At 42.6% G+C, this 288358-nt stretch overlaps 7 protein-coding genes across 11 annotated transcripts; 2 read left to right on the forward strand and 5 right to left on the reverse strand.

Annotated features, from left to right (window-relative positions):
- Nucleotides 1-2312: 2312 nt before the first annotated feature.
- On the reverse strand, nucleotides 2313-34455 carry Slc6a20 (solute carrier family 6 member 20). Its single transcript, XM_038322293.1, has 11 exons — nucleotides 34221-34455; nucleotides 25417-25557; nucleotides 22002-22093; nucleotides 19845-20072; nucleotides 18985-19095; nucleotides 15773-16014; nucleotides 14803-14965; nucleotides 5498-5702; nucleotides 4370-4529; nucleotides 3153-3318; nucleotides 2313-2462 (listed from the first exon to the last, which is right to left on the reverse strand). Exons 1-11 carry the CDS (start codon nucleotides 34453-34455, stop codon nucleotides 2313-2315), a joined length of 1893 nt encoding a protein of 630 aa, XP_038178221.1.
- Nucleotides 34456-41050: 6595 nt separating this feature from the next.
- On the reverse strand, nucleotides 41051-79048 carry LOC119809490 (sodium- and chloride-dependent transporter XTRP3A). The gene is made up of 11 exons (XM_038322294.1): nucleotides 78913-79048; nucleotides 66346-66486; nucleotides 64820-64911; nucleotides 62615-62842; nucleotides 59486-59596; nucleotides 58219-58460; nucleotides 56027-56189; nucleotides 44114-44318; nucleotides 42429-42588; nucleotides 41799-41964; nucleotides 41051-41194 (listed from the first exon to the last, which is right to left on the reverse strand). The coding sequence occupies exons 1-11, from the start codon at nucleotides 79031-79033 to the stop codon at nucleotides 41051-41053; spliced, it is 1773 nt and encodes a 590-aa protein (XP_038178222.1). The 5' UTR covers nucleotides 79034-79048.
- Nucleotides 79049-104392: 25344 nt separating this feature from the next.
- Lztfl1 (leucine zipper transcription factor like 1) lies at nucleotides 104393-123869 on the reverse strand. The gene is given in 9 exon segments (XM_038322803.1): nucleotides 104393-104669; nucleotides 105885-106061; nucleotides 111442-111519; nucleotides 111610-111675; nucleotides 113032-113103; nucleotides 114934-114994; nucleotides 116953-117147; nucleotides 119976-120100; nucleotides 123780-123869. Coding segments are annotated over 9 exon segments (951 nt in total). The 5' UTR covers nucleotides 123783-123869; the 3' UTR covers nucleotides 104393-104495.
- A 46332-nt stretch (nucleotides 123870-170201) lies between these two features.
- On the forward strand, nucleotides 170202-176255 carry Ccr9 (C-C motif chemokine receptor 9). Its single transcript, XM_038324443.1, has 2 exons — nucleotides 170202-170222; nucleotides 174895-176255. The coding sequence occupies exons 1-2, from the start codon at nucleotides 170202-170204 to the stop codon at nucleotides 175984-175986; spliced, it is 1113 nt and encodes a 370-aa protein (XP_038180371.1). The 3' UTR covers nucleotides 175987-176255.
- An 8142-nt stretch (nucleotides 176256-184397) lies between these two features.
- On the reverse strand, nucleotides 184398-250912 carry Fyco1 (FYVE and coiled-coil domain autophagy adaptor 1). 5 transcript variants are annotated; one of them, XM_038321468.1, is made up of 19 exons: nucleotides 250769-250912; nucleotides 242785-242860; nucleotides 238068-238176; nucleotides 235848-235954; nucleotides 234792-234917; nucleotides 230895-231001; nucleotides 229502-229645; nucleotides 225342-225432; nucleotides 221942-224308; nucleotides 220843-220935; nucleotides 220358-220476; nucleotides 217039-217206; nucleotides 214654-214803; nucleotides 213559-213770; nucleotides 210085-210229; nucleotides 194402-194497; nucleotides 191853-192063; nucleotides 189166-189275; nucleotides 184398-187360 (listed from the first exon to the last, which is right to left on the reverse strand). In XM_038321468.1, the coding sequence occupies exons 3-19, from the start codon at nucleotides 238120-238122 to the stop codon at nucleotides 187285-187287; spliced, it is 4377 nt and encodes a 1458-aa protein (XP_038177396.1). In that variant the 5' UTR covers nucleotides 238123-238176; nucleotides 242785-242860; nucleotides 250769-250912; the 3' UTR covers nucleotides 184398-187284. The 5 variants fall into 5 exon arrangements, with proteins under 5 accessions (XP_038177396.1, XP_038177394.1, XP_038177397.1 ...); XM_038321466.1 differs by having other exon boundaries at nucleotides 242716-242860; XM_038321469.1 differs by lacking the exon at nucleotides 250769-250912 and adding an exon at nucleotides 250330-250440.
- Cxcr6 (C-X-C motif chemokine receptor 6) lies at nucleotides 198956-204027 on the forward strand. The gene is made up of 2 exons (XM_038321472.1): nucleotides 198956-199012; nucleotides 202271-204027. Exon 2 carries the CDS (start codon nucleotides 202292-202294, stop codon nucleotides 203318-203320), a length of 1029 nt encoding a protein of 342 aa, XP_038177400.1. The 5' UTR covers nucleotides 198956-199012; nucleotides 202271-202291; the 3' UTR covers nucleotides 203321-204027.
- Nucleotides 250913-255508: 4596 nt separating the features above from the next.
- Xcr1 (X-C motif chemokine receptor 1) lies at nucleotides 255509-261545 on the reverse strand. Its single transcript, XM_038324511.1, has 2 exons — nucleotides 261462-261545; nucleotides 255509-256550 (listed from the first exon to the last, which is right to left on the reverse strand). The coding sequence occupies exons 1-2, from the start codon at nucleotides 261481-261483 to the stop codon at nucleotides 255529-255531; spliced, it is 1044 nt and encodes a 347-aa protein (XP_038180439.1). The 5' UTR covers nucleotides 261484-261545; the 3' UTR covers nucleotides 255509-255528.
- Between the last annotated feature and the right edge of the window lie 26813 nt (nucleotides 261546-288358).

Genomic DNA, 288358 nt, shown 5'->3' on the forward strand with positions numbered 1-288358 from the left:
TCATATTCAGCCTCTGAATGGTCATTTGGGAATTGGCAGGTAGGAGAGAAATGTCCAATTAAATTTTACATCATAGCCAACAATATTGAGTCTGTAATCAAGATGGAAGTGTTGCCCATCACCTATATTGTATCCTTTACACTAGAAGTCAGTGGCTCTAGCTTCTTCAAGGGAAAGAGATTACACAAAAACATCAGTACCAGGAGATGGGGATCTTTTGGGGAGGTATAGGACACTGTCCTGTGGTCAGTAGAGAGCACCAGGGAAGGAAGTAATTGGGATTCTTGGAGAAGGTGGAACTTAACCAGGAAAAAAGATGAGCTGATGTAATGCTGCATGGCAGTAAACGAGAGACTGGTTAAAAAGGTTTTTTTTTTTTTTTTTTTTTTGCTTGCCATGTGCTGTTGGCCTTGATTTGCCATGGCCTTCTCACTGAGATGAGCAGTAGTGCACCCACCTCCAGGTATATTTTTATTTTGTGTGTTGCCTGCATGTATGTGCTTCATATGCCTGCCAAGTACCTAGAGGCTAAAAGAATGTGTTGGAGCACCTGGAGTTGGAGACAGTTGTGGGTACTGGGAACTGAACCGATCCATTGCAAGAAGAGCAAGTACCCTTACCCACCAAGTCATCTGTCCAGCTCTAGCTTCCTTCTGTGTGTGATTGTGTATATATGTGCATGGACCTTATGTGCGTACAGCTGGGGACCAGAAAAGGGTGTGAGGTACCTGCTGTCACCTTCTACTTTCTTCCTCTGAGACAGGGTCTCACATGCATGGCCACTGGGATCCAGTGTCTGCTCCTCGTGCTTGTACAGCAAGTGTTGTGACTCATTGAGCCATTGCTCCACCCCTCCCCCCGTTTTTATATAGTTCTTGTTGAAGACAGCGTCTCACTATATAGCCCAGATTGTCTCCAAACCTAAGATCCTCTTGCCTCCTAAGTGCAGGGATTTAAAGCCTGTTCCATACCTGATTTTTCTTTCACCTTTTTGTTGTTGGTGGTTGCTTTAAATTTATAAATTTTTGCTTTTTTTATGGATCCTTTGAACTCAGTCTTCATTATCAGTGGTTATATCTGGAATCCATGACAGCTAATGCCCATTGATGGAAAGAAGGCTGTACATGGACGAGGGCCCTTGTGAGGGATGTGTATGTTTCAAGGATTTCATGCTCCTCACACCTTTAAAAATAAAATTTACTCATATTTGAGGTTTACAACATAGGGAATATGTATTAAATGTACAGTATACTAGAGCAGATTACTGTATCATCTCAGTTCATTTTTGGTAAGAGTAAAATCAGATTAAGCAAAAATCTAATTTGGTTTTATTGTGTCACATACTGTGCTTTTTAGATTTGCATCCTCTACTTTTGAATTATTTCATCTACCGCTCATTATTTTCCTCCTCTTCTACCACCAAGGAGCAAGAGTCAAGTCACATGTAAGGTGATATACGTTAGACTAAAATAAATGGATTTATCAATACATTGAAATTGCTAAAAGAAAATCTGCCAGTTAAGAATACCATATCCAGCAAAGTTACACTTCAGTGATGAAGCAAAACACTTTTCTCAACAAGAGAAAGCAGAGGAACTTAATCACCATTAGAAGATCCTTCAGGAAATAATGAAAGGTCGGGTGTCGGTAATCCATGTGTCCGTGTCTGTAATCTAAGCACTGGATGGGGTGAAGTCAGGACTGTGTTCACCCAGTGTAGCGTTGATTGCTCCTTGAGACTCATACCTACTCCCTCTGCCATCCTGAGGCAGTGGGTGCACAGGGCCTCAGGAATGCCATGTCATGAGGGCAGGCCGAGCCTCCAGGGAACTGTCCCCTCATTCCCTTCCCCATGCTTTTATGTCAGCATGGGGAAGCTGTGGCTGGAGGATCACAGGTTCTAGTCTAGCCTAAGACGAACAGGTGCAGACTAAACCTGGGGTCCATACAAACCAAGACTCCATCACAACAACAGAAAAGCAAATGATAGAGGTATCTCATTAATGGTGGTATGTAAACATTTGCTATTTCTAGAATTAAAGCTAAAGGTTGAAATGATGAAAAGTACCTACTATGAGTTGAATATGTAACATAAAAGGGTATAAATTCTGGTAACGAAAGTATACATTATGGAAGATAAAAAGTCTGTGGTATTTATGGCCAAAGTTAGGTTTCTGTCAGCATGATACAGAGAATTAAATTTTCTTTGCAGATTGAGGAAGCAGAAAGTAAAGTAACCGAGGAACATCTCTACCTTAGGAAGGAGCTGTAGGATAGCGCGTGCTGATAGTAAGTCCGTGAGAGGGTCCACTTCAGGCCATAGGAAAGCTTGCTCTGCTCTTGAAGTGGCGTGTGACAAAAGTCCCCAGGGCTGCCAGAGGGATACACATGGTAGAGGAGGCTACCAGAAGCCCAATGACGGCGAGTGCATATGTGGGGTAGTTCTTGGTAACCACGTGACCCTGCAAGAGCGATAGGAGAAACCTTCGCTAGTCTTAAGACTCCAGTCTCCAAAGGAATAGATATGGTATGGTGTGAGTTGTATTTAGGTTGACCATGAAATATCCGCCCTCCCCCCCACTTCTCCAGACTCGGGTGCCTACCTTCTCTAGCTATGCAGTTCGACTTTGAAAGGCTCTGGAGCTAACTGGGGAAGTAGGTAATTGGGGCCTGTTCGTTGGGTTATTCGGTCTCTGGAGGCTTCCACTCCATTTTCTGGCCATTTGGAAGTGAAGAAAATCCACTGTGATGCACATTCTGGTTGCTGTGATATTCTGCCCAGGTCAATAACATGACTCTGAAACTGACCAAGTCTTTTTCCTCTGCATTATGCCAGGATTTTGGTCGGTATTATAACATGGGTGGGAATGTGCCTATAGACCAGCACTTCACGTGACAGTAAGCCTGCACCAAAACCAGCCTCACCTTTGAGAGCCATTTCAACATGTAAAGAAAGCTCCTATGAAGGAAGAACCAGCATGGTGGTCTCTCCATGCATCATGGCTAACCACTCACAGCCCCGTTCTGCTGTACAAGACTGAGCATCTGTGAAACATGAAGTTCCCCCATGCTATCACCTGTAACCTGTAACACCACAGCAATGGTTCCCTGTGTTCTGCCCGATTCCCCAGCCCTGCAGGAACATCAGGTACCTGAGTGGCATCCCAGGCTTGGTACTGTAGCGTTCCTGTGATGATATAGTCACTCAGGTAGAAGATAAAGAGGCCGATGATGAGCAGTGGACTCACAAATGCCCACATGGCCTTCCAGTACCAGTTGAGGGAGCGGCCGGCCATGGTCTGAAGATCACTTTCAAATCTGTTTGGACCACAAGGAGAGAACCTAGGCTTATTCATGCTCTGGAGGGAGGGGCTCCAGTTTGCATGCCCTCTTCCCTTAAGAAGATGCTGTCCTGGTTATTAATGATGTTTGAACGTGTCCCCGAACCCATCTGAACCTTTCCTTGGTGAGGTGTTGAGGTGAAGGGAAAAGGGCTGAGGATCCCTGAGGGAGGATGAACAATAAAGAATGGTCATGGGGCGTCTCCCTGGTGTGAGCTTCCAGGGGTCCCCAGGTATGGACCAGAGGCTACTTCCCAAAGAAGGTGGGAGCAGCGTACATCGGGGAGGGAAATGCCAGTCCTCTCAGTCCACAGGGCTAGGGTGACATTGCCTCTGCCTGCTCAGCCTGCTCACTCTGTCCATTAGTGATGGTTTCCAAGTATTCTCCACTGGCCCCTAGAAATGGTCTCAAAACAGTCACTTCGTGCATGGAAGAGCAGTTAAGACTGGAGCAAGAACTGGGGGCCTGAGGTTCTGAAGGGTTCTTCCCCCTCCTTGAAGGATGACTAGAAAAACAAGGTCTGAGACTAATGGTTCTCACAGGTGGTCCACAGAACATCAAGGAAAGTGCTAGAAATACCAATTGTTATTATACTTTGTCCCAGACCTTAGCCAGATATCAAATTAATGAGGTCCTATAAATCCTCATTTCATCGGGCCCCAGATGCGCACATTCCTGGAAGGCTGAAAACATCTCATTGTTGGGCAGGGAACCAGGGTAGAAATCTGATGTCTATTAAGCCAAAATTCCTAACTGGACTTTGACCTGGGTTCTTGCAGACCCTAATGCTGGTGGATGATCATGATGAGTATCAAGGCCTGGAGGCTGAGTCCTTGTCCAGAAAGAATGCCGTGATAAAAAGTGGAAAGAAGTTGTTGGGTACAGGCAAAGTGAGGAAGCAAGAAATAACTGAGATCTGAGGGCAAAGAAGCATCTAGAACAATGTAAGAAGGATGATTTTCTTAAGAGCGTGGCCCTGTAGCGTCTCTGCCCCATGAAGAGAAGGCGGGGTCTGCGGTCTCCTTACCTCTTCAGCCCGTATATGTAGCACACAGCTATGGTCTCCACCAGCACAATGAGCAGCAAGGACAGGGTGGCTGCATAGTCATTGAATATGTCAAACCAGTAGTTCCCGGACTCCATGGTGAACACCATACCAATGGCACAGTTGATGAGGCACACCAGACCTGGAACGCAAGATCACTGCTCATCTCTCTGGGTCTCCCTGCCTCCCATGCTATAATGCCAGCAGGAGCCACAGGTCCCTAGATACAACACTTTGGAGGGTAGGTTCGTCCACAGGAGCTGTAGGAACTGGTCTGTAGGGGATGTCAGCTCAAGGAAAAAGCAGTTGGGGTTATTGCATACTAGTTTGGGCTGCAGAGACCCAGTCCCAGGGAGGATGTCAGTGCTGAGTAAAGAGAGAGTAGCTTCCAGTGGGTAGTTAGAACATGAAGACTAGATGGGGCCTTGTTTTGCCCATCCTGGATGTGGAATTACAGAATTTTCAAAGGTAGAGGTGGCTGGCTACATTGGGTAGGATGACAGTGAAGGTATTGAATAGGCATCGTGGAAAAGGCTAGTTCCTTTGCTAACAGGCTCACAGTCAAAATGCATGAAGCAGTGGTGTGTGCTCTTAGATTGGTGTATCAGACAGGATCAGGGACCGACAACAGCATAGTGCAGCTCACTGACAGGTTTTGAATGTCAACAGCGGGCCCAGATTGTCCTTTCCAATGACTTTCAGGAACAGAGAGAAAAACTTAGTAGCATTAGCAGTAGGAACAGGGCAATCTGATTGGGTGTTTATTGCCTGGAGCGTGTGTGGATGGAGCTTCTCCTGGTGTGGGAACAGGTAATATGCATTAAAACAAAAACAATGTGGGCTCTCAAAGCCTGGAGACCTATGAGTGCAGGCTGGAGAGCTGTCACCTTTTCCCCAGGGTAGGCTGGCTGCCTCATTTCCCTGGGACGTGTGAGTTCTTAGTCTGGCTCCTAGGGCTGAGTAGCACACTCTTGCAGGAAGGGGCACAGCTAGACTCCTATAGCCCTCCTGGAGCTGCCTCAGAAACATGGCACCTGAGGAAACTCCTCCACAGATTGCTTGCATTTCCCCACCCGCCCATGCCCTGCCTCCACTGCCTGGTGTCCTGACCTGAAATGGCCTCCCTGGGCAGGTAGCTGGAGATGACTTTGCTGTCAGTCAGAGGGGTGAGGATGGCCGCTGTGTTTCCAAGCATGCTTCCCATACCCAGCACCAACAGCATGAAGAAGTAGAGCACTGACCACAGCTGGGGCACGTCCATGTATTTAATAGCCTCAGTGAAGACGATGAAGGCCAGGCCTGTGCCCTGGACAGCCTGCAAGTGGTAAAATACCAGTTACATGCCTTGACAGCCTCTTTACGCATGTTCAATCTTGGGACCTTGGAGCTGGTCACGTAATGAATCTGTTTCCTTTACCACAGAGCCCAGGTTTGGACGCTCACCTGGACTGAAGAGAACACACACACACACACACACACTCAATGTGATGAACTTTCTGTCAGTACTGAACCCTGCATTCCCCTTCCTGTCTCAACTTATATTTTAGATATAATACAAAATCATCTGGGTCTTTGTTTCCAGTGCCGGGACTGAGGAAATGTGAGGATACCTGGCAGGGTTGCTTGGTGGTCACATGCCTGTGTTGGTAATCTGCTACAGAAGCTGAGTCTACTTTTTTAAAAAAAAAAAATTATTTAATTTTATGTGTGAGTGCTGCGTGAGTGCTTTGCATGTATACCTGCATGCCAGAAGAAGGTATCAGATCCTATTATAAATGGTTGTGAGTCACCGTGTGGCTGCTGGGAATTGCACTCAGAACTTCTGGAAGAGTAGCCAGTACTCTTAACCTGAGTCGTCTCCCCAACCCCGAGTCTACTAGTTGTGCTTGAAGTCAAATCCCTTTTGACACCAGTAAAGGGTCCTGAGTGGGTGAGTTTAGACTAGCCACAGGACTACTAGAAATTAAGCCATGAACTCGCATATAAGGGTTTTACAAAGCCACAGGAAGGTGAGGCATTGTCAGCAAGAATGACAAACATTTAAGAATGTCCCTTTTCAAGGATGACATGTTTGTCATTCAGACATGCTATGGATGGTTTGTTGGTTAGGTTGTTAGGTTTGAGACGAGGTTTCTCTGTGTAACAGCCCTGGCTTCCCTGGAACTCACTCTGTAGACCAGGTTGTCCTCGAACTCACAGAGATCCACCTGCCTCTGCCTTCCGAGCGCTGGGATTAAAGGTGTAAGCCACCACTGCTGACTGGACTGAATTCTTAATGTTGAAACTTCTACCCTCAAAGTGACTGCATTTCAGACAAAGCCTTTAGGGAGTCACTAAAGTAAGGCTTAAAAGGAGGCATCCTAGTCAGTGCTATCAGTGATCCTGGAAGCAAAGTTTCACCAGAAACCAGTCTTCAGAAGTATGAGATGGACTGACACAATACAGATCAGTTAATGGTGTACCAATGGTGCTGATCATAAGGACACACACAACTGTAAATAATGAGATGTTAAAAGCTGTTTTGTGTGTTGTTCTTACTATTGTCTCAGTTTCTGAAAGTGAGGGGACCTTTTTCACCCAGTGGGGATTTTCCCAGCATCCTAAGAGTCTGGACACTCAGAATCATTAAAGACTGGTCCAAGGCAGTGACGTGGTTGTCTCTTGCAAATGAAAATTAAAGGTGCTCCCTTTATTATTTTAGAGGACCAGGTGTGGTGGCTCATGACTTTAATTTCATTACTCAAAGGAGGCAGAGGCAGGCAGATCAAGGCCAGCCTGGTCTACAGAGCAAGTTCTAGGATGGCCAGGGCTATAAAGAGAAACCTTGAAACCCTGTCTCCAAAAATCAATACTACAGGAAAGTGAGAAAATATGAAAAAGTGAGAGAAATCCCAAGAGTGGGAAGGGTTTCCAAGAGGAAAACGTTGAATTTCTTTTGTCCAGTCTTTTTATAGCGCAACGGCAGAGGATGGATAAAGACTCTGCTGAGATTATTTAATTCTCTGGGCTATCACGGGTCCACACAGCATGTCCTCCTGGCCCAATCAGGGAGACACAGACACAGTTCATCTAGTACCCATGCAGCTAGGGGTGGGTCAAGCCTCTGTGGCTCCAGCTCTGTTACTGACCTTGACTTTCTGCATTAGCTGGTATTGCTACCTTAGGCTTTGCCGGTGTCTCAAGTGCTGTTAATTAGACCAAGTATTCTCACATTTATATGACCAACTTGTATCTTTACCATGGCAGAGAATTAACTATCACAGTCACCTAGGTGGAATCCTGTTAGGAGAAACCTTCTATCTACACTTGTAGTTTAGTTTTAACTAGCTTCATTAGAAGCAAGAATTTATGAAAGAACAAGTGTGCTACCTATGTTCCTCAAGGACTTTGGAGGGGGCAGCTTATCTGCTATCACTGACTCAGAGCCTTTCCCCTTTATCTGTCTAGCTTGGTTATCTCATACCCACCCATAAGCTCCTCTATTCATCTTAGTGTTCCAAGGCTTTGCTGTCTTGACCCTTAATCTTCATTTTAACACTAGCCTCTGTTCTCACTACAACACATGTGGCAAACTTGCTGCCTTCAGAGAGCTAACTCCTGTGTCATGTGAGCCAGTCTTTCTATTAGGGTCAGAGGTAAAGGAGTCCTCTAGAATAGTCTTTCATTTTCCTGCCTACGGTCACTATTATAATAGCTGTGTATAAAGTGTTAAATAAAAAGTCATAAATAACAAAACTAGTGTTAAAGAAAAAGTCATAAAAAAACTAGTATCTAGAAATGGATATTATTGAAAGGAAAATAGTGTTGTAAATGACAATGTGAAATTGCTGAAATATCCAAGTTAAACACTAGATTTGATGCTACTGAAGAGAAAATTAGTGAACTGGGAGATACATATTCAGTTGTATTTAAGACACAGAACAATAAATCTTTAACAAAAATCAATACAACTAACCTGAAAAAGTAGATCAAAATAATGAAGAGGCTTATATAATAGTTTACAAATTTTAAGATATGAAGTTCCAAAGGGCGGGGAGCAGGGAAGCAGTGGTCAAGAGACAACAAATTTTTGAGTTTTTTAAATTTTTAAGAAACATGGTCCATAGATCAGAAAACCTGACATCACCTTAGGTCTAGATTGGACAAATAAGGGTACATCCATACCACTGAGAGGGCCAAAGACAAAGGGAAGATCATAACAGGGTTCAGACAAAACTGCTTGCTAACAAAAGATGAAAGAATTAACAACAATGGAAGGCAGGCAGATCTTGCTGAGCACAATGTTGAAAGAAAATTGTTAACCTGAATTTTTTACTTGGGGGCCAAACAGATTTACATATAAACTAAACATGAACATATTTGCTGTTGAGAAAATATGCTCCTAAGGGAGGATCCCCAAACCCTAAAGTCTGTAATGCAGAAAGGAATGGTAGGTAAAATGACAAACATTTAGGTGAATATAATCTGCATAAAATAACCAAGAGGTCCAACCTGTGGCCTATAAATCGGGTATGGATGACTCTTTTGTGAGTCAAATATTGTCCAACTTTTGATTTGAAGTTTGCATGGAAATGTCTCAAGAAGAGAAATCAGGGTGAGACTAAGTGGGTAAAGGTTTCTGCTACCAAATCTGACAACCTGAGTTCGATTCCTGGGGTCCTGGGAGGGAGAGGCTTAAGTCTTCAACTTGTCCTTTGACTTCTACTCCTTCTTTGTAGAACATGTGCACACACCAATAAGTATAATAAATCAAATCCAAATTCAAAATGAGGAACAATGAAGGAGGGAAGTGTCAAAGACTCTCAGGTTTTAATAGCAAAAGCAGAGTCTTGGAGAGAACGGTGAGCAAGAATAAAAGACAGGCCATAAAGGCTGGCAGGCCTTAATCACCACAAGAAAGTGTTGCCTTTCCCGTGAAATAACCTGGAATTTCTCCACAGATTAAACAAACTCCCTAAAATCCTATCTAATCAAACACAAAAATTAAGCAGTTTTCAATTTTTTTGGCAACCAGAACGACAGGCCTCTTGTCCCTATTCTTGAAGAGTATTCTCTGAAATTAATCTCTGAGAATGCATTTAAATATCAAAAATGATACAAACAGGCCCACTCTCAATTTCACTTACATTGTTGGAGTTCTAGTGCAATGAAGAAAAAGATATGAGGTATAGACATTTAAAAGAAAAATAGAGTTGGCCAGGATAGTGAGTGTCTGTATTCCCACCACCTGGAAGATGGAGGCAGGAGTATGAGATCAAGACCAGCCTGGACTATGAGATCCTTCTCAAAATGAAAATAAAAGAGGCAGGAAGAGAGAATGTGGGGAGAAGGAGGAACACTCCAATCAAATGGGGGTGATGAAACAAGCAGGTGTTGATATCCTAATAGCTGACAAAATAGACTTTGAATTAGCACTAGTCAGAATAGAAAGAAGGGCAGTTCATTCTAATTAAGGGGATGATTAGCATTAACATTACTCTCCCAAATACACACACACACACACACACACACACACCAAACTCTGGTGAATCCAATTTCATAAAAAGTGTACTAAAATTAAAGACATAGGTTAACATCAAATAGTGGGTGTTCTCAATACCCACTTTCTGCAATGGACAGGCATCTGGATACAGTGTAAGCAAAGAAACATCCAAATTAAATGCTATCATACATCAAATGGCCTTAACATTTCTACAGAATATTTCTTCCAAACACCAAAGAATATACATTCTACTCAGCAGCACACATACGCTTCTCTAAAATAGAACACATCCTGGGATAAAAACAAAACTTACCAAATTCAGGAGGACCAAACTAACTCTGCATATCCCATCTAACCATCATGTAATAAAACAAAACTGGAAGCAAACAAAATCACTAGTGAATACACAAACTCATAGAGATTAAACACCTCATCACTGAATGGTGAGTATGTGAAAGAAAAATCAGAACATAAAAAAATAAGTCATATGGGGAAAAGTTAGAATTCTAAGTGCAATTAAAGCACAAATAAATGACTTAATGGAAAAACTCAGAAATTTTGAAAAGTAATACTAGTTATTTTTCTATTGTCATGAAAACATGACCAAGGCAACTTATAGAAGAAAGTGCTTAGTTTGGGTGTCACAACTGCAATGGGTCAGAGAGTCCATGACCATCCTAGGGGAAACACGGCAGCAGGCAGACAGGCATGGTGCTGGAGTAGTAGCTGAGAGCTTACATCTCGGTCCACAGCATGAGACACAGATCACTGGGAATGGTCTGGGCTTTTAAAGACCCAAAGCCTTCTCCCAGTTACACACTTCTTTCAACAAGACCACATCTTCTTTGTAAATTATAAATTTTTGTATTTCTTTCCCTCACTTGCTCTTTTTGATCAAGACCTGCCTAAGAATGAGTACTAAATAACCATACAATAGAATCAATATTAGGCTGTTTTGAAATCTCCTCTGCCAACAAAATTAACGCAAAACTCTTTAGTTTAGCCTCAATTAAGTTCTTAGGACTAGGGCAAAAAGCAGCCACATTCTTGACCAAATATTAGAAAGCTCTCTAGCCCAGTTGTTAATATTGTTCCCCTCTGAAACCTCTTGAGCTGGGACTCTATGGTCCACATTGATATCAGCACTATTTGTCTTTCCAGCTCCTACTGGGATGATCCACTGAGCTCCACTTTCAAAGTTCAACCATTTTCTTAGTCCATAGTCCCGCACTCTTCCACATTCCTCAAATAAACAACAAAAACACTCCCAAGTCCTGTTACAACAATAGCTTACTCTAGAGTACCAAAAGTCTTAGCTACTTTCCTATTGTGACAAGACACCCTGACCAAGGCAACTTATAAAAGAAAGATATTTAGTTTGGAGCTTACAGTTCCAGAGGGTTAAAATCCATGACTCTCTTGGCAGGGAGCATGGCAGCAGGCAGGCAGGCATCGTGCTGGGGCAGTAGCTGACAACTTGATGCAGAAGCATTTAGCAGACAGAAAACTGGGGATGGCATAGGGTTTTGAAACCTCAAAGCCTGCCCCCAGTGGCATACCTTCTCCAACAAGGCCACACCTCCTCAAGCAGTTCTACCAACTGGAGCCAAGCATTCAAATATATGAGCCTACTGGGGCCATTCTTATTCTAACTACCATAATATGAATTATTTTGCTTGTTCTATTTTTTATGGAAACTACTGTGTTGGTTACTTATCAGTGTGAGCAAAATCACCAACAAAACAACTGAAGTAAGGGAAGGTTTACTTTGCCTCACAAATTGGAAGAGTTCACAGTGTATGGCTCTTGGGCAGAACATGTCTTTGGATCATTTCCTCTGTTTCCTGATATAAAAGGAAAGAAAGGGGAATACAGAATGAATGAAAATGGCCCCCAGATGCTCAGATATTTCAATGCTTGGTCTCCAGTTGGTGAAACTGTTTGTGAAGAATTGGGAGATGTGGCCTTATGGGAAGAGGCGTGTCACTAGGGGTGGACTTTGAGGTTTCAAATCTCATGCCATTCCCAGTTAGTGCTCGCTCTATCTCTCTCTGCCTTGTGCCTGTGCTTCAGAATGGAAGCTCTCAGCTACTGCTTCCCCTACCATGCCTGCCACCATGCTTCCTGCCATTATAATTAGACTCTTTTGGCACCAGGAGCCTTATTTATAAATTGCCTTGGTCATGGTCTCTCATCACAGCAAGAGAAAATTAAGATACATAACAAATATGGAAATTCATAAGAATTGAGACTTCTAACCAGATTCATATAAGAACTTTCTTTTGCAATAAAAAGTGACAGAAATAGGAGGAAAACACTATTTAAAAGAGATAGGAAATATTAGGCAATCTTAGTCTAATAAAAAATAGTCCAAGATATTCCTGAAAAAATGTAGTTGGATAATATGAAATACCTAATGTGATGAGAGTATTTTTTTTTAAAAAAAAGCCTTTTAGACATGTCAAAATACCTTAGTCAAGAACTCCATTACACCCAAGATTGCACCTGATAACCAGAACCTAGTAACATCAATTAAGATAACCAGGCACACAACTAGAACCCCACAACGCCCACCTGACAGTATATAAGCAGAGACCAAGAGCAATGCAGTGTTCTGTGCATCTTCAGGACTGCTGGAGACACTAGAGAGATGCCATCTTGGTCTACCTTGTGACTGGAGAGTCTTCCCCAGGATCCTGACCCTCGAACCACAGACCACAATGAGACTGGACCCGTATTTTCGGCTAAGATATATTGCATAGGTGAGCAGCCTTGAGGAGTATAGTTAGGAACGTAGAATGTGAACTTGGTGTGACAAGCTTCAGCATAATAAAATGTACCTTTTGTTAGACCAACTACAAGTACCTACTTTCTTGCTCGTGACACCTAAGTAAATGAGAGAAAACTCTTCAATCAAAAGCCACAAGCCAAGTAATATTAAGCCCGCCTCTAGTTACATCACAGAATTAATACAGTTCTAATAAAAATCTCTTATGAATCCCTTAAGGAATTTTACCCCCATTGAAACTTGTGGAGGTGACGCTAAATTTAAAGTAAAAATAAATAAAAACCACAAGTGTAACAGAGATAAGTCTATGGAAAATAAGAATGATTTGAATGACAAATCTTTTTTTAAGTCTTTAGTAAGAGGGATGGGTATATTTATGTGAAAAAGATAATATATTACAGAATAAGTGAGATTCCACACACATTATTTATAAATTTTCTCAAAATTAAACTGTTGACTGAGAAAAACTATCTTCCAGAACCACTGCTAAAATAGATGCCACTTAGTATATATATGGTAACAAGATTTAAAATTCCTGCCTATGTTTGAGTAGGAAAATGTTGGGAAGGTAACATAGGAGACTTTGACTTTCATCTTGAACTTACTGTTTAAAGTCTTGTCATGACATAAAGTCAGTCACACTGAACCTCATAGAAGAGAAAGTGGGAAGTACACTTGAATGCATTGGCACAGGGAACCACTTCCTAAATATAACCCCAGTAGCACAGACACCGAGAGAAATAATTAATAAATGGGACCTCCTGAAACCAAAAGCTTCTGTAAAGCAAAGGACATGGTCAACAAGACAAAATGACAGCCTACAGAATGAGAAAACCCCACACCAGACAGAGGTCTGCTCTCCAAAATACACAAAGAACTCAAGAAATTGGTCATCAAAAGAACAAATAATCCAATTAAAAAAATGGAGTACAGACCTAAACAGAAAACTCTCAACAGAGGAATCTAAGATGGCTGAAAGACACTTAAGGAAATGCTCAACATCCTTAGTCATCAGAGAAATGCAAATAAAAACAACTCTGAGATTCCATCTTATACCTGTAAGAATGGCCAAGATCAAAAACACTGATGACAACTTATGCTGGAGAGGTTTTGGGGTAAAGGGAACACTTCTGCATTGCTGGTGGGAGTGCAAGCTAGTACAGTTCCTTTGAATGTCAGTATGGCAATTTTTTAGAAAATAGGAAACAACTTACTTCAAAAGACCCAGCGATACTACTTTTGGGTATATGTCCAAAGGATGCTCAATCGTGCCACAAGGACATGTGCTCAACTATGTTCATAGCAACATTGTTTGTCATAGCCAGAACCTGGAAACAACCTAAATGCCCCTTGACTGAAGAATGGATAAGGAAAAATGTGGTACATTTACACAATGGAGTACTACACAGCAGAAAAAAGTAATAACATCTTGAAATTTGCAGGCAAATGGATGGAGCTAGAAAACATCATTTTGAGTGAGGTAACTCAGACCCAGAAAAACAATTATCATATGTACTCACTCATAAACATAAAGCAAAGAAAGCCAGCCCACAAGCCACAATCCCAGAGAATTTAGACAACAATGAGGACCCAAGAGAGACTTACATAGATCTAATCTACATGGGAAATAGAAAAAGACAAAATCTCCTGAGTAAATTGGGAACATGGGGACCATGAGAAAGAGTTGGACGGGAGGGGAGAGGCAGGGAGGGGAGCAGAGAAAAATGTAGAGCTCAATAAAAATCAGTAAAAAAAATAAAGTCTTGTCATGTTTCCCAGGGTGATCTCATATTAAACTTCTCCTACCTCAACCAACTACAGGAATCATGGGAATGCAATGCAACTCAATGAGGGCCATGCATATTTATCTCCAAATGACAAAAAGTTTGTAGCATTTATTTGTGGTGTGTGTGTGTGTGTGTTACTTATCCTCTGCTTTTCCCAGGTTTTTGAAATTTCCAAAGAGATGAGGAAAAGGAGGGGAAAGCTCAGACTCTAGGGGAATTTTCCAATGAAAAAGGATTCCTAGTAGCAGCTGAGAGAGGAGTCCAGTCTCTCTTACCCCTGTTGCAGGGAAAACAATCCAGTTTCCTGTCTTCACGAACTGTGGAGAGAGGCAGTCCCCACCCTTCCCAGGCCTCTTACCGTGTTCAGCTCTGATTCCAAGCTGCAGTTACTAATGTGCGGGAACACGTCACTGTACTTGCTTGGGTAGGTAGATGCCAGGTAGTCCTTCACCTCCTCCAGGTTGTTGGCTGTCAGAAAGCCATCTTCAAGGTCAAAAGAATTGGTCAGCAGCAGAATCACCCTGCAGAGCAGACCATCATCTTGATCTTCATGACTAAGGAGCTACTGGTCCTAACAGCTCTGAGAATCTCAGTGAGGACAGGGAGTGGATTAATAACCCTTTGTAGGGGAGGGAAGCTATGAATGTCTGTGCAGAGGCTTCATATCTGATTAGAGATGAGGATAAGAACCGTGATCCTGCAGTGACATTGTTTAATATCTGGGCCAGTAATGTATGATGAAACTGGATGTGGTGGTAGAAATGTAACACTGCACTTTAATATGGCTTGTGCCACTGAGTAACCGATTAATTAACCTTAGAATCATTTAAATTCATATCAATATGCAAGTTATTTGAATATACATTGACTTCTGTTAATTTCAGTCCTGCTTTAGAGATGGCTACTTGTGTAACTGGCCACCCTACTGGAATCTTAGCATCTGAAAGATGGTCCTCTGATTTGAGGGACGCCAAAGACAGGAAGCTGTAGTCTCTGGAACTTGGCTAGAGAGGTCTTGGTTACACTTGAGATGGGGAATGGGGCTGAAGAAACATTTTTTTCTGAATGCCCCTTTCTGCTAAGTGCAATGACCACTTTAAACTGCCCATTCCCTGCAAGGCAGGCCTTAACTTTTGAACCCCCAGTTTCTGGTGCTGGTAGTTGAGGGAATAACTGAGCCCCATACTGTGGACCTCAATACTGGTGTCTTTCGTCTACTCCTTGACTTCTGGGAACCCAGTCCTTCCCAGTCACCCTTCCAGCTCAGAAATCTGGAGCCTTGCCTTCCCTCTTGAGTCCCAAGGTTCTGAGGGACAACTTAGACTCACTTGTTTAAGCAGTTTTCATAGTTGAAGGTGGCCTTGAAGCCATAGATGGAGAAGGTGACGATGCTGGCAAATATGGCGGTGGTACTAGTGACGATGGACACAATGACGGCATGCTGCTGGCAGTTGGTGGAGGGTTCGTTGTAGCTGGCAAAAGCAATCAGGCCACCACACCCTAAGCCCAGTGAGAAGAAGATCTGCGTGGCTGCATTGATCCAGGTCTTGGGGTTGATTAGCTGTTCCATCTAGAAGGTCAATAAGTATAAGACTGAGAGGAATCCCAGGTCCCAATCCAAGACTGCCCCTCCCAGGAGAAGTTGGCCCAGAGGCAGGGTGGGGGGGGAAATTACCTCCCAGCTTCCCCAGCTCTCTAGACCTGGTCTACGTGCAGTATATTTCTCGACAGGTGAACATGACTGAACCTTAGGTAACATTATCCAAGCATCCCAAGGGAATTTAAGAGTAAAGAAAGCACTGTTAATTACAGTCAAAGAACTATTAATGTATGTTTAAATTACTGTTAATGTTAGTGAGAAACTCTTATCATAGGTGTTTCTTTAATGTTTACCATTGCTTAAATAAGCTAGTATGTTAAGAGACAAGAGTGATCTAACCCCTGATTTAAAAGACAGGAGGACATTCCCAGAGTCCACAGTCTCTTTAGTAGAGAATCAGCCAACAAACCATCCAGATTGTCCACACGCTAGCTCATCTGCTGCCCGTACACTCTAAGGAAGTTGAGGAAACTACACGACGTCAAGATTATTTGCAGCTAATCCTATCACTAATCTAGAAGGTACTGTTCAAGCCTTGACTATTTCAGCTTCCAAATGACCTTGGATCAATTCTGACAGCCATTTTCATCTATGCCAGAGGGAAAATACTTTCCCCGTTAGTCAAGAAGAAGGCCTGTTGGGGCTGGAGAGATGGCTCAGCAGTGTAGAGCATTGGCTGCTCTTCCAGAGGTCCTGTGTTCAATTCCCGGCAACCACATAGAAGTTTCAGGGGATCTAACAACTTCACACAGACACACATGCAGGGAAAACACCATGCACATAAAATCAAGATTAATCATTTAAAGAAAGTGTGCTCCTTTTTTGAGGGGAGACAGCCTGTCATTGGTGCAAACACAGTACTTAAGTTGCACAGTGACTATCACGATGGATGATCTCACTATATAAGCAGGTGTTTGGCTCAGTTTCCAAGTTAGCTATGTTGCTCTCTGGTTTTGCAGCATTAGACCTCATAAAAGTCTCCTCTTTTTATGAAGTGTTCTTGCCTACTGTTGTATGGATATTTCCTCCCAATCAAACATTTCTTCCTGGAGGGTGGCTTGTTAAGATTCAGGAAGTTAGCTGGGCAGTGGTGGCGCACACCTTTAGTCCCAGCACTTAGGAGGCAGAGGCAGGGTGGACCCCTGTGAGTTCAAGGCCAGCCTGGTCGACAGAGTGAGTTCCAGGACATCCATGGCTAAACAGAGAAAACCTGTATATATATAAAAAAAAAGATTTAGGAAGTTAACGAAACTGACAGGTTTCAAGAGTCACCTAAAATTTACCAGATTCATAAGGCCACTCCCCAAGATTATTTAAGTGGGAACAGCTGCTGTAGAGAAGAGACAACTAGCTCTGGGAAGTTAGCTTTTATGCATCATTGCCTGTGGTAGGGTGGGCTTTTCTGTGATACAGCTGCCTTTGAATCATCCATGCCCCTGTAAGTAAACCCTGACAAACTCTTTGGTTCACTAAGCTAGGCTTGGACAGACTTGTTTCTTTGGTGTATTGTTGGTCCCTATCTAGGAGGAACAGCATTTGTTCAGTTTTTCCTGAAAAGGTCGTACAATCTGCTTTTCTCCATCATTATTAGAATAGGTTGGAGGGAAAACAGGAAGAGATTGTGGAAGTGACAGGACTGTCAGAAGGAAAGGTGACAACATTGTCACCATCATCACCACTATCATTAAAGCTGCAGCAATGACAGGCCAGCTGGAGAGCTCCAAGGAGAGTAGGAGTTGGGAACAGAGGTCCTTTTTCTTTTCTTTTCTTTTTACTTTATTTTATTTCGAGACAGGATTTCTCTGTGTAGCCCTGGCTGTCCTGGAATTCACTCTTCTGTAGACAACAGGCTGGCCTTGAACTCAGATCTGCCTGCTTCTGCCTTCCAAGTGTTGGGATTAAAGGTGTGCACCACCACTGCCCTGCTAATAGCAGAAGTCTTAAAGACAGCAAAGACTTTGAAGAGTTGAAGACTATAGATTGCTTCTGTGGCTGGAAAAATTCCAAAACCCACAAAACTAGGGGCTAAGGGTTTAAGATGCCCTAGACAGGCATGAGGGCTGTCACACTAAGGGAGTCCATGGAAGGGTTTTATAGACTTTTGTTTCCAGGCACAAAATTTGCTAAATGAACAATGTATCCTATTTTCCACTGAAGAACACTGGCATGGAAATAAAAGGTTAAGGGAGGGATCATTGTAACCTGGAGGGAAAGGGGCTAAGGAAGCATGGGGCAGATCAGGGTAATGCTTGGAGTGGCATCTGTGGATATCAGATCAGTAGAACATCTAGACAAAACTTTGGGCGAGACCTGGAGCAGGAAGGGCAGAAGGGAGGAACTGGCATCAGCCATTAGGGGTAGTGAAAGTGTAGGAGGGAATGGATTTAATGTTCTAGAGTGCACAGGGCTGAGAATGACCTGTCTGAGGATTGGTCCATGACCATAAGGTATCCATGGCCATAGGCCCAGTCTCCTTGGTTACTTACAACTTTTCCTTCCTTGTACTATGATTTTTTTCCCCAGGCATACCAAAACAGACCAAAATGGTTGCTATAAGCAGAGACTGCACTTTTATTTCCTGGCCACCCAGACCAGAATAATCACACAGAAACTATATTAATTACAAAACTGTTTGGCCAATGGCTCAGGCATATTCCTAGTTAGCACTTACATCTTAAATTAATCCATTCCTTTTAATCTATGTATCACCATAAGGCTGTGGCTTATTGGTAATGTTCTGGCATTTTTCTCCTTTGGCAGGTACATGATGTCTCGACTCTGCCTACTCCCTCTATATATCTCTGGTTCAGATTTCCAGCCTGGCTTTACTCTGCTAAGCCATTGGTCAAAACAGCTTTATTCATCAACCAATAAAAGCAATACATATACAGAAGGACATCTTGCATCAGGTAGCGACACCCTCATAACTTCTCCCCATACCTTGGGCGTGAACATGTATATCAGGCCATTGGTTGCTCCATGGAGTGTGAGGCCCTGAATCAGGTATATGATGAGCACAAAGTAGGACATTGATGAAGTGAAGTAGACCACCTGTGGGAACCCAGGAGAGGCATCAACCTCAACTTGTAGGAAGTAGCTATATAACAGTATACAAAAAATTTCTCTCAAAATTATCAATATATATATATTCATTTAAATGAAGATACTGTTTTTACAAAATGCTTAATTTAAAACATATGAAATTAAATCAATATAAATGCTGTGGGCTCTTCAGGATTAATCGATAAAAGAAAACCTCATTCAAGGGAAGTTCATTATGGCTTTTCTAGATCCATCCATTTGCCTGCAAATTTCAGGATGGCATTATTTTTTACCACTGTGTAGTACTCTACTGTGTAAATGTACCACATTTTCTTTGTAATATGGGACCACCTACCCAGGGAATGGTGCTATCCACATTGGGCCCCTTAACATCAAATAATAAGGACATCATCAGCTTGTTGGCATAATGCTATATAAATTAGAGATTTTGGACATTAGCATGTTTATAAATTGATGATAAAATAATCAAGTGAATAAACTTGATTCAAAATGAACATAATAATAATCAAGGAAACCCCCTACAAACATGCCCAAAGGCCAGTCTGATCTGGGAAACCCCTCAACTATAAATCCCTTTTTAGGTGACTCTGGGCTGTATCAAGTTGACAGTTAAAGCTAACTAGGAGAAGCACTTTTCTCTCTAGGCCCTCTGTGAATACTTGCAGAACTCACTATGGCACCCATTTGTCCATGGCCAAATCCATCCAGGCACAGCCCAGTGAGGCTCCCCAGCCTACCTTGCCAGTTGACTCGGTGCCTCTCAGGATGCACAGATACACCATCAGCCAGGCCAGGATGAGGCACAGTGCTGGCTCCCACTGCACTCCTCCATTCTCCTGGATGGACGGCGAAATGTTGAGTGTTTTCCTGTACCAGAAGTACTGAGTTGACGAAGCCTTTTCACACTCCTCGTCATAGCCAGTGCGGTTACCATTCAGTGGGCAGACAGACCACGGCAGGGGATCCTTTGGAATGAAGCGAGGATCAACGGAGAGGTAAGGGGAAGGTCGAGGGTTTGGTGGGATGATGGGATATAGCCTTGGTAGAGTGATCTTGGGAGAGAGGAAGCTGGTCCCTCAAGGACAAATGGCTGCAGCCTTTGAGACTGACGAGGTCTTGGGTCTTTAGGGGGATTGGATGGCATGGAGGATGACCGGTTTGGTTTGGATGTTGAGCATTCCCCAAAGATCCACAGCCAGAAGCTATGCTCCCTTGGATGAGGAGGTGCTGTGGATCTTTAGGAGGTGGGGCCAAGTAAGAAGTCATTGGGGTGTACTTTCTAAGGAGCTAAGGGAAACCCTGTCTCTTGTTTTCTCTTCTGGTTTCATTATGGCTGTATCCTCCTATATATATTTAGGACATGATGTTCTGCTATATTTCAATTTTTACAAGAGGCCAAGTTATGAATTAATAAATCTCTCTTCTTTATAAGTTAGTGCCTAGGATTATCTTGATCTAGTAAAGCTGACAAGAGTCGCTTCTTACTGAAATTTTACATATGGTTTTTGAGGACTACTGCACTGTCTAATGGATCTAGAAGACTCTGTCACTAGCATCTGGATTGTGAGCAGAACAGCTACAATAAAAGGACACTGACCCAGCATCACTACAGCAGCCAAACCAGGTGCTTAAACTCCAAGCTTTTGTACCACTGCTGGGATGGTCAGAACTTGTTAATGATGGTGCTGGAGAGATGACTCAGCAGTTAGGAACACTGGCTGTCTTCCAAATGACCTAGGTTCAATTTCCAGAACCCACATAGCACCCATACAATATTAACAACTATTTATAACCCCAGTTCCAGGAGATCTGGTCCTGTTTCTGACCTCCACAGGTACTATACTAATGTAGTACACAGATATAGATGCAGATAAACACCCATAGACAAAAATTTTTAACTAAATAAAATACTTGTCAATGACTCATGATTTCTCTCCTTCCCTTCAACTTGGAGCAAACCAGAGAAAGCAACAATTAAACAGTTAGCTCAGTTCCAACTTCCCCAAGCCAATTCATCATTAGGATGCCCTTAAGAGTACAGACAAATGCTTTATCCCATGGGTGTGGAACAAGAAGAAAGAGCAGTGCCTTGAAGCTATTGAGTTCCTCAAGTGAGAGACCCTGGCACCAATGACTTCCTTTGGGCAGTAATTAGCAGTACCCGAGCTTGGCAGTTAAGACTCCTTGACCCTGAAGGGTGGAAACAATGACTCCCTCTTCTGCTTTTGATGGTTTTAACTCGTTTCTTTGGAACTTAAAAACAAATGAACTTAAATGTTGTCAATGATTATAACCTAAGGCCAACTGCTCAAAGAGGTAAAAAAGGGAACTGAGGAAAAGAATAAATCTGACCAGAGTTGTGGGTGATGTGGAAGTAAGCCTGCTCTAAGGTAAGTGCCTTGTTGCCCAGGTCTGGGTTTTAGGAGGTCAGATTTATAGGACAAAAGTGTTCCACTAATAGAAACAAATAGGAAAAACTCTTGGTTTCAAGGCCAGATTTCATAGGACATAGCTCAGAGCCCAGTGGCATTATCTAGTGATAGTAGCAAGGCTACTCTACGAAACACCAGGGAGCCAGGTCTGTACTCTAGGGTACTCATCCCGAGATCCTAGCTCCAAGCAGGTCTTGCTAGTGGATGAGAGAGCTGTTTTGCAGGTCTGATCTGGATGTTCCCACAGACAGCTACCAACTGCCCCTATCTCCTTTGCTTTTAGAGTGGTTTCTCTCCCTTTAGTGTGGTGCATCAGAATCAGAAGTTCTATGAATGATTGGAAGTCCGCCTTCCCCTCAGGCTCCCTTCAGGTTATAACCCACAGACTTCTCCTTTCTTCCCGGAGGGGAGGCCTGTATCCTCTCCCCTTATTGTTCCTGGGGTGACCAGGCCTCTGCTCACCTGGAAGGAGTGGAAGAGGTACCAGACAGTCCAGGTGTTGATGACATTGTAATACACAGAGACCAAGAAGGAGACCACCAAGCTAGCAATGCCTGAAAGGAATAAGGAGGCCGTGCTGAGAGCCAGGTATGGTAGCCTGACCTGTAAGCATCCCTAGGAGAGACATGATGGGACCAACCAGGGCAGGAATACTTCTCCTCCATGTTTTTTTTTTTTCTTAACATGACCTCACACTCATGACCTGACTCCAAGGTTTCTTTCCCTAACTCTCATGCATTCTTAACGTCTAAGGCCCTGGACTCCATGCTCAATATGCGTCTTAGGCAGTGTTCTATTGCTGTAAAAAGGTCCTGGCCAAGGCAAGTCTTATAAAAGAAAACATTTCCAAGGCAACTCTTATAAAAGAAAGCATTTAATTGTGGCTTGCCTACAGTTTCAGAGGTTTAGCCCATTATTGTCATGGAAGGAAGAAGGGTGGCACACAGGCAGCCTGACAGCTGAGAGTCCTACCTCTGGATCTAAAGGCAGCAGAAGAGAGACACTGGGGATGACTTGGGCTTCTGAACCCTAAAGTCAACCCCCCCCCCCCAGTGACACACTTCTTCCAACACCTAATTCTTTCAAATAGTGGCCCGTATGAATCTATGGGGGCCATTTTTATTCAAACCACCACAATGTGTCTTAGATTTTCATAACAGTAGCATTCCTAATTCACAGAAGAGAAAACTGAGATGAAGACTACCCAGCAGAACCAGGATACAAACCTCATCGAAGAGAGTCACCCGTATGCCTGATATGACAATCATTCCCTTTAGACTAGGACACTGGGGTCAAACTCATCCCTCTGTTGTTAGGAGGGATGGAGAACAGAGGCACGAAGTGTAGAGATCAGCCCCACTGCCTTAGACTTGTGAAGGGCTTAGGGTAGCACTGTGGACGGAGGGACAGTGTGACACCAGGTTGTACGGAGTGGTCTCACATTGGCCTTTAGGCGCTCTTGCCGTCCCACGTGTACCCAGGGGCTGGTAGTCATGTCAGAGGAGCAACACTTGAATTCAGGAGTTCAGCACCAGATCACAAGTCACTGATAGGTGAATCCCAGACAGGCAAGGCCCTAAGCAACTTCAGCTCCAGAATCTCTCTTGCTACTGTGCTGTGCCTTTATATGTTTGCTGCGGCCATTTTTCTATGGTATCTGACATGGTGTGAATGGGTGTGCGGGGACTCCCCCCCCCCACTGCTTTTAATGTGTGTGATTGTCTCGTAGAAATATCCCATTCTATTAGGCATTTTTACCTGTGGATTATGATGATGATTTCCTCTTAGGCTGTACTGTTTAGCTGGAGCAATGATTTTATTCAACAACAGTTAGTTTAAATAGAATTTTGATGATTAAGGGTTTTTAAATATAGTAAGGGTTAGTTAGTTTAGTAGGAAAATTAATATAGAGGCAGGATATAGTGTTTTCACCACCCTTGATAAAGCAGGGGCAGCAAATGATAGAAAAATAAGAACAAGGAAGTGTCATACAGCGAGGACTTATGAGTTTCTCTTGAGTCAAATAGAATGTGGCTTAGGTAAATGATTAAGGAAAACAGTTGAGTCCTAGAAGCTAGGCTAGCTCAAGTTCTTTTAATCTTGATGTTGGGAGATGTGTTCATGGCTTTTGGTGCGCATCATAGCCAAAACAAAGCTTTAAATAATGACTTAAGGTTAGGTTAATACATATTTGTTAATGGCTTGGGGAACAATTTAAAGTTTAGAACGGCACACTTTCTAAAGAAAGTGATTGACTGATTCACTGAGGTCAGGAAACAAAACCAATGGCAGTCTGGCTACTGCGGGCTGATGAACCTTTCTTGCTAGGATGGGTTCATGATCAAAGGTGATGATTCATTCCTTGTGCCCGTTTCTGCCCTCAGATTCCAGATATAAAAAACTGTTGATGAATGGGTATGCACCCTGAGGATTTAAAGTAGAGCTGACTGATTATTTTTAATATATAAAAGTTTAGATTTGTGATTCTTTAGGACTTTTTATAAGATTACTTTTTAAGATAAATGATAAAGTTAATGGTCCTTTCTTTGTAACCACAAAATGCAACCTGCCAGGAAAAGAACTGGCTGAGAAAAATACCTTACTTGCTTATACATCGTTAATCTGTAACAAGTTGCTTAGACATGAATGCATATGGGTTCTTGGAGATAATTTTTCACCTGTAATACATAAAATGTTTAATTATGCAAGGGATATGGAAAACATGTTTTTTTACTTGTATACATTATGATCATTCATTTAAACATAGAATGTAACCACACTGTAATTTTTATATTGCTTGAAAGATACTACTAGGGTATATAAGCTATTAAGGAAAATAAAGACACAGAAGCGATACATCTAGACAGAGGTAAAAAAAATAAGGAAAACAGGATAGAGAGACCCTAAAGGGATATGTGTGTGTGTGTGTGTGTGTGTGTGTGTGTCTGTCTGTCTGTGTCTCTCTGTGTGTATAAGCATGCACATACACATTTCCCATTATTGCCAGCCCCAGAGGGTTAAGGTTTTACTTCCACAGACAGAAAAGTCTGTGAGTGATTAGTCTGCTGACTCCATAGCTCCCCTCCAGTTCCTGAGCTGCTGAAGGATAGTTCCCACAGCAGCACTCAGGACTGTTGCTGACCTTAGTACTGGTGGGAGTATGTGGGTACCACCACTGGTACCACCACCACCACCACCACCGGAAAATCTGGCCAGTTAAGTGGTGTCAGTACTCTTTGGGAACTCAGTTGCTTGCTCTCCTATTATACAGAGCTGACTCCTCCTCCCTCCTGAACAATTGCTCCCCTTTCTGGATTGGGAAGGTACCCAGAATAACTGTGGCCATTGATGGCCCTGGAACCTGGGCTTTTACCGAAGAGGTGAACCATGCCTTCACCAGAGATTAGCAAGTGGAGGTCACTTTGAAAAGCTATGGTGGGGTGTGAAGCCACCCAGTATCCATAGGTTCCTTGACTTGCAAACTTGGGCAAAATGTATGGTGCCCTAAGTGGTGTGGTAAAGATAAATAAGCTCACGCAGTCATGCCATTTTCAGTAAGCAGGGGACAGTTGTGTACATTCCCAGGTGGTAGGAGCTGGGACTGAATGAATGCTTCTCTGCCGGGCAACCAAGTCCAACCATTCACAGACTCTCAAGCTGAGGTCCTGAGTAGAGATGCCCCAAGGTGGGAGTTTCCCTTGGGGGTGGGGTTCCATTTGAGGGTCAGAACCCAGAGCCCTCTCTACCAAGTTCAATCGCAGCCCTCCCTGGGCTGTCAGTTCACCCAACCACAGGTCCTGCTCATGGACAGCAACCAGCACGCCTGTCCAGGAATGCAGGAGTCTCTGTCAGAGGAACTGGAAAGGATCCCACATACCGACACCACTGAGGTAAGGGCTGATGGTCCTCCAGGCACCGATGCTGCCCTGCCGCATGCGCTGCCCCACAGCCAGCTCCAGGTATAAGAGCGGCATCCCCTTTACGATGAACATGATGATGTAGGGGATCAGGAAACTCCCTGTGAGAGGCCAGAGCTGAGCATCAGGTCAGTGCCAGAGACGGAATTTACCCCACCCCTCCCTCTATGCAACTGTGTTTCCATCACCCAGCCTCCCCCCCCCCACATCCAGTCCTCTTTCCACCCCATCCATTGCCCTCAGACCTTTCCCCTCAAGATCTAGTTCTTCTGCCTTTGTATCTTTTACCTCCATATCCATCCCTGCCACCCCTCTGATCTATCTCCTATTCATCATACCAATCCAACCTTTCATTTATCAACCCACCCATCATGTCTCTCCATTTTCTGCTCACTCTTCATGCATTTTTCTGTTTGCCTATCCATGGATGACAGGCAGTCATGCCAGTTATTTAAATCTTTGACTACTTCCATCCTGGGAGCACTGCCACTGGCCCCAGCTCCGTGAGCGTCATTCTCCATGGCTCTGCTGGCCCAGCTTCTGACAGCAAAGCATTTAGCCTCCTTTCTGAAAAGTGTTGGGGAGATTGGTAGGTCAGAGGACAACTTTGGCAGTTGGTTTTCTCCTTCCCCCTTTATGTGGCTTCTGGGGATTGAATGCAGGTCACCAGGCTTGTGTGGTAGATAAGTACCTCTATCCACTGGGTCATCTCACTAACCCCTATCTTCTCTTTCAGCATTTAAGGGCTGTTGAAAGGCTAGACCACTAAGTTGCTAAATACTTGTAACTTTGCTCCCGAGTGCTTCTCTCTTCTTACAGCTCTGACAGAGTCTATGCGATGTGGTGTTTGAAATAGACCTTTTCTAAGGTCTGGTCATACAGGATGGGGTGGAAAAGTCAGCAAACCTGCTTCCTGCCCTGAAGAGATCACCTAGGTAGAGGATTTCGGATGCTTTAGAGTTGCCTGGGCTATAGAATGTTCCTTCAGACTTGATATTTTCAGAGGGTTTAGTGGCCTAGCAAATACAGGGGCAGGTAAGCTAATTGGATGACCCAGTACACAGAACTTCATACCATATCCTCCTTTTAAAGAGATTTCTGTATATCTATTTTAAACATGTACCTTCAGTCTAAAATTTCATTTTGCTAACAGTGATTTTAAAAAAATCTTTCAAATCCACAAATTCTTAAGGAGTGGTCTGTGAAAGGAGCTTCCAGATAAACATACAGTGGCAGGCAGGGACGCAAGGCAGGCGGGGACGCAAGGCAGGCGGGGACACAAGGCAGGGACACCATAAGGCAGGGACACAAGGTTGCCCAAGTCTGGGGCATGGAGGCATGACCCAAGACTGCCTTGGCATCTTCTCTCATCCATCTCAGCTCATGGTTCCTTGACTGGAACCTGAGATATCCAATGGGAAAAAGGCATACAAAAGCAAAAGCCTGACACACCAGTAGCAGGGATTGAGGGTGGTTTCTAGAGGGAACTGACTCCTTGGCATTAAGGAAAGCAGAAGCATAGGCACGCACAAACCCTAATAGTCATAAAATGCCCCCCTGGCACATAGGGGTTGCCTGTGTAACAGCAGTGTTGAGGTCATCTATGGGACTACAGACCAAGAACTGAACTTCCATGAAGACCCAACTGCAAAGAAAGGGAATAGCTTTAATGCTTTAGGTTGGGTGGGGCCCTAAGACCAGTAGTCCTCTTGACTTGTGTGGTTTACAGGATTCCTGGGTCCTTCTGCTTTCTCCCCCAGGTCCTGTTTTCATACCTGTCCTCATACCTTCCTGCCATTCCTTCCCACAATGTGTTCCGGGAACAAGGAGCTGCCATCTTAGGAAACCTGCTTCCCCTTCATTTGTTTACCTACGCTGCTCTAACTCTCCTTCAACGCTCCCCCAGTCCCACTCAGAGGTCGACACCAACTGCTGTCAGGGCAAGGGGCTACGACAGCTCTAAGTGCTTCTTGCTGAGAGGGGCAGAGCATGGGCTGGGCTAGTCTGAGAGAGGTGGACTCTTACAAGGCAGGCTCTTGGGGCCTGTCTAGTGGGTTGCAGCCCCACATCTTAAAAAATAACCTGAGGTCATCCAATGGGTCCATTCAGAGCTCCAGTTCTATCTTTCAGGAGACTTTATATTCCCTTTGTGATGGCTAAACTTGATTGCTGACATTGATTACACATGGGATCAACTAAAGCGCAAAGAACTGGGCACAGCTGTAGGGAATTCTCTTGATTTGGATCATTTGAGGTGGGAAGACTCACCCTAAGTCAAGGTCATGCCTTCTGGCTTTGGCAGTTTACCTAAAAGGACATGGAAGGAGGAAGCTTGATGCCATGTTCTGATGAGACTTTCTTTTGATGGCATTAGAACCAACCTACTTCTTCAGGTTCTAACAGACTGAAACATCCAGACTTGTGTGGACTGAACAACTACAGGATTTTCGGCTTTTTTTCCCTCCGAAAGATAGCTATTGCTGGACTATCTGATGATAGCCTATAAACTAGTATAATAATTCATACTATTATTTATGTCTTTTTAGAGAACTCTAATAGAACCTTATAGATAAGTTGAGTTGGGACTCAGATCCCTGAGTAGCTCTTCAAATGCACCACAGGATAACAGACAAAGAACACTGATTAGACATACCTTTTTCTTAAACCAGGCCTTGTAATTGCCATGGAGTGTAGACCAGTAACTATTTCTTTAAGCCTAGGTTCAACATTGGCCTCTTATATAATTTGTCAGACATTTGTAACATTATTTAGACTTCTTGCTTTCTATTCCATTCTAGAAAAATATCCAGCCATCTTATGAGACAGAGATATCAACAGATCAACAGCCACTAAATCTAGGTGTGGCAATCTTTTGCAAGTAGGCACAGCTGATGTCTTGGGTTTTGACTTGGAAGATAGTGCTATATAACATCAACTTAAAGAAAGTTGAACTCAAACTACATATATATTACCTGTATATATACTGTTAAATAATGGGTGTTGGTAAATTCCCAGGTAAAGCTTACAAAAACATACAAAAAAACCCCACAAGACAGTCTTCATACAGTACATGGTGATCTGCCATGACAACACTTTTGATTTTGAATGAGCTGAAGCAGCTCCTATACCATGAAATAATGCCTTTAATCTCTTGTTCTTTCCCCTTGTCACAGTGTGAGATGGCTATCCTAACAAGGAAAAGAAGCTTTGGAGGATATTTTGAGGCAAACATGGTTGGGTCTGAAGTAGAAGGGCCAAATTCTACCTCTAGAGCCAGTTTCTCAGGGTGCTCAAAACAGCACATGACAGTTACACAAAAGGCATTTGCTCCTTTGCAAAACTGGACCCAGTGGCTTACACCAGACAGGAGAGTTGCTGTTGAATTCAGTGACCAAAGTACCTGTTTTTCTTATAACCAGCAGAGAATTATCCAGGTAAGTCTCACTCACTGGGTCACACACTGAGGACAAGAGATTGAAAAAAGCTATCCTTTTAAAGTTAATAAATTTTGTAAAGCCATGGGTGAGTGGCAGTGAGCCCCCATAAGAAAAGAAGTTATCTGCCTCTCTAATGACTAACTGAAGGCCTTCCCTGTCTAGACTTGGGGTGACCCAACAGCTTGGAAGACTCTAACCACAATCAGTTTGCACGAACCTGAAAATGGAGACAGACAACCTGAAAACTCAACAAATAGCTTCTGCTGAAGAGAAGGTTTTGCAAACATAGGTGGTCGGCAGAGTTCTCCCACAGCCTCCTTCAAGGGAAACACCCTGTCTTAGTTAATACTTGGGACGCAGCTCCTGACCGAAACCAACAAAAGCAATGTTTGTTTCAATGTCTAATTCAGCTCATGAGTAGTGACTTTGGAAGAATCTTGGAAATAGTTTGTCTTTTACAGTGAGAAGAAAGAAATAAAGAGATGTCTTGGGACAGTACTGCCCCCTTTCTACTCACATTCCCTAGCCCATCTTGATGGACTGTTGTGGAATATTTTTTCCTTTTTGCTTTTTGAGGGGGTCTACCACCCAGCTCCCAAATAAATCACACATGGAGGCTTATTCTTAGTTATGAATGCCTTGCCATAGGTTGGATAGTTTCTAGTGAGCTTTTCTTGTCTTAAATTATCCCCACTTCCTTCTTACCTCTGGGATTTTATCTTACTTCTGTATGTCTTATTGTCCTTCTTACTCCATGGTTGACTGAATGGCTGACCTGTAGTTTCCTCCTCTCCTTCTCTTGCTCCTCCTCTTTGGTTCTCCTATTTTATAATCTCTGCTTTCTAGCCCCGCCCATCTTTGCTTCTGCCTCGCTATTGGCCATTCAGCTCTTTATTAGGACAATCGGGTGTTTTCAACAGGTGCAGTAACACAGCTTCACAGAGTTAAACAAATTCAGCATAAACAAAAGTCACACACCTGAAAATAATATTCCCCAACAATGGTCATCTCCAGCTTGTCAACAATGAGCAGCCAGTGTAGTCCCAGGAAGAAGCTGAATAACCTAACCATGGTTTAGTTCTCTGCCATCTCCCAGTTTCCCCCTTTAGTTTTCTTAGTGCAACATTGCTGTCTTGTTCCTGGATACAGGGAATCAGGTCCAAGTGCCCTAGAGCTCCATTTACAACCAAGGCATTTAATCCCATCATTCATCAAACACTTGATTTGGTCAGGCAGTGGTGTGTACACCTTAATCCCAGCACTTGGGAGACAGAGGCAGGTGGATTTCTGTGAGTTCAAGGCCAGCCTGGTCTACAAAGCAAGTTCCAGGACAGCCAGGGCTATACAGAGAAACCCTGTCCCAAAACACAAAAACAGAACAAAACAAACAAACAAAAAACCCCACTGATTGCCATGTAAACCATCTATCTATGTAAACTTTATGTAAACCACACAAGCTCTGGACGAAGTGCTGGAAGCCACATTGTCTGAGTCCATTTAGCACATGCTATGTGACAGGGACTTCTTTGCTCCAGCCTTATATGATCACAAAATCCAGGATTATTGCTTGTGATCAGTAATTCACATAAGTTCACAGAGCCAGAGAGATAGATGCAAAAGGAGACAGATAGGTTCTATCCCATTAGTCAACTGTTACACATGTTATGCAGGTATAAATGGCCAAGACTCTATTAGGAAGAGCCTGCCTGGGAGCCAAGATTCATCATGGATAGCTTCAAAGAAGCCCAGTGCTTAGGATCTATCTCCTTTTTGGGGACACATCAACCTACCAATTCAGAAATTCTCTAACACTCATTTGGCCCATTATCAGACTTGGCTGACAGGCATAACAAGTGGACATCTGTAGGGTACTCTTGAACACTGGGTAACAATATCTTCTGACCTCTGAAGATCCCTGACCATAGCAACCAGGACTGACTGAGAACGGGGCGGAGAGATATGCCCCCTGCTACCATGGGAACCAAGAAGCTAGGGGGAGAATCACTTAGGTGCTCAGAAAACTGCAGTCTGCCTTTCAGAGTCCCAGATCTTAACCCCTTGTTCTCCTGACCCCACTGCAGTGAATGGTTTCTGCTACACCTAATGTACCCCTCTGTTGCTTCTGGGAGCCTCCCTGAAGGTGCTTCCTTTAGTAACCACACTTGGAAGATATTGTGATGTGCTAGGAAACACAGGAACCTGGAAATGGCCTCTTAAACTTCACCCAGCAAGAAACCAGTCCATATAGCTCTAAAACCCACATAGGATCTGCTCATAGCTGTGGAAACTTGCTACACTTTTGGTTTATATGTCTGATATTTCCCATTACAGGGTTTTAAAAATCCTATCAGGTGTTCCTTACTTAAGGCCAGTGGATAAAAGAGACCCAAATGGGTTAAGGACACCGACTAGGGAGCACACAGCCTGTGCTGACTGCCACGTGTAAGACAAAAGAGACCTGGGAATGCCCTGCAGAGCCGGTTTGTCTCCTGATCCAGGGCAGCTTCTCTGTGTAGTCCTGACTGTTTGGGAAATCATTCTGTAGAACAGGCTGACCTCAAACTCAGAGATCTGCCTGCCTCTGCCTCCTGAGAGCTGGGATCACCCTAAGTGCTAGGACTAAAGGTGTGCACCACTATGCCTGGCATATTTGTTCTTAAAATAACTCTTTAATATCTTGGGATCTTAATGAATTCCCAGTCTTAAAAGATCCAACATTCAAAATGACCTAAAGTAAATATTCCCTTTGGCCTTTTTTCCCCCTTCAAAATAATGATCTGTAAGCAAACACCCTAAGCACTCGGAACAAATAATTTACCATATGTACTCTAATAAGAGAATATGGGATATTTTTCCATTTGTCACACAACTGGAGAGTGGGAAAAAAGTGGGTGTGTCCATAGCACAGTGGAGCAGGCAACAAGGAGGAAAAAGATATTCTACATCGAACTGAGGAGAACCAGGCTTAGAAATGCAGGCAGAGCAGCATTAATTCCCTGTGAAGCCTTAAGCTACAGCCTCCCATCCCAAGCAGGCTGATCCTTCTTTGCCTACAACTGTCAATGGCTTGTTTAGATAGCTCCTGACCCTGGGTTGCTGAAAATTCACACAAACTTTCCAGGTCTGATAATCTTAGTACTAGAGGCTCATGATAAAAACAGAACAAAAACAAAACAATAACCTCTCCTTTAGCTCCAAGGATTGACAGTTACTGTGCTGGGAATAGAAGTTTGAACGTCATGAACGTTTAAGCAAGATTTCAGTAGCTCTACCCACAGCCCTCAGCTAAGTACTCTTGCTACTTTTTCTTCCTCTCCCAAGAGCTTGGAGATGTCCACAGTCCAGTGTCTTTTGTAAGGCCAGCAGAGGGCTTCACTCATACACCAGGGACATGTGGGAGCCTGGGCTAAGGAAGGGGCGTATGTGTGGAGGGGGTCATTTGTTCCACCACCCCAGCAGTAGCTATGTGAGCTCTGAGAAAACGGCTAAAGCACCTTGGGGCACCAGCACCCAGTAAAGATTTCCTACACAGCGACAGAACTTGCCCTGCTAGCTCATTCACCAGCTCCATTTGAATTTCAGGTACTGCCCACCTCAAACTCAAAAGCAAGCTAGGTATCAACTTTCTTTCCTCTGCATTGGAAAACGTCAGGTCTAGTTCAGGTTTTGCCTGTGTGTTAGAACAGCTCAAGAAAGAGAAAAACTGAGCAAATCTTCCCAACCCAAGACAGTCTACTTCCAGGTACCTACACTTAGCTATCCATAGCTCAAGAGCCTGGGATGGGCTAAGGAAGCCATCAAGAAGAGGAGTGGGGAAATCTACTCCCTCCTACCCTTCCTCCTCTGGAAAATATTTGGTTTCTCAGAGTCCAATGCCTCTTGGTTTAGTTGTGGCTTAACTCTCTACCCTAATTATCATATGGAGAGCCAAATGAGATCATCACCTTGCACTGTCGGAAGTCCTACTTTTCTTCTTCCCTTCCTGAGCTGTCTGGCTTGCTCACCGTGCTAGTCGTGGTTGGAAGGTTCCTTCCCTTGAATGCTGGAACAGTCATGGACACTTTCAAGTCCTTCTCCGCAATTTTGAGTCAGCTATGTGACCCTACGGAGGGGTCTTCTCACATCATAGGTGAGAGACGCCAAGAAATGTAATAGGGTGCTGACAGTCATCTAAGGTATTATGAAGCTCTCCTTTCCTAAACCAAGATTGGGAATTCAGGTGGCCCATAGATCGCAGAAGTGGAACCGAGGTCTCATGAAGAGCCCTGTGACCACGTGAAAACAGTGAAGGCCTTGGAGGGGGCAATACGTACCTCATACTAATGGTCGGAGCTCAGCTTGTCCTTGTGTGCAAGTAGGATCTGAGCACTGTCTTCTTGCTCTGGAGGCTTTTCAAGGCCTCCCTGCTCTGTAAAGGCTGGGTTTTCACCCTTTAGCAGCTTGATGTTGAAGGAGGCTGAGGCCTGTGTAGTTTATTCTTTGAGGCACCTGACAGCGGAAGCCAGATTCCCGCAGCTGTTTGGAGTTAGGCTCTAACACTGGAAGGCCGTAGGATAGTCTCATTTTAACCCAAAGTATCAAGCAGTAACTATAGCAGATCTGGTGTGGCCCATGGTCAATTTGTCTCTGTGACAACCTGTTGTTTGTTTGTCTGCTGCCTAGGGCCATGGAGGGAGTGTGGGCACCTTTTAGCTGGGCCTAGCAATCACTTCCTCTGATGGGGTAGCTGACCAGTCCCTCGTCTGAGGGACGTGACCCCTCCGGGGCACAGAATACCTTTAAGAGATCCGTGTTTTGTTTTTTTGCTCTCTTGGTTCCCTGCTCTTCGCTGGAACTCTGGCTCTGTAAGTTTCTCCCATTTCCTCCCTTTATTAAAGCTGAGTATTTCATATAAGGCTAGTTTGGTTATTTCCCATTGCCGGCCGACCACGCCCGCTACATAATTCAAGCAAAAGAGTTCTGCAATCTTTTTTTTTTTCAAGAAAATAATAACACAGCTGAATATAATGAACCTTAGTTGGTATCACACTTTATACACAAAAAAGAAGAAAAGGAAGTAGATCATAGCTCCCTATGCACAACCCAGAGGTTAAAAACTTAGATAAAGAACAGAGAAAACCTTTATGACTTCAAGTTAGGCAAAGATGTTTTAGATAGCACAGCAAACGCCCTGTGTGTGGAAGCAAAGCCCAACCCTTCCTTCTTTGCTGGATTGTGGGCCAGCTCTTTGACACCCAGCCGTCCTATAATTCATCCGGATTCCAGGGCTTTAGATGTGAAGCCCTTGCCACTCAGACATGCTGCCCCTCCCTGCACATTGTACTCACCTCCACCGTACATCTGGCACAGGTAGGGGAAGCGCCATACATTGCCCAGGCCCACAGCATAGGAGACACAGACAAGTAAGAACTGCAGGGGGTTGCCCCACTTTGGCCGCCCCTTCTCCACAGCCCCAGACTGAGCATACTCTGATGACCCCAGTCTTCCTGGGAGCTGACCAGGGCATTCATGGCCTCCCCAGGGCTGCAGCTCCTCATCCACATGTGCTGAAGGTGAGTCCATCTTCTGAGGCAACTCTCAGCATAGAACGGGCAACTGCTGTGCTCTCCTCTGTATTCCAGGCCCCTGTGCTTTCTGTTGTTCTGTCTCCAGGACTCTGGAATCGACTTACTGCCCTATTTGGCCCTGGCATGGGTCTTCTCTGCTTGGCTGGTGTCCCCTTCTCTGCCTCAGCCTCAGAGGTGGCCAGTTCACACCCTCCCACTGACCTTTGGCCACATTCTTTTCTCTGTTTCATGTCTCTCAAACTCCAGGATTTCTGGGCTCCTCGGACTGCTATCAAGGGTGTCTGCAGAGAATTTCACAAAGATAGGATTGTATCTGCTGGAGGCTGATGGCGAACAGGAAAGTGTTTAGCTACAAACTGCATGTGTCTGTCAATTTCCATAGAATAAACACTCCCACTATGGGGCATCCGGAACTTCCAATGCAATTCATTAAGTAATTCAGGACACCATTATGTTGGGTTCCCACCTTGCACATACAATGACACAGGCAGCCTCAAGAGTATAACCAACAGTAAAGGAAAGTGAGTAATCAGAAATGGTGAGTTTTGAGTATTGTGTCCCTCAGACCTCAGTAATAACTGTATGTAGCAATCACCTCACCAAAAGGGATGAAGCCCAGTTCTCTGGGCTGTCCAGATTCCCAGCACGGGTGATTCAGTACCATTTAACCCCACCTGAGTGTTCCCAGGAAGCCGTTTTGGCTAATGGATGACTGCTAAGGGAACTTCACTGTGCCTACCAGAAAGAGGATACAAAAGACTATCAAACCATGTCACCAGAATTCTGGAGGAAAAAGAGAAAAAGAGGACAGCTTTAGCCAGGGTTCTATAGTCTTACCCAACTAAGAAGGTTATACAATTTTCAATCATTTGCTCATCCTGGTGAGTACACTGTTAATTAATCATTGAAGTTTCTAGTTTCCCGTATGAGAAAGTCCAAACTCCTTAGCTCTGTTTACAAGGTCTTGAGGGTTTTGTTGGTGGTGGTGTTGCAGTTCTTTTCTTGATTTCTTTCTTGATTTCTTGATTTCTTGATTTCTTGATTTCTTTCTTTCTTTCTTTCTTTCTTTCTTTCTTTCTTTCTTTCCTTCCTTCCTTCCTTCCTTCCTTCCTTCCTTCCTTTCTTTTCTTTTTTTTTCTTTTTTTTTTAAAAAAAGGTTTGCTTTTATTGATGGCTGTGAATCACCATTTGGGTGCCGGAAACTGGACCCAGGTTCTCTGCAAGAATAACCAGAGCTTTTTAACTGCTGAGCCCCAACTTTTTGAGATGGGGTTTAACTAAGTTGCATGTTTAGGTTGGGTTTTCAGTCTTTAAAATAGGTGGATTATAGGTGAACCTCACTCACCTGGCTCATGTTGACTTCTAATTACAATTATTATATTATTTGATATTTGTTTTGTGTCCTAAGATATGGTCTATTTGGGGGAAGTTTAATGTGCTAATGAGAATATATATTCTACAGCTGTTATATAGATAATTTTTTAAAATGATAATTGATCTTTTATCATTATACAGTGATCTTTTCTCTTTGTTTTACAGGATTTTGTTGTTTGTTTTTTGAAACAGGTTTCAAAAATTCCCTGGAATTCATAGAGCTATCTATCATCTATTTGTCTTGGCCTCCCCAATAGTGGGAATTCAGGCACAATTTTTAATGTTTTTGGTGTGAAGTCTGTTTGATATTATCTTTTCATTTTCTAAATTAGTCTGGTCACATAACAAGAAGAAGTCTTCTATAGACAGAAGCCTGTAATTGCAACCAGGAAATGAGGAAAAGCCCAACCATAGACACTTGCTTTGAGTTTTATCTACAGTGACAACTGGTAAAAACCAATGTTTCTTCATCTTATGTCCCAGATCTGAGTCAAAGTTTTCTGGAATAAACAGAAAGTGTCATGGTTAATGTCAAGTGTAAGCCAATTGGTGAGAAAGAGGACAAATTCCATAATCACCACTGTTGTGCCTAGAAACAGAGAAGATTTGTCTGAGATATGACTTAGTACCAGCGCAAGAGAATTATTGAGAAATATCTTGCTCTGTGTGTTGCAGGGGCCACTTGTTTGTCCCGGCCGCCCAGAACCAAAATAACCACACAGAAACTGTATTAATTAAATCACTGCTTGGCCCATTAGCTCTAACTTCTTATTGGCTAACTCTCTTTTTGTGGGTGGTGTGTGTGGGGGGGAAGAAAGGGTTTATTGGGCTTACCTATCCTGCATAGTACATTGAGGGAAACCAAGGCAAGAATCCAAATTGGGCAGGTACTTGGAGGCAGGAGCAGATACATAGGCCACGGAGTGCTTACTCAGTCTGCTTTTTTAAAATTGATTTTTATTGAGCTCTACATTTTTCTCTGCTCCCCTCTCTGCCTCTCCCCTCCCCTTTAACCCTCCTCCAAGATGGCCATGCTCTCAATTTGTATGTCTCTCTTAGGGTCCTCATTGTTGTCTAAATTCTCTGGGATTGTGATTTCTTTGCTTTATGTTTAAAAACCACCTATGAGTGAGCACATATGATACTTGTCTTTCTGTGTCTGGGCTACCTCACTCAAAATGATGTTTTCTAGCTCCAACCATTTTCCTGCAAATTTCAAGATGTCATTATTTTTTTCTGCTGTGTAGTACTCCATTGTGTAAATGTACCACATTTTTCCTTATCTATTCTTCAGTCGAGGGGTATTTAGGTTGTTTCCAGGTTCTAGCTATGACAAACAATGCTGTTATGAACATAGTTGAGCACATGCCCTTGTGGCACGATTGAGCGTCCTTTGGATATATACCCCAAAGTGGTATTACTGGTTCTTGATGAAGGTTGTTTCCTAATTTTCTGAGAAATTGCCACACTGACAAGCTGTACCAGCTAGCATTCTTATTGGCTAACTCTTACATATTAATTTAACCCATTTCTATTAATCTGTGTATCACCACAAGGTAATGGCCTACCAGCAAAGTTTCAGCACATCTGTCTCCAGTGGCAGCTCCATTACTCTCTCTGACTCTGCTTTCTTCCTTCCAGCATTCAGTACAGTTTTCCCTGCCTACCTAAGTTCTGCCCTATCAACAGGCCAAGGCAGTTTCTTTATTCATTAATGGTAATCACAGCACACAGAGGGGACTCCCACATCACCTACAAGAGATCTACAGAAAGCAAAGTAAAGCTATGTCACCATGGGGAAACTATATATAGTGTCGAGAGCTCCCTGGCTCACCTGTTTAGCTTAGGATCTTCTGTTTCTACCATGGTGTTTAAACAAAATAAATTCTGTTTTAGTTTGGGTTCCAACATTTTGTGGGCAAGCAATCTGAAGCAGGATACTCTCTGGAGATGTGGGGAAACCTGTTGGTCACATGGCCTCTGGGATGGTCATTTGACAGTGAACCGTTCTCACTGTGATGGTCAGGAGGGTAGGTGTAACAAATGCATTTTCAGTTTAGAGTGCTCTTCAGTTTACAGTGAGGTCAGCAGGATGTAACCACAATGTGGGTGCAGGAGTGTCGGAACACAGTCGAAGATGGAGTCTTGTAAGAATTTTGAGTGCTGGGGCTGGAGAGATGGTTTGGTGGTTAAAAGCACTGATTGCTCTTCCAGAGGACCCGGGTTCCATTCTCAGCACCCACATAGCAGCTTACAACTGTCCGTAATTCTAGTTCCAGGGGATCTGACACCCATGGCAAAACACCCATGCACATAAAATAAAAATAAATAAAAAATAAATATTCTTTTTAAAAAAAGAATTCTGAGTGCTTGTGAGGAAACACCAAGAAAACAAGAGTCTTGTGACCTCAGTTTCTTCAATACCCAGAGTTGTTCTTGGATTACGCTTCTGTGCACCTCCCAGGTATATTGGATAGGTGCACGCTTATCAGATTATTCATTCCCACTGGCTATTATTTGTTTATGGGCCTCTATAGAAAAACATGTGTTTTTTTTTGTTTTTGTTTTTGTTTTTTTTTTTTTTTTTTTGCTGCATGCAACTTGTCCTCGTGTTTATTCACAGCTTGAACTCCTGAGAGATTTACTTATGTGACCTTTCTTAACCCTTAAAGTATGAATTGTCTGATGTTTCGAATGAAGTTGGCTGTTGCATTAGACTTTAGTCCACCTCATTGTTAGGCTCCATGCTTCCAGGTCCTACTGCCTTTACAGTGGTAAACAGAGGAGCATCTGTATTTTATGATACATTACTTCACCTGTCTGATTATATTCCATAAACAAAACTGTTCCACAGATGTGACTTCCCTTATAACTAGAAATGCTCAGTAATGTATTTAAATTTTTACAAGTTGTTCTGAACATAAGTGTTGGGACCATTTGGAGTCCTGGCCTCCAGCTTCTCTTCCCTGCTAGAGATCTTTACTTTCCTTCTGATTTGAGTTACTGAAAGCTGTGTCAAAGTTGTTTACCGGCTCTGCTTCACGAGCACGTGTTGCCTTGGCCTTGAGGATCAGAGGATAAGGTTTTCACCTGTTGGCCCACCTGACTGTTGGGTATATAAGCCTTCGTGGTGCTACCTGAATAAAGGGCTTCTTACCAGCGACTATAGGTCCGTGTCTCTGTCTCTCTGTCTGTGTGTCTCTGTATGTTTCAACCTCCAGCCCCTTGCTCGAAGCTCGCAAACTGTATGGTAGCGCATAGAGCTCAGACAGGCGTTGTGTGATGCGCATAAATATTTCCAAACACATCACATGCTTTCCTCCCTTCTTAAATAGGCTTTGCCCTGGCTCTCAGATCTGATTGCACATTGGATTCTCCTGAGAGCGTGGGTCTCCCAAGATTTTCTGATAGGTGCCTCTTGGATCTGGCAGCATGGACACTGGAAATTTTCAATGCTCCCAGGTGTTTGGAATGGCAGAGATGCTGGACATTCTGAAAAAGTAATAGAATAATGACATAGGTCAACCTTACTCTTTTTACCTTTGAGGGTACATGATATTGAGACCTTGACTGTGACTGACCCTAGGAAGGCAGGACAAGTGCTGAAAGGTAGTGATGGTGCCTGAAAGCTGAGAGGAGGCGACAGATGCTTAGGAATTCAGGAATAGACCCGGCTGTATTGTGGGATGCACCCACTCTTCAGGCCTAAAAACCAGCTGATGAGAAATCAGGAGTAAACATTTAAGTAAATAAATGCTGCTGCTTACATTTTAAGGGCAGTGATCATTTAGAAACAAGGTATAAAGAAAAGATGGGATGTTGAGAAGATGCAGCTAAGATAGGGAAAGTTTTTTTTTTGTAAGTTACAGTCCAATATTAAAAGATTCACTGTTGGAAAGACATCTTTATAATTATCTATCTATCTATCTATCTAATTTTAATTTATGTGGATGTATTTTGTGTATGTCTGGACATCTGGACATGTTCAGGCTAGTGAAAACAAAGACATAAAAGGTTGTTGGGCTCCCTGGAACAGGAATTATATGAGGTAGGCTTCTCAACATGAATGCTGAGAGCCAAACTTTGGTCTTCTGTAAAGGGGGCAAGAAAATTAGCTAGAAAATCTTCTCTTTAGGCTCCTCCACAAGACCTTTCTATTGCGTACTTTTGCCATTGAGAAAAAGAATGAGAAATAAGAGACATCTCTGGTTGATGTTTCAAGTGATGTCTAAGTATCTTCAAAGGTGTCTGCACAGATAGACCCAAGGAAATCCTTCAATTCGATGAGCCCAGGAGAGCAAAGATTGTTGCTACAAGAAGCACTCTCAATCTAGATAACCTTGATTCATTTTATTATGATTAAAAAAAGAAAAAAGACATTCACATGATGATTGAATAACAGCCATAAATATGGAGTGTTTTCAGCTACATGCTGCTCTGTGTGATTTATATACATTTTAGAAAACATTATTTTGTAGAGGTGAATGAAGGTGATTGTGAGTAACGTTGGTAGAAAAGTTACAATTACTTGTATCCCTATGGATGTGTATCTGACACTGAAGCCCTGGTCAGATTCCTTACAGTCTAGAGTTGTAGAGAGGTTAGTCCTGGCCTACTGTGATAAACCTTAGATTCTAGAAAGGTGACCTCCTTTGGAACCCCAGAAAAACTCTCTCTTAGTGGCCACTGAATCCTGGTAGTATTCAGAGAGTAATCAGGGAACACAGAAATTGCATACTCACAGTGACTTTAAAAAAAGAATTCATTAGAATTAATTAATTAATTATTAATGTCACCTTAATTACTTCAAACCTCTGACACTGGTCGGGAAGCCATTGCCCTCTATCATTTTCTTTTCTTTTAAGCAAAAAACTGAAGTGCTTGTTTGGCTTCTACGCGTTACAGTCAAGTTTCTCATGACAGTCTACCTTAAATTCTAGGACTTTCTAGAATCAAGGAAACAATGGTCTTCAATACTGGCCTTAGCCCCTGATGAGAAGGAGGCTACAAGGTATGACCTTCAGATGGCAAAGGATGGGGAGCTCCTCCTAAGGGATGTGGTCCCCTCCCCTAGGCAGTCTTCCCTCTCTAAGCTCCCCAATCCTCTTTACAGAAGCAGGAGGCCCTAGACCACCACTCCAGCCAAGGAGTTCCCACCAGCAGGCAGTGACTGTGAATCAGAGAGTGGCTGACTTCGGTCTCTGGGAGCTCCATTCTTAGGCCACCGAGCTTCCCATCTTGCGGTGATTCCTGATGAAAGTCCCCAGGGCCACCAGGGGGATGCACATGGTAGATGAAGCCACCAGCAAACCGATGACAGCTAGTGCGTATGGGGGGTAGTCCTTGGTCACCAGTTGCCCCTGGGAGAAGAGACTGAGCATCAGGGGAAGGCCCCCTCCTGTTGCATCCGAAAGAAGTGTTCACCCACTCTTCTATGAAGGGGGAGATGCTGAGCAGCAAGAAGAGGACTGTGGTGCTCTACTACCCCGCAATTCACAGCAAGCCTTCAGAGAAACTGTGCCCATTTTCTCTATATTTCATAAAGAAAGATAATTCTGACTTTTTCAAACGTATGTGTGGGAAGCTCTCCAAGAAGAATGTCATAGAAACACTCTTTCTAGTGCCTTAGTCTGAGGCCCTACATGTAATGTAACCATTAGCACAGATTAGAAATTCCTGTGGTCGTAGAAATGCTCTGTATAAATATGTCTAGTGTGGCGTGCCAGAGGAACTAGTATTTCTAGGGGAAGGTCCCCTGGGATGCTGAGGGCGACTCTTACTCTCTCCTGCATCATGGCTAACTACTCACAGCCCCGTTCTGCTGTACTAGACTGAGCATCTGTGAAACATGAAGTTCCCCCATGCTATTACCTGTAACCCTCCACATCACAGCAATGGTTCCCTGTGTTCTGAAGTGACCGTAGGTTCTGCCCTATTCCCCAGCCCTGCAGGAATGTCAGGTACCTGAGTGGCATCCCAGGCTTGGTACTGTAGCGTTCCTGTGATGATATAGTCACTCAGGTAGAAGATAAAGAGGCCGATGATGAGCAGTGGACTCACAAATGCCCACATGGCCTTCCAGTACCAGTTGAGGGAGCGGCCGGCCATGGTCTGAAGATCACTTTCAAATCTGTTTGGACCACAAGGAGAGAACCTAGGCTTATTCATGCTCTGGAGGGAGGGGCTCCAGTTTGCATGCCCTCTTCCCTTAAGAAGATGCTGTCCTGGTTATTAATGATGTTTGAACGTGTCCCCGAACCCATCTGAACCTTTCCTTGGTGAGGTGTTGAGGTGAAGGGAAAAGGTCTGAGGATCCCTGAGGGAGGATGAACAATAAAGAATGGTCATGGGGCGTCTCCCTGGTGTGAGCTTCCAGGGGTCCCCAGGTATGGACCAGAGGCTAGTTCCCAAAGAAGGTGGGAGCAGCGTACATCGGGGAGGGAAATGCCAGTCCTCTCAGTCCACAGGGCTAGGGTGGCTGACAATTCTTGTATCTAAAATGAGCATGCCCACTGAGGAAAGATGATTTTCTTATGAGTGTGGCCCTGCAGCATCTCTGCCCCATGTAGAAGTCAGGGTCTGCGGTCTCCTTACCTCTTCAGCCCGTATATGTAGCACACAGCTATGGTCTCCACCAGCACAATGAGCAGCAGGGACAGGGTGGCTGCATAGTCATTGAATATGTCAAACCAGTAGTTCCCGGACTCCATGGTGAACACCATACCAATGGCACAGCTGATGAGGCACACCAGACCTGGAACGCAAGATCACTGCTCATCTCTCCAAGTCTCCCTGCCTCCCACCCCACATTTAATGTCAACCAGAGCCACAGGTCCCTAGATGTACTTCACATGAGCTAAAGGAGCTGCTCTGCGGGGGATTTCAGAGCAGGAAAGAAAAAAAGGTCAGAGTGTTGCTCTTTGGGTGATGTCATGGTTGAGCATCTGGAGATGCTGAAGAGTTCAACAACTTAGCCCCCGAGACTACGGGAAGTGGACCAAGGGTATGGGGACCCAGATAAGAATTGGCTTGGTAAGAAACTACAGTTTACTTTGGTATCACATGCCAGGCTCTGGTTATGTATCAGACCAGATTAAGCCTCCAAGGTAGTAGCCAGGAATCTCTTTTTATACCAGGATGCAAGGCTTAGTGATGCCAAGTAACTGCCTACATAGCACAACATGGCAGAGTCAGTATTTGAGCTCTGACCTTTAGCCACCAATCTCTCAAAACTTTCTCTCAACTCCCTAGGGCTTTCCATGATGTGTTTGAGTTTATAGTAGTCCTGCCCTTTCCACTGGCACACTGTACAACGTCAAACACTGAATGCCCTGAGAGGCTCACCTCAGGAGAAAGGGTTAAGTACTGGTTTCAGAACTGTATGCACATGTAATGTGGACCGCAGAGACCCAATTTTAGAAAAGATGCCAAGTGCTTGGAGACTCGGAGGAAAGGGGAAGAGAGCACTTTCCACTGAATGGCCAGAATGTGTGACCAGATGTGACACTTCTTCATCTATCCTGGACACAGAACCATCAGAGGCAGAAGTGGCTGGATAGAGGGTTCTCATGATTCTGCTGAGTGGGGTGTTGTGAAGTTAAAAGTGGGCATCCGTAATGGAAAAGGCTGATTCCTTCACCAACAACCCAAAGGTTCAAACGTAATGTACAAAGTGGTGTGTGCTCTTACTATGATGTATCAGATGGGATCAGGGGCTGACAACTGCGGCTAACAGTTGTGCAGCTCACTGACAGGTTTTAAGTGTCAACAGAGGGCCCAGGTTGTCCTTTCCAATGACTTTCGGGAACAGAGATAAAACTAGTAGCATTAGCAGTCAGAGCAGGGTGATCTGATTGGGTGTTTATTGCCTGGAGCGTGTGTGGAAGGAGCTCCTTCTGCTGTGGGAACAGTTCATGCGCCATTAAAACAAAACAGATGTGGGCTTTCAAAGCCTGTAGGCCTTTGAGTGCAGGCGGGAGAGTTGTGCTCTCTTCCCCTTCCTGAGAGCCTCTAGCACTTGGTATCTTTTCTGAAACTGGGTCTCTGCAGTCCACATCTCTCTCTCTCTGTCTCTCTGTCTCTGTCTCTGTCTCTGTCTCTCTCTCTCAGCTTCTAGATCAGCCTATCCAAAGGAGGCTGTAGTGAGTTCTTAGTCCAGCTTCCAGAACTGAGTCTCTGAGCTGCCTCAGAAACACATGGCTCCTGAGGAAGCCCCTCCACTGTTTGTCTTGCATTTCCCCACCCGCCCATGCCCTGCCTCCACTACCTGGTGTCCTGACCTGAAATGGCCTCCTTGGGCAGGTAGCTGGAGATGACCTTGCTGTCAGTCAGAGGGGTGAGGATGGCCGCTGTGTTTCCAAGCATGCTTCCCATACCCAGCATCAGCAGCATGAAGAAGTAGAGCACTGACCACAGCTGGGACACTTCCATGTTTTTAATAGCCTCAGTGTAGACGATGAAGGCCAGGCCTGTGCCCTGGACAGCCTGAGAGTAATTAAAAGACACTGGTTACACACCCAACTCAAAGGGGACAAGAGGTGGAATGTCATATAGTTTGATGGTGAAATATCCTTCACAGGCTCATGTGTTTGAACAGAATGTCGTCCCCCGCTGCTGAACTTTTGGAGGTGTGTATAACTTTAGGAGTTAGACTCTCACTGGAGAAAGTAGGTCACTGAGTACGTGTCTTGAGATTTTCAATATTTTCAATAGTTAAGAGTCTCAGTATCATGATCCTACTGTCATGAACTCTACAACCTTTCTCCACCATGATAGATGGTAATCTCTCACTCTGGGAAGCAAAATAAGCACCCCTCCCCCACCCTGTTAGTTTCTTCTTGTAAGGTATTTGGTTACAGCAACAAAATTTAGTATTGACTATGTAAGTAAGTTCAATGTAGTTCCAGCACAGTTCCAAAGCTACAGAAAATCCTTGTCTCAAACAAACAAACAAACAAACAAACAAACAAAAACATAAAGTAAGCTCAATAGCACAAACACAGTGGGAACAGTCAGCATCAGAAACAGATAAGGATTTGATGACACTTGTAGAAATTTTAAAATGAATATTAAATATTACAAAGCAATGGTTTCACTATTGCCAGGAGCCATCAATTCTAAACAATGTCAGTGCTAAAATACTCCCTACTGGAATAGTCTGATCTCACTTTCCTGCGCATGGCTACCACTGAAACCACCACATCACAAACAACTGGAATAAATAACTTTGAAAAAATAGTGTTTTCAATAATAAACATAATTATTGGCTTAAAAGGTCACTGTAATGTTAATATTAGATTAGATATAGTTGAAGAGAGAATTAGTAGGGAGGGAGGTCTATCTCAGGGTAAATTCTGTTCAATCGAATATAGTCTGACCTAAAGGTACACTTAAACTGGGCTGATGGTGTCTATGTACATAGTGAACCTTAACCTAACTTGATGTGTAACAAACTTTGATCTTTATAACAAGATGTCAAGATTCAGATGGCTGCTGAATCTCAGACAACCACATCAACCCATCTTCTGCAAACCAGACAGCCAACTGCTTAAAAAAAAGGCAAATATAAATTTTACCCAACTGAGCAGTCTGTATATTTCAGTTCCATTTTTAATTTTATGTACATTGGTGTTTTGCCTGCATGTATGTCTGCATATGTGTGTCAGATCCTCTGGAACTGGAGTTACAGAAAGTTGTGAACTGCCATGTGGGTACTAGGAATTGAACCCGGGTCCTCTGGATGAACAGCCAGTGCTCTGAACCACTGAGCCATCTCTTCAGTCTCCTCATTTTAATTTTCTATGTATTATTTTATTTTCTTAATATATATATATATATATATATATATATATATATATATCCTGTACATGTGAGGGTAGAACATTCTGAACTTCTTTTTGCCCAGTATGCTTTCTAACTACAGAATCAAACCAATTTAGATCTATTAAAGTGACTTGCTGATGGAGGAGGGTCATCTGTATATCTGTTATTTCATTGGTTAATTAATAAAGAAAATTGCTTGGCCTGATAGGTCAGAACATAGGTAGGCGGAGTAGACAGAACAAAATTGTGGGAGAAAGAAGGCAGATGCTTCAGGCAGTAGCCATGCTTCTCCTCTCCAAGACAGATACAGGTTAAGTTCTCTCCTGGTAAGCGACCACCTCGTGGTGCTACACACATTACTAAATATGGGTTAAAGCAAGATATAAGAATTAACTAATAAGAGGCTGAAACTAATGGGCCAGGCAGTGTTTAAAAGAATACAGTTTCCGTGTAATTATTTTGGGTAAAGTTAGCCAGCGGCTGGGAGCTGGGAAGCGGCCCGGAGCTCCATCTACAACTTGCTATTAGATTCTGTCTAATCTAATAGATACTTTTGTCTAATAGATACTTTTCTATTGTTGTGGCAAAATGCCCTGACCAAGGCAACATAAAAGCAGGTGTTTAATTTGGGGAACATGGTTGCAAAGGGTTGGAGTCCATGACCCTCGGTGTGGGGGGAGAGCATAGCAGGTAGCAGGCAAGCAGGCAAGCAGGCAAGCAGGCATGGTGTTGGAGCATGAGAGCTTAATCCTTTTCTACAAGTAGGAAGCAGTGAGAACTAACTGGGAATGACCTGGGCTTTTGAAACCTTAAGCCCACTGCCAGTGACATATCTCCTCCAATGAGGCCATACCTCTCAATCCTTCCCAAACAGTTCCACCAACTGGGGACCAACTATTCAAACATATGATCTTATGGAGGGCATTCTTATTCAAACCACTACATTCTACTGCTTGACTGTCAAAAGCTTGTGGTCGTATCATAATGTGAAATGACTTTAGTCCAACTCTAAAAGTCCCCATCGTCTTTCATAGTCCAAAATTGAAAGTCTCTTCTGAGACTCAAGGCAACTAATTGTAACTCCTTGTAAAATCAAAAGCAAATTACATACTTTCGATATACAATGGCACAGACTATACATTACCATTCCAAAAGGGGGGAATGGGAATATAGCAAGAATATACTGGACCAAGGCAAGACAGGGTAACTCCAAATCCTGTGGTCTGTATCTGCTGTCAATGGGCTTAGCTGGCTCTTCCCTTCCAGGGTTGCTGACTGTATCACCTGTCTTTCTCTTTTGGTTTGGTTCCACTCTTCTCAGAACACTGTTTCCACTGAACCTGTATTTGAGATGTATCTCCTGTGATTCTGGCATCTCCAACACCTTGGGGTCTCCAACACAATCCAGGCTTCATTTTCATAACTTCATGTCTGGCTTGGCTTCTCTGGGATTCCATGCAGGGATTCCCCTGTCACACACCTGGCCTCAGAGGTTTTTTTCTTAACTGCAGAGGAAGATTCCACAACTCATTTACTCCTGTATCCTTCAGGACTCTAAAGCCAGAACTACCTGGCCAATGCTGCCAAGTTCAGCCACTTATGAATTGGAGCCTATTACCCTCTTGAATTATATTTTCATAACATTTTCCTGGTTTCAGGTTTTTAAAAGTAGCAGAAAATTCCTTAGACATTTCCTGTCTACAAATTGCAGGATTAGCTGGATGGGGTCTTGACCTGAGGGCAACACTCCCTTTATTACATTTTACGTCAGGCCTCTCCTTATCTCTTTCAGTATGGATGCTAAATTTCTTGGTGCTTTTTCCTCCTCAAACCAAACATTTTGTATTTCTTTTTGTTCCGCTTATTATTTTTTCATTGTAGCCCCATATAAAATGACCAGTAATAACTATGCAACAGGGTTAACATCAGGTTGTTTTGAAATCTCCTCTGCCAATAAAATTAGTTCAAATGTTTCAATTTAGCCTCAGGCAGAGGTTTAGAATAAGGGCAGAATAAGGGCAGAAAGCCTCCAGAGTCTTTGCCAAAGTACCGCAAGAATGGTTTCTAACTCTGTCGGTGATATTGTTCCTTTCTGAAACTTCTTGAGCTGAGCATCTATAGTCCACATGGAGCTCAGCACCTACTGCCCTCCAAGATCCTATTAGGATGCTTCATTCAGCCCTGCTTATATTATTCAACAGCCTTCCTAATCCAATGTCCCATAGTCTTCCATATTCTTTCAAAAACCACAGCATGGTCAGGCCTGTCATAGCAATAGTTCACTCCTTAGTACCAACTTTTGTCTTACTTTTCTGTTGTCATGACCAAGGCAACTTATAAAAATGAAAGTGTTTAATTTGGGGCTCATGATTGCAGAGGGTTAGAGTCCATGACCACCGTGGGGGAGCATAGCAGCAGGCAGCAGACAGGCAGGCATGACACTGTTGCAGCAGCTGAGACCTTACATGCTTATCCTCAAGTAGGAAGCAGAGAGAGCTAACTGGGAATGGTCTGAGCTTCTGAAACCTCAAAGCCCACCACCAGTGACATACCTCCTCCAAAAAGTCACACCTCTTAATCATTCCCAAACAGTTCTACTAACTGGGGACCAAGTATTCAAACATATGAGTTTATGGGGAACAATCTCAATAAGCCACCACAGATTCCCTTTTTAACAATATAGATGGGAGTTGAAAGAAAACTAGCCAACCAGTCAGTCATACAAATAAAACCATGATATGGAGACTATAATATATAAACGTTATATAAAAATTATGAGAAGTGTGGAATAGGAAGGATAAGATTAACATAGATCTAAATGAAGATTTTCAAGGAGAAAGGACAGAGACTGAGGCAACATTTAACAAATGATGTATGTGAACGTGCCAAAACTGAGAAATCATGGATCTATAAATTCAGCAGGTTTAATATTATTTAGGCTCAGCCTAGATTAGATAATAAAAACACATCCATACTAAATTCACTAAAGATTCCAAAAGCAAAGGGACATATTTAGTGAATTCAGAGAAAGAACTATTCATTACACAAATAAAAGAAGGGTGGACAAGACAGCTCAAACAGTAAAGGTACTTGAAGTACAGGCTTTAACTTATGATCAATCTCTGGAACCCATGTAAAGACAGAAGAAGAGAATTGACTCCACAAAGTCTTACTCTGACCTTCAAACAAGTGCTGTAGCATCCATCCATCCATACACACACACACACACACACACACACACACACACACACACACACAATTTAAAGCAAAATAATAAAAGAAAAATTCAGCAGCAACAATTGAAACCAGAATTATAAGGTAAATAGTATTAAAATGTTGAGAGAAAATAACTGTTAACCTAAAAAACTCTATTCTGGGGACAAGTTCTATAAGAAACAGGGCCCATGACTGGAGAAGTGGCTCAGGGGTTAAGGGCACTTACTGGCTTCTCTTCCAAAGGACCTGGGCTCAATTTCCAGTACCCATAGCAGCTTACCCACGTTTGTAACTCTGGTTCCAGAGATCTGACACCCTTTTCTGACTTCTATGGGCACTGGGTATGCACACAGTGCATGTATATACATGTAGAGAAAATATATACAAAATAAAAAATTTTTTAAAAAGATCATGATAATATATTGCTGGGCCGTGGTGGCACATGCCTTTAATCCCAGCACTTGGGAGGCACAGGCAGGGCAGGTGAATCTCTGAGTTTGAGGCCAGTTTGGTCTACAGAGTGAGTTCCAGGAAAGCCAAGGCTATACAGAGAAACCCTGTCTTCAAAAACAAACAAACAACAATAAGAAAAGAAAGAGAGAGAAAGAGAGAGGGGAAGGAAGGAAGGAAGGAAGGAAGGAAGGAAGGAAGGAAGGAAGGAAGGAAGAAAAGAAGGAAGGAATGATGGGGCCAAATACATGGAAGCAAAATCTAACAAACTTTACTGTTCTTAATACTTGCCCTGCAAAGCATGGTGGCACACACTTTTAATCCCAGCACTCAGGAGGCAGAAGCAGGCAGATCTCTGTAAGTTCAAGACCAGCCTGATCTACAAAGCTAGTTCCAGGACAGCCAGGGCTGTTACACAGAGAAATCCTATCTTGAGCCACCATCACTCCTCCAAAAAACAAACAAAAATAAACAACAGCAACAAAACAAACTTGCCTTATAGGGTGGTTTTTTTTTTTTTTTTTTTTTGAGACCATGTTTCTCTGTGTAGCTTTGGAGCTTGTCCTGGAGCTTACTCTATAGACCAGACTGTCTTCGAACTCATAGAGATTCACCTGCTTCTGCCTCCCAAGTGCTAGGATTAAAGGCGTGCACCACCACCGCCTTTCATAGGACAATACTATTAAATCAGATTTATTTAGCTGTGTGTATGTGTCCATGTTCATGTTTGTGTGACATATGTGTGCAGGTGGTCTCACTCTGAGTTTCTGAGTTTCCTGGAAGCAGGATCACTATTTTTGGACTGAGGTCAAAGTAAGAGCCAGTGGCTGGCTGCTTTGCTTTTCTGACCTTCAGGTTGAACCCCAATTTCTTTCTCTGAGTTTTTATTAAACGTGCTTCACAGGTGCCCACAGGGCCAGAAGAAAACATCGTATTCTCTGGAGGTGACTCTGAACAGCTTGACAATGTGAGCGTTGGGAACTAAACTCAGGTCTCCTGGAAGAACACCACGCGTTTGCTGCTGCTGAACCATCTCTTCAGCCCCACAGAAAGGTATTTTAAAGTTAACTCCTCTCTCCCAAAGACAGTTGGAATGCAAGAAAAAGTATTGGACAAATAAAATTTGTGTGTATGTGTGTGTGTGTGCATGCGCGCGTGCACAAGTGCATGCCCTTGTTTATCCCTGGGGCTAGGAACTGAACTCAGGGCCTTGTGCATCCTAAGGATGCAGTGTTTGGCAAGTTATGAGTCTAAAACACCTGAACTGCATAACAATCATATCTAAAACAGAAGAGTGGAACCAGGGCTGCTGGCAAACACCTGTAATCCCAGCACTCAGGAGGCAGAGGTGGGAGACCAGGATTTTAATATCATTCCTCTGTCTTTATAAAAGCAAAGCCAGGGAAGTTAAGAGCCTAAAATTTTTACATTGTTTGAAGTGGAAGTAAAGATGATACTCTCTAACATTAAGCCATGTTACGTTAAACATTAATGAGAGATTTCAGGAAGAAGACATAGAAGTTCAAATTTCAAACAGTAGAGGATATGGTAGAAAGGAAAGAAATAAAGAGAGAATGGAAGGAACAGGGGAAAGAAAGTCAGTTGAAAGAAACCAATAATTATAACATTCTTGGACACAGTCAATCTCAAAAATAAGCGAGAAAAAACTAAGTGCCAGAAATAAAGGAAGGGAGCTGAATGTCATGCCAAAGCTCAGAATGGGAGTCACAGGTGTCCAAGTGGGATCTAGATCCTGAAGTCTGCTGTGTTAGGGTCTTGGTGTCTGAGCTGGGCTGAACAAGCGTGCTGGTTAGTTTTGTGACAAAGGTGAGTTATCTGAAAGGAGGGGACCTCCATTGAGAAAATGCCTCCAGAAGGTGCAGGGCATTTTCTTAATTAGTGATGGTTAAGAGGGGCAGCCTATTGTGGGTAGTGCCATCCCTGGCCTGGCAGTCCTGGGTTCTGTAAGAAAGCAGGCTGAACACACCATGGAGAACAAGACATAAGCAGCATCCCTTCATGGTCTCTGCATCAGCTCCTGTGTCCAGGATTCTACCTTGTTTGAGTTTCTTCTTTCAGTGATGAACAGCAATATGGGAGTATAAGGGAAATAAAGCCTTTCCTCCCCCACTTGCTTTGGGTCTGATATTTCATCCTAGCAATTATAACCCTAACTAGAACAACAAACAACAGGAAGAAAGTGTTGTGTCACCCCATGAACTGAGAAAACCCCCCAAAACCAAAATACCCAAACCAACCAACTATTCCCCAACCTCACCGATGAGCCAGTGCCATGGAACCGCTATCCTAGTCCTGAAAGTAGTCTTTAGAAGCAGTTAGCAAAAGTCTTTATAGTAAATCTCAGAACTAGTCAGTGTGTTCGTATAACATTTTGAATTTCACTGTCCTCAAAGTACAGAAAGTAATTGTACTTGAGACTTCAGTAAAAACAATAATAATAGTGTAACAGAAATAGAAACAGACTAAAATACAAATATTAAAAAGAAATGTACAAAATTCTATATACAGGTATTAGAATAGTTTATACAGGAAACAGAAGAAATCTGTACTTGTAGGAATTGATTAGGGAATTCATCAAGATTTTAGGTGTAAATTAACTTACAAAAAATTTTGTTTCTTTTGCAATCAACATAAACAATGATAGAAATAAGGAGACACTATTTATAATAGCAATGTAACAGAAGATACGCCAAGACATCCATGAAGGAGATTAGCTGACAGAACTAGGTGATTGAGAGAAAATGTGTTGCTAAATCAAAACCCAATCCCAAAGAACTGAAGATGGAGAGGTAGAGACAACACTCTTCTGTATCCCCACAAAGTTTAAAGAAAATCCTGATCTACAACTGAAGAGTCTAAGGTGTCAAGAGAAGGCCACAGTCAACAACAGAGAGTAAGAAAATATAAAAATATTTAAAGTTAGATTTACAAAAGAAATGACAGGCTCTAACTCTGAGGACTGGGCAGAATAGCAGGGAAAGAGGTGGAGAGTCTTGCCCTGGGGCCACAAATAGAAAAGACATGAATGGAGGTTATAGAACTAAACTGCAACAACAAGACCTAAACAAGCAGAAAACCTTAGAGCAGATTTGCGTTGCTTTATGTGGTAGCTATTTTGTTTGCCACTGGCTGAGCCTTGAGACAATGAATGGAACCATCCCTTGAAGAGAGCCCATTGGCCAAAGAACAGAAAATTCAGAACTATTAAATTCCTAGACCCCAGGGATCCCACCTCCTCCACCAAGGTAGCAAGCAGTGACCCTGACAATTACAAAGAACCCAGGACTAAACCGAAGCTGACTCAGACTCAGAGGCAAACATACTCAGGTAGAACTGTGGGTTGTGGGCAGAAAATCAGTTGGCATTCTGGTGAGATAGCACACATCAGGAAAGATAAATGTGTGTGTCTCCATTTCCCAGAGCCTAGAACACTGAAAGCCACACATAGACAATGTAATCCCACAGCAAATCAGAGAGAGGGTATATAGCTAGCAGTGGTACTAACTGTGGCAACCTCCTGGGAAGACAATCTGGTCTAACCTGTTTTGAGATATAAAATCTCTCCCTCCTCACACACACCTGAGAGTCAGCTACAAACCATAGTTTAGGATTTAGGGGGAAAAATTACATTCATCCCAGAAGGAAGATGGATTTGCTGATGACATATTTTTTTTAAAAATTTATGTCTATCCATGTTTATCTGTACGTATGAATTTATGCATACTAAGTGTGTGCCTGGGTCCATGGAGGTCAGATCCCTTGGAACTGGAGTTAAGAATGGTTGTGAACTGCCATGTGGGTGCTGGAAACTGAACCTGGGTCTTCTGAAAGAATAGCAAGTATTCTTAGCCACCCCCGACATAAGATGCTTTATTCTGTTTTATTTCGTATGTACTTTAAAGTCTTACTTTTGTGTTTCAGTATTGGTTTTGTTTTGGCCTTTGTTTTGCTTGAACAGCTTTTTATGACTTTTCTTTCTCTTTCTGCATATTATAGTATTTCCTCTGTCTATTACTTCTCACAACCGCAACACATACTTTCCCTCTACAGTCTACCAGAAAGAAGGGGTAAAGAGAAGAGGGGGAGTAGAGAGTGTGTGAATAAGAGTAAGGAGCAATGATACATATGTATTAAAATGTCATAATAAAATCTGTTTTTATACGTTAACTATAAAAAATACCATTACTTAGAGTTGAAAGTGAAAAACGTGAAATTTCAAAAGATATTCATTCTTCCCAAATTACGGCTTAAAATCAATGTATTAATAAACATCCCCTAAGGGAATTTTCTCTCTGATGAGATTTGCTAGCTGACAAGGGGAAGTAACAACTAGTTTCGCGCCTGCAAGACCCTGGGTTTGGACCCCAGCACTGCAGAAGTAGATTCATTAATTAACAAAGCCCATCAGTGTCATAGATAAATGTATAAACAAACAAATAAACAAACGAAGATGTATGCTTTTAAAGCAAAACGTAGAAAAATACCCAAATGGCTATTAGCAGGGAATGAGGAAAATAGCTGAAGTATATTTTTTTGTGATGAAATAAATACAGCATTTAAAATGAGTGGATGAAGTTCCACGTGTATTAAAATGGACAGATCTCAATAAAATTCTCGAATGGGAAACTTTATCTTCCAGGAATACTTATTCCTACCTACAACTGATAACAAAACAGTATTTTTTATTTAAGTCTTCCCCACTACTCTGTGAATGCGTGTATGTGGGTTCCTAAATATTTTCTTCATGCTACTGACTGTTTCTTTCATTACACAGAAGGTTCTTTCTTTGGTATAATCCTACTTGTTTTTACTTCTGTTGCCAGTACTTTTTGGGCCTTATCCCAAAGCATCCTTACACAAACCAGTGTCTTCAAGTATTTCCCCTGTTTCCACTTAGACTTTTCATAGTTTTGAACTTATGTACAGCTTGAGAGATGGGGGGTCTAGCACCAGTAGCTGATATGATGGTCCCTTCTTCAATGTGTTCTCTTGGCATCTTTGGCAGAAATCACGTGGTTTTCTGTGTTCTGTTTTAATGTTCTACTTGTCTCTTTGCCTTTTCTCATGCTGATACCAGACACTTCGTAGACTGTCTTAAAATCAAGTATTAATATACTTTTTTTTTAATAACTCAGTTGCTTTGGCTATTCTGGGCCTTCTATAGTTTCATGTAGATTTTAGGATTTTTTTTTCTGTTTCTATGAATAATATTACTGGTAAGGATTGCATTGAATCTGTAAACTGCCTTGGGTACTATGGACACTTAAATAATAATTCTTCTGTGGTGGTCTCAATGATAATGGCCCCCACAGGCTCATATGTTTGAATCCTTGTTCACAGTTGTTGGAACTGTTTTGGAAAGATTAGGAAGTGTGGACCTGTTGAAGGGAGTATGTCACTGAGGGAGCTCAGGCTAGACCACTCTCTCTCTTGCCCTTTTCCCCATCCCTCAGCCTCCTCTTTCTTCTTCCTTCCCCCCTCACCTTCTCTCTCTCTGCCTCCTGCCTGTGGATCAGATATAAGCTCTTAACGGCTCCTCCAGCGCCCTGCCTGCCTACCATGATGGTCATGGACTCTCTCTTGAAACTGTACGCAAACCTTCAATTGAACACTCTCTTTGATAATTTGCTTTGGTCTTAGTGTCTCTTCACAGCAACAGGAAATTAACTAAGACATCTTCTATCCCATGAGCACACAGTGTCTTTCCTATCCTTGTGTCATCCTGAATGGCTTTCATTAGCATCTCACATTTTCATTGTCAATGTCTCTCATTTACTTAATTCTATTTATTTAGACTTCAAACAACTTAATAGCAAAGAGTCCAGTTTAAAAATTGACAAATAAATGGCCTATATAGATATTTCTTTAAAAAGACACAAGGAGGCTGCAGAGATGGCTCAGTGGTAAGAGCACCTGCTACTCACTCAGGGAACCTGGGTTCAGTTGCCAGCACCCACATGGCAAATCACAAGCACCGGTAACAACCCTCTTTTTACCTCTGTGAGTACCAGATACATGTGTATTATATGGATATATGTGCAAGCAAAATATTTATACATGTCAAATAAAATAAATATATCAAATTTTTTTGAGACAAGGTTTCACTGTAGCTTTGGTGCCTGTCCTGGAACTAGCTCTTGTAGACCTGGCTGGCCGCAAACTCACAGAGATCCTCCTGCTTTTGCCTCCTGAGTGTTGGCATTAAAATTGCATGCTACCATCGCCCAGCCACATCTAATTTTTTTTTTTTAAAAAAAAACAAGGTTTCTCTGTGTAGTTTTGGTGCCTGTTCTGGAACTAGCTCTTGTAGACCAGGTTGGTCTTGAACTCACAAAGATCTTCCTGCCTCTGCCTCCCGAGTGCTGGGATTAAAAGTACATGCCACCATTGCCTGGCCATCTAAAATTTTTTTGAACAGATACAAGTAGCCAGAAAATATATGAACAAAAAGTTAGCATTATTAATCTTTAATGAGGTACAAATAAAATCACAATTAGTTATTATTGCAAAGGAATTTAATAAAAACATTGGGTCAAGGATATAGCAGCACTCTCGACTTTATTGCAATAGTCCTTTAAAAAGATCCAGGATATGAATACTATTTAACCATTGTCTTTCCAGGTCATTAGGAACTGTGTGGAGAGAGGCAGTCCCCCCCCCACCCCCCTTCCCAGGCCTCTTACCGTGTCCAACTCTGATTCCAAGCTGCAGTTTCTAATTTGCGGGAACACGTCATTGTACTTGCTTGGGTAGGTAGATGCCAGGTATTCCTTCACCTCCTCCAGGTTGTTGGCTGTCAGAAAGCCATCTTCAAGGTCAAAAGAATTGGTCAGCAGCAGAATCACCCTGCAGAGCAGACCATCATCTTGATTTTTTTTGACTAAGGAGCTTGATTTTTTTTGACTAAGGGACCAGTAGGCAGCCTCTTCCCTCTTCCTTCCTGCCCAGTGAGGAAAGTTGGTAGGAAGAACAACTCTGGATGCCTGAGCAGAGAAGAGGACAGAAACTACCTCCCGACAAGATATTTAACACCTGGGTAAGTAAGTGGTCTCTGATGAGACTGGGTGGGACGCTCCAAGTATTAAATACTTCATAGCCAGATTATTAACCATTGTTGGTGACAGTCCTTGAATGTGGCTAATACCATTGAGGAACTGCTTGGAAATAAATTTAGATCCACTTAAATATTTTTACTTATTTTCAGACAGGGTCCCACTATGCAACCTTGGCTGTTCTGAAATTGTTGTGTAGACCAGGCTAGTCTCAAACTTAGAGATTCATTTGCCTCTGCCTCCAGAATACCTAGGTTAAAGGCATGCACCACTACATTTGGCTTAGAATTATTTTTCTTTTAATTTAAATTTTTTAATTCATTTTTTTGTATTTTTTATTTTTATTGAGCTCTACATTTTTCTCTGCTCTCCTCCCTGCCTCTACCCTCCCCCTTCAACCCTCCCCCTAAGGTCCCCATGCTCCCAATTTACTCAGGAGATCTTATCTTTTTCTACTTCCCATGTAGATTAGATCTATGTAAGTCTCTCTTAGTATCCTCATTGTTGTCTAAGTTCTCTGGGATTATGATTTGTAGGCTGGTTTTCTTTCCTTTATGTTTAAAAACCACTATGAGTGAGCACATGTGATAATTGTCTTTCTGTGTCTGGGTTACTTCACACAAAATAATGTTTTCTAGCTCTATCCATTTGACTGCAAAATTCAAGATGTTATTTTTTTCTGCTGTGTAGTACTCCATTGTGTAAATGTACCACATTTTCCTTATCTATTCTTCAGTTGAGGGGCATTTAGGTTGTTTCCAGTTTCTGGCTATGACAAACAAAGCTGCTATGAACATAGTTGAGCATATGTCCTTGTGGCATGATTGAGCATCCTTTGGATATATACCCAAAAGTGGTATTACTGGGTCTTGAGGAAGGTTGTTTCCTAATTTTCTGAGAAATCGCCACACTGACTTTCAAAGGGGCTGTACCAGCTTGCACTCCCACCAGCAATGCAGAAGTGTTCCCTTTACCCCACAACCTCTCCAGCATAAGTTGTCATCAGTGTTTTTGATCTTGGCCATTCTTACAGGTGTAAGATGGAATCTCAGAGTTGTTTTTATTTGCATTTCTCTGATGACTAAGGATGTTGAACATTTCCTTAAGTGTCTTTCAGCCATTTTAGATTCCTCTGTTGAGAGTTCTCGGTTTAGTTCTGTATTCCATTTTTTAAATTCATTTTACATACCGACCACATTGCCCCCTCCCTCCCTTCCTCCCATTCCCCTCAAATAACTCCCCATCCCCCATCTACTCCTAAAAGAGGGTAAGGCCTCCCATGGGGAGTTAACTATGGCTTAGAATTCTTAAACTTAATTTTATATCACTGTGCAAATTAAATTATTTGCATGTATACTGAGTTCCATTACAATCCTTACTTAGAGATGGCTACTTTTATAAGTGACCACTCTCCTGGACATCTTAGCATCTGAAAGATGGTCCTCTGTTTGGAGGGACACCAAAGACAGTAAGCTGTAGTCTCTGGAACTTGGCTAGAGAGGTCTTGGTTACACTTGAGATGGGGAATAGGACCTAAGACATTGACAATTTTTTTTTCTGAATGCCCCTTTCTGCTAAGCGCAATGACCACTTTAAACTGCCCATTCCCTGCAAGGCAGGCCTTAACTTTTGAACCCCCAGTTTCTGGTGCTGGTAGTTGAGGGAATAACTGAGCCCCATACTGTGGACCTCAATACTGGTGTCTTTCGTCTACTCCTTGACTTTGGGAACCCAGTCCTTCCCAGTCACCCTTCCAGCTCAGAAATCTGGAGCCTTGCCTTCCCTCTTGAGTCCCAAGGTTCTGAGGGACAACTTAGACTCACTTGTTTAAGCAGTTTTCATAGTTGAAGGTGGCCTTGAAGCCATAGATGGAGAAGGTCACAATGCTGGCAAATATGGAGGTGGAGCTGTTGATGATGGACACAGTGATGGCATGCTTCTGGCAGTTGGTGGAGGGTTCGTTGTAGCTGGCAAAAGCAATCAGGCTGCCAAAACCCAAGCCCAGTGAGAAGAAGATCTGCGTGGCTGCATTGATCCAGGCCTTGGGGTTGGCTAGCTGTTCCATCTAGAAGGCCAGTAGGGATAGGGCTGAGGAATCCTCGGCTCTAATCCCAAACTCTCCCTCCCAAAAGATGGAGGCTCAGAGATGGAGAGAAAATTACTTCTTCTAACACACAGGCGGTCAGTGCGGCTTGTGGTTGGAGTCCATGTCTTTGTCCCAGACTATCTCTAGTGTATTCCCTGGCAAGCAAACTACTCAGCAGTCTTTCTCTCATGCCATCTATGGCACCCTACTCATGGAGAGTGCCATTGAATATTGTCTAGTCTAATAGTCCAACACATGGGACCTCTCAGTCACTAACCAGGCACTGCACTGGTCTTAACACACAGAAATTTTGGCAATGTGACCTCGATGTGGAGTCAAGTCTGAGTTGACTCCATCACTGACTCTTATGGCTTTTCCAACAAGGATGTACATTTCGATAGGTGCTACAGTCATCTGATTCTGGCTACAAGATTTGTTAAGCAAAGAATGTGCCTTACTCCAAATGCAATAGCATTCCCACTGAAGAACACCAATGAAGGTGACTGGAAAGAAAAACTTAAAGAAGGGCAACCTAGAGGGAAAGGGTCTATGGAAGGTAAGGGAGATGGCTGGTGGCACCCAACGTGGGGCCCAAACCCATGACCCTGAGATTAAGAGTCTCACGCTCTACTGACTGAGCTATCTGGGTGGCTGGGGACCCACAAGCAGCCTCCCACTACAGACTGGAGTGATGCCTGGCTCAGTGGACAGTACGGACAGGGCTTTGGGTGAGAACTGAAGCAGGAAGACCAGAAGGAAGGTACAGGCACTAGTCATCAGGGGCAGTGAGGGCAGCAGGAAGGGATGGATAGAAGATTTAACTTCAAGAATGTACAGGACTTGGGAATGACCTGTCTAAGGAGGAAGTTTGGGCCCCCAGGATATCCGTAGCCTTTGGCCCAGTCTTGGGCTCATACCAGACCTGATGATTACAGATCTTACCCCCTTTCTCTTTCCTCCCAGGCATCCCAAAACAGACAGTCCCCTTCCCTTGCAGCCCATACCTTAGGTGTGAACATGTACATCAGGCCATTGGTGGCTCCATGGAGTGTGAGGCCACGGACCAGGTAGACAATAAGTACACAGTAAGGCATTGACGCAGTGAAGTAGACCACCTGTGGGTGTTCAGGAACAGAATACGAATGCTGGAGAGGTAGGAATGGCAGGACAGATAACCATCCCCATAAACATCTTCTTTGGTGTTTAGGCTGCGTCCACAGCTGCTGGAGAGCTGCAGGTGGCGCTAATCCTGAGTAGGACACAGGGTCTGTGGTCTGGGAAAGACAGTGTGGGACTTGGCTGCCCATATCTGCTGCCACCATAAAATTTCTTCTTTAATGGATTAGAAGCAACAGGTTCCCAGTTTCTTCTTTCCATACTCTTCCAACCCCTCTGTCTCTAAAACAAGACTGAAGGAGCCCACACAACATATGAGTCTCTCTGTTCAGTATTTGAGCCAAATTTGGCTCTGAGCTTTCTGAAGTCCCAAGAAGGATGACCAATCACTTACAAGATCTGTATTTTCTCTAACAAGAAAATTAGTTCAGTGGCTTGGGGCAGACCCTGCTTTCGAGGATGGGATCTGAGAGGGGCCTGGCTAGGCATGCCCATAGATAGGAAGCAGTGTATGGAAGAAAGTACCCACAACAAATGCAATAGATAGTACTGGTGGGATTTTGTGTATTCTTCATAAGAAGTCTAACTCTTTGGTTAAGCCAGTCTTCTTTCCCTATTGACATGCATCATAATTTAAGGATGTGCTCTTGGTTGCTTTGGCAGGGACATTTTGGACTCAGTGTCACCCTAACTTCTGAAAAGCCTCAAAGTAAGGACTTCCAGGTGCATGTCTGCCTAGTCTGGGTGGGAAATTTTGGGTAAATCCCTTACTATGTATGCATAGATAAATGGGTAAAACAAACAAAAAAAATTGGCAAGGTTGTTTTTGTTTTATCAATCCTCTAGGTTGGATCCACCTCTAAGAAACATAGTTAGTGACCCATGTCTTGATATGCTTGAATTATGCTCAGTCTTCCATTTCCTCCTTGGCATGGCATCATATTTTATTTATTTCTAAGACTGTCAGAGGGACACTGAGAAGAATGTGGGATATGTGTTTATCATGGCTTCTTATACATTCAAGGAAATATCTACTATTTCAAACCAGATAGAGATGAAGATGGATAAGAGCACTTTGAAAAGTAATGTGAAAGAAATTCAGAGACAAGGAGGAGGGCTGATCCAGGTCCATAACACTGGGTACTTAGAGGACACTCAGGGCAAGTTCTGGAATTTTCCATGGACCATGTTCCTTACAGGTTTTCTGGAGTTCCCATAAAATGAGTCCCTTCTTTCTCTTGTGGAAAAGACAGCTGGACATCTAGCTTAACCTATCATGAGAAGTAAGTTCTGGCCAATAATTAAATATTCGGGTCAGAATAACAGAGATTTCAACAGAAAAGGAAAAGGCAGTGTCTTTATATATGGAACTACTGGGTTATTTCTGTCAGGGAAGGTGTCATAGGATCAGCAGAGAAAATGGGTGGTGAGGATTAATATTAATATCATGCCCAGGCTCTACCTAATTCCACAGTTATAAGAGGCAAGGAGAGGAAAAGACTGCTTTAAGCCGGGCGGTGGTGGCGCACGCCTTTAATCCCAGCACTCGGGAGGCAGAGGCAGGCGGATCTCTGAGTTCGAGGCCAGCCTGGTCTACAAGAGCTAGTTCCAGGACAGGCTCTAGAAACTACAGGGAAACCCTGTCTCGAAAAACAAAACAAAAAAAAAAGACTGCTTTAATATTCAAGGGTACAGACCCTGCCCTTAGATCTTTTGGATCATGCATGGTCTAAGTTGGAGCAGAGAAGATGTTACAAGGTCTCCCCTTAATTGAGAAAGAGCACCCTGATTCTTCTGCTCGGTTGTGAGACAAAGTGCTTGGGGCTAACCTCCTTACCGCTTTGGGGACTTAGAAGCCAATGTAAAATGTCACTTGGGATTGCTGTGCATCATCTTTATGACACAGGTAGTTCTAAGCCTGATGCCGCACGCGAAAACAAAACATGTGAGTGCTGGAGAAGGAAGCTCAGGTGATCAGGAGAGTGAGATCTAAGGGCTTGTGGGATTCTCATAAGAAGAAAAATTGCAAGCGATTAAGTCACAAAACGCATAGAGAGAACATTCATGGGGCATGCCACCAATAGGATGGGAAGTCCTTGGAGTAAATCTGGGCTCTGTCCTGACTCTGCTGTCCCCTACTGTGATCTTGGGAAGATCACTTTACCTATCTAAGACTTTTGCGAGTATCATCATGTATCTACTCTGAGGTGCTGTTAAAAGAATAAGATACTGTGGGAATGTGGTCTTCTGTGAATTTGCTTTGTAGAATAGCTCGGTATGGAAAATTTATTCCAGTTTGAGACAGGTGCGGGTAATGGAAATACAACCGATATATCATCCCTAGAAGAAATGGGAACCTGGGCATCCAGCAGGAAGATAGGGCTTAGGCAGATAAAAGGCCTAAGCCAGGGTTGTGGCACGTCTGTGGTTTACAATCCCAACACTAAGAAGGCTGAGTCAGGAGGATCACTGTGAGGCCAGTTTGAGCTGTATAGTGAGTTTCAGGCCAGCATGAACTATATAAAGAGACACTTTCAAAATAAAAGGCAAAATCCCAAATCACACAACAACAAAACAAACCAAACCAAGGAAGAATCCAACAGTTTTGGATGTCTGTGAGTCCCTGAAAGCACTTTGAAATGGGACCCCAAATCCAACCACACAATAAAGTCATTTCTGCTGACTCATATCTCCACATTGAGGTTCCTCCCCAGAATAATAATCTGGCATTTGACGGGGAAGGACTAAATTGTCAGATGTTTTAAGATCTCCATGAAATGCCCTGGTGTCGCTGAGTTTGAGAGCTAGCTGGGGCATCTCATTTCAGATGTCACAACTTTAACCACCCCACTGTCAGCTAGTAGAGGAATGTGCCAGTAACACCATCCATACCTTCTGATCCAGGGAGCCTCAACTTCTGGACCGCAAGAGACAGCCCCTGGCATTGATCAAGGCCAGGGCTGAGGAGCTACTCATCCACTCACCCAGACGCGGCAACGTCTCACTCCCCAGCCTACCTTGCCAGTTGACTCGGTGCCTCTCAGGATGCACAGATAGACCATCAGCCAGGCCAGGATGAGGCACAGTGCTGGCTCCCACTGCACTCCTCCATTCTCCTGGATGGACGGCGAAATGTTGAGTGTTTTCCTGTACCAGAAGTACTGAGTTGACGAAGCCTTTTCACACTCCTCGTCATAGCCGGTGCGGTTACCATTCAGTGGGCAGACAGACCACGGCAGGGGATCCTTTGGAATGAAGCGAGGATCAACGGAGAGGTAAGGGGAAGGCAAGGACTGGGGAGGATGATAGGAAGTGGCTTTGACAGGAGGCCTTGTACCTTGTCCTGTACATATGGGCTAGCCTGGCTTGCTTTAGGCAAGAGTACAGTGGAACAGAGGCTTCCAGACCTAGACTTTCCAGATCCTTGTAGCTACTGTTTGGCTCTGCTCAAAACCAGATATAGGGCTAGAGAGTCGGCTCACTAGTTACGAGTACTGGCTGTTCTTTCAGAAGACCCAGATTAGAGTCCTAGCACCCATATGATGGCTCACAACCATCTGTAACTCTAGTTCTAGGGGATTTGACACCCTTTCCTGGCCTCTGTAAGCACCAGACATGCATGTGGTACATAGACATGCAGACAAAACACCTATACACATACTATAAATAAGATAAAACTTAAAACAAACAAAACCATCAAGCTGGGAAGGTACTTGGATTAGAATCATGGAATGGCAAGGTCATTTGGATGGAGAGGCCACAGGAGGGAGACATTGGTAACTGATGAAAACCAGTAGTAGGTCCCAGCCAAGAAACAGAAGCCCTCATAAGCTCAGTTGCCTTGCCTAGCTGAAAGAACACTTAGTTCATTCTCTGCTGAGGACACTCTAGCTCACTCTGTTTCACATATTTGACTGCAAACCTGGGGCTGCCTTGGCTATACCCAGAATCTTTTGCTTGAGATGAATTGGACATCATGTTTTTGAATGTTCCTGCCAATGTACATGCTACATGAAGAAGCTCTGGGGCATGTGTGAACTGGCTCAATGGAACAACTGAGAAATTTTCAGTTCTCTCCCTCCCTTCATCTGCACCAGAAGTTAAAGATAAGGTCCCTACATTAGCTTGGTTAAAGGGACCTGCTGCGAACGACCCCTACTCCCACCCCATGAAGTAGAATCCTGTAGAGTAGATTGAAGCTTGTGGGGTTGGACAGAAGCTCTCATGTGGTGTGTATGATCGTGTGAGTGTAGATCTATATGTTCCAGGGACATGCCTGGCCCACAGAAGTGTATGTGAAGGTCGACTGTGTCATTATCTCGTGACCTTGGAAGAGGGTTTAATGCAGGATTGGGGGCAGTCCACCAACCTGTGGACCACATGGATATTAAAATGGAACTTTCTAGGTCCTCCTCCTCTTTTTCCACCTGGAAAGAGGCTGAAATGGAGGGAGCTACTAGAAGAGGAGTGGAGGCAGTGGGATTAGAGTCCCTGAGACTGCAAAGGCTGAAGGTGGGGGAATAGAACATGCGTGGTGGAAAGATTCCTTATCTTTGCATAAAGACCAGCTCTCAGTGTGGTATTATGAGACCAGTTCTCAGTGTGGAATTATGGTTCTTCTATTTATTTTCAACAATGCCTAGATCCTTCCAGAATATCAGCAACACGAATTTGGATAATGCAGTTTAAAATGTTTGCCATTGAAAACAGCTCCTATCGTGTTAGAATGGCGTTGTTCCTTCTAGGTGATTTTTGGGGTCTTCAGGGTCAGCCTAGAGCTAGAAGATGGAAGGACAAGTGACAATGACAGGGGGAGAAGGGGACATGGGACAGGAGGAGAAATAATCATCTCAGACCTGTCAGAATGGTGAAACCATCACCATAAGTCCCCTCCCCCCCAACAGACTTTCTCCTGAGTCTGTCATGAGCTGGTTTGTAATGTTTTCAGGACACTTCCTGTAGGTATTCCAGTGGGTACTGTGGACCCTGCTCCTCAGAAACGTACATACATGGACAGCTGCACAACATGGCTTACACCGTGCAAGTAGTGGATCCAGATCCAGATTCTGATGTCCCCGCTTGGTTTGAGATGTGTGTCTTCCCTCACCCTCTCCCCTCACTGTGAGGATCCCACAGGCTGGTGTTCTCATCCTCTGTCACTTGGTGAGTGACCCTGCATCTTCTACCCTTTCTGCTTCTGCTCTGGCCAGAGGTTGGCTCACCTGGAAGGAGTGGAAGAGATACCAGAAGCCCCAGGCATTGATGACATTGTAGTACATGGAGAGGAAGAAGGAGACCACCACACTAGCAACACCTGTAAGCAAGCAGAGGGCCGTGATGAAGATCAGATGTATGTGATTTAACAGTGGCACTTGATTGACAGAACTATGGTGACACCCCCAAACAGGAACACTTTTCCTTCAGGTTCTTATTTAGACCTGATACCATACCTATGACCTCTTCCTAGGATATTCTTCCTAACCACTCATCATCTGAGGTGGGAGACTAATGATAGTTTTTTGACAGCTAAGTGTCCGGTCCTGGGCTCAGTATTTTGTGTGCCGTTGGTTCTTACAACAGTATTGTCCTTTCAAAGAGCAAATTGAAGCTCAGAGCTGGCCCAAAACTACTCAGTAGAGCTATGGAGAAGTGCCAACCACATGCCTGATATGACATTTGCTCCTTTTGGAGGTTGAATCACTGGAGCCAACCCCACCTATGTGGCAGGAGTGAGATGTGAATCAGACAGACAACCCCTACCGCCAACCCAGTCTGACCTATGAGGGTTTCACAGTAGCACTGTGAAAAAAGGGAGAGTTTGCCATCACATTGCTCTCAAGTGGACTCACACAGCCAACCTTTGTCATCCCACACATAATCAAGAGCTATAAGTTGTTAACCTTGGGTGTGGTGGACTATACCAGTATCGATATCATCAAATAGCAGATCTCTACACCCCACTGGGAATTCTTGCCAGTATCCGGGTGTCAGTGCTCAAGGGGCCAGGCAGCCTCCCTTGTCTTTCCAATGTGCAGTGCTGCCTCAGCACTCTGTGATGGCCTTTAGAGCTCATCACAGGGAGGAGGCAGTTTGAAGATGACTCTTAATGCTCCTGACACATTTCTTCTAAAGCTGCCCGATATCTTATCAAATTGACCCTTCTTCATTCCTCAGCTTTTCTATCTCTTTCCCTTTCTGGGACATGAAAGTGCACAGAACATTTATGGCCACTGATGGCCCTGGACTCTGGGCTTTCACAAAACAGGAGAATCATATCCTGGCACCAGGAGATAATGACTGAAGGTCACTCTGGAAGGGTGCGGTGGGCCACACATGGCATGCATAGATGCCTTCTGCATACAGGCATCACTATGGTGCCCCAAAGCCCCTAAGTGGTGTGGTAAAGATAAATAAGCTCACGCAGTCATGCCATTTTCAGTAAGAAGGGGACAGTTGTGTACATTTCCAGGTGGTAGGAGCTGGGACTGAACGAGGAGAACCAAGTCCAACCATTCACAGACTCTCAAGCTGAGGTCCTGAGTAGAGATGCCCCAAGGTGGGAGTTTCCCTCGGGGGTGGGGTTCCATTTGAGGGTCAGAACCCAGAGCCCTCTCTACCAAGTTCAATGGCAGCCCTCCCTGGGCTGTCAGTTCACCCAACCACAGGTCCTGCTCATGGACAGCAACCAGCACGCCTGTCCAGGAATGCAGGAGTCTCTGTCAGAGGAACTGAAAAGGATCCCACATACCGACACCACTGAGGTAAGGGCTGATGGTCCTCCAGGCACCGATGCTGCCCTGCCGCATGCGCTGCCCCACAGCCAGCTCCAGGTACAAGAGCGGCATCCCCTCTACGATGAGCATGATGATGTAGGGGATCAGGAAACTCCCTGTGAGAGGCCAGAGCTGAGCATCAGGTCAGTGCCAGAGACGGAATTTACCCCACCCCTCCCTCTATGCAACTGTGTTTCCATCACCCAGCCTTCCCACCCCCCCCCATCCAGTCCTCTTTCCACCCCATCCCTCACCCTCAGACCTTTCCACCGAGACTCCATACTCCTGCCCATGTGTCTTCCTCCTTCCACACATCCATTTTCTACAGTTCCTCTTACCATACATCAGATCAGTCCACCTGTCTATCTGACCATCCTTTGATTCATTTATCCATATATCTATCCATCTTCCTTTTTTCTTTCTTTACCTCTACCTGTCCATTCAAAAATCTATTTATCTATTTCAAGTGAAGGATATGTTCCCACAGGCTTTTGGAGTAGTAGTCCAAGCCTCAGAGGTTATAAAATAATCTCATTTTTCCCCCACAGTGTCAAACAGTAACCACAGCAGGCCTAGTGAGTCCCGTGGTCAGCTGGTATCTGTGATTGAGCCTACTTACTTGACTGTTAGGGGTCAGGTGGCAATCCACGGCCTGGTGCCAAGTGGGAATGGGAACATTTTTAGCATTGCCCAGCAATCATTTGCATCTCTATCCCAACCCCCAATTACACAGTTCAGAGAGATGAGCTCTGTAATCTTTTGACAAGGACTAAAACAATTGAAAATTCATGAACAGATAAATCATATGTAATTCATATTACAAATTTTATATGAAACTATGAGAATAGATCAAATACCTGTATTTACTATCTAGAGCTTAAAACTTAAAAAAAGCAACAGGGAAAATCTTTAAAACTTCATGTTAGACAAAGATGTTTTAGATACAAAAGCGTAAGCACCATCTATGGAAGAAAATGTTGATAAATTGAAATACATTACATTTTTCCCCATGAACAGCACTTAACAGAACCAAAAGAATAACTGCAGACTTGGAGAAAAAAATATAAAACATGTACCTGAGAAAGTGTGATAGGAGGAATATATAGTGGAATCTCAAAACCCACAGACATCCCATAAGTAACACATCTCAGTGCACTGTGTTGCATCTTGGAATACATTAGATTGTGATAAAGAATGGGAGTGCACTGGCTCTTTAGGTCCCTAGATTTCTGGAGGAAACCCCATGCAGAGCACACTGCTGGCTTTGTGTGAGCCCTTTCTTACTGAAGACAAGTGCAGCAGACAGCAAGAGCAAGAAAGGGAAAGTGTGAGATGTGAAATCAATTTTTATAACGCTTCTGCAATTGCAACAATCTATCCTCAAGGTCAAAACCCTAATGACCTAGCCACTTTTGAAATACCCTATTTCTAAACATTGAGTGGGGACCAAGTTTCTAAGGAATGAACAGAACAATATCTGTAAGTGGCAAATAGTCTCATCAAAAGATATTTAAAACTGGAACTCATTAGGAAAGTGTACATTTAAACAATAAGAGATAAGGCAGATATGCTGTATCTTAATATGAAAGATATTTCGCAATTGGTTTGAAAATAAGTCTCCTAACCAACTCTTTTCTTTAATTTAAAATTCTAATGTACAAGGAGACCTTGACCTCAGAGGGAAAACTCTAGAAAGGAGCATACTTGGTGAACTAAATATAGCCACTATTCTTCAGTGTTCCTCATATAAAAAGGGGAGGTCTCTCCCCCACCCTATGAGTCTAGGTTGGCCTTAGAAAGAGCTTTGTCCATCAGACTGAAAAGGGCATGTGTATTCCAAAGGCTTGCAGCTTTTAATCTTCTTGAGTATGGCCAGTGGATATCATATATGGAGTCCTTCCAGGCTCTTAGGGTGAGGTGCTACATGATGGAGAATTGTGGGCCCCTAGCTCTAGTGCTGGGTGTGTAGGGTCTTAGCCACACGAGCAGGGCCAGATGAAGCTGTTGAGCAACTGTTTAGGGAACCCACAGAGCTGTATGAAGTGATTGTTGCTGTAAATCATTACTTTTCTGTTGGAGGAGGCTGCTTGTCGGTTCCTGGCCACTCAGGCCCAAAATAATCACACAGAAACTGTATTAATTAAATCACTGCTTGGCCCATTAGCTCTAGCTTCTTATTGGCAAACTCATACATATTAATTTAACCAATTTCTAGTAATCTGTGCATCACCACGAGGTTGTGGCCTACCAGCAAAGTTTCAGCATATTTGTCTCCGGTGGTGGCTCCATGGCTTCTCTCTGATTCTGCCCTCCTTTCTCCCAGCATTCAGCCTAGCTTTCCCTGCCTACCTAAGTTCTGCCTTGCTATAGGTCCAAAGCAGTTTCATTATTTATCAATGGTATTCAAGCATACAGAGGGAAATCCTACATAGCTTTTCCCATCTTGGTACTTCCAGTTTATTTCCATAGAATCAATTTTCCCATCTTAGTTCTACTTCGGTTACATAAAAGCAAGATCTCTGACAGACTCCCAAAAGCAGTTAACAAATCCAGGATATTTACTGTACAGGGTTATTGAAATTTTACCAGTTTCCCAGAGTAGGATCCAGCATACAGTCAGATCTTCAGATCTGGTCTTAGTCTCCTCTGCCTTCTTCTTTCTTCTTCTTCTTCTTCTTCTTCTTCTTCTTCTTCTTCTTCTTCTTCTTCTTCTTCTTCTTCTTCTTCTTCTTCTTCTTCTTCTTCTTCTTCTTCTTCTTCTTCTTCTTCTTCTTCTTCTTCTTCTTCTCCTTCTCCTTCTCCTTCTCCTTCTCCTTCTCCTTCTTCTTCTTCTTTTTTAATTTGACACTTTAGAAGTTTACTGGCAGGTTGTTTTGCGGAATGTATCTCATTTGAGATTCTGGCAGAAACACTAAAGTGACCTGATGTCCTTCTTCAGAGGTACACGATGCCCCTTTGCCCCTTCTTGGCAGTGTTGACTTTGTTCATGTGGCTTAGGTAGTGTCTGCTAGAATTCTCTGCTGAAACCTAACTCCTTCATTTGAAACAATAAAGAAATTTTGGTGGGATACTTTTTCTTTGCTTTTGTTTTAGAACATGATCTCATTCTATGACTTAGGCTGACAGTCTTCCTGCCTCAGTCTCCCAAATGCTGCATTATAAGCCTGCTTTGAAGAATTCAATTCTCAGTCTACTGTGTGGTTGCTTTATATGAACAATAATTCTTGCCTAAAACAGTGATTGTTGCATTAATTGTGTTTTATGATTTTTCTGCCCTATCATGTCCAAGTGGTTTGTCATGCACAACAGATAACACATATACGAGCATTTTTTGTTAGCATCCCTGTAATTTTTTGTTACCATTATGTCTATATTAGCTTGAGTGGCTCGAACACTTAGATGAAGGATGACTGGGAGGAAGTGGCATGGTTCTTATTCCTAATTTCCCTGAAATCTGCCAATATATCTCTACCAACACTGTATCATGTACCATTACATCTCCACACTGGTCCCATCTCTGGCTCCCATTTTTAGGTGTCTCCCTGGTTTTGTGCTACTCTGCCTATTTTACACCTCAGTCTCTTACCTAGTCAAACCCTCTTTTCTTGCTCCTTACACCTGAGACAAAATTTCCACTCCCTCTTTGATCTCCAAGGACTTCTGTCCCTCTGTGGCCACTGTTCCCTGGCTTAGGAGGCCTTAACACCTTCTCTTTGTCTCCCCCTTTCCATTTTCTGCACACATTTGCCCCCCTTAGAAGCTTTCCTCTCTTCCTTCTACTCTGTATGACTTACTTTTTGAGTAATGAGTTATGTGGAAATACAGTAACCACAGTTTTCTCCTGGTATCTGTCTCCTTGCCACTGAGGAAGCTTTTGCCCCTTACTCAGCTCTGCATGGTACTGGGCAAAGTTGGAGCCCAGGAAGTACTTGGTTACTCCCTGTAGGTTAGTATCTTCCATGTCTTACTGGACTTTCTATGAATACAGTTCCTTTTTTTTACACTTCTTCAAATACTAAGGCGGTCTTATAGTTCCTGTTCTTGAGGCCATTGTCTACATACTATTTACAGCTACACTACTCCCAGACTTCCAAGCCACCCACTGAGGACAGAGGAAGACTCTCTCTGACTCACCACTGCCCTTTAGTTCTTAACAAAGGATCTGATAAGGAGCAGGTCCTTCACAGACTGTTGGTGATAATTGTTCTACAGTAATGGTTCTACTTAGGAGGGTAGGTAATAAAAATATTGCTGGAGGATAATGATGGAGATGTCTTGAAAATCACTCATGTTGCTAATAACAGAGAATCTAAAATTTCACATGGGGCCCGGTAAGATGGTTTATCAGGTGAAAGCACTTTCTACCAAGCCTTAGAACCTGAGTTTGATTCCTGGGACCCACACGGTGGAAGGGGAGAATTGACTTTCAAAAATTGTCTTCTGACCACTACACAAACAAAATAAATAGATTTTTAAAAAGCCTAAGAATTCACATAGAGCTATTTTAACTTCCTTTGATTTTACTTGTGTGTGCATTAGATAATACAGGAGAAAGTCTATAAGGATAGGCATCGAGAGGTATTCTTTGGACTTATGATAAGATACTGTAGATCAACACATAAAAACCTTTAGAGTGTTAGAACAAATGTCTTCCTCTGAAACAGAGACGATTTATCTGGGTATCGTCAGGCAATGATGTTGATGAACAGTGCAGAAGAAAACAGGTTCCTTAAAGAAGAAAAAATACGATTGTTGAATTTAAAGCCCAGTGGGAGCAAACAGTAGAGCATAGTCACACTGGATCAGAAGAAAGAACTCAAATATGGAGTTGTGTTATAAAATAAGTAATCAATAGTAAATAAATAAACAAAACAATGAAGTGTAAAATATTACTGTTGGTTTCATTGGAAAATAATATAAAAGAAAAGAGGAATTTATGAATAGGTAAACATGATATTATAGTAAAATAATCATTATCACATTGAAATCCCAGATTCTATTTTTTAAATGTGCTATGTAGAATGGGGTAAAGAAAGGAGCAAGAAGTAAAAATGTGTTGTGATTTGAAGGTGTTCCTCATGTTTCATGTGTTGGAAACTCAAGTCCTTAATTCATACGGTAATGATATATGTAGGTGGGACCTATGAGAGATGATCGGATCATGGGGGATCTGGATTAATGAATTAATGGAGCATATAGGTGGAGGGACTTTGGAATAAAGTTTTTCTAGGCAGATTGCTCTGCTTCAGCATTGAGGTTCTTTATAGTGTAACAGTATAGCATAATGCAGAACAGATATGGGCGCTATGATAAGCAATCTTCATTGTTAACTTGACTAGATTTAGAATCACTATAGGAACAGACCTCTGGATCTGTCAGTGAGGATGTTTCCAGGAAGATTTAATTGAAAAGAGAAGATGTGCTTTAAATAGGGGTGGTGCCATTCAGTGGTCTAGGGTTCTGGACTGAACACAAAAGGGGAGATTGTTCTGTCAGTGAAAGGTTTGCCCTACAAATGTAAAGACCTGAATTTTGACTCCCAACACCCACAGCAGAAAAACTGATAATTCCTTACATCCCAGCTTGAGGAGACAGAGACAGAGACAGTAAGTTCTTGGGGCTCGCTGACCAGCCAGTCTAGCAGAATCAATGAACTCCAGGTTCAGTTCAGTCTCAAAAACTAAAGTACAAGGGCTGGAGACAGGACTGGTGATTAAGAGCACATGTTGCTCTTGCAGACAACATGGGTTCAATTCCCAGCACTCACATGGTAGCTAACAACTCTCTATAACTCCTGTTTCAGGGCATCCAACACCCTTTCTGGCTTTTATGGGCACCAAGCTTGTACATGATACACAGACATATATGTAGACAAAACCCTCATAAAATAAAAATAAATGTTTTTAAAATTTTAAAAATAAGGTGCAGAGGAATTGAGGAAGATGTAATATTTACCTCTGGTCTTTACACACACGTGTATAGATAACATATGAACATGCACCCACACACCTGTGTATGTGTGTGCATAGATAGGCATGCAGATGTGGGAGTGGTGGTGACGGAAGAGAAAACATCAGCTTTCACGTTCCCTCTGCCATTACTTCCTTGCCAGGATGGACTGTACCCTAAAGCTGTGAGCTGAGTTCTTCTCTCCTTAAGTTGACTTTTCCAGGGATTATGTCAAAGCAATGAGAAAGGTAGCCTAAATAGACAGAGTACTCGTCGACCGTTCAGCCTTTAGACTCATGAACTAAACACACACCTGTGATTTTTAAATTACTCACTTGGTGCTCTTCAGTTACAGCAACACAAAGTGGAATGCCAATGTGTTAAAGTTTCATCTCCACAGGGCAATAGCAAAGATAACATTTCATTCTTGATACTGATGGAGGAAATAAATATTTTTTCCAAAAATTTAAATTGGTTATTGGTAGAGTAAAATCAGAACTTAAAACTTGTAATCATTGGAGAGAGAAAAAAACTTATATTATAAGATCAAAATGCAACAATCAAACAATGAGACAGCATAAAACAGCCAATAGCCAGTAGGTAGTAGTACCCACCTTTAATTACAGCACTTGGGAGGCAGAGGCAGGTAGATTTGAGTTTGAGGTCAGCCTGGTCTACAGAGTGAGTTCCAGGACAGCCAAGGCTACACCGAGAAACCCTGTCTCAAAAATAATAATAACAACAACAGCAAATATAGTCTGATAATGATAAATATGGATCCAACTCTTTCACTAAAAGATTATGACTATTTAATAATAAAGTGTCAAACTTTAAAGCAGTTGAATGGAAAGTGGTTAACTGTGTTGTTCCTAAAAATGGAATGCTACCAAGCTATTTAAGTTTATATTTTTAAAGAATATGATGTGATTTTGAAAATGATTACAAAAGGTTTTCTCTTTCATTTTATTATTTCTTCCCTTTTCCTACTTTCTTCCTTTTCTTTCTTCCCCTTTCCTTCTTCCTTCCTTCCTTCCTTCCTTCCTTTCTTTCTTTCTTTCTTTCTTTCTTTCTTTCTTTCTTTCATTTCTCTCCTTTTTTTTTGAGACAGGATCTCACTACACACCATAGACTGGTCTTGAACTCTGCCTCAAAATCTCCTGCCTCAGCTACCTGAATGCTATTAGCATGGTCAGGTGTATGCATGCTTGTACATATGCCAAGTCACGTGTATAGAAGTCAAACGCAAAGGCCAGAGGAAAATGTGCACGAGTTGGTTCTCTCTTTCTATCATGAGGTTCTGGGAAATGAACTCAAACCCTCAGGTTTGGAAGCAAGAGCCTTTCCTCAGTGAGCCATTTTGCTGGCCCCTGGGCTAGGTTAATTTTAAGCATCAAATGACATGTAAAATGTAGTTCTACTTTTTTGAATGAAAATAGGAAGTTATTATTTCTGGGTGGTGGAATCTCAGCGGGTTTTGCTGTTTGTTATATTTTGTGTGCACTAAGGATTCATCCTTGGCCTCACTCACGCTAGATAAATATCTTCCTACTAAGCCTTATCTCTAGACCCTGATTTTGTATTTTATTCATCCTATATTTCTCTATTTCACAGAACTCCTACTCACACCATATGTTTTTCTGGAGCATGCAATTACTTATCTTTATAATTAACATGCAATACATAAGGATCTCATTGGAAGATAGATTCTTTTCTGTGTGCTATTTATCTCTAAGGTCAAGCCCTTACATTGAATTCTCTCTCTTTGAGACTCAAAAAAGAGATAGAAAACTCAAAGTTAGCAACTTACAGAAAGTCAACTCATGTTTTCCGACTCTCGGTCTCCCTGTACTTACATACTTTCGTCCTCTACAAAACCCACGGCAGGTATCTATTAACCTGATTTCCTTCTTGAGCCATGCACTTTCTTGATTTAAGAAGTGCATCCTAGATGACCCTGCAGCTCCCTGTGATGGGTACCACTTAAAGAGCCACCGCTAGGCTCAACGTAGGACTCCGTACAACTTCATTTTCTGTTTATCCCCTCCCGCCTCAGTTTATTCTACAGGTTCCCATTGGGATTGGCTCAGATCCATGTTTTTATAAACAAAGAGCAAAAGCACAGGTGAGGAAAATTGAAATCATTCATATTGTTTCTGACCACCTGGGTCTAAAGCTCTGCATATTTCTCTCTAGTCCTTTCTCTGTACCTATCTGGTAACATCCTCCCTGCATCCACTCCCCAGTTTATCTCTGGCTTCCGTCCTGCTGTGCTTCACAGTGATGACCACACCGCTCTCCCACTTAACCCTGGCCTTGCTCTCAAGAGTAAAAACTGAAGTTCTTCTGTAGCCTGTGCACAAGGGACCCTGAGAACACACTGGCTACCTCTCCACCCTTCTCACCTCTCCTATGGTCTCTGCTTCATGTATCATGGCCACTTCGAGTATCTGGCCATTCTCCTCAAATGTATGCTCTCTGTGCCTTTTGCATTTCTCCGCTAGGAGTAGTCCACCTAGTAGGAGCACTCCTGAGGTGCTCATTTAATGATGACATTGCTAGAGGCTTTCTAGACTCCCCCATATATCAAGTCCGTAAACAATCTTCAGTGAACGCTCTATCTGCGCTATGCATAGGATGTTTACACATTTGCCTCTTCTTGCCCCCAAAGTAGTCTCCACCTCTGCTAGCTCCCCCATAATATAAGTCCTGCCTTGTGAAATGACTTCAGTGTTTAGAAGGTTTATATCATTCATTTTTAATTGTTTTATGCCCCTTTCTTCTTAGAACATAATACAAGACAGTGATTACAGACTGCAAAGAATCCCATAGGAAGGTTTTTAAAACTCTCTAGGTTCATACCTAGACCAACTCAGTCAGGACTTCAGGGGTGGGACACTGGGAATGCATACATCATATACATATTCACATAGAATTTTACAGCTACTGGTAATTCTATCATGGAGTTGAATGGAGGCTTCTCCACCAACACATGGGCACTGCGTCTTGTCACTTCCCCTCTCCACCATGGGCTGAGACCCATCACCAGGGAGGAGACATGGCTTAGCTCAGAAGGCTGCATGGGATACTTCTGATTTGGGTAGAAGGAGGTTTCCAAGGGAGGGTGAGGGGAAGAAGTGCACAGATAGGGAGGACATCAGACATTGTGATGTGTACTCAGAGAAGGGCAGAAATAGAGAAAAGGCCGGGACGTAATGTACATGGGACCTTTAAAGGAGAGCACAGAGGACACCCGAACTCTTGGCCAGGCCCCCTCCGGTGTCCAGCTGAAGCCCTGACTGAGAGAATCACAGGAGGAGTCCTGCCTTTATCAGATCAAATACAGAAGCTACAGAGTGCTTCAGAAAGAGTACTGTTTGGAGGATGATTTAAGCCTCCATTACTCCTGAAGTCACCTTTGCTTCTCTGGGCATGTTTTCCTTCTGTAACAGCCAGGGCCAACCTTGGAATTTCTGTGAAGACTGACTTGAAGATCTGTAGAAAATGCTCTACAGAAGCCCAGTGGAGTAGATTGTTGCTAGAACTGATGCTGGAAGTACTTTAGAAGAGCAGCAGAGGGTCTTCTATGGCGTGGACCACAACTTTATGGCCTAGTACCTGGACACTCATTTTGGAAATTTTATGTGCTAACTAGAGGCTTAATGCCTGATCTCTGACACTCAGGTTCTGTTCCACCCAGAACTATAGAAACAGCACAAGACCGCCTGAATGGGCATGCACACACTGTAAGTAAACACTGTAGAGTAAGTCCCAGTCCATTCCTGGACACTTTGGTGGGCACCATGCCCAGATTGGATGCTTGTTTGAGCCATATGTCACCCTGGTACCTGACTCCAGTGGTGTATGCAGGCCTTCCCAGAGCGGCTCACACACCTAGCCATCCTCACCTCTTTTTAGGTCTTGCCCCCTGTGTGGCATTTGGAGACAGCCACAGTGGGAATGTTTATACTAGAATGTAAAACAAAGGTTATGGCTTAGGACCCAGCATAGCAGGCCAAGCCCCCAGCAGCTGAAAGAATGGAGACATTTGAACAGCCCTGACCTTCTTCCAAGGTATAGTCTAGGAACTGGTAGTATCAATAGGCCCTGTTTAAAAGTGTCAGATCCTGGCTGGGCAGTGGTGGCTCATGCCTTTTTTTTTTTAAGAATTGTTTTTTATTGAGCTATATATTTTTCTCCACTCCCCTCCCTTCCTCTCCCCTTCCATTCTTCCCTCTTCCCTGGTCCCCATGCTCCCAATTTACTCAGGAGATCTTGTCTTTTTCTATTTCCCATGTAGATTAGATCTATGTATATCTCTCTTAGGGTCCTCTTTGTTGTCTAGGTTCTCTGGAATTATGAATTGTAGGCTAGTTTTTCTTTGCTTTAGGATTAAAAGCCACTTACGAGTGAGTACATATGATATTTGTCTTTCTGGATCTGGGCTACCTCCTCACTCAATATAATGTTTTCTAGATCCATCCATTTTTCCCGCAAATTTCAAGATGTCATTATTTTTTCTGCTGTGTAGTACTCCATTGTGTAAATGTACCACATTTTCCTTATCCATTCTTCAGTCAAGGGGCATTTAGGTTGTTTCCAGGTTCTGGCTATGACAAATAATGCTGCTATGAACATAGTTGAGCTATCTTGAGTGAGGGAGCCATTCTGTGGCTAGAAAGAAACTTGACACTAGGGAAATTCTCAGGAATCCACAAGAACGACCCCAGTTAAGACCCTAAGCAATAGTGGAGAGGGTGTGTGAACTGGCCTTGTCTTGAAGTCAGATTGATGAGTACCTTAATTGTCACCATAGAACTTTTATCCAGCAACTGATGGAAGCAGATGTAGAGATCCACAACTAAAAACTGGACCGAGCTTCCGGAAACCAATCCAAGAGAGGGAGGAGCAATAATATGAGCAAAGGGGTCATGATCATAATGGGGATCCCCACAGAAACAGCTGACCTGAGCTAGTGAGAGCTCACTGACTCTGGACTGAGATGATAGCTGGAGAACCTGCACAGGACCAAACTAGGCTCACTGAATGTGCGTGACAGTTTTATGGCTTGGGCAGTCTGTGGGGCAACTGGCAGTGGACTTATCCCTAGTGTGTGAAGTAGCATTTGGGAGTCCATTCTTGTTGGAGAGCTACCTTGCTCAGCCTAGATATGGGGGGGGGGGCTTGGTCTTGCCTCAAAGTGATTTGTCAGACTTTGTTGATACCACTTGGGCAACCTTACCCTCTCTGAGGAATGGATGGGGGCTGGGGAAAATAAGGGGGAGCAGGAAGAGGGGAGGGAGTAGAAACAGATAAACAAAACAAATATCATCTAGAGAATAGTTAAGAGGGAGAATTGCATAATCCATATTTCCTTTAGCCACACAACTTTCTCTTTCTTCCACACATTTTACATGCATTCAAATATACCGTACACACACACACACACACACACACACACACACACACACACTACTAGGCAAACAGCCACCCAGAGACCTGCTCTAAACACTTTAGAATACTTTTTAAAAATTCTTTTTTTCTCTGCATGGTTTTAAGCATAACTGCTTAAAAATGTTACAGTTTTAAATCTAACTTCTCCCTCCACTTAACATATATTAAAATATTAAGATAAAATCTTATTAAAACTTTCTTTGAGGCTGTCAAGGGTGAATTTTCCACAATTTATTGAACCAATCCCTTTTCTGAAGGGCTTAAAAAGTTTCTAACAGTTTGGTCTTACTAAAAGACAGTGATTGTGTTATTTTCTGCCTCAGTTGGAAAGCTGACTTCTCCTTTAGACAAGGTTTTAGAAAGTGGAATTGAAGAGGAAGTTTTTGTTTTGCTTTGGTGTGTGTGTGTGTGTGTGTGTGTACTGAGTCTTACTTCCTTCATGCTATACTGACTCCAGAAAGTTACTTGGCCTTCTTCAGAAGGACTCAGTCCCGGAGTTCCCACTTGGCTTCCCTTGACTCCGCTAAGGGAAGGCGGGAAGGCAGGGTGAGGGTGCTACACCCTCACTCCCAGTTGCCTACCTCCCCCCACTCCGGTCAGAGGAAACAAAACAAAACAACAGCAGAACCAAGAAACAAATTATCCGTGTGTGGATTTATTTGTTTTTCCTGCCTTCTATGATTCCAAGTCCAAATCAAGTCTCCACATCCACAAACCAATTTCTTTTTTTACATAAGAAAAATCAAAGAAAGAACTCACGATCCTTTTGTGTTTCAACTTGTGGTCGGGAATTTAAATTTCGGACTTGCAAGTTGCATGGCAACTTCCTGTTAAACTGTTTACTGCTCACTTTTACACCTCCGTAGAGGGGTGACAGCAGGTTCCCCGCCTCTGCCCCGCACCTGCTGGAGCTGCAGCTCGGGCTCAGCACCGCCAGGCTCAGTATCTTAGGGCGAAAGGCCGTGCGCCTTAGCGTTCTGGACTGTCTTAAGGGCCACTCGCCCTTTCCGCGCGTGGGATCAAGCTCTTTCCTGAGCTGGGCGCTCGGGACAGAATGCCACCCTGAGCTGGGGCGCGCGGGACTGAACGCCACCGCCACCCGGCGTCCAGGCACCCGCCGCGTCCTGCGTGCCCGCACTTACCTCCGCCGTACATCTGACACAGGTATGGGAAGCGCCACACATTGCCCAAGCCCACCGCGTAGGAGATGCAGGCGAACACGAACTGCAGCGGGTTGCCCCATTGAGGCCGCGCTTTCTCCATGGCCCGCGTTCGCTCTCAGGCAGGGCCTGGTCTCTGGCCACTGCTCGCCCGCCTTTTAATTGCTAATCTCATTAACGCCCAGAGGGGCGAGGCCGGTAAGCGGGGAACTGCGAGCCCCACCCCGCTGAGCCCCGGCGGGGAAGACACCCCTCCTTGGCACCGGGTGTGGACTTCAGAGCGCCGGGAAAGGATCACGTTTCCTCCACCTCTTACTGATTCATCGATGGCAGTATTATATATGCCTGGCACTGCTGAGCAACGGGAAGGCACAGCACCCTCACTCCGGAGCTGACATTCGGATGGCGGGAACATTTAAGTGCCGCGAATAACCTTGTTCTTGACCTTTTTTTTTTTTTTTTTTTTTGACCTACGGAGGCAGTTTCATTTGGTTCGTACCACCCAGTTCACCTAAATCGGAGATGTAGGGACGATTTAAAGGGGTAAGTCCTAAAACCATATAGACAAAGACCCAGGACGTTCCAGAGGAGAGAGGACTTTTGCAGGGAGAGGGTGGGTGTGGAGGCTCAGTGGGCAGAGCACTACCTTAGCCCTTGTTAGACCCGAGTTTGATCTTAGCACACACGGGAGACCTAAGTTTCTCCATCTACTGGCTCTTCCCTACGCCCGTAGTGTGGCAGAATCAGGTTTTGAACAACTGCCGAGAGGCCAATGGGAGCTAGGGGTTCTCGTCCCTGGCTAGGGGGAAACCTAAGATTTTCATGCTTTTGCCGATCCAGCGAGGAAAAGTAGTTGAACCCGACTGCACAAAGTTTAGTGCAGTGACTTAGGAAGGGTCTGTTGTTTCTGTCTCTACTCCACCACTGACTAAGCTCCGTGACTTGGGCAATTCATTTAACATTTTTGACCCTGTTTCATCTGTAATAGAAAAACAAACAAACAAATCCCTGCGCCCCCCCCCCCCTTCCTTCCAACAAGCTTAAACAACCTATCCTGGAAGTTTTAACCTTAAAACAGTGAAGAAGAAAGTCAAGTCACAACACAGCAGAAGGAAGCCTGGTTACTTAAGTTTCAGATTATAGATTTTTCCTCCCTCCTGCTTCTTCCCATGCCTAGTCCCAGTCCATTGCTGATGGACATCTGTGTTGTTCCAGTCTGTGGCTGCTATGAACAGAACTAGTGTGAGCATTCTAACACACTCCTCTGATGGATGCACTTACTGGAGGGAACTTTGGGACTATGGGCAGGGTTAGGAAATACCAGTTCACATTCTCATTAACCTCAGCTGCTCTGCATCCTTGCAACTGCTCTCCTGTTAAAAAAACAAAACAACAAAACAAAAGCAGGCATTTCTTGAGAGCAGGTGCCACAGCAGGAGTGGCTGTCAGAGACCAATCTGTGGGAGTCAGGCAAGCGATCTTAACCATCTCCTGGCCCTTCTGTTTTTAAAGTTCTGTCTAGACTTATGACTGCATGGATGGCTCACTTTGCCTTTGATTTCCCTGACAACTAGCAAGTCTGCAGCCTTTTAGATGCTCACCAGGCCATCTGAAGAGCCCTGGGTTTCTGGAATGTCTGCATAAGCTTTGGTCAGTTTTTACTGGGTTGTCTTTTTCTACTGATATTCATTTGTTTTCCTATTCCGGCTATGGGTCTTATGCCTGCTTTATATGCCAACAGTTTCATTCCTTATTCTGTGTTTACTTTCTGACCCATCATAAGTGTCTTCTAGTGAAGAAAATTCTTAACTTCAAGAATGTCCAGTTTGAGCCGGAGATGTATGTAGCTCAGTTTGTAGAGTGCTTGCCTAACATGCATGAGAGCCTGGGCTCTATTCCTACCTCTCCATAAACTGGGTATGTGTGGTGGTGTACACCTGTAATTCCAGCCCTTGGGAGATAGAGGCAGGAAGATCAGAAGTTCAAGGTCATCCTCAGCTACATCACAAGCTCAAAGCTAGCCTGCTATAGGAGACGCTATCTCAAAAATAAACAAGTAGGCTGGAGGATCGTAGTCCAGTTTCCATCACACACACGATGAGCTCACTACCACCTGTAACTCCATCTCTAGGGCATCCAATGCCTTCTTTTCGTTCCTGAGGGCACTTATACATCTGTGTGTATATACCCATAGACTCATAAAATAAAAATAAATATTAAAAAACAAACATCTATCAGTCTTTTATAAAAACTTGTCTTCATGGTCATTTTTTCCCTCACTTCTTACTTTCCTGCCAGGAGTGTGGCACATGCCTTTAATCCTAGCACTTGAGAGACAGGAGGATCTGTGAGTTCAAAGCCAACCTGGTTAACACAGTGAGTCCAGGAGAGCCAGGACTACATAGAGACCCTGTCTCAAAAACAAACCCCCCCCAAAAAATCCCAAAACAATAACAACAAAAAGCCCAAATTCTTCCTTATCAAGTCCAAGATCATGACGATATTCCTGAGCATTCATCCCCTTAGCAAAGCAAATCTCTGCAATGAGTGAGTTACTGCCTATCGAGACTGTCCTTCATGAATCCTGGATTTCAACGATTCTACTAGGCTGGTTGGTTAATGCACTCCAGGGATACTCCTTTCTGCACATTCTCAGTATTTGGAGAAGTAGTCACGGGCCACTGTCCCTGTTTTTTTATGTGGGAGCCAGAGATTAAAACTCAGATCCTCATGTCTATCGGCAGACCCTTTACCAAATGAGCCGTCTCCACAGCCCTGCAGTCCTGGTTAAAGGTCTGCCTATAGGCATGGTGGTGAATCGTTACAACACATGAGCTTTGCTGCCTCCAGCTATCACAAATTAGTTTTTCTATAGGATTCTTAGCAACATTTAGGATCTGGGCACCTAAGAAAGAACAATCACCAGCTACTAGAAACATGAGTTAACGTGGAGTTTGTTGGGCCAGTGAGGGCAATGCCCTTCTTTTATTCCTTACCCTAGGAAGCAGACGAGCATCTGGTCTCAGCTGCCTTGGGAAGCCAGCCCAATATTTGAGACTCAGAAAGTGAGAATCTCTGTCTCTCTGTGGTGTGTGTGTGTGTGTGTGTGTGTGTGTGTGTGTGTAGTACAAAGAATCATCCAGACCGAGTAAATGCAAATAGTCAGATTACCATGCCACCCTAAAAATCCATTTGATGATTCTGAGAAGATCTCCTGAGCAATGGGTGTGGTGGCGGGGACTTCCACACGGAGGGAGGAACGCAGCGTGTGGTCACGGATGGCAAACTGACAAATGCTTATCCACTTTTAGCAGAAACACCTCTCATCTGTTTGTTAATGCCTGTGGTGTAAATACTTCAACTTTAGGCCATTTTGAGATTCCAACATGATATCACTGGGGTTGGGGAGAAGACATTCAGCGGCACACTGTAATGTTGAGTTCTCAACCATTATGCACAATGACAAGGTAGCCTCAAGGGCTTAGCCGACGGTAAAGAATAGTAAATAACTGGAAATGATGATTTTTTTAAGTCTTACTTCTTCTTTAGATAATTTAATATTCTAACTTAGCCCTTGGTAATGACTGTATTTAATAAAAACAAGTTCTTGAAATTCCTGTACACACCCCAATTGGTCACTCAGCACTCAATAGAAGACTGGGTAGTAGAGCAAGCTCAGCTCTTTGAGGTGTTTCTCTTTGGGATGTTTGGTGTCCCAGAAGCAGAGTTTTCAGATAAACTCAGGGAAGCCTACTCTGATTTATGGGAGAACCCTTTCTCCAGACTTTGCCCTCACTGCATCTATGACAGTCAGGACACAAAGCCCTGAAGTTCATGTATCCACTTTCCTGAAGAGGAGGAGAAGAGGGGGGCATGGCATGAGCACACGGGTGTAGCCGCCAAGTGCACCTCAGGATTCTCTATTTTCACTCTATCAACTATGAAGGCCATGCAGCTTTCAATCATTTGCTCATCTTGGTGATTTCCATTGTTACCTAACTACCATCGAGAGCTTCCAGTTCCCTACAAGATAAAGTCCAAACTCCTTGGCTTTGTTTGTAAGGCTTTGAGGATTTTTTAAATTGAGTACTGAGGAATTTGACCCTTGCATGCCTGGGTTCTAGGAAACAGAATCAGTCCAACTCTTACGTATAAAAATACACAGCATTTTGCTTCAGGTGAAAAACCTGCCTTCTAAGGATGAATTTGACATAATAGCAGCCACAGCCCAGAAGGGATCCATTCAGTGCACTCTCAGGACAAACGTTAGCGCTGCAGGGCTTGGGGCACCAATAGCTGGCTCGGTGGTTAAGTACACTTAGAGGACCCAGGCTCAATTCCTAGCACCCACATGGTGGTTATTGTTTTTCTCATGAATTTTTAGATAGATTTTAACAGTTTTAAAGTAACTCTCCTCCTCCTGTATTTCTAGGGTCTTGGGTCTCACACTAGGTACTACGACCTTTACAGAAACCGCCACAGCTTTAGTCTACTGGAGTTTGATGCTGTGCCTAGGGCAGTCTCATTACAGTAACTGTGTACATGCATTTCCATGTGGAATTTAATCTGCCAAGTGTTAAGGTTCCCCAATACCAGAAACTTGCAGCTTAACTCTGGTGGCTTCTGTGTGGGGACTGGAAAGACACAGAACATCACTGCACAACTTCCACCAGGCAGCGCTGACTTGGACGTTCAATGATAATGTCTGTGATGCAGCATCTCTCTCTACGCTTAGACTGTAGGCAGCTGTGTGAGAAAGAGCCACATGTTGCATGCTGCACCACTTCCTCGGGAGAGGATGTGACTTTCTTGGCTCCCTCTTTGGGTGCTGATCAAGGACATCTCAGGCTTCTCCAGAGCTACAGCCCCTCATCCCCTGGCAGGGAAGTCCCATACCAAAGGTGACTCCATCCCTTGAGGCAACTCTGGGATGGGAAATTCTTGTGCCCTCATCCAGACCTGGACCCCTGTTCTGCCTTTCTTTCTCAAGGACCCTAGATTCTTCTGTCTCACCAAACCCTGACTCTGGCCCTATTTTTCCACAGCTTCCCTCTCTGCCTGGACCTCACAGGTAGCTGGTCAGTTTACACATCTTGCTCCTACCCACTTTTTTTTTTTATTCCTGTGTAGTACAAACCCCAAGGGTCCTGGATCCTTGGGCTGCAGTTAGGAGCTTCTGGGAACATTCCACCAGGCTGTGGCTGCATATGTGGCCAGCACAGGTGCACAATGTCAGCAGGGCCTTGCTCCTTTATTGATCACCTCTGGTTGACCTGTGGCTCTGGGTTCTATTAGCTCTGTGTGCCTCAAATCTTCCTTCCCACACCTTGTATTCCACTGATGTCTTTTTTTTGTTTTTGTTTTTGTTTTTGTTTTTCGAGACAGGGTTTCTCTGTAGCTTTGGAGCCTGTCCTGGAACTAGCTCTTGTAGACCAGGCTGGTCTCGAACTCACAGAGATCCGCCTGCCTCTGCCTCCCGAGTGCTGGGATTAAAGGCGTGCGCCACCACCGCCCGGCTCCAATGATGTCTTTTAACAAAGGTCCTAATAACCACATAGATAGCTAAAGGGAAACTCTCGTGTCTGAAATTCACTTTCCTTTCCAGCTATCTTCAGCACTGGTTCTTCCTCCTTTCTGGGGCTTCGGGGACTCCCTGTCACCTCTCTTCATGGCATTACTTATAGATCTCCTTCTCCTCCATTTCCCTTCCCTTCCTGTCCCCTGCTTACAAATATTCTCAAGGTCTACTAACATCTTTTAAGACCTTTTAGGTATACAGGGCACCAATTCTTTATCTAAATTTGTAGTCTACATTTGTTGCCTCTGTTCATTGCTCCATTTATGCCTTTTACGGTGGCAGTGACACCTAGGTCAAAATTACAAGTCTACTCTCAAATATACTCAGAAACAAAGCATACCCTTCCTTTCTCATTCTGTTGTGTGGGAAGGGTAGAGGAGTGCCCTTCTTCCTGGCTAAGCCTCCTCTCATGCCAGGACCACAATGCACCCACAACTTTTCTCGAGTCTTCATATTCCCACTGTTACCACTAGGTGTACACCAATTTCTAAATAAAGGCAATATGACAGCCTAAGGATAATTTCCTGTCTCAAGAAGGGGTTGCCAGCACCCCTTCCTGTCCTGCCTTCTACCTTTCGGATACCCGTCCTGTCCCTGAAAGTGACCTCTCTATAGACCTTTTGCTACATTTCTGTATATCCACTAAACACAAATCCCTGAAAACGTTTTAATTTTATCTATGTTCAAATTTTATATTATGGGAAAATACAGTGGTTTTCCTTTGGCACCTGACTTCTGCCTCACATTTACATTGGTATTATAGCTATAATTTCAGGGTGTTATTTTTTTTGCCAGTACTTACACAATTATTATTTTTATACTTTGCTGTTGATATACATATCTGAGTTATTTACGGTTTTGTGCTGTTATGAAGAATGTTGCTATCTACCATGTGGTTCTTGTGTTCTGGCAGATACATATTAATACAAATATTTCCATGGGCAGAAATGAAACATACCAAGACCTCTTACAGATGATTCATGCAGTGGTTATAAAACTCACATATATGAATAATCATATATATATATATATGTAAACATGAATTCATGTATATGTGCTTATATAAGAGTACTCCTATATTTACCTTATAATTGAGTTGCTCATAGTCTTATAGACTAGTGAAGGAAAACATGGTTAAAAATTCATCACTAGGGGCTGGAGAGATGGCTCAGTGGTTAAGAGCATTGCCTGCTCTTCCAAAGGTCCTGAGTTCAATTCCCAGCAACCACATGGTGGCTCACAACCATCTGCAATGAGATCTGGTGCCCTCTTCTGGCCTTCAGGCATACACACAGACAGAATATTGTATACATAATAAATAAATAAATATTAAAAAAAATTCATCACTAATACACAGAACAAAGAAATGTTGAGTGTGTTGGAATGCCTGTAATCCCAGCAATCAGTAAGGCAAAGGAACAAGGATCATTCCAAATTTGAGGGTGGCCTAGGATCTGATTGTTTCATTGTGAGATCATATTGTTCTTTCTAGATATTCCTCTGATTATTTGTAGATAATTGCTTAACTTAATCTTTTTATGGCACACATATGTGCACAGACAGTGATAGAATAGATAGAATTCATTCACATAATAGTTGTATTTGTTATTGATGGAACTTTGGGGGAGACGCATACTTCTTGAAAATTATATAACCTTTCTTAGTCTACATTTTGCACTTTTAAAATGAGGGAGTCCTGACTCTTCACTGAACAATTCCAAGCAGTTTAGATTATGTAACACATTTAACAAAAGGCAGAGAGCCCTCAGGACACCAAGAAATTGCTGGTCAGAACTGAAGACAAGGTGGCAATCACAGAACTGGGTCTAGCTGTTCCCTGCCCTATTACTGCTGTGAGATTGACAAAAATGAGAACATAAAATCAATCAATCAAGTTTGAAAGCAAAGAGGCCTTAAACTAAAACCAACATAGGGGAAATGCTATAATACATGTCTACTTTTGTTAACATATAATGATTAAAATGCAGGGCTTCCTAAGACTTCAACTAAGATAAATTCGGCATAGTGTGTTTCTTTGTGCATATACCCACCTCCAAAGGACAACTGGGTCAGGAGTGTAAGTAACCTGGCTCATTTTCTGTGAGTTGACGCTGTGAAAGCTGAAATAATTAGGTGGTGTACGCAATACAAAGTGGACATTGTTTGTTCAGAAAGGCCCAAACGGAACAAATACATTTTTCAGGTCAGTTCAAACAGATGCAGAAATAAGCTTATTTAGAAAACACTCTGGCTTCTCACCATGACCACTCAGCTGATCACGGTAGGTTAAGCAAGACCCAGCCACGTGTTATGGAAACAGAGGACCCAGAGAACAGTGGTGAAGCCTTCAGAGATTTTGTTAGTCTTGGCTAAATTTATTCCTTCACCTCAAATATTTTTGATGGGAACAAGAATCAAGACTAACTAGAAGGCATAATCTGGTGGGGAAAACAGCTGGAGCACTGGGAAATATTTTCCAGGGTCAAAATGTGGTTGGGGCCATGCTGTCTCCACTAGTGACCCCTAAGGAATCTCACTGTGTCCTGCTGGGCTGTTTTATGTTTGTTCTCTCATCTCACAACAGCAGAAGCTCTATGAGTCCCACACTGCCAGGAAACACATATGCTTTGTTTCACAAGCTCAAGGTTCAAAGTATATTTGATTTCTTTCACCTCTGGATCCTCTAAATGTGGTCTGTCATAGAACGTGGGCATCATGGAGGAGAGTTTGTGAGACACAGACTCTCGGGCCCATTTTAAAGAACCCCAGAAGTTTTGTAGGCATGTTGAGATCTTAAAAATATACTGTGTTAATAATTTTTTTAGATTACAATATATTTAATCATTTTCCCTTTCCCTTTCCTATCTCCAAGCCCTCCCATATACCCCTCCTTGAGTTTTCAAATTTATGGCCTTTTTTTTTTGTCAATTGTTGTTACGTGTACACACACAAATAAATATGCACATACATATACATTCTTAAATACAGCCTACTTCGTCTATATAATGCTACCTGTAAAATGATTTCACGGCTGACCACTTAGTATTGGATAACCAATTGGTGTGTTCTTCCCTGGGGAAGTCTCAGCAGTCTTTACTTGCCTGGGGTTGTGAACTTCCTCCCATCCACTGTAGCATGTCTACGGCTGGTGTCCTTATTCAGTTCATGCTGAGGCAGTCATGTTGGTGAGACTTTACAGGTTTAGCCGCTGACATTACTAGGAGACAAGATCCTCACAGCAAACTCTCTGATAACCTGACTCTTACAATCTTTCTGCCCCTACTTCTGCAATGTACCCTAAAGTCCCACTTTCAGGAATTGCTTTGCAAATGTATCCGTTGGGACTGGGTTCCACAATTCAGCATTTTGATTTGTTGTGGTTTTCTGTAGTGGTCTCTGTTTATTGCAAAAAGAATTTTCTTTGATGAGGGTGAGGACTACACTTCCATGTGAGTATAGGGACACACATTTAGAATGCAGTTAGGGTTATGCTGTCTTAGTAGAGTGGTGATGGAAGGTTCTCTTTCAAGACCCACAATTCACTAGCCTTGAGCAGTAGGCGAGGTTTCCAGTACCAGGCATGCTCTCCCTCTTGTTGAGCAGGTCTTAAGTCCAATTAGAGAGCTTTTGGTTACTGCCAAGGTATGTGTGTTGCTTTTGCACCCTTAGGGTGATTGTGTGATGCTGGTCGTGTGTGTGTGTGTGTGTGTGTGGTTTATAGGCATCATAGCTGGGCACACTGTATTTTATACTTGATTACACAACAGAATCATTTGTGAGACTTTGAAAAAAATAAAAGCAAGCCAAGCGCGATAGCACACGCCTGCTATCCCAGCACTCAGGAAGCCGAGGTAGGAGAATCAAGAGTTCATATCCAAATTGAATTAACGAGCAAAGTCTTATCTAAAAACCAAAACAATAACCTCAGCATCCCAAATCTACAGATGCTTGTCTCAAGGGGGAAAAATGAGGTTGACTGGTTATACCTGAGTATCTGGAACCTAAAGGTGTCGTGGCAACTGGTATAAACTGCCCTTTCCAGGGAGCAAGAGTCCTACCAATACTTCCTTGTCACTCATTTTATTTATTTTTCGGTTTCTCTGTGTAGCCTTGGCTGTTCTGGAACTCACTCTGTAGATCAGGCTGTCCTCCAATCCACAGAGATTCACCTGTCTCTCCTCCTGAGTGCTAGGATTAAAAGCGTGCGCCACCACCTGGAATCATTCATTTTAGCACACACACACACACACACACAGACACAGCATTAACGTTTCCCTTCTGAACACCTCCATTTTCCATTCTCCCCAATACCATTATTACCACCATTTACTGTTAATTTCTTATCTTTCTACTTTTAAATTTTTCTCTGTAAAATAAACTCAGATCAAGTAAGGGGGAGGAAGGGAGGAGAGAGAGGGGGGAGGGAAGAAGGGAGAGGAGAGAGAGAGAGAGAGAGAGAGAGAGAGAGAGAGAGAGAGAGAGAGAGAGAGAGAGAGAGAAGGGGATTACATATCTTACCTCTCCTGGGTATGTTGAAGACATTTTTGCCATATGCACCACACAAATTTCTTCTCATGCACTCAGGAGCTCAAAACTTTTTCCTGCTTGCTGAGATGCCACATTACCCGAAAATAGCTCAAGAATTACCTAGGAACAATTTTGCTAAATTCACTTCCTGCAGTATTACAAGGAATGATACTCTTCCACAATTTCTCTTCTGATTTTTGTTTCCATTTCCATTTTGTTTCTACCCAAATTAATATTTTTCCTTTTTTCTTTTTTCTTTTTGGTTTTTCGAGACAGGGTTTCTCTGCAGCTTTTTTAGAGCCTGTCCTGGAACTAGCTCTTGTAGACCAGGCTGGCCTCGCACTCACAGAGATCCGCCTGCCTCTGCCTCCCGAGTGCTGGGATTAAAGGCGTGCGCCACCACCGCCCAGCTCCAAATTAATATTTTTATTGATGTCTGCTGTTTTGTGTTCATTTATGCAGTACTTTTGTGTTGTGGGCATGTCACCACCTCTGAAAATTCAAAGAAAGGTGGATAGCTTAACAAAGCAAGTGTCCACATAATTACAACACAGTAACAAAATATAAAAGCTCCATACAGGGTTCAAGAATACACTCTGTCCACTTCTTCAATTTCCCTCCCTTCCCCCAGAGATTAGACAATCTATTTTTTTAAATACAGATTTATAATTTACTATCTTTCCTAGTGATTTTATTATTCTGTTGTGGTTTGAATGTGAATTGTTCCCCCAATACACACACGTGATGAACAATTGGTCCTCTGTACTGATCTGGAAGGTTGTTGAACCCTTAGGAGGTGGAGCCTTGCTGGCGGAAGAGGACCACCAGGTGAGGCTTTGAAGTTTTATACTCTGGCCCCACTCGTTTCCCGATTACAGAAGAAATGAGAAGGCTTCACACTCTTGCCACCAGGCCTTTCCTACCAAGACAGACTACATCCAGTGTAAACCCTCTTTCCTTTAAGTGTTTTTTTTTAATTGTTTTTGTTTTGCTTTGTCAGGCATTTGGTCACAGGAACAAGGCAAAGAATACTATATCTTCCCACACATTCTGAAAAAGACATGCTTTTGATTTGTGTAGATTTGAACTTTATAACGACGTTCTCCTTTTCAGATTTTACTTTCTTTACGGTGCAGACATGCTGTATGTAGCTATAACCTGTACATTTTCATTACTCTGGATATAGAACTAGGGGATTTTCTAGAACTAGGCTGTTTTAGAACAAACAACCCACTTGGGTTGTTTGAGACACAGAATGGTAGAAGGCTGACATCTACAACATACAAATGCTGTGCTTAAGAAGATGGGATGCAGTACAAAGAGGGATAGGCACGCTGTATTCACTGGGTTCAATGTGTTCCTACATTCTTACTGATTCTTTTGTTAGTCTATCAACCACAGAGAGAATTATGTAATACCATCTACGATGACTGTGGACTTCTTTCAGTCGTCAACTGTTGCTGTACAGATCTTGAAGCTGTAAGGGCCAAGCAAAGTAAATTGTTGTATCTTTCTTATAGGTGCAAACTTACGCCGTGCTGTATGGTAGGCTCCAGCACACCATGCTGTATGGTAGGCTCCAGCACACCGTGCTGTATGGTCGGCTCCAGCAGCTTCAGGTTCTCCTCTCATTATCCTGCAGAGCGCTGTTTCCAACATGTGCAATCCTATCATCTCCTAGTTCTATCATCTAAAAACACTGGCCATGTTGTTTTCCAGCCTTTTGTTTTGGTTTGGACCTCTAGCACAATGTTGATATGAACAAGGGATAACAGAAGAAGCAACTGTGTTCTGGAGATTAAAGGGTAAGCATGCGACGTATCACTGTTAACCATGATGATGAAGCTTATCAAATTAAGACAAACTATGTCACTCTTTGGCCCTAAACCTCTGAGTAGCTTCCCCATTTCAACACAAAAGACAAAGTGCTTACAGACTTTCCCACTCTTTTCGCTGTTCAAGGTTCCAGGCTCAGCATGCCATCGGCTGTTCCACCAATACTTCATCTCTACACTGCTGTGTTCTCTCCACAGACACCCCGTGGTGAGCTCCCTTGCTTCCTTCACGTCCTTGCTTAGATCACGTTCTCATTGTGTCCCTAGTGGCAGCCCTCTCTCTTTTGATACTTCCTCTAGTTACTCAGGCCAATTCTCACTGGCAAAAATGGATAGCAAAACCAGTAAGGTCTCAAGCAATGCGCTGCCCACATGCCTAGCTGACGTGGCACCTCGTCAGTCCTCTTCTGAGCCTGTCTGACCCAGACCAATCCCTCCTTCCTGATGTGCTCTCCTGAGCCTGCCTCTAATGACACTCAAGGCTTCACTGTGGACTTACAGGTTTCTACTATTTTGTTTCCTTGTTGACTCCCTCTTTTCTCAGATTTCATGGTGATAGGGTGTCTTGTGTTCTCATCTATACTTACTTCCTTGGTGTATCTGCCTCTGTCATGGCCTAAAACTCCCTCCATGGATACTCCTATTGCTTTGTTTCTAATCCAGACTAAGCTGTTGAGGTTGGGACTTGAATGTCTACTCCTTTGTTAATATCACATTTGGCATTTCAGGATTATGTAAAACAAAATTCCTGCCTTTCTCTTCTTTCCACCCACACCCCCAAATCCCTGCTTCTAATTTGGCTGATATCGATCCTTACCTAGCAGTGGCCCAGCTGCAAACACCTGGAGTCAACCCTTGAGTTCTCTTGTTCATCTTCTGTGAATTAGAGCTATATGCTGTTTTACCTCCAAAACATACCCAGATCCAAGATCTCTCTCCTACAGTGTTGGCAACTTGGAGAGACTCTAAGCAATATCTACTACTGTTGAATATTCACACGTTGTAATCCAGCAATGACATCACACTTTGTTCATATAATTTTTTCTACTATCCCAAACTGGAAACCTCCAAATGTGCATCAATAGTAAAACAGTGATTAAATGACAGGCTATTCACATAAGATAATATTATATAGCAATGAGAACAAGCAAATGATTGGTATCTGTAATAACAGAGATGAATTCTCTGAAATCTCACCCTAGTGTTGGATGGAGCAGGACACAGTCAAGTATATAGGGTGTATGATTCCATTATATAGTTAAAAACAACAACAAAAACAGACAGTTCAGATGACTCATGGTGCTAGAAGTCGGGAGAGTACTTTTAGAGAAAGTATGTGGGAGAGAGATGCGGAGGGGGGGGGCTCTGTGGGTGTTGTTCTTTCTTTATCTGGGCTCTAGAAGAATCCTGTGGCAGCATCTTTGAACTATATGCTTACAGTCTGTATCCTTTGCAGTCTGCTGAGTCTCAAACACTCTTCCCACTTGAACACTTCTAGTCCACCACTTCTTACATGACTCTGCTCTCAAATGGCTTAGATGATCACAGAATGTCTCTTTTAATGTTATTGTCAGTTTTTCATTATTCCAAGGAATAATAAATTGCAAAAGCTTTCCATGTTCTTCAACATAAAATCCCAAATCTACGGGGCTGGAGAAATGGTTCAGTAGTTAGGAGCACTTACTCTTACAGAGGACCTGGGTTCTGTTCCCAGCACACACAAGGTGGCTCATAGCTTTCTGTAACTTCAGTTCCAGAGGATTCAACACCCTCTTCTGGCCCCCAAGAGCACTGGGCTTGCATGTGGTACACAAAACACTCATACATATAAAATAAAAAACAAATAACACTCTTTAAAATTCTAATCCCAGTACTTGGGAGGCAGAGGTAAATGGATCTCCGAGTTTAATGTCAGTCTGGTCAACAAAGCAGGTTCCCAGACAGCCAGGGCTACGCAGTGAGATCCTATTCCAAATCAATCAATAAATCAGTCAGTCTTGAATCCTCACCGCAGTCCCACAGGCAGGCTTCTGCCACATGATTCTTCGCTGCCTTTTAGTGTGCTAGGGCCATTCCCAGGCAGTGTCTTTGACTTGCTGTTCTCTTGAACATCAGATAGTTTTACCAGCTGACTTCTGTTTTTGTTTGCTGCCTCTTCAGTGACTTGTCCTGACCACATTACTGAAGAGACATCCAGAGTCCTCCAGCATTCTGCCTCTAACTATTCTACTTCTCTGTTATCACTGTTTAACACAGGTGGAAGTCTCTGTAGCAGCCCCTAAAACACATGCCCACCTAGGCCCTAAAGGGCTTTTATTCAGAGGTAGTGAAGGGTCTCAGGATGAGGCCATATTGGATTAGTATGGACACTAAATCCAATTACAAGTGTCCTTAGAAAAGAAAACACAGAAAAGAAGATGATATGAGGGTGGAACGAAGCTCAAAGCGATGTGTTTATAAGTCACTGTACAGAAGGGCACTCAGCAACCACCAGAAGCCCCGGGAAAGGCCCATGGGGCACATTTCTCTCACACATACAGCACGAGCCAACTTATCAAATCTTGACTTAGAGATTTTGATTAAAAACAAATTTATGTTATCTTAAGCCACCAACTGTGTAATTTGTTAGAGCAGTCATAAGGAACTAATGCATATAATTGTATAATTACTATATAATAGTTAGTACTATTTGTTTTTTAGATCCTCTTTAAGCTCCATGAAGGCACACATTTTTTTGTTCATGTTGCCTCTCAAACAGGCACTCAAGCAAAAAATAAAATTGATTTTATATATGAAGTGTAGTAAATATTGGTGTGAAAATACTCGAGATTTGGTTTTGAATGAACAAACTATGATAGAGCCAAACACTGGGGGTACTTCTGAACAATGAAAGGAATATATTACTGGCATCCACACAGACATGAGCACATCTTAAATATTAAATATACTTTGTTAAGTGAAAGAAGCCACATTTAACAATTAACTTATGATTCTATCATATGAAGTCTAAAAAAGGCACATTAAGTTAACAAGAGAAAAGGCAGATCAGTGGTTGCTAAGGTACCAGGATCAGGGAGAGTGATACAAGGAGCTAAGAAGAATAAATACACTGTTTCCCAACTGTGGTAGTGGTCGTGTGGGGGTTCACATTTGGTAGAACTCATCAGATATTCCCTTAAAATGCACACACATTACCTAAAAGACCTGATAAAAATAAAGCAATTAAAAACAGGACAATGTAGGATCATCTAAAGCAAATGCCATGGTCCCTAGAATAAGCTTAAAATGTTATTTTGAGGTCCAAAAATATGTGGCCAGAACATCCAGCACAAGGAAAACAAAGATGCACAGGACAGTACTGATAACTGAACCCACCCTGTAGAACTTAAATACACCCCTCCATTGCCGTGCAGAGACCCAGCACAAATGGCAGCAAGCCCAGTCATGCAAGACCTCTGCTGAGAGCTAACTCATTCCCACTCTTTCCCCTCTACAGTCCTTTCTTCAAAATGGGCTTACTTCAGATTGCTGTTTGCACTTATAAACGGTGGCTGAGGTATTCAACGGTTTTGCTGAATATGATCAGAGATCAGGTTTTTCTTTTTCTTAAAGGTTAATCATCTACGACTCAGAAAACATTGTTGGCAGCTTTCAAGTACCAGATATTTACCAAGGAAGGAAAATTCCAGACCAGTTTTGATGTGAATATTTTAAAACCGTTTAAGCCCGTGTCAGCTCACAAGACCCAGCAATATATAAAAGGAGAACATGTCATGACTGAAGTCATAACCTAGGGGGAGGCAGGCGGAGGCACAGATAGGGTGGCATCACCTATGGAGTAGCCTGAGGGAGAAGGAAAGGGAATCGAAAGGACCCTCAGGTGCAGCAGAATGGCTATAGACCCCGGGAAGACAGGACACACTGAACCCAAGAGCAACATTTTATATTTCAGATGGCTGCTGTTGGGTACAATCTCCCTTTCCCTGCCCCCTGAAGGGAGCATAGGCTTGAGTGAGGCACTCTCTTCGGCTGCACAGCCCTCGAAGTGCAGACGGCAGAAGGCTGGCTGTGATTGCTTCTGCAGCAGATGCAGGTTGTAGTCCTTGGTTCCTGAGAGGCTACTAGGTACACAGCAGCAGCCAAAGTGAGATCAAGCCCAGAATAAGACAGATGTTCGATAAGCTGTTTTTAGATTCAGGTAGTTTATTACTTACATCAATAACAAAAGAGATTAAGCCAAAGGTGCCAGCTTCTTGGGTCTTCTTCCCACATCCCCAAAATGACAGCAGCTCATCAAAACAGGCAGGATAACAGCAACAGCAACAAGAGTTATGAGATACTCTATTATTGGGAAGTCAAGTCTAGACCCCCTTGTAAGTATTTTTGTATTTTGCATGTCAATCTATTCTGAGCTCATTGAGAGCCTCCCAAGGGAGAAGGGTGTGAGTGGGAGACGGTTTCAGACAGCTTCCCATCCTCTCATGTTCTGGGAGAATCAGAAGGCATCCTACAAGACTAAGATTAGTAACAGTTAACACTTGTAAGAGCCATTCTCCTACAGCACCCACCTACTGCCATGGCGAAGGGAAGGTTTAACATTTTAAAAAAAGTGCCCAGGAAATGAAGGCACCAAGATCAAGACTTCATGGTCAGCCTGGGCTATATAGTAAGAATCTGTTTTAAAAAATAAAACTTTTAGCTGGTCGGTGCTGGAGCACAACTTTAATTCCAACATCCGGGAGGCAGAGGCAGGCGGATCTCTGAGTTGGAGGCAAGCCTGGTCTACAGAGCAAGTTCCAAGACAGCCAAGGCTACACAAAGAAACCATATTGAAAACTCAAAATAATTAAAAAATAAACAAAACTTTTAAAAGATTAAGTATTATAATTTACAACATTGAGAGGAAAAAATGCATTGCCATCTCAGTACATTCAGAAAAGAAATTCTGAAAAATTTAGTATCTGTCTGTAATTTTTAGCAAACTAGGAAAGAAGTTCCTTAGCTGATACAGAATATTGATCATATAATCCTTGCTAAAATATTTAAAGCATTACCCCTGAGTCTGCGAATGAAGCAAGAATGTCTTCTACAAGCATTTCTAGTTACCTTGAGATCCTAGCAAGTGTGATAAAGAAATAGAGCACATATAGCATTTACTTATCCAGAATCAGTTACCTACATACTTCAAGTATCTAAAACAAAAACTGGTAACTTGAAGGATTGACAATCTGATGTAAAGCAATCTAGGAAATCTTGAGGTTACCAAGGTGCCAAGTGTAGTGATATTTCATTTGTATTTTAACAAATAAAGCTTGCCTGAAGATCAGAGAGTAAAACAGTCCCACTGGTCAGCCTTACAGACCAGGCAGTGGTGACACACACCTTTAATCCCAGTAGCCCACACTAGTTGCCACAGAAACCAGGTGGTGGTGGTGCACACCTTTAATCCCAGCCCTAGGGAGGAATATAAGACAGGAGGAGACAGCTCTCACACACAGTCTCATTCTGAGATTCCTGGATGCAGGATTGCCCGCTGTTCTAATCTGAGGCAGAGGTAAGAGTCAGTGGCTGTTTTGCTTTTCTGACCTTCAGTTTGAACCCCAATTTCTGTCTTTAGGTTTTTATTAACTGTGCTACAACGAATATCCTGTATACTTTACTCTTAGGAAGAATTAGTTCCTTAAAAGGTACATTCTGGATGTACATGTAATCCTAAAAGCTTGTCTGTTTTTCAAGGCCACATTAGAAACTAAAACAGAGATTGACACATTGGGTAAAGCCATTTTTTTTTTTTTAAAGTGCCCAGCTTAATAGGACCGGGAAATAGGTAAACCTTAAAAGGGATAAAGCAATTCTGAGAACTGCTTTTCTGCTTACAAATTTATTAAAGGGTCAAACAGCTCCCCCTGAGAATACTTAAGTATATGGTAGTTATTGACATTTGTAATTATATTGAGTAACTATGAAGGAATAAAATTATGCACAAATTGCTTCTCTAGAGGTAAGGAAATTTCATTCTATATTAGAAACTGTTTTGGTAGCCAGGCCACATGGATAAATTCAATATTAAGCAATTAATTTATAGGAAATATTTGATTCTTATAATCTAGATGAGTTTGACTTGTGGCTTTAGACAGTACTTTTGCTGAAAGCAGTTCAACTTCATCAGTGTCTATATTGAACATGTATAGCTGGTTGTTGGTGGTGCACGCCTCGGTGCATCACAGCACCGAGGAGGCAGAGGCAGGTGGACATCTGGATCTACAAACTGAGGTTCAGAGCAGCCAGGGACACACAGAGAAACCATGTAAATAAATAAATGGAACATGTAAAATGAACTTGACTCTGAATCACAAAGACAGGCTAGCCCCAGGTACCAGGAATGTTTTTTTGTTTAGCCTGGCCCAATTAGTGCTGAGGTTTAGCAATCCAGGGACAATTCTCATCCACATAAAGGAGGGTACGTTCCCAGTATCCTCACTCCTTAGTGAGGTCAAGCATGGTATTTCCCAGTGGTAACATTCTTCTTTCCCACCCCTCACCCTATGCCCTCGTCCTTCCTGGAATCACCTCCCAAGTAGACTACTTACATCAAAAACTCAGGGATTTGCAGGAAGTCCAAATAGCAAAGGCTGATCCAGAAATATCCCTAGAAAAGAACTTTGTGGTTCACCAAGCATTCCACAATTTAAAAATTGGGATGAAGCCAGGCAGTGATGGCACACACTTTTAATCCCAGCACTTGGGAGGCAAAGGCAGGCGGATCTCTGTGAGCTCGAGGCAGCCTGGTCTACAGAGCAAGTTCCAGGACTAGCCAGAACTTACACAGAGAACCCTGCCTTGAACCATCCCCTCCCTCAAACAAAACAAAAAATCAAACCAAGAAAACTGGGATAAAGAAAAAGGGCAGATTCTGATTAGTCTCTATCACCTCAGATGTCCCAGAAGCATTTAGATGCATTCAGCGTACAGGCAGCAAAATGTGCTCAAAATCAAGTTCAGGGACCATAAAGGTTATAAAGAAGACCAAATTCCAAATTTCAGTGCCTGGAAGTCCTTGTCTGATTCAGTGCTCTAGCTGGGAAGGAATGAGACCTATCCGGGGTAGACAGTGATTTCCACCAAATTCCCCTGAACTCTAGTGTCACACAGATGTAGCCCCATTCCGTTCCCTATAGGAGAGTCGCTTCCCATCACCTGGAACATGTCCTCATTTCAAAGAAGCCTAGCAAGGCCTGTTGGTGGTTTGGAGACCTGTGTCCACTCCACCTCCAATCAGTATGGAAAGTAGTGTTGGTTCCTGGCTCACAGTGCTCCACTTGGCTGCTGCTTTCTTACTTGGAACTCTCCAGGGACTAAACAAGCAGCCCAGGGGAGGAGTGGCACACCGGAAGAGGGTGACAATCTCAATTCATGCCGAAGCTGGGGACAAGAAGTATTCACAGGGATGCTTGGTGATATTTGGGGGCAAGGTGAGCAGGGTTGATCAACGGAAGGGCTAGTTGAAGGGGAAATTTAGAATAAATAGAAAAGGAGGGAGATAAAAAAAAAAAAAATCCCCATGGCTTCAGTACAGTTTCCAACAGTAAAGAATATAGCTTGTCCTGGGAACCTTCTAGGTGCTATTTTCTTTTGTCTATTTTATTGTTTAAAAAAAGACTTAAAAAAAAAGACTTTTCTTTTGTCTATTTTATTGTTTAAAAAAAGGCTACCAGGCACTGCCCTCAGACAGAGGAGTCTAACACATAACGATCAAGGCAGAATGGGGTGAGAGATGCTTACGGGGTGCTTTGACATACTACCGCTTTTACACCCAGATGTACTTTGAGATATAATTCACATATCAAATTGACCCCTTTGAAATGTCTGATTCAGTGGATTTTAGTATGCATACAATATTGTATAACCACCTTTACTAATTCTCAAACACCCTAAACTAAAAATTAAACCCATTTAGATCCATTCCATCTCCTCTTAGATTTGCTTACAGTCAGTCCCAAACATGTGGCTTCCTGACTGTACCTGCAGGCAACCCCAACTAGAGGGAGAACTTGATCCTCATTCATAACAGGATGGACGCAGCAAGGAATTAGTAGCTCAGATTGTCATGCTTCTGTAGAAGTATTCCAAGTTGTTTCTATGAGTGTCGCAGGGTTCCAGCAGGATTAGTCTTGGTTGCTTGTGTTGTAACTTAACCTCTCTCAATTCCTCTTTCAGGAATCTTGCAACCAGACCCTGATGAACGGCTAAAGTTTCCTCAATAAGGTTATCATGGGATCTTTTTGTTAACTGTTTTGCTTAATCTGATGGTAATATGTCTCTTACCTTAAAAAACCACAAGGGGCCAGCAAGACGGCTCAGCAGATAAAGGTGCTTGCTGCTGTCTAGTCCAAGAAATCTCTTTTCCCAAAGTCCTGGCATTTTAGACAAAGCCAACATTCTCTCTGGGACTTGAGAAAAGTCCCTATCTGCCCTAAAAGGAAACATTCTCTTCATCTCTGGAAAAACAGCCTTCCATTATTAGTATATGTTTGCGATGTCCTACTAGCCTTTCAAGGTCTGTGCTAGCTTTTATTTAGCAGTGTTTAAAAGAATACAATTTGGTGTTGTTATTTCGGGTGTATGTAAAGCTAGCCATGCGGAGTTGGGCGGGGACGAAAAGCAGGCCTTGCTCGCCTCATCACTACAATTCAGAGGCATCCTTCTGCCAGGAGCATTCTGTCAAAGCTTCCCATGGTAGCGTTCTTGTGAGCGGTAATGAAGGAAACAGGAGTGCTGAAGGAGAAGGAAAGCTTGCCCCGCATTGCCTGGCCACCACAGACACTGGTACTTAGTGTTGAGGGACGTTGTGAGCAGCCTCAAGGACATGGATTTCTAGTGCAAAGAACCCACCACATTTACTATATTTCTCAATTCCCCCTTTAAGGATTTATTTTTTATGTGTACATATGTGCACCATGTACATGAAGATGCCTGGGGAAACAGAAGAGAGCACTGATCTCCGGGAATCGGAGTCACAGTTTGTTGTAAGCCACCTCACGGTGCTGGGCACTGAACTTCAGTTCTCCGAAAGAGCTGCAAGCTCTCCTAACTGCTGAATCATCTCTCCAGGTTCCTTCTTATTTCTTTACTTTTGTTTTTCTTCTTTCAGTATTGAGTTGAACCCAGGCCTTGTACATGCCTGGCAAATGCTCTACCACTTAATTCTATCCCTAGCCCTTTATTTACCTTTTATTGTGAGGCAGAGTGTTGCTAAATTGCTCAGACTGGACTTGAATGCAGTCGGTAGCTCTTGCAGGCCTTGAACTTGTGCTCCTCCTACTTGCATCCCAAGCTGTTAGGGTAACAGGCCTTTGTCACCAGGCCTAATTTCTTGCTAGCAAAATCCACACTGCTCATAAACCTCTATTTAACAAATTGATAGCTGGGCTCCATACATTACTACATTTAAAAATTGCTACATTAAAAAACAACAGAAGGTAGGAAAGAGAGGTAGGTCAGTGGGTAAAGTGCTGGTTGTGCAAGCATGAACCTGCCGTTCCGATCGTCAGCATCCTTTACACAGGCAGAGCATGGCCTGTGATCCCAGCACTGAGAGCGAGAGACAGAAGGAACCTAGGGGCTTGATGGTCAGGTGACAGAGTCTGCCTCAGAAAATAGAGAATGATAGTGGAAGACACTCTACATCGACCTCGATGTACGTACACACACACACACACACACAGACACACACACACACACACACACACACACACACACACAGACACACACACACACAGACACACAGACACACACACACACAGACACACACACACACAGACACCACACACACACACACACACAGAACACACACACAGACACACACAGACACACACACACACAGACACACACACCAGACACACACACACACACACACAGACACACAACACACAGACACAGACACACACACACACAGACACACACCACACACACAGACCACAGACACACACACACACACACACAGACACACACAGACACACACACACACACACACAGACACACACACAGACACACACACACACAGACAACACACACACACACACACAGACACACACAGACACACACACCCAGACACACACACACACACACACACACAGACACACACACACAGACACACAGACACAGACACACACACACACAGACACACACACACAGACACACACAGACACACACACACACACAGACACAGACACACACACACACACACAGACACACAGACACACACAGACACACACACACACACACACACACACACAGACACACAGACACACACACACACACACCATACACACACACACACACACACACACAGACACACACACAGACACACACACACCACACAGACACACCCACACACACACAGACACACACACACACACACACACACAGGCATGTATTGCACTGCAAGGGCATATATACCCACACATGTGAACAAACACACAATGCAGATAACCACATATATTAAATAAGATTTTCAAAGCTTTTTTCCTTAGTCTCATAATTAGTAATTTAAAGTATAAAAGTTTAAATGATAGTTATAAGCACAAAAAAGAGGAAGTTATATGAGATCGATTTTCACTTTTCTTTCTTTCTTTTGATTTATGTATATGAGCATTTTGCATCCATGTATGTCACCACACGAGTGCCTGGTGCTTGTGGAAATCAGAAGGGGGGTGTCAGGTTCCTTGGGATTATCAAAATGGAAGTAACAGATAGTAAGGCTTTATCAAATATAATTACATATTTCAGAGAACAAAATATTCTTATAATATATATTTGTAAGCACAAGCAAATTGAGTAAATATTTATTTAACACATATACAAATGTAAGAAAAGAACAAATAAACATTTACTGTCAAATTAAAGATATTAGCTGCATTTTATTGTTTTTGTTTTTGTTTCACAGTGTGGGAGCTGATCCCAGGGCCTCATGTATGGTAGGTTAAATGCTTGCACCCTGGCCAGGAGCGTCAGTAAGATGGCTTACCAGCTCAAACTGTCCCACAGTTACCAGAACATAACAGCTTACTCAAGACTGAACATTTCCTAAAGGGCTAAAATGTATAGGCTAAACTGGCTTTTTTAGTTAAATGAGGTAAATCTTAAAACTGGGAAACCAAGTGAAAAAACATTTAAAATCACATTTTGCTGAGCTGTATGAGTTTAAAAGGAAATCAGTACAAGCAAAAAGACCCAGAAGCAGTAAATGGTTGTAAGTGAAAGAAGCATTGCATTGATTTATGCGGCCTATTTGTTTATTTTACTGCTTAAGAGAGTTTAAGGTTTCATAAATACTTTGAATTTATTATTCAACAAGTAGAACACACTACACAGACTATTTCAAAACACCTACCAACAAAAATAAATAAATAAACTTTTACCCAGCAATGTTTTACAGGTTGTTTAACAAATCTTTTCTTCTTGACATTAAACTGAGAAAACTGTAGGCAGAATATAACTAAATAGTTTCTGAAAGAAACATTTTCCATTTAGTTAGAAGTTCTGGTTTCTGACTTAGACAGAACATCCTAGTCCACAAATGACGAAATAGACTTTTAGTTAGGGTTGGGCTAAAGAAAAACAGGGTAAAACTAGAGTCCTCAGTGAGCACCCTATAAAAATCTGATGAGTGCTCCAACTACAGATAGATGGATGAGAAAAAGTGTGTGGGAAATGTTACTCTGTTTTTTTCTCTTCTTTTGCCGATTCACTCATCTTCTAAGATTGCCCTCCCTGCTTTTTCAGGGAGAAATTACCTCACTATTATTTGTTCCTTTAGTATTTTAACGAAGCCTACAAAAACCCCACCGTACATTCGAAGCTAGTACTAAAGTCTGGGTGTGAAAACAGCAGAGTAGCACAGAAGCAGGTTTTGACTGGACGCTCGCTCTCCTGGGAATAAGTTCCCTGTTTGTGGAGGTGGAGATCCTCTCTCAGGTTGTTCTCACAGGATGTGACATGTTTTGAGAAATGGGAAAACTTCCATGCTAACAGGTGAAAGGTAACGCTTTCTTTCTGAGGTTTAACTGCCTGTGGTCTTTATTTATTCGTGTACCACAACACTGCACTACACATTGCAGGTATGTGTCCTGTTTCTAATACTTCATATGTGATCAGCCAAGGAAAGACAAACCAATAGGAATACTAAAATCTCTTGAAAACACCATTTATCTACCACACACAAACTATGACCCAAAGTCCCACCTGGAACCTTGTCGCTGACTTTCCGATGAGTCAGAGTTTGAAAGAGTTGTAATTACATACAGGTTAAAAGGATATTCTGGAAATAAGTCTAAAGATTGCATATACTCTGAGTCCACCTGCTTTCTAAACTGTGAAAACATAAGATAATCTGACTTTCTCCATCCACAGCACATACCCGTGATAAGTTAGGATGGAAGAAAATGCCTGCATCTCTTTTGATAAGCAGCATCGTGACAGAGAGATACAAGGTTAACTGAGTCTTCATATTTACTGCACTCACTTTCCCTTATAGTTGATTAAAACTGTTTGACCACAGCAGACAGTAAACATATTTTCCATGACTTTATACATTTGATGATGAGATTAGAATAAATTAACTAGAATTTCATTATTAAAAATAAGAGGTTTATTTGTAATCTTAATAACTTTACTATTTATCTTTACGTTCTGGGACTGTACAAGTATTGGTGGTACTGTTTCTTTAACATTAAAAGGGTTACTCTTCTTACTAATGCAAAAGGATGGCTCTTATTCCCATTCTAAACTCTTTTCTACCATGAAGAAATCTCACTGTACTTGCAAGAGATCTGGAGCATTTGACAGACAGGTTGTTGGGACAACAAAAAAAATCATTACTTTTTTTCTCTTCTTGGTTAGAGAACTAAAGACAAGAATGCTAATTCTAGTATTACAAGCAAGTCTAAACAACTTAGAAAAAGGACAGAATATGACAAAAGGCTTCAAAATACATGCCTGAGGTGGGATGGAGATACGTGTATGTTTATGTGTGGCAGGTTCTAGACAAAACCTTCAGTCTTTATCTTCAGATTCATATCTAGAGATAAAATTAAGAGCATATTGTCAGGATCCTTTTTGTTGTTGCTGTCATAAGTGAAATACCTCCAGTAGCTGTCTGGAATGGTGTAATTGCTCACTTTGTATCCCTATTGTATGGTAGCAGAGGTCAGTGGATACTCAAGACTGGAGTCTCCATCAGATCCACCTAAGACATCTTCAGATTCCAGGCCGCATGATAGTTTAGTATAATTATGACAGTCCTCAGACGATCAGGAATAGCTGACATGACTATGAGTCACGGTAACAAAACCCCCCTCCCATTACAAATCTGATCTTGATCTTGACCTTACAAATGTCCTCACTGAGAACTCTGACAAAGTCACTGATGACAAAAATGACCCAACAAGCAGAGGTATTAGTAACCAGGAAGAACACCATGGAGCATAATGTGCTCCTTTGGCCAGCTGTTATTTCTGTGCCATTACCTGCTAATGATCCACTGGCCAAGAGCAACCAAGTATCGTGGTGGTGAGGGAAAATATCTAGCTGGGCCTAAAAGCCCACCCTGTGGGACTAAACATGGCTTACCCAGGGCTTGACTTATTAGTACCAGGGCAATGTGGAGAGGAGCCCCAGGGTGGACCGGCCAGCTTACTTGCCAGTGCTTTTCCGGAGGTCTCTGATTGGTCATTCTTCTTGTAAGAATTTTCTTTCATGTTTCGATATGCTGCTGTTTGTTGGAATTTCTTCTCTAACTCCTGCTTTGTGAAAAATGTCAGCCATTACTAAGAAATAGTTAAGGAAAGAATAACAAATGTGATAAAAATACATAGCCTACAAATTTTCTTATTTCCTTAAAAACATACTGTATAAATTAAAACCACCTGAACTTTAAAAATATTCTAATGAGAAGTTAATAAGATAGTACTATTTCCAAGCAACACCATGTTAGCAAGTTAACGAGTACACTTGCCCTAGATATGGGAACCTGTATGTCACACTAACTTTCATGTGAAAATAGATACAATAGTTTTTTAAATCCCCAAGTCTAAAAACTCAAGGAGAAGGGTTTTTAACTTGAATGTCTTTAAAAGTATTCATTTCTTCTTTATTTAATTGTATGTGTATATAACAGTGTGAGTTTATATAAACTACACTTCATGCAGAGAACAGGAATTATGAGCAGTCGTAAGCCATCAGATGTGGGTGTTGGAAACCAAACCCAAATCCTCTCCAAGAGCTTTTAAACCACTAAGCCATCTTTTTAGCCCTTAATGTGAGAATTTAAATTTTAGTTCCTAGGACTGTAGCACAGCTAGTAGAACATTTTGCCTAGCATGCATGAGTCTTGGATTCTATACCCTTAGGCAACCCATAATCCTTTTTAAAAAAAATACAGAGGATTGAAAAAAAATTAGATTTCTTATTTATTTTATGTATATGAGTGTTTCACCTGTAAGTATGTCTGTTTTACCACATGAATGCCTGGTGCCCATGGAAGACAGAAGAGGGCACTGGATTCCTAGAACTGGAGAGTGGGTGCTTGGAACTAAACTCGGGTCCTCTCTAAGAACAGCTTGTGCTTTTAACTGCTAAGCCATCTCTCCAGCCTCACACACACATTTTAAAGTATCTAACCCTAAAGTCAAGAATTTACTCTCTATGTATTTCCCATATAAAACATTTTGAGAAATGTATCAAAAAAAAGCCACCCAGGTCTCTGTGAGGCTGTAGGAAGAGCCAGCAGAAACAATGCAAAGGTGTGGCGTGGAGGCAGCATGTGAAGGAAGAAGAATCACAAAGGAGAAGATTAAGGGCCCCCCAAATAATAGGCCTTCAAAACATACATTGACTAAAACTCAGGATAAAAATAACCCGATCCTGCCATTGTCTAGCATTTATCTGGTCACAACTGTTCCTCCAACTGTATGCATTAGATAATCAGAAAAAAACAGGCAAAGGTGTGTCCTGACCTTTTCAGCCATGCTCAGCTGCTCCTGGACTCTGAGGAGGTCATGTTTGGCTGCTGCTAGGTTCTCCTCCAAAGACTTCTGGTTCTCTGTCTTATCATTAAGGGTTTCTGAAATTCGTTCTTAAGAGCTTGCGACTGTGTTTTCCAAGTCATCCAAGTCATGGGCCTTTATAAAATCCTATGAAAAATAAATACATGAGTAAATTTCCCTTGACATACTAAATAACAGCTGTTTCAAAATAGTAATCCAACATTCAAGGAGACAGTAATGCCGTGTTGTGTGTGTACATAGCTCTTCTCACCCGTTTGGGTAAGTGCCAGTCCCAGCAGGGTTGCCAGCAGGCTCAATCCAGCCTTAGCCTTGGTATACCCACGGCAGTCACTGCATTCCAAATATAGAAAACAGGATTTCTGAACTGCTAGAATTTCAGTCTGAACAATTAAGAGTGAACAAGAGAGAAGTGAGATCTTAATTTGACAACACTATGTGTATGAGGGTTGGAATGGCAAATCATTGGAGAAGGTGTGGGGGGGGCAGAGTTTCTTATAAATCAAGCTGGCCTCACACTTGCTTTGTAACCAAAGATGACCTCAAACACCTACCCTCCTGCTTTCACCTCCCAAGTGCCAGGATTATAAGCATGCACCAACATGCCTGGTTTATGTGGTAGTAGGGATGAAATCCAGGGCTTTGTGCTCGCTAAGCAAGCCTTTAGTTAACTGAGCTATATCCTAGGCCCCTGACACATCATTTTGAAAGTCAAATTAAAAAACAAAACAATCCTTATTTTTCTGTCTCCATTCCAACCTCTCTAGGCCTATTCTTTGTTCTGTAGCAGCCTGCTTTCATGAGCCTCCCACCACATCTATGTTTTTGGGACTCTTCCTTTTGGTGTGGACCCTAGTCCCTAGATCCTTCATGCTGTCCTTCTCAGCTATTCTTCCTAGTCCACCTCCATTCCTCTGTGTGACTCTGAACCTACAGAAACACTCTCTGCCAGAGACTCCACTTGTCCAGGACCCAGAGTAGGAAACAGCGAACAAAGAATGGAACACCCGCCCACCGAAGACACAGCCAGATATCTGCACCAAAAAGCACTTCAAGCACCTTAACTCCAGATGCTAAAATCTCAGCACAAAACCACGAACAGTCAGTATAACAAGCCTCATCCAGAAGCCGGGAACCCTGTGGTAATCAGAGCTGAGAAATGCAATCTAGCTGATGCACAAGACAAGGACTTCAAAAACGGCAATTATGATTATGTTCAAGGACCTTAAAGAGAATATAAACAAATGCCTTAATGAAGAAGGTGAAAATACAAACAGTTGAATAAATTAATGAAAGCATTTTAAGGCATGAAAGAGGAACTAGAATCACTAAAGAAAATCCAAACTAAAACCTCAGAAGTAAGCCCCACCAACAGATTACAAAACATGGAAGAGAGAATTTCACGTTTTGAAGGCAAGGTAGAAGAAATGGATAGCTCAGAAAAACATTCCACAATGAAACTAAATTTAAGCAATCTACCAGTCAAGCTCTACAGAAGGCATTACAAGGAAAATTGACTGGAGAGGTTAACAACACTCAAAAAGGCACAATAAATAATCCCAGACAGCAAATCAAAAAGGGAAAAACCTCTATCACAAGAACAAAATAACAGGAATCAATAAATACTCATTAATAACAGTATTAATAGTCTCAATTTTCCAATAAAAAGACACAGATTAACAGACTGGTTTAGAAAACAGGACCCATCTTTCTGCTGCATCCAAAAACCACATCTCACCATCAGGATGGACATCACCTCAGGATAAAAGCATGGAAAAGGATGTACTAAGCAAATGGACCTGAGAGGCAAGCAGGTATAGCCATTTTAATATCTGACAAAGTAGATTTCAAGTCAAAACTAATAAGAAGTGATAGGGAAGGACACTATATACTCATTACAGGAAAAACCCACCAAGAGCATATTACAATTCTAACCATTTATGCTCCAAACACAAGCATATTCAAGCTCATAAAAGAAACACAATTACAGCTACAACCATATTAACCCTCATATTGTGATAGTGGATGACTTTAATAACCCACTTAGCCCATTCTTGCCAACAGACAGGTCATTCAGACCTGGTGTTAAATTATATCACAAATCAAATGAGCCCAGCGGACATCTATTGAAACACTAAAGAATATACTTTCTTCTCAGCGGCTCATGGAAATCTCTTCAAAATTGACCACATAACATAGACAAAAAACAGGTTTTAGCAAATATAAGAAAATTGAAATAACACCCTGTATTCTATCTAACCACCATGGATTAAAGCTGGGTATCAACAGCAGAAACAGTAGAAAGAATACAAACTCATGGGAACTGCACAACTCACTAATGAATGAAAGATCAGTCAAGCCGGCAGTGGTGGCGCACACCTTTAATCCCAGTACTCGGTGGGGGCAGAGGCAGGTGGATCTCTGTGAGTTCAAGACCAGCCTGGTCTACAGAGACAGTTCCAGGAAAGGCTCCAAAGCTACAGAAAAACCCTGTTTCAAAAAAAAAAAAAAATCAAGACAGAAATCAAGAAGGAAATTAAAAACTTTAAAATTGAATGAAATGAAAACATAACATACCTGAACCTACAGGACACTGAAGGCAGTTCTATGGCAAGTCCATAGCACTAAATGCTTACATATTAGCAACTTATTGAAACATTTAGAAGCTCTAGAACAAGAAGAAATAATACAAAAAAAAAAAAAAAAGAATAGATGTCAAGAAATAAACTCAGGGCTGAAATCAAGAAATAGAAACATAACAAAACATTATAGCACAAAGAGTTGGTTATTTGAGAAAACACTAAGATTTAGCCAAATTAACTAAAAGAAAGAGAAATTTCAAATTAATAAAATTTAAAATGAAAAGGGTGATATTACAACTGATACCAAGGAAATTCAGAGAATCATAAGGACATACTTTAAAAATCAGAATTCCACCAAATCAGAAAACCTAAGTGAAAGAATTTCTTGATATATGTTAAATCAAAATCAAATAAGCAATTTAAACAGACCCATCACCCTAGTGAAATAGAAGCAATAATTAATGTCTCCCAACCAGCCGGGCAGCAGTGACACACACTTTTAATCCCAGCACTTGGGAGGTAGAGCAGGCAGATCTCTGTGAGTTCTAGGCCAGCCTGGTGTACAGAGTGAGTTCTAAGAGAGCCAAGGCTACACAGAGAAACCCTGTCTCAGGGGAGCAGGGAAAGGTCTCCCAACCAAACAGTCCAGGGCCAGATGGATTAAATACAGAAACCAGACCTTCAAAGGAGAATTAATGCACTGCTCCTCAAATTATTCTGCAAAAATAGAAACTGAGGAACATTTCCTAATTCTTTTCAAAAAGCTACTATTACCATGATACCCAAATCAAAAGAAGACCCAACGACAAGAAAGAAAACTATAGACCAATATCTCTTATGAACATAGATGCAAAGGTTCTCAATAAAATATTTGTAAACTGAATCCATAATCATATCAAAAGATTATCCACCATGATCACATTGGCTTCATTCCAGAGATATAAGGATGATTTAACATTTATAAATCAAGAAATGTAATCCACCACTTAAACCGACTGAAAGATAAAAAACACAGGATTATCTCATTAGATAAAGAAAAGGCCTTCGACAAAATCCAACACCCCTTCATATAAAAGTCCTAGAATACAAGGGACGTATCTCAACATAATGAAAACATTTTACATCAAGCCCATAGCCAACACCAACCCAAATGGAGAGAAATTCAAAATATCATTAAAATCAGAAACAAGACAAAGATGTCCACTCTTTCAAATATACCCATTCAAATACAGAACTTGAAGTTCTAGCTAGAACAATAAGACAACTGAAGGAGAACAAGGGGATACAAATAGGTAAGGAAGAAGTCCAAGTATTTTATTTATTTTATTTTTCTCTATATAAAAACCTTAAAAACTCCACAAGGAAAATTTTATAGTTTTTTTTTTTTTTTTGCAAAGTAGTAGGATACAAAATTAACACAAAATCCAGTAGCTTTCCTATGAATAACTGATAACCAACCAAAAATGAAATCAGGGAAACAGTACCTTTCAAATAGTCTCAAAAATAAATAAAATATCTTGGGACAACTCTAACCCAGCCAGTGAAAGACTTGCATAACAAATACTTTAAGACACTGCATAAAAACATTGAATAAGCAGGCACCAGAAGATGGAAAGAGCTCCTACAGTCATGGATCAACAGGACTAATAGAGTGAGAATGGCCATCTTACCAAAAGCAATCTACAGATTCAATGCAATCCCCATTAAAATTCTATCACAGTTCTTCACAGAAAGTGAAAAAAGAATCTTCACCTTCTTATGGAAACACACACATTTTTCCTTAGCCATGTAAGAAATATAATGTCAATAAGAATAAGTATCTACAGAAAAAATAACACCTGAGACTTGCTTCAAAAAGACACAGATGAAGGGAAGAAAGTGTAAGTAGGAATGAAGCCAGTCTGGCCGTGCCTGATGATTGTAAAGCTGAGTAGTGGTTTCATGGGGGTTCATTATACTACTCTCTGTATGTTTGCATGTTCAGAATAAAGTTTAACAAAATCTAATGAAGGCTGGGGATACACCTCAGCATAGGAGCGCTGGCCTAGCATATATAGGCTCTGGGCACAATACCCATTCCATAAGAAGAAAAAAAATGTTAGGAAAGAGAAAAAGAAAAATATACAGAGGTAGATTTAAAGACTGGCAGACATTTACAATGACAACCATGGAAAAGACAATTCTATGCCAGGGGTTGGTGGCACAAGCCTTTAATCCCAGCACTCAAGGAGGCAGAGGTAGGGATCTCTGAGTTTGAGGCCAGTCTGGTCTACAGAGTAAGTTCCAGGACAACCAGAGCTACCCAGAGAAACAGTCAAAAACAAACAAACAAAACAACAAAAAGACGAATCTACACTGAAAATTCACTACATGGCCTTGCTCATATCAAATCACAATACCATGTCACACTCAGTGGGAGAGGCAATGATACACTAATGAACATCCAGCAGGTGGAGCAATATTCAATTATTATTCTGAGGGAGGCTTGCAGAGCTACCACTCTGGATGTTGCTGTATCCCCACAGCATGCTGCATAAATGAAGCCTGGAACCAATCAATCCCTCTCACTGTAACCTCTTCCAAGGAAAACTCAAGTAACATCCAGAGTAATGAAACCCAAATGTAAATTTTCCTCCACTTCCTTTATTCCACCCCCTCCCCTGCCTCAATTCTAATTGGGTATAGGAGGGAAAGGAGAAAAATTAACAATAATAAATTTAAGAACTTCTTGCTTGTCATTAAAATCTCTAATGTATGCTAGTCCCGTGGGCTGTGACTCATCCCTAGGAAATGAACAAAGGATGGAGTTTCTGAGCCAGGGCATCTTAATGTAAGACAACAGACAGAGCATGAGGAACAGTGGTTATTACTAAAGTTTCTAATTTTATTTTTAGAAGATGTGGAAAAGATAGATAAAACTGTTTTACCTGTTCATTTCCTTGCTCAAGCTGTAAATCTTGAAGTGTCCTTTCCAATTTTGACTTCTCATCCAAAGCATTTGTAGCCTATAATCAAATGTAACCAGGATACACTCACTTAACTTTTACTTTCTAGGTTAATTCTTCAATAAGTGTATTGGAGGATTTCTCAGTTACCTGTATTTCAATGGTCTTCAGCCTTGACTTTAATTTCTCATTCTCTTGTTGAAGTCTTAAAATTTCCTTTGTGAGTAAATTCAAATGTTATTATTTTAAAGATTTATTTTGACTTTATTCAGGAGTGTTTTGCTTACATGTATGTGTATATACAATGTGCGTGTCTGTGGAAACCAGATGAGGGCATCAGATATCCTGGAAAGGGAGTTATGTATGGCCTTGAGTTACCACAAGGGTGGTGGGAACTGAGCCTAGGTTCTCTACAAGAGAAGCAAGTGCTCTTAACCACTGGACCCTTTCTCCAGCCCCCAAATTTTATTATTTTAACCAAAATATGTTTGCCACTTGAAATGATCACTGCTTGTTTCACTTTAAAAAATAATCAAAATTATACAATGGCTCAAAAATTCAAATGCCCTGGTTAGGAGTAAAATTCTGTTTTCGTAAAGCCTGTCCCAACCCCATAGCTGTGAATCAAGTTCAGCTTACAACTTACAGTTGCCTTTCCCTCAGAAACACCTTTTCTTCTTCTCTTCTCTGTTTTCAGCCATTCTCCTTTCTTACCTAGCTTTCCGATTCTGCAACTTGGGCCTGTTCTTGGTCACACTGCTGCCACTTAACCCTGAAATCACACTACCTTCATCATTTTAGTACCCAGTACTCCAGCTTCTGCATGGCTCTGAGGGGAGGGAGGCCAAACAGTTTTGATATGAGATGTACCTCCCTGACCATTCTGATTTTGCATTTTACTCTGATATAATGCTGGACTGCTTAGAAGACCCTGTGCTTTGTATTTCTAAGTCATGCCAACCTTCTACCTCTGGCCAGTAGCCATTCTGCTCCCTTGCCAAACAAGCCCCCTTTAACTTAACCTGTGTTTATCTTTAAGACCCAGCAGGGAGGCTGTCTCATTCAAACGCCTATTCTTATCTCCTCACATCCACACATCACTATACCACCCACAGAACCCTTTAGGTCTCTCATTTCTGCTTCTGGAAATGTCAGTTCCTACTTCCCAATGGAATGGTAACAGTCTTGAGAGTGTGCAGGTACTGTACTGCTTTTTTAAGTACAACAAAATCTGACACGCATAATGCCAAGAATATGGGAGTTGAGAAAAATTTATTTTTACACTAATAACTTCTCTAAGCATTAAAAAAACCCATACATTTTTGTGGATCACAAATTTCAAATGCACACCAGAACAACATAGTACAAAATTCCCTGCCCTACACTGAACTGAGAAAAGTTCTACGGGTCACTTCAGACTCTACAAAGCAAGCACGCCCTCTTCTGGACACTGGGTTTCATTCAGTAAAACTGTGTCAAGACTATTTCTCTTACCCTAGCACTGTACAGAAAATGGGGTTGCAAGGGGCAGAACCACGGTTCTCCCATTTCTCAAAATGATGAGACTATTACCTTGTTTAGCAGTTCTGTTGTTCCACCTTCATTAATTGGAATAAGTTTAGGCTTTGTGATATCTATGATGGGCTGTAACAAAATGAAGAAACCAATCTAAAATCACCAGAGTAAAGCAAGAATCATTAAACATTTGCACTTTCTAAATGGAAGATATAATCCATAAACAATCCACCAAGACTTCAGCTCCACAGATGCAGCGGTTCTGTTACGTCCAGTGCCTATGATGTGCCCTATGAAGCTCAATAATGATAGAAATAAAAATGAAACCCAGCCGGGCATCGTGGTGCACGCCTTTAATTCCAGCACTCGAGAGGCAGAAGCAGGAGGATCTCTGTGAGTTTGAGGCCAGCCTAGTCAACAAAACAAGTTCCAGGACAGTTAGGGCTGTTACACAGAGAAACCCTGTCTTCAAAACCAGAAACAAAAAACAACAAAACAAAAACAAACAGGCAACCCTGCCCCCGGCCCTGCCCAAAGAAACCCAACCTCCCTGTACCTTTTTATTAACACAGATGGAAAGCAGGGAGACAAGGAGCTCATAGCCAGACTTGATAAAAACATCTAGCCTCTAGGACTGTGCTAGATTTTCATCTGTGGTAGCTTAAAATAATTTCTATGTGTACCTTATACCATGAAGCTGTAATGACTGAGGAATTATAGATGAACAAGAACTTACCACAAATATTTGGATATTTTAGTAGCCCTCTAACCCCTTAGTTAGAAATATGTTAATATTTAAATAATATTTAAATAATATTTAAATAATAATATTTAATAATAGTTAAAATTCCTTAGTCAGAAATATGTTCCAAAAAGTTATTAGAAAATGTTTTCTGTGTCTCTATACATGGACTCATCTCAGTAGTGTTTAGCTGTCTGACAAGAGGAACTATTTATGATTTATGGTGTACCTAGTGAGGGATGCCACAGCTTAGAAAACAACCAGACTTGTAATCTGCTGTCTTGTAATCTGCCTATAGCACACAGTGAGGAAGCAGAGTCAGGATATAACCACAAGGGTGACCACCATAAAGTATATGCTCTGCATCAGCTGAATGAAGGGTTTACAGACCTGGGATTCAGGCTGGACTGCAGGAATTGTGAAGACACAGAACTGGCTTAGAGGGCAGGCTCCTCCTGGGACAGATGAGACCAGGTTGGGAAACGGTTGCTTGGCAAACCAAGCATAGATGAAAGCAAACTTTCTCTGCCCACTTCTTAAACGTTCTGTCAGAATCTGTACCCTGGATAAGGAAGTGGCCTTTGAACTCAGTTCTTCACGCTCTACCAGATACAGATTAAAGAAGTGCTTTGCTTCTGTATACTTTTTGCCTTGTTTCTATGTACTTCTCTTTATTTTTATTGCTGTTATTTATTGAGATACTGTTTCTTGCAAGGTGAGGTATGAGTTTCTCATGATCATGTACGTGGGTAAGGGGGTTTCAGAATTGAGGTAATGATTTTTAGTCTGTATAAATAGTCATAATAAATAAAGCTTGTTTGTTATGCAGTTGTTCATACTCTGCGTCCCCTGTGGCCTGATTTGCATGAGACCCTTACCCGGGGACCTTTGAGAATGTAAGTTTGGATTCTTAATACCCCCATAAAAAACCAGGTAGGCATGATGACCTACCTGTAATCTTTGGGCTCATAGCAGTAGACAGAGACAAGGGATTCCTAGGGAAAGCTGACTTGCTGATAAATTGGTGACCTCTAAGTTTAGTAAAAGTTTCTGCCTCAGTAAAGAAGCCACTTCATCAACATCTGGCCTCCATATGCAAGCACAAACATATGCACAGGCAGCTGTACACATGTGCAACCATATACACACAAGCAGGCAAGCACATTTACACATAACCATGCATGCAAAAATATGGATTTAGAAATTATAAAAATTACCTTTTTATTTGAAGATGTAAATTCTGCCTTTTCAAATTCAGCCACTTGTTCTAATAATTCTCTGAAGAATAAAAGCAGATTTAAGAGAATATTCATTGACAATAGACTTCACAAGAACCAGCCTACCACGTGCTTGTGAGAGAAGCATAAGACTGTGTAAAACTGATATTTATTTACTAATGGTAATTTACATCCCTGTAAGCAAATCTGAATCATCTGCAGCTCTTGGTACTTTGTACTTGGTAGGTACATGATATATGTAGTAATACATAAAGAGCAGTGCCAATACATATATGAATGACAATTCTATTTTTCTGTATTTCTGAGGTACAGCATGATTTCTCTATTGCACAATATTTACTGTTACCTGAGAAAGAGTCCGATTTGTGATACAGTTGTCTTGGATATGAAATTAGTCCACAGCATCTACTGAGCAAGAATACTGGCAATTCCATGGAAATATAGGTGGTGTGAACAAGCCCCCAGTGATCCACCATGATAGATGTGCTGTCTCAGAGACCACTCTTCTGTCTTCTTCACACATCAGCACTCAGCATGTTCTCACCAGCCACTGGCAGCCGCAGAAGCCAAGTGAGTGTCCATCCTCGCTTGGGAACTGTCCTTATGTTTGCTCACCATTTTCCACTTGAGGAGAGATTGTTTGGAGAACAACTTGCAGGGCTTAGCAGTGAGTCTTTCTTGACTTCTGGCATGTATTTTTTTGTTTTTAAGACAGGGTCTTTCTATATAGCCCTAGCAGTCTTGAACTCACAGAGGCTGTCTGCCTCTGCCTCTCAAGTGTTGAAATTAAAGGTGTGAACCATGATGCCCAACTGGCATGCTATTTCTCAAGATAAGTTTTAACTTCACTGATCTTACTAGAGGTTTTTGAATTTAGGAGCTTTTCAATATTGTAAAACTTTTTTTTTTTTTTTAAAAAAAGCCTTTTATAGTTTACCTTTCCTAAGGTATGATTTCAAATGCAGTTATCTAGAAACGAATTTGCAATGCTATAGTCTGAATAAATGGAAACGATACTCAAAATACATTTTCAACAGTTCCAATCTTTACTTCTGTGTATCAAGACCACTGTAATACTAATTATACTACCTACCAAAGATGCTGTAAGGAATCATTACTTTAAATAGATTGAAAAGCAGTTTTATGTAGTTCAAATGCTTTTTTAGTACCTAAGAATGGTGGAAACAGAGTATCTTTTTCTTTTCTTTTCGGTTTTTAGAGACATGGTTTCTCTGTGTAACAGCCCTGGCTGTCCTGGAACTAGCTCTTGTAGACCAGGCTGCTCTCAAACTCACAGAGATGTGCCTGTCTCTGCCTCTTGACTGCTGGGATTAAAGGCATGTGCCACCACCGGCTGGCCAAGGAAACAGAATTTCTTTAAGAGGGCTTTGAGTGCTGTTCAAGGGACCATCTAGTGACCATCTAGGGACCATCTAATGATGTGGGAGGGTCTTCTGTTTGAGTTGATTTCATTGGTTAATACAGAAACTGCCTGGCTCATTTGATTGGCCAGCCCTTAGGTGGGCGGAGTAGACAGAACAGAATGCTGGGAAGGGAAGTTAATAAATTGCCATGCCTCACCTCTCTGGGGCAGACTGCCGTGCCTCTCCTCAGGGAGAGAAATGCAATGAAGCCAGCTGTCAGGTCAGACATGTTGAATATTTCCCGGTAAGACACCACTCATGGTGTTATATAGATTATTAGATATGGGTTAAAGCAAGATGTGAGAATTAGACAATAAGAGGCTAGAACTAATGAGCCAGGCAGTATTTAAAAGAATACAGTTTCCGTGTAATTATTTCAGGGTACAAGCTAGCCCGGCGATCAGGAGCAGGGCTGCAGGAAAGCAGCCCACAGCCCCTCACTACAGCTGGGCTTTACTGCCACTCCACCCACACTGTCTCACACCCAGCCCAAGGAAAGCAGTAACAAAGGTATTTGCTAACTTTTAAGATCATGCTTGGGTCTCTATATCTCAACTATAGGTACAAATTTTACCTGTTTTCAAGTTCAGAGATGTCTGTCTGTAGCTTTAGGTACCATTTCTCAGCTTGTGAGAACAGCTGCCGTAGGAGTAGCACATTGGTGTAGGCTGTATTGATGAGCTCAGACTCCACCTCACTGTGTACCACAGCCTGCAGCCCACTCAGGATTTCTGTGACCTCATCCACGGTGAACGTCTCCTCTACCAGTCTGAAAACAGTTAAGAGTCCAATGGCTAACTAATCACAGGAGCAACTTACAAAATACAACTGAAATCAGAAACCCACAAGAGGACATTTAAATAAGAGATTAGAGGAAAACCTCTCTGGGAGAGACTTATTAAAACGATTAGATTGTGGATAATTTAATGCATTAACTTTAAAATACAACTACATGCTGAGAAACACCTCCTAAACTTTCATCTACTTTTTTAACTTTTCATTACTATTATTTTTTACTTATACTCCTCTAAATTAGTATTATCACATTTAGAAACTTAAAAAGCCACCTGGGGGCTGGAGAGATGGCTCAGCGGTTAAGAGCACTGGCTGCTCTTCCAGAGGACCTGAGTTCAACTCCCAGCACCCACATGGTGGCTCACAACCACCTGTAATGAGATCTAGTGCCCTCTGCTGGCCTGCAGGCAAAACACTGTATCCGTAATAAATACACAAATCTTTTTTAAAAGGTCACCTATTTTCTGTCAGTTCTCTAGCATTTTAGTAATAGTGTGAATCACTTAAATGTTAGTAGATGCCTATGAGACATAAACCAAAGTTGTATATTAAATTTTCTTAGCAGTTTAGGGACGCAAAATGAAATAAAATCTAACATCTTAAAGTACTACTATGACACCACAAAAATTAATGTCTCCATCAACAGCAGCATTAAAACCTACTTTCACTGGAGATACTTGGGTTGGAAAGGAATTTCAGGGAATGAGCCGTCATCTTCAATCCCCTAACTGTACAGAGCTTAGAGGGTGGAAGAGACCTGCCTGTGGGTCCATTGTGGGGGACTACACCCAACATGACCAAGAGCTGGCGTCCGTACACACCTCCTACTCCCAGTGACAGTCACAGTAACATAGTTTCTGCCACTCCCAGCTTTGTTCCTCCAGTCTCCGCCCTCAGACAATTAGCTCACCTTTGTCCTTTTCTTTTCTTCCAAACACACAAAATAAAGCAAGGGTCAGTTACACTTAGTCTTAGTATAACTATGCTCAAATTGATAATAAATAAAGCAATATATTCCACTAAGTAGTATTCAATGTATAATTATCTATTATCATTTAACCAGAAGAATACAGCCATTTTAAAGAACATAATACTTTAATTCCATAGTCTTTATTAAAATATTAGTGTTTTCTATATTCTTTAATAAACTATACCATATTTTTGCCAGTTATATTGTTTTCATTCACTGGGACTAATAAACCAAATCGCCAGATTAGGTTAATTAGTTGAACAGAAACTAGTCCAAGGCTGATGACTTCCACAGTAGCTATAGTCAACCCGGAGGCCTTTTCTTCTTACATCGGACATGACATTAAACATTTACTTTTCATTATTGGGCCAGCAAACTTACCAACTTTTGCTTCAAATCAACTAATAATAACTACCAAGTAAGTGTTTTGTGCTATTTTTCCTTCTCCTAATTCTTCTAAATGAACAGCACAGGCTCATAACTGCCATGTCATATGGCTTTGCTCTTTTAAGAAATCACTTAAGAAATTAATGTTATGGAAGATTTGATACATAAGTCCTTCACAGTGTTTATCTGAAACTTTCCAGTATACAACGATTACCATGTACATGTCTGACAAGATACTATTACTGTCACCCCACAACTATTTAATTCTCCAAATCCATGGAACATAGTGGAGTTTCTCTCAATCACTGCTGTGGTTTCTGTACTAGCAACCCCATGCTAGCTACCACAAAGAATCCATGTTTTTCTCTGATTTCCTAATCAGAGTTTAAATTTATCCACTCAGGACCTTTCTTTTTTGAGAAATTTTCACAAGACCAGGTACACAGGTATATAAAGTACACAAATTTATTAATTAAAAATCATAAAGTGTTTTCTTAAAACAAACCAGGTGTGGTGGCACATGCCTTTAATCCCAGCACTTGGGGAGACAAAGGCAGAACTCTCTATGAGCTTGAGGCCTGCCTGATCTACAAAGTGAGTTCCAGGACAGCCAGGGCTGTTATACTGAGAAACCCTATCTTGAAAAGCTGAAAAATAGATTTTTTTCCTTAAAACAATTCTTTGGTATACATAAAATTTGCCATTTACTAAAGCTGAAAGCAATTTTTCATATAAGGAAATGAATGTGTTTATTTTATAGTATTTATGTGCTTATTTGAGTATTTGATAATAAAGGACAGAGCATACCTTCAACATTTTTTCAGAGTTGATTGATAATTTGATTTTACAACCATCAATGTTGAGAAAGCTGCTCTGCAAAAATACATAGTACTAAATAGCAAAAATTTCAAAAATGGTTGGAAATTCTATCTTTATCCCAAACCAAAATTCACTTTCTTTTTTTTTTTTTTAAATAAAACTCAACAACTCAAATAACAATTCTTAAAATCAAAGATTCTAACACAATAGACTCCAGAGATACTGTTTGATACATGCTGAGGAATGATGATAAGAAAATACTACCTTTGTTATAATTAAAAAACATTATGTTTCCGTAAGAGCAGACTATTTCTATGTACAGTAAAATTGCTGTAATTCAAAGCATACCATAGTCTAAGCCAGGGTTCCGGGCAGCTTGCACTTGTGCAGTGCAAATGTGCCTGTAGTGTGGCCAGAACCCGGGCTGCAGCGAAGTCATCACATGACTAAACACTGGCAAGTGCTTTCAGAACACTTCAGATTCATTATGAATTTAATTATGAGCTAGTTTTTAGTGATTACATTTTCAGAAACCTTTTATTACTGCCAAATTTTCTAGGAATACACATTCATTCAGTTATACGACCCACAGTTTTGAGAAGTAAGGCCTTAAAATCTCTTGATACCTGCTCTCCTTGATGTCCTGAAAGCAGGAATCTACTGTTTTAAGTCTCAAGCCTCTCTTTGAACGAGCGAAACGCATGTAATTAATAACTTCATTCTGATGGTGCTCATTTAGGCCCAACTCTGCCTGAAAAGGAGAGAATTTGTTAGTCTTGAAGGTCACATAACAAAACTAAAAATGAAAATAAACAAGACTTTGTTGGGCCAGGTGTGGTGACATACTCCTTTAATTTCAGCACTTCGGAGTCAGAGACAGATCTCTGAGTTTGGGATTAATCTGATCGACATAGTAAGCTTTAGACCAGCCAGGGCTACACAAAAAGACCTGGTCTCAAAAAAAAAAAATAGGGAATAAAAAGTAAAAACAAAAAACCAGTGATGATATGATGATACTGTGTACTAGATGTATATCAAGTTGTCGTCTTCTCTTCCCCCTACCTACCCAACCTACTCTGCTAGAACTTCCCTGAAGTCAAATATGACTACTTCTCAGGAACAGCAGTAATCCAAAGAGGTATGGGTATTTTTTCTTTAATATTTTTTCATTTTTCATACCAATCCCAGTTCCCTCTCTCTCCCCTCTTCCCACCCCCATCCCACTCCTCAGAGGAGTAAGACCTCCCTTGGGGAGTCAACAAAGTCTGGCATGTCAAATTGAGGTACAGGGCCTTGGTACAGGGGCGAGGGACTTGGTCCTACCTCAATTTGACATGCCAGACTTTGTTGACTCCCCAAGGGAGGTCTTACTCCTCTGAGGAGTGGAAGAGGAGTGGGATGGGGGTGGGAAGAGGGGAGAGAGAGGGAACTGGGATTGGTACAACACAGATTATTAAAAATGGGTTAAGCCAGGCGGTGGTGGCGCACGCCTTTAATCCCAGCACTCGGGAGGCAGAGGCAGGCGGATCTCTGTGAGTTCGAGGCCTGCCTGGTCTACAAGAGCTAGTTCCAGGACAGGCTCTAGAAACTACAGGGAAACGCTGTCTCGAAAAAAAATGGGTTAAACAAGATGTGAAAGTTAGCCAGTAAGAGGCTAGAGCTAATGGGTCAAGCAGTGTTTAAATAAATACAATTTCCGTTTAATTATTTTGGGTAAAGCTAGCCGGGTGGTGGGACGCAGCCCGCCGTTCCATCTACACTTTTGGATCACTAACCAGCTCCCAAATCATGACAGGCAACTTAATATTAGTTATGAATGCTTGGCCTTATCTTATGGTTGTCCCATTAGCTCTTATAACCTAATTTAACATGTTTCTCTTCACCTATGTTTTGTCTCGGGGCATTTTACCTTTCTTTCATTCTGTGTGTCCTACTTTTCAGCTTTCTTCTATGTCTGTCTGTCTGTCTGCCCTCAGGTGGCTACCTCTCTTTCACCCTCTTTTTCTCCCTCTTTCTCTTCTCTCCTCTCAAGCCTAGATTCCTCCTCCTATCCCTCTACTGCATAGCTACTGGCTTTTTTTATTAAGCCAATCAGGTGCCTTAGGCAGGCAGGGTGAAACTAATGCAGGACATCTTTGCATAGTTAAAGCAATATCCACCACAGAGAAGACTGTCATGTGAGAGGGAATTAAAACATCTGCAGTCTTTAATACACTGATTTTCAGATTTCTATCACAGAAACTTCACCTTTCCAAATAACAGCCTTAAAAAAGTATATTTGGTTTGAAAATAGCCACTAGTCTTTGTAATAAGCCAGATGCTGTCTTAAAATAACCAAATCAAGATGCTGCATAGGTAAATGCAGCTCTCAGAGCTGATCAGAGAAGGTTCTTTGTGCAATGATGATGGTGGTTAAAGCAGGCACAACTGGTCAGAGTACAGAGAATAAGTAGGCTTACCACGGCTGGGATAGCTCTACCACACCCCTCTCCCAAGGCACAGAAACTATCTCTGAAGAGGAAGCAAAGGACTAAGAGATGGATCCATAGGATCAGATCAAAAGTGTCTTCTAGGCATGGTAGGACTGCTATGCTGGGAACTCACAACTGTGGTTGCCTGCACAGTCAGGCCAACCAACAGCCTACCAGGGAGGCAGGAGGGATCTATGGGACCTCACTCCTGAGGAGTTATGGACAGTCAATGGCATGTGGAGGGTGGAAAGTCAGTTCCTTGTAAGAGTACGGCCCATGGTGGTTGATCATGCTCCAGTGGATGGTCTCACACCCATAACTGTATGGGCAGCATATACAAAGTAGGTTTAAAAAACAACAGGAGGTACAAGATCAATCTGGGAGGCATAAATATGATTTTAAATACATTGTATGCATTATGAAATCTTTAAGGGTGTTTTTTTTGAGAGGGTTTCTTTGTGTAGCACTGGCTGTCCTGGAATTTGCTCTGTAAGCCAGGTTGGCCTCAAACTCACAGAGATCCACCTTTCTCTGCCTCCAGAATGCTGCCCCATCATTGTCTGGAGGTTAAAAAAAAAAAGCTTCGGCTAGCAGCCAAACAGGAGAGTGGAGCTACTGCTTAAAAGTTTTTATTTTATGTGCATTAATTTATGAGTAATTTTACCAACCCTTGTATAACTTTCAATTTACTAATGAATCATCTACGCCCAATTGCCAAGTGTTAGTTGTCAAACTGACAGAAAAGAGTAAGAACACAAACAAGTACTGAAGGGACCCTGGTCAGCTCAAGTGTGGCAAGCATGGCTCTGGCGGGCCTTGCTCTTCTTCCCACTCCCTCTGTCTTGCATTCTTAAAGCTAGCCACCACTTTCCCCTCGTGAGGCTAACTGTCAAGGTACAACTATTAAACTATTGAAGTCCAGCAATCAGGTGCTGGAGAGATGGCTCAGAGGTTAAGAGCACCGAGGTCCTGGGTTCCCAGCAACCACATGGCTCACCACCATCTATGATGAGATCTGGTGACCTCTCCTGGCCTACAGACATCCATGCAGACAGAACACAGCATTCATAATACATAAAATTTAAAAAGTGTAAAAAAAAAAAGTTCAGTCAAAAGCCCCTTCACCTAATTAGCATGCCAAATCAAAATATACAGCGGCATCGTAGCCCATTCTAACACAGAGCTCCCTTTTACTGCCTGAATCAGAAAGCAGCCACTTTGACTTTTCTTCCCCGCTTAATAAATGATCTCTCTGTGAGCACAGGTGTTTGGGTGTGGTTCGTGCCTAATCCGGGTCCGAGGGGGAACCTCCGCTGTACAGGGGTCTCCTTCAAGCACTTTTTTTTTTTTTTTTCCTGGCACCACTAGCATTATTTTCTCGTCTTTGAAATCTAGAGAAGCAGCACTAGTTCTAAGCTCAGGAAGGTGAAGCAGTGATCTATTTTGTTCAGGTGTACACAAAGTGCGGGCTTACTAGGAATCCTGACTGCTGGGCAGTACTCTCAATAACGAGCTTTTATCCACAGACAACCACTTAAACGGGCAAGCTGTTGAATGAACTGGTGCGTTCTTCCCAGTCTTAGGAGTTTCAAGGCAAGCCGAACTCTCTCCTACGGAGCTACAGTCTAGCCTAACAGTCTTCACAAGTCCAAACAAAGGAAATACCACCCACATCGAATCCGCTGTATAATAAGGGGCTGCAGAGAGTTAGACTCAACCAAGCTCACACGGAAGGTTGGCACCAGCCCGTGAACCATTCCCAAGGGCAGGTGTGCGCCTGCTCGGACGGCTGAGGACGAGGGGACCAGGCCGGAGAAAGCCAAGCATGATCTCACCGCTGCTCGGCCGAGGTGATGCCAGCCTCCCTTCTCCACCGAGGCCCGGCCCGCTCGGCCCCGCTCGTGGTCCCATCCCTAGCAGGGCCTCTCCGGAGCGGAGCGGAGCGGAGCGGATACTCACCATGGCGGTGGCGGGATCACACAGGAAACTGGGAGGCCGGCGCCTGGGACCTGAGGAAAGTAGGTTGTTTAGAAGCCGCGGGTTGCCAATGGAAACGGAGGCGCGTGAATCCTCGGCTGCACACTGTCATTGGCCCTTAATATCACGTGATAGAAAGGGCTGCGTAACTGGCTGATTCCCGCGTGGACATTGGCTTCGAGATCCGGAAGTCCCGCCTTTTCCTGCCACGCTAGCTTGAGGCGGTGCCTGCCATTGCCAATGGTGACAGAGGGGCGGGTCGCGTGAAATTCCAGCAGGATTGATTACTCCCTCTGGGATTTGGGGTCGGCTAATTGGGCTTTGGCGCCAGGATCTAGAGTGGTTCCAGGCTTTTCGACCGCTTCTGAGAATAACAGGCACGGTGACATGGACCTCAGTGTGACTGCATCAGGCTGACAAGCCAGTGCTGGCAGTGATGCGCGCCCTTCCTCCATCTGCATCATATTATAATGCTGGCAGAAGTGATTAATTAAACTTCACCTTTAAAAAATGTGCAAACACATAGGTTGCATATGGCAGTTTATTAGACAGAGACAGACACTAAATTCGCCAGAAGGTTGTGGAATAACGTTCTGATGCCCCCGACGGAAATTTTCATTTATGAAGTCTAGCTTGAGTCATTAGAATCTACAAATTTGACCGTTGTCCCAAAGCTAGGTCTTTATTAAGACACTGTCCTTGGCCGATGTGGTGGCGCTTGGCCTTTAATCCTTTAAAGCGGGGCGGGGGGGGGAGGGGGGCAGAAGAATCTCTGTGATCTGTGAGTTCAAAGCCATCCAGGGCTACTTAATGAGTCCTTATCTTTAAAAACAAAACAAAACAAAACAACAATAACAAACAAAAAACAGAACACTGTCCTATGAAAGGCAGGTATAGGAAGAGAGTATCACAAATATTGGGTACCCCATCCATTGAACACACAACGCTGTATCTTAAAAGGCGGCACTTGGGGTTCCATGACAGGCTCCAAAGCTGCAGAGAAATCCTGTCTGGGGGTGGGGGTGGGGGAATGGGGGGTGGAGGAATGAGAGTTGGGGGTAGGGGGTAGGGACAGCACTTGGGTAAGCCAACATCGCACAGAGCTGCCAGCCTTTTGAGACTAGGAGACTTAAAGTGGGAAGGAACAAACATTCAGCATTAATTATGGTGGTGTATTTTGGGGTTGTCTATCACAGCTCAATACTACAGTTTAAAGTGAACCACAATTGGGTATTTTTGATGCAGAAGGATTTTAGAGACTTGGTTCCAAGACTGAGAATCTACACTGGCTGGATCCACATGGTAGAAGAGAAGCCAACTCAGGACTATTCACATGAACCTCTGACCTTCACATGAACACTAAACCATACCTGTGCTCCCTTCCACATACACACATACATGAGCAAGCACACACTCACACATATAATTTAATTTTGTTTTTTGTTTTACGAGGCAGGGTTTCTCCGTGTAACAACTCTGGCTGTTCTGGAACTCACTTTGTAGACCGGGCTGGCCTGGAACTCACACAGATCCACCTGCCTCTGTCTCCCAAGTGCTGGGATTAAAGGTATATGCCACTACTGCCCAGCTAAAAATTTCTTAAATGAACTTGAAACGTTTGTTGTTAGAACAAAGTGCTAACAGATAAATCCTTTAGAATAAAGTTAATTTTTAAAGACAGAATATCTTTTTAAAAAGGTACAATAATGAAAACATACTTATTATTTAAGTGGTCAGGACATCAAAACAGAAATAAGTTAAACTGATAAGAGTTAAAAGGAAACCATTTTCAGATGAGAAAATGTGTTCAGAAAAGCCACATGCCATGATTAGTTAGGGGAGGCAAATCTGGATATAACCATGTGATCACTGCCCATGGTTTTAAGTGTCATCCTAGTACAGATAACAGGGTTTTCTTGTGCACCCTCACTGCCACCCCTGCCTGCCCCGAGGTAAAGCTCTGCCTTCTGATTAGGGTGGTGTCATGAGCAAGCTGTGCCAGAAACAGTCACATTTGCATCTTTTCACACTATCAGAATTTAAGAACAATAGATTCACAATTCGCTTCAGTTTTATTGGCTGCAATTTGTCGAGTAGTCTTGCTCTTCTTCCCTCCAGTTCCTTACTGATACTAATTTTTCAGTCACACACTACATACCATTCATTAAATACATCTATAATACAAAGCTGCATATATGTGTATATATACGTTCCAGCATGGCTATAAAAGGGTTATGGAGGCTATAGCAGAGTTCCAGGAGAACTAACTGAAAGGAAGAAGCAAGAAACTGAAATGGATGCAAAAGAAACCTTTGCAAGGATGGATGAAGAGATAGCTGAGTGCGTGAGATCAGATCAGATAGCAAACCTTGTTGGAGATTGGTTGGCGGTGCACTGCAGAGTCAAGCCACAGAATCAGACTAGAAGGATCTTCAGGGTTGAGCTGCCTAGTGAGATGCAGGACAGTGATGGCCACGGAGGTGAGGCACAGGACCAGGTCCTGATGGATGAATGGCGAGTGGGCAGACTCACAGTAATTAAAGTAAGCTGCATTAGCAGCGGAAGCGCAACTAAGCTGAATCCCCTGAGACATTTGGGAGTTCGTTGGAAGTTACTCCTCTGATTTTCACCCTGGGTACTCAGATGTCAGGTCAACGGGGCTGTCACCATTGCTATGTTGGTTATCTGTCTCTTTATGGGGTCCAGGTGAAGGTGTTGCACCCTCTCCTTGGTTTAGTGTTTTGATGTTGTTCTCTATTCCTGATATGCTTGTATGATTCCCAAATATATAAATTGGTACTCTTTATTGTTTGAGACTTTCCTATATGCATACTGTATGTTTTGATAAATTTCAACCCCTACCTCTATAATCGGACTTTCGTTTGGACTTCCAGCCCTAAATAATGACACTTATTAACTATGAAGGCTTGGCCTTAGCTTAGGCTTGTCCCACTAGCTCTTATAACTCAAATTAACACACATTTTTATGTCTATGTTCCACCACGTGTCCACAGATCTATTCGCCTTCTTTAGACAGTCCCCCAAGACTTTAAAGAAGGGAAGTCCAAGTTGGAAGATGTTCCTGTTAGGTTTACAGTCAACAGGCAGCAGTCACCAGGGAAGAGGAAGTCTTACTTGAGGGGTTTTCCAGATCATATTGGCCTCTGGCCATAGTTCTGGGTAATTGTTCTAACCGCCCCCACTCCAAAGACAGGGTTTCTCTGTGTAGCCCTGGTTGTCCTAGAACTCACTCTGTAGACCAAGCTGGCCTCAAATTCACAGAAACCTGCCTGCCTCCTAAGTGCTGGCATTAAAGGTGTGCACCACCATACCTGGCTTTTCCTAATTTTTTTTTATTGATGTGAGAGGGTCCATCCCACTGTGGGTGATGACACTCCTAGGAAAGGGGTTCTGTGTTGTATGAGAAAACTGAGCACGGACGAAGGCCAGACTGAGTCAGTAAGCAGCATTCCACCATGGTTCCTGGCTCAGCTCTTGCTCGAGTTCTACCTAGACGTCCTTCCATGGTGGACTGTTACCTCGAAGTGCAAACTGAAACAATCCTTTTGTTGCAAACTGAAACAATCCTTTCATTTCCAAATTGCTTGTGATCAAAATGTATCCCAGCAACAGACGAAAAATGACAGAAAGGTTCTCTGAGGAGCGATGTCACTTCCTTGCTCTCCTGGTTGCAGAGGCTATTGTCAGTCAGTTTCAAATTTGCTAGGGACAGGCAGAGTGTGGAAGAGTGCTGACGAATTAGATTAATGAAATATGTATTGCACGCATTAAAGGTCAGGCAAGGAAGTGGTTCACCATAAAATACAACTCCCTTTACGATGGTGTGGATCGTGGCAAGACTTAGTGCAAATTATAGATTAGTTTCACTGATAAATCTCCACATGTTGACAACACCCCTAAAAGGAAATAAACACCAAAACCATCAAACAGTGAAGCTTACCTTAAGAAAAATGTGAAAAATTAGTTGTAAGGAACACTTTTGGGGGGAAGTAAAAGAAAAGTTTCTTGCAAAGATGATTTCCAGCAAATCCTTGTTTCATACTTCATGTACACATTCATTTGGCTAACCTGCAGCTTTGTGCTCAGCAATTGTTTACGCAAAACTAGGTACATGAAAGACACTGTGGGGAGGGAAACAGCAAGCAAAATGGGATTAACCCTTTCAAACCTGGCCCCGGAATGAAGTCAAGAGGAAACATGAGCTTGGAAAACAACCCAAAGCAGACAGCAAGTGTTAAGACACTTTTAGAAGAGAACATGAATGGTTGTGTTTATGATCTTGGAGAGAGGAATTTTAGAAATGTATTCCAGAAGGCAGCAGGACTCTGATGAGGTCTCAGAAGTATGGAGAAGTGTGGGAGCCTGATGACTGTGGATGAGAGGGTTGTCCCAAATGAGGAATCAGATTTTCATCAGATCTGGGACATACATTTATATCTCATAAATTATATGGTCTTCCCTTTTTGCCAGGATTATTGACAGACCAGTGCATCTTATCTTAGAAAATGGAACAGGACACTTTAGTTTGCTAAGAGAGTTTGCCTACAAAGGCAAAGTTGTGTGATTCGAATAGTCCTGCACCAACTGTGTTCAAAATGGAAGTTTTCTTCATGAAATGGGGGTGGGTGGGTGGGAGGGCTAAAATATGATGAAAGTAAAAAGAAAATTCCATTTTCAGCCATTTGATACAGGGCTGTCCTCCCCACTATCATAATTTAAGTTTGGTTGAAGGAAAGCGTCTTTATTTCATGACCAACCTGAGCGACCCAGCCTGGGCTGGTTTGTACTCAGCTCCAACCTGCTATGCTTGCAGAATTAGACAAAGAAGCAGGAACATCTATCTCAATAAACATTTGTAAGTTTCTGCTGTACTTAAAACCTATGTATACGGGTTGTTTTTTGATCCTGAGCAAACTCTTCCATCTCTTAAAAAGCATGTTCTGTCATTTCAAACATACCCAGCTATTCCTATTTCCCAAGATAAATGAAAATTTGGGCAGATTTATGCAACTTTATACAATTGTGAGTGTTTTGTTTGTTATGATTTCTTCATCACCAATGCTTTGAACCCCGCTCAAACTCTCTCCCTCCCCTAAACCTGGGCCCTGACATCGCTGCCCCCTAGCTGTGATCTTTGACCCTTTCCTTTTCTTCTGGTGTATCTGCCCTCCTCCTTGACTTACTTAGTCTTAAGTCAAGACTTTCATGAAATCATTCAACCACTGCTGTTTCAGTTTCTTGCTGAATGATCCTGCTGTAATGTCAAGTTGACAAAATCCCTGAATTCTCCCAAGGATATTTTTTGTTTGTTTTGGCTTCATAAAGCCATGTTGACATTTATTTTCCATTTTCTTCTAGACTTTATAGAATTGTTATATATTATTGGTCAACCCTGCCCCACTGTAACCACATTGGCTGTCTCTAAAGCTTTTTTTCAGGTCCCCAAACACTCATTGTCCTTCTTAATCCCAGTACAATTACTCTTCTGCTTTTTTAGAAAGCTAAGCTCCCTTGGTAGTTCTGAACTACTGTTTAAAACAAATTTCATTATAAGTGAGGAAATATTTAAAGATTTTCAACACTTAGTACTGAAACTTACTTGAGGGCAAAGATGCACTTTAAAAGTCCCAGGTGATGGTGGTGCACACCTTTAATCTCAGCATTTGGGAGGCAGAGGCAGGCGATCTCTGTGAGTTTGAGGCCAGCCTGGTCTACAGTGTGAGTTCCAGAACAGCCAGGACTACACAGAGAAACCTTATCTAGAAAAAAAAAACTGTTAAGAAGATAATCTTTTTTGGGAAGACAATCTAGAAATTGCTATCAAAACTGAAAATGCACACACCCTTCCACCCATTAATTTGCCTTTACATCCCAGAACTTATTTAAGAAAAACAAAAGTGCAAAGATGTGTGTACAGATGTCACTACAGCTGTCTTGGTGTGGTGAGCTCTCTTGAGATTGTTATTTTTCCTCTTAGGGTGCACATTATGGTGATACAAGGGTAATTTTCTTTAATTGACCTCAAAATGTGGAAGATTCTCTATGTACTGGGCTAGAAATATAGAGAGAAGAATGGCCATAGTAAAATCTCAGTTTTCAAAATGCACGGACAGATAGATAATGTTGAAAATTCTGCACCAATTTTGCAAAGGAGGACTGAAAACACTAGAACTCTAACTTTATATTTGCCAGTCACTTGAATTCATTAAGCAGTTTTCATTATTATAATTTAATGACAGAGAAAGAAAATAAATGGAAAGTCACTGCTGAACCACCATTGTTAAATCTGTCATTGTTTTAAGTGCTCACATAGTCAAGGTGTTTTTCTCCTAAGACTCAGGACTGTTTTTAGAAGGCACTTTTACCCCTGAGGCAGCTCCCCATCACTCCTTTCCATTTTTTCTTACTATCTGTACAGACTCCTAAGCTGTTGTCCCTTAAAAATTAGATTATTTTTCAGTACCCCTGGATTCTGTTTATGGAATTTGGTTTATTCCTAGTGTTTCTTTTTTTGATTTTATTTTTATTTTTTTATTAAAAATTTCCATCTCCTCTCCTCCTCCTCCCCTTTCCCTCCCCTCCCCTTCACCCATACCCCCACTCCCTCCCTCTCCAAGCCAAGAAGCCATCAGGGTTCCCTACTCTATGTTAAATCCAAGGTCCTCCCAACTCCCCCCAGGTCCAGGAAGGTGATCAACCTAGCTGACAAGGCCCACACAGAGCCCATCCACGCCGTAGAATCCAAGCCCATCGCCATTGTCCTTGGCTTCTCAGTCAGCCTCCACCGTTGGCCACATTCAGAGAGTCTGGTTTGGTCACATGTTCCATCAGTCCCATTCCAACTGGAATTGGTGATCTCCCGTTAGTTCTGTCCCACCGTCTCCATGGGTGAACGCACCCCTCACGGTCCTGACTTTCTTTCTCATGTTTTCCCTACTTCTGTTCCTCATCAGGACCTTGGGAGCTCAGTCCGGTGCTCCAAATGTGGGGCTCAGTCATTTTCTCCATCCATCGCCAGGTGGAGGTTCTATGGTGATATGCAAGAAATTCATCAGTATGGCTATAAGATCTGGCCTTTTCCGGCTCCCTCTCCTCAGCTGCCCAAGGAACTAGCTGGGGGCATCTCCCTGGAAACCCGGGAACCCCTCTAGAGTCAAGTCTCTTGACAACCCTTGGCTCCCTTAATTAAGATATATGCTTCCCTGCACCCATATCCACGCTTCCTATATCCCAAGCATCCCATTCCCCCGAGCTCCCCCCATTCTCCCCTTCATGCTTTTCTCTCCCCATCTCCCCTTGGCCCCGTCCCACCCCACCCCCAAGTTCCCAATTTTTGCCCAGCGATCTTGTCTACTTCCAATATCCAGGAAGATTACTATATGTTTTTCTTTGGGTTCACCTTTTTATTATCTTCTCAAGGATCCTGAATTATAGGCTCGATGTCCTTTAATTATGGCTAGAAAACGATTATGAGTGAGTACATCCCATGTTCATGTTTTTTGGGTCTGGGTTACCTAACTCAGAATAGTGTTTTTTATTTCCATCCATTTGCATGCAAAATTCAAGATGTCATTGTTTTTTACTGCTGAATAGTATTCTAACATGTATATATTCCATAATTTCTTCATCCATTCTTCCACTGAAGGGCATCTAGGTTATTTCCAGGATCTGGCTATTACAAATAATGCTGCTATGAACATAGTTGAGCAGATGCTTTTGTAGTATGATTGGGCATCTCTTGGGTAAATTCCCAAGAGTGGAATTACTGGGTCCTGGGGTAGGTTGATCCCGAATTTCCTGAGAAACCGGCACACTGCTTTCCAAAGTGGTTGCACAAGTGTGCATTCCCACCAGCAATGGATGAGTGTACCCCTTACCCCACAACCTCTCCAGCAAAGGTTATCATTGGTGTTTTTGATTTTAGCCAATCTGACAGGTGTAAGATGGTATCTCAAAGTTGTTTTGATTTGTATTTCCCTGATAGCTAAGGAGGTTGAGCATGCCCTTAAGTGTCTTTTGGCCATTCGAACTACTTCTGTAGCGAATTCTCTGTTCAGTTCAGTGCCCCATTTTTTTAATTGGGTTAATTAGCATTTTAAAGTCTAGTCTCTTGAGTTCCTTATATATTTTGGAGATCAGACCTTATTCTATTGCGGGGTTGGTGAAGATCTTTTCGCAGTCAGTAGGCTGCCTTTGTGTCTTAGTGACAGTGTCCTTTGCTTTACAGAAGCTGCTCAGCTTCAGGAGGTCCCATTTATTCAATGTTGCCCTTAATGTCTGTGCAGCTGGGGTTATACGTAGGAAACTGTCTCCTGTGCCCATTTGTTGTAGAGTACTTCCCACTTTCTCCTCTTTCAAGCTCAGTGTGTTCAGATTAATATTGAGGTCTTTAATCCATTTGGACTTGAGTTTTGTGCATGGTGATAGATATGGATCTACTTTCATTCTTCTACAGGATGACATCCAGTTATGCCAGCACCATTTGTTGAAGATGCCCTCTTTCTTCCATTGTGTACTTTTGGCTCTTTTTTATAAAAAATCAGGTGTTCATAGGTTTGTGGTTTAAGATCCGGGTCTTCTATACGATTCCATTGGTCGACTTCTCTGTTTTTATGCCAATACCAAGCTGTTTTCAATACTGTAGCTCTGTAATAGAGTTTGAAGTCAGGGATGGTAATGCCTCCAGAAGTACCTTTATTGTATAAGATTGTTTTGGCTATCCTGAGTTTCTTGCTTTTCCATATAAAGTTGATTATTGTCCTCTCAATATCTGTGAAGAATTTTGATGGGACCTTGATGGGGATTGCATTGAATCTATAGATTGCTTTTGGTAGAATTGCCATTTTTACTATGTTGATCCTCCCAATCCACGAGCAAGGGAGATCCTTCCATTTTCTGGTATCCTCTTCAATTTCTTTCTTCAAAGACTTAAAGTTCTTGTCAAATAAATCCTTCACTTCCTTGGTTAGAGTTACTCCCAGATATCTTATGCTATTTGTGGCTATTGTGAAAGGTGATACTTCTCTAATTTCCCTCTCTGCTTCCTTATCCTTTGTGTATAGGAGGGCAACTGATTTTTTGGAGTTGGAGTTGATCTTGTATCCTGCCACGTTACTGAAGGAGTTTATCAGCTGTAGGAGTTCTTTGGTGGAGTTTTTGGGGTCGCTTATGTATACTATTGTGTATATTATATACACAATATTCTGTCTGTGTGTATGCCTGCAGACCAGAGGAGGGCACTAGACCCCATCACAGATGGTTGTGAGCCACCATGTGGTTGCTGGGAATTGAACTCAGGACCTTTGGAAGAGCAGGCAATGCTCTTAACCTCTGAGCCATCTCTCCAGCCCATACATTACATCCAATTGCAGTTTACCCTCCAATTCCTCCCCATACCGTACTCCTCCCTCACCCCATCCCACATTCCCCCCTCCCTCAGAGTCACTCATTCTCTGTTTCCCTTCAGAAAAGAGCAGGCCTCCCAGGGATATCAACCTAATTTGGCATAACAGGTGACAGTAAGACTAGGAAAACCCCTCATATCAAGGTTGGACAAGGCAACCCAGTGGAAGGAGAGGTGTCCCAAGATGAGCAAATGTGTCGGTGGCAACCCCAATCATACTATTAGGAATCCCACAGGAACACAAGTTACACAATCATAACATATATTCAGAGGACCGAGTGCAATCCCATGAGGGCTCTGGGGGGGTCCATGTCAGTCTCTGTGAGTCCTTATGAGTCCTGCTTAGTTGGTTCTGTGGGCCTTGTTCTCCTGGTCTCCTAGACCCCTCTGGGTCCTACAATCTGCCCTCTCTTCCAAGGGGTTCCCTGAGCTCTGCCTAACATTTGGTTGCGGGTCTCTGTTTCTGCTCCCTTCAGTTGCTGGATAAAGCCTCTCTGATGACGGGTCGACTATGAGTATAACACAGTATCAGTAGAAATTATTACAATGACTTTTTTTTTTTTTACCATTCGTGTTTGGTTCTATCCTAGGTCTCTGGGGGTATCCAGCCTTGTGTTTCTGGTCATCGAGGCTGTACCTGGGATGGGCTCTATCTCATGGTGTGGGACTCAAGTTGGACCAGTCATTGGTTGGGCACTCCCACAAGTCCGGTGCCACAATTGCCCCAGCACATCTTTTACAGGACAAAGGTTTTGTGGCTGGGTTGGTGCCCTTGTCTCACCACTTTCTTGGTTACAGAAGATGGTAAGTTCAGGCTCTATAGCCCTCATTACTAGGAGTCTTCACTAGGGTCACCCTATAGATTCCAGGAAGTTTTCACTGCACCGGGTTTCCACGTCATCCTCCAAATGCCCCCCAATTCCATACATCTCTCCCTGTAATTCTCTGCCTCCACTCCTCCTCGCCTGATCCCATCCCTACCCACCACCCTTAAAATCTACGCTATTTCCCCTTCCCCGGGAGGTCCATGCATCACTCCTCTCCTTGAGCCCTCCTTGGTACTTAGCCTCTCTAGGTCTGTAGACTGCAGAGTGATTATCCTTTACTCAACAATTAATATCAACCTATAAGTTAGTACATACAGTGTTTGTCTTTCTGAGTCCGTGTTACCTCACTCCGCACGATTTCTTTCCAGTTCTGTCCAATTGTCTTCAAATTTCATGATGTCATTTTTTTGACAGCTGAGTAATACTCCATTGTGTAAATGTACCACATTTTCTTTATCCATTCTTCAGTTGAGGAACGTCTAGGTTGTTTCTAGTTTCTGGCTATTATGAATAAAGCTGCTATGAACATAGCTGTGCAAGTGCTTATATGTGATGACTGAGCATTCTTTGGGTATATGCCCAAGAGTGGTGTAGCTGAGTCTTGAGGCAGATCAATTCCCAGTTTTCTGAGGAATTGCCATATTGATCTCCATAGTGCTTATACAAGTTCGTACTCCCACTAGCAATGGAGGAGTGTCCCCGTGCTCCACACCCTCACCAGCATGAACTGTCACTTGTATTTTTGATCTTGGTCATTCTGACAGGTATAAGATGAAATCTCAAAGTTGTTTTGATTTTCATTTCCCTGATGGCTTAATGACAGGTTGAATATGTCTTTAAGTGCTTCTCAGCCATTTGAGATTTCTCTGTTGAGGATTCTGTTCAGATTTGTTCCCCATTTTTCAATTATATTAGTGTATTTTTTTTAATATATCTAATTTCTAGAGATTCTTATATATTTTGGATATTAGCCCTCTGTCAGTTGTGGAGTTAGTGAAAATCTTTTCCCATTCTGTAGGTTGTCATTTTGTCCTATTTATGATATTCTCTGCCTTACAGAAGCTTTTCAGTTTCATGAGGTCTCATTTATTAATTGTTGATCTTAGTGCCTGCACTATTGGTATTTTGTACAGGAAATTGTCTCATGTGCCGATTAGTTCAAGGCTATTCCCCACTTTCTCTTCTGTGTTTTATTGAGGATTTTTGCAACTATGTTCATAAGAGAAATTGGTCTGTGCTTCTGTTTGTGTGATTTGAATGCCAGAGTGACTGTGGCCTCATAAAATGATTTTGGCAATATCCCCCCGTTTCTATTTTGTGGAAAAATTTGGGGAGCATTGGCATTAGCTCTTCTTTGAAATTCTGGTAGAGGAGGCTGGAGAGATGACTCAGCAGTTGAGAGCACTGGTTGCTCTTCTAGAGATCATGAGTTCAATTCCCAGCACTCACCTGGCAGCTCACAATGTGATACCCTTTTCTAGTCTGTGTGCATACGTACTGACAAAGCACCTGTATACATAAATAAGGAACAAACAAATCTTGAAATTCTGGTAGAATCCTGTGCTAAAACTGTCCAGTCATGGAATTTTTTGGTTGAGAGATTTTTAATGACTGTTTTTATTTCCTTAGGTGTTACATGTCTATTTCAATTATTTATCTGATCTTGACTTAACTTTGGTAGGTGATTTCTATCAAGTATCCATTTCCTTTAGATTTTCCAATTTGGTTGAATACAGATTCTTAAAATATGACCTAATGATTTTTTAAATTTTATCTGTTGTTATGTCCCCTTTTCCTTTCTGATTTTGTTAATTTGGATATTCTCTTGTATCTTTTAATTAGTTTGAATAAGAGTTTGTCTATTTCAGCTGGGCAGTGGTGACACATGCCTTTAATCCCAACACTTGGAAGGCAGAGGTCAGCCTGGTCTACAGAGCTAGTTCTAGGACAGGCTTCAAAAGCTACACAGAGAAACCCTGTCTTGAAAAACAGAAAACAAAAAAAAAAAACAAAAAAGTTTGTCTATTTGGTTGATTTTTTTTCAAAGAACCCACTCTTTGTTTCATTGATTCTTTGTATTATTTTCTTTATTTTTATTTTATTGATTTCAGCTCTCAGTTTGATTATTTTCTACCATCTACTCCTCTTGGGTGTGTTTACTTCTTTTTGTTATAGAGCTTTTAGTTATACTATTATTTTACTGGTATGATATATCTCCAATTTTTTCATGAAGGCACTTAGTGCTATGAAGTTTCCTCTTAGTGCTGCTTTCATTGTGTCCCTTAAGTTTGGGTATGTTGTGTATTTGTTTTCATTGAATTCTAGAGTGTCTTTAATTCTTTTCTTCACTTCTGCCTTGACCCAGTTATTCTGTTGAGAGTTGTTCAGTTTCCCTGAGTTTGTAGGCTTTCTGTTGTTTCTGTTGTTGTTGAAATACAGTTTTAATATATGATGATCTAATAGGACACAGGGGATTATTTCAATTTCCTTGTATCTGTTGAGACTTGCTTTGTGACTGAGTATGTGGTCAAATTTGGAGATTTCTGTGAGGTGCTGAGAAGAAGGTATACTTTTTTGTATTAGAATGAAACATCTTATAGATGTTTTATGCCCATTTGATTTATGTCTGTTAGCTCCAGTTTAGTTTTTGTTTGGATGACCTATCCATTGATAAGAGTGGGATACTGAAGTCTCCCACTATCAATGTGTGAGGGTCAATATGTGTTTTAAGCTTACTTTTAACTTTCTTTTACAAAGGTGAGTGCCCTTGAATTTGGGGGCATAAATGTTAAGAATTGAAACATCATCTTGGTGGATTTTTCCTTTGATGATTATGAAGTGTCTTTCCCTGTCTCTTTTGATTAATTTCTGGTTTGAAGTCTATTTGTTAGCTATTAGAATGGCTATACCAGATTGCTTTTTAGGGCCATTTGTTTGGAAAATCTTTTTCTAACCCTTTACTCTGAGGTAATGTCTGTCTTTGATGCTGAGGTATGTTTTTATGCAGCAGCAGGATGGGTTCTGTTTTCAAGTACATTGTGTTAGTCTGTCTTTTTAATGGGGAGTTGAATTCATTGATTTTGAGAGATATCAATGATGGATGATTGTTAATTCCTGTTATTTTGTTGTTGTTGTTTTGTGTGAGTGTTTTTTTTTCTAGTTTTGCTGATATGGGATTATTTATTTCCTGTGTTTTCATGGGTGTAGCTAATCTCCTTGGGTTGGAGTTTGTTTAACTCCTAGTACCTTCTATAAGGCTGAACCTGAAGATAGATATTGTTTAAATTTAAATTTATCATGAAATATCTTGTTTTCTCCAACTATGGTGATTCAAAGTTTTGCTTGGTGTGGCAGTCTGGGCTGGCATCTTTGGCCTCTTAAAGTTTCCAAGACACTAAGTCTCCATAGAAATGTTGGCTGTAGTTCTAATATGTCTGCCTTTATATGTTACTTGCTTTTTCCCCCTTGTGTCTTTTAATAGTCTTTCTTTGTTCTGTATATTTAGTGTTTTGATTACTATGTGGCTCCAGATTTTCTTTTCTGGTCCAATCTATTTGGTGTTCTCTATGCTTCTTGTTCTTTTATAGCTATCTCTTTCTTTAGGTTAGGACAATTGTCTTCTATGATTTTATTGAAAATATATTCTGGGTCCTCTCTCCTGTATCTAGGCTGAGCAAGGTATCCCTCTATAGGGAATGTACTCCACAGAGCCAGTTCATGCCCTATGGATAAATACTGGTTTCACTGCCAATGGTCCCACAAACTGCCCGAGCCACACAACTGTTACCCACATTCAGAGAGCATAGTTCGGTCTTATGGAGGTTCCCCAGCTGTCAGTCCGGAGTCAGTGAGCTCTCACTTGTTTGGGTCAGCTGTTTCTGTGGGTTTCTCCATCAGAGTCTCGGCCCCTTTGCTCATACTATTGCTCCTCTCTCCCTGTGTCTTGATTCCAGGAGTTCTGCCCAGTGCTTAATGGTGGACCTTTGCATCTGCTTCCATCAGATACCGGATAAAGGTTCTATGATGAGGCTGACCTCAGATTCACAGAGACTCACCTGCCTCTTCCTCCCAAGTGCCACCACCACTTATTTTTATTTATTAATATCTTCTTTATTTTTTTTTTAGAGATTCTGAAAGACTAGAACTTTGTAAGTGCCTTTCCCCAAATGGGAAATAGTCTCCTAACCTAACCTCTAAGACAGGAAAGATTTGGGGTGCCAGTGTACAAGACTGTTGCAGTAAATATTATGACAGAGAAGTTTTAAAGTGGCAGATGGTGAGCTAAATGATGTGCTTGCTTACATGTTTTCCTGGTGTCATGGGTATAATTTACCAGTACCCCAAATATATTTTTATCTCTTGTTAAAGTCAAATGCCATATTTTACAAGCTGCACCTATGAGCTTCTACATGCATGAATTCTACAAACACAAAAACTGAGGGTGAACACTCACCTTAATCTTTTTGTTCATTGTATGCAACTGCTCTGGGCTTAATTATTTTGGGACCCTGAAAGAAAGTTGAGCAAAACCAGTAGAAAAAAGGTTGAGTCTGACTTAAAAAAAAAAAAAAACAATAACAGAAATTTGAAAAGAGTAACGTCAGCATTTAAAAAATAATTCTAAGAATTGTTGTCATGAATCTTGAGGTCACGAATGCTTGGTTATGTTTACCACAGAAGTTGGTGTTTGTTCACTTAGAGTTGTAAATTGTGGTTTTTTTTTCAGAGGAGGCCAATTCACTGCTTGATGACTGTGGAAACACTGGCTTCTGAGATCCCTAAGAAGTTGGGAAACCCTTGGAGCTCCATATAAATACTATTTTATAGGTAAACACACACACACAGCATAAACACACATACAGACACACACACCACACACATACCACACAGACACACACATCACACACACAGAGACACACACACACCACATACAGACACACACACGCACACCACAAAGACACACACATACCACACAGACACATAACACTCAACACACAGACACACTCACAGACACACATACCACATATAGACACACACTACACACATATCACATAGACACACATGACACACAGACACACTCACACACACACACCACATACAGACAAACACAACACATGCACACCACACAGACACACAGACACAGACACACACAACACATGCACAGACACACCACACATATAGACACACACACATCACACACAGACACACACACAACACACAGACACAGACACACACACACAGAGAAACACACAGAGACATAGATACACCACACACACCACACACAGAGACACATATACAGACACACCACACACACACAAAGCACACACATGCACCACACACACAGACACACATACCACATACAGACACAGACATACACCACACACACAAACACACACTCTCTAAATGGGAAAATTTTTAATTGATTTTTATTGAGCTCTACAGTTTTCTCTGCTCCACTCCCTTCCTCTCCCCTCCCCTTCAACCCTCTCCCAAGGTCCCCATGCTCCTAATTTACTCAGGAGATCTTGTCTTTTTCTACTTTCCATGTAGATTAGATCCATGTAAGTCTCTCTTAGTGTCCTCATTGTTGTCTAGGTTCTCTGGGATTGTGATTTGTGGGCTGGTTTTCTTTCCTTTATGTTTAAAAACCACTTATGAGTGAGTACATGTGATAATTATCTTTCTGGGTCAGGGTTACCTCCCTCAAAATGATGTTTTCTAGCTTCATCCATTTGCCTGCAAAATTCAAGATGTCGTTATTTTTCTCTGCTGTGTAGTACTCCATTGTGTAAATGTACCACATTTTCCTTATCCACTCTTTGGTTGAGGGGCATTTAGGTTGTTTCCAGGTTCTAGCTATGACAAACAATGCTGCTATGAACATAGTTGAGCACATGTCCTTGTGGCATGATTGAGCATCCTTTGGATATATACCCAAAAGTGGTATTGCTGAGTCTTGAGGAAGGTTGTTTCCTAATTTTCTGAGAAATCACCACACTGACATCCAAAGGGGCTGTACCAGCTTGCATTCCCATCAGCAATGCAGGAGTGTTCCCTTTTCCCCACAACCTCTCCAGCATAAGTTGTCATCAGTGTTTTTGATTTTGGCCATTCTTACAGGTGTAAGGTGGGATCTCAGAGTTGTTTATTTGCATTTCTCTGATGACTAAGGATGTTGAGCATTTCCTTACGTATCTTTCACCCACTTTAGATTCCTCTTTTTAGATCTGTACTCCATTTTTTATTGGATTATTTGTTCTTTTGGCGACCAATTTCTTGAGCTCTTTGTATATTTTGGAGATCAGACCTCTGTCTGATGTGGGGTTAGTGAAGATCTTTTCACATTCTGTAGGCTGTCATTTTGTCTTGTTGACCATGTCCTTTGCTTTACAGAAGCTTTCCAGTTTCAGGAGGTCCCATTTATTAGTTGTTTCTCTCAGTGTCTGTGCTACTGGGGTTATATTTAGGAAGTGGTTTCCTGTGCCAATGTGTTCAAGTGTACTTCCCACTTTCTCTTCTATGAGGTTCAGTGTGGCCAGTGTGGCTGGCTTTATGTTGAGGTCTTTGATCTATTTGGACTCAAGTTTTGTGCATGGTGATAGATACGGATCTATTTTCATTCTTCTACATGTTGATATCCAGTTATACCAACACCACTTGTTAAATATGCTTTCTTTTTTCCATTTGATATTTTTGCTTCTTTGGAAAAAATATTAGGTATTTGAAGGTGTGTGGATTAATATCTGGGTCTTAGATTTGGTTCCATTGGTCCTCCTGTCTGTTTTTATGCCAATGCCAGGCTGTTTTCAGTACTGTAGCTCTATTGTAGAGTTTGAAGTTAGGGATTGTGATGCCTCCAGAAGTTCTTTTATTGTACAGAATTGTTTTGGCTATTCTGGATTTTTTTGCTTTTCCATATGAAGTTGAGTACTGTTCTTTTGAGGTCTGTGAAGAATTTTTCCGGGATTTTGATGGGCATTACACTGACTCTGTAGATTGCTTTCAATATAATTGCCATTTTTACTATGTTTATTCTATCTACCCAAGAGCATGGGAGATCTTTCCACTTCCTGGTGTCTTCTTCAATTTCTTTCTTCAAAAATTTAAAGTTCTTCTCATACAAGTCTTCCACTTGTTTGGTTAGAGTTACTCCGAGATATTTTATGCTATTTGTGGCTATTGTGAAGGGTGATGTTTCTCTGATTTCTTTCTCAAACCACTTATCATCTGTGTATACAAAGCCTACTGATTTTATTTTAAGTTAATATTGTATCCTGCTACATTACTGAAAGTGTTTATGAGTTGTAGAAGTTCCTTGGTAGAATTTTTGGGGTCACTGATGTAAACTATCATATTATCAGCAGATAGTAAGAGTTCGACTTCTTTTTTTTCTGATTTGTATCCCTTTGATCTCCTTTGGGTGTCTTATTGCTCTAGCTAGGACATCAAGAACTATAATGAATAGATATGGAGAGAATGGAAACCTTGTCTTGTTCCTCATTTCAGTGGGATTGCTGGAAGTTTCTTTCCATTTAGTTTGATGTTGGCTGATGGCTTGCTGTATATTCCCTTTATTATGTTTAGATATGTTCCTTGAATCCCTGCTCTCTCCAAGACCTTTATCATGAAGGGATGTTGTATTTTGTCAAAAGCTTTTTTGGCATATAATGAGATGATCATGTGATTTTAATTTTTCAGTTTGTTTATATGATAGATTATGTTGACAGATTTTCATATATTGAACCATCCCTGCATCTTTGGGATGAAGCCAACTTGATCATGGTAGATGATGGTTCTGCTGTGTTCTTTGATTCAATTTGCCAGTATTTTATTTAGTATTTTTGCATCAATGTTCATGAGTGAGATTGGTCTGTAATTCTCTATTTGTTGAGGTGTGTTTTGTTACCGAGTATGTGGTCAATTTTTGAGAAGGTTCCATGAGGTGCTGAGAAGAGGTATATTCTTTTACGTTTAGATAGAATATTCTACAGATGTCTGCTAAGTCCATTTGACTCATAACATCTGTTAGTTCCATTATTTCTCTGTTAATTTTTAGTCTGACTGACCTGTCCAGTGGTGGGAGTGGAATGTTGAAGTCTCCCACTATTAGTGTGTGTGGTTTAATGTATGATTTAAGCTTTAGAAGTGTTTCTTTTACATATGAGGGTGCCCTTTTATTTGGAGCATAGATGTTCAGTATTGAGATTTCCTCTTGATGGATTTTACTGTCACTATTATGAAATGTCCTTCTTTGTCTCTTTTGTTTGGTTTTAGTTTGATGTCTATTTTGTTAGATATTAGGATAGCTACACCAGTTTGTTTCTTAGGTTCATCTGATTGGGAATTTTTCCCCAACCCTTTACTCTGAGGCGATGTCTGTCTTTGGGAAAAGTTTATTCCAAACCACCAAGGCTGTTGCTCAGGAAAGCAGAGAGTCAGCAAAGCAGGGAGAAGCCAGGATGTGGGGTGTGGGTGTTGGGATGTGGGTGTTGGGGTGTGGGTGTTGGGGTGTGGGACATGGGTGTGGGCTGTGGGTGTGGGGGTTTCAGGGCTTACTGGGAACAGGTACCTTGGAGGAAAGGAATCTGTATGGTAGGAGTGAGGATTTTGAAGTATCAGGTACTTGAGTAGAGACTGAAGGAACCTAAAGCTAGCATAGACCTTGTCATGCTCCTAGGCACCACAGGCTTTTAGGGAAAGAGCCAGAGGTTCTTTTTGCCAGAGATGAGGAGAATTCTTCCTTTTAGCAGATAGGGACTATTTTTCCCATGTCGCTGACTGAGTACTGGCTTTTGTCTAAATGCCAGACTTTGGGAAAAGGGATTTCTTGGGACCAGACACTGTGGAGTTCACTATGTAGCATGCTGCCCTTGAATTTTTATCAATTCTTCTGCCTCAACCTTTCTAGTGCCAAGATCACAAAGCTGTGCCACCAAACCTGACTTTGTTGTTTATGGATAAGTATAACACCACCGTGAGTGGACATTCTGTTTATCCACTTATCTTTGATGGCACAGATTCTCTTTTGTAGGTAATGAAAACAATGCCATCAAGAAGTGTGAAATAACTACTTTTCTCTTAATAGGGTTGTGATGGTTTCTTCAGAAGGCATTTTTTTCTCTGTCCTTTATTGCCTTATATTTTGTCCTAACAATTAGGCCAAAATCAGACATTTTGGTGAAAAACCCCAATATTATTTTCAGAGCATATGAAATACAGTCTTTTGAGATTGGGTCACATGTCCTGCTGGGTTGTGCTTGGCTTGTAGGGAATGCTGCCCTTATCAGGTCTCCTGCAATGGCATAGCAAGGAGACTCAGTTCTCAGGGTCTTCACAATAAACACACGATAGCTAAATTTTTCACTTCATAGAAACCAGTGACACTTTTCTCTCCTTAGTCTTGAAAAATTACTTTTCTTTATTCCTATTGTTGGAGAGATTTTCAGGTTATGCGTCCCCCACCAGCATGTTTCCACTCGACTCTCTCTAAACATGTTTTTTTTCTGTGCTTTTACTGGAGATTATTTTTAGAGACAAGATATGAAAGAAAGTGACAAATCTGAGCAGAGTCCAGCACATAGCAGGGTGTGAAGTGTTCTCAGAGTGGAGGCAGGGGCAGCTTCCAGGAAATTAGAGCAGACCTGGAGAGTGGGGCTTACCCTGGTCTAATGTCAGCACCGAGACTGCTTGCGGGTACTGTAGTTATTGTGAAAGAAACAAAATGAAAGGGCAAAACCCTATCAGAGACAAACCTTCAGAGGGCAAAAGTTTAAAAAGGGATTTATTTTTAATGTTGAGCGAGAGGGTGGATGATGAGTAAGACTGAGAGCAATGGTTCCGATATAAACCTCCAGGAAGCCCCAAAGTACTCTTTGTTTTGCTGCACCTTTGTATTTTCTGGGTCAGAAGCCAAGTGTACCTGGCTGATTCCTAAAAGGTGTTCTCCTAGCCCCAGGGGAAGATCATTTAATGTGTGCAGAGAAAAGGTGAAGGGTAGATTAAAAAAAAATTAAGTCTGATGAGTAACCTGGCATCGATGGAGTTTATAGGTGTGTACTGTACATAGAAGGGTATGTTTATGCATGTGTTTCTACAGTGATGTCAGGAGCAAAATTACAGCTCAGTAGGCATGTTGCTGATAACAAGACACTCACCTTGGTTTTTAATACAAACAGAGAACTGGTTCGAGGTTCATGATTTTCTAGGGCTTTGTGAATTTCGTCTTTCTGTATAACCTGAAAGAATGTATTCTTCTCTTACCCAAAAAGAAACCTACTCACAGAAGCTGAAAGCTGTGTGGTGCCATTGTCAAATACCTCAATTTATTTTATTGTATGCACTTGAGAGTTTGCCTGTATGTATGTATTTGTACCACACGACTGCCTGGTACCCTCAGAGGCCAGACGAGAACATGGATACCCTGGAATTGGGGTGACATATGGTGCATATTGCTATTTGAGTTCTGGCAACCAAATCTGGGTCCTCTGCAAGAGCAGCAAATGTTCTTAACAACTGATTCATCTTGCCAGCCCCTGACAAAATATTTTATTTCCCACCTGGTGGTTATTACCTTTATTACGGAGCTCACTTTTTGACTGGAGAAATTAAAAAAAACCCAGAGGGCTGGTTATGGAGTTTAGGTGAACAAGTTTGTTAGTTTGTGCAAATGCATGCTGTGTACCTGATATACATACCAAGCACCACCTGAGGCTGATGTCACAATGATGGGACAGGTGGTGCTGAGTTATAAATCTAAGCACACCGATTCTACACTTTGCTTTTCCTTTGAAGAAACTCACAAAACAAAATTTGTTTTGGCCTCCAAATCCCCAGCTCTAATACCAGAAACATGGAACCATGTGCCAGAGAATGTTTCACCCTTGTTTCAGGAGGATAGAAGAAGAGACCTTAGCCTCGTACAAGACGAGGTGCTGTGGTGCTGTGGCCTCTCTTTGGCAACCTCCTTAGGGAAGGGAGCAGAGGTGACTGACACAAGGCAGTCAAACCGAAACCCATCAGGGCATGCAGGGTGTGCAAGAGACAGGATTCTGGTGTTTTAACGACAATGTTGGGTCTCTGCAGTGTTTTTCCCTCAAGCCACAGTGAGGAAATGATGTCTTACTAGAGGAACCATCTAGAAGGGATGCTGTTTCTCTGGCGCCACTGTTTGTTATGTGGGAAAGAAAAAGGGCAAGATAGGGTCAAACTGCAACTTAGAAAAAATTGGTTTCTGTGGCTTGGAAACTTCTTATAGTATGGGCCAGCCAAGTAGCTTTGAACTTGGGCTTGAGTTTCCCTACTCTCTGTCTGAACAGTCACTGGTGGTTAGGGAAGATCCAGCCTTGTTTGCAGCCTTCCTTCAGATGGGGAATTCCTTTGTATCTTGATGCAGGCAGCAAGTAATGATATTCCTCAGGGATGTTCAACTTTTGACTTCTCTGGTCCACATTAGAGTAGGAAGAATTTTTTTAAGGCACACATGAAATACACAAACACTATGGAGATGTTGATAACTATATATACATATATAAAGTTTTTTATGATTTCTGTGACCAGAGATGATAAAACTTTCTCACAAAATAAGTGTTGGATACTCTGCTAGATGGTTTGACTATAGGCCTCTGAGAAAGGCGTGCTTCCTCTTTCTAGAATGCCTCCTGTTATACCTGGAACATTTCTTGTTGTGAAACTTGGTTTTACATTAACTTAATTTTGTCTGCACCGACTTCTGGTGAGGAAAGTATCATCTTGAGATCCAAGAAGAATTCAATAAATTCATTGAGTGTGTAATTCATAAGTCTGCAATGATACATAAAAGAAAAAAAACTCTCTTGAGGCAGCTCATATCAACTCTGACAGCATGTAATGTACATGAAAAGTGTATTTGATGCCTTTTGAGTGGGAACTACATTTCAAGGTAACCTAAAGCCCCAGTTGACAAGATCAGGCTCTGTTCTGCCAGGACACCACCTAAAAAAGAAGGAGAGCTGACTTAGTGCCTCAGGACCTTGTAATGGCTAGTAGGAAGGTAGATCCAGGCAAGGACTAACAAATTGCTTGGGACCTGGACATATAGTGCCAAAGTAACACAGCATGATATGAAAGAGAATCATACAACAGGTGGACCAGGCTGCACTCTCCCTAATGCAATCGTGGAACGGTACAATCTGTGCTGAGTATGACCTGTGATTCCGTTTCATTAAAGATGCGTGACTAGGGGATAATTTACCTGTAGGTGAAACACCTAAGAAATATAGACAGAAACATACTAAAGTACACCACCAGTCAGCAAAGCAGGGCCTCCGTAGTTACTGGCCCAGTGACTGCAGTAAAGATATAGAGTCACTAAAGAATGAGAAGGAGGGCCTGGGAAAATTTCAGTAGTAGAGAGTTTTCTCAGTATTTACAAGGCCCTGGGCTCAATCTCCACTGCTGAAGAAAAGAAAATGGAGTGGGTGAAGGAAGAAAGGAAAGAGAAGATAAAGAACAGACAAAACAGCCAGATGCGATGGTTTGGGGAATGGTTTCTAGTTTGGATAAAGAAGCTAGAAAGGACATTTGGAAGATATCTGGAGACTTTGAATAACATGCTGACTATCAGATGATGATTAAATATAATTATCGATTTTACATGTGAAAGTTGTTTTGCTAAATAATAAAGTTGTTTTTATAAAACAACACAATGTCTCAAGGTTAATTTTTGCATACATCACATGGTTAGACAATACATGTGAAATGAACTGTGATATCCAAGCCACCTAGGGAATGAGCTGTGCACGGATGTTGTCAGGTATTAGCTCACAATATGAGTTTAAGTACTGAGCACAAAGTCTGTTTGTGTTCTGAAGGCTGAATTCTGGGGGTGAGTGCGAAACGAAAATGGCATAAAGTATTGAGTTCAAGATATCAAGAAAGATGTTATTGCCGGAAGGTAAGTTGGGGGGTCACGATGTGTGACTGCATTGTAATGTTGCCATCAGGACCTAATTTCCACCTATTACCAACATGGGGGTATGGAAATAATTTTTCCGCTAGTGTTACCCCAAATCTTAATTGACTAGTATAAATATGTCACCAAGAGGAAATGGTCAAACAAATCATATATCTATGTGAAGTACTGTAAGCCATTGGCAGTTAAAATTTGGGTTGAAGTTGTCTTTTGAGTTGCTATTCAGTAATGCAAAACCAAGTTCATGATAAAATGTTCAATGCGGGGCATACAACTCTGTCGTATCAAAGTCCCGATTTTATGTAAGGCAGGTGTTTAACCTTGGGACTTGTTGAGGGTTGGACTGTCATTTACTGTAGCCCTAGGATCATTGTTAATTTTTTAAAATTAGAAAATATGAGTATGGGGAGACAGAAAACAAGGTGTTGGGCTGACGAGTGGGGTGATATTGTTGTCAGTTTAACATGAAACAGTAGGTTCTCTTACCACATTGGCACATGTGGTAAATTTTCTGACTCAATGGTAAGGACTTTTAAGTTTTTACTCATCTTCAAAGCTGAAAGTTGAAGAGTTGAAGCCCTTTTGCCCTTTTCAGAATGACTAATCCCCCAAGAGCCTCCTTTTTTTTTTTTTTTTTTTAACCAAGTAAGGGACTTACAGTTGGCCTGAAAAGGTGACTTTGTTCTCACTGGTGGGACTTGCAGAATGAAGCCCAGTCCTCAGGCAGAGTGTCTGACTGTTTTCTGTGGCTTACCCAGCAGAGGCTTCTGTTTACATGCATACACGCACGCACACACACACACTCACACACTCACACACACAACATCTCTCACTAATCTCTCTCACACACACAATCTCACACACTTACAATCTCTCATACGTATTTATATAGTCACATACACATTCACTCACAAACACACAATCACACACAACACTCACAATCACACACAGTCACAGACAATCTCTCTCACACACACAACTTCACACACATACAATCTCTTATATACACACAGTCACACACACACACACATACAGTGACCATAGCTTATGAAGAAAAGACACACACACATCAAACTAGAGAATATGAGAAACTAGAAGGGAGATGGGATAAAAGGGACTTTTCTTACTCTGTATATTCTTGTATTGGGAGATTCTTTTTACAATAGTATGTATTCATTTAGTCCTTATGTAAAAAAAATTAGAAGCAGAAAGAAGTCCATCCACTCCTGGTAGAAACATAAAAATGATCGTTATCTGAAAACAGCAGTTTTTCAAAGTTAAACCAGGTCATTGTAGGTCCCAGTTTCACCATTAATTTTTTACCCAAAAAACAAACACATGTCCACACAAAGACCTGAACAGAATGTCTCAAAAACAAAACATAAATGGTAAAAAACGAATACATAAAAAGAAGTCAGACTACAAAAGAATAAACACTATATATTTATTAATAGAAACTGAGCTATGGTGGAAAGAAATCAATGATTGAACAGACACAGAAAGTCAGGAGACATTGAAGCACAGCGAGAGTTATACATATTTAATATAGAAAAATTTGAATATTATGAGGATGAATGAAAAGGCAGTTGCTAACAGTCCCTGTAAATGTCCCTATTCAGAATTTCCCCCCTGGGAACCTGTTGTGTTAGTCTGCCTATCTGCTGTTCCCAAGGAATCACCTGAGGGACGGAAATTAAATGAGAAGATTTGAAGGTTAGTATTGCTCGCATGGCTTTAGAAGATGTTCTGAAGACAAACGCCAATCCTTGAGAGTGGCACTGTCCTCAGTGCCCTGGAGATCTGTGGTGATGAGACTCAGGAGGAGCAGTTTTTTCTCAAGTGGATTTTCCCCAGCTTTCTGCTGAAGTTCAGGGCTGCACAAGTGAAACTTGCTGGAAACCACTATCTTCACAGCGTGGTGGTGGCAAACCATAAATCATTCTGGCTCCCAAGAAGGTGTGACAGTCTTAGAAGCATCTGAATTAGCAGCCAAGTTCCGATTCTCACACTTATCAGAAATGTTTTGTCACACACACACACACATACACACACACACACACAGAGAGAGAGAGAGAGAGAGAGAGAGAGAGAGAGAGACAGACAGAGAGAGATGGAGGCAGAGACAAAGACAGAGACAGAGACAGTAGGGAGAACTTTTGTTCATTAATAAAGAGAAAGATAAATAAGAATATATAACTATATGCATAGATTCAGAAAAGTTCCAAATACAGTTTTACTTAAATGGTAGCATTCCCTTATATAGCTAAACAAAGGAGCAACTTGCCCAAAACCCTAATCCCTCTCTGTTTAGGATAGCTACCTTGAGGAAGATCTCATTCCCACACATCCAGCTGTCTTGCTGATCAGCATGGTTGTGGTCCAGTATCATGGGCATTGTCTGGATGCTTATGGGAAGGGAGACTCAGGTTCCACCCAACACTGGTCAACTCAGAACACAGTGTTTTATTTTGTTTGTTTGTTTGTTTTATCAAGACAGGGTTGTGTTGTGGAACCCTGGTAGTCCTGGAACTCACTCTGTAGACCAGGCTGACCTCAAACTTACAGAGATCCACCTATCTCCGCCTCTCAACTGCTGGGCTTAAGGGCATGTGCTACCATGCCTGGCTAGAATTTATATTTTAATAAGATCCTCCTATTAAAGTGTGATCAGTTACCAAATGTACAGGAGACCAGGGCAAAGAGACACAGCCATTAAGCAGAGACAAAAGGTTCAGGCTAGCAGGTCTTGTGTCAAAGAGCTAAATAAAGTGTAGGAAGAGGGATATGCAGGAAGTGGGGACTGGACACAGAGGCCACTATTGGTGGGCAATGTTGACACTACTTAGAATTGAGGATATTGGCCAAACCGTCCTGCGGTTCACCAGGCCTCCAGGTGTCTCTTACAGCACATTTGCCCTGGGAAGCTCTCTCTCAATAATGTGACATGAATATTGTCATTATCTGTCTCATTGGAGCTTCTTCATCTTTCTTAAGAATAGGCTATAGAGGAAGCTGTGTCTGCCATACTATATCCAAAGGGTCTCTTGGTCCTTGTTTTTGTACTCTTTTGTTCCTCTTAGAAAATGCCGCCAGTGTCTCAATGAAGCAAGTAGTTACATGCTATCCTGGGCTATATAAGTTCTGCCTGGCGTATGACCCAGCCTCCACTTGACATTTAATAGAAATGTAACTTGTGTTGAGTTGGAAATTGCCTAATCTTTGATAAACACTTCTTTGGGGGGAAGGTGCCAGGAGCCAGTGTGAGTAAAGTCCGGAGAAAGCTTGGCAGAGATTATAAAATTTCTCTCACTTGGGAGACTCAAAGTCTCCATCTTATTGAAAAAAGTCTATCCCAGAGAAAAGTGATCACCCTGAGGTCGGGGAGAACTCAAGGTGACATTTATGTCATCATATAACCAGTGGTTGAGGCTATTTTGTTCTTTTCAACTCATTGAGAGTATGGTTATGGTTATGCCAACAATTCTCCAGTCCTCCTAGCTTTGTGCTTTCCTCCAGATCTCCCTGTCTTTGTGCTAAGCAGCAGTGAGGTGCATGAATTAGGAAGCTAGAAAAACATATACTCACAAGGCCACATGGAAGGTGTGTGGTTTGGGGTCAGGAAGCCAAGTTCCTGGCTGTCAGGTGACACCCACAGTCCAGGCCCCACCATCAAGTCAGGTGTCTCTGGGTTTCATCAGCTCTAAAATTATGAGTTGACAGTCAGGTGGCACGGAAGTTTGGAAAGTAAGCTATCAGCAAATCATCCAGGCCTGCTTGGATGTGGTTTAGACATCCTGAAAGGCAGCACGGTGGGGCAGCATGTGGAAATCACATCACCAGGATGAGTTATGGTCTCTGTCATGTGCATGTTTATGTGTGTGTGCCTATGGTTGTGTGCAGAGAACTGATCTTTGTTCTTAAGTATCAGGACAGATTAACATAATGACAGATTAACAAATGGGATGGTTTTTATAACAACTTTCTAAAGAACAACGTCTACTTAGTATTTAAAACAAATTTCAGATTTTCTGATGTTGCCCAGCAGATAGAAAACTTATTAGAATCTTAAAAAGCTCAGTGTCATTGTGTTGAACATCCCGTACTGCACACACAGTTTTGCCACTTATTTCTCAGAATACTCTCACAGTAAAATATCAATGATTACAAAGCCAAACTCTTCCTTACTGCCTCTCACAACCACCACCATGACTTCTTCCTAGAGGTAAGCATTGTAGTCATTTGGTTTGAAGCCTTCTCAAAGCATTTTGTGTACCATTATAAACAAATAAATTGCTGTGGTTTATATTAATGTGACCTTGACAAAGTCTAGAATCACCTGGGAGATGGTCCTCTGAACACACCTGTATGTTGCTAATTGATGTGGGAAGACCTATCTGAATGGTGGGTGGGATTGTTCCCTGAGGGAATCTTGGACTGTATAAACGGGAAAAGTGACCTGCTCATTAGCATAACATGTTCATTCATTCATTGCTGTCTCCTATTCATAGTGAAGTTGATGTGACCAGATGTTTCAAGTTCTTGCCAACTTTATATTCCCACCATGATGGACTTCACCTTGAAGTGTGAGCCAGAAAAATTCCTTTCTCTTTAAGTAGACTTTGTTAGGGTATTTGATTATAGCAAGAGGAAAAGAAACCCCAACACATATATTCCCAGACAGGTTGATTTTGCTACTGAGAATATCAGTATACTGAGCATATGGTAGACAAGTTGTTTTGATCATTCAAAACCATAGGGATCTTTCCATGTTTGTATAAGTTGAAAAACATCATCTTGGTCCTGCTGCATGGTATTTCACAGAACTAATGCACTATGATTATGTAATCTTCTCCTGGTGATTATCCATTATCAGCAATATGTAGGTTGCTGTTATGCATGTGACATTGTTGGAATGCTTTGTGCCAGGGGGAGACAACCTTACGTTTTAGCAGATGTTGCCGTGGTCCTTTCTAATACGGCAGGGCTAATCTTCACTTTCTTAGGGGTTGGTGAGCATACTTGATTTCCCACCACCAATATTTACTGCTAAACTCAAAACAAGTTACCTATGTGAAAGATGAAAATACTATCCTTGTTGAATACATATTTCTGCTTTCATGATTACTACTTCTGTGGGGTGGATGAGCGTGGTATTTCGTGTGTGGTTGTGTGTGTGTGTGTGTGCAGTTGAGCACATATATGTGTTTGTGTGGATATGGAAGCCAGAAATTGACCTTAATCACCCTTCACTTTATATATTGTGGCAGGAACCCTCATTTGAACACAGAACTTACTGATTCAGCTAGCCAGCTAGCCAGCTTGCCCTGGGATCCCCTGTCTCTGACTCCTGACACACCACACCTCTGTCATTTATATGGGTGCTAAGGATTTGATCTCAGATTCACATGCATATAAAGTGGTTTACTCACTAATCCATATCCACAATTACTACTTTTCAGATATTTTTCTTTTCTTATTCAAAAACTTTTCATATATTTTTCACATTTTAAAATTTAGATATTCTTCTGTTTTTGGTTGTTGGGAACTGAGTTTCTTTTCTATTAGACATTGCAAAAAGCAGGCAGGGGCCCACAGAGCTAGAAAGTCACAAGAACATCGCTCACCTAGAAGGATAAAAAGAAAGCTGTGGTGTGTTTTTGTGCATAGTTTATTTCCACAGCGTGACTTTAACACCCACACACCTTTTAGCAAGTATAATGAAGCCCCCAACACTGTTAGGGCAAAGATGAAAGAGGGAATCAGTAAGTCTGCCATATGCTTGTACCAGGAGCAGGCTCCTGACTCAGATAGCCACCCTCCTGTCCTACTCAAAGCTTCATTTCAGTCTACCAGGCACACTCCCATAGGAATCTTTCCGTATCTAGAGCTTGGAAATTAGGCTAGTTTTTGTTTGTTTCCCATCTAAGGAAATGACGTAAGCTCATGACCCCCGCCTGGAGTTATCTGAGGGGCTCATCATGCTCCGGTACAGAACAGAAAGCAGCCAGGTGGTAGCGGGGGGCCCAGGGCCAGCATGAACCATGCTAAACCACAGCACAACTTATCTGAGCATCACATCTCTCAGGGAGAAGATGAAGGCTGGGGGCTTGAGAGAACTGTGGCATGGTGCTGAGGGGCCAAGGAGAAAGGATAACTCTGACAGAAGAGTCACTATTTTGGTGATAGTTCTGATATGTCAGCAAGGCCGTGGAGCTGAGAGGGATATAAGATGGATAAAACAGATCTACGTGTGACATAGCCAATCTAAAATCTAAAATTCTGTTTTATATGGTTTCTGGGACTGGCTGAAGCAGGCTCCAGCTAGCCTAGGAAACAGCTTTGGCTTAGGTGATAGCTGCACCTTCATGGAAGCAGCTAGCAGGTGCAGCCTATCCCTGAGGAGAGCCAGGGATGAGATGCGTACCATACCCACTTAGTAATACCACAGGGACAGACATGCAGGCATCACTTTTCTGCAGGGTTTGCGAAAGCCTCGGCCTCCAGTGTCTGACTGGGACGGTCTGAGGCATCACAGCTCTCGCGAGTTTCTGGGTGATGTTTCTTTGGTGGCTGCTGTCCCAGGGAACAGGCTTTGCGGACTGTTGAGTGGGTGATAAGTTGCCTGAGAAATGTTTAATTTGGGAGAAAAAAAGATGGTGGGATCTTGTGAAGGCAACTGTGGCCATGGTCTCTTCTCTTCTGTTGAGAGAGGGGAAACAGATTCAGAACAAATTTGGCATCTACATTTGCAGATGAGATGGGGATCAGTCCATACTGTTCTAAAAACAAGGAAGGCTGACATAAAACTGGGATGCCCTTGAAAGGCCACCCTCACCTAAGCTAAGGGCCCACTGAGGAAAAGCAGGCAGTGTGAAGCATCTGTGTGCCTTGCTTTGTATTTTTTACACCAGAAAGCTTTCGGTCATTTCTAGATAATTTTGAAATGAAATCACATTCTATTTCCCGGGCTTACCCTGAACTCCAGGACTTGGGTGATCCTTCCTTTTCTTTTTCTTGGTTTTTTTTTTTGTTTGTTTGTTTGTTTGAGACAGGATTTCTTTGTGTAACAGTCCTGGCTGTCCTGGAACTCACTCTGTAGACCAGGCTGGCCTCGAACTCACTAAGATCCACCTGCCTTTGTCTCCTGAGTGCTGGGATTAAAGGCGCGTGCCACCACCACCTGCCGCGATCCTTCTACTTCAGCCTCCTAAGGAGACGGCTCAGTTTTAGACAGTTTCCAGTTACTTAACAAATGAGGAGCTCATTCCTATCCTAGCCCCACTCCTCATCTTTACAATGTAGCTTTATTTTTATCAATACTAAAATAGTTTATAGTGACTGTAAAGTCATTTGCTGCAGAGCCATGTAGCAGGCAATTATAAAAATTCATTACAGCCTTTTGTTTTTCCTGGTGTTTCTAATTGTTTTTTCTTTTCCTTATACAATGTCTTATTTCCTAAAGTATCATTTCTGTGGCTCAGAAAGATGAGTCAGCCCTTAAGAACGCTGGTTGCTCTTCCAGACCTTTAGGGTTCAATTCCCATCATCCAAATGGCAGCTCACAATCATCCATAAATCCAGTTCTAGGGAATAGATGTCTCTCTGGTCTCTGTGGGCAGCAGGCACTCATGTGGTGTGTGGATACACATGTAGACGAAACACTCACACACAAGAAATAAAACCAGACAATTCTTTCTTTCTTTATTTTTTTAAAAATACCATTTCTCAGGCTGGAGAGATGGCTCAGCAATTAAGAGCACAGACAGCTCTTCCTGAGGTCCTGGTTTCAATTTCCATCAACCACATGGTGGCTCACAGCCATCTATCATGGGATCTGATGGCCTGTTCTGTAATGCAGGCATATATGCAGACAGAGCACTCATACATAAAAAAAATCATTTCTAAAAAATATAACAAAAATGCCATTTCTCCCTGTCCCTCTAAAGCTCACTGTAACAAGCATCTATGAGGTCCTCTTCCCTTTGGAAGCATTTCCACCTCTATTTCTTTTACATCTTCCCCTAAATTTGCCAATCAATCAAAACATATACGCAAACTAAAAGTCTTTCCTTCTATATCTCTTTTTTAAAAGTTTTTTATTTTTTATTTTTTGCATGCATACATGTGTGTATATGTACCACGTGTGTGCTGTTGGATTTCCTGTAACTGGGTCACGGATGGTTGTGAGCCACCATGTTAGTGCTGGGAATCAAACTTCAGTCCTCTGCAAGAGCTCTTAACCACAGAGCCATCTCTCCAGTCATTCCTTATCTCCGACATTCCTGTTTTAGAAGTCATACTTTTTGAAGGATCCAAAACCCTGTGGAGTTACAGGGGGTGAAAGACTGAACAGTCTAAAACTGAACACTGTTATCCCAACTTCCAAGCAGTCCTTTCCTGGATATATGCTGATCCTACAGTTGGGTGTGCAGCAGCTTTTTGTTATTAAAAATGGGTCTTTTATAACAACTTAATCCTAGGAGATGCCCTTTCCTGGCCTTTCTTGTCATGATGCTTCCTTCTCATACTTCAATTCTGAGAATAAGTGTCACTTCCTTAGAGAGGTTGTCCCTGTTCTTCATCTGAAGCAGCTCTATTCCATTTCCTCCCCACCACTCCTCCACCTAATATGCTACACTAACATCATTAATGGCTCCAATTGGTAGCCTCTTTATTGTTAGAATATAACTTGAATAAACTCTGGCAGACTTTGACTAGGGCCCTGTATTGAAACTCTAGCCCCTTACCCATCTCTCCATTGCCAAACATAATCACCCAAAATGACCCATGTTCTGATAGCCGGGACAAGGCAGTTTCTAAAGACAAAATAGCCTTTTCTGGACAAACAACTCCAGGAGCGAAAAACTGCAGACTTGCATGTATCTCCAGCAGGTGCATTCCTCAAACCGCCTCTATAAGCCCTGAGTGTCCTCTTCCTCTTCAGCAGACACCCCAACCCCTGTTGTGTTTGAAATAAACAGACCCTTCTGCTGAAGTCGTTCCCTTCTGCTTTCTGTCTCTTTAAGCAGACTCAGAAATCTAACATCATGTTGCCTCACAGATCTAATACTTATGTTCAAACTCTTTACAGTTTTCCTCTTAAGATGTTGTCATTTCCATACCCTTGAGTCTGGACTAATCTTACGACTTGGAGTTTGTATTTCTACGCCCTCCGGAACCTACGTATCACTACAGGCTAGCAAAGGCTAGCAAGCTGGTGGATAAGAGACAGGCTAAACCAGAGTGAAGGTTGTCTTAAACAGCTGCCATTAGTCAGCTTTGTAGCTGACCATAAACACCTGGGATAGCAAGACAAAAGAGCCACCCAGCTTAGGTTTCAGTCATGTATAGGATTGTGAATGAAATAAATATCATTTTAAAGGAGTTGTTTCGTTTTTGGAGTAGTTTGTTATGCAGCAAGAACTGACTGATGAATCCTGCTTCTTTCTTTTTGAGCCCTTATCACCAGGCTATATTGCTTGTTATCCCCTTTTCCATCACCCCTTTGAATGTGAGCTGTATTAGGATATGCTCTTGTCTCTTTAGGTCCTATATTCTCAGAATTTACAATATAGACTAGGCAAAACAGTTTCTCAATGAGTTTTGGGTAAATTAACTTACCTCTTCGTGTGTGTGTGTGTGTGTGAGTGTGTGTGCGTGTGTGTGTGTGCGTGTGTGTGCGTGTGTGTGTGTACGTGTGTGTGTGTGCGTGTGCGTGTGTGTGTGTGTATGTGTGTATGTGTGCGTGCGTGCGTGTGTGTGTGTATGTGTGTGTGTGTGTATGTGTGTGTGTGTGTGTATGTGTATGTGTGTGTATGTGTGTATGTGCGTGTGTGTGTGCGTGTGTGCGTGTGCGTGTGCGTGTGCGTGTGCGTGTGTGTGTGTGTGTGTTAAAATCCTCTCAGTTATTCTGAACTACAGAGGCATTGTCATCAGCTATGACCACCAGGCAGTGTGATGAGCAAAAGATTGGGGTCTGAGATTCTGCATGTTGTCACCTGCCAGGAAGATGCTTTCGGTACTGTGGGCTTAGCAGCCGTGGGACTGAGAGAGCTTGTCCTAGCAGAAGCCGCGGGGCCTGCAGTCCCCCACCAAGAAGCTCCACTTTGGGTTTTCTTTGCAGGCCTGGAGGTCTTTATGTGGCTACTTTGATGTGGCCATTTTGAAACTGAGGACATTTTGACAAAGCTGTTTTGATGCTGTGGAAACTTTCTGACTTAAAAAACACTAACCATTGAACTTTTAACTTTTGAACAAATGATCACGCATCACACAGCACAAGGTTGGTCAGAGCTACAGATGCTGGTGCAGAGGGCATGAGGTCCTTGTGTTCACAGACAACACTTGGGAAACCAAGAATGTTAAACAAAGAGGCTTGTCTCTTCAAAGGAAGGAGATGTTTACCTGTTCTCCCTCAGAAAAGATGGGAATGGATATAGCTTATAACCTCTTGATCTTTGTGATCTGTAGGGACAGGTCCCATCCCAATTCCCCTGACTATTATGGTTGTTTATCCCAGACTCTTCCTCCACAGATTTTGAGCTTTGATTCTCAGGCAAGAAAATGCAACTTTATGGTAGATGTCACTTGTACTTTATAAAAGCCTAGGTAATTTCTGTGTTATCTGTAGGCCCAGGTCAATCCTGACTCTCACAGGCTGTTGTGCTTACTCAGTCTTTCTCCCTAGACTCTGACTTTGAGCATTGTTTCTGAGTCAACAGAACCCTTATAGAAGAGGCCATATGTACTTTGTAAAGAGTTTCAATGTGAACATGTTCTGTATACATGGGATTAAATTAATTATCATCAGGAAACTCCCCCCACCCAATTGTACTGTGCTTATATATGGCTAAAATTAACTGCTCAGGGTCAGACTCTAGAAGTTTGAATCAACACCAGCAAATTAAGTCACATTGAACGGTATTTCCTTCGTGCCTCATGCAGCCTGGTGGCAAAGCTTTCTACAGGTCAGCATCATGGAAAAGAGGTTGAGATTGTGGGGCAAGAAGGGGCTTCTAGTTTTTATTTATAAAGGGTAAACATGTTTCTAATGGTGTTATTTTCATTTCAAAAATCTCCTGAGTTTTAAAAGCCTGAAAAATATTTTATTAAAGTAAATTTTAAGTAATCAAGTCAGTATGATGTTGACAAAAATGTAGATCAAGGGACTAGAAACAGAACCCAGTTAAACAAACAGAAATAGAGCCCACTAACCTCTGACAAAGGACCAAAGGTGATACCAGAGAAAATATGGTCTTTCAGCATTTAGTGTTAATTAAGTGGATATCCACACTTATACTGAATTCAGACATGGAACTCGGACCCTTCTCAAAAGTTAAAATGGACCATAAATATACATATAAAATAGAAAACTACAAAATTCCTTTGACACACAGGAGAAACCCTCATGGCCTTATGATCAAAACAACTTTTGTAGAAAGAACACCGAAGGTGCTGTGTATGATAGAAATCACTGAGAAACTGGATCTCATTAAAATAAAAACAAACAAACAAGCAAACAAAAAAACCTGGGCATCACTGGGAAACTCAGCAGTTGTGTGAACGTCCCAAAGTTTGACAGTGGCCAAGAACAAATTAAAACGTCAGAAGTCCAGGAACGTATTTCACATAACTAGCCACAAAATCTCCAAAGCTAAAAACAAGGCAAAACCAGCTATTACTCATCTTAAGAAGATAAACGTTATGAAGGATGAAAAAGTTAACAGAATAAACAGGACTTTTGTAAATATCCAGAAGAAACTTGCAAACTTCTCAAAAAGTCTTAAGTCTATGCAGAAAGAGCCGCGGCATCATGAAAGAGAACCAGCTAATGTTGGTAAAGCAGCAAGACTGTTTGTACACTTCTTACATTGTAGGGCTGAGTTTGGTGGGAGGACGATGCCTACCACGGGGAAAGACATACCAGGACTTTCTGAGTCTTTGACAAATTTAGGCTACTAACTGAAAGTTTCTCTATAAATAAGACTATTACCATCCCCAGGTTTCACTGCACAATTAGCTTCCTTATTGTGAATGAATGTTCCCAGCTTCCCTTGCACAGGGATTCAAGCCCCTGAGTCTACCATGCCTCCCTACAGTGAAGGGACAGCTGCAGCTTGGGCTGCCCTGGCCTTCTGAGGTGATCTTGCCTTTGTGTAGCCACAAAGAGCTAGAATTTGCCTTCTTTCTTCTAGTGTCTGCAGTGAAACCTGAGGGTTGCTTTTTTTTCTTTTCTGTTGCTCCAGATGCAGCTGCCTGTGATCTACTGAAAATGGAACTCAGTGCTGGGTGTGGTGGCCCACACCAGTAATCCCTGGGGAGAAGAAAGGAGAACAGTGAGTTTGAGACCATTTGGGCTGTATTGTAAGAGCCTATCTCAAAAACTGAAAAAAAAAAAGAAGGAAAGAAGGAAGGAAAGGAAGAAAGGAAAGAAGGAAAGAAGATAGGAAGGAAGAAAAAAGGAAGGAAGAAAAAAGGAAGGAAGAAAAAAGAAAGGAAGAAAGAAAATAAGAAAGAAGAGGGGAGAAAAGAAATATGATGATATTCGTTACATAAATCCCTCATTGCCTTTCCATGTAACTGGCTTTGAACAAAATCATATGATAAGGTAGCTAACCTTATATCCCGAAGTAGTCATCCCCTCCTGTTTCTCTGGCTGCTCTTTCCCCTCTCTGCAGCCCACACTGGTCTTTCTTATCTTCCTGTTTCTCTGGCTGCTCTTTCCCCTCTGCGGCCCACATTGGTCTTTCTTATCCAGCACTTGCCAAGTTCGTCCTTCCTTTGGCAGTGGTCGTCTCACTTCTCACATTTATGTAATAGAAGTGCTAAGTGTTGCCGCTGTAGGATTGGGTTTACCATCCTCAGAGGCGGCACTAGTCTCAAGATTCACCTGCTTCAAGCACACCCCCGCAGTAGGCTAGGCTGTCAGCCTAGATCTTTCCCCTTATCAATAGTTCGTGCTCTGCAGTGGTGGCAGCATCCCCTCAGTTGAACTCTTCACCTTTCTCTGTCTGATGATGACTTATTAAACACTTCCAACACCCCCAGAGCCTCCAACACCTCAGTCAGGCCACATCCAATGCAGAGCACACCACTGTCTGCTAACCAGCTTCCCCTCACGCTCATGTGTGCGTATGCTCACACTCATGCACCTCTACTAAAGGTACCTACACCTCTCTGCAGCCTCCCAGCAATACTACTGTCTCTGTGGAGTGCTTGCCATCTCCTGGGTCTCTTCACCATGTGTTCCCAGTCCCTTCAGGTCCCACAGGTCCCAGTGTTGATGTCCACATGGTTACTGCCTTTATCTCTGCTTCCACTCTGGCTTCCTAACCAGAGAGAGGCAGAGTTTTTTTGTTTTGTTTAGTTTTCCTGTTAACCACAGAACACAAAGAATTTGGAGAGTCCAGGTATTCTAAGAATGCTAACTGGTAGTGAGAGCCAGCTCTGAGGAAAGGGGTGCTCCCTTTAATTTCTCCGTTCCCAGAGAGAGGAGTCCTGGCTGGCTGACACCCTAACCCTTTTGAGGCTGTTGCTAAGGTGATCACATTAGTGTCTACAAACAGGTCAGTTAGACCTATATGATCTACCTGAGTGGTCACGAGCCACATTTAAATTTAAACCAACTGCAATTAAATACTTTTAAAATTAATCGATTAATTAATTTATATATTTTTCAAGACAGTGTAGCCCTGGCTGTCCTGGCTATTCCCTCTGTAGAGAAGTTGGCCTTGAACTCAGAGATCTGTTTGCCTCTGTCTCTGGAGTGCTAGCATTAAAGGCGTGCACCACCAGGCCCAGCTTAAAAACAGTTTTTAAAAGACCAGTTTCTCAGTCCCAGTAGTTTCAGAATTGTTTTTTACAACTCTCTGTGGCTGTATGCTGGACAGTGTGGCTTTCAGGCATCTCTACTACTGTGAAGCATTGGTATCCCTCCTCAGTTCTTAGGACTTGCACCTGGCTCCTTCTGTTTCCCCTGATTTATACAGAAAATTCTTAATAAACTCCTGCCATGTAATTCTGGGCCACAACTATGGCCAAAGGTCCTCCTGATCCCTGTCCACTTTGATCAGTGGAGACAGAAGGGTCCCTTCACACTCCTAAAAACTTGAACTCGGGACTCATTGTGTTACACAAAGCACAACTTTACCACCAAACTGCTCTTTGCTGACTTTACTTTGTTTTTTCAGGTCAGGTAAAAGCCTTAATCAGTGCAAAGGAGACAGACAATATCGTCCTTCCAAAGACCTCTCTGTGCTTCTGCAATGTGACTTTCCTAATACGTGTAAATATTGAAGAAGGAGGAGAGTCAGACTCCTGATGCACCTGGAGAGCAAAGAACTGAGACAGAGTTTTCTTTTCTGCCAGAGACAATTCTAGAACATGGTTCATGAGAAGGAGCAAAGGGGATGAGATGGGTCCATTGGCTTCAGCAGCAAGGCCAAGCTGAATTTCTGTTAGGGAGACTAGAACTTGAAGACTGCAATTCTGGATTCCAGTTATTCCCTAGAGACCAACAGTTACTGGTACAACAGCTGGCCTTGGGTGTCTAAGGGCCCAGTGTCCTACCCTAGATTCCACCTTAAGCAGAGTGAAAAATACAGAGACCCTTTGAAAAGGGGATTACCAGCCTCTTACTGTCACCGGTTCTGAATTCTGACAGCCAATACAGAAGTCCAGCAAAGACGACAAAAGGATGGGGCTTTCCTTTCAAGGCATGAACCAAACTAGACAACTAAAAAGGGACTTCAGTGTCCCCGGGCTCCTTTGAGAATCCAGAAGCTTTCTCTGGGACGTCCTTGCCTTTGCCTGACTAGCCTCCTCCATATGTCTCAGGGGAGGATACTTGTAAGAACAGTACCTCTTCCAGACTTGATTTCTCCTGCACCACGGGTCCTTGTGGAGGAAGGAATCTGATTGCAGGGGTTATTTTTTTTTTTTATTTTTCACTCCTCCATCACTCTTCTTCTTTGAACAGGTCTTCTGACTTTCTGATGCACAAACACTGACCCCTTGGGATACTCTTACCTGGTGAAGAGACGGGTCCCAGAGAAGGAAGTCCAATAGTTCTAGTCTTCTTCCTCCAGGAAGCTTTCCAGGCACAAGACCAATACAGCAAGTTTACTGCTATCTTTGCTTAGAGATGGCTGGAGGATCAGGGCCTGAAGCATCCTCTTCCTGCTGCTCCCTCCTTTCCTGTCAGTGTTGGGCACTGTCAGAGCCTGGTGGCGCCTTTGTAAACTATTTATGCTCATGAATGTGGGACAAAGGAAGGGAATTTCTTCGCTCATTCACGCCCTGGTTCCCTGAAGGCTGATGAATCAATTGCATCTTTCATTCTTACTTTCATCCTCTTCCTTTCACATGTTTACTGGCCTTTTCCCATTGAGATATAAATTAGGACAAATAATGAAACCCTTTGTTCCGTACAAGATGGTTGAGATTGCTGGGCTGTGTGGCTGTAACACTGCACTCAGTCCACAGGATGCCAAACATACCAAGAGGGAATTAGTCTTCTCGAATGAGCTGTGATTTGTATATTTTAAATATTTTTAAAAATAATGACAACAGGAATCTTCACTATAACTGTGACCCTTTGAGAAGATATTATCTGTGAACCTTAATTTTAAAAAAAAGTAAGCCAGGCAGTGGTAGTACACGCCTTTAATCCCAGCTCTTGGAAGGCAGAGACAGGCGGATCTCTGTAAGTTCGAGGCCAGCCTGGCCTACAAGAGCTAGTTCCAGGACAGGCCCTAAAACTACAAAGAAACACTGTCTCAAAATAAAAAAAAAACTGGAAAAAATGTAACATTTCATGCTGAGACTTTTCAAAACTTTCTCAAGACACCTGTGATTCATAAAGACACAACTGTCAATGTTAGCGTACAGAAAGTGTAAAACCCTGCGTTTAATCTGTCCCCGGGATGTCATATTCCATGCCCAGCTACCCATCTCATACACATTTCTAAGGTAATGCCATCTGCAGGGTGTTCCACCACATCAGAAACGTTCGGAATCCGCACTGTCCCCTGTGGCAGCGACTTAAGCATATGTGGAGTGTCACTGTGGTTTCCATTTCAGTGGGAACATTTGGCCGGAGCTTTAGTATTGGGCAACACAGTTCCTCAAGGCCTCAAAGGACACATCTTGATGGGCAACGTTGAGGCGTCACCTCACATACGCCTGTCCTGGCAGCTTCACCTAAAGAAATCTTATAAACGTGTGCCTCTGGCCAGGATTCCTCATGTCTCCTGCCCCTGTATCAGGAACCTAGAAAGACAATCTGCTTTTAGACTCCGTATACACATTGTACACACTGAAGATAGCTTTCCTTGATCCCAGTGATTCTCAGCTTTGCATTTCTGGCTGCAAGCGACGGATGTGTGCTGCTGGAAGTTGCAGCAGGTAGCTCCCCACCCTCTGGGTTACTCCACCAGTGACAACACAGGCAGAGTTGGCCTGGCTTCCTTTTTGGTGTTTTGTAGCAGATAGCTGCCTGCTCAGAACCCACAGAAGCCTACTCCTCATCCCAGACAGCTGCAGCGGTCCTCTCTCCACAAACCCAGACCCAGGCTCTGCACTTCCCCTCTTGGTGAGTAGCACCCTTCCCCTCCTCTGTGCCCTGGCTGTCATCTGTGTACTTGCTATACGCTGCACTATGTGCATTTATGTGTTCAGATCTCATATGCACCATGCCCTTTTCTATAAATTTCCCGCACGGTTCAGGCTTCTTGTGGGATGAGTGACAAGATTCCCTCCTGATACACAGTGAAGGTCAAGCTCAAGGCCGTGAGGAGAAACAGTGTTGGGACAGGTAGCAAGAGGGTTTCCAGGAGACAGAGAGGTGACACCTCGGGTCTGAGAGACTGCCCATGGAAAGAACGTATATTGCAGAGAAAACCTGGGAACAATAAACGTGACACCAAGAAGTGAGTGGAGCAGTGGACTACGGCTCATCAGACGATGAAGTGCTCAGTTGTTTAACCCCATGTCACAACTCTATGTTCAGGGCATGAAGAGTGGTTCAGGAAAGACTGACTAAAAATATACGTGTAAAATTATGTGCAGGGTGTGTGTGGTGTTAAAGAGAAAGTGAGAAGATACGCCTCAGAAATTTAACATTGGCTAAACTACAATGTATACTTGATTTTTAAATTTTTAATCATTTATATGTAAGGCATGTGTGTGCGCGCTTGCTTGCGCACATGTGTGTATTGTGTGTGTATGTGTATTTGTGGTTTTGGATCTTTTTGTGCATTGTGAAAATATTCCTTTATGATCAGAAAGGAAGCCAAGTTATTTTAAATGACTATAGGTGTGTCCTTTCTTTTTCAGTATGTCCACCTTCAGTTCTAAAAATCTTAAAGATTTATTTTACTTTTAATTATGCATGCGCACATGTGAGAACAGGTGTTTGAAGCATTGGTGGTTGGTTGTGAGCCATCTGACGTGGCTGGAATCCATACTCAGATCTCTGCAAGAGCACTATCTGCTCTTAACTACTGAGCAATCTCTCCACGACTCCCTACTCCCCTTTTCTTCAGTTCTTAATTAACCTGCTCTATAGTCAGCCAGCAGGTCAAGGAATCTGTTGCTGAGCTATTCTGGACCTGGAGGCAACCACCGTAGAGGGAATCTGTCCCTTTATTCTCTTTGCCAAAGAATCCAAAGTAATAGCCATTTCAGCACCTGGAGCTTCAGAGTCCTCTTCTTCCAGTTTCTGTCTACTCTAGCCTATATTCTAGGCGTGATCTTACAGGTCCCAAGGAAGAGAGCTCCCGATGCGCGCATGCGCACGCACACACACAATGTAAGAGATGATTCAACTCATGAGTAGCAAATAGGACAAAGGTCAAAGTATAGACCTGGGGTTGTAACTCGCGTTCACAGTAATTACTGGATGTGGGATGTGATGAGGCACCTCCATCTGATTTTTCTGTCAGTTCCTTAAGGGAAACAGAATAGGAAAATAATGTCTGAGTAAGCATGATTTCAGACTGGCCTACCTCATAGGCATTTTCCACATTGGTAGAACGATCAGCTTTCCTCTGAACATTATGCTTTCACGTTTTATGTCTTAGTTGATGTATTTTTTTCCTGCCACAGAGCAGTGCTTCCTCACCTTATCCCTGACCTAGCCCTTCAAACCTCCAGGGTCAGCAAGAGTCACCTCCTCAGTGAAGACCTCCTGGGTATTCCCTTGTGCTGAAACCAGAATTCTCTTTTTCTCATTCCTACAACCTCTCAGGATATTACTATTGTGTCATTTTGAGTCTTATCTTACCCACTGATCTTGAGAGTGGGCTTCTTGAGGGTGTGAATTATCACACTGCTTATGCCCAGCTGGCGTCCATCACACCTGGCCTTTGACTGTGAGATGAAAGTGATCTCAGCTCTCACAAAACTCACGTTCCGACCAGAGTGTTTGCATCTCCTTCTACTCGATTGTCCACCAAGCCCTGGGATCAGATAGGACTGTCATTGCTCCCATTTCCCAGATGAGGAATCCAGGCTCTGTGAGACTGTGTCCCTTGTGGCCAAGCCCCAACGGCAGAAAGGATAAACCAAAGGCAGAGTAACTATGATTTCTGGTCCAGTGCTCTCCCTGTTGTTCAGTTCTCCATGTAGACTCAGCTGCTAGAGTGTCCACAAGAAGGCCATAAGGAGACTGAAGGACAGGTCAATGGGGGTTGAAGCCTTCCAACTCCCAGGAGACAGCTGAGTTCCTTACCTCTCTGTGTGTTTTTGCCATATGTGGGCTTTCCTCCCTCCGTCTCAGCACAAGAAGAAAATGAAAGCAAGCTCTACGACTGGCTGTATAGTAATGCATTTGACAACTATCTGGACAAAGATTAAAGAGAAATCAATTTAAAACTCCAAGACTGCCTGTGGTATTCACTCACTACTTTAGGGAGGTCTGTGTTTGTTTTCTCTTTTGGTTCTCTCCAAATTTCTCATGTGCCAGAAGCAGATTTATAATGGAAGAAAGATCAACTTTCGTAAGAAGCTGGTGCAGGATTTCAGTTCCAAATAGTGCCACCTGGGTGTGGACTGGCAGGCACGGCTCCTGTAGAGCCACTGAAGCAGCTTGGGAGCAGGTGTGCTGACTGCTACTTCTGTTTCTTTCTCTCTCTCCTTTAGAAAAAAGCTGATAAAACCAGGTGGTGGTGGCTCACGCCTTTAATCCCAGCACTTGGGAGTAGAGGCAGGCAGATCTCTGTGAGTTCGAGGCTAGCCTGGTTTACAGAGCAAGTTCTGGGACAGATTCCAAAGCTACACAGAGAAATCCTGTCTCAAAAAGAAAAAAAATCTGGCAAGCTATTTTCACAATAGCTTCACACACTTGGTAAATGTTCTAATACATCACTGCATTGCAAAACAAGTGAAAAAAATCAAGTCTCAATTTTCACCAGTGATCATGGGTCGGGCTTATGCAGGAGAGTTTTTGTTCCACCCAGCAGCAAAGGGTATGAGCTCTTGTATATATATTTTACATTTTAATCTAATAATTTCAATGGCCTCTTTTTTTAATTAGCTTGAAGCACCTGTTTTTCTCTTTAATTGCCGCGTGTAGTTTTGGAGTAGGAGTATCGCAATGTGCCAACTGCTGTATATGTTTGTTTCCTGACTTTTGTTCTGCAAGAAAATACTCCAGCATTGAGAGAACAGGGCAGGATCTTAGGAGAACATTTGCTGAGCAGAAATGTCCCTCCCTATAAATTTTGATACTGTGTACCCTCCTAAAGGCTAATACAAACCCATACCCATAGCTATGCACCCTGTACTATGAAGATCTCTTCATACTTGTGCCGGGATCATCACCCTAAAACTTGCTGTAACCAAAACCACATTCCTTTTCCAGCTTCTTCCTTTTGAAACTTTCCCTAGATGTCATGTGATCACTGTTCAAACTCTTCTTACTAAGGAAAGTCAGGTGACATAAGCTGCTAGTAGTATTAGAAATATATATGGGATGATTTCTGACTCGTGTCTCCAGGTCTGTCTCTGCTTCCCAAAGTCATTTGCTTAGTTAGGGGTACCCTTCATTTAGTAGAAAAGCAATTTTCACCCCCCCAGAGGTTGCTTTTTTTTTCTTTGTAGCTTAAAATTTTCCATCTTAACTGGACTTAGTGATGTCCCAATGACACCCGGAATGTGTGACTGAACTGAAACCCATCAACACTGAAGAGCCACTGATCCCAGAATAATCTGGAAATGCAATCCAGGGAGAATTTGTTATTCTCAAATTTAGGAAGAAAAGAGTATAATTTTTCTAAAGAAAAAAAATGCATGTCACATTTCTATTCATCCAGAAGTATTTCAAAGCAATCATAAACAAAAATAGGAAGCAGATTATCAGACTCCCAGAGTGAGTGTTTAAGTAACATATGGGCCATACCTTGTTCGGAGGCTGGAGAAGAATACTTAGTGATGGATAAAATGCCATAATTGGTTTGATAGAGAGAAAAAGAGAGAAAATAGAAGTGCATACATGAATAGAGACAAGGCTGGGAAGGAAAATAAGTTGATATCAGTTATTTGGAGGTGTAAATGTTTGGGTATTTTGATTTTTTTCTCTCAACTTCTTTATATTTGTCAAATATTTAAAAATTTTAAAAGATTTATTTTTTGGTATGTTTGTGTCTGTGTGGGAGTGTGTGCATGTGCAGGTGGCTCCTGCTGGAGCTACAGTTATTGATGGTGATGAGGTTATTAGTGTGAGCTCCTCATGTGGGTGCTGGGAACTGAACTCGGGTCCTCTGTAAGAGCATTATACACCTTTCACCACTGAACTATCTCTCTAACTAGGTAAAGAAAAAAAAACCAACCAAAAAACAGTATGTCTAAAGACAATATAAGGATTTCCCTGGCTACTACCAGGTATAGCAAAATTCAGTGAGACGGTGGCCAAAACCACACTGACTCAGATTTAGCCCCACTCCAGGCTCTTTTCTTCTGTCTTGGGTGTCGATTTCTAAGGTATTCTTTCTTCTACATTTTTGGGTAACTTTTCCAGAGCTAATTTCAAACATGCAGAAGACAAAAGAGGCTGTGCATATTTATTTGTTTATCTTCAGCATATCTACTCATTTACCTATGTAATAGAATTTTACTTTTTTAGACAAGGTTTTGCTAGGTAGACAGAATTCTGTTCTTTTTCCCAAGTGCTGGGGTTACAGTCTTGCACCACCACCTCTACCCTATGCTCTAATACTTTAAAACTCTGAGTTTGTGTGGCTCCCTCATTTCCAAAGCACAGCACAAAACACTAGGGTGCTTGGAAGAGCTGCCGTGGGAAGGGCAGGAAAATGAACTTTCTGAGAAGGAGGGCTTGCTGATAATGGAGATGACTGATTACTGAAAAAAAAAAAAACCTCACCTTATTTTCCTCTTTATCTTGAAACTTCGTTGAGTCTTAGTACCAAGAGCCACAAACATGTGAAGTGAAGAACGAGTCCTTGTGCCCCTACCTGCCCCCGTGAAACTATCACAACCATAACTTTCTCCTCTCAAACTTCCTCATTCACCTTTGCATCCTGTCTGCCCCCTTGCTCTCCTCCACTGCCTCTTTCCAGGAAATCTCTGATCTGCGTTTGCCACCGAAGGCTTAGGACACGTTATGTAAGTGAAAACAAACAGTGTATGCGTTTGAATTCACCTTCATTACTCAGCATAAAATTATTTTGAGACCAGTTTGAGCTCCTGTGTGGAGAGGCAGACCATTCCTTCCCTGCTGTGTGAACATTTCGGCAGCTTTCCCATTCATCACCACATCAACAGTTTGGTGGTCCCTTTAGCTGCCACCAACAAAACTCGTTTGGGGATTCATGTACAAGCTTCTGAGGGGACACACTTGCGTTTTTCTTAGGAAATTATTTACGTGTAGCATAGTTAGATGTAAGGCAAGCATAGGTTTGACTTTTTACGGAGCTGCCAAACTGTTCTCCAGTGGCTGGGAGATGGCTCTTGTTAAAGTCCTTTCTGTGCCAGCGTGAGGACACATTTGGATCTTCAGCACCAACAGAAGCCAAGTGTGGTGGTGATGTCTATAACCCCAGCTCTGCAGAGGCATCTGGTGAAACTGAAGCAGTGAGCTCCAGGTTCAGCGAGAGGTCCTACCATAAAGCAAGAAACCAAACACCAACCAGCCGATAAACAGGCAAAACGTAAAGAAAAAGATAAGCGCCGGAGAGATGGTTCAGCAGTTAGAGGATCTGGGCTTGATCTCTAGAACTCACAGGGTGGTTTACAAACATTCTTAACTCCAGTTCTAGGGGATCTGATGCCCTCTTCTGGCCTTATCTGGTATTAGGCCCGCATCTGGTGCACAGTCATACATGCAGGCAAAACACCCATATGCATTAAAAAAATAAAAAAGAAAGGTAGAGAGTGATGACCTCTGACCTTCTCAGGCATAGGTATTCACACACTTATGTATGTACACACACACACAGTCTTTCAGAATGGTTGAACCTCATTTTATATAGTGAAATCCACAGGCAGAGTGGAAAGGAAAGCCACAGGAAGGGAGGCAGCAGAACACACTGGATCTAGCACCAAGATGTGGGGTACTGACAGAGGGTTGGGGTGCAGGTTCTGTCCAGGCACAGACTCCTCCACAAAGGAGTCCATCTCTGGTTGCACAACCCTGGGTTTCTCTCTCCAGCTGAGTGCCTGGACACCCTTCTTTAAGGACCCATGACCTGGTATTGCTAGCTCAAGCCTAGGCAATAAAATAAGGTGTGTAGGGGGGAGCCTTTCCCAGACCTTACACAAGTTGAGACAGGAGGAAATGAACTACCAGGTAAAGATGCGCTGGAGACTACCTAAGAGCCCCTGTGGTTCCTCATCCACAGATGCAAGTTTTGATAGTTATCTAAGTTAAAAGAAGTTAAACATTAAATCCTGAGTCTATTAAAGAAGTAAGCTGTAACTCCAGAGCTGTTACTTTCACTCTGAGCTTTATTCAATAATATTCTGATATGCAACTGTAGTCTGAAAAGGGACATAGATTCTACCGAGTTTGTGTGTGTGTGTGTGTGTGTGTGTGTGTGTGTGTGTGTGTGTGACTTTTTCACAAATACGAACAAGTTTAATGTTGAATTTCCACCTTTGGTGTTTGGTTCCCAGAGTGCATCTATAAGTCTGTTTTCTTTCTGATGTTTTCCCTTTCTTTCTAGAATCTGGCTGGCATCTGACTCACCATGATGCCCACAGAACTCACGGTGAGTATAGTCATGCCTCAGAAACACCTACTCTTCCTCTCTGGTTTTCCCTGCATAGGGATGTGGGAAGAAATCTACCATGGGGACTGATTTCCTGTGTTATTCTCTAGGGAAAGATCTCTGTTAGCAGTGCCCATCACTATGTGGGGATGTGGGGTATTTCTGGTGATATCTATTCTCTTTGTGAACACAGAGTTAGCATTGGGAGGAGCATGTTGTGAAGACAATACATTTAAATTTTAGATTTTATTAATAGCTGAGGGGTTTTGTACTCTTTGTCTAGGATAGGCTTTGTCACGTGTGTGTTTTGAAGCTCACACAAAAGAAAGCAAGGGAGAACCTATTTAATTTTTTAAAAAGGATTTATTATGTATTCAGTGCTCTGCCTGTATGCATGCTTGAACACCAGAAGAGGGCACCAGATCTCTACAGAGAAAATCAAGGTTGCCTCCTCACCTTACTGGGATCAAATTAGCAGTGTGTGCAACCATATCTGCAAATATTCCCAGACAATGCTAAGGAAATATTGGTGTGTTATAAATAATTGTGTTGATGACCTAATTGAGCCTCCCCATTCTGTAGGTCCTGGAAACCTACAAGGTATTTTGAAGGAAAATTTGTTAGCCCCACTGAGGAGGCTTGGTTTCAATTATGTACATGTAAAACTTTTATCTTCCCTTTTACAGAAGAAAAATGAAAGCCCTCGGATACTGTTGTAAGGTGTGAGCTTCAGAATTCGGCGTCAGCCTCCTATTATCTACTGCTTTTTATCAGCTGATTTAGTGTGTCCTGGTAGTAATAAGAATCACACATACATTTATGCATATGCATGCATGCTCACATACACAGGGATATTACTCCATATTCAAATAAGTCAATGAAGCATTGCTAAGGAAAAATTTAAAGGGCATCTCAAAAGCCTGTCATTGTGCCAATACGCAATTAAAATGCAGAAAAGTTCTGTAGGACTTTTTCACAGATTAATCCACTTGGGATAAGTGTGACTTTCAAAGACAAAAATGCAATATGGAGATTCTCCAATATTTAACAACTGCATAGCTGGTTGGCCATCGGAAACAAATGTGAGTTATTCAGACAAAGAAAGCATAGCCAACAGAAAGTAGAGGAATTTTCTTATTCAATATTAATATTTAAGTACATTAACTAATTGTAGTTACACATTTATTAATATTAACTACCCAAAGCAAAAAAAAAACCCTCATAGAGATTACGTCTAGTTCAATACAGACAGATGACTTGAAAAATTATTGTATTTTCTCAAGGAAAAGAAAGGCTGTGAGATTGTCCTCTCATAAAAGAAATGCATAGAACGTCCCTCAGGTCAAGACACTGGTGACTAAGAGTTTCTTTGAAATTACAAGGCCTAATGGGAGCTCCAAAGCGGGGCTAGAAGGAGGTGAGATCATGTGGGTGTGAGGTGGGGGCTTCAACAATGCAACAGTTACCATGCTTTGGACCGGGTACTCTCCTATGCCTTCTCTCTGCCCACCCAGATTTTATTCATCCCTTTCCCCTCTAGCGGTGGTACCCACAGGAAGAACAGTGACACATGTGAGTGTATGTGTCTAGATACGTTTATGCAAGTGTACTTGTGTGTATGAGTGTGTAGATGTGCATGTGAGCAGGAGTGTGAGTCTATTTATGCTTATGAATGTGAGCAAGTGCATGTGTGCCCTGTGTGTGCCTGTCAGAATCAGAGCCTTGGGTCTATAACCCTTGTGGCCACACAGGGGTCACATGTTTAAGAATATTCATACTTGGGGCTGGAGAGATGGCTCAGAGGTTAAGAGCACTGACTGCTTGCTTTTCCAGAGGTTCTGAGTTCGATTCCCAGCAACCATATGGTGGCTCAAAACCATTTATAATGAGATCTTGTGCCCTCTTAAGTCATGCAGGCATAACGCTGTACACATAATAAATAAATAAATCTAAACAAACAAAGTATTTTCATACTTGTCTTAATGCTCACTATCTTGAAATTTTTAAGAATTTTCTAGCAAGGGTTCTTGGAAATATTACAGCACTCACATTTTTGTGTGTAGTTGAGAGTGTCATGATGTGCATGTGCAAATGTGTGTGTGCAGATAAGTGATGTGCATATGCGAATGTGTGTGTGCAGATAAGTGTTGTGCATGTATAAATGTGTGCATGAAGATAAATGATGTGCATGTGCAAATGTGTGTGTGCAGGTAAGTGTTGTGCATGTGCAAATGTGTGTGTGTAGATAAGTGTTGTGCATATGCAAATGTGTGTGTGCAGATAAGTGTTGTGCATGTGCAAATGTGTGTGTGCAGATAAGTGTTGTGCATGTGCAAATGTGTGCATGCATATAAGTGTTGTGCATGTGCAAATGTGTGTGCAGATAACTGATGTGCATGTGCAAGTGTGTGCATGCAGATAAGTGATGTGCATGTGTAAATGTGTGTGTGCAGATAAGTGTTATGCATGTGTAAATGTGTGTGTGTAGATAAGTGTTGTGCTGCACGTCTACTTTTGGGGCTCTCAGGAAACTCAGAGGTGCCATGACTCCAGTATGTTTAAGAGCTCCTGGTGACTTTTTATATTTGCAGATGTTGAACAGTTAGGGGAAAGAACAGTCCTGTGTCTCAGGCACTCACACAATTCAAGTAAAGTGCCCTAATGTAGTATATTTTTGCTCTTTTAAGGGGGCCTGCAACCCAGCTCCAAAATAAATCACACAGAACTTATTATAAACATTTGGCTTTAGTTTGGCTTGTTTCTTACTAGTTTTCTTTAACTTACATTATCCCACTTACCTTTTGCCTCTGGACTCTCCCCATTCTCTCTTCTTACTCCATGGATTGCTGTGTAGCTGGATGGCTGGCCCTTGATGTCCTGCTCCTTCTCTGGCCACCTCCCTCTCCCAGATTTCCCCTTCTGATTATCCTCTCTCCCTGTCAGCCCTGCCCATTTCTCTCTCCTGCCTTGCTACTTGGCATTTATCTCTTTATTAGACCATCAGGTGTTTTATACAGGCACAGTAATACAGCTTTACAGAATTAAACAAATGTAACATAAACAAAAGTAACATAATATTCCCAACAGTGCCCATTTGTGGTCCCAAAGTTCTCTTTCCCATCAAACCAGAATACTTGTCATCCACACGACAAGTGTTCATTGCTTCTCTGTATGCTTCATGAATAAATTAAGTTCTATGAAAGTATGCTTCATGAATAAATTAAGTTCTATGAAAGTAGAAACCAGACTAGTTAACCTTTAACAGCACAGTAACCACCTTACAGATGGGTAGTAGATATTTATTAAATAAACATTTCTTTCATGGGCCAATTTCTATTGATTTATCTATTGTTTTATTATTATTACTATTATCATTTTGGTTTTTCTTTTTTCTTTTTCTGTTTTTTCAAGACAGGGTTTCCCTGTAGCTTTGGAGCCTGTCCTGGAACTAGCTCTTGTAGACCAGGCTGGACTTGAACTCACAGAGATCCGCCTGCCTCTGCCTCCTGAGTGCTGGGATTGAAGGCCTGTGCCACCACTGCCCTACCATTTTGGTTTTTTGAGACAGGGTTTCTCTGTGTAACAACCCTAGCTGTCCTGGAACTAGATCTGTAGACCAGGCTGGCCTCAAACGCAGAGATCTGCCTGCCTCTGTCTCCCAAGTGCAAGGATTAAGGGTGTGAGCCACCACCACCCTGCCTGTGCCATCACTGCCCGGCTAATTTCTATCGTTTTAACAAAACACCTTACATTGGGTTATGTATAAAGAAACTTTTCTACAGTTTACAGTTTGGGAGGCTGAAGGTCTCCCCAGATTGCATAGCCTCATCTGGTCAACCTCTGGTGCAGGTCTCCTGGTTATATCACAACATGGTAGAAAAGCAACATAAAAGAAGAAATACACAGTCCTATGTCAAGACAGGAAATCAGAGAGATTGAAGGGCAAGGATCCCCCTCTTTCATGACAACCTGCTATTGCAGGAACTTGGGTCCAAAGAGAACTCATTAATGTCTGATGTGGGATTCTCCTCTGCATGCTGTGAATATGTTTTATTACCATTGGTTAATAAAAAAGCTGCCTTGGCCTATGGCAGGGCAGAATATAGCAAGGCAGGAAATCTAAGCAGAAATAGAGGAAAGGAGGAGAAATCAGGCAGATGCCATGTAGTTGCCCAAGAAGCAAGAGGTAGCAAACAACGAGCCTCATGGTAAAACATAAAATAATAGAAATGGGTTAATTTAAGATGTTAGAGTTAGCTAATAAGAATCTTGAGCTAATAGGCCAAAGAGGATATAATTAATATTAAGCCTCAGAATGGTTATTTCATAAGCGGCTGCAGGAGCTACTGAGTGGGACCAGGTGGGTGGAGAGAAACCAGTCCAGGGGAACCAGCGGGATGGGGAATATTTGTAGCTACAAATGTCTTCCATGGTAGTGCCCCATTACATAACCAACAGTAGGCCCCACCTCAAACCAAGACAGTGACCAGTATTCCATAACCCTTACACACTCAAACCAAATGAAATCATAACAGTCTTTCTTCTAACACATACACTAAATTTGCTTTATGACAGAGCTTGGGTAATTGGCATTGGATCTTGTTATTCTAAGTACCATCAGACTAGAAAAAAAAAGTTATCCTTGATTGAATGCGTTCTATATTCTTTACAGAACCCTATTCCTGGCATATTCGGTGACTACAGCTATGACTCCACTACTTCCATAGACGAATTCACGGATTTCACTGCTGCCGGTGACCTCTTCTGTGAGAAAAACAATGTCAGGCAGTTTGCAAGCCATTTCCTTCCACCTCTGTACTGGCTTGTGTTCATTGTGGGCACCCTGGGCAATAGCCTGGTCATCCTTGTCTACTGGTATTGCACAAGAGTGAAGACCATGACTGACATGTTCCTTTTGAACTTGGCAATTGCTGATCTCCTCTTTCTTGCCACTCTTCCCTTTTGGGCGATTGCTGCTACTGGCCAGTGGACATTCCAGACCTTCCTGTGCAAGGTTGTAAACAGCATGTACAAGATGAACTTCTATAGCTGTGTGCTACTCATCATGTGTATTAGTGTGGACAGATACATTGCCATTGTACAGGCCATGAAGGCTCAGATCTGGAGGCAGAAAAGGCTTCTGTACAGCAAGATAATCTGCATTACCATCTGGGTAATGGCAGCTGTGCTCTGTATCCCAGAAATCCTGTACAGCCAAACCAGTAGGGAATCTGGCATTGACATATGTACCATGGTCTACCCTAAGGATAAGAATGCCAAGCTGAAATCAGTTGTTTTGATCCTGAAGGTCACCTTGGGGTTTCTCCTCCCCTTCATGGTCATGGCTTTCTGTTACACTATCATCATTCACACCCTGGTACAGGCCAAAAAGTCATCCAAGCACAAAGCCCTAAAGGTGACCATCACTGTCCTCACTGTCTTCATTATGACTCAGTTCCCCTACAACTGCATTCTTGTAGTGCAGGCTGTTGACGCCTATGCCATGTTCATCTCCAGCTGTGATATTTCCACCAACATTGACATCCTCTTCCAGGTCACTCAGACCATTGCTTTCTTCCACAGTTGCCTGAACCCAGTTCTGTATGTTTTTGTGGGTGAGAGATTCCGCAGGGATCTCATGAAGACCCTAAAGAACTTGGGATGCATTAGCCAGGCCCAGTGGGTTTCATTCACGAGGAGAGAGGGTAGCTTGAAGCTTTCTTCCATGCTATTGGAGACAACCTCAGGGGCTCTCTCCCTCTGAAAGAAGTTCTCAATGAGACAGATGGTCCTTTTGGGAATGATGAGATATATAGACACAGACAACATAGTCGCCCGACTGATGAGACTACAGAGAAAACAAATCATAAGAAAATGAGAAAAAAACAAAACAAAGTAAAAACAAACTAGGATGAGCCTAACCAGCTTGATCATGCTCAGTCAGGATATGCCAAAGTCTTCAAAACTGACCACACCAGCAGGGCACTAGCTGTGTTTTGGCTGGAGTAACTGCAGCTCTGAGGAGGATACTTGACTGGCAATGAAGACCCCTCAGCCGTGCCCACGCCATCAGTGAAGCTCTGTTCTGGAGGTGGAGCTTCTTCAATGCTCCACATTTCTGTCACTCCAGATTCGACGCTACTACTCTCCAGAGGTGACAGAGCACTGGCTGCTGCCATAGTCCACAAAAGCAGGGTTTAGTGACCTTTTCCACCTTGGGATCTTTTCTCTTTAGTCCTATTCGTGGGAAGACTGTGTTTGTACATCTCATTACTTACAGATTTTTAGATCTAGAATACACCCAAACAATCTGAGGTTGAATGCCTTTCTAATCTCCTTAGTCTGTTGTGAAGCAAGGATAACCATTTTTTCCTATTTTGGAGCCATTTGTAAGACAAGTTGGTCAGTCCAGGTACATATGACCACATCATAACATCAATTAGAGTCTGTTGCTCCCACTCTACTTCTGTGTCTGGCTGGAGGTGCCATGTCCTAACCTACCTGTAGGCTCTGTCTAGGAAGGGATCTAGCCTGTTCCCTGAGGTGGCAAAACGGCTCTCACAGACTAAGCCTGAGAATATATTTGGGTGGTGGAGACCTAGCATTGGCTCTGTTGGAACTTTTTCAGGGTAGAAGCATTTGCTGCAGGTTCTCCCATGTCCTGTCAATAACATATCCTTTCCTTCTGAGGCTTCCAGAAGGGTGTCCGCCTCCCTACTTCCTCCCCTTTCCATACTCTTTAGTGCCAACAGTTTACGAAAAATTTAGCTTTAGCGAGATTGAGAAAGAACATGTATTATATTTCACTTTCCACCTATGTTTTTAACTACTTACCAAATTTCTCACATTGGAAAAACATCATTGCATATCCTGGAAAAGTGCTTTATAATGTATATTTAAAAATATTCACCACTTGCTATTTATTTTATGCTTTCTCATTATTATAATTGTGAGCAGTTAAATATCAAATAGAAATACAATTATTGTAAAGGGTGAGATTGTGGTAAGCCTTTGCTTGTCTTGGATTGCCCATGTAACCAACTTTTACAACATAATGCAGAGCTATAATCTCAAGTTATGTATTCTATGCCCCTCACCCGAGTAATGCATGTATGTTTGCATGTTTGTAATAATAATCATTTGCTGAAAACAACAAAAACAGAGGTGGAAAGCAATCTTATAAAATGAACATCCACCATAAATTCTGAACACAATATATGAACTGTTAAACAATGATGTTTGGTGTATACTGTTTGTTATCTGGGCCAGTTGAAGTCTATAACTTAATCCCTCATAAAATTCTGTTAAAAATTTCTGTAAAGTATTACTTTAAAGTATTACTTCTCCAGATGATGCTTTCTGTTCAATAAATACAGAGCGAAATCCTTTATTGGGGACAGAGAGAGACACAACACTCACCTACCCACACATGAGAGAGAGAGAGAGAGAGAGAGAGAGAGAGAGAGAGAGAGAGAGAGAGAGAGAGAGAGAGAGAGAGAGAGATTCAAAAGATAGTCTTCAGAGTCTTCAGGCAGGCACAGATTCAGACTCATATAGCAGAGACAGGAGACAAAGGGAGAACAAAGTAGAGAACTGAAATCTGAGCCTGATCTTGGTTAAATGACACCAAGGGGAAGTGCTTTGATTTCTTTCCTTAATACACCCAAACATTGGTGACTCGGAGTGTATTATTAATACAATCAAACCAACTGCACTGATGCATAATCAAAGAAGATTGTGGTTGGTTGAGGTGCATATGAACAAGACACAAGGCTGTGGAAAGAACATGCAGAAAAATCTATGCCAGAAGTCTCAGTTATTGTTGTGTTAAATTTAGTAGCATAAACAACAGCTTTTCCATTGACTTAGTGTCTTGTAGGTAAGGAATTTGGAAAGGATGCACTTGCATGGATCTAGCTTGGGGTCTCTCATGCAGCTATAGTCAAAGGCTGGAGGTATGGTCACCTGAGGTATGGGAAGGGAAGAACCTCTTAAGGAAAGTGTGTCAAGCAACACAACATTATGGCCATGTTTCTTAATTTTTTAAAATTAATTCTTTGGGAATTTCATATAACATATTTTGAGCACATCATCTCTACTCCTCCAACTCCTCCCAGATCCATTGCCACCTCTAAACCCACCCCAGTTTCATATTGTCTTTTTTAAAATAAACCACTAAGTCCAATTTGTGCTGCCCATTTATTCCTAGGTGTGCAGTCACCCACTTGACATTACTGACAAACTAGGAGCCACATCCTTAAAGAAAGGAGATTTCCCCTCCCCCAGAAGTCACCAATTGCCCAGCTTCTTAGATGGGGTGGGGTCCTAAGTCATGAATCCTTTCCCACCCTATGCTAGAGTGTTGCTCGGTTGATCTGTGCAGTCTGGTACAGGTAATCACGGTTGCCATGAGTTCATGAACACAGTGGTTCTGTCATGTCCTGAAGACACTGTTTTGCTTTGGTTCTCTGCAATCTCTGACTCTTACAGTCTTTCCTCTACCTCTTCTGAGATGATCCCTGAGCCTTGGGGGGAGGGGATGACATAGATACCTGTTTATAGCAGAGCACTACACTGATACTCTGTATTTTGATCAGTTGTTTATGCATTAACCACCATCCACTCCACAAAGAAAATTTTTCTGATAGGTCTGAGAGCTGTACCAGTCCATGGGTAGAGAGATAGGAATTTAGAGGCCAGTTTGAAACTGTCAGTTTAGCAGAATAATAGTAATAGGCTCACCCTGAGGCCAGTGAGCTCCTAATATGGAAGCTCATATAAAATATGGGTCCTTGGCTAGACTTATAGGAGCAGACATATGCTTCTTCTTGTGGAGTGGGCCTTAAATCCTATCGGAAAGCAGTTGGTTACACCCAATATAAATATAATATAAATGCCACCACTGCATTTATAGAAACATCTTGTCATTATTGCAGTTCACAAGGTTCACAGATGGATAAGACTTGACAATTCCCTGCCTCTGGTTCCCCCCTCCTACTCCCCAGAACCTCCAAAGAACCTCCCAATACTATGAGAAATAATGGACGTATTTTAAAATTACCACATGCTAACTTACTTATTAACTTCAATACTTGTGTTCCCCAACTGTTTATCTGCTAATGCCAAGAAAGAGGCAGAAGCAAGGAATGGGGGCTGGTAGGTGCTGTTTTTTTTAAACTAAAGTAATAATAGCTCTCACATTTCATGACATAATGGCCGGATCACTTATCCCAAGACACAGTGAGTACCAGAAGTTCAATTTATGCCTTTGTGATAGTTGACCTTGTGGAAATTCTTCTTTCTCCACCCTGGGAATTCAAGTTTAGCTCTTATGGTCATTTACAGTTTACCATCAAATGGGGTGAAGCTCTCTTATCATACAGACCTGAATCAGAAGAACAGGGTGACCCCATGTGAACCATTCCAGAAGCAAAAGAGCAGGAACCCTAGCTAGACTATGGCTTCTTCCAAAGCTCTTCCTGGGTTGCTTCATGCTCTCAAGCTTACTGAGTAGGTGACGCCCCTTGGGAATGCATGGAGAGATTAATAGCTGGGTCTTTCATTTAAGTCCTTATTTCATTTCAAACTGATTTTGTGTATGGTGAGAGATGTTTCTTGGCAGTGGTCATGTCAGAGGAGCAGCAGGTGGCAACTGAGGTTTGAGGTGTTAGCCTATCAGGAAATACCTGATGAGTGACTCTTTGATAGGCAAGGCCCCAAGATCACTCCAGAATGCCTTTTGCTTCTGCTGTGCCTTTACATGTTTGCCACTACCAACTCTCTCTGACATCTGGCATGGTGTAAATGGGTGTGTAATGTAGTGTGTTTATCTCATAGAAATATCCTGTTCTACTGGGTATTTTTACCTGTGGATTATTGTGAAGATGATTTCCTCCTAAGATGTAATGTTTAACTGAAACAAGAATTTTATAGAATAATAGTGTTAGTTTAAATAGGATTTTGATGATTAAGGGTTTTTAATGAAAATACTAGGGGATTATGATAGAGGTTAGTTTAGTGGAAAAGTTAACAAAGGTAAAGGTAGGGTAAAATGTTACCCTGTCTCTGATAAAGCAGAGGCTGCAGAAGATAAAAAATAGAAGTGTCACACAACCAGAACACATGAGTTTCTATTGAGAAGCTGTACAGACTGTGACTTAGGTTAATAGTGAAGGAAACCAATTGAGTTCCAGTACCCCAGCTAGCTTAGATTATTTACATCTTAACGCTGGGAGATAAACCCACAGGTTTTGGAGTGCTCTATAGCTGAAACACAGTTTTGAAAATAAAGTTAGACTAAGATGCTTTTGTCAAATAGTTGTGAGGTGAAAAACCCGAGAAGATAATCTAAAATTTTACGAAGGCACATGGTTGAATGAGGAACTTGTTGTCAGGGAACAAGAACAATCTAGTCCAATTATCATTAGCTGACATACTTTTCTTGCTAGGATTGGCTGATGACCAAAGACGATGATTAATTTATACCCATTTCTATCCTCATTCTCCTGATATAAAACACTATTGATGAGTGGGTATGCACCCTTAAGATTTAAAGTAGAGCTGATTATTTTTCATGTATAAAAAATTAGGTTTATGATTCCTTTAAGTAAGAAGGAAAACATCAAAAGTAAAGATAGATGTTGATATAAGTTTCTGTTCCACCTGGTCCGGCAGTCATTCAGTCCCAAGGAAACACACAGAGGCTTATATTTATTACATACTATTTGACATATTAGCTCAGGATTATTAACTAGCTTTTCCAGCTTAAATTAACCCATAATTCTTGTTTATGTTTAGCCACATGGCTTGGTACCTTTTCTTAGTGAGGCATTCTCATCTTGCTCTGCATCTGGCTGGTGATTATGTTTCTGTATTTCCTCTTCCCAGAATTTTCTTAGTCTGGTGTCCCCACCTATACTTCTTGCCTGGCTACTGAAAATCAGTGTTTTATTAAACTAATACGAGTGACAAATCTTTACAGTATGTAAAAGCATCATCCCACAGCAGATAGAGTTAGAAGAAAAAAATCTAGAACAAGAGAAGGAAATCACCAGGAAAGTAAATAGAGAATGCAAAAGAAGAATAAAGAAAAGGTCTGAGGGAAACCAGAGAGAGAGAGAGAGAGAGAGAGAGAGAGAGAGAGAGAGAGAGAGAGAGAGAGAGAGAGAGAGAGAGAGAGTCTTTTCCCCTTACCCCTCAGATTAAAGAGTTGTAGTATGCCAACTCCTCCGTGATTCCCCTTGAGCCCTGCATTCCTGGAGGATGATCTTCTAGGAAGTGGACATTTCCCTTCTTCTACAGGTCACTATCCAGGTTTCCTGGAACTTTTTATTGAAGACATTGTCCTTTCCTCAATTTGTAAACACAGTTTACAGTTCAGAACAAATTTTGTTGAAAACCATTTGGCTGTAAATGTCCTGGTTTATTTCTAGGTTCTCTACTCTGTGCCACTGTATCTATGCTTTTCACATTAGTATCATGCTGTTTGGTTACTTTTGTTTGTGTTTTGGTTAAGAGAAGATGTCTTGTTATGTTGTCTAGGTTGTTCCCAAACTCCTGGACTCAAGTGATCCTTTTACCTTAGCACCTTAAGTGGCTGGGTCTGCAGATACACATAGAGTGAGTGCTGCTTGAAGCAGGCTTTGAAGTTGGATAGTGTGATGACTCCAGCTTTGTTCTGTATACTCTGTTGTGGATATATGCACTCTTTTACAGTTCCTTACACACTTAAGACTGCTTTCTGTTTCTACGGAGTAACTGACACTGGAACTGGGATCACATTGGGATACCTTTGGGTAGTATTTCAACAATAGCCATTCTCCCATTTATGAACATGTAACACCCTTTTATTTGCAGGTGTTAGTTTCAGAGTGAAAGGTATTTTAACTTGTTAGGAAGATAGGCTATACTAGCAAGTGTTACAGCTCTGGAGTAAAAGGTATCTTAAGTTGTTGGGAAGTCAGGTTATACCTACAGCTGTGGTAGGGTCAGGACTGCAGACAAAGCTTTCCTCTTTCCATAATTCCCCTGTTCTTGTTGCCCTGCCTCTACTTCCTGCCTGGCTACTGACCAATCAGCATTTATTTAAAATATGATCGACAGAATACAGACAATTATCCCACACCAGACTCTTTTGTTGGGTAATTAGTGTAGAAAGATTTAGTTTCTTGATTTTGTTTTCAGATAATTATTTACACATAAAAATACTACTTTCTTTTAAAAGACAGGTTCTCATGACATAGTTCTGGCTGGCCTTAAATTTATGGAGATCTACCTGTCTCTGCCTCCCAATTAAAGGGATTAAAAGCATGTGCCACTACCCACAGGAATATTGATTTTTATGTTGCTTTAAGAAAAAAAAATATATATTTAAGGATGCGATTGTCTGCATGCGTGTATGTACCCTGTGTGTGTAAGATATTCATAGAGGTCAGAAGAGGACATTGGATTCCCTGGAACCAGATCTGTAGATAGTTGAGCAACCATCAGTGCTGGGAATTGAACCTGTGTCCTCTGAAAGAACAGCAAGTGCTTTTTATCACTGAGTCATCTCTTTAGCCTCATATGCTGAGTTTTTCTTAAAAGTACTGCCACTTCAACTGATTAACATATTAGTTCTAATAACCTAACTAGATATGTATCTAAAGGAGCTGAAATTACCATTTGAAAGAGTTATCTTCCCTCCTGTATTTACTGAAGCAGGATTCATAATAGCTAAGATACACACTCAGCCTTAGTTATCCAAGAACACATGAATGGATACAGAAAATGTGGTAAATTTACATAATGAAATAAAAAGGGTGAACTCCAACTAGTTGTGGTAACTTGGATGAGCCTGGAGGGCACTATGACAACTGGAAAGAACTGAGCACAGAAAGACAACTACTGAATAATTTAATTGGCAAAACTCTGGCCACTGTAGTTACTTAGCCATGTAGTGGATTGGATGAGCATTCTGACCGGAACATCCCAGACACAGCATGCAAGACTGGGTGTCTTGGGTGTTACAGTACATGTTCTAGTGCCCACCCAGGAGTCCATGCCACTGTCTTATTAACCAAGACATCTCTCTACTGTTTCATTTGAGGCACTTAGATAAGCCTGCTTTCCACTTCACCCAGTTACTAGTTAGAAGTGTGTTTTGAAGGCATCTTCCATGTAAGAGTTTCAGGTGAACCCAGGTGTGGTGGCATATAACTACATCCCAGCACCTGAGAGTTTGAGGCCAACTTTGGTTATACAGTGAGACCCTATCATCTCTCTCTTACACACACACACACACACACACACACACACACACACACACACACAGTGACAGTGCTATGCTCATTTTCCCCACGACTCTGCCCACAGCCTTTCTTTAGGAGTTGTCTTTAGTAGAGCTGGTTGGCCAGTGTGATCGTTGAAAACCATTTTGCTAACCTAAGGCATTGGGACTGACTAGGATCTTCATTGGTGCAGTATTTTTTATTTAGTCCCCTTTTTTGGGAGCTTATTGCTTCATATGGTGGGGGACAATAAAGATGAATGTGACAGAGTTCCTTGCCCTCAAGGGAAAAACCAAAGAGTCATAGAAAATGTGAATGATTTAAGTAGCAACCATGAGGAAATCTAGGGTAGGGGAAGACTGGAGGAACGGGCTGGGACAGGTGCCCGGGGTGTTCTTTGAGGCATGGGATACTCAAGAGATGGGGGCTCTGGTCATCTCAAGAACTCAGGTACTGAGCACCAGTTCAGGACAGTGCAGGAGAGAGAAGCTCTCACTCTCTTGGCCTGTTGATAGCCCCCCTTGCTGCTGAGCAAAGGCGGTGCACACACTGGTGGGAGTGCTGTTCTCACTGATAACGAGCTTAAAGCTATCAGTGGCCTTTTTTACTTCATTATTTTGGCAGGTTAAAGTTTGTTCTTTGAGCACTCTGTAACCATTAGAGAGGAGCTGGAGCCGTATGAATGGCAGAGGAGGGTAGGTGGAAGGAATTGCAGGCTTAGTCTCAATACCACCTCCGCCGCCCCGCCCACCCCCATCCCCAAGAGGACAAGGGAATATGGAATGCCAGAACAGGCCCGCTACTTACCCTCTCTTCTGCAGGGCTCCTGTAAGATGTTCTGCTTCCTACAGGGTAGTTCTGTCACTCATTTAATGATTTATTCTTGTCAGAGGAATGAAAGACAATGTTACTCCAAATGCCATAGTGTTTGCTTTATTTGAAACCTGAGGTTAAAAAACATTTCCAAATGGCACAGCACTCACTGTTAAAGGAGACTATTCAGTGACACCAAAGTTTCATCCTTTGTGCAGATCAAGTGCTGGTGTTTGATGTGCTTCTGAGCAACTCTTTGGCAGATAAGAATGAGATGGGTTCCCTGACCCATTATCTCATAAGGCCACACAAAATGAGGATTAATGAAATAAAGTGCATTCCAATCGTCAAGCCTTCCCACAGAGACTCGGTGTCACTGCAGACACCAAAAGCAGGGCATCTAGATTAAACACACGTCAAAAGGGTCTAAAAACACCCCTTGATCAGAAAGGTCTCCTGAAATTTAAAAGGTGTTTGAGAGGGAAAAGGAAATTTTGAATTAACTTTCTTGTTTCCGTTGGAAGAAATTAAGTGAGATGAAGAAATTGTGCTAAGTTTCTACCAAGTAGTGTTTGTTTATGTGAATGTGAGCAGCACTCAATGGTCTTTGTATTGCATTCCCTGGTTCTGAGCACCAAAGATGGCTCCTCTCTGCCTCCTTTTCCAAAACCTCTGAGCCAAGAATGTTTTCTGAGTATAAAGGATTCTCACAGGTAGAACCACAGAGTCTGAGTTTAAAAACAAAACTCCATGAATATCAAACTAGAGCTGCAAGATTTCTTTTTGGGCCAGGAGTGGCTTGATACTTGGTGGACAACTGAACCTGTTCAGAAATAACATCTTTATTTATATATGGTTCTTCGTTTCCACTTCCCAGACCGTATGGAGATTTTAAGTTCCAAATTTCTGCTTGAGAATCCCTTTGCCTTCTTGGCCCAGGGCTAGCTGGAATCTAGGGTACTTAGTCAGCAATGCTCTCCAAGTCTGCTGAGACACGAGGGCCCTATCTCTGCCTCAGACATACTTCCCTGTGTCTGGGTAGCTGGTCTATTTCCTGGGTGAAGTCAAGAAGTGGCTTCAGTGTCACTGGTAAACAGGCAGCTGGCAACACTACTACCATGGCTGTTATGATTCCTCATAACCTAGCTGAGTCATTACAGGAGGAGCTGTCCTTAGAAAAAGAATAACCCAGGGTCTCAAGGATGTTTCCTTATGATTTGTAGTATAATTAAGTCCAGCTGGGCCACCATCTTTCTCAGTGACTCTTCCATTGTCATTTGCATTTTTAAAAGTTACTCCAATGAACTACTTAAAATAATAAAGTTACATATGAAAGGCACACATACACGGGGCCAAATGTTCTCTAGTAACCTAGTGCTAAGGAGCGTGAACTGTGAGCTGGAACATGAACAGTGAACTAATATATAATACAGTACAAAGTCCATTCAGCACAAAAATAAATATACTATCAAAGACAAAGAGTTGGTAAGCGCCTACTGGAGTACTGGGCAGTCAGCACTGAAGCCTCTCACCTCAGTTATGAGCTGGCCTCACAAGAGCTGCGTGGGACTCCTGGTGACAGAGGTTCAGGATTAAGTCAGATGGAAAGCCCCAGGCCCCTAACACAACAATAACTCAGTGAATGGTTGTTCTTGATGCAGATGGTGGCAGTGACACCGGCAGAAAGCCATGAGCTTGGCCAGTGTCTCCAACATACCCTGGAAAAGCCAAGTAATAAAAATGAGATCCTAGGTGGTGCTGGATGCTGCTGGCCTAGTAAGCAAGCTGGCTTCAGTCTTCCATTTGCAAGAGGAAGGTTCAAACGTAAGATGATTTGGTCTTCAGCAATCTCAGGCCACATACAGACCTACAAGGAGCCCTGTCAGTCTTCGAAGACTCAGCTGCATATGCCAGCCTCACATGGCAAAAAGTTGCCAGCAGAGGCAAACTGGTGGTGGGAGTAAAAAGGGGTCACAGAGAACAGAAAGCTATCTAAGCTATCTGTCCTAGAAAAGGAAACAGTAGGCTGTGTGCAGCATCAGATATGAGCTGATGAGCATGAGGGAGTGGCAGGCAGATGGAGGCCCAAAGGAAGTTATGCCCTGTTCTTCTGCTACATTGCTTCTTCGTTACTAAAGACTTTTTAGAAAGGCTCCAGGTATTGAAAGTGGTTCTTAACTGACTCCACTCACAAGTAAACAACTGTCTGCAGATGAGACAGAAACTCTGGTGTTTACAAACAAAGATGGGCTATGGGCTGACACATGAGCTCTGTATTTCTACTCCTGCCATCCATATGCAGAGCTGAAGCCTTCAGGTATTGAGTGGCTGCTCTTTCCTAAACCTCTGGTTGGTTCTTCTGTGTGTGTGTGATGTGTGTGATTTAGAGCTGCTGAGTGGCCACGCTGAGCAAAGGTCCTAAATAGACAAGGGCTCAGAAGGACAGCACAGTTCAGCACCCGCCCCAAAAATTGCTGAGAAGGAGAAAGCAGCCCCTTCTTATGGATAAATTAAGAGATAGGTGCATTTCCCACGTGATGGCCCTGTGGTCTCCTTCTCCTGGGACTACACAAGGATTCACTTTGCCTGAAAAATATCACAGCAGACTGTAACCAACTATGATCCCAGGTGAGGCCAATGGTGTTTCTAGAGTACAAACATTTGGCAAAGTGTCCCTTTGGGTGAGAAGATAGCTGAGTCTCATATCTGGTCTTTAGGAGCCCTGGGAACTGACAGTGACAGCCGCATGTAACCAAGCACACTGTGAATCTTGGCAGAGTAGTTTCTAAGGTGCAGTACAAGGCTCTGCCAGAGTTGCAGAGCTGGTGAGCTGGGGTACAGCTGATTGTATTTCCTTTGTTTCTAATTTTTAATTTTTAAAATTTTGTGAGTGAGTGTGGGTATATATGTTTAATGAGATGGGTGAGGAGGAGTAGTGTTTCCTGTGGATGATGAAGAGCTTTAAAGTTCAGGTACTGATGCTATGGGAAATCACTTCCATCGTAGATCACAGGCCGGTCAACAGTCAGGTGGTAAAATACTTTTTTGGAGATAAATCTGAAGAAATAAAAAAAAAAAAATGGAAAATGCAGGTGTTAGTTTTAGTGAAGACTGAGGCCTCATGTCACTGACTGGGCTTTGATAGATGTAGAACTTAAGTCTCCGGAGAAACAGCTTTTGGGAATTGGGCAACTCATGGACCATTTTAGTGTTCCTTGGTTCCCTATCCCCATCTTCTGCCTGTCTAGTCTAGTAAAGTTCTTTCCCTTCAGAAGGTCCAAGTACTGTCCATCATGGGCTTCCTAAGCCTCAGTGAAGAGTGGGGTTGTAAGTCTTTGTCCTCACTAGCTGCTCTGAGGTGCCAGTGGTCAGGACTGCATGGGAGGATGGACTAGGTGCCATAGGAGGTCACGGCAGAAACCAGAATGTATGTCAAGCACACTGGACATTTGTGTCAGTTCTGATCTCCATGTACCACAGACAGAGATCATTTTCCAGAGCATTGCACTATCCTAGGTTTTCCAGGAGCCTGAGGCTGCATGCGGCCCTTGTCACACCTCTTTCTGGACCCACAGCCAGGCTCAGTGAGGCACTGATACTTCTAGGATCATTACAGAAAAAGAAATGGTTAACTAGAGTTGCAGCAGGAAGAATAGGGCTTGGCTACATAGACACTGATCCTCTCCTAACCCTGCTCCTTACTGCTATTGCTGCTCACCCAGATGGGGACCACAGTCAGCTCCCTGGGAAGGCTGAGCACACTCCAAAGTCCTACAGATTTAGGCAGAGTTCTATTATCCAGGGCAACACAGGACAAATGGGAAGGTCTCTTGCATGGTAGACAATCCTGTCCACAGGCCTGAGAGCTCAGGACCTGAGGAGCTGGGGTAGGGTATGGGAACACCTTTGCCTAGAGTATCCTAACAAGTTACTCTGCTAAAAGCCAAACTCTTGTGATGAAGGGAGACAGCCACAGCCAAGACAGGTCTATTTCAAGAAAGAACCTCAGTGAAGAGGCTCCCTGGAAACAAGAAGCCTTCTCTAGGGACAGATGTCTTGACTTGTGCATGTGACAGATGCTGTCTGTCTGTCTGTTCTGCCTGTTCCCTTTTCTAGTCACCTGCTTACCATCTTTTTTATATTCTCATGCTGATTACTCCTGAGATCAGACCTCCTTGAGCCTTCAGCTGACCCTCAGTACTGCCTGAAGTAAATGGAGAACTCAAGCCGGCAGAGACTGCTCCTGTGACATACAACATGGCTGCTGTGGAATATTAGTTTAAGACTTGAGTGGTTAGTATACGGTAAGACACAGTAAGTGTTGGTGCACCGCTGCAGCTTGAATAACACATGTCCCCCACAGGCTCACATATATGATCACTTGGTCTCTGGTTGGTGATGCTGTGTAGGGAGGTTGTAGCATTTTCAGGAGGTAAAGCTTTGCTGACAGAAGTATGCCACTGGGGGTGAGCTGTGAGAATTTGTAGCCTCCCTTACTTCCAGTTTGCCCTCTTTGCTTCCTGCAAGTGAATAAAGGTGTGACCTGTCAACTTCCTGTCCTGGCTGCCTGCTGCCATTATGGACTCTCTGAAATTAAAAGTCAATTAAACTCCTTCTTCCTTTAGTTGCCTTTAATCATGGTGTTTTATCCCAGCAACAAAAAAAGCAACTGACAGACCTGCTTTATAAAACCTACCATGAGCAGTGAAAGCAGCGGAGGAGTCTAATTATAGAATCACTAGCAAAAAACTTTGACAACTAAGTCTTGATTTTGAGTGTCTGCCACAGTGCTAGAGAACAGGAGCAATGATGCATAGAGACAGGTGGACCCATGAGATGCCATGACCAACTTAGGTACCTACCTGGAAAAGGTGTTGTCAAAGATAAGCAAGTAGATACCAGGGGTTCGGACCTTCAGCTGGCCCCGGATACTCTCCTTGTGGGAATTGCATCGGGTGGTGGGAATGAGGACCTGGCAGGGAGAGCAATAAGGTGTCACAGAAGCTGAAGGCTGTGAGTCCTCTAGGCAAGCTGAATGAGGTCATAGCTGTAAAGGCTGGGACGAAAACTCAGCTCCAGCAAGGGTGGGGTGTCAACTATCCCACTCACTGTAGGCAGATGGTGCGTATGCATTTCTTCCAGAATCATGAACCAGTGCTCAGCATCAATGACCACACTAGAGCCAATCTGTTCCATCACTTGGAGAAGCTGTACTTCTATGCTTTTAGGAACATTCTAAATGTCCATTTGACCAGTTGCCTCATGTAGGTCCTAGTACTGTCCTTAGGACACAGTCCTCTTTCCGGATGATGACATTCAGGCTCTCTATAAAGCGCCTGGCCCCGCCTCCTCCAGGAAAGACAGCCCTAGCTCCACCCATGGCCTCTCAAAAGGCATCACCACAGGCCCTTCTCTTGGATAGGTCCTGGCCAGTCCATGTGATTTTAATCTTTCCAAGCCTAAATCTTAGCCTCCTGTTTATTCTTTTGGAATCACAAATTTATCCCCTAAGGGCAAATCTGGGCATACAGTGTATGGATCAGAGCTAGTCCTTGGATGGTCAACCTCATCCCCATGGGGGCAAGGTTTTCCACCTGAATATCAGCTGAAGCACAGGCCTAAACTTAAAACTGAAGTTATATGAGCTAGCAAAACGGCTCGGTAGGTAAAAGAGCTTGTCTTGCAAGTCTGACAACTTGAAAACCATGTAAAGAGGTGAAAGGAGGGAAGTATCCTCTGGTCTCCATACATGCCATGAGTTAATTCATCCCCTTCCCCAATAATAAAGTGGAACAAAGCCGAAGGTGTGACAGGAAGAGAGGACCAGTGCTCTGTTTCCTTCCACCTTAGAGAGTCCAGTGCCTTACACTGTGTACTTACCACCCTGAGCTCCTAATATAGCAAATGACATCAGAAGTGACTGTTTATCCACCCTACAATCAGACAGTCTCCGCGTGGCCTTCTCTGTAGACATGGGAGTCCTTTCCCAGCTGTACCTATAATGCCTACCTACTCATATTGTGATTTCTAGTTGGAATCATAGGTCTTTATTTCTCAGGACTCTCTCTCATTCAGAATGCTTCAGGAACAGATTTGGGTGTCATCCTATATCTCTTTGTCCCCTACAGAATGTGGGATACAGCAAGAGCTCAGCTATTAATTGTTCAAGGATCCAGCAAGGTTCTCATGTGTTGTTATGCGATATGGCCATCTGTTTTCTGAAAGGCCTAGGCTGGTCAAGAGCTGGTCAAGAGCATATGAGAAGTCCCCTGGATAGGTACTAAAGATGGGGATCTAGAAATACGCTGTCTAGGTTCATGACTTTTCAGGGGACCATAGACAGAGAAAACAGCATTCTTCATCGCTGACTGGTGACCTGGGCCTGGAAGGGCAGAGGAACACCTAAATATTCTAGACATGGGTTTTTTTCTGCCCCACTGTGTTCACTGTGGGAAAAGACAGTGGTGGTCATTAAACACAGGAAGGGCACCTTGTAAGTCTGAGACAAGGATGGCCAAACCAGGTCCCTAAGCTCCATCTGTCATGAGGATTGATGGGTGGATCAAGGAGCAAGGGCGAAGTCCACAGCTCAGAGACGCTTATGGAGCTAAGGGCCTAGCACCTGACGCTTGCAGGACTGACAGCAGAGGATTTCAATTGCTGGTGCCAAACACAGAGAAATTTGCTGAAAATAAACATCAAAGAGCCATTTGCCTACTCATAATTGATTTCTAGAAGGCCTCTGCTAGTTAACTACCTAGGACAATTAACTGCCTAAAATTCACTTTTTGTTGCAACCTCCTGTGTCTGAGAGTCCCTCCCCCCCAATTCTTTTCTCTCATGATTCAAATACAGTCTGCATTTCTACCCTTCATTACTCCTCTCTGCCTTACAAACATGGGAACTCAGTTGCTGGGCATGGGAATCCCTCTTTCTCACCCCACAGTGAATCAGCATCCTGCGAGCTTCTACCCAGCCCTTTTGTGGCTCTGAACTACTCAATTTGTGCTGCTCAATGGAGTTGCTGAGGGTTGCCTGCACTGTATTCCTGATACCCTGACTTAGTGGTCTGGGATTTGGCCTAAGGATTTGGGTTTAAAGTCTCTCCCTGGGTTTCTAGTGTATAGCCACATGGTTGAGAACTGCAATTCTTCATTGCCAACATTTTACACCTAGAATAGCCTGGATGTTATAAAGCTCAACTGACCATGTCATTCTGGGGCTGTCTTTGCTGTTGTCTTTGTAGGTAACATATGGGACATTCAAACTGAATAACTGGAGACGGAGCCCACCCTGCTCTGCAGAGTTCTGTGAGAATCCTACCTCTTGCATGTCTCTGAGATTTACCTGCAGATCTATCCCAAGGTCAAATGGAACACGTGAGGCACAGAAATAACCTTCAGCCACATGAAGATAGTACTCCTGAACTTGACTTCTGGGTCTTGTTTCCCCAAGGAAATCAAGTCTTGGATGCTTTGCCCACTCTGGGGAAGGTCTGCTCAGGCACCTGGAGCGTGTGTTAAGGACGCTGGTAGGGAACCTGGCCTACCTTGCACTGGTCGAGTGGTGTGTCTTCTGTCTCTTGGAAGACCACACTGAAGGAGATGCTCTTGGGGTCAGATGAGAAGACCCAGCTGATAGTGAGGCCAGGCTCAGCTACAGTGATAGGGATCAGGCTGTAGGTACTGGACCTCACAAACAGCTCCCTGTTACCCTCCCCAAAGCTGATGATCTCCTCCACTGTGAGGGGTAATTTGATCCTAAAATAAAAATGCAAAGAGAAACCTGGTTCAGTGGATTGTCTGAGGCTTTGAGGTAACTGGATATTTGAGACTCTTTGTAGGTTAAGCATGGGTATCCCTGACTGACATGTTTATAAGATGCTCAGCTCAGACAAAAGCTTTGGTTTGAGTGCTTACCACACAGCTGGCATAGTTCTTGCCAGCGAGTCAGAGCCTGTGGAAACTATGGGGACAACTGACCTGCTCTGAGTCTCTTACAGATAGGATGATTTAGTCCTATCACATCTGAGGCTGGTCCAGCCTTTATGTTCTGCCGCCCCCTCTTACCCTATTAGACACACCTCCCACAGTCTCTCCACAGATTTGTGTGAGAAGGGGTAGAGGGGTTGAAAAGTCAAACCTGAGAGAACCTGTGTCAGATTTCACAACTGTCTTGTTTTGTTTTCCAAATCTCTAGAATTGAAATGACCATGTTTTCTTCACATGACCATTGTGGTAACACTGAAGATTGTGGAGCTGAGGGGAGGCCTCTGACCTCTTCCTATAGCCAATCATCCTTGCATCCTCTTTGCAGGGGACAGTGCTGAGACAGTCTGAGCTTGAGCCACATCTCTGCATGAGATGACATCAGAGGATGAGGTTGACAGGGTGGGAAGCCTTGCTGCCACTAATCCTAGGCACCAACCAGCTGAGTAGATTTCTTCTTTCTTCAGTCACTCAAAGGCAGCAATCTTAACCCGGGATTATGGCAACACGGCCTTCAAATGGAGCTGAATACCTTGGCTTAGTTCCTTACCATGAAGCAAGGCCTTTCCTCAGCTTCTTTTTTTCTGGTTTTCAAGACAGGGTTTCTCTGAGTAACCATGGCTATCCTAGAACTTGCTCTGTAGACCAGGCTGGCCTCAAACTCACAACGATTTGCCTGCTTCTGCCTCCCAAATACTAGAATTAAAGGTGTGTACCACCACTGCCCAGCTAAACAACAAGTTTTAAAGGATATAAATTATGCTTTAAAGATAGAAACTGAAGTCCCTAATGCAGTTAAACTAGCCATCAGGGTTCAAATAGAGAGGCCTGAAACACATGGGATCACATAAGGGGAAGGACAGAGCTCTGGGGAAAAGAGTCAGTGTCTGTATGCTGGTTCCCACCTCCACAAGGGCCTGCTGGAGGATATACTCAAGGCACTAGTTGGTTCCTACTTCACACAGCCCTACTGGGGGACATATGTAAGTCTCTGGCTGGTTCCCACTTCTACAAGGGGCCTACTGAGAGACGTAACACAAGGCACTGTTGGCCTTTCACATATAATTGCTTCTAACCCAGCCAACTGCAAAAGAGTAAATTGTGGGTTAGAACAATTCCTAACATGATTCTTCTACTTAGTTCAGAAAGGAGATCGCCCCAGGCCACCCTGTAAATCAGGAGTTGGATATGAGGCAACACAGAAACACTACAGCCAGATGTTAGTAGGTGTGACAGGAGTTAATGTTACCTCTCCACAAACAAGTGCACCACAAGCAGGTGGGGTTGGGATGTAGCTCAGTGGTAATGTACCCATTACGCATGAGACTCTGAGTTCAATTCTAAGCACTGCCTAAAACAACAAAATAAAACAAAGCCTACAAATTGAACAAAGAGAAGAGTTTAACAAACTACCAACAGACTCCACCAAGTTCTGAGGCCAGCAACACCTGTAAAATCAACAACTAATGGACTAGCAGCCAAAAGACAGCCAAGACAAACAGCTAACAAAGCTATTCAGAGATGAACAGGAAACTTTGTGATTACTCACCTGTGTGAGCAGCACGTGAATGAAGAGCACACGGCCATCTCCTCAGTTGGGTGAGGAGAATATACAGAGTTTGGGATTCTTCAATTGGCTTGGCCTGTGATATGCTCAGGGAATTAGCCCATGCCAACTGAAACCACCTCAGTCTTGTCTGGTTCCCTGCTACAAGTCCTGCCCCCAGAAAACAGCTCGATGTTTTTTTCCTTTTAGAACTCTTCCCACTTTCTTTTACATTTTCTTACTTTTTGTTAACTTTTCTTAATAAAGCCTGCTTTTGCTTTACTTACTCCTATATGTGTCTGTGTCTTTAATCAATAACCATTTGGCTGGATGTCTGTCCTTTGGTTATGACCGACTGGCATCTGAGTCTTTGAATCACATACATCTAGGCTGAGAAAGGCCCTGTTGCCCTCAAAGATTTGCATTATTCCACTGGTGGTAAAACAGAGCACTGGGTGGGGCCAGCTCCTGTTGTGATGGGACCAGTGCCCCTCCTCCATACTCCAGTCTCCTGGGACTCTTCCCCATTGGCACAAGAGGCCCTCTCATTGGCTTGGCACTTACATCAGCTCTCCGGACTTCAGTAAGCAGATTTCAGCATCCTGCCCCACTGGCATGTCTTCAGTGTCTTCAGGGGTTAGTGGGTTTGATGTAGTGTCCCTGAAACATCATAAAGGAGAACAGGCCGTTAGCTATCGGCACACAAAGTTATATAGCCTGAGGCCTATAATGGAGTCACATAAGGACTTCTGGGGACAGCAGAGGAAAGACAGCAGGGCTGCAGGAGTGCCTGGAAGGAGTGTGAGTGAGTATAAACACCAACGAGTTACTCTCCCCTCCCACATCAGAAAATCCTTCTCTATGCTTAGGGGAGGCAGGCATGATACCAGCACCACTGCCTCTTTCCTCCTCAGTACTGGTTCTGTTGGTTCTGCAAAGTTGGTTCCAGCATCAGATACCCTGACGCGGCTCAGTCGGTACAAGAATAGGTCTAGGCAGAGATGGGACGGAGGGAATACTTACCTTTTCTTTCCTTCCTAATACACTAGGAGTACAGAAGGAGCTGCTTTGGAACTGGGGCTGTCCCAGTCTCCAAAGTGTGCTCTGTGGATAACCGATACACAGGGAGCAAGGGTGACATACATCTCTCTCTTAGAAAGTCAATTAGGCAGTTGTCTAGGTGTTTCTTCCTCATTAAAACATTCCCTTTCAGACGGAGGAGAGCATTCTTAAGACTCAGTAAGCTAAAGACAGAAGTGCATAAAAGTTATAGAACTCAGTTTGCCTGCCATGGTGGTGCATGCCTTCAGCACTTGGGAGGCCAAGGCAAGTGGATCTCTAGGAGTTCCAGGCCAGTCTAGTCTACAGAGTACTCCAGGGCATCCAGGGCTAGCTACATGGATAAACTGCATCTCAAAGGAAGGAAAAAAGGAAGGATGGAAAGAAGGAGGGAGAAAGGTACAAGATTCACAAGTCCCATCTCCCTACTCCTCCACCCCCACTTTTAAAAGCAGCAATTAATTGCTGGAGAGAGGAGACTCTCTTCAGGCAGCTACCTGAAGGCTGTACAGAAAACTCCAGAAATGCAGCAATTAGGAGTTCTCACCTATTCTAGGGTGTGCTTTTTGGTGAGGCAGTTCCCCATTTTACCCATACACCTGTAAGTAACACTAATTAAATTCACTGATTCATCAAGCTAGATTTAGATGGAAGTTTCTTTGGTTGTTAGTGTCTTATTTGGCGTGTTCTTGTATTTATCTGATCATGGAACATTATGAACACCTGCAAAATTACTGACCCTCAAAACACATGGGCAGATAAAAGTTCCTGGATGGGGACTTGAGTCCCAGCTGTTTCTCCAAAGCAGGATTTGTGCCAGAATTAAGATAATTTGACTGCAGCTCACTGTGTTCCCATCCAGGACTCTATGCCCAGCCTGGCTAGTAGCTCTTAGGGGGGGAGGGTCTCATAATCCAACCAACTTCAGCTGACAATTATGCCCAGGAAGACACATAGGCCCAAGAAAGAAAATAGTTGGCTCCCACGTGAAGGCCTTAGAAAGGTCTCCTGCCCAGGATGACCTCTTCCCCGGATGCTGTAACTAGTCTCAAGAGTTCTGGAGGACTCTCTTGAAATATCCCATGGGTATGGTCAGTATGTCTCCAACTTTCCTCTCACCAAAGGCTCCTTTCTGCCCGGACACCAGGCACATTTACTACAGTTTCACAAGGTTTCAAAGTCTTGCATCTTTTTTGGGAAATTTGGTCTCTCCTAGGTAGTCATGTAAATCAATCAAGGGATAAAGCAAATTTGAGAAAGGCATGAAACATAAGCAAGACCACTAGAGGGCACCCTATCTCCTTCTATAGTCATGTCCTTCTTTCCTATTGAAGAGTTTTCTCAGAAGAAAAGTCCATAAAGCCAGTGTTCTCAAGTGACCTTGCTCCAGCAGTAGGGTCTTCCATTAGCTTCTCTGACTTCTTAGAGTGACATGCCCACCAGTCCATTGATAAGCTCTTCCCTCTAAGGCAGTGGTTCTCAATGTTCCTAATGATGCAACCCTTTAATACAGTTCCTCATGTTGTGGTGACCCCAACTGTAAGATTATTTCATTGCTACTTCATAACTGTAATTTGCTACTGTTACAAACTTCAGTGTAAGTATCCGATATGCAGGATATCTGACATGTGACCCCCAAAGGGGTTGCAACCTACAGGTTGAGAAACATGGCTCTAAGGTGATGATCCCAGTGTTCCTAGGAATCTCATTGCACAGTTGAAGCTTAACAAATGTCTTCATGATGAGCCTCAGTGTAAGGGACTTTCTCATCCCAAATGCTACCAAAGGTGCATGTAATCAATACTCAAATTTACTAAAGAATAAAAATGGCTCAATGATTAGGAGTGTCTCCTATTTCCCAAAGGACCCACGTTCAGTTTTCAGCACACATGTTGGGTTAGCTGTAACTCCAGCTCCCGGAGACCCAACACCCTGCCCTCTTTCGGCCTCACATGCACAGACAGATGTACCTAAATAATAAATAAATCTTTGAAGTTGGAGAGATGGCTCAGCTGCTAAGAGCACCTGCTGCTCTTCCAGAGGATTCAGGTTTGGATCCCAGTAGCCACATGGTGGTTTAAAACTATATGTAACTTCAGTTCCATGGGATCTGACACTCTTTTCTGGCCTCCACAGGCACTGTATGCACATGGTACACATACATGAATGCAGGCAAAATACCTACACACATAAAAAAAAATCTTAAGAAAAAAGGAATAAAGAGGTGCAGAAACAAGGGTCCTACCCACAAAGTGGTCAGAAGCTCACACCTCTCTGGGCAAGGAGTCACCTGTGTGCTTCCGCTGGGGCCTCTAGCATTTCTTTGTCACAAGTCTGAATCTTGTAACTCGCCTTTCATTTTATTATAGCTCTCTAGGCTGTCGAGAACAGAGGCTCCACTTGAGGAGCCTGGCAGCTGTGATGTCCTCCACAACGCCGCCACTCACAAGTGCCCTGTGCTAACCTCTTCTCCCACAAACAGTAGGAAATGTGAAAAATCTTGGGTCCTAAAAGTGATATCCCAATAGTTCTGGCTTGAGAATGCCAGGTTTCTAGAAAAGGTTAGCACAAAGTGACTTCTGAAGTAAGACTGCAGCAAAAGTGCCTACAACTTCCCTTACATGCTTTTCTCGATTCTATTTTAGATATCTATTCAGGTATTCCAGAGGAATGCAAGGCAAAGACAATTGGGTACTCATTCTTGAGAACTTTAGATCTTTGATTCAAAGGAACTTAAGGACCTTGGGATAATTATACTACAGATATAAATAGTAAAAGGCTTTTCTTTTTTGTAAAGTGGTCCCAAATGAACTAGTTCCTTGAATTTAGTTGAAAATCTTTTGTTTTACACAGAACTTTTCTTTGCAGTGCTATGACAAAAGTACCACACATCCCAAATACACACATCCAATCTCCCTACATTCACCCATGCATGTTCCTATAGATGTTCATGCACAATCACAAAGGGTTGAGATGGGACTCTGTTCTCACTGGGGAAAACAAATGACTTCTGAGAAGAATATAGCAAAGTTGGACAAATCTCAGGTCATTTTAACAATGCCCTGTAAGTGCAAATCTCGGTCTTTTGCAAGAAGAAGTGCTCTTTAACTGCTGAGGCATCTTTCCAGCCCCCAAAGTGTTCTTTCAAGAGAGGTGCTTCAACTATCTCCCTCTTGGAATTTGGAGCAGCCTATGCATCTATTCACTGTTGACTGCATTAATAAGGAACTGAGAAAAACCCATTAGTTGTACATGAAAGCCTCTGGCATACCTGTCTTAGAACAAAATTGATGATTAGCTTCTAGATTCTGGTCCTACTCCCAGGGTAATTTCCCAGCGAAGTTAGCAATACTAGCTCATGGGAACTAATAGCCAGACTACATTAAGATCATGTCTACTACATGGGGAAGGTCCAGGAAGGCAGGTTCTAGACAAGACAAGCCGGATAGATGGGCACTGCCTGCAAGGGGCCTGTGGGGCCGAGTGCAGGGCTGTATCCGGCCCTCCAGCACAGCCAGACAGCTAAAAGCGGCCTGGACCACTGGTCAGGGGATGACCAGGAACCCAAGCTTCTAGTTCTGAATTCACCAGTTATTTTGGCTCTGGTTTCTATGTTCTCATTTATAAATTGAGTCCCTAGGGCTGCTGTGAGACATCTGCAGTACATGATGGACATTCGCACAGAGCCTAGTCCATAGCATGGACTTTGTGTTGGCCTAGACCCAAAATGTTTCAAAGATATGTGTGACCAGTAAACAAGGTAATTTTAATGCACAAAGTCCACCATCTTCAGTGGACAAAAATCAAATCTACTTACTGCCCCTCTTTAGGAAATGGAAACCTATCAGCTTTTGACAGCAGGATATGTGCCAAGCCAAGAAAAAAGGAGCACGAAGCATCTGAATTGTGCTTCATCTTTGACTCTCAAATTAAGTGGGCGGGCTTGTCAAAACTGTCATGTGGATTCTGCCTGTAGGATAGAGAGAGGGGCAGGTCACTAGCTGAAGGCTTTTAAGTATTTGACGGAAACACAGATCACACATCACAGAGAAGCAGAGGAAGACCTTGAGCGAGCACACTTCACTCTGGAACAAAGCTACTGGGGTTTCCCTATTGGTGAGTCATTTGCTTTTGTTGGTTCTCTCAGATTCCTGCCTTCAGCATGACTTGTATAGAGGGTGCCAGCTACTGAATTCAGCTCCACATGAAGCCCTAGAATTACAGACTTTCACTTATTTCTCAGTGAAGGTCTACAGCTTTAATGAGCCTCTCAAAGAGGTTTGTGATTACAAAAGTTTGGAAGCCAGGTGTGGCAGCAATCCCAGTACTTGGGAGGTGGAAGCAGGAAGATCAAGGCTGCCATCTGTTTGTTGTAACCATAATAGCTAATACTTTTTTTTTTGCATGTTTTTCTCATATTTGTCCTGTTTTCAGTGATATACTGAAATTTCAATTCTTTTTTTTTTTTTTTTTTTTTTTTGGTTTTTCGAGACTGAGTTTCTCTGTGGCTTTGGAGCCTGTCCTGGAACTAGCTCTTGTAGACCAGGCTGGTCTCGAACTCACAGAGATCCATCTGCCTCTGCCTCCTGAGTGCTGGGATTAAAGGTGTGCGCCACCACCGCCCGGCTTTAAAAGTACTTCTTAAATATTTGAGTTAATTTTATGCTTCAGATAAAATTATGGTTTATTATCAGACTTTTACATTATGTCCAAAGTTTTATTACTTTTTCATTTTCATAACAACATTTGATTACAGATGAAATATTCTTAACTTCTTATATAAGGGCAAGTGATTTTGTGTGTGCGCATGCATACTTGTGTACTTATGGGTACATGTGCATGTGTAAGCAAATGTCTTTGCTCAGGCACTGTTCACCTTTTTTGTTGGGACAAAGTCTCTCATTGGCCTGGAACTCACCTCATAGGCTAGTAAGATTGTTGTGGCCAGTGAGGTCCAGGAATGTGTCTCTGCCTCCTAGTGCTGGGGTTACAAGTATAGACCAGCATGACCACTTTTTTTTAAATGTGAGTTTTAGGGAATTAATTCAGGTTCTCATGGTTGTAAAGCAAGCACTTTACTGATAGCCATCTATCTCTCCAGTCCAATGATTTTCATTCAATACTCTATTTGTATGGTCAAGTCTCTATCTGCCAACATAACACTGAATATGAATCTGTACATTTTCTGAAGAGTCATGCTAGGGTTGGATCCAGAAAACATAGGACAACAAAACGGCAAATATAAGTCAGAGAACAAGAGAGAACTTGATGACACTCTTAGGAAAGCAAAGCTGTTAATTTCATATTTTAAATGATGAAAAATAAATTGTCCCTATGTGAACCAATAACATATACACCAGTATCTGACCTTATGTTAGCACCTCAGAAAGCCGTGGAACAGGAAGCCCAACTTCACCTATCAAGACTGGATATCTAGCCTCGAGGTCTAGGCATGGAACCATGAGTAGCTTTACTGAGGTGAGAAAAAGCATTATGCCTGTAGGGAAGGTAGGGGCCGTAGAACCATCAGAGTGGACACTGTTTCCTCCTAGGACTCAACTTCAGGGCAAGAAATGTTCACGTGGATTAAAAAGGGAGGCATGCCCTCTTCTGGACTAGGGAATATCCTGCCTTGGTAAATCTTACGGAGGTTCTACCCAAACACTTGCTCATCTTAGGGCATCTTCTAGAACCTACACTAGTGGGATATGCATCCAGGACACTTGCAAGGTTAGCCTGGCTCCTGCAGTCAGGCTACGGGTTACATTACCCTATATCCTACCTGTCCTTGGTAAAGTGAGAGAACAGGGCAGAACAGGGTCAGAGACATGACAGTCACGGAGGATGAAGTCTTGGGTAAGAAAGGCAGGCGTGTGGTCATTGCTGCAAACCCATTCAGCAGCCACCCTACTTCATGTACCACTCCAGTTCTCCGGGATCTGAGCTCCAGCACAGATGCTACAGACCGACAGAGATGATAAATGGGAAAGTTTGGTCGGGAGAGTCAGGACCACGCCTTAATTCCCCAGTCAGTCAAAGTTCTTGGCACCTACGGGTTTTCTCTCTCTTGTTTTCTCATCAATTGCCCTTCACACTATAAAGCTCAAGATTAGTAAACAGGAAGAACTCCCCAGTCAGACATAGTTCTTGTCATTCTTCAAACTCCTGAGGATATCAGTTAAGGAATCCTCCTAGAAGGGGCATTTGATTTGGCTTTCATGATTTTTAACACCATGTAGGCCTATATTAGTTAGGGTTTCTGTTGCCATGATAAAACATCATGACCAAAAGCAACTTGGGGAGAACATGTCCTGATATTAGTACATCAGGGCAGGAACTTAGAGGCAGAAACTGAAGCAGAGACCATGGAGGAGTGCTGCTTACTGGCTTGTTCCTTCCTAGCTTGTCTGTCCTGTTTTCTTATAGCACACAGAACCACCAGCCTAGGGGTGTCGCCACTTGCAATGGGCTGGACCCTCACACCTCAATCACTCATTAAGAAAATGCATTACAGCCAGGCAGTGGTGGTGCATGCCTTTAATCCCAGCACTTGGGAGGCAGAAGCAGGTGGATCTCAGTGAGTTCAAGACCAGCCTAGTCTGCAAAGCAAGTTTCAGGACAGACAAGATGATTATACAGAGAAACCCTGTCTTAAAAAGCCAACAACAACAACAAAAAAAAGGTTTAAAACAATGAAAATGCACTACAGACCTTTCTACAGGCCAATCTTACAGAGGCATTTTCTCTAGTGAGAGTCCTTCTCAGATCTATGTTGTGTCAAACTGACATAAAACCCATCAGCACGGGGCAGAGAGTGGTAGGCACCTGCTATGAGACCGAAGCAGACTGGAGAGATAGCTCAGCAGGTCTCCAGAGGATCTGGGCTTGATCCTCTCTACTCACAACCATCTGTGACTCCAGTCCCAGACGCTCTAATGTCTTCTGGCCTTGGCGAGTACCACACACACAGAGCTTACAGGCAGACTTGTAGGCAAAACATTGATACACATGAAATACATAAATACAGAAAACACAAAACAAAATAAAACAGAAAACCAAAGGGCTACTAACTGTCCACTTGAGTGTATGGTATCTATTTTTTTTTTCTTAAACAATTGAGCATAGTGTTTTATGGGACATGCATGGGAGGAGTCTGAGATTTTTAGGGCTAATGAAGATTCCCTCATACTGGGCGAGCAGTTTCCCCTGGGAAATGGCCACCTTCAACACACTGCTGTTACCGAGCATAACGAGTGGGGTTAGAGATGACAAGTTGTTTCCGAAATGCAGTTAGTAATTAATAAGGACAGTGGGAAGAAAGAGTGTCAGTCACTCGGACAGAACCAAACATAACTCTTGGGTTTTGACTCACAGACGTCTGCCACAACAGACACCATGAACGACGAATACGCCGATATAGATCCCTGGCTCTTCAACATTTCCAGCGACAGCAGCGAGGAGCACGAACGTTTCCTAAAGTTCAAGGGGGTCTTTCTGCCCTGCATGTACCTGACGGTGTTTGTCTTTGGACTGTTAGGGAACTCCCTGGTTCTGGTTATATACATTTTCTATCAGAAGCTGAGGAGTCTGACAGATGTGTTCCTGGTGAACTTGCCCGTGGCTGACCTGGTCTTCGTCTGTACTCTGCCCTTTTGGGCCTATGCAGGCACCTATGAGTGGGTCTTTGGCACGGTCATGTGCAAAACTCTTCATGGCATGTATACAGTGAACTTCTACGTGTCCATGCTCACTCTCACGTGCATCACGGTGGATCGTTTCATGGTAGTGGTCCGGGCTACCAAAGTCTTTAACCAGCAGGCTAAGTGGAAGATCTGGGGCCAGATCACTTGCTTGCTCACTTGGGTGGTCTCCCTGTTGGTCTCCCTGCCACAGATCATCTATGCTAGAGTTGAACATTTGGACATGCACGTCTGTCAGTATCACAGTGAGGCCATTTCCACCGTGGTTCTTACCACGCAGATGACCCTGGGGTTCTTCTTGCCATTGTTCACTATGATTGTGTGCTACTCAAGCATCATCAAGACCTTGCTTCATGCTCGAGGTTTCCAGAAGCACAAATCTCTAAAGATCATCTTCGTTGTAGTGGCTGTGTTCCTGCTGACTCAGACCCCTTTCAACCTTGCCATTCTAATCAGGAGCACAAGCAGGGAGTACTATAACATGAGAAGCTTTCAGTATGCCATCATAGTGACAGAGGCTATAGCATATTTTCGGGCCTGCCTTAACCCTGTGCTCTATGCCTTTGTTGGCTTAAAGTTCCGGAAGAACCTCTGGAAACTTGCGAAGGACGTTGGCTGCCTCCCTTACTTGGGAGTCTCAAGTCAGTGGAAGTCTTCTGAGGACAGTTCCAAGACTTGTTCTGCCTCCCACAATGCAGAGACCACCAGCATGTTTCAGCTGTAGTAGGCCTGGCCAGACTTGAAGAAGCTAGGATCAGAATTCTTCGGAGCACGGCTATGTCCATTGGGTGCAACAAGAAAGGCTTTGCTTACAGCATGTGGACTCTCGTGGAGAAGTCACTGAAAACTGTGGTGGTATACAAAGCTTCTCAGATATAAATATACCCTGTTCTTAATATCTAAACCTCAATGCTCAGAGGAGAATATGTTGAGATTTATAAGCACTTTCTCTTTTCCATCCCCAAGAATGCTAACTCTAGAGATCTCAGGTTCCCTTTTACCCAGTCTGGGGCTAAATGCTGAAGAGGAGCTGCATCAACAAAGCTGTTGATGGCAGGTAACATGCAGGGCTCCTGAGTTCACAAGATTCTTCTATGGCAAGTGGTGGAGAGCTGAGAACCCTCCCACACAAGTGCTGGTCTATGTGGCTCAGACCTGTCACCAGGCACCTAACAGGGATGAGACCAAGCTCTGATTCACCCAGGGGTCTGACTTTTGTGGATGCTTATATTTTCTCAGATTAGTCTTTGAAAGTGCAGCAGAAGAGACTGAAAATGGGCCAGAATGAACAGCTGAATTTCAGTGGTCCACATAATGCTAGAAAAATGTGTAAAAAGGAGCTTATGACTATAACAACTCTAAGCAAATTACAGGGACTCTGGTGGCTTTGCTCATCTTAAAAAAACAACAACAAAAAATGGAACTTTCCAATGCCTGCCACACAAATATATCATATTATGAGTTTCATAGCTAAGAAATAAAACCTTTTAAAAGTTTTCAAACTGCTTTCATCTTGTACATTATACTTTAATTTGGTATACCTGGGACACAAAATAAAATAAACTCTCACAAATTGCACAAAAACAACCCAGTTAACTTCTAGGCTTGGAATAAAGGAAATAAGTTAAAATTATTTGGGGGCAGTGGTCTATGAAGGAAATAGACTATACCACTGGTAACAATCTTGCTTTCACAGTGGTTTCCTGCTCCTGCCCAAGATGTAGGGTGCATTTGTTTAACTCTGTAATACTGCTCCAGGATGAGGTGATTTTACATGCCAGACTGGATTGATGCTGACTAGATCCTGACAATCAGGTGAAGAGCCCTATAGGTGCTTGCTGGGTGTTTGTACCACTAAATCACTTACCTAAATATGAACATCTACTTATAAAGGCTGACCAGAATGCATGGGAGGTTAGCTAACCCTGGGCTCAGGGGCTGGAGAGAGCAGGCTGCCTTGCTGCCCTTTACCAGGTGAGACCGGGAACAAATCAATCTCAACCTCGCACTCACACTGTAGGTTCCCTCCCTTCTCTCCTTCCTCCTTCCTCACTATATTGCTGTGTAGACCAGCCTGGCCCTGAACTCACAGAAATATGCCTGCCTCTGACTCAAAGTGCTGTGTTAAAGACACAGGCCAGCATACCTGACCTGAACAAAATCTCTTAACCTCTGGCCATTTCTTTTAATGAGACAGCACAAGTCTCTCCGCTGATATGAGGAGGACTTGAGATAACACATATGAAACAGCTGGCACAATAGACTGAAGAGGAATCTCAGTTGGTAGATGCTGGCCCAGTGTGCATGGAGTCCTGGGTTTGGACCTAGCACCACATTCAAATTGGGCATAGTGAAACACACCTACAATCCCAGTGTTTGGGAGGTGAAGGAAGGAGTATCTAAAGTTTAAGGTTATTCTCATCTAGAGAGAGGTCAACTTAGGCTACATGAGACCCAGTCTCAAAACCAAACCAAATCAAATCACCCCACAGCACAATCTATTTGTAGGTGAAAGGTCCCCAAATTAGCTGCAGTCATTTCTTAGAAGATCTAGTAGAGGCTCCTTATGCCATCCATACGGGTGGGTGTAGTCAAATAGGCTGTTGTGTACTTTCTTCTGGACATGCACGGCATGCCACATAAATCTTGGCTCATCAAAATGTGACCACACCTTGGAGTACCCATATGGTCTTTTGAATTGTTTTATCAAACACACACATAAGGACTATAGAACACTTCCTTGCTATGTAAAGTGACATGCAAGATCAAGTGCTTACTCAAACAACTAGCCTGCTCTATGCAAAGTGATAAGGCTAACCTTAAGTGATTCTTCTTTATTTGCAACACTGTTGATGGACAGGACCCGAGTCCCTGATTTCCCTAATATTCCAGTTCAGAAGATATAGGCTCTAAATGGGAAGCAAGTTGACTCAGGTGAAAGAGCCCTGTAGCTATCTACACAGGTGTTCTGGAGAGAGGCAGGATTGGGCACTCAGCTCTCAGAGACAGTGCCACCCTAGGGTAATCCCAGAAAGCATCTTCAAGGCCTGGCTCATCATCTCACAGTGCCAGGTGACAAAGATCCCTGGGCCTTCCCTGACCAACTGTCTGCCCAAAGAACAAATCAGATGAGATGGAAGAACCTGCTGGATCATGCCCTCTTCTAGGTTCCCCACAGAAATGTTTATACTTGGACCTTTCTTCTCATGCCTCCTAAGCCACTATTTACCCCATTCTCTGGGCATCTACCTATTCCACCTGGGGCATGTTTCTATCTCTTTCTGTATCTATACCACCATTAGCAATACACACACACACACACACACACACACACACACACACACACACACAAGCGAGCGCGCTCTCAGTGCACACGAACAACCCCAGCATGTGTTAAAGAGAGCTTGTGTCTGACCTGCACCATGACCCAGGAGGGCTGTTGCTGCAGGCTCCCTTAGAGGTGTTAGAAGTCTCAAGCTCTCAGTGATTTTTTTCTCACCTCTGGCTCCCATTCTTGCTCATAGCAGCAGATCCTATCAGAGGCCAGGGCGCTACAGTGGAGTTGGGGGAAGAGCTGGATGAACATGGCCCCTGCTTAAATCCAGACTGTCCTAGATATGCTTCAGAGCCTCAGAGCTAAGGCTGTGTGCTCCCCTCCCACTGCGTTCCTCATTTCTGAGGATCATGGATGAACTTATGGCTCTGGCTTCAGTTAGACATATGAAGGCCATGGCTATGTCTCCAGAGAGGTGAATGCCTCTTCTAGAGGCCATCTGGTCACCGGGGAATTCTTGGTGTCTTGGATGAGGAGATGGTGCCACAAGAAAGCAGAAGTGGGAACACAGAATCCAGCTCTTGGTTACTCCGGCTTCCAGAGAGCCTTCAAAGTAGCACCTAGGCCATGTGCTCAGTTAGTGCTGTCTTACAGGCAGCTTGGTACTGCCGTCTCCCTTTCTCAGAGGAGAAGTGAGTGAGGACTGGTCCTTGTTAGCAGCTTCTCTTCCCCCAAACACTGGCCACAGAGCTTTTCAGGCAGGTGTGATACCACACAGAGAGCCTGCCTGCCCTGGAGTCCTCTGCAGTCAGACGTCCTTGGTTAACACAGGCATACGGTGGCTTCTGAACTTTAACCATGATCACCATACCCTGTCCTTCTTTCGTTTCTGTGACAGCAGGCATCAGAGCTCTTGGTTGGTGACCACACTTCCCCCACTAAACACTCTGGCCACAAAGCCCTGGCAAGCAGACTCTGAGGGTAGGTTTCAGATCATTTCGTGTAATCTGGGTACCTGAAGGAGGCTTTTTTTTTAAGAGAAAAAAAAAAGATGAGGCTACAAGTTGAAGATACTGAGAAATATGTGAACACAGAAGATACGTACATCCCAGGCTGACATCAAAACTCAGCATCAACCTATCTCCACAGGAGGTTTCTGGCCCAGACCCTAACTCCAGTTGCCTGTCTTAAGGAGGGGTAGATTCTAGGCTCTCCCAAACAGTCAAAGGAGCTCATTTAGAGGCTGCACTGCATGGCCACAGGGCCTGGTGCTGAAGTTCTTCACCCTGAACAGCCTGTATATCTCGTACCGAGAGAGGAGGCCAGACTGTGGAGACTTTGGCTGTATGTGAGCTGGGCAGAGAACACGGGAGCCAACTACCTATCACCTCAGTTCTGAGAACAACTGGAAATCTGGGTAGTGGTGTATAGGACACAGAGGGAGAAAGGTTGTGAAGGACATCTATCTGCACAGGTGAGGGCTGTGTTCCTGCTAATTATCACCAATTGAGATAAGACAGGAATGGGGGAAAGGCAGCTGCCAACAGGAGATCCTGTTAGGTTTCCCTGTGAGAGTGAAGCTGGATCCGGAGACTTTTCCTTGTTCTGCCATTTCCAGGAAGAGTCAAAGCTTAATTCCTCTTTCATTACTTTGTTCCTCAGATTGCGTGCCTTTCTCTCTGACTTTCCTGTGAGGGGCACTGGTGCAAGTGTAGGGCTTTCTTTTCCATACTTTATCAGACTCTTGGTGTCTTGGAATGCTAAGGAAAAGCTACCATACATGTTAACACACACTCTATAGTGTAGAAAGGTGGCTCTTCATTCACACAGGTGAGATACAAGGACCACAGGTTCCCATCAGTCAATCCCAGATCTGTGTTGGTGGCTGCAGGCCAGCATACTGGCAGTTTTCTTTCTCTTGGAACAGTTCCTGATTTCCCAAGACCAAAAACTACACATACTGGTCAGCAGTCTAGGAGCTTTGTTTCTGTTCCTACCAGGAAAGAGGAAGGTGAAAGATGAGGGAGGAAGCTGGGGAACAGCCTTATGCAGGTTACAGGTGTTTGTGCCAAGACGCTTTCAAATCCATGGCACCCTTCTGGGTTCCTAGCTCCTGGTCTACTCACCCTTCTCGCCATGCAGCTTTCCAAGTACCAAGGACAGAATATGGTTTATTGCTAAAGGAAGAGAAGACATCTTGGGGACCACTGGGTCATTGATGATTACTGACCAGTTCGTCAGAGAAGTGTTTAAGGAAGGAGAGAATTGGTCCAGAGTCACAGGAGCAACAGCGAATAGGAGCCATCTTAGGTCTGACAATGAGAGGGGTTGTCCATGAGCTGAATTCAGTGACTTTAAGAGAACACACCAATGTAGAGATACACTTAAGCCGAAAATCTAGGCTAACAGCCTCATGAAGATTTAAGTTCAGCCCTCCCATGTGGCAGAACTTAACATGATAAAGATAACAGTTAATTCCTGGTTCTGTTTTAGATTCTGAGCAGGAGACAGAGATCTCACTGTGAGTCAGCAGAAGCTCACAGAAATCCTTCACCAGAAGAAAAGTTGACCAAGCAATTTTGAGACTGTATTTGCTACTTTTCTCATTGCTATTACAAAATATCTGACAGGAACAACTTAAGAAAGGATTTATTTTGTCTCAGAGAGTATTAGTCCATCATAGCAGGGAAGGCATGGCAGAGCAGCTCCATTTTGACTTATTTATATGACATTGGGCTTGGAAGCAGAGAACTCATGCTGGAACCAGGGATAGGTAAAACTTTCATAGGCTCGCCCTTAGTAATTTCTCTGACTTATACTTCTACCAGTCAGGCTATACCTTCTAAATGAGCCATAGCCTTCAAAATAGTGCCACAAGTCTAGGATGAAACATTCCAAACAAACTTGCCAGGGACATAGGATTCAAAGCACAACATTTAGTCCTTGACCCCTTTGGGTCAAGATGGCTCACTGCCATCTCACAATACAAAATCTACTTAGTTCAGCTTCAAAGAAAGCCCTGTAGTCTTAGCAGCCTTAACACTGTCTGAAGCTTCAAAGTTCAAAGTCCCTTTTGAGAATTAAAGGTATGCTCAATTGTGAGACCCTGTGAAATCAAAATTTAAATTATATACTTCATATAAACTTTCCCATTCTAAAAAGGCAGTATGAGGGTAGAACAAAGAAAAACAGTGAAAACGTTAAATCCGAGTTTCACGTCTGGCATGAGGAACACATTCGATATTAGCCCTACCTTTATGGGCCTTCTTGCTAGTTACACATACAGGGTCTCTTTTGGACTGGTTCTACTAGGTGCCTGTAGCTTTCCTTGGTAAATGTTCTACATTCCTGGTACCTCCAATATATTAGGGTCTCCACTGTAATTTAGGCTTTACCCTCAAATTTTTATGCATATCCCACTAATGGACTATCAGAGAATCTGACCCTACTACACATTTCTTGGCCTCCCAGGCTGTTATCTAGAATCTTGGTACAAACCTCCATGGCCTGAAGCTCGTATGCCTGCAATGCCTACAAAGACAGCACCATGTAGATAATGTCAAATTCTGCTGCCAGCTTGATAAGTACCAAGTACTATCTTATCCAAGGTAAGTATTCTTGGATTGCAGCTGAAGTAATGGAGTGTCTGTGAAGCTAAACCTGGAAAAATACTTTCTAGGTGATTATTTCAGAGAAGACCACTCCTGTGGCTCTATCTTTTCAGACATTCTCTTTTTAAAGGAAAGTAAAATGTATTTAGATTTTCATATTCTGAAGCCTTTAATGAAAGGGCTCTTTCCCCTAGAGTCCCTTCCCCCCCCCCCCCACTGTACCAAGGCAAAGCAGTTATAAATGGTATTAATTTTGAACAGTTTTAACTACTTTGTCCACAGTTACTGTGGTCTCTTGCTGTGGCAGCCTGAGCTGACTGATACAGTTGCCTAAGCCAAAGACTGGCCTTAGTGAAGATGTTGAATCAGGGCACTACACACACACTTCCCAGGAACTTTCTGATACAGTACCTTCCCGAATGTTTCCTAAGCACTGTCACTTTTTCAGAGCCACCTGACTCTGAACACCGTTCTGAGGCATCTTCCCTTGGTAGAGACGGTTGATCCTGCTTCTAGCATCTTATTTTCCTGGTCCTTTGATGAGAACGTACAAAGGACAGGTACTTAATGAGTACTTAGGAAATGGAGGTAATATCTACTCACTGTTCAGCCATATTTGGGTCCAATGAATCAGTTTCAGTAGGTGTTTCAGGCAAGGAGGAGCCAGATTCTTGAATCTGGCACAATTCCTCATCCGTGATGATGTCAAACACAGCATCGTCTGGTGGTCTGCAGACTGAGTTTGCGCCTGGGTGGTGGAGGCAAAGCAGGAGAGAAAAAGGCAAACAAACCATTAGGCACAAGACTAGGGATAACATAGGGCAGTGAGGGGTGCTGCTACGGAGAACAACATGGAGCACAGTTCAAATGGTCTCTTAGCTGATGCCGTTCTCTGTAGGTATGAGAGGACTACTGGAACATTCCAGGAAAACAGAGGGACTACAGAAGATTTTGAATATATAGCCTCAAGACCTCTTTCAAAGGCAGAGTAGAAGTTACAAGGACTACCACATTCTCTAGAATCCTTATTTAGAAGGAAAAAAAAATCCATCAAAACTATATCAGATAAGAAACTAACAAAGAAAATCTATTGATTCAGTGAGGCCTTGCTCCATTAAACACAGTCAGAAATAATCTGAAACAGGAGATTACTTGACTTACACCCCCTCTTCTGGTGCCACTGTTGGGCAGAACAGAACCTCTCTTTGTTCAGAAAACTGCAGGAGGCATTGAGTCTTGTGTTTGACCTTGACCACTCAACTGGCAGGTAACTGTGCCAGTCACCTACCCATAAACATATTTCATATTTAATATAAGGGTAGGTCTGAGGCAGAAGGAAAAAAAGAGCAGGCAGAAAATGGGAGAAATCAAAACAAGCAACCTCAGCACATAACACTGTTATTACTTTGTGTACTGAGCACCTACGACTGAGATAGGGAAAGGGAATCTGGCTACTTAGTAAGAACAGTTTAGCTGTCCTTGGCTTTAGAGGTAATATTTTTCCTCTCAAGTTTCTGTAACATAGAACTAGAAGAACAAACTGACAAAAGGACCCAGTTACACTCCTAAATCTGTTTTCTGAGGCTGATAAAGAGATGGACAAGAGATATACAAAAGAATGTTTACTAGAGTAAATGGAAGCCATATCATGTTCATGGATTAAAATGGACACTTTATTAAGATGTCAAATCTCAGACAGGTAGTGGTGGCACACACCTTTAATCCCAGCACTTGGGAAGCAGAGGCAGGTGGAGCTATGTGAGTTTGAGGCCAGCCTGGTCTACAGAGCGAGTGCCAGGACAGGCTCCAAAGCTAAACAGAGAAACCCTGTCTGGAAAAACAAAATAACAAAAATCAACCAACCAACCAACAACAACAAAAAAAGATATTAAATCTCTCCAAACTGCTCTCCAGGTCCAATGAAATCCCAATGAAAACCTCATCATGGTTTATTTTTAGAAACTGAGAAACTCATTCTAGAATTTATATGTTTGATGAAGAACAAAATTGGAGGGCTTTCTTTGCCTGTCAGTCAGATGTATTAAGAATCTATTATAAACAGCTAGACATGGTAGCATAGACCTTTCATCCCAGTACTCAGGAGGCAGAGGCAAACTCATCTCTGTGAGGTCAAAGCCAGCTTGGTCTACAGAGTGAGTTCCAAGATAGCCAGGACTGTTTCATAGAGAATCCTGTCTCAAAAAACCAAAACCAAACAAACAACCTACCCCCTGCCCCCCACACAACCCAACAACAACAAAAGATTCTATGGTAACCAGCTGGACATGGTGGCACATGTCTTTAATTCCAGTACTTTGGAGGCAGAGGCAGGTGGATTTCTGTGAGTTTGAAGCCACTTGGTCTACATAATGGGTTCCAGGATAACCAGGGCTACATAGAGAAATCAATTCTGTCTCAAACAACCAAAAATACCAAAAACCAAACAACACCACCAAAAAACATAGAATCTGTGGTAATCACACAGTAAGAACTGGTGGAAAGAAAAGGCACACAGACGAACAGAATGGAGCAAAGTCTAGATACAGACTCAAATATATATGCGGTAGTTTTTTTTTTTTTTTTTTTTTTTTTTTTTTGTTTGCTTGCTATCTTCAACTGGCTTTTTACAAATATACAAAAACATTGTGTGTGTGTGTGTGTGTGTGTGCATCCAAATATGCCACTGGGAATTCAATCTAGTGCTTTTCACATGCAAAGCAATCACTCTACCATTGAGCCACACCTCCACCCCACACAGAAAGGCAATTGTGAGGAAAACAAAATAGAATTCAACTAATGATGTTGCAACTCTAAACAAAAAGTAAAAACTAAACCACCCAATACTCTATATTATCACTTTACCCTCCAAACTAACTCAAAACAGGTTACACAGACACATAGACACACACACACACACACACACACACACACACACACACACACACACACACACGCTATCCTAAAAAAATAATAAAAACTAGAAGAAGCCAGATGTGGTGGGGCACACACCTTTAACTTTAACACACTCAGGTATTGGAGGCAGGCAGATTTTTGAGTTTGAGTCCCAGTCTATGTAGAGTAACAGGACAGCTGGGCTACAAAGTGAGTCCCCTGTGACAAACAAACCACTCACACAACCAACCCCCAAAAACCCAACCCAAAACTTTTAGAAGAAAAAAAACCTTTGGAGTATAGGTGTAAGCAAAGTTAGATACATAAAAGAACTGACACATAGAACGTGATATAAATATTACTTTATCAAAACTATAACTTCTGCTCTTCAAAAAGAAAAGCTGTAAATCGGGAGAAAACATTTATAAGACATATTTGATAAAGAATGCATATCCAGACTATGTAGGACTTGCAAACTTCAGTATTTAAGAGACTGAGAAAGATTTGAAGACCCCAATGCTATATGTAAAAAAGCACAAATCCCATTTCTGAGCGGTAGGGCCCATTGATCTATTTAAAAAAGAAAGGAACAGGATTCTGAAGGTTTCTTAGCCTGCATCCAGGCTGAGATCAAAGGAGAGTTCACAAGGTCTAACTGTAGCCAGCAGTGATGCCTGAACACAGAAAAGCCCCATCTCTGCCTAATCCTTGGCTCTACACCAACAGTGTAGTAAATGTCCAGTAGAGATCCTGGGTCACCCATTAGGGCGGATGCAGAAGCAGCAGGAATCAAACCCTTCGTCTGTTTCCTGGCTGAGTTGGAGGACGAGAAAGTGAGAAAGACATTGACTACTGAAGGTACAATTGCTGGTCTTATGTTACCACTGGGCAGATAATGGATATCAGAAAGGAGGTCCTGGAGGTCTGACTCTTCAAGGCACGGGGTATATTCCACTGGTAGTATGTGCGTATACACACTCATATTAAATCACAGTCACGTCAGGAGAAAGTTACTCGCTTATCAACCCCAAAAATATAAGAAAGTTTTAGGCTGGAGGTAGTATATATTCACCAACTCTTAGACACCTAAGTTTGGGAAGCATTGAATGAATGAGTCTTGCTCAAGCTAATTGGCCATAGTGAGAAAGCAGTGATATCTATGAACCTGAAAGGCAGGGGCCTGACCTTGGTTTCCTATGGCCTGGGGGCCTGCTTTAGCTGGTGAAACCATGGGGCTGGGCTCTCCCTGGCTAGTGCTTGAGCCACTGCTATCAGGGGATCCAGAGCTCTCACTGAACTTCTGGAAGCAGGCTCGGCAGCAGCGTTCCTTCTTGCCACTGGGCTTAGTCATAACATAGTTGTTACAGCAATAGTAACAGAAGACGTGGCCACATATCCTGGGAATGAAACAAGAACAGGCTTTCAGAATGGTGTACAATAGATTGTGCATCACTGAGATCTGCTAAGCACCAGAACAGGTCTCTGTGTTGGGTTTCTGATGGCCCATGACTCTCCAGACCTAGCTCTGTCCTTAATGTAGAGTGTGCTATAAGCCCATTTCATAAGAGTTCAACAAAACCATCATGGTGAGCTTAGCAGAGAATGATTTACTTCTGTAGGTCCTCGAGGCAGGGAGAAAATGTCTGACTAACATCAGGCTATAGGTGTGCATTCGACATTTACTGTCAGGATTTTAGGTAAGCCTCTAAGAGAGTACTCACCTGCACCCAACTCCCAATCTGCCTTTCTCTTTACCCATCTTTCCTAGGTGCTGGAAGGATCTGTGTTCTCTGGTACCGTCTACATTCCCCCATAGGCTCAAGAAAAGCTAAAGGGTTAGTGTTCTCTGAGTGAGTCCCCTTAACCCCATCCACATTTCCTTTCAGGGGGCCTTGAGTGTCCTGCTAGTACCCCAAATAATAATACTCTTCTCTTGCTTCCCTTGGAGATAGCTGTGGTACCCACACTTGTCTCAGACCCTCACCCAGCTCCCGCTCTGCTGAGCTCCCGCTGCTAACCTGCAGTGTGGTACCCACACTTGTCTCAGACCCTCACCCAGCTCCCGCTCTGCTGAGCTCCCGCTGCTAACCTGCAGTGGTGCCCACACTTGTCTCAGACCCTCACCCAGCTCCCGCTGCTAACCTGCAGTGGTGCCCACACTTGTCTCAGACCCTCACCCAGCTCCCGCTCTGCTGAGCTCCCGCTCTAACCTGCAGTGTGGTGCCCACACTTGTCTCAGACCCTCACCCAGCTCCCGCTCTGCTGAGCTCCCGCTCTAACCTGCAGTGGTGCCGTCGCACTATCCAGCTGAACTCCCGCTTGCAGTCATGGCAGTGGCTGGCTTCCGTGTCCCCAGGACATTTCTCTTCAGCGCTGAGCTTTTGCTGGAATTCCAGTGCATCAGACTTTTGCCAGAGAGCATCTTTGTCCCTGCAATAATACCACATTTTTTAAGAATCCAAGAGGAGCAGAGAATGACCCTGCTTCACTTCAGAAAGCTGGTATCAAATGTTCCAAACCATAGAAGCTAAATAACTTTCCTTGTAAATGCTCTCTTCTCAGCTCAAGGTTTGTGCTGACTTCTCCAAAGGAACCCCAAACATTGATTCTTTGACCCCATGTACACGAGAGCATGTAAGAGGCACATGATTTATACCAAAGGCTGTGTCATCCACAGGACTTGCCAGCACTGATACATCACTGAGAGATCTTACACTAAAAACAAATTACTAATGAGAGTAGTATGCCACCAGGTTGATAATGGACATGCTATGAGCATGCGTGCAATATGCAGTTTGCTGAAGATATGACTGTGTACCATGTGTGTGCAGTGACCGTGAAGTGTGAAGAGCGCACCTGATCCCCTAGGGCTGTAATTAAAGATGGGTGCTGAAAATTGAGCCCAGGTCCTCTGGGAGTGGTAAGGGTTAGGAGTATAAAGATGACTGACTTTTTTCAAGGATACCTAAATTGTAAGGAGACAGGGTGACTCATCTTCTGGTCCAGCTTGTTCTTCAAGCTAGTCCACAGCATCTGACCAATGTCCCTAGGAAGCCGGATACAGCCTGGACTGTGAGAATGGTACTTGGTTTCTCTACCACATTCCTCAAGAAGATACCTGGAATTCTAACAAGTGAGTAGATATAGGCATAGTACACTCATGACTCTACCACCACAAATGGAAGTGAGTGAGATCTTATCTGCCTTCGGTTTTATCGAGTGTCTCTTGACACATTCATTTTTCAAGGCGTAGTTGTGTAAGAGTTCTTGTCTTGGAAGCTGGTGTGACAGCATACATTTTTTAATCCCAGAACTCAGGAGGCAGATAGGCAGGTAGATTTCTGTGAGTTTGAGGCCTGACTTATCTACAAAGGGGGTTTCAGGTCAGCCAGGGCTACATAGTAAGTCCCTGTCTCAAAATAAAATACAACCAAATAAAGCAAAAGGATTTATTGTCCTGGAAAGTTTGATATGGAGTATTCATAGATAAAGTAATACGTTGTCTGGGTTTTGCTTCATTCAAAGGAATCTAGAGGTGGGAAGATGTAAGTGGCTATGGGTTGATTGCTGTTGAGGTTGAATGATGCATAATTATTATGACCTGAGTTTGAAATAGCCCCTCATGTGTTTGATCTCTTGGCCCCCAAAAGCTAGTGATGCCATTTAAGAAGGACATGGAACTTTTGGGGTGAAAGGCATGGCTGGTGGAGGTGGGTCATTGGGAGTCTCTACTTTCTTATCTGCTAAGACATGGAGTATTACTACTGTCTTAAGCTCTTACTGCTATGGACTGAACCACCAATCCCACTGTCATGCCTTGTCTGCCAAGACCGACCAAAACTGTCTGGACCCCAAGTCCAAAAAAAAATCTTTCCTCTCTTAAGTTACCTTTGTTAAGTGTTTTGTCACAGGAAGAAAGGAAGAAAGGAAGGAAGGGAGGGAGGAAGGAAAACAGTTATAATATTTTGTTTTGTTTTGTTTTTGGTTTTTCGAGACAGGGTTTCTCTGCAGCTTTAGAGCCTGTCCTGGAACTAGCTCTTGTAGACCAGGCTGGTCTCGAACTCACAGAGATCCGCCTGCCTCTGCCTCCCGAGTGCTGGGATTAAAGGCGTGCGCCACCGCCGCCCGGCCAGTTATAATATTTTTATCTTCCATATTTGATTCCTTTAAGAAAAAGTTAAAGTTGTGAATAACTTGCATGCATTTACCACCAGGACATTTCACATAAAACCCCAGCTTCCTATGTCTGTCTTGGAAAGTAAGGCTGGTTTTGAGTGGCAAGAGTGGAACATACTGGGACCCTCAGAGTCCCTCCCCTCTGCTGCTGGGTCCCGACAGGGAGCCCCACTCTTAGGAAAGTGGGGCAGTACAAGAGAAGGCTCACTGGAGATGGGCAAGGGATGGGGAGATGACCAAAGTCACTAAATGTCATTTTGCTATCATTCTTTGCCAGGCACTCAGAATTTGAACAAAAACCCAAACCACCGGTGTGATCAGGGAAATCCAGCCTTCAAGAATGCCAATGCCTAGGGGGATCCTGCAGGCACATGGCTCCCTGACAGCACATCATTGGATAGACCTTGAGGAGAATGGTCCATTTCCAGAAATGTTTTTTTCCTAAGAAAAGCCAATCATGGACAGGGTCTTCCACTGCCTCACACTCACCTGAGCAGCTCTATCAGCCGTTCCTCAAGGTATTTCTTGGTTCTGTTCAGGTCGTCTAGGTCTGCATGCATCTTCTGGTCATTCCTTTCCCTGTTTGTCACCTCCTGGCAGAGTTTGTTATAATATTCTTGGATTTTTGATGTGGCCTTTTCAAGTTCCTTCTGAGTTCTGGGAGAGGAGAAATGCATTTTCCTGGTTAGCTCTGACATTCAGCTTCCTGGAATCTGTGGGCTCTTCTGGCCTTCAATAACAGGTCCTGCCGACCTCTTGGCCTTTCCCTCTGATGGTGAGACATGACCTCTTCACAGGTTATGCATTATCCCAGAATCTGAGACTCCCCCTAGCTCCCTGTCAAACATGAAGGGGTATTCTGGGATGGCAGAGACATTCCAGGATGTTAACATACTCAGTGAGCGAGACATAGCACTCCTGTAAGGATTTCTAGACAGGACTCGAGGCTGGGAGGAGCCAGATGGGAGGATGAGCAGGGGTGATGAGTCAGGACATAAAGTAAAAGCATGGTCTCTCAAAGGTGGTTAATAAGAAGGTCCTTGCTCTCAGGTGTCTTTGGGACTCTGCTTTGAGGAGGGTGCTGGGTCTTTAGCAGGCCTTTTACCCGATAAGTCCTCCAATCCCCTGAAATTCTGTTCTAGGCCCTGTGGAATCTTAGTATACAACAGAGGGGGCTGGTGGAGCTGGCTGTCTGTGCAATCCCATGCATTCCACATGCAGTTTAACTATCCCCTTCGATGGCGGTTTCTAAGAATGTTACAAACCTCAAGATCCAGCAAGGTGTTTGTAAGAACTCCATTAAACAGAAATTCTATGAAAAGATTACATTGTTTGCATGCTTTCCAGCCAAGTCTTACACATAACTATCAGAGGTTATTAAATAGTCAATGTCCACAAAATGATTTCAGAGTACACAACACAAAACATCAAGGGAAGTCTAATCCTAGGCAGATGAACTATGCAATTCTGAGCAGCTAAAACAAATCCACTGACATCTTCCATATAACCATTCTCATAGCATTTAGCTTTGTTTTTTGAAATAGGGTCTCACTATGTAGCTCTGGCTGGCTTGGAACTTGCTATTTAGACTAGGATGACCTCAAACTCAAAGAAATCACCTGCCTTTTGCCACCCCTCCCCCCGAATGCTGGGATTAAAAACATCTGCCACAGTAGAGTTGACCCTGTTGTCAGGCCTGCAGGTGATTCTCCTCGCCACTCCCTGAAAGTGTGTGGGTGATCTGGCCCCACCCCGCTTCTGCCATATGGTGAAGTGGGTGAGGAAGAGAAGAACTTCCCCTCCCCTTGCCACCTGTGGTGGTGAAGAGTTGGCCCTGGGATCATGAGAGCAGGAGAACCAGCCCTGCTCCTTGTTCTCTGCTGCACTGGGTGACTAGCTGGGGCAGTGCTGAAGAGCTCACCCTAGTGGTGACAATGGGGAAACCTGGCACGCTGACCAACCCAGCTAGCACCTAGGCTCAGAAACAGGGCTATGACTTGGTCCACTCAAACATCAACGTCATTTATGAACTGCTGGAGGGGCTGGATCTACAGTTCCACAAGACAACAACAGAATATCCAGGAGGAGTTCCATTGTACCTACAGAGTAGTAGAAGCCAGAGGCCTTGAGCCAGACCAATGATCCATTGCAAAGAACACTTTAAGTAAAGATGTTTGGACTAAGGGATATACTGTATGACTCACTGGTACACACTATAGCTTCTATGTCAAAATTTTCTTCTCTTCTTTTTGAGGCTATACTTTTACATTTTTGAGGAGGTGGGGAGTCACAAGGACAGAGAGCGGAGGAGAGGACATGGAGCGATGAGTGGGGCTGGGATGTATGATCTAAAATCCACAAAGAATCAATAAAAAGTTCTAAAAAAATGTGGCAGCATACCCGGCTTTCATTCTTATAGCATTTAAAAATACCAGTCCAAGTGTGTCCTCTGTTTAAACCACATGACCAAGATCTGACAAGGAGCTGTAAGAAATGGGCCATTCACTAGGCTTCACTGAATCCAGAGTCAAGCAGGAAGGCAGGTGGCGAGAGAAAAGGGATGGGTTCAGGCTAAGGACAATCTGATATCCTTGCTTTTCTGGTGGCACCCAAGGGATCCTCTCCTTGATGAACTTTTCTCAGCAGGTCCTAGCTACACTAGTTTGGCCCCATTTGCAGAAGTACACTCAGTTTCACAGCTCCACATGGCCTCAAGCTGAGAGCAATAAAATGGGGAGAAACTAACCCTTTCACAGGACTGTTAGGAAGACTAAATAGGCAATTATAGATTAAACATTCCTAATTTTGAAAATCTGAAATCCAAACTGCTCTGAAATATGAAGATAACTCCCTTCTGCTCTCAAGCTTCCAGCTTAAGATGTTCAGCCTGCACAAGCTGCAGTTAGAACATGCCACACTGCAAGCAGGACTCAATGCTTGTTGTTATTCCCATTATTTTCATGCTCTAACTGTGCCTGCTTTCAGTTGTTTGTAAGCATGCAGTTAGTGTGTACCTTGCTGGAGATATAAGGCTGCACCAGATGGAAGGCACCTTGTCTCCTGTGAACTATGGCAGGAAGATAGCTGCTTGTTCTGTGCAAGCTTCTGGCCCTGTGCTTTCTGATGGCATGACTTTTGACCGACTTCCTCATCTAGTACAAGTGCTGACTTTCTAAAATGAGTGCACCTACCAGCTCCCTGAAGACCACCAGCGGCTGCGTAGGTGAGCCAGTGACTGACTTTCTAAAATGAGTGCACCTACCCGCTCCCTGAAGACCACCAGCGGCTGCGTAGGTGATCCAGTGACTGACTTTCTAAAATGAGTGCACCTACCAGCTCCCTGAAGACCACCAGCGGCTGTGTGGGTGATCCAGTGACTGACTTTCTAAAATGAGTGCACCTACCAGCTCCCTGAAGACCACCAGCGGCTGCGTAGGTGATCCAGTGACTGACTTTCTAAAATGAGTGCACCTACCAGCTCCCTGAAGACCACCAGCGGCTGCGTAGGTGATCCAGTGACTGACTTTCTAAAATGAGTGCACCTACCAGCTCCCTGAAGACCACCAGCGGCTGTGTGGGTGATCCAGTGACTGACTTTCTAAAATGAGTGCACCTACCCGCTCCCTGAAGACCACCAGCGGCTGTGTGGGTGATCCAGTGACTGACTTTCTAAAATGAGAGCACCTACCCGCTCCCTGAAGACCACCAGCGGCTGTGTGGGTGATCCAGTGACTGACTTTCTAAAGTGAGTGCACCTACCCGCTCCCTGAAGATCACCAGCGGCTGTGTGGGTGAGCCAGTGACTGACCTTTCTAGGCTTTTTCGAAGAGTCGTGCTTTCTTCGTCTTTTTGCTGCAAAGTGGCCTGGCACTCTGCAAGACGGCTGCAGGTACAGTTCAGTTTCTCCTCCATGGCTGCCTTGGTGACCTGGTATAAGATATCCGGGAGAAGACACAAATCGTACAAAGTTTACCCTCCATGGAAGAAGAGACTGGTATGCTACTCACACTTCCTGACAGGGCCACTTCTAAGGGGAAGGTTTTGTGCGGAGCTGGAGTGCAATGGCACCGAGTGAGGCTCCTAGTGAGACCAGTGGCACTAGAGAATGCCAACAGAGGTGACTAAGAACAATTTCCTTTTAGTTCAAAGTCTAAGGAGGGGAAGGGAGTCATGACATAGACTCGGGATACTGTCTGAACCAACGACTGTCTCAGCATTGTGAAGAGCATCGGCATCAATTCAGTAAAAGCAGATCAGAAGCCCTTTCCTTGACGGCACACCTGCCAGGCCCACCTTCAGTTCCTGCACAGCCTCCTTAGTCACTTGCAGCTCCTGGCTCTGCTCTTTGACCTGGGCCCTGAGGCTCTCACACTCTTCATTGGCCGTCTGGAAAGGATGAGGAAGCATTGTAAGAGAGAGGTTCTTGCTCTGAGACTCCTTCATCTTTATCACCCAAAATGGTTTCTGAAAACATAATTGCACTGTTTCCTGAAGTGGCTCCTCAACAAGCTTCTTCTCCACTGCTAACAAAATACTTGCAAATTTACAAGGGAAAGTCTCAGCTTATTCCTCAAACAGAATTAATTTCTGCAAGTGAAAAAAGTGGCCCACGAGGCTCACAGGGCTTCATGGGCTGGAAAGGGCACTTTTAGGAAGAGCAGAGAGGGTGAGAGTAGGCTGAGAGCAGAGGCAGGTACAGACCCACTGGGGCACACACTGGAAGCCAAAGTACTGTATCTACCTGTCACTGTTCTTACCTACCACTCTTTAGCCTCTTTTCTTCATGAGTTATCAAAGGCTCATGGTCTATGCGCGGGGTGGGGGGCCCTCAGATTTGTCTGCATTAAGGGCCTTGCTTTTCTAAACTGATCCAGTTCTCGGAGAAGCTATTTAGTAAGGACTAGTTAGGACTCAGGGTGTCACAGACTGGTGACCATATGGAGGATGGGGCTCCAAAAAAAAAAAGGGCAAGGGTAGAGGCTGAAACGTATGTGTGGAAGGGGCTGTACACAAACACACAAAAGGGGAAGCAGCAGAAGGGTGTGACACTCTTTGAGCTGCTGCTGCATGCAGCCTGGTGGGGACATGGAACTGAGCTCTTAGATCTGCTGAGAATTCAAATGAAGTCATAAACCTGAATTTGTGTACATTACATTCTGCTCTGTCAATGTTGACTATTAATTGTTAAAAAGTTCTGTGTGGGCCAACATTTGCCACGGTCAAAGTGGAGGTTTCTAGGTAAAGGCATTATGTTCTACCTGATGTGCTTGTGTTTCTGCAAAGAAATGTGAGCTACCAAAGTTGAATGGGATCAGGACATTTCTTGCTGCAGGGCCATCTAATTGTGGAGCCACCCAGGCACACCTGGAGAAATGGCTAAAGCTGGGCTTACCTTCAGTCTGTTCTGGTGGCCCATGATCTCAGCACTTAGCTGGAACTTGAGGGCATCTCGTTCCTGGTGTGCAGCCTCTTGGAGGCTCTGGGTCAGCTGCTCAGCCTGGGCCAGTTGTGACTGTAGACCAGAGCATGAACTAGCTGCCTCCTCAGCTGCCTTTAGCTTTTCCTGTAACTCCTCCTTCTCTTGCTGTAGGACCATCACTTGGAGCTCCAAGCCCTTTCGTTCCCGTAGTGCTGCCTCTTTGGAGTCCTGGAGCTCCTGGGCCAACCTGGCCAGGGCCCCCTCCATCCGATCCTTCTCAGCAGTCAGGGCACAGACCTGGATGCCAAGCTCAGCTGTGTCTGTGTTGGCTCGGTGTAGCTGGTCCTGTAGCTCCGCATGCTCCAGGTGGGCTCCCTCAGAGCTGCACCTCACCCGTGACAGCTCTGCCTGCAGGGCTTGCAGCTCTTGTTCCTGCTTCTGGGCCTTATAGAGGCTCTCCTCCTGCAGTGCCCCTTCTCGCTCTGAGCACAGCAGCAGCTCCTGAACATGGGCCCTGTTAAGAGCTTCATTCTGCTCTTTCAGTTGTTGCACCAGGGTCTTGTGCTCCCTCAGGACTGTCTCAGCCACACCCAGCTGGCTCTGTAACTTGTCCCGGTCACCTAGGGCCACCTGGAGCTTGGCCTGGAGGTCCACCACCTCATTCTGTAACCGCTGGGCTTCCCCCTGGTGAATTTCTAGCTGTGCTTGAGACAGGGCCAGTTGGGTTGTGTTGACTTGGGGCAGGCTGAGTCCCTGGTGGCCTTTTTCTGCAGAGAGGGCCTCAATCAGCTGAATCTGCTGCTGGCACTGGTTCTCAAGAGCCCTGAGTTCCTGATCCTGGGCCTCCGTCCGAAGCCGGCACTGATCTGCCTCTTCCTGCAGCCGCCGGCACTCACCTTCCTTACTCTGCAGGGCAGCTTCCTTCTCTGCCACCTGGGCCTTCATGGTCTCTTTGGCTTTCCTCACAGCCAAGAGACTTGCTTCCATCTGGTCTCCTAGGTGCCGGATGCTGGCCTGCTCAGCCTCCAGAGAGGCCAAGGAGCCCTGGATGGCTGCCTCTCGCTGCTGCAGTGCTGTGTAATCAGTTTGCAGGGCTAGAAGTTTGCCCTCTAAGAGCTGGTTGCGCACAGCCATGTTCTGCAGCTCCTTCTGTAGCTCCTGGTTGACCTTTTGCAGTTTCTTCTGGTCTTCCTCTGGCACTGTGGTATCGTTTACCTCTTCTTTCTGGAGGTGTTGCTGTCCCTCTTCTGGCATCTCCCCAGTATGTGGTGAGACAGGGCTCATGGAGGCCAGAGCCTCCCTACTCTTGCTGGCCCCATGCACTTCACCTAGCTGCTCTAGTGTGCTCACTTTCTGGCTGAGATGATCTCTGTCCTGTATAAGCTGCTTCTTCTGTTCCTCTAGGTCGCTCACAAGCTGGCTCACCTGTGCTAACTGGGTCTCTAGGAGCTGTAGCTGCCATGTCAGAGACTTGGCCTCCTGCTCCAGCAGCTGCTTTTCTTCTCGATGCTGCTTTTCCTGCTGCCTGGCCTCTGCTAGCTCTTCCTTCACAGAGCTCAAGTGGGCCAGGGATTCCTGTAGCTGCCGCTGGAGCTGAGCTGACTCTTGCTTCTTCCCAGAGAGCTCTTCCTGAAGTGGGGTCACATCCTTCACTAAGTGCTCTAGGTCAGCCCGGGCCTCCTCCTTTAGCTGAAGTTCCTTGACCAGCTGCTCTAGTTGGATACTCTGCTGCTTGTTTAGTTCCTGGGCCTTGGTGTTCTCTCCTTCTAGGGCTTCAAGTTTCCCCTTCAGTTCCTGGAACTTCAGGGCCATGTCGGCAGGAACTGGCTCTTGATGAAACTTTGTGTCCAGAGCTGAATTTGCCTTTTTCTCTGCCCTGGCCAGGCAATCTGAGAGGCTGGCTAGAAGCTGATTTTTCCTACCCAGGGAGTCTCTCACAGCGTCAAGTTCCTGTGCCATGGTCTCAAGCTGCAGGGTTGAGTGGCTATTTTCTTTCTTGTCTACATTCAGCTCCAAGGCCTGCAGACATGTCTGAAGCTTCTTCACCGTGGCTTGGGTGATCTCCCCCTGCTTCTGGAGCTCTGCCACTAGGCCCTTGAGGCCAGCGTTATCCTCCACTGCAGGATATCCCCGCTCCTTCTCTGCCTGAAGCTGCTCCCCTTGCCTGCTCATCATCACTCGAAGTGCTTGGTTCTCCCTGTCTAGTTGCTGTACATGTTCTTGTAGCTGCTTCTCCCGAACCTCCAACTGGTCTAGTTCCAGTCGCATCTCATCAAAACCTTCTAGTGCTTCATTGTTTAGAGGACTGTTTAGGTCAAAACTGGAGGCCATGTCCTGAGTCTAAGGGGAGGTAAAAGACAGGAAGCTTTGGAATTAGGCTGCCCAGCTATTTGGATAAGTTTCTGCATTCTATGAAAGTAGAAGTACAAACAAAGGGATTACCTGACCTAAGTAAGGTAAGCTTTTAGAGCTAATCCATGATTAGAACCCTAATGTTCAAAGCACCTACCATAAGGTCCAAACACATTCAGGGCCCCGTAGGTCCTCACATCTCTAGCCAGCCTCCATCAGCTTTATGAGTTTAAAGGATACTGGTTCTTAGAAAATCTAAACTCAGTTCACTGAAATTATGGTAAACCCACTGTATTATATACAATAGTACCATGACATGACAAAAATCACAAAATGAGGTCAAAGAGTAGATCTGTCTCTCTCTCTCTCTCTCTCTCTCTCTCTCTCTCTCTCTCTCTCGTCTATCGGTGTTTTGAGACAGCCTTGGTTGGAACTTGCTATGTAGGCTGGCCCCACAGAGATCTGCCTGCTTCTGCCTCCTGGGTGCTGTGACTAAAGGCATGTGCCACCATGCCCAGCTCATTTTTTTTTCTGTTTTGAATGCTCTTTATACATAATGAGCATTTTTGTACTGCAAATAAATTTCTATTATATAGTTACAATAGGTTCACATTTTCGGTACTTCCTGACTGACTGTTCTGAAGCAGCCTTTCACTTGCTCCTCCACTGAGGACCAGGATGATTTTATTAACCCCTCTTACAGAAAAAAAAAGTTGAAGTTTCTAAATCAATTTCCCCTTCATTAAATGCTGGTAGGTAGCAGGGTCACTTCTATCTAATCTCAGTGCTAACCTACATCTTGTAAGATACTTTAAAACTACTTTAAGATTTCAGTTTTAAAAGGATCTAAATTTTATCTGACTGTAAAAATCTAAATTCCAGGACATAGAGGATATAGTTTGAGGGGTTATATTACTCTGCTTAGAACAAGTATTTGAAAGGACTACCCTTGAGTTGCTAGGGAAAAAGACATACCTTGGTAACTCTAACAGTCTGCTAACCCCAGCCTTCCCGACATTACCTGCAGATAGTTGCTCACTAAACTGCTCATGCTGGAACTTCGGCTGGGAGGTTTCCACATGTAAGCAGAAGAGCTGGTGGCCAGTGTCCTCCTGTGGGGCCACAGAACAGACACACTTATATTCAGATAAGAAAACACACACACACACACACACACACACACACACACACACACACACACACACACACACAGAGAGAGGGAGAGAGAGAGAGAGAGAGAGAGAGAGAGAGAGAGAGAGAGAGAGAGAGAGAGAGAGAGAGAGGCAATTGTGCTGACAGTTACTAGGCAACCAGGTGACGGTAGGATATGGTCTGGATATCACTTGAGTATGCCTAATAAAGGGTTCTATGTTGGTCCTTAGAATGGTGGTACTGAGAGATAGTGGAACCTTTAAAAAGTGTGGCTAACATAAACCCTTAGATCAATGCTATTTGAAGGCACTCTAACCTCTTACTATTTGGGACATATGATCTCTTACTTCTGCATAAAATACACCCCATCTCCTCTTCACAGGCCACCTACTCTGAAATGTTAGTCAAGGGGATCCCTTTGTTCACGCCTTCAGCCTCTAAAACCGTGAACTAAACCAGTCTGCCTCCCCGCACCCAAAAGGAAGACTTTCAGACTCTTTTTTTTTTAATTTAAAGATTTATTTTTATGTGTGACAGGGAGGCAGAAGAGGACACGATATTCCCTGAAGAATGGTTGTGAGCCGCCTGACATGGGTTCTGGCATCTGAACATGGGTCCTCTGGAAAAGTAGGAAGCACCCCTAACTGCTGAGTCATGCCCCCAGACTAAAAAATGCCTTTTCTTTATAGTCTGCCTCAGGTTTTTCATTACAGTAATCAATTGAGCATAAAGAGGAAAACACAACACTTTTCTCCAAAGAGCAGATCTCCATAGGCTGGTGACAGGTACTCCATTGGCTGGTGATGGGACATGGTCTAGCAGTTAGGAATGCTCGTTACACAATCATGGAGACTGGAGTGTGAACCCCAGCATCTGTGTGACAAACTATGGACCCCAGGTATGCCTGAACCAATCCCTAAGAGGGGTGAAGAGAGAGAGATCACTGGATCCCTAAGAGAGGGTGAAGACAGAGAGATCACTGGATCCCTAAGAGAGGTGAAGACAGAGAGATCACTGGATCCCTAAGAGGGGTGAAGAAGAGAGATCACTGGATCCCTAAGAGAGGGTGAAGACAGAGGATCCCAGGTATGCCTGAAACCCATCTAAGAGGGGTGAAGACAGAGAGATCACTGGGTTCCTAAGAGAGGTGAAGACAGAGAGATCACTGGATCCCTAAGAGAGGTGAAGACAGAGAGATCACTGGATCCCTAAGAGAGGTGAAGACAGAGAGATCACTGGATCCCTAAGAGAGGTGAAGACAGAGAGATCACTGGGTCGCTAAGAGAGGTGAAGACAGAGAGATCACTGGATCCCTAAGAGAGGTGAAGACAGAGAGAGAGATCACTGGATCCCTAAGAGAGGTGAAGACAGAGAGATCACTGGATCCCTAAGAGAGGTGAAGACAGAGAGAGAGATCACTGGATCCCTAAGAGGGGTGAAGACAGAGAGATCACTGGATCCCTAAGAGGGGTGAAGACAGAGAGAGAGATCACTGGATCCCTAAGAGGGGTGAAGACAGAGAGAGAGATCACTGGATCCCTAAGAGGGGTGAAGACAGAGAGATCACTGGATCCCTAAGAGGGGTGAAGACAGAGAGAGAGATCACTGGATCCCTAAGAGGGGTGAAGACAGAGAGATCACTGGATCCCTAAGAGAGTGTGAAGACAGAGAGATCACTGGGTCCCTAAGAGAGGTGAAGACATAGAGATCACTGGATCCCTAAGAGAGGTGAAGACAGAGAGATCACTGGGTCCCTAAGAGAGGTGAAGACAGAGAGATCACTGGGTCCCTAAGAGAGGTGAAGACAGAGAGATCACTGGATCCCTAAGAGAGGTGAAGACACAGAGAGAGATCACTGGATCCCTAAGAGAGGTGAAGACAGAGAGATCACTGGATCCCTAAGAGAGGGTGAAGACAGAGAGATCACTGGATCCCTAAGATGGGTGAAGACAGAGAGAGAGAGATCACTGGATCCCTAAGAGAGGTGAAGACAGAGAGATCACTGGATTCCTAAGAGAGGGTGAAGACAGAGAGATCACTGGATCCCTAAGAGGGGTGAAGACAGAGAGATCACTGGATCCCTAAGAGAGGGGAAGACAGACAGATCACTGGGTCCCTAAGAGAGGTGAAGACAGAGAGAGAGATCACTGGATCCCTAAGAGAGGTGAAGACAGAGAGATCACTGGATCCCTAAGAGAGGTGAAGCCGGGCGGTGGTGGCGCACGCCTTTAATCCCAGCACTCGGGAGGCAGAGGCAGGTGGATCTCTGAGTTCGAGGCCAGCCTGGTCTACAAGAGCTAGTTCCAGGACAGGCTCTAGAAACTACAGGGAAACCCTGTCTCGAAAAAAAAAAAAACTGCTGAGAGGTGAAGACAGAGAGATCACTGGATCCCTAAGAGAGGGTGAAGACAAAGAGATCACTGGATCCCTAAGAGGGGTGAAGACAGAGAGATCACTGGATCCCTAAGAGAGGTGAAGACAGAGAGATCACTGGATCCCTAAGAGAGGTGAAGACAGAGAGAGAGATCACTGGGCTTTTCTGGTTTTTAGCTTAGAGGAGAAATCTTGAGCCTTAGTTTCAGGGAGACACCTTGCCTCAAGAGAACAGGTATAAGGTAATAGAGCGTAACTAGTGCCCTCCTCTGACATCTACTTACATGCACCCACATACACACAAACAAATACTATAGTTTCCTTTCACTGTCAAAAAAAAATCCCCAGTAAATACAATTTCCAATTTTTAGTTGTATGAGTTTTAGGTGCCTGTCACAGTCTATTTGCCAAGGAAGAAAAAAAGCAGCATTTAACCTAGTTTTTAAAAAGTGCTACTGTGCTGAAAGGCTCATCTACAATGTGACTGCACTTCACACGGACATACTGCACAAGGCAACTCTACAAAATCTCCTTTACTGAAGAGAGTTCTCCTGGATGGTGTGGGTCTGAAACATAAAAGGCTTGTGTGATGACTCTCAGTTCATAGGAACACTGCAATCTAATCTCATTTTTACCCTCCAGAATTAACCTATAGTTATTCAACTGTCAAACCCATCAGTCCCCTCAACCTAGCAAGGACCTCAGTCAAGAGTGCCGCACAACCACACGTGTGTGTGTGTGTGTGTGTGTGTGTGTGTGTGTGTGTGTGTGAGGTATGAGGGAGAATGGGGGAAGGAAACTCTTGGTAGATTAGCACTGTGGAAAGGTGGAACAAGCCTACTCCATGAGAGGGTGTCACACCTGGTTATGGTTATTCATGCAGTAGAATATTCTACACCGTGGGTCTGCTAGGCTGTAAATATTTTTGGCTTGTGAAATAAATAGTCTATATCACAACTACTCCTGCATGAAATCTGTCACAGAATATGTAAAGAGATGGGCAAAGTTGCTTCACAACCATAAACACAAGTAAAATTAAACAATGTGAAATGAAAAAGGGAGTATGAAATAATAGCTTTCTCATGGTTTACTGTGTATAACATTTTGAAAATATATATAACATACTATCATATTTATGAATATATATATATACACATAGTGAAAATAAAGCCTTGCTTTTGACATGCCTCAACATTGGTTCTGTGCTTACTTTTGGAAAGGAAGAAGGAAAAAGACAACATCAGAAAGATGGGGGTCTTAGTTAGATCTACAGTATTTTGTTTCTTTAAAAAAAATAAAATATCATACAGAAGAAAGAAATCCTACACAATTCAACCTGAAAGTTTTCCCTTTGGAAAATATGGTTATGGTTAAGTTAAACTCAAAAAATAATGACAGAATGTAACCCATTGAACAACAACAAAATAAAACCAAAACCAAAACCAAAACCAAACCAAAAACCTACCACCGACAAAAAAACCTCATGAGTCAATTCTGAGATAAATGAATAAATAAATAGGGACGGTAGAAAAAATAGTTATGAAGCTATATGTAATTTACTGAGTAAGAACAATTTCTGGGCAGATGGGTGACTGTCTTCAAAACATTGAACATCTCTTTCCCTTTGTTCTTAAAGATAGCAGTTCCCCAAAGTACCTAGCAAATGTCGGCCAGGCGGCATCCAGGTCGTATCCCCTTGATGCTAGATCAAACTGAACCTCTGTCAGCTCATACAGCTGGCCCACAATGTCAGAGCTCATCTTTGGCTTCAGAAAGGGGCTTCTTGCATAATACCAGTCACTGTAGAAAACATACACTGTGTGAATTGAGGAGAAACAAGTATAAGCAAAGAATAAATCTACGCAAGACCATCCTGTGTGGTTCTGCCTTATCAAACCCAGTAACCTGTGGTACTAAATCAAAAAACAAGCAAACCATTTTTTCTTTCACTGCTGGACCACCGGTTCTTAAATAAGCTTTCTTTGCTTAAAAGAAACTGTTGCAATGATCTAGATGATTATTATTTATATAATATCTCTTTCCTCCAAAGAATGAGATACTTAAATCTTGGCAACTTGCCAAGAAAGGGCGACTGTAGGAGACAGGAAAGTTCCTCTGGGAAAGATGACCTCAGCTTTTACTCCTTTCACAGAATCCAACAAGACACACTGGGCTCACTCCTAACTTCTGTTCAGACATTAAAAGCAAAGGAATACATGTCTATCCAGAAATGTTATATGTACATTGTTACTATGGTTTATCCATCTCACATGAAGCAATAAGAAGTTAAAAAGATAGTACTGATGAGTTTAAAGAATTATTTGTTTCATATTTGTGGTCTGTGATGCTGAATTGTTTAAGGCAGTCTTTACAAAATACAACAACATACTCTTCAAATCAAATGTACAAATGTTTTTAACTCACAAGTCTGACACACAAAAGAAAAAGAAACATTTTCAAAAACAAAAGAAAGCTAAACATTTGCCTGTTATTCATTTTTTTTGTTTTTTTACAAAAGTCCTTTCTTTCATTAACTTAAATCTCTAAGGAGAGGCAGAGCAGAAGCAGAAAAGAAATGCTGGGCAACTCAACGAGGTTCGGCTGGTGAGGCCCAGATCCGCAGCAATGACCCTGATGCTCCCTCACCTTCACTCACTCAAGACCACCTCTCTCCTTTTCTGACTGTCCTGGTGAGGTGCAAACGCTGACAGAGGGGCAACCTGGATTCACAGCAGTCATCCTTCAGTCACCAGGGAGCCTGGCTCTGTGGTAGGTGGGAGCCCAGACTAAGTAAAGGAGAACCACACCGGCAATTCTTGTGGGAAAACACAGGAACACTGGCTCCAAGCTCCAGTATCCCAATTGAGCATATGAGAGAGCTAGAGAAATATTCCCCCTCTTCACTCCTTTTACTGCACATGCTCAAAGACTGGGAGGAAATACAAATAATAATAACTATACAAGAAACTGGAGACACCTGCCACTGACTGACATAATTTCTGTTCATTGGTGCTAGGGGCTCATAAGCGCAGCACAGTCTTGCAATTACCTGGTCACTTTAGCGTTCATGAAGCACTGCTGCAAAGTGTCTGCCAACCTCTGGTGCACCAAAGAGTAGCGAATGAAAGCTCTGCCTTTTCCCAGAGATGTTCGGAGCTGAAAACATAGATCACATCGAGACAAACACTTGCCTCACAGAGGATTAGCAAAAGCCACATATAGGACAAAACATGCCGTCCGACCCTACTCCAACATTGGTAGCCCTCATACCCATCAAAGGCCACAAAACATGTGGCACTGTCACTCTAGAGTAAACCCTGAAGTGGGCGGGCTTCTCCCAGGTCTCTATCTGAGAATACTCTGCAGCCAACATGTGAAGAAAGACATATGAATGAGAATCAAACACCTGTACACTGAATGGAGTTACTCTTGTTCTTCTTCCTGTCAGAATCTCTGAGTCAGACAGGAAACTCCTTGATTTAATCTGGAGTAAGGTGTGGAATCTGGAGGTAACTGAATGGCTTCTCACCCAGAAGCTACACGAGGAAGGGATGGTAAACTTGGTTGGTACTGGGGTTAAGGTTTAGGGGGTGAGGCTCATGTAGAGAGGCCTCAGGGGCTTGGTTTGAACATGTGTAGAAAGGGGAAGAATAGAAAGAGTGGAGTTGTGTAAGTGGAGCTTTGTAAAGGTTACGGCAGATGTATAACACTTTCCTTTGTTGCCAAAAACAAAACAAAACAAAACAAAACAACAACAAACCAGTTTCCATGTATCTGTTTATACTTTCCTAATTGGCTGGTTTCTTTTCAGATAATCCAACTCACTGCATTTAGTCAATGTGCTATGGATGAGAATAGGAAGTCCTGTCACCAGGAGTAGAAGTCAGGTATCCACAACTCCACAATGACTTTGATGACAAAACCATGTAAAAGCATAAAGGGATCCATCTGAGGTTTAGTCACTTACAACATGGTATGCTGGGCAGACTCTGCAATGAGGCTGCAATGCGGGGCCCTACTAGCTGTTGGCACATGGCAGCCAGAGCAAGTGGGCTAAAGAGCGCTGCCATAGAGGACACCTGAGACAGGCTTGAAAATTAAGATTCATAATCCTAATATATCAATCCCAGAAGTGGTCAGGCATTCAAAACACACTGAATCTACCATAGGTATTTTGGCTCTGCATAGAGAAAGCAGGGCCAACACTCAGAATGTGGTAGGAGAGGGATGACAGTAGTCTGGTCAAAAAGGTTCTTATCTTACTATACTGGATTGAGACAGGAAGTATGTGGCACACCAATAAGGCACCAATAGTGCTGTAAACATCCCAGTAGCAGCTAACATCTTTAACTCAGAGGTATTTCTTACTTTGAATCATTCTTACTGATGATTCAAAGAAATAATATGAGGTGATTTTAAAAGACACGAAACCTCATGAACGACGGACGTCATAAGACATTTCTCCATGTATCATCACATGGCTTAAACGGAGGCGGGCAGAAGACTGACTGGATATAAAGCACTAAGGGATGCTTCCAAACAGTCACCTCAATCGGTGTTTAGAGGACAACCTCGATGCTTAGTGGGGACACCTGGGCAGCCAAAGACAGCTCAGCAAGGTGGCCACCCACATACCCCAAAACTGGAGTAATGGTGGAATCTAATCAGACCTCTGCCCACAAAACTACTCTTGTCTGTAAGCTCTCCAAGCAGGAGTGAGTCCTTATTCCTCCTACATGACAGTAAAACTTCTTAAAATGGTAACATTTGAGCTCATTAGCTGAACAGATGATTATATAAGGGAGCTAGCTACTTACTTTAAAGGGACTTTATAAATGTTCTTCAGGAAAAGAAATATTTCCTTTGTACTGAAAATGAAAGCATCTACATACCCCCTTTAAAAAATGTTTCAGATCATAGGTCAGCTTTTATTACTCAATTCCTGGCATTCTTGGCATCTCATATATACCACGCTGAAGAAGGCACACAACAGCAGCACAGGATGGGAGACCTGCAAGGAACATGGCTGCCTCTGCTTTAAACCAGACCACTGTGCCATGAGCCTGGAGCAGACTGGCCCACAATACCTCTAAAACCTGCATGAGCAAGCCAGAAGTCAGCACACAGCTTTCTTAACTTCTTTAAATTCTATCTGCGTGGCCTCAAAAGGTCTGAATGCATTATGAAGAGAGGAAAAAAACAGCTAAAAAAGTAGATTGTTTTAGAAAACGCTTCATGACCCTAGGAATGAAGACTATCTTTTTGTTAGACTTCATTTGCCCAAAGTCATACAATTGAAGGCTTCAGTGATGATAAAATGGGAGAAGAGGGTGAAGTGGGAATCTTTCTAGATTTCTGAAATATTAAACACTGCTCTACATCATGAACTTTGGTTTCTCACCAACCTCACAAGACCAAACCACACCACAGTGACATTAAAGATATAATCAGGACAAACACTTCAGAATTGCCATCTTTCCTTACTTGCCTAGAGTCAGAAAGAGCAGCTGGAAGAAATCACTGAGCCCCTGATGTCGCTGTGCTTAATACTGTTTCCGTCTATAAGAACAAACACCATAGCCGGGCGGTGGTGGTGCACGCCTTTAATACCAGCACTCGGGGAGGCAGAGGTGGGTGGATCTCTGTGAGTTTGAGGCTAGCCTGGTTTACAAGAGCTAGGTCCAGGACTGGGTCCAAAGCTACAGGAAAACCCTGTCTCAAAAAAAGAAGAAACACTGTGGCTTCAGCTAGTATTCCTGGGAGTGCTATTGCTAGAACACTTAACAAGCCAACACTGTGGCCTTTGAGGCCAGCCAAAGGGCCTGTGGGCTGACTTTAAAGTGATTTCATACTTGGCAGAGATGCTGACAAGACAAAATGCACAAACTTTTCTAGCATGTCTCTAAATTTCTGGTTCATAAGCCATGTATGTGTGTTTCACTTCTGGGTTGACTGGGCTGATGAGAGAGGGAGTCACTGGATGGGGAAGGGAAAGAGGTATGAAGGGAACCATCTGAGGTTTAGACACTCACAATTCTCACCACACGGTGTGCTGGGCAAACTCTCTATGGGCCTTAACAAAGGACCCTCTAGCTTCTGGGGCAAAGCACCCAAGATAAATGGATTAAAGGGACTACCACAGAGGTCTCCAGACAGGATTGCAAATTAGGATCCACAAAGGAAGAAGGGTGTGTAGTATGCTGTGGTGTGTTTGTATTTCTTTAGAAGTTTGTAGTAAGACAAACCCAGGGGATAAAGGAAGTTACTTAGCAGCTCTGCATGGTAAGAAATATCCTTGAGACCCCACCTTACTCTCCTCACTTCAAATCTAAGTTTCCTGACCAAACTGCTGGAAAAGTAGTAGCCCAGAAACTTTAAAATTTTTTGAGCTTGCTTGCATTTATTTATTTATTTATTTATTCATTTATTCATTCATTCACTCACTTGTTTTGTGTGTATGGTATGTGTGTGTGTGTAGGTCATGTATGTGTCATGGCACATGTGGGGAGGCCAATCTGCAGGAGTCTGTAATCTCTTTCAACCATGTGAGTTCTAGGGATGACACTTTGGTGGCAAATGCCTTTACCTAAATAATTGTTATGTAAGTCCCCTGACCTAGCAACTCTAGAGAAAATGACTTTTTTTAAAAAGGGAAGTAGTGTTGCACACTTCCACAGGGTGCCATGAACAGACTTTCCAGTGTGGATAGTCCAGTTGGGAACTAACATTTGGGACCCAGCCCATTTCTGCTTAGTCCAATCTCAACTAGTTTCCTTGAGTCTGAATCATATAACAGGCACCCAGTGTGCCTTGACTAGATTTCTTGTCTTCTTGGCCACCCACAGACTTCATGCTACATCTAGCTATTTATAGAAGAGGTGTCCACAAAGAAGGTTTAGGCAGGCCAGTGTTAGACAGGTGTTCTTCTCTTCATGGCTCAGTTTACCTCAGAGATGGACTTGACAAATCGGATCCCATCATTTGCTCCCTTCACCTTGGCTAGGCACGCACAGAAGTAATCCCAGTAGTCCTTCTTGCTACCCAGGAGGCTAGCCTTCTCCTTCTGATCAAACTGGGCAAAAAAGGAACAGAGAGGAAGTCTGAGCCCACAGCTGTTCATGCTCTCTTAACACAATAAATAAAACTAGTTTCCTGGGAACAGGAACTGAGGGAGGTCTCTTGATGGTCTTACTTTAATTTATTGGCAAATCAGAGTATGTAATGCCTCATACAATTGTGGTAAAATAACTGCAGGTCCATTTCTTTCCTGCCTATTTCAAAAGTATGTGCTTCCTAAATCAGCAGAGTTGTCTGGGTCAAATTAAGCAGACACAAAAGTCACACCATGAAAACGTTGAAAGAATGTGGCCGGGCAGGTGTTAGCACAAGCCTTTAATCCTAGCACTTGGGAGGTGGAGGCAGGTGGATCTCTGTGAGTTCAAAGCCATTCTGGTCAACAGAGCAAGTTCCAGGACAGGCTTCAAAGCTACACAGAGAAAACCTGTCTTGAAAAACCAAGAGAGAGAAAAAAAGAATGTTTGCCTGACTAACCCTGATTCAGCCAGCTCCACAGTAACCATGCTTGAGGAGCAAGGTTCTGCAATAGCCCTTAAATGACTTCCAGAGTCTGCACTCCTGGAAATCACCTTTCTCTCTGGCTTGTGTACACACATTGTGTCTTCTATAAGGGTGACACCACAGGGTGCAACAGGTTCTCAAAGGGTGTAAGTAACCCTACCCTACAGTTAAGAGCTTTGTTGGACAGGCCTGTTACTTGTTTTAAGATGGTTTAAATCTTAGGGGAATGTTTTCAGTTCCCAGAACGTGCTGACTCGCACAGGAGGACCAAGCTCTTACGACTGCTCTGACTTTTGGTCTTACCACAAGGGCTTAACTGCTCCACTGTGCTTTCTGAACCACATCCTGGAAACCAACAGAAGTCACTCACATAGGGAACAAAAGACTACCGTGACAAAACCAACACATGACAGATGCCACTTACTTGCAGAAGATACTCAAGTTTATAAGAAAACTTGTGCAAGCTGGTGCTGTCATCTGTGATCGGTTCTCCTCCTTCTTTAAATTCATTGCTTAGTTCTGTCACTGCATCTTTAAGACAACAGACAGGAACATGTGACTAGAGAGACAAATATATTTACTTTACATTTCAACAGTCCTAAAACTAGCATGCATCTGAGATGTACTGAAAAGTAAGTCTGAGAGAGCAGAAATAACACCAGGAAGCACTAGGATAAGTGGTCAGTGGTGGTCACCTTAGAAACACACAGGGTTTGTAAATATTCATCCTCGTGAATCCACCACCAAGCTAGAACTATACGTATACACAGCCAGTTACCAAATGGTTGCTATGTGGATTAGTCAACTGCAGTGTCACAAAACAAGACAGACTTGGGACAGTGAAGGGCAAGAAAATGGCCAGGATAAAGTCCGTTTTGCTTTGTGATAAAAAAAAAAAAAAACCCTAAAAGGGATATTATGCAATATGCGCTCTAATTTTAGCACTAAGAAAAGATGAAAAAATTAAATACAACATAGAATCCAGGAAATCTCTTATTATCACCCCCATTTTATGGATGAAGGATCCTGCTGGTGAGCAGCAGAGCTCTAAGTAGACACTGGGCCTTTTACCTCTCCAGTGTGAGGATTGCTTCCCTTGTTTGTTGGCTGGGTTTGATGACAGGATGTAGGTTTCAAGACTAGTGAAACAACTGTGAAATTTCAGTGAAGCTAATACAGGTTCATAAAGCTTTCTTTGAAAACTAGCCACTGTGACATAGAAAAGACCATTTTGTGGTGAAACGTCTAAGGACCAATGGCAAACACAGATTTGCACAAACTGTCATTTATTTTCTCTGTATGTCTGTATAAATTAAACAAAAGAAAACAAAAATGAAAGTCTAATGTGGTCACGTGCTAAGACTGACGGTGTATATATAACCCTGAGCTTTGTTCCGTACTGGTTCTGTGATAGTAAGAAAGTCAGATACTCCACTGTGCAAAATGGTAGCAGCAAGGGCACCTACCTCATAGGACCAAACAAGAAGATTCCGTAAGTTACTATCAGTATCATGGACATGTATACACAACGGTGTCTTATGTACATGAAACACCATTCAAAATATGACTCAAAAGATTTTGGATTTTAGTGCATTTCATTTATCAGAGTTTTAAATTAGGGATGTTCAACCAGCATAGTGTTCCAAAATTGCAAAATATCCGAGAAAATTACAAAATATAAAAATCAAAATCAAAATCTGGAACACCTTTCAGATAATGGACACTCAACATGCATCAGCCATGCGAGGTCCCAAAGCACTGTAAAGAGCAGATCTGAGAAAATGGGTTGGACCTTGTTGGTTTTGGTCCCAGACACACACTATGGACTGCACCGAGGCTATCCCAGACCAACAGCCTTTACTACAAGACTTCTACTTGTTTGTCAAGTTCAAGCAATCAGGAACCTGGACTTCTAGGCTGTCAGGGAAGTGTCACTGTGACCTCTGCAGGCACAGCTTACGGTAAATGTGCTGGAACTCCAGAGGCTTACAAAAATCAACCCTGGCAGAGTGGCGGATGAGAAACCTACTAAAATCTGGTCCTTGGGAGATCATCTAAAAGGGTAAAACTTGAGTTTCTGCAATCCACAAAAATGCTGTTATTCTGTCAAGGTCTATCTAGCTTCAGGTTTGTCCACTCCCCTCTCTTGCCTTTCTCCAATGGGGAGAGCTACAAACCCAAGTGGCCCCCTTGGGAAGCCGGGAGGTAGGAAGCCTGGTACTAAAACGCATGGGACAATGGCCTCCAGTGGTCAGGGATGGTGTGGGGAGATGCAACATGAAAGCTTCAAGTACCTCATCTGCTTTCCTGCTTGAAGAGAGGAGAATGTTCCTTTCCCTAAAAGCCTAGCTCACCAAAGCCCAACAAAGGCAACTAAGCAACTTAAAGCACCAGTAACTGAAACCAGCCCCAGTCCTCCTAGTGTTATTTGATTTTGTTCACAAACCAGCGGTGCTGCTCTGAGAGGAATGTGAGGTGAGCCCTCCCAGCTGCATAGAGGCTGGATATCTGAGAACCAAATATTTCAATACGATGTATACTGTGTGTGGAAAAGAGGAAAGGGCTGAATTCTGACTATCAACATCCAGGGCACAGGTCCAAGTTCCTTAAAACAAAGCCCAGTTCACTAGCCACTCAGCCAGACCTTGAAGATCCCGGATGACCCTCTGGAGCTGGGTCTCAGCACTGCTAGAAGCCATGGTGTCCCCCTTTCAGTGCTGCCAGTCAGCAGTGGTCAGACTCCATGGTGGCACCTGTACAGGGAAGAGGCCACAGTTTAAAGCATGTAGAGAACCTCCACTCTGGGCACAAGGGCCCTTAGGTATCTTTCCTTGAAGAGATGAACTGACCTTTTTGTGTGACTCTTGTTAGAAGGTACTCTCAGGTCAGCTTCTGACATACTTATATTCTGGATTGTTCTGATTGGCTTTTTTGTCAACTTGGCACAAGTTAAATTCCGTTTAGTTTTGTTTGTCAACTTGGCACAGCTAGAGTTATCGAAGAGGGAACCACAAATGTGAGAATGCCTCTAATGACTGGCCTGTGGACAAGCCTGCGGGGCATTTCCTTATTTAGTGATTGATGTGGGAAGGCCCATCATGGTCCTGGATGGTGTAAGACAGCAGCAGGAGCAAGTCAATCAGCAGCACTCTTCCAGAGTTTCTGCTCCAATTCCTGCCTTGGCTCAATGTTTGGAGAGTTTTAAGATAAAATAAACTCTTTCTTCCCCAAGTTGCTTTTGGTCACAGTCTTTATCACAGTAATAGAAATCCTAACCAAAACACAGACTTAACAAGAAGCAAGATCTACTTAATAGCATAGCTGTTTCTCTCTGAACTGCCCACCATGTCTCTTGGGACAGAACTGCCTCATATTTGATCCTCAGAAAAGTCTCCAGTGGCTCCCTTACCTGCTTATTTCAAGTTCTGACATCCCTAAACCCCGAGGAGCAAGCTCTGTTCAGAGCCATTTTTTTTTCATATTTCTTTCTAAGGAACAGTCAAAAACTTCTAGTCGGGCAATGTTGAGGGGCTGGAGGGGGCAAGAGGTAGGGGATACATACCCTAGGACTTCTGACAGGGACAGTCTGGCCTGCCTAGTAGAATGTGGCTCCTCCACTGTCAGCACTTTGAGCCTCTTCTGCTCTGTGTTCCGCTAAACCTGAGGGTGATACTCCCTGACCTGTCTGTCACCCAGGAGCCTACATGGCCCTTCCTCCAGTCCCGGGACAAGGTACTATTTTAAACTCAGTTATAGTTTTCTCCAGCTGGAGAGTCCCCTACTTAGGCAGCTGTTAATGTTATTTAAGGACATGGTAGTGTTTGAAGACCAACAAAAAGGAATGTGAACACCTGAAAGGGAGTTATGACTATGCATTTGGACATCAAGGCCTTTCAGAAGCTTTAATCTACCTTTTAGGTATCCTGTGTGAAGGTGCAATGTCTGCTGTAAGGATACTAGCAGCCACATTACTGACAGCCTGTCCAGGGCTCTGGTTCATATTGTACACAGAGCACTTACTTGTGAAAATCATTATGGTAAGGTAAATACCTTTCCTGTTTACAAAAGAAAATCGGATGTTTTGGAACATAAGGCCCAGGGCCACTGAGTAGAACTGACTTAATTAATGTTCTATTTGATTTCAAACCTGCTGAACCCTTAGGACAGCACAATCATCATTACAGAAAATGACTCAACACTCTACCGGCTCCTAGGAACCATCTTGAACTTTAGTGATTCCCAGTAAAATGCCACCCTGAGTGTCTAACATGTGCCAGCTCTCACTCATTCAGTGCTATGGCTTCCTTGTGCTTCAGGAGGTGGGGCAAGGAAGCCCTGGAAAGGAAATGGCCCTAGCCATAAACAACTCCAAATATTTATAAGCATTCTAGTGAATGGTCAAGTCAGCACAGGCTTGTCACTCAACAGATGCCTAGGGTCTATTTTTAACTCACAAGCCAACACAGTTGTGACTCAGTGGAAACACACAGAGCTTCTCAGGCCCAAGAAGAAAAAGCCAGGCACTCAGCTAGACTACAGTCTCACTAATGCATGACACAGAGCTTCAGAGGGTCAGGGTTCAGGAGTTCTAGAAACATTGTCTATAAAGGTCCCCCAAAAGTACTGGTACCATTTATCAAGGATAACAGACTGGGGATAGGAGTGGTTTATGAGAAGCCTGCTTTCCATCCCAATGTTTCCCCCAGGTCCCATGCTGAACACAGAGACCAGGTAGGGACCAGTCATAGCACCAGAGAAGGCCAGAGCCTATGCTCAGTTAGCCTCTTCACACAAGGCCCGGGGCAGACAGTCTCTGTCTTAGTTTGCTTTCTATTACTGTGATAAAACAGCAAGACCAACCTGGGTTGTAGTGGCTCACACCTTCAATCCCAGTATTCAGAAGGTAGAGGCAGGTGGATCTCTAAGTTCGAAGCCAGCCTGGCCTGTAGAACGAGTTCCAGGACAGCTTGAGCTACACAGAGAAACCCTATCTTGAAAAAAACAAAACCAAAACCAAACCAAACCAGACCAAACCAAACCAAACCAAACCAAACCAAACCAAACAGCCCTATCAAGACCAAAAACAACTTATGGAGACAATGGTTATTTCAGCTTACAGTTGCAGTCTATCATGAAAGGAAATCTGGACAGGAACTTGTGATGGAAATCCAGAGGCAGGAACTAAAGGAGAGGTCATAGAAGCACACCACTTACTAGCTTGCTCCTCAAGGCTTGCTTAGCAACTGCTTTCTTATTCAACCCATGACCTTTTGCCCAAGGGTGCAGTAGGCTGGGTCCTTCTCGAACCATTCATTAAGAAAATGCCCCTATAACTTGCCTCTGGGACAATCGGATGGTGACATTTTCTCTACTGAAGTTCCCTCTCCCCATGTAACCCTGGCTTGTGTCAAGCCCACAAAACAAAGAAACAAAAACTGAAATCTAACCAGGACAGTCCCTATTGGTGAGGTAGGGATGACTCTGTATCTTCCCCATTTACTTGTGGCCCTATCATCACCCTTTTTAGATGCTTTGTGAGGGCAGAGAGCCTCACAAGGTACAGTCCAGTTTTGTTGAAGCTGAGCTATTGTGCTGGCTAGTTTTACGTCAATTTGACACAAGTTAAAGAGTCATCTGAGAGGAGGGAGTCTCAAATGAGAAAATGCTTCCATAAGATCAGGCTGTAGGCAAGCCTGTAGGACATATTCTTAATTAATGACTGACGTGAGATGGCCCAGCTCATTGTGAGTGAGGCTATCTGTGAATTATTGGTACTGGGTTCTGTAAGAAAACAGATGAGCAAGTCAAGAGAAAGCAGGAAGCAAAACTTCTCCATTGCTTCTGCATAATTTCCTGCTTCCAGCTTCTTGCTTTGCCCAAGTTCCAGTCCTGATTTCCTCCAATGATGAACAGTTATGTGGAAAAATAAGTCCCCAAGTTTCTTTTGGTAACGGTATTTCATTACAGCAATATTAACCATAAGACAGAAACTGATACCAGGAGTGGGGTTATTGTTTTGCCCGTGCTGTTTTGGGGAGGTCTGTGGAAGGACTTTGGAACTTCGGACTAGAAAAGTCATTGAGTGTTGAGACTTCAGTGGGCTGGTCTGTAGGCACTTGAAAGACAATGCTGATCATGGAGGCTGATGAGAGTCTGTTAAAGACTCTATTAATGCCATTTGCTATTTTTAACCAAGAACCTATGGTTCTAGTCAGCTGGGGCTGAAGAGCTGGCTGTGATTAACAAGGGATCATCTGAGAGACTCAATTTAGAATCTCAATTTAGAAAATGCCTCTATAAGATCAGGCTAACGATAGATTTGTAGGGTATTTTTTAATTAGTGATTGGTGTGGGAGGGCTGCAGGCATTGCGGATGGGGCCACTTATGGGCTGGGGTTCTGGGTTCTGTAAGAAAACAGGATAAGCAAGCCAGGAGGAACAAGCCAATAATCAGTACCTCCCTGTGGCTTCTGCATCAGCTCCCACTTCTAGTTTCCTGCCCTGCTTGAGGTCCTGCCATGACTTCCTTTAGTAAAGGACTATAATGCAGAAGTATAAGCCAAATAAACCCTTTCCTCTTCAAGTGGCTTTTGATCATAGTGAAATATCATAGCAATAGTAACCCTACCTAAGAAGCTATCTACCAAGGAGAACAAGAGAAAAACATCTGGTATCCTGACAGAATACAAGTAGCCCATGCAGGGCTATGGATAACAACTCCTGGGTACTTGGCAATAAAGAGAAATGAATCACAAAAATTACAATCAGGCGTTGAGCCTTCAAGGTGTTCTGAGTTTAAAGAAACCCCTAGAAAGGCTAAATACTTTATGCTTATGTTAATACAATGCTTTTGCAAAGAGGAATCAGAATACTTGTTGCAGAAAATGGGGAACAAATGGGTATAACTGCAAAAGGGCAGGGGTGGCGGAGAACATGGACACCAGTGCTCCAGGTCTTGTTTATAGGGGCAAGTGCCAAAATTCACATACTGAGCTGGGAGGTGAGACAAGAGGAGTGCTGTGAGTTCAAGTCTAGCCTGTTCTATACAAACAGCTGGGCTATATAGCAAGACTCTATATCTCAAAACAAAAACCAGAGGGCTGGAGATATAGTCCTACTGGTAGTGCTTGCCTAGGATGCTCAAAACCATGGTTTCAAAGCCCAGAACTGAAAAACAAACAAACAAACAACAAACAAACCCCAAACCAAACAAACAAAAACTTCCTAAACATCAACAACAAAAAACCAGGAAAAAACCCCACAAACCCCAATAGTAATAAATAAAAACTCACCTAACTGTGAATTATATCTCCCCTTAAAGCAGTAGTGTGATAATTTTTAAGAACATGACGAGAACTCACATAGGGACAATTTGCTTCTTTATGCTGAAAGGAGTGACAGACTCTCTGTGATGACCGCCGAGTTGCTAGGATGTCGCTGAAAAGAAGCAGGTAGAAGTGAGGCCAATGGAGGTACAGTGACAATAAAGGTTACAGCTTTCCTGCACCACTTACTTCATTGTTGCCAACCCAGGGGATGTGGCTTCCACATACACCCTTATTTCATGAAGCCCATGGCTGTGTGCACAGGCAAAATAAGGGCTAAATGAGGCTGAGGTGCATGCTTCTGGGGGAGGGGTACTGGGAAAGGAGGTAAGAACAACCAACTGTGGCTAACATCCAGGCTGAGGATGGGACCACGTGTGTATCACACAACCCACTGAATTTCCTGGATTCTAGCTATTAGGAATCTGGCCTTAAGGAAAGGATATATGTCAACTAAACCAAGATCTTGGCACACGGAGGCTGTATAAACACAAAAATGGGTTCCTGTATGATTTTGCAGCTGGGCTGGATGTGGTGGTGCACACCTTTACTCCTAGCATTCATGAGGCAGAAACAAGTATATTTCTGTGAGTTAGAATCCAACCTAGTATATATAGCAAATTCCAGGTCAGCCAGGACTACATAGTGAGATCCTATTCCAAACAAACAAACAGACAGACAGACAGACACAACAACAACTAAACTTGGTGGTGCTTGAGAGCTGCTGTCCATTGTTCATGGCACAACAACTTGTCCATGGCTTTCTCTATGGGACCCGATTTCGGTAGTACTTGGTTGGTATCAAGTTCCCAGGTCACAGGATGAGCTGGTCCCCACCACTGGTTACACATGCTGATGTTCCAGAGTTTATGGCAACCTTCCTAATGCTACGACCCTTTAATATAGTTCTTCATATTATGGTGACCTTCAAATGCTTTAAGCTATTCAACTTTCTGGTAAAGAAGAGACTAAATACATATAAAAATTATTATTTTTTTCTAGGACAAAGTACTAAGTTTCTGGACATGACCAAGGTATTCTTTAGAGATAAGGATGATCTCTGATTTCCAAATGAATGCTATACCTGTCCAGATGCCCTACATGCTATACACATCACAAACAATATATTAATTCCAAACTAAGAAACAAAGACACTCACTCAGCCTAAAGCTTACTTACACCATGGTTCAAATGACTAGTAGTCACAGAGTTGCCTGCCAGCCGGCTCAGGTGTGACTAACACAGTGTCTGAGGAGCCACACCAAGAAAAATCATAAGGGGAGGTTCTAGTATGTGGGGAGTCAACCTTGCCATGCTTTCCTAAGACAACAACTAAGAAATGACCCAGACAGAACAGGGCATAGCTGGATTCCTCCCCAGTCCCAAACAAAATGAAACAATTGTAAATTCCACTATGATCAAAAGAAATAAATGATGTCAAAAGGCAGCTGGCCTTTATGGAAGAGTAAATAGCCTTGACCAGGTTCAACACACCCAGCAGTGTATATCTGGTCACAAACAACAGAGATAGGTGCCTTTCAAGACCAGGAGGTCCCACTGGCTTGAACTGGAAACTGTTGGTGAGCAGGCAGGCCGCCCTCACCAGACCTTCACTAAGAGACTATGGTCCTCTGTGGGGTTTCCAGGGCCCAGCACAGGGGCGGGCATTACAGCATATGTGAGCAAAGGTTCATTGGGTGACCCAACTCCTTGGACCTATAATTAAAGCTTTCCTAGCTGCATGCCTGAAACACCTTTTCTGAACCCTCCCTCTTGCAATCATTTTTTATAGGGAATGAGGATTTACGACGCTGCCATTGTTTCTTGACTCTTCTCTTGGCCCCTCCCTCTCAATTATAAGGAGTTCCTTAGTCATTTCCCTAACGCACAAACAAACCAGCCACAATCTGGCCCATGGATTCAGAACAGGGTCAGAAAGATCTGAGCCCAGGACAGTTGCCTTGGACTTGATATTTTTATTGCATTGGTGTTTCTTTAGGAGGGTGTCAGATCCCCTGGAATTGGAGTTACAGACAGCTGTGAGCTGCCATGTGGATGCTGGGAACTGAAACTGGGTACTTTGAAAGAGCAGCCAGTATTCTTACCTGCTGAGCCATCTTCTAGTCCCTCTAGATGTCTTTTAAAGAAAACAGACAGTGGCTCCAAGGAAAAGGCTACATGTCTGTCCTTGGGGCCAGAGCCATAGTTCCACTGCTGGAAAGCCCAGAGAAAACAACTAGGAAGTAAGGATGAGTAGTTCCCAGAATACGTCAACAATGAACAATGGACTGGCCCCTATTAAGATACATGTCACCAAGGTGAGGGAAAGGCAGATGGCAAACACACCACCTCCAGGGTCTTTGCTCGACCAGAATGCCAAAGGGTCAGTGTAGAGGACTGCAATTTAAGAACTGAGTCTTTGACAATATACGACACTGTCCCTCACAGTTACTTTCCTCATTGCTAGCAGAAGACACTTGACAAAATCAACTTAAGGGGGCACTGGATCTGGATTACAATTGAAGCAGGCATATTCTATCATAGCAAGAAAGGCAAGGCAAGATGACCTGAAGGCTGGCTGGCCAGCATTTAGAAAGCAGAGTGAACAGGAAATGGTGATCTACTTCCTCCAGTGAGATTCCACCACCTTCCCAAACAGCTCTGTCAAGTAAGGGATGTGGGTCCAAACACCTGTGCAAACGACAGCAGCCACTAGGCATGGCCTTGAGGAGGCTCAGGTAATCTCGGTGCTGGCACAATTATTAAGGAAGAAGGTCTCATTCGGGAGGAGGAGTTGCAACTGTGAACAACAGTGGTGGGTGAGGAATCTTGGCTTTTAGGAATTTAGCACAACGGAAAAAACAGACATGTCTCCATATCTTATAAATGAGAAAAAACATTTGAGGCCTGATAAATACTTTGATGAAAACAAACTGTCCAGTGCTCCCTATTCTAAGCCTTTGTTGCAGAGTCTCATTCTTCTTCTATAGCTCTTTGTACTATTTATATTACAGTACTTTACTTGTTAATCATTATTCTTCCTACCTGTCCTATAACTCCATTGTTCATAGTTCCCCAGTTCCTAGTATAGTTCAGGTATATGAAGAATTCTCAGTAAGTTACTTGCCAAATGAATGAGACAATATAGATCTTCAGTACATAAACCAAACAAAACCTTGGGGAATTAAAATATGCCAGAAAGTAAATAATAGTATTTCAAATAGTGGAAACAATCTAGACATTTGTCCTTATACAATGGATAAGCGTAATCTTGATCCCTCATCAGGAAATTTTTACAACAGATGGAGACCACTAGAGAAAACTACAACCAATTTAAACGCAAAGTTCTGGAGCCCAGTTCCAATGGCTACATCTACAAAACAACTCTTGAACATAAGGCTCAGGATACATTGTAAGAGGCAGGGGATTTGGGACTGTGTCTCCTAGCGATGTAGAAGCTACACCAAGTTTCACCAACATGACTGCTTACATGTGATCTGAAAAAGGACAACGACAAAGAACATGTCAAAGTGGACATGGGAAAGCCCATGAGGCCTCAATTGTACATACTACAGGCAATTAGAGAATGCTAAGAATGGGGAAAACAGTCTTTCCCAGGGAAGAACATACCAAGTGGTTATTTAATACCAAATGGTCAGGCCTAAAAACGTTCATATGAGTAATGTCATTCAGACTGAGCAGGTTATATTTAGGAACATATGTCACGTAACAACAATCAATGAAAGAAGAGGTAATAAATTTGAAAGACAGCAAAGAGGTGTACAGGAGAGAGTTTGGAGGGAGGAAAGGGGAAGGAAAAATGTTGTAATTATATTGTAATCTCAAAATAAAATAAAAACCAGGAAAAAGTTCTACTTCAATTTTAAAATGTTTTCTTGTTGAGCACAAATTATGTGCATAAAAAAACCCACCATGTAATTGTGGAGATTATATTGTCCTTATTGCGAGACTCTTACAGAACTACTATTCCAAGAATGAGTGGAATAACATAATTCAGGGATGGACTAGGAGTATGTCCTCTACCCTAGCCTGTATAAAGACCCACAATGTTCTGAGTGCTTAGGGGATTTCTGTAAGACCTGTAGTTCACATCTCAGTCTGAGACATATGGTCCCATTTTCTGGGGTGACAGGACTGTCCACTAATCTTAGCTGTGTTGGCCTGAACTACCCAGAGTCAAGGCTAGTCTAGCACCAGGTTTCAATGCTCTGTGCCCTTTATGAAGACTGAGCTCTGCCTAATGCTTCCTAAACCTTCCCCCAACCAAATCCTCTAGTCTTTCTGGACTTACTTTGAACAGAAAGAAGTGTGTATCACAGTTTGTTCTCTAAAAAGTCTTCCTCAGAAATCAGTCCTTGATCCAGAACAATAATTAGTACACCCACTACTGGTCCCCAGTAACCTAACCTTCTTGTTAGGGGCAGTGTTGTGTCTACTACCTGGTTTTAGGATGAACATGATTATATTTGAAGACAGGATCTTTAGAAGAAAAATATCTGCAATTAAATGAAGTTTTGATGATAGGTCTTGATCTAATTTGATCTGTGTTTTTTGTAAGGGGAACTACGAACACATAAAACACTACAGATATGTGAGTATAGTGAGAAAGTGGCCAGATGCAAATGAAAAGAGGCCTCAGGACCACTCAAGTCTTTACCTAGGACCCCAGAGTTGTAGCAAAATAAGTTCTTGTTGTTTAAGCCTAATTTGTGGCATTTTGTTGTGGTAGCCTAACAGGCAACACATCCCCAGAGTCATTTTCCATTCCCAGATATGTGGATCTAACAATATCCACTAGGCAGACTGGGGTGGGGTGGTATCTGGAGTCTAGGTTCTGGTGTGTCTCTGGGATATGACAGGAAAAGAATAAAACCAAGACCCAAGGGTGGCTGAAGCTTGAACAAGGGGCAATTGACATAACACTTTCCCTTATCAGGCGTAGGTGAGTTCTGTTCATTTGTACCCTGTTCAGACTTTTAGACTGTTTATGTGAACTTTATTATTTAACAAATAATGTGATGAGGATCATGGCATGATTAGATGAGACTCAATGTACATTTAGCTCACTTGAAGTTATCTGACCACTTTGTATCTTGTTTTTCAGATGTAGTGGGGGGTAACCTTTATCTTCTTTTTCATGAAGATTAAGAATTGCTATGTTTGGAGAAGGTAGAAAGGGAGAGAATAGATGTTTACAATGGCTAACTTTGGCTAAGATTTAAAGCATCTTCTCTATGTTCCTGACCTGGAAAAACCGTAACCCTGGAAAAAAAAAATCCAGTGCTAATTGGTGGGGTAGCATATGCCTTTGATCCCAGCACTTGGGAGGCTGAAGCAGGAGGATCTCTGTGAGTTCAAGGCCAACCTGGTCTATAAAGCAAGTTCCAGGACAGCTAATGCTGTTACATAGAAAAATCCTGTCTCAAAAAATCAAAACTAAAACCCATCCAGGGCTATTGCTTCAGCCTCAGCAAATTCTTTACAGTTTTATTTCAACTGACCATCACTAGTTTCAACTGTACAGACTACACTGAATCTCTTTGGGAATTCTGCTCTTGGCCTAGCTTCAAGCATATGAAAAGTTTGCTTGGACGGCTCTTTTGGGTCAAGGTTTTTGGATGCTAAGAAATCCCCGAACGAGATGTCCTTCTCAGGCCAAAGGTGCAGTACCTCAGGCTACTGGTTGGGTAGGCCAGCCCACAGGTACTGAAACCAACCACTAGGCCACAGTATTAGTAATGAAACCACAGATTCTATGCTTTTCCTCTGACCACAGTGTGCATATATCCTCATCCTTACCACTACGATCTGAACCAAATGAAAATGGACCCTTGGTGCTGTTCAAATGTCCGAGAGCCTCATGAACAATAAGGACCACTGGTGGCCACTACAAGCACCAGGTTAAGTGGCTCCCATGTTGGGGAATGAGAGTTGGATGAGCCATGTTCTTAGGATGATGTAGACACTTCAGTTAATTCTAGTGACTCATCAAAAAGTAACTAGAAAGTAGACAGTATTTTTCCATGTGTAGACCCACAGAAACATCCTAATTTTTACCCTACAGGACTGCTCAAATTGAGGTTCAAATGCTACTTGAGAGAAGCAGGAACCTAATAGCCACATAGGTGATCAGATGCCAACATGAACACAGACAACTGTCCTCTGCTTATAGGTACCTCTGCTAGGTACCTATGAAAGTACAAACCCTAGATATGACCCTTTCTGCTGCCAGGGGATACTTGCAGTGAATGTGACTCTGAATTCTTGAACTCTACCAGTGTTTTCCACCATGAGATCATAGTTAGTCAATACACTTCCTCTAGCTCATGTTGATACATTCCAGTTGTTGAGTTATCAATATCTTGCTTTTGGAATCTCCAGAAATCAGAGAGATGACGTATCATCCAACCCTCCCCTGTAAAGCAAGGGAAGCCAGGACTATGGGCTGACATTTCTTGAGTACTCTGTGTTCTGATGGCAGCAGGCCTCCAGTCTCAAGGTCCAACATAGGTCATGGCCACCAGATGTTATTGATGATCTTGCTATTACAAGTGGTGTCTTTTATCTCACCCTAAAGAACTGGGCTAAACACTTGGCTCTTAGCCATTTTGGTATTCTAGCCCCTGCCGTTAAGGGGCAAAAGAGCCTGAGACCATTTCCAAATTCTAAAGCAACTACAAAAATAAAGTAAAATATTAAGAACATATAGATACACACACACACACACACACACATATATATGGATGACACACATATGGACTGTATACGTTACCTATTTTCTTATAAAATAAATAATTTTCTAAATAAATGAAGTGGTATATACAAAGATGAACACTAAACAATAGCAGATAAACTGTACTTCCTAAAGCAATAGTCTTTTCAGATCCTTTTAGAAAAAGGAGGCCAAAAGTCAGCACTGTGCTGATTTCCAGGATGCTAACAATCCCGACCCATAACTACTATTCTGCATTTCAACACAGAACTGGCTGTCAAAGAGCCAGAGGGTCAGGGGGCAGCAATTCGATCCAGAAGGTTACAACACTAAAGACACAAACCTGTTGGCTCAACATCCTTCCCCTGCATCCAGCAGCAGCAGGCAGATGGCAGAGGAATTAACCTTGCTTCAGACCACAAGGCCCGTTGCTGAGAGAGGCTTGTAAGTAGATTAAGCCCTTCATCCTCTGCCTCTAAAAGCCCTGACCTATTTCTCTGGAAAGAAAACTGCCACGGTAAGTCAGACAAGCAGAGGGCCAGAAAGACTCTGATCAACATAGGCAATATCAACAAGTGCTGGTTTTCTGAGGAGAGACAGCAGTGGAAACACTAACAGTGACACAAGGAATCGTTAAGTGCATTAATAGGAAGCTATGTGGCTTCAGTGTTACCACATGTTCTACTGTTTTATAAAAATAGGATATCGCCCTGCCCCCACCCTCATCCCTAGCCTGGGTGCCAACAGGACAAGCTCTCGCAGCCTGGTGCTACCACACAAGATACACTAAAGTTGTCCTACAGGTGTTTCCAGAAACTTCACGGCAGAGCTACCTTGAGATCCTGTACCTGAGCACAAGGGCAGTGGGTAGTAGGTTCAGCGAGGACACTGAAAGGAACAAACTGTCCTTCCTGCAGCGAAGGGACATCAGCAGTCTTGCAAAGAGGAGGAGTTGGCTTCCTGAAGGCTAAGCCCCAATGCCCGCGAGAACTCTAGGCTTTAGCTCCTAAGCCAGGGGTTTGGGGGTACTGGCTTGGCAGGGTGGCCCCTCTGCTGGTTCAGGTCTTGGAACAGTGTTGAAGGTCTTTTTTTAGCCGACCCCACAGACAGCCCGGGTACTAAAACCAGGTCCTCTGACCAGAGGTTCTCCCGAGGCGACGGACGCCCTGGGTGGGAGGGGACAGCCTCGGCAACAGGTGACTACCCACGCCCCCGAGAAGCCTCCGAGCCGGGGTCCAGAGCGGCCCCAGTGTACCCGAAGTCTCTCCGGCCGCCCGCGGCACTTACACGCTCGTGGGTCCACCGCCGGGCAGAAACGAAACTTTCTAGGGCCGAGCGAAAGAGTAGGACAGCGTAGTGCCAGCGGCCATGAAGCGCACAGAACACCGAGAGCGCGCGCGGACTACGACTCCCGGCATGCTCCACGGATGGCCTACAACTTCCATCGGGTGTCACGGGCCCGTGGACTCCTACTACGACTCCCAGCATGCTCCACGAGATGGCGTCCCTTTGGGGTAGCCCGAACGAGCTTTGCATTCCCGGAACAGGGACTGAAGTTGTCTGTCTGGGCTCCTGAGCTAGAGTTGTTGGCTACTGTTGTTAAGCACTTGTAATATGGCTGATTGGCTTTGAACTGTGTGTGAGCGATACACATAAAATAATGTACCTGATTCAAAAATTTCCCAAACAATGTAAAAATAGCGCATTAACATTTTTGTGCTATTAATTTTTACTTATTGAACTAAGAAAATGAACCCACTACGAATCGCTGAACCTAAATTCTCAGATTTTGATTCTTCTAATTAACAGAGACGTAAAACCAGTGTTTGAAATTATGTGCTATTGAACTACCTACCATGCTTAGCTTCCTCAATTTTATCGAAATGCACCCTGAAGCCTGATGCAATGGAACGCTGCATTCCAAGACCAGTATCAATGAACATGCTAAAGAAAAGGGAGAGCACAGAAGATGTCAGCCTGAAGTTAGGTTCTGCTCCTTAGCTCTGGCTGGCCAGCCCCCCCCTCTGCCTACTTCTTGCCATTTTAGCTAGAAATTCCTGTCTGCCTCACAGAACTCAACGAACTAGTGGCATCTGCCAGACCTCAGTGGTTCAGGTTTTCATGATAGATTCACACAGGTTTTTCAAGAACATTCCTGCCTGTCCTGGAATTTGATTTGTAGATCAGGCTGGCCTCAGACTCACTGAGATCGCCAGCTTCTGCTATCTCAGGTGCTGGAATTAAAGGCATGTGCCACCACTGCCCAGTGGACAAAGATTTCTTAGTTATTGTCATGTTTTACATGAGATGTATTTGAGATAACATAACTAACTTGATGGCGTAGGCAGGTTGTGGATGGGAGTAAAAAGGAGCCTCCTGACAGAAATGATTCCCTTTTCTGTTAACAAAGAACCAAAAAAGGGGAGAAGTGGGAGGAGATGACAATGGAAACAAAGAATTACCAGGCTAGTGAACAAAGAAAAACTTGCTCCAACCATAGTCTGAACAGCTTTGGCATGTTAAGGATGAGAGAGATTTTTAAGCACCCTTGCTTAAAACTTAGAAACTAAATAAGTTTACAAAGAAGAGGAAGGCAGGCCTTGAACAGTGGTATGTTTTATAAGGGTAATGATGCATTTTGAGAATTTCATAGTTAGGCAATTCATCTGGAGTATAGTTACACAAATTAAGATGACTATGACATCACTAGACAATTTAGTCTTAAGGGTTCACAATCACATATCCAACATTGACAAAAATATTGTGCAGCAGATGACTGTATATATTAAGAACCTAATATGTAATGCCTTCACCAAAAACGTATACAGCATTGTGTTTAAAACTCAGCATAGCTCTGTGGTATAGGTAGGATTCATTTCTGAACTTCAAAGTGGAGACTGAGCTCAGAGAGGTAAGAGCAGCAAATTCGCTTGGCTATGAACAGAGCTCTAAACTAGGATGGAGTTGAAGGTTCCTGATTCATTTCTGCCCAAGACATTGTCAGATACACAAAATGCTCAGCTTTATCTACAAAGGAAAGGAGGATAGAAGAAGGCAATGGATTCCTCTAGAGTATAACTGGTCTTTTTTTGAACCATCAGCTCCCAAATAATGACATGGACATTTTTTATTAATTATGAAAGCTTGCCCTTGTTAATAATCTATTTTTTTTCCTAGCAACTTGCTGTATATCCTGGTCTCTGGCCTCCATCTTTGGAGGCCCCGCCCCTGTGCCTGCCAAACGTTGACTCCTCCCCTGAGGAGGGGCAAGGAAATCTGCCAAACCTTGACCACTCCCCCAGTATATTTAAGTCGCCTTTGCTGGCAGAGCGCAGGAATCTCATTAAACCTGGATACCTTTTAATTTTGCTTGTGTGATTTGGCTTGATTGGGATTTTTGTGTCTGCAGAGAGCTCGCGTTAGGAAAATTCCTAACCCTTGCCTTTTCTGCTTCCTCAAGAAAAATGCCTGAGGTCTGCAAAAGGGCCGTTAAACAGATGTTTCTCCACCCACACCTGCTGAGTGTGGGCCCACCGACTCCGAACTCCCCCTCTCCACATAATCGCATGCCCACAGGAAGCAGCCAGACATGAACTGGTGTCCCCACACCCAATGAGCCTGTAAGGTTCCAGTGGAAGCTGCACTGAAGCACCATTAATAAAAACTTAGAGACAGAAACTGGGGTTCAATCTGAAGACCAGAAAAACAAAGCGGCTAGCGACTGGCTCTTACCTCGACATTGGTCCAAAATGGCAATCCTGCCTCCAGGAATATCAGAATGAGACTGAGAGTTGTCTCCTCTCATCATATAATTCTCTCTAGTTCTGAGATAAAAGGTGTGTACCACTTTTGCCTGGTTTCTAGGGCAAGCTAGTGTGGCTACTGGGATTAAAGGTGTGTGTTATTGCTGCCTGGTCTGTAAAATTGGCTAGTGTGGCTGTGTTTACTTTTCTGACCCTCAGGCAAGTTTTATTTATTGAAATACAAATGAAATGCCACTATACTCCACTTCAATCCCCATCCTCCACCTCTCTCTCCCCAGACCCTGCCTCATCTCAGAAAGCCCACAAAGCATGACTCCTCCTCTAGAGATGCTCATGACCGCTCCCACAGGGTATTTAAACTGCCCCCCAGAAAACAGAGACATGGGTTTTGGTCTCTCTTCCCCATATCCTCTCTCTGGGGGAGCTGGAAATTCATCCAGACTCGTTTTACTCATTAAACTTGGATTTTTTCTAATTTAGTTTGATTTGGTCTGATTTGGATTGCTGACTCAGAGGCTTATCAGGGTGGAGACACTTTTCAGGCTTTAGCTTAGGCTTGTTCCTAACTAGCTCTTAAAATGTAAATTAACCCATTTATCTTAATCTAGGTTCTGTTATGTAGCCCCTTAAGCTCTCCTCAGCACCATATGCCCTACTTCCTCTGGGTCTGCCGGAGAATCCCCCTCAGACTCTTTCCCAGAGTTTCTTTCTCTCCCTGGAAGTCCCTCCTATTCTCTTCTGCCTAGCTATTGGTCATTTAATTCTTTATTAAACCAATCAGAAGGTGCAGCAGGAAGGACAGAAATGCATCTTCATGTAGCATACAAAAAATTATCCAACACTCGAACTGGGGATTAAAAATGGTTGTGAGCCACCATGTGTGTTCTGGGGACTGAACCTGGATCCCCTGGAAGAGTAACCAGTACTTTTAACTGCTGAGTCATCTCTCTATCCCCTTGAAAGTTGCTTCTTCCTGATAAAGCATAGCTACTTATGGCTTTATTTTTATTTTTCATTAATTCTTTAAAATCTACTGTTATATAATTTTATTTATTTATTTTTGGTTGAAAGAACAGGATCTAAGTTCTACCTCTGGCCAGGGAGGCAAACATAATAGTCCAAACTGCCCCAAGGGTCACTGTGGTGAAGTCACTGTGGTGAAGTTCTCTCTTGGGGTTCTTAGTTTCATTAATAAAAGAATTTAAGAAATAACTCAGAAGGAGTCTTCAGGACAATTTTATTAAAGTTTCAAAGAAAAACCTGTAAATCAAAGGAAAATCCCAGGCAAGCAGTTTTCCGGAGGAGGAAGATGGAATAGAGGGGGGGAAAAGCAACCAACAGTAAGACACTGTGGAATAGAGGTCCTTGTAGAGATGAAGTCATGGGCTTGTGATCGTGAGAATAAGCTGGAGAGATGCTGGAAAGGCAGAATCTAGAGGATGTGGCTCTGGCAGCTTAGAGAGAAGGGATGCAGTGCTTGAGGAAGATTCAGCTTTGGAGAATGATCAAAAGGGGAATGTTGGCACTATCATCCAGATGGTAGGAAGTCCGCTTTCTCTCAGTCTGGAAGAGATGAAATGACAGTGGAATCTTCAACTTGCATGCCTTTGTTAAGTCATCTTTGCTTTTTTCGAACTTTCATGGATGTATTGGTGTCCCCTGGAAGTTAGCAACAATATCTTATTCATCTTTGCATTGTCTAAATAATTACTTAGTGCAGATGATAGCACATATTGTATTCAATTGTTGGGTAACTATTTAAAAACTAGTTTGTGTGTTAGCAGCTGTTGCCAGAATACAGAACTTTTTCAATTTAATGGGATTTTATGGTCTAGACTTCTTGTGACTGTACTTCTTTGAGGATGTAATTATTCTTGTCCTGAAGACATTTTCTCCAGAAGTTGTAAGAAGCACAGAACCAGACACCACCAAAAAAAAAATCAGTTGGGACAATCTTATGTGTCAGCAACCTCATTGCACAGTTAACACACACTGAGAGTTTGAGCCTTCCCACTGTCTGTAATTCCTTATATTTAGGATCTTCTGATCAATCGCGGATAAGCAATCTATGTCTAAGTGAGAGAATGAATGATGAACCAAGTCCAGGAAGTATTGCTTTGGATTGCCCAGCTGGAAGCCACTTTCCCACAGCTGTCATGTCTTTCCTCCACACCCCTGGCATCTCCACTGTTGCGTCTTCTGCAGCGTTCCTTTCTGACCCACTTCTCGTTGCCTTCCTCGAACTTCCCTAGTCACTCTGTGCTGTGTGCCCATCTTCTTCTCTCAGTAGAAGGAGGGGCCCTCATATGTAAATGCACCAGGGGAGTAGGAGGGTGGGACAGGGCTGGATGTCTTCTGCCAGCACAGCCGAACCTGCTGGAGAAGACGTTTTAGGTGTCTGCGAAACTTGACCCCAACAAAGACATAAAGCACTGGGTTGAAGCAGCAGTGGGAGAAGGCCAAATTGCGGCTGATGAGCTTAGCCATGTCTAGCTGCTGCCTGCTCTTACAGGTCTGCTGCATGATTTTAGTTCTATCCAGTGTCTCTAGGAAGAGGATGAGGTTGTAAGGAGCCCAGCTGAGGAAGTATGCCACCACGACAGTGAAGATGAGCCTGACTGTCCGGTGCCTCTGTCTGGACTTTGAACGAAACAAAGTTCTGAGAATCTGTATGTAACAGAACAGGATGATCCCCATGGAGAGGAGGAAGAAGATGTTGTGCTGGTAGACTGAGGCCAATAACCCATGAAGTTCATAATAAGAACATTGTGACTCAGTCACCTTGTGGAAGATAGCTTCAGGAATGGAGGACAGGATGCTGACTGCCCACACAGATGTGATCACCAGCACGCGGCAGCGGAGGGAATGGATGCCCAGAGTTGATATGGGGCTCACTACAGACAGGTAGCGGTGGATGGTCATAATGGTGAGAAAGAAGATGCTGCTGTAGAGGCTGATGGAGAAGATCAGGTTGAGGAGCTTGCAGAGAAAGTCACCTAGCAACCATTTCTGAAATTGTGCTGAGATCCACACAGGCAGCAGGCAGGAGAAAATAAGATCTGAGAGACACAGGTTGAGGATGAAAATATTGGTGAGTGACTCTAGATTCTCATACTTCACCAAGACCCAGAAAACCAGGCTGTTACCCATCAGGCTGAGGAGTAATACCAGAGAGTACAAGACAGCGGTGAATAATTTTGCAAAGTGGATCTTCCTCTCACATAGTTCACTCTGAGGATCATACTCATAATCAACGATTGTAGAGGACTCCGTTTGGACCCAGGAGGCAGGGTTGCTGACAGCATCTGAAATGATAGACATGTGGGGTTTAAATCCATATGGTTGGAATAGAGATCATTAGGAGCCGTGTTACAAAAAAAGTAAGGTCCATGGGCCAGATTCCATTGGTGAGCTATTTATAACAAGATCGAGAATTGGGCATTACATCGTCATTATGGAATGTTTCTCTTTCCCATAGAAAAATTTTCTTGACCAAGGACATACAGTGCTGATTTATATTCTGCCATAAGCGCCCTTCTTCGGGTAGATTGGCAGCTGTGAAGTCCTAAGACAGCCCAAGCTCACAGTGGATGGAGGTGAAAAGAGAAGTTGGCCTGGAATGAAAGACTTGAAACCAAAGCGGGTCCCACTATTGTGCCTTTGTGCCAATGTTTAAAACCTTTCCATTCATTCAATTGCTCAGTATAGGACGAGAGAGCATTTACGCAATGTCATTGTTCAATAAACGACGCGAGTGTTGTGTCTGTCTGACTTCCCTCTCCTTCTCACTCCCCTCTCTGCTTTTTCCATTCTCTCTCATTTTTCTGTTCATAAGGTGCATAGATCTTGATAAAAGGCTTGCATTGAAAATTTTTTCTTTCTTGGGACAGCCTGAAAAGGTGAGAGTACAGGCAAATAAAGCAAAACAATACTGAGGTTATATTCTGGAAGGCCAAAACTTCTGGAAGGTCAAATCCTTGGTAACACAGAGGATTAACTCTCAGGGAAGAAAGCTTCTTCAGGTGAGAGTTTAGTTCACAGGTCTTATTGAGGTGAGCAAGTGTCTGGAGCAGGCAAGGAGGAAAGCGGCTCAGAAAACTATACTGAGCCAAACGTACTCCGAGAAACAGTGAGATGAGAAGGCTGGAGAAATGACTGCAAGGGCTGGAATTTTCATTTTGAGATGTTGTGGAAGCTGCTGGGTCATATAAGAAGAAGGGTGGAAAGCTTGAAGCAGCAGCTATCCGAGTCAGGTAAGCATGTTCTCACCACCTGCTGTGCCCATCTACCATAGCAATTCCCCATGATCCTGTAACTTGCTGTAAGATATATCTACGCAGGCCAGACTGGTGAAAACACCTTCTCAGCATTATAAAAACCAGGTAGCTGGAGCAGCTAAGACTGCAACTCAAACTCCTATGTTCTTGTATTTTGAGGAAAATAATTGGAGAAATAGTCTGAACTTCTCAAATATTAAAGTTGAAATAGGCTGGGCATGGTAGTACATGCCTATAGATTGATTATTAGGGGACTAAGGTGTGTTGTGTCAGAATAAAGCAGCATGGTTGGGGCAAAAAAGAGACATATAGATCAATGGAATAAATAGAGAATCCACACAGCTATAACTACATACCAGATTTTTGTCAAAAATATGAAAATCATATATTGGAGAAAAGTCAGTCTTTTCAACAAATTGTGCTGGGAAAACTGGTTATCTACATTTAGAAACATAAGCTAGGTGGTAGAGGTGCACACCTTTAATCCCAGCACTCAGGAGGCAGAGGCAGGCAGAGCTCTCTGAGTTCGAGGCCAGCTAGTCTACAAGAGCTAGTTCCAGGACAGGCTCCAAAACTACAGAGAAACCCTGTCTCAAACAACAACAACAACAACAACAACAACAACAACAACAACAACAACAACAGCAACAACATAGGACAAAGCAAAAAAACCCCAGAGCCCCCCAAAAACAACAAAAAATAAACTAGATCCCAATAAAAAATGCTTCAAAGTGAATTAAATACTTTAATGTAAGTCCTGAACTTCTGAAACCATTAGAAGAAAACAGAGAAAACACTTCAAGATTTGTTGTAGGAGACCTTTTAGAAAAAGATTCCAGTAGCTCAGAAAATAATATAATAGACAAATGTAGTTGCATGAAATTATAAAGCTTCTACATAGCAAAGAAAATAATCAGAGGAAGAGATGGCCTATAGAATGGGATACATTTGACAGAAGATTAATGTGTGTGTATATATATATATATATATGTGGAACTTTTAAGAAATAAATACTAAAAATCCAAACATCTCAAAAGATGAAATATGAATGGCACAAACATATAAAGAATATTTAACATCATTAGGAATCAGAGAAATGTAAATTTAAGCCATATTGATATTTCATCCCCCAGTCTGAATACCTATCATTGTGAAAACAACAGACGGTGGTGGGGGTGTGGGGAAAGGTGCCCTTATTCACCGCTGACGGAGATGGAAAGTGGCACTATGGAATCATTATAGAGGTTCCTCAAAAACTAAAAGTAGGACTACCACGTGATCCTTTCCTGAGTATATGCTCAAAGAACTGTAAGTCCACACAGCACAGAGATACCTGCGCACCTATGTTTCTTTTAACACTATTTAGAATCAGCTAATTGTTATCTATTAATTGATGAACTAGAAAAGAAATATATGGCTTGTATAGTATTGTGGTTTGAAAGAGAATGGCCCTGCAGGCTCATATATTTGAACGCTTAGACACCAGTTAGTGGAAGAGTTTGGGAGGAATTAGGAGGTGTGTCCTTATTGGAGTTGATGTGTCAATGGAGTAGCACTTGAGTCTTCAGAAGTACAATCCAGGCCCAGTCTCTCTCTGTTTGCTACCTGAGAATCAGAGTGTAAAACTCTTAGCTATTACTATAATACCATGCCTTTCTGCTTTCCACACTGATGATCATGGCCTTGCTCTCTAAAACTATTAAGCAAGTCCAAATCAAACGCTTTGTTTTACAAAAGTTGTCTCCATCACGGTTTCTTTTCACAGCAACGAACAGTAACTAAGGTATATAGTTATTATTCACCCATAAAGAAAAAATGATATTAAATTATTTGCTGGAAAATGGTTGCCATTGGAGATCATTGTACAAGCAACATTGTACGAATATTGCTTATCTTTTTCCTCCTGTCTTGAAGAACCAGATAGTCAGGGTTGGGGCAACTAAAAAAAAAAAATACTGGAAAGTGAGGAGTATAAATCACAAAAGAAAAAAACGATAGAAAAATCCCATATTTTGTCTATATATTCTGCTCAAAGGTATTTTTTTAACCGTAAAAGTACTAACGGTATTTGAAAGAACTGAATTGATATCTGAAATGCTGCCCTCTGCAGGGGAGGCAGAACTTAGTGTTAGGAATTTTTTCAAATATTTGAGGAAGAAATAACATGAACCTTCCACAAATATTGGAAATTTATGAGGGAAGTATAAACATGATACCAAAATCAGACAAAAAATTTACAATAAAAACTACAGATTAATAGTCTTCATGAAAATAGACACAAAAATTCTTTTATGTTTTGAAAGAGATTGGTCTTAAACTCACTAAATAGCTAAGGCTCTTGAACTTCTGATCCTCCTGGCTCTTCTTTGAGATTGGTAGGATTCAAGGCCTGTGGCCCTATGCCAGGTTTATGCAGTGCTGAAGACTAAGTCCAGAACTTTGTCCAGGCTAGACACATGTTCTACCAGCTGAGCTACATCTCTATCTCAACACAAAAATTATTTCCAAAATGTAAGTTAAGTTTAATAATACACTCAGGTCCTGAGGTGTGGTGCAAGCTCCTTTGTCTACTGGGCCATCTCTATGGCCCCAGGAATGTATTTTAAAATGTAATATAACATAACAAAGTGTGTTTGTCCTAGAAATGTGAGGTTCCATAAGTATTTGAATGTTAAACAGTTTAGGTCATCATATTTAACAAAAAAGAAATGAAACCTGCAACATCTTTGTGGTTAAATGCACAAAAGTATTTAACAAAGTTTAACATCCATTCTCAATTCAAGTTCTCAACAATTTGGAAACAAACAAACAAACAAGACCACTCAATTTTCTTGGAAAAATTGGAAGAAGTCCTGTTCTGTACTAGAAACTTGGAATTCCAAGGGAAAGTGTTGCAAATTCTAAGCTTCCCTGAGTGGCGTCTGTGAACTGAAGTTCTCTAAAGAAGTTGCTGTGTATTGGAGACTGTACACTCTTTGTCCTTATTTTACTAGCCTTTTGTAATTGTGGAGAAATGGAATGTTGCAAATAAAGAGCCAAAGTTATCTGTACTCTTATAATAGACTTTTTCTATCAGCTTTTGTATTTGGTGTAATATCCCAACTCCTACCAGCACTAAAGTTAAGGACACAGTATCTCAGTCAGATCTGTATAGGAAATCCCCATGTCACGCTGTAGTTGCCTACCCGAGGACATAGCCATATAATAATCAAGGCCATAATTTATGACTTTATTTTGTTCTGTGACTATAAAAGCTCATGTAAAAGTTTGATGTGTTGGTATATGCCTGTAATCCCAGAAACCGTAAGGTAGAGGCAGAATTAAGATCTTAAGGCCATCCTCAGCAACACAACAGGTCAGTCTGGGTTATCTGAGACTCTGTCTCAAAACCCAAAATATCATGTAACCTTGTCCCCAGTACACCTGGTGTTTCAAGATAACTTGACTCCATGTTCTGGGTCATGGATACTCATATTTGCAATAAACTGCTATATTCTTTAAGATGAGCTATTATTTTATATTAACAGATTCTATGAATTAAATTCCTTGTTTCTGTTGTGCCTCCTCTTCACCATCCCCATGACTTATCTCAACTCTAAGGGAATGAATTTAGTTTTTGTTCCATGGGATAATTTAGATTGAGAAACAGTTCTAAGTTATCCGGTCATAAAAAGTAATAAGAATTTGCATAGCAACTTGGAGTCACTTTTTCCAGCAAGGAAAATATTATATCTTTGTTCTGTTCAAGGAAAGAATCACAGATTGCTGATTCTTGGGGAAGCCCAGATGAAAGGAATCTGCATCCCAGACGCAAGCCTCAGAATTCTCAAGCCTCATTAGACTGACAAGTGGTTCTGATGATCACCAAACTTCAGAACCTCTGGTGCAGGCTACTAAAAGAAGAAAACATAAGTTTAAAATGTATGAAAAGGAACTCACCTGAGTATGCACCACTTTCCATGTTACTCTTCCAAGCCTGTGTGCTTTGTGCTTCCCCTGCTTTCTTCTTCCAGTGCTAGAGCCTCACATATGCTCGGCAACAGCCCTGTGATGGATACAGGTTCCAAAAAATTGTCTAACCTGACTCCCAACTTCCTCTTTACTAGGTAGGATCAAGTTTTGGAATTAAATTTTTATTATGCTTGGTTTCAGTATGAACAAGATACAGTTTCTCTAGTCTTAAATACAAAGCTCTAAAACAATGTTTAGACATGGACTTGGGATCTTTTTGTCTTAACTGTCCAGTCAGGCAACACCAACAAGATCCATGGCTCTGTTTGTACTGCAATTCCATGCAAAATGAGGTCAGATGTCGATATAATGTCACAAAGCAGTGTGGTTTTCTAGGTGTGCTGGTACATTCCCAGTAATCCCAGAACTTCAGAGATAGAGGTAGGAAGACCAAAATTAAGGTAAACCTCGTTATATATTAAGTTGAAGGCCAGCATGGGCTATAATAAGACCCCGTCTGCACATTCACACAAATGACCCCCAAAGAAAATGTACCGATGCTGCACTGAGAGCTCTGGAAATGGCATCTTGGCCTGACTTTTTTGCTGCATTCACAGGGGTCTCTGGTTTCCAGATGAGTCCACATGGTATGCCGGAATTTACCGAAATGTGTTAGGTTGGTGCTACGACTTCTTTTTGGACAGTGGTGAAGAGAACTGGCTCTAGTGTGAAGAACCTGAAACACTGCACCTGGTTTTTCATTCTTTGTGAATGAACAAACAAACAAACAAATAAATAAATAAATAATAAATAAACAGAAAGAATACCCAGACTCTCAGTTGGGTTGTTTATGAGTTCAAACCTCCAGATTTCAATCAATTGAATTTGCTGTTTGATTTAAGAAAGTTTTAGCTCTCAATTTCAGTATCAGGGATAGTTAGGTAAAGAACTTTTACAATCACTTCTGTATAGCACAGTATGCAGCGCAAACACACCATTTCCTACTTTTATGAGAAGAAGAGGAAAGGGTCCCTGACGTCTTTTCACTTCTCTCTGAGCATTCTCGCTCTTGCTCTCTGAAGAGTTCTCTACCTATCCTGCATCTGCTTTCCAATTTCTGTTACTGTGGTTGCCTGTTTTCCTAATCTCTAACACAAATACCAGGACCTCTTGTCTTCCTTTTAGGCATCTTCTCGGAAGCTACCAAAATCTACAGGTTACCTGCCGTGTTGTTTTTCCTTTCAAACCCAAAAATTGTTTTCAAGTTTCCTTAAGTTCTTTTATCTACAAGACTAAGAACCAGCAAAAGAGTACTTGTATTCTCTGCTAACACTGCCTCTATCTCCGACATGCTGGTATTATAGGTAATGACACTGTCTTAGGGTTATCTTGCTGTGATGAAACACCATGACCAAAAGCAAGCTGGGAGGGAAAGGCTTACACTTTGGCATTGCTATTCATCACCAAAGAAAGTTAAGACAAGAATTAAAACAGGGTAGGGACCTGGAGGCAGAAGCTGATGCAGAGGTCTTAAGGGGTGCTACTTACTGGCTTGATTCCTCTGACTTGCTCAGCCTGCTTTCTTATAGAACCCAGGATTCCAGCCCAGGGCTGGCACCAGCCACAAAGGGCTAAGTCTTTTCCCATCAATCAGTAATTAAGAAAATGTCCTACAGGTCTTCCTACTTCCAGATTTTATGGAGACGTTTTCTCAACTGAGGTTCCTTCTTCTTAGATAACTTAGCTTGTTCTCATCATTTGCCAAGCACACTGTAGCTATTCTTTTTAAAAATTTATTTATTTTTATTTTATGTGCACTGGTGTTTTGCCTGCATGTACATCTGTGTGAGGGTGTCAGATCTTGGAGTTACAGACAGTTGTTAGCTGCCATGTGGGTCTGGGAATTGAATCCATGTCCTCTGGAAGAACAGCCAGTGCTCTTAACTGCTGAGCAATCTCTCCACCCCTTAGGGTAAACTATTCTTTTAGCCTATTCTGGTCTATACTTTCCATGACCTTTCTAAACAGTATATCCTCAAGAACTCAACACAAATGTGGAGAGTAAAAAAAATCCCACAGCAAAACTGACATAACCTTCCTAGCTCTACTGCCCATATTCCCAAATATTGTTTATAAATGTTCTTTTACATTTAAAGGGAAATATAATATAGATATAAATAATTTACATTGGTATGGATTTTGCTTCAGTGATATAAATTTAAGGTCAATTTTGTTATATATATGTATATTTATGCTCTTGATTAAGGTATTATGATTGTGTAGTTCATTTAAAATGTAATGTATAATTAAAAATATAGGTTGTTAATCATCAATAATAGTCAAGCTTGTAGTCATGTTATATTTTCTAAAATATATAGATATATTTCAGTTAGATAGGCATTCTTCATATCTTTCAAAGACTATAAAATATGACATTTACAATGTTTTAATAACTTAGGGCTTTTCATGACAATGAGACACGTCTGCTCCTGGCAGCACCAGCTACTTCATGAGGAAGATGGGCATTAAAGAGACTCCTTATGGAGTTTGATAGTCATTTGGGCAAGAAACTGCTCTTGCCTGGACTGATACATAAACTAGACATGCAGGACCCACAGAAAGATGACTGCTAAACTTACCTAAAGGTGAGATGATCCTTCGGGGTTCCTGTTTCATAAAAGAGTCTATGAGACATTCTACAGGACACAAAAAAGTGACTAAACTGTCTTTTAAATTTCCTGCTTCATAAAAATGTCTGCTAAATACTATGGACCTGTAGGCTAAAGATGGATTCCCCAACGGTACAAAAAAACTTTGGGTGACTGTACAGGCAGCGAGATGTCTCTGTCAATTCTAGAGTTTTGGAAGTTTCTTACTTCTTGTTTACTTAGGTAATATTATATCCTTCTAGAGACTTTGATGGAGTTAAAAAATTAATAGATAGTTATAGTTTTCTTCTGTTATAATAAAAGATAAAATAGATCTAAATATTGTAACTGTAATTCTTTTTTTTTTTGAGACAGGGTTTCTCTGCAGCTTTAGAGCCTGTCCTGGAGCTAGCTCTTGTAGACCAGGCTGGTTTTGAACTCACAGAGATCCACCTGCCTCTGCCTCCCGAGTGCTGGGATTAAAGGAGTGTGCCACCACCGCCCAGCTGTAACTGTAATTCTTGCTTGATACCTGTTATATGTAATTTTACTATGTTAAAGCCTTCCTTTTTGTTTAAACAGAAAAAGGGAAATGGTGTAGGAGGCCCTTCTGTATTTGTGTTGCTTTCATTGGTTATTAAAGAAACTGCCTTGACCTAGTTGATAGGGCGGAACTCAGGTAGGCAGGAAAGACAAAACAAAATTCTGGGAGAAAAAAAGCAGAGACAGACAAGACACCATGATTCTCCTGCCTAAGACAGGTGCTGGTTAGACTCATGCCGGTAAGCCACAGTCAAGTGGCGATACGTATTATTAAAAATGGGTTAAATAAAGATGCGACAGTTAGCCAATAAGAGGCTAAAGGTAATGGGCCAGGCAGTGTTCAAATGAATACAGTTTCTGTGTTATTATTTGGGATGTAAGGTAGCTGAACAGGACAAAACAAAGGGCCCTGCGCTCCCTACAACAAATGCCATATCTCTAGAGTTAATTCTCAAGGTTTAAACTCAGACTCCAGGACTCTGTGCTTATATAATTTTGACAATTCAGTTTCTCTGAACTGCAGATAATGACAGCACCAACATCACTGAGTTGTGAGGATTAAATAAATTAATATGTCAAAGGAAGTTGATGATATTGGGATATAGACATGTCAATTCTTTGGACAAAATTGCCATTGGGCCCCTGACTTTTTCCCCAACTCTGGCATACTTTCTTCCTTGGAAGTTCTCTCTTTCTTAATGAATGGTCTTTCTTTCTACCACTATCCATATGTCCTTGGTTAATTCCTTGTTCTGACACAGAAAAGCCTGGAAATCCTAGTAAGTGCCACTGGACCCTGATATCTACCTATAGCAAATTTGTGTATATTTGTTGAATGAAGTCCAAGAGTCTTGCCATTGGATGGTATACCGTAAAACTCATTTTTACAACTGAGCCTGGCATTACTCTGTGCCATTGTGGTTCACAAAGGATAAAGCATGGACCCTTATGGTGCTCACAGACTCAAAGGTGTGGAAGTGGAAGGCTCAGAGTCAGTGTACGAAGTGCTCTAAGAAGCCTTGAAGAAGTAGAGTAGACTTCTTGGGGGAGGCTATATCAAAGGACAATCAGAAGACGAGTAAGAGTCATCCAGGAAGAGTAGGCTGAATGTTAGGGATGGGGTAACTACTCTAGACCACAAAGTGTGTGGGTGAAGTGTGGGGTACAAAAGGCACGGGGGCAAGGGTTGTGGCTGAAAAGAAAAGCAGCCTCTTCTTACTTAGGAGAGTTGGGCTGGTTCAGTCTTGGGCATCTCTACTTAACATTGCAATGCTTCAGAACAACATGCCTTCCTAGACTAGTTAATCATGGACTACTTTGATTCCAGAACTATGAAATGTCACCAAGGCCCACATTCTTAATCAAAGAGTAAATGACTTCTCTTAATGTTTTCCATCTTGGGTATTGCCACATGGACACTCAGAGAAAACTTACTGGACTATATTGAAAGGAGGAGGAGAAAGAATGTGACATAGAGAGAATCAACAAATGAAAAAAAATCAAGGATATTCCAAAGGACTCTAAGGTTCAAGAGGTTTTCTGAATGGTGGTAGGTAATAAAGCATGGTGTGCTGATCTAGAAAACTGACAAAAGAAAATTGCCAAAGTGTCCCAAATATCTAGTACCACATTTCAGCTGCTGCTAATGGACACAAGACACAACCAGATACATAAATGTTTTGCAAAGCTATGGCTCTGTGATATTTCGGATTATGACGGTAAGCCTTGATTGTCAACTTGACTGGTTTTGGAATCACTTTGGAGACACACTTCTATGTGTGCCTGTGAAGCTGTTTCAGAGAGGTGAACTGAGGAGAGAAGATCAAATCTGAATGTGGATGGTGATATTTCACTGGTTGGGGTCTTGGGCTGAATAAAAACAAGAAAGCAAGATGAGTTTAAGCACTCATCCCTGTACCTCCTTGACTATGAATGTAATGTTTCCAGTTGTATAATGAATGCTCCTGCTGGCATGCCTTCCCTGCCATGGTGGACTACATCTCTTCTTAAGCTGTGAGTCAAAACAAACCCTATATTCCTTAAATAACCAATATACAGCTAGACAAAACCAGAAAACATTAGTAATTAACAGATTGAAAAAGAAAGATTGTAAGAGATTATATGTTTTGTATATGCTGCATGTACCATCTTAGAAGAGCAATGCTATTATCAGCCACTTTCATTTTTTTCCCTCTCCTCTGCTGCTTTGTTTTCTTCTTAACACAGCATTTGTTCCTGGCCTTTTCACCTTGTTGTTGTACTAAATGTGGGGTCTTTCTTCCTTTTCAGACTTTAAAAGTAGAATCAGTTTAACTGTTAAGATGAGGTGGTGATGATAGGAAGTGGTTACTGGATTGGCTTAGAAGGTAAATGCTGTCAACTTAAATGCAGTGTTTCTGCTAACCCAGACTCTGACACACTGTCTCTGACATTTCCTCTGCAAGTGTTGGTTTGGCCTAGTTCTTTTAAAGATGTGAAGCTCACTTGGTGTTTTCCATCCCAAACAGCTTCCTTTTCCTGTTTCTCATTTACCGTACTGTTTGCTATCAGCTTTGCGTTTGAAATTTGAGCTCTGCTGATTAGGTGTGAGTATAAGCATACTATGGGCATATGTGTATGCATGTGGGCATGTATGGGCATATTATGTGCGTGTGTGTGTGTAAATTAGTGTATAGTTCGTAATATTTTCATGTAAACACAAGTTAACTAGTAAAGTTCTAGCCTCATTAAGTAGTAAAGGTGTGTGTTGTGGAATATTCCTTTACACTGTGTGGAGATATATCACTTTGGTTGGTTTAATAAAAACTGATTGGCCAATAGCTAGGCAGGATTTTCAGGCACAGAGGATACTGTGAAGAAGGGCAGAGAAATCAGACAGACATGGAATAAGTCGGGTGCACAAAATGGAATAGGCATAAAAGTTACTTGGTAGAAAACAGATGAATAGAAATGGGCTAAGTTATAAGAGCTAGATAAAAACAAGCCTAAGCTATTGGTCAAGCTTTCATAATTAGAAAGAAGTCTCCATGTCATGATTTGGGAGCTGGCTGGTGGGACAGAAAAATCTGAATACAAATGGCACCCAACATCCAGTCCTGTATATCCACCTAAGACATGATAATGCTTTAAGAAAGGTTCTAAACACACAAAAATGGAGCCAAAGACAGCTTATTAGTCTCATGTCTCTCATATCAACTGTGGTACAGGGAACATTTTCTGGCAGCTGCCTGTATGCTTGAGCTGCCAGTAAGACATGAGCTAAGACATGTGGCAACTTTAAGGTTTTGCTCATGCAGACAGAACAGGTTATAAATATGCAGTAAAGTAGGTTCAGATGGGAAAAAACTCTCTAAACAGGTTACAGTGTGTTTATCAATATGTGTAAATTTAAGAAAAAATGGGTATAGATAGACATAGAAAAAATAGTTTAAAACTAAAAGGACTTTAAAGAAAGGGTAAAGTAATAAAAAAGAATAAGTCACAGAAAGATGGGAAATACACAAAAAGTTTGGATCCTATATGCTATTGTGATGTCTTTGAATTTTTTGATTGCTGATGAAGAAACAATAGCTGCTGAGAGACATTGGATTATGGAAAATACTAAATTAAACGTACCTATATATTTTAAATATGTCTTAACTTCAAAATGGAAGTAAAAATATGCTGCATTGGAGAAGAGGTTATGCTTTTTTTTCCCACAGAAAATGAAAGGCTGTGGATTTGTTCAACGTTAAAAAAGATCAAATTTGATTGGGGAAGACCCCCTGAAAATTCTGGCTGGAAAAGTAAAGAAATAAACCTAGAAAAACTACAAGGCAGGTGACATATATTTTACCTGCTCAAACATCAAACAAAAAATCATCTTTGGCTAGCTTGTGTACAATGCATAGTCGATAGTTGTGTTAATGTAGACATATATGTTACCCTTGAAATTTTATGTGCTTTCACAGCAAAGGGACCAGACACCAATGAAAATGGGTAGCTCAGGTGATCTAGCTTCTTAGAATACCTCTGTTGCATTCTAAGTTTCCTCAGAGTTCTGCAAACAGAATAGTTTCAAGGTTGCTGGCTGAGATGGTCCAGCCTCACAGACTATTCTAGCCAGGATTTGACCATTATCATAATTTTCTCAGGTTCTCTCAAAAATGCCAGTGGCCCAGACAACAGGAAGCAGTCTAGAGAACACAACTTTCACATTTCCAAGAGATGGGGTGGGTGACTTTTGGTCATTCAATGGGTAATGGATATTTGTAATTGTTTAGAGGGGTTGGTTACAAATTGTTATTGGTCATGGTTAAAAAAGAAGACTAAACCAAAAAAAGATTACATTCAGGTATCTCTTTCTGAAGAGAAAAAGGGGAATATAATAAAGAAATGATGAGATAAAAGGGTGCATTGTTGAGTCTATTTTTGAACCACCATTAGTCTCAAATATTTTACATTTGTATGGATTTTGATATATTGATATAAGTTTAAAGTTATTTTTGTTATACTTAATGCATATTTCTATTCTTGTTTGAGGATTGTGCTTATGTAGCCCTTTTAAAAATGTAATGTGCAATTAAGAAATACAAATTAATAGTCATTTATCATAATCAAACTCGTCACTTTAGGTATGTTTTCAAGGTTAAACAGATATATTTTAAATAATTAGGTGATCTTCAAATACTTCAAAGGCCTACAGAATATGACATTTAAGATGTTTAATAACCTGAGGCTTTTCATGACAGCGAGACACAGCTGCTCCTGGCAGCACCAATCTACTCATAAAAGGATCATGAACATAAAAGAGCCTCCATATAGAGTTTGCTTTCAATGTGGCAAACTAGCCATTTGGGCAAGAAACTGCTCTTGCTTCGACTGCTGACAGTGTACTGTCCAGACTGGATAAATAGAACACAAAAGAAATATAAATGGACTAGATGTTGTAAATGTAATTCTTACCTGATAATTGCTCTTAATGTATATGGTTTTATTATGTTAGAGTTAAAAACCTTTTCTTTTTATTTAGACAAAAAGGAGAAATACTGTGGAAGATTCCTTTACACTGTGTGAAAATATGTCACTGTAATTGGCTTAATAAAAAGCTGAATAGCCAATAGCGAGGCATGATTTCCAGGCACAGAGGACACTGGGAAGAAGGGTGGAGAAGCCAGACAGACACAGAACAAGTCAGACACACAAAATGGGATAGAGGTAAAAGTCATGTGGTAGAATGTAGATGAATAGAAATGGGTCAATTTAAGTTATAAGAGCTAGCTAAAAACAAGCTTAAACTATTGGCTGAGTATTCATAATTGATAAAAGATCTCCATGTCATGATTTGGGAGCTGGCTGGTGGGACAGAAAATCCACCTATAGGTGTGGTTCTCCTTCTAACACTATGAAATTATCAGAAGAAAAGAATGATGTGTGTGTGTGTGTGTGTGTGTGTGTGTGTGTGTGTGTGTATGTGTGTGTGTTGTTAAGATTATGAGAATCTTAGTGGGCATGAAAGGATAAGTAATGGAATAAAAATGCAAGGCTGGGTATCATGTTCTGTGGGATGTAGATAAGTCATGTTGATAAGGAAATTCACAGCACTAAAGGCTTATATTAGAAAAGAGAACATGTTTTACTTGTAATCTAAAGTCTTATCTGAAAGATTTAGAAAAAAGAAGAGCAAAATAAAGTAGGTTAAGTAGAAGAAAGGAAAACGTAAAGGGTAGAATTAACATAAAAGCAAAGGAAGCAAGTAGTTGTTCCTTAAACATGAAAGAATGTGATAAACCTGTAGAAAGACTGACAAAAACGGAGATAGAAAAATGCTCAGTAAAATGCATGAAATGGATTATCACTCTGGATCCCTTAGAAATCAAAGGATATTTGTAGTGATATTTCATTTGTATTTTAGTAAATAAAGCTTGCCTGAAGATAAGAGAGTAAAGCTGCTGCCCTGGTCAGCCTTACAGGCTGGGCAGTGTGACACACACCTTTAATCCCAGAGGTTGCACTGGTTTGTCAGTGGGACCAGGCAGTAGCGGTGCACACCTTTAATCCCAGAATGAGAGAGGAATACATAATGGAGGAGACAGTCTCATTCTGAGATTCCTGGAAGCAGGATCGCCATTTTGGACTGAGGTAGAGGTACAAGCCAGTGGCTGGCAGTTTTTCTTTTCTACCTTCATGTTGAACTCCAATATCTGTCTCTCAGTTTTTATTAATCATGCTACAGATATTTATCAAATATTGATATGGGCATGGTATATAATTATGGAAGATATAACCATCAAAGGAAACTGGCTAAAGTTTATTATTATTATTAATTATTATTATTATTATTTTCATATTGTTATTTTTGAGATTGTCATATTTTATTTATTATTCATATGCTAACAATTTTATTTTTAAATTTTGTAGAACTATGTATAAATTGTTAATATTTGTGTATCTTAGACTGGTTTTGAACTGACCATGTAGATAAGAATGACCTTGTACTTCTGATCCTCTTGCCTCTCACTCCCAAATGCTGGAATAACAGGCAGTGCTGGGCATAGAATCCAGTGTTTCATGCATGTTGGGCAAGCATTCTACTAATTGAGTTACAACCTCAGCCAGAAATCAGGTAAAGTTTAGATGGAATTTCTCTATATTTGTAGCTTCCTGTTAATGAACATTTGTTTTGTAGTTAACTAGAAGGACTTGATTCCATAATTAATTAACTAAAAAAGCTTCAGCAGGATCTGAAGAGATGGCTCAGTTAAAAACACTGACTTGGGATCAGCACCTACATGGTGGTTCACAATTGTCTTTAACTCTAATTCCAGGGGATCCAACACCCTCTTCTGAACTTTGCAGACACAGGCACTAGAATGTAGTGTTGAGTGGCAGGCTGTATTCCTGCTGCCTGGCTCTTGGCCTCCTGACTAGCTTTTGCCCAGAAATAACAACACACAAATTGTATTCTTTTAAACACTGCCTGGCCCATTATTTTCAGCCTCTTACTCACATCTTGACTAACCCATATCGAATAATCTGTGTAACACCACAAAGTGGTGTCTTACCAGGAAAGATTCAGCATGTCTGACCTGATGGCTGGCTTCATCGCATCAGGCATCTCTCTGAGGAGAGGCACGCGGTCTGTCTCACTTAGGAGAGGCGTGGCATCTGACTGAGCCATCTATCTCACTTCCTTCTTCCTGTTCTGTCTACTCCACCCACCTAAGGGCTGGCCAAGGCAGTTTCTTTATTAAAACAGAAGACCCTCCCACATCACTAGAACAAACTAATGTCTAAACGCTGGTGACAGGATCAACAACGGTAGTATAACTGCACGATGAAATATTCAGTGATTGAAATGGACAAGCCACTAATACAAGTCATAGTGCAGGTGACTTTCACATATGGGGAACATGTGGAAGAATGCATATTTTGAATAAAACTTGGGAAAATCTGGGAAAGATGAATCTAATATTTAGCAAGAGAAATTCTGAAAAAGGCCACTTCATATATACTAACAATAGACATCAGTGATTGCTTGAGTAGGTCATTGTCTGGGAAGGTGAGTAATTATAAGGGGACTTTGGGGATGATGGATATATTTTGAATCTAGATTGTGATATTTACACTGATCTTTACTCATGTGAATCTGCTTAAAGCAAATGTGTATTACTGTCAATTATACTCTAATAAAGAGTATACATACAAAATATGTAGAACAATAATATTTATATACATATATTGTAATATATGTAGAACAATACATAAAAATATGTAGACCAATGAGAAATTTGAAAGACACTTGAGTCTCATCATCCTCAATTGCGGGACAGAGATGGTGTTCATCTCTCATTGGGAAGAGACTGGGGTGATGCCAGGTACTGATTGCAGCTTGTAAGAGTGCCAAAATGGCAACCATTGTCTTATGAAAAAGATAGTAGATCATGAAATGATGGGCAACAAAGTTACAAGATAGAACTGAGTCCTGAACAAATGAATGACCCATTTCCACAGCAGAAAGGGAAACAAGGAACAAGACTTCCTCAGTCTTAAACTGTCTCCAAGGCCAACCAGATAGTTCTGATTAGAAGATTCTAGAGTGATGGAGGAGAGTTATCTGTCTATGTTTCTTTCATTGGTTAATTAATAAAGAAAACTGCCTTGGCCCTTTAAGAGACAGAGAGTTAGGTAGGTGGAGTAGACAGAACAGAATTGTGGGAACAAGGAAGTAGAGTTGGAGAGACGCTTCAGGCAGTCGCGTGGTGAGTCTCCATGCTGCTCCTCTCCGAGATGGACGCAGGTTAAGATCTCTCCTGGTAAGCCACAACTCGTGGTGCTACCCAAATTACTAAATATGGGTTAAAGGAAGATGTGAGAATTAACTAATAAGAGGCTACAGATAATGGGCCAGGCAGTATTTAAAAGAATAAAGTTTCCGTGTAATTATTTTGGGTAAAGCTAGCCGGCGGCGGATTAGCTGGTTGCTGGGAACTGGGCGGCGGGAACGCAGCCCCGCCGCTTCACACTACAGATTGGCGCTCCAACGTGGTGACTAAATCCACGTAAAAACCTGTAAAAGCTTCAAATAAAGGAGAGAGAGTGTTTAACACGGCTTTTTGCTGTTTGCCTGGACATGCTGTAGAGAGATCTCCTGTTTCCGCAATAGCGGCACAAAAAAAAAAAAAAAAAAAAAAAAAAAAAAAAGCTGAGTCATTTTAAAATGCAGCTTCCTGCGCTGTGCAGCCAGTGCAAACTCTGGCTATAAAGCATTTCAGTGGCTTTTATGGACTGGATGTTTGTGTGCCCACTGGGGATCGGAAAGAAGGTTCTCTGAGACCATGCTCTGAGGCAGGAGTGGCTCAGGCTCTGCTCCGCCACGCTGAATTGTGCTGACCTCAGGCAGGAACTATCGTAATTACCATGATAACAGCGCAGTTAAGGTTTAGACTTGGCTATAAACAGGCAGTACCATATTATTTTAAGAAGTGGTTAACCTTTTAAGAAATGCTCCTGGATAGTAAAAAATTACAGATTCACAATAGGACAGATTCAGACATAAAAGACTTTTAAATGAGTCACAGTGTTGGATGAATGTATGTAGGCTTGAGAGAGAGAGAAGAAAATATAAAAAATAAAGTTAATGCCTAAAAAAAAGGCTAAAGTCTTTAAAGAGACAGAATAAAGTAAAGTGATAGAATGAAAATAAGCCGCATAAAAATGGAAAATTCACAGAGAGTCTGGATTATGTATTTTGTTGTGTTTTCTTTGATTTTTTTGACTGTAAAGGAGCTAAGTACAGAGAGACATTTCATTATATGGGCTGCCAGGCTAGACCAAAATGGACATCTTAATGGTATGACTTCAGGATTTGGATCTAAGAACATGATGCTTTGGAAAAGAGTTTCTTCTTTTGTTTTCACAGAGGACGAGACTCTGTGGATTGCTTCTATCCCAATATGGTATGATAGACCACGCCCTCCTGAAAGGTTGCTGTGAACATCTTCAAAAAATTACTTCACTCAACTGCCAACTGAGAGGAACCTAGCACACAGGTTATACCATGAAAGACCTAAATAACAACGCCCCCACTCAGCAGGAAGCAGTTTGGAGAGAAATAACTGTGCCCACATTCCCAAATATTGTTTATAAATGTTCTTTTACATTTAAAGGGGGATATGATATAGATATGAATAATTTGCATTGGTATGGATTTTAAGGTCAATTTGTTATATGTATATGTATTTCTGATTTTGATTAAGCTATTTTGATTGTGTAGTTCATTTTAAAAATTGTAATGTATAATTAGGAAATATAGGTTGTTAATGGATAATCATTGATAATAGTTAAGCTTGTAGTCATGTTATTAGATTTTCTAGATATGTAGAGATATATTTCAGTTAGATAGATATTCTTCATATCTTTCAAAGACTGCAGAATATGGCATTTAATGTTTTAATAACTTAGGGTTTTTCATGACAATGAGACACGTCTGCTCCTGGCAGCACCAATCTACTTCAAGAGGAAGATGGGCATCGAAGAGGCTACCTATGGAGTTTGTTAGCCATTTGGGCAAGAAACTGCTCTTGCCTGGACTGTTGCATAAACTGGACACAAGGAACCCACAGAAAGAGGACTGCTAAACTTGCCTAAAGGTGAGATGGTCTCTCAGGGTTCCTGATTCATGAAAGAGTCTGCGAGACGTTCTGCAGGACACAGCAGAAAGTGACTGAACTGTCTTTGGAATTTTTCTGCTTCATGGAAATGTCTGCTGGATACTGTGGGCCTGAAGCCCGAAGATGGATGCCCCAACGGTACAGAGGAACTTTGGGTGACTGTCCAGGCAGCGAGTTGTCTCTGTCATTTCTAGAGTTTTATAAGTTACTTATTTCTTGTTTACTTAGGTAGCATTATATCCTTCTGGAGTCTTTGATGGAGTTGAAGAATAAATAGATAGTTATAGCTTTCCTTAGTTATGATAAAAGATAAAATAGATTTAAATATTGTAACTGTAATACTTGCTTGATAACTGTTTTGTTATATGTAATTTTGCTATGTTAAAGTTGAAGCCTTTTTTGTTAAAACAGAAAAAGGGGAAATGATGGAGGAGAGTTATCTGTCTATGTTTCTTTCATTGGTTAATTAATAAAGAAAACTGCCTTGGCCCTTTAAGAGACAGAGAGTTAGGTAGGTGGAGTAGACAGAACAGAATTGTGGGAACAAGGAAGTAGAGTTGGAGAGACGCTTCAGGCAGTCGCGTGGTGAGTCTCCATGCTGCTCCTCTCCGAGATGGACGCAGGTTAAGATCTCTCCTGGTAAGCCACAACTCGTGGTGCTACCCAAATTACTAAATATGGGTTAAAGGAAGATGTGAGAATTAACTAATAAGAGGCTACAGATAATGGGCCAGGCAGTATTTAAAAGAATAAAGTTTCCGTGTAATTATTTTGGGTAAAGCTAGCCGGCGGCGGATTAGCTGGTTGCTGGGAACTGGGCGGCGGGAACACAGCCCCGCCGCTTCACACTACACTAGAGAAATGTGGTTTTGGCTACTAACCTCTATTAAAATCATGTTGCCACACTCTCTGTGAAACAGTTCTGGCTGTCCTGGAACTTGCTCTGTAGACCAGGCTGGTCTTGAACTCAGATATTCACCTGCCTCTGCCTCCTGAGTGCTGGAATTAAGGTGAGTGCTACCACCACCTCGCTTTCATGTTGCCACTTTTGTGGAGAGAATAACAACTCAGATTGCTCTTGAACTTGAACTCTGAGTAAAAGGTGACCTCTGGTGAGCACTCACAGAAAACGCTGCTTTCTTCAGGGATTCCTATGGTGGTAGATAAGAGCTAAGAATTGGGCTTCTCACTGTCTGTTCTCAGCATTTGACATTTTATGTTTAAAGCACAACTTTCACCACAAATAATTCATCACACTGCCAATGCAAGAAATAGTCGCTGTTAAGATCTTTGCTCTATCAGAAGGCTAGATTCTTGTCGAAATCACACAATCAGGAAGTGACAGAGCTAGTTGCAGGCTCAGTGCTCCTAACCAGCCCAGGACACATCTCAGTATTCTCTCTTGTGATCATGAGAAACATTCTACAGCCTGAATTATTGTTCAAGCGTTTTATTTTCTCCATTGGAATAATCTCAATAATACCAAGGAGAATGAGGCAAGAGGATTTTGGAGTTCACAGGCTACCTGGGTTACACAGCAAGAGACTATTTTCAAAATGAAACACACACACACACACACACACCCCAGACTCTGACCTGTGGGCCTGTCCTTCACAGTGAAGGAGATCCTCGAGGGTAGTACCCACTCATTCTTCTCACAACAGGGAGTCAACCAGTTTTTGCTGCAGTCCTGGTCCTCACCTGTGTGATTCCCTGGTATCCACACTCATTTCTGTGCTTCCTAAACACATTTTGCCTTGCTGGCAAGGAGAAGTCCAGTGTGGTAACAGAGGTGGCAACAGCGACAGCAGTGGTTGGGGGTGAGGTAGTAAGTTTTCACCATCCCAGAGTTGACATAAAAGTTTTAATTGAGTATAAACACTGTGGACAGAAACACAGTAGGTGAGTGCTTAGATAGAATTCTATCCCCAAGGAGAAATGGGATTCTTTGATCACCAGTTAAGGGAAGTTAAGAAAAGTTACCCAGGCTATATGTGTGGGGTTGTATTTGAATAGGTAGGAGGTGAGCAGTTGGGTATCTTGTCAGGTAGTAAACTTTATAACATCATTGTCTCTTCCTGGGACTGGTCAGTTGGGGTGAGGCACTGGCACATTAAAAATTGGACTATATGGTGAAGGCGGACTCTCATTGGTTAATAAAGAAACTGCCTTGGCCCATTTGATAGGCCAGCCCTTAGGTGGGTGGAGTAGACAGAACAGAATGCTGGGAAGAAGGGAAGTTAGTATGCCTCTCCTCTCTGGTTCAGATGCGATGGAGCCAGCCGCCAGGTCAGACATGCTGAATCTTTCCCAGTAAGACACTACTTGTGGTGTTAGACAGATTATTAGATATGGGTTAGTCAAGATGTGAGTAAGAGGCTGAAACTAATGGGCCAGGCAGTGTTTAAATGAATACAGTTTGTATGTTGTTATTTCGGGGCATAAGCTATCCAGGCGGCCGGGAGCCAGGTGGGAATGCAGCCTGCTCACCTGCTCACTACAATATGGTATCTGTGAATAGGGAGGTCACAAGCCCTTGGTGAAAATCAGCTACTATTAGTTTGATAAATGAACATAGTATCAAATTATCTTCTAAATACTACCTTTATACTCATACATTAGTGCAGCTCTTGCCTTCATTAGAGAAGCTTCTGTTTGCAGCGGACAGAAATATAGAGACTCACAACTGATCAGAGTGGAGAAAGAAGTGACTGTGGACAGCTCGGCCCTGAATGAGACACCTGTCTCTCTCTCTCTCTCTCTCTCTCTCACACACACACACACACACACACACACACACACACACGCGCGCGCACACACACACACACACGCACACACACACACGCACGCACACTTGGTCAGAGTGCAGAAAGTAAATGACTGTGGAGAGCTTGACTTTGAATGAGACACTTATATAATACACACATAAACACACACACACACACACACTCCTCTCACTAACTCAGGGACATTGTAGATGTGGTGGGGAGATGGAAAGACTGTAAAAGCCAGAATTTGTGCAAGACTGCTTCACAGCAGTGTCTTCTGGATACGGCAGGACCATCACACCCATGAACTCACAGCACAAGTGACTTGCACAAGATCAAGCCAGTCAGCTTTCTAGAACTGATGGGGGAGGAGTACATGTGGCCCCCATGCCAAGCTGAGGAGCTATGGGTAAATTTATGGCTGCTTGGGAAGAGCCTTTTCTTTTTTTAAGGGTTTGTGGCTCCTGGTAGATTGCCCATGCTCTAGTGGATGGTCATATGGCAATGCATATACAGACATTACTAACTGGACTCAGCAGGTTATTAAAGAGGATATGATGCTGTAAGGGTATATGAGAGGATTCAGAAGAAGTTGGATGGTAGAAGGGAATTGATTATAAATGAAGTATTTTGTATAGGTGTATGAGAATATCAAAGGATAAATTAAAAATTTAGATTCTGTTTTTTAAAGGTTTTTAGATTTACTTTATTATTTTATGCACATGGATGTTTTGCCTGCATGCATATATGGGTACCATATTGGTGCCTAGTACCCACAGAGGTCAGAAGAGAGCATTAAATCCCCTGGAACTGGAGTTACAGACAGTTGTGAGCCACTGTGTGGGTGCTGGGACTTAAACCTGGGTCCTTTGTAAGAACAACAACTACTCTTAACTGCCAAGCCAACATTTTAGCTCAAGTTCTGATTGTTTATATAATTCATCACAAGCCATTGGTTTAGGCTCCAGGCATTTAGTGTTCTGTTTGAGGGGGACTTTTGTTTCTTTATTTGGGACCTTTTTCTCTCTACATACACAAGCCAGTACACTCAGCCCATAAACTTAGTACACACCCCGTCTTGTGCTACAGACCTACAGTGGCTAGGCCTCAGCACAGAACCTTCTCATTCATCAGCATCAGTCTTATGACCACCAAAGCTCATTAGAAATGCAGTCTTGGGCCTTCTGAATCAAACTCTGTATTTAATCTTATTTTTAGATAGATTTATTTATTTATTTATGTGTATGTTTGTGTGTCTGTGCATATGCACATGTGTATTTGTGTCCACTGAGTCTGGAAGAAGACAACAGACCACCTGAAGCTGAAATTACAGGTGAGCCCTTGAAATGTGGATACTATAAATTGAGTTTGGGTTCTACGCAAAAGCAGAAAGTTCTTTTAATCCCTGAGTTAGCTTTCCAGCTCCCAGACTCTGCATTTTAGTGTGTCCACAACCACAGTAGATTTTTTAGTGTATTACAGAGTCTAGCCGTGCTAATGGGGTGGAGTGTAACAGGCATTGGAATGATTTCTAGCTGATCACACCTGTACTCTTCTCTACAGACAGCTCTGATTTCAAGCCTTCTTTTGAACTCCACTCATCTGGGAATCCTTAGAAATTCCAAAACCAGATCATACCTCACACCAAGTGAATTTGGCCACTGAGGGAGGGACATGAGCCTCGAGAGTCCCTTACATGGTAGACATGTTTGGGCTTACTCTGTATCTGACAGGCACTGGCTTGCTTAGAAGGTCCTGGAAGGTCCATGCTGCTCTCCCTTGCACTGAGCTGAGGATTCTTCTGTTGTAGACTCCTCTTGATCCATGTCTGAGAAGGGGGAGTGTAGGAGGAGACTGCTCATTTGTTTCCCTGCATCTCAGACCTGAATAATCACACAAAACTATATTAATTACAATACTGCTTGGCCAATGACTCAGGCATATTCCTCGGTAACCTTTACATCTTAAATTAACCCATTTCTATTAATCTGTGTATTGCCACTAGGCTGTGGCTTACCGGTAAAGGTTCTGATGGAATGTCTCCTTAGGCAGCTACATGGTGTCTCTCTGACTCTGCCTACATTCTCTCTATATCTCTGTTCAGATTTCCCACCTGGCTTTACTCTACTAAGTCACTGTCGGAAACAGCTTCTTTAATAACCATGGTAATAAAACACATTCAGAGCATACAGAGAGGAATCACATATCACTTCCTGCCGTGGACTGACTCTCTTGGAGATTGAAGACCGAAGGAGAACAGGGGTGAAGGCTAAGGAGAACCCAGGATTTGGCAAATGACAGACAGACACAACTCTAATGAGACTTGAATCTGCTGTAAATTTACTAAAATTCAAGCATTACTTTTATGAGATCACAGAAGGAAGTTGGCAAACACAAAAGCTTACATGAAAAAAATGATTACAGGCAGTTGATTGTTTTCAGCATGTCTTGTGGTTAGGGCCAGGGGGGCAGAGCTTTTCTTTGACATTTGTCTCACACCATTAACCAACTGCTAACTTTCTCATGGCCCTAAATCATATCTGTCCTCAAGGTAATCCAAACACTATTCTTCAGGATTCCACTCCCAGGGCTTGCTCCAATATTGAATGGCTGGCTTCATATTGTCAAGAATAGTCTGCCTTTCTTTCCTATCTAAAATGCACAAGGGGTTTCTCATTCTGGCTAGCCTCTCCATAGATAGTAACTCATGTCACTCCATATGTTTTCCTTCATAATTTATCCATCTTCTATTATCATGAGCTCTTTCTGTTCTAGGGTATCCATAAATTCCCCCAGAGAGCAAGCCAGAGTCTTAATCATAACATTAATGGCCTGGATCAAGGGAGGGGACTGGCACATCAGTTCCTCCGTATTCAAGGAGCCGTTGGGAATGTTTCCTGGTTCCTTGAACAGATTAAGTTTTTTGCAAGAGAAAAATAGGACAGAGAAAGAAAATAGCAGAGCCAATGCAAAGAACCATCACCAGAAACAAAGTGAACGAGGTCATTGAGGCTGATCAGGCACCACAACTCAAGCAGACTGCCAGGGAGCCACTGGGAGCCAAGCTCCGGGAAGCACAAGCCCCTCATTTTGGAACGGCCTCTACCTGAGAGGCATTTTGTCACACAGGCGGGACAGCCGTTGATGTGGCAACTTCCCCTTATCTTTCTAAATAAAAAAGGTTTTAATTTTAACATAGTAAAGTTACATATAACAAAACAAGTATCAAACAACACTTACAGCTACAATATTTATATCTACTTTATCTTGTATCGTAACTAAGGAAAAACTATAATAATAACCATTAATTTTCAAATCAATTAAGGACCCCAGAAGGATATAATACTACCTAAGTTAACAGGAAGTGTAAGTAACTTCTAAAACTCTAGAATTGGCAGAGACATTTCATTGCCTGGACAGTCACCCAAAGTTTTTGTAACATTGGGGCATCAAATATTCAGCCTACAGGCCCATAGTATCTGGCAGACTTTTCCATGAAGCAGGAAATTTGAAAGACTGTTTTGCCTCTATTGACAGTTTGTCAGTCACTTTCTTCTGTATCCTGCAGAATGTCTGGAAGACTCTTTCATGAAGCAGGAACCCTGAAGGACTGTTTCACCTTTAGGCAAGTTTATCAGTCATTTTTCTGTGGGTCCTGCATGTCCAGTTCATACAGCATACCATCAAGCAGTCCAGGCAAGAGTAGTTTCTTGCCCAAATGGCTAACAAATGCTATAAAGAGCCTTTTTGATGCCCATTATCTCTTGAAGTAGATTGGTGCTGCCAGGAGCAGATGTGTCTCATTGTCATGAAAAGTCCTAAGTTCTTAAAACCTTTTAAACTCTGTAGGTCTTTGAAGTGCTGAAGATTATCTATCTAACTGAAATATATCTCTGTATAACTAAGAAACCTAACTAATGTGACAAGTTTGACTATTATAAATGACTATCAGCAATTTTAAATTATACATTACATTTTCCTATTATTATTATTATTATTACTACTACTACTACAAATTTTCACCTCCTCCCCTCCTCTCATTTTCCTCCCCCTCCCCCATTTCCCCTTCCCCTCCCTCTCCAGTCCAAAGAGTAGTCAGGGTTCCCTGCCTTGTGGGAAGTCCAAGGTCCTCTCTCCCTCCATCCAGGTCTAGGAAGGTGAGCATCCAAACAGACTAGGTTCCCACAAAGCCAGGACATGGAGTAGAATCAAAACCCAGTGCCATTGTCTTTGGCTTCTCAGTCAGCCCTCTATGTCAGCCATGTTCAGAGAGTCCGGTTTGATCACATGCTCCATCAGACCCAGTCCAGCTGGCCTTGGTGAGTTCCCATTAGATCGGCCCCACCGTCACAGTGGGTGGGCGCACCCCTTGCGGCCCTGACTTCCTTGCTCATGTATACATTACATTTTGAATGAATTATCTAAATATAATGCCTTAAACAAGAACAGAAATACATATAACAAAATTGACCTTAAATTTGTATCAATAGGCCAAGATCTATACCAATGCAAAATATTCATCTCTATGTCATAGCTCCCTACTTTCTTTTTAGAAATTGACTGTGACCATCAATCACTTATAATCAACCCTTTTAAAGTGAAAATAAGCATTTATAAACAATCATTTTGAGAATTTGGGCATCGCTTTCTCCAAACTTCTTCATGCTGTTTGTTGGGTGCAGTATTTTTAGGGTTTGTGGAGCCCTTTATGGGGTCGTGTTTCATCAAACTACATTAGCCTGGAAGGAATCCACAGGTTCTCATCTTCTGTGGAAACAAAAGCAGAACCTCTTTTCCAAAGCAACATAGCCTTAGACCCAAATTTTGAAGACAAGGTATCTTTATGTTGATTGAACTTAGCAGCCCTCAGAATTGACTATTTCTTGCAGTCAAAATATTAAAAGAAAACACAGTAATATACATAATCCAGACTCTCTGTGTATATTCCATCTTTACACGGCTTATTTTTCTTTACTACTTTAATCTATAAAATTTAATCTATTAAATATATAATTTAATCTTTTAATTACTTTTACTGTCTCTTTAAAGACTTTTTATTTTTTAACTGTCTATACTCTTTTTCTTATCTCTCCCAAAGCCTACATACATTTTTTAAATACACTGTATCTTGTTTAGAGGTCTTTTATGTCAGAATCTCTCCTAGATTCAAGGGAAGGGAAATGGACTCCAGATCTTGGTTGAAAGCGCAGCAGGGATGTGCGTAGATGGGTGGGAGGTACTGCATGACATGCACATTTATAGATGTGCAAACTGTACCAGCTTATAATAGAGTGGGTGGTAGAACTGGACTAAGACCCAGCCAGTGAGTTCTACAGCTTCTGTTTTAGGGCACTAACTGGTCGTCATCTTTTCGATGATGGAGTTCCATAGTCCAGTCTGGCCTTGATCTTACAGTGTGCCTCCTTCTTCAGCCTTTGGGGTTGTCCTAGCAACTTCTCATTTTATGGCCCAGGATATAATCAAGCCTGATTGTAGAACAGAGTTTCTCTTGAGTTTTAGTTTAGCATCTGAGGATATTTGTAGAGAAATTGGTGTTACAGATGCCACATGAAGTAGGAGAAGGCCAAATGTTCCTGTTGATACACTCCTTCTCCAATTCACTGTACTTAGCATCCTGAACAGACTTGGTAGGTTTCCTTGCCTTCCATCATTTTGTTCTATGGAATCCTTTGATTCTTCCTGCATTTTCTGATTTTCCCACCAGGGGGAGATCATCTCTTTTTTAAAAAAGGACAGTCCCTCCTTTTTCACAGGTTGGGCTGTTAAGCATTTGTTAGAGTGCTGATTTTTAACTACAATGTGTTTAAGTACAAACAACGCACCATGCTTTGAAGCTAGCATAATAAAAGTATGTAAAGTTTCTTATTAATACATGTAACAACAGTTTAGGTATGTTAAAGATATCATTAAGTTAATTTCTCAACCCCTTTCACTCCTACCTCCCCTTCTCAGTCTCTCAGAGACTGAACCTAAGGCCTTGCACGTACTAGATAAATATTCTACATCCTTTATCTTTTTTAACATTAGTGTGGCTATAAAAAGATTAAAAATTCATATGTAATCAATTTTATATTTCCACCAGACAGTGGTTTTTCCCAGTGTCAAACCCCAAAGTAACTCTGAAGAGAATCAGGGATCCAAAGACTTGGTCTGAAAAGGAGCAGGCTGAGGGGACTGGGACAGAGGTTGGCTAGAACGCAACCTTTCTCATCTCACTGTAGGCTACAGCGTTTACTTTAGAACCCAGGTATTCTAGACTTTGTTATTTCTTTTTCTCCTGTGCTGGAGTCCTTGAGTTCCACATGAAGATCTAGGTTTATATTACTCTACTGTACCTGAGTAGCAAGTCTCACCATCTCAGGTCTCTTTCGATGAGACCTTTGAAGATTGGCCGTGGGCTTCTCAGAACGTTTGGCCTCCTTGTCTAAAACCCTTTGACTTGCTCAATTCAGGTTGTGCCTAGGGGCCACAGTAACTCTTGAAGGAATATGTTCAAGGATGAAAAGACAGAACCAGCAGGACTTGCTGCTTGCTTCCTTAGTGACTATCACATTCTGCTCACTCCTGAGACCTCAAGTAGTCTATATCTCTGCCTTTGCAGGAGTGATTGGGGTTCACATGACCAGTGAGTGACTCATGTGGATATCAGAAGTTCCCTTAGCAACTTCTCAAAAGTTCCCATAAATCAACAATGGGAGAATTGGGAAGCAAGGCCAGAGTTGTAGGACAGAGTGATCCTAAGTGCAAACCCTGCACTACAACCTTTCTTGAACACAGCTGACAGAATTACAGTCATGAGAGTCAGTGGTTATTCCTTATATGGCAGCAGAACAAGGTCCAAGAACAGATGCATGAGTCAATTGATCTGTCTAGCTGAGAAGAGTTCTGCGCATGGAAGCTCCAAACAAGAGGAGTAAAGAATCTGAGTCACCTTCTGTTACCTGAGATAGGCAGTTAGGGGACCTGAGCTGGTGGCCCACCTTGCTTGTGAATGGCTTCAGAGTACCTCCAACCTTACCTCTCTCATCTGTAGTCAAATGGAAGACTGCTGAACCATGGGACTTTGAGAGATCTTAAACTGATGTGTTCTGAGGTCACAGGATAAGGGTGTTCTCTATTGTGAAGCTTTGGTTGCTATGATGAACATATTACACAGAGCTAGTAAAGATTACCAAAAGACACAGGACTTAAACAAGAGGCATATTGTGTCATACAGTTTTGGTGGGTTGGGAATTTGAGACAACTTAATGGGGGTAGTTTTTCTACAATCTTTCTTTGACAATGAAAAAATATCTACTCCATCACTAGATGACTTGGCTGGAGGTGAAACTTGATTGCTTACAGGTGTCCATTCCTCTGGCTGCTAGCAGAGACCTAAGTTCCTTTATCTCATGAGCCTCCCCAGCTACTGCCTCAGAATCCTGTGACATGGCCGCAAGCAACAGCAATGTAAGACATCAAGACAGAAAACTGATCTTTCTGTGCTCTTTTTGTTACAAAGTTCAGCTCAAGTCAAGAAAATGACTACCAGGAAGTGCAAGCCACCATGAAGGCTGCTAACACATTGAAGTAATACTAGTTCTGCCTATTTCATTGCAGTGTTTTCAGTTATTTGTTTTGAGACAGGGCATCACGTAGCCTAGGTTTACTCAAACTTCCTGTATAGGCAAGGAGGCCCTTGAACTCCTGATCCTTCTGCTACTACTTCCTGATTGCTGGAATTACAGATGTCTAACACTGTGCTTGGTTTATGTGGTGCTGAGGATAGGACTCAGAATTTTTGTTGGTGATACACAAACACTCTACCAACTGAATTATATCAACAGACCCATTGTGAAGCTGTTTTTCCCATTGTGACAAATATCTGAGAGGAACACATTAAAGAGGGAATTTATTTTGGCTCATAGTTTCAGATGTTTAGTCCCTGACTCTTTGCTTAAGTGTTTCTAGGCCGTTAATGAGGTGGAACTCCATGGTGGAAGGAGAGTGTGGTGGAGATTGTTCACCCCATAGTGGCCATAAGTCAAAGAAGACAGGAAGGACACAAAAGGGAAGATGGTAAGATACATTCTTCAAGGGCACACCCTAAATGACCTGCTTCCTCTATCTGGGTGCCACTTCCTATTTTGAGTGCCTCCTGATAAGGCTATCATATTATGAATTTACCAAGGAATAAGTCCATTGGTTATGCCAGAATCTGAAGGATATAATTACTTCTCAAATGCCTGTCAGCTTGACACCTAAGACTCTAATACATAAGTCTGTGAAGAACACTTCATATTCAAACCTTAACAAACCCACTGCAAAGAAAATGAACAATCAGAGTGTGCAATTGCTGAAAACAGCTGCTAAGGGGACTACTGGAGCAGAGATGTCAGAGGAAGTGTCACAAAGGGCTTGGGGACAGACAACTGGGAAGCTTGGAAGCTCAGGGATCTCTGGCTCTCTTTGCTGTCCTTGTGGGAAGAAGACAACATGAAAAGAACTAAGATGATTTAGAAAATATGTCCATCATCATATAAAAAAGGCTGGTTTTGATAATTCATTAGTGTTCTTTTTAAATTTCAGGCATTCTAGGAGAAAGTCTGACCCAAGGTGGAGAATCATTTATGTATTATCCCTTAGCTCCAAGACTCAGAGGGGATCATGTGCTCTTTGTGAATACCAGCAAGTATAGTTCCATTATCAAGACTTGGCAAGACTCCATGTAATTTCCCAATATCACACAAAGGAAGTTTTAGGTTTTAAAAAAATCTTTTTGCAATGATAAAATACTTTTTTAAAAATAAAAGACAGGGTCTATCTTTGAAGCCTTGGATGTCCTGGAACTTACTATGTATACCAGGTGAAACTATGTCTTAAAGTTTATTTTGAGTCTTTCCTGGTTAATTTTTACATACTCTTCTATAATAATGTATCAGTCATCTCAGTTGTATGACAAATCACTCCATATCACAGGCAGATGTAATAGCAATCATTCTCTTATGTTTATGATTTTATGGAATAGGAATTCAGGAAAGTTGGGGAGTTCACTGTTGGATTTCCTCCTGCTTTCTGTCCTTTCTCTTCCAACCCCTCTCCTTTTCTTTTTTGTTCCCTCCTTTCCTCCCTCCTTCCCTCCCGCAACGCCGCAAAGATCTAAAATCAAGACGGTGAGCTCGATGCCTCTCTCTCTCTCTCATTATATCTCTATATCTCTGTCTTTCTTCTTCTTTCTTTCTTTTGTCTTTCTTCTTCTTGTCTTTTTTTCCCTCCCCCTTCTCCTTCCCCTCCCTCCCTCCCTCCCTCCCTCCCTCCCTCCCTCCCTCCCTCCCTCTCTCCCTCTCTCTCTTTCTTTCTTCTTGGCAAAGGTCTCACTATGTAGCCCAGACTGGCATGGAACTTGTTGTGTAACTCAGGTTGGCCCTAAACCAGTTGTTATCTTCCTGTTTCAGGTTCCCCGGTGCAGGGATAACACATGTGTGCCTGCCAAATTCATCCATTTATGGGATTTCTCACATGGTTACAGTAGGATGTCAACTTAGGCTTCATTATCTACCAGTCAGACTGAGTTGGATATCCAAATTGGCATACTTCCATGTAGCAGGGAGTTCAAATTCAAATTAATCTTACCTTTACCAGAAAGGCTATCATTAAAAAAAAATGACAAGAACTGCTTTTGAAAAGCTTGACTTGGAGAATGAAGGAACTAGAGGAAGAAGGTAGAAAGGAAAGGGCATGGGGCAAATAAAATCAATATACATGACTTATGAGTATATATATATATATATATATCAAAAACAGTGTACAAAAACCTTGTTCAGTTATTTACTATACCTTGTGGCTTATGTATACTCAGATATCCTGATGTGCAGATGTATCCACATCCGAGGTCAACACAGTGAATCTCATTTGCTACCAGCCTGCAACCTATCAGCCATCCTGAGAGAGGCAGAGTCAAAGCAATCACGGGAAAACAGAGTTGGGACAACTGGATGAAGCTAGCCACAGGCCTATTTTGCCAAGTTCCCATTTTGTGACTCAATAATCCCTTCACTGTTTAAGCTACTTGATGCTCCTACTTCTGGGATTAATTCTGACTTTAAGAAGGGACGTTTAAGGGGACTTATCTTAATACTCTGGGCCTAAACTTCAGGTATTATACATGTGTTCCTGTATACTTGAGTCTGGTTTCTGACACCTTAATTTCCTCTTCCAAAGTGTCACCTCAGTGGTTACAGCCCCACCGGCTGTGTCTCTGATGTCTTGCTAGATCTGAGAGAATGAGTGCTTTCCTATGAGCCTCCTTGTTGAGTTATTTCCTTTTCATCCATGGCTTGGTAGACCCCAGACCACCTGGTTTTGGCCTGTTATTGTGCTATGAAGACTCCAGACACCTGGACCTATATCCTAGACCATTATTTTTCTGGTGCCTGCAGCTGGATGGATGAACCCTGCCTCACTCACAATTACCCTCCTCCTTGAAGGCATTTTGGTGCAGAGCTTCCTGGTAGGAACCTCACACACCTCGGATGGAAATTTTTAGTTTAGGAGACACAAAACATACCTCCACTTGTATTGTTTACATGTTCTCTGAAAAAGAGTCGTCTCTATGTTTCTCAGTGCATAAATCTCCCTGGTATACACTCAGGGATCAGACTTGATCCTATTTCTCTGCTGTTTGGGGTGCATAGATTACATGGGGACTTTGAAAGAAAAAATAGTAGACCCCACTTCCTATAGGTTTCTGACTAAAATATCAGTTGTATATGAGT

The sequence above is a fragment of the Arvicola amphibius genome, chromosome 3, assembly GCF_903992535.2.
Source record: "Arvicola amphibius chromosome 3, mArvAmp1.2, whole genome shotgun sequence".
Classification (NCBI taxonomy): domain Eukaryota; kingdom Metazoa; phylum Chordata; class Mammalia; order Rodentia; family Cricetidae; genus Arvicola; species Arvicola amphibius.

Bases quoted from the DNA above. Each gene is read 5' to 3' on its own strand.
- Slc6a20 (XM_038322293.1), bottom strand. From the start codon at position 34,455: ATGGACTCACCTTCAGCACATGTGGATGAGGAGCTGCAGCCCTGGGGA. The intron at 14,966-15,772 runs GTGAGTCTAAGT...TCTGCTCTGCAG, and splicing joins TATGAAAACTGCTTAAACAA to GGTGATTCTGCTGCTGACCA. The intron at 3,319-4,369 runs GTAAGGAGACCG...TGGTCCAAACAG, and splicing joins TACATATACGGGCTGAAGAG to ATTTGAAAGTGATCTTCAGA.
- LOC119809490 (XM_038322294.1), bottom strand. From the start codon at position 79,033: ATGGAGAAAGCGCGGCCTCAATGGGGCAACCCGCTGCAGTTCGTGTTC. The intron at 56,190-58,218 runs GTGAGTCTAAGT...TCTGCTCTGCAG, and splicing joins TATGAAAACTGCTTAAACAA to GGTGATTCTGCTGCTGACCA. The intron at 44,319-56,026 runs GTAAGAGGCCTG...AATTACTCTCAG, and splicing joins TGGAATCAGAGTTGGACACG to GCTGTCCAGGGCACAGGCCT.
- Ccr9 (XM_038324443.1), top strand. From the start codon at position 170,202: ATGATGCCCACAGAACTCACG. The intron at 170,223-174,894 runs GTGAGTATAGTC...TATTCTTTACAG, and splicing joins TGATGCCCACAGAACTCACG to AACCCTATTCCTGGCATATT.
- Cxcr6 (XM_038321472.1), top strand. From the start codon at position 202,292: ATGAACGACGAATACGCCGATATAGATCCCTGGCTCTTCAACATTTCC.
- Fyco1 (XM_038321468.1), bottom strand. From the start codon at position 238,122: ATGGCTTCTAGCAGTGCTGAGACCCAGCTCCAGAGGGTCATCCGGGAT. The intron at 224,309-225,341 runs GTAATGTCGGGA...ACCTCCCCTTAG, and splicing joins TAGTGAGCAACTATCTGCAG to ACTCAGGACATGGCCTCCAG. The intron at 210,230-213,558 runs GTCAGGCCCCTG...TCCACCACCCAG, and splicing joins CCAGGCCATAGGAAACCAAG to GCGCAAACTCAGTCTGCAGA.
- Xcr1 (XM_038324511.1), bottom strand. From the start codon at position 261,483: ATGGAAAGTGGTGCATACTCAG. The intron at 256,551-261,461 runs GTGAGTTCCTTT...CTATCATTTCAG, and splicing joins GGAAAGTGGTGCATACTCAG to ATGCTGTCAGCAACCCTGCC.